This window comes from Excalfactoria chinensis, chromosome 6, assembly GCF_039878825.1.
Source record: "Excalfactoria chinensis isolate bCotChi1 chromosome 6, bCotChi1.hap2, whole genome shotgun sequence".
In the NCBI taxonomy this organism is placed as follows: domain Eukaryota; kingdom Metazoa; phylum Chordata; class Aves; order Galliformes; family Phasianidae; genus Excalfactoria; species Excalfactoria chinensis.
This window is the reverse complement of record NC_092830.1, coordinates 25,166,536-25,410,328: the sequence shown is the minus strand read 5'-3', so window position 1 is coordinate 25,410,328 and position 243,793 is coordinate 25,166,536. Positions and strand designations below refer to the sequence as shown.

Sequence of the window (243,793 nt, the reverse complement as noted above, 5' to 3'; positions counted from 1 at the left end):
GAGGAGTGCTGCTTGTTTGCTTTGTAATGTCACTGCCGTGCAGGAGGAGTGACAGGCCAAAACCAAACATGCTGATGGCTGAGATCCCCCCCAGGGCTGTACCCTCACCCCGCACTTGGGTCCAGCCATACAGCCGAGCATCGGCGTGTGGATTGTGGCTCCGAAGGCTAAAAACAACTCATTTTCCAAACAATGTAAGCAGACTGAAGCTGTCGCTTTGAATCGCGGTCGCCTCAGTGTTATCGGGGAGGCGATATTTGGATTCGCAGTATTCAAAATAGCTACTGTGAGTTTTTGCAGCTCTTTGTTCGTCATTTTCAAAGCCAGACGCGTCTCTCCGGACCCCCAAGCCCACTTTCAAGTGCAGAGGGGTCTGTGCGCTCTCCCTCCCCGAGCTCAGGGAGACGCGGGTCCCTCGGCACCAAACCGCAGCCCCAGAGGAGAGCTCCCACTTGGAGCGGACCCTGCAGAGACAGCGCTGCTTCCCAACACAGCGTGCCGCTCCTGCTTGATTTTCAATTGCACGGCGAGGATGTTAATGAGTGTCTGAACCACGGCAGGCAAGCCCAGGGCATTTCAAATGGAAGAACTTCACAGGGAAATAATCTGCATAAAATCTGAGACACCATTATTAAGAAGGGAGTGAAAATGCAAGCAGAAAGCATCCTCCCTCAGCAGCCGAGAAAGGAATGGTTCTGAAGAGAAAAATGTATTCATTTGATCCATTATTTATATAAAGTGCTCTTTGTAAACCTGATTTCCCATCACCCTGCTGACAGCAGGGGGAAGACAGGAAAGGAAGAGGCCCAACTTTCCACCTCTAGGGGAGGACAGCTCGCCTGGGCGCCCCGTGTTGTGCTCGGATCCCGGGTGGAGGACAAGCAGCGGTGCCGGGGGAGGACAGAGCCGTGGGCAGGCGGTGCCTGCACGCCCCCAGGAGAGCAGCGCTGGGGCTGTGAGCAGACGCTCCTTCCTTTTGAAGGCGGCTGCACCGCCAAGCCCTCCCCGTCCCACTGAAACTGCTTAAGGCACTCGACAAAACCGTTAAAAATAAAAGCATTTAATATGGGGTTTTCGCATGAACACGCGGAAAGGCAGCAGTCTGAAACAGTACATACGTGGCATATATAAATAAGAACAAAGATTAAAATGCTTTGGGAAATGAGAGACTCTGGGAACAGTTAGCGACTCTGGGAGGAAGGAAGCATCCTTGTGAGACATTGCACAGAGCAGATAAACGAACACATCCAGACGTGACTGTGGAGTGCTGTGAACGTGGGGCTGTGACAACCAAAGGGTCCGAGGGGCTCAGTCTCTGCTGGCCACCTCCATCCTCAGCATGAGCAGGAGAGCAGCATGGACTAAAGGCAGAGCACCAACCCCAGGACCTCTCTGGGGACTGCACCCGTTGTTTGCAATGGAAGGCATGCAAGACATGCAGAAAGTATTTTCTTGGGGCTAGACAAATCTCAGCAGTGCCAGAAGCCAGTCTCTGAGCTAGAGCTGTCAGCATAAGGGCTGACACCGGAGAGCAGAGCTACTTTCCACTTGTCTGTACAGGAGCAGTGTATTTAGCCAGAGGAACGAGAATGCCTTGCTAAGCCAACATCCAAACAGAGATACAGATACGTCTGAGTACGCTAGGAGCAAGAGGGAGAGAGGAGGGGTGAGATGGACAGAAGGATGGCCGCCCTCAACGCAGGAAGAGCAGAGGCAGCAGGAGCAGAGCCAGCTGCCCACACACTGCCACCCCACCCGGGGCTCTGTTCCAAAGGGAGGCTGATGTCCCCAGGGCTCTGCCAGCAGCACACTGCACTGCAGGAGGCTGCAGGGACTGGGCAGAAGTGCACACAACCAAACACACTGCGCCCTTCAGAGAGGAGCACAAAGACAGCTTCAGCCTCTGGAGGGGTGGATTACAGACACATCCAAACAGCACATACTGTTACCGTAGCAAACAGCCTCTGCCCTTCTTCACAGCATCCTCACCTGCCCGGTCCCTGAAGAACCAGCACTTTCTTTGCTGTGACAGAGGCTTCTAACACCAGGAACTCACAACTCTCACATCTACTGTCCCACTGCCCCTTTGCATTTCCTCCACTCTGGGGTCAGACTGGGGACAGGCACTCGCAATATAGTACCACAAACATCCCTTTGGACATCGCAGCATGAAGCACACAGCTTTGTGGCTCTTAAAAAAAAGAAATAGCAGTACAAAAACATGAATAACTCCACTAAGCTCCACAGGGCTCCAACACCCCATTCTGAGCCAGTCAGACTGAGCTCCCTGCTCACATCCCCATACTCACACCTCCTGCCACCAGTTGTCTCCAAAAGCTGTCAAGGACAGAGCTCTAACTCCTGTCGGCTGCTGGTTCTTAAAGATTAGAAGACAATTATAATTGGATTCCAGAGATTATTTGCTTCGCCAAGGAGGGCTGAGAAGTGTTTAGATGGTTCCTCAACTGATTAAATCTTTATTTCACAGTAGTGACCCCGTGTGTCTCCTACCCCAGAGTGCTTGCCGACAGGTACTTGGCAAGATTGGCTCACTGGAGCACTCCATCTTAACAAGACAGCTGACAATGGCCAGCTGTGATGGAGGTTTATCCTGTCTCTAGATGGTTTCATCTCATTTCTGCAGCTCAGGGCAAAAAGCTGAACCTGGCTCCAGCCCTTTCTCCCAGTTTAATGATTAATCAGCCAGTTGTCTGACCAGCCAGCCAAATACCTTGAGCCAAAGCCTTTGACACCATTTGCAGCAGATCACAAATGACTGGAGCCCTCTTGCACCTCCTGTACTGCTGCTATACTGTGCAAGCTGCTACCAGATTCTGCCTGCGTGAGACATGCCAGCATCCAAAGGCTGCCCTGCCCCAGGACAGCTTTTGCCAGCCTCCTGTCCCAAGATATAAGCCCTGTGCCACTTAGCCTTCCTGGAGGAACACAAAGCAAAGCCTCTCCTTGCTCAACATGCAGAGCCAGCAACAGTACAGGAATGCAGAAACATGAAGGCAGTGTGCAAGGACTGTCTCCAGCTCAACCTAAAACAGAGTGGTTCAGAAGTGGCTTTCCCCATGCTCCATGTGAAGCGGTGGCACCCAGGCCCTCTCCTGTGCTCTGTACCACATTGCGCACTGCAGCCCTTCAGGGACAGCAAGGCAAGAAGGACCAAGAGGTCTCAGGAAGCACAGAGGGTCTGGCTCCAAAGGAGGTCAGGAGGTAAGGTTAACTGTTGGGATGCAGCTAAAGGTTGGAGTCCGTTGTTCTCACTGCTAACAGAGGGAAGGAAGCAAAACAAGCTTATGTTAAAAACTCAGAGCAGAAAGAGTTAAAAAAAAAAAACAAACACAAAAAACACACAGTTTAACAACATCACAGAATGCTGGGAGTGCAAACAGAGCCCTGCAGTACAGGGGGGTCTCTATGTAAGCAAGCTCTCCAGCTCTTCCCAGAGTCAGACATGCTGCACAACAGCTTTTGGTTAGATAGTGGTTTGCCCCATAATGAATGAAACAATATAATTTATATACAGAAAGAAACAAGTCCCCGCAGTCTTTGCAGAGGTCCAGTTTCAAGAGTGCTGGCACAAGGGTAAGGGCTACCATGAGCCAGCAGCGCTGCCTGCTCAGTGCAGCACATTATTCACAGCTTGCGAGGCTGGGCATTCCCCACCCAACGCTGGTGCAAAGCGACTCAGAGGGACGATGAATCCTTGGAAAGCAGGTGAGTTCGCATGCGTCTACAGGATTCCTGCAGCAGAGAATTAGAGCAATTGAGTGCTTGAGAACATCATGCAAGTAAAGGGAGATCGTTATCCTCTCCCCCTGCAAGGACTCCTACTGGAGTCTGCCCGCATGTTTGCCTTTTCCAACTATTTACTTAAAGCAGAGCAGAAGACGAGAGGCAGTGTGCAGACACTGCCATCCTGACAGGCCGTTAGCACCAGTTCGTGCTGCTAGCTGCCCTCCCACCTCCCATGACAACCAGCCTGCCAGCTCGCAGACAGAGAAGCTGTACATCCCTGCTTGGATGGAAGTCATCAAGGTCTGGTGCCCAGCATACCATCTGCTTGGCATGGAGCAGACTGCTGCAGACAGAGGACTATAGCAGCCACAGCCACAGGCAAAGCCTCATGAGTGCGACATCACCTCTGTAGGTCTCTCTGTCCTTCAGATGACAGCTCAGCGGGCCAGGTTCTAACAGGAAGGACATGTACATTTGTGTCTCTCACCTCTTTTTGGCCCTCCAATGATTTCAGTTTCCCTTGGGACATGTGAGCTGGAGATCCACATTTCTGTAACTGAACAAGAGAGAGGAATAGTAGCAGAGGCAGGGAATGAAGTGGTATCTGCAGCCTTCTCCAGGAGCTACCTGTACCACCAGAGAGGAGCTACAATCCAAACCCACTAGTGGCATGTCTGGCCCAGGGGACAGACCTATCCAGAGGCAGCTGTTTGTATATAACTTGTGGATGAGGATGTGGGAGGGTATAGGGCACAAGTCAGTGCTACAGAGCAGGAACACAGATAATGCCAGAAGAAAAACCCTGGAGTGGAGGCCCGGTGCTGCCACCTGTGCCTTGATGGCGCCTTCATTACCTCTGCACTGTTCTTTCTCCCTGGAGCAGCTTCCTAAGGCCTTATCAGATCATGTAGAAGAAACTTTGAAACCTTGTCTTGAGTAGGGAACAGTGAGCAGCCCCAGGGACCACTCAAATGGGTGCCCAAGTTCCAATCAAACTCCCTTCCCACATGTTCAGCAATGTCAGCAATGCTGGGAGCAGCCTTACCAGATGGACATTCTCTTTGCTGACCCGTTTGGGCTCCGGTGTGGTATCTCTGCTCTTCCTCTCCTGTATAACCGGGGTTCCCAAAACCTTCCTCTGCCGCAAGAAGAGAGGCCTGTTTGCTATTGCTTAGAGCACAGAGAGGAAAGGAAACGGAAGGAGCAAGATGCACAGCTGATAAGCAGTTGGATGCTGGGAAAGAAAAGAGGAAGCCAGGCTGGAGCAATGACTGCAAAGCAGAATGATCCGAAATACCATGCCACCAGGCTAAGCCTGCCTGATTCTGGGGGGAGATTCTGGGAGCTGAGACAAGGTCTGGCCAGGAGCCCAGTTTGTCAGAAGCAGGTACATACTGCTGCAGGGCAGCCTACAGTGTGCTCACACCTGTGCTGACAGACTACATGATCAGCTCCATGTCAGTCCTCATCTCATCTCAGGAAGCAAATAGGCCTTCAGAAAGATGCATGGACCCTACAGCCAAGCACTGTCAGCAGAGCACTTCATAGACAATTATGCGTTGTACTGGCAAGGCTTATTTTCACTGTGCTACCTTTCTGTCCCCAGCAGATCTGTGTTGTTTAGCAGCCAGTACTTTGAACAGTCCATACCTTTGAGGGTCTTATTTAAGACAGGGCAAGGCAAAAGCAGAGAGCAACATCAGAAGCTCACAGCAGAGAGCAGAGGTCAGAGGCTGTCCTTACCTTAATGAGGCCACTGAAGGAGCGTGAGCGAGTGCGTCGAGTTGCTGGGGGTGTGGCCGCATCAGAGCTGGGAGTGAGAGCTGAAGGATGCTTATTGAACTAGGAGGAAACACAAAGGCAGAAGGTTAGCACCGTTTAGTTTACAGTTACACCAGCCCCTTGCTGCTGTGTGCTACTCTACTGCTGCCCTCTGGCTAAGCCTCTGGTTGGCTTTTCCACACCCGCAAATGTAGAAGCAGCTCATAGCTGCAGGGGAGAGGGAAGCAGAAGGCAGCTGCATCCCCCGCACAGGATTACAGGGAGCTCGGGGTTTATGTCAGATACAAAGTTAGAGGTTAAAGCAGAAAGGGGTCAGGGAATGATCTGGAGGCTTACAGCCAGGACAAGTGCTGCCCATGTTACACAAACTCTCTGGTGCAGCAGGTTGGCTGGAATACCAGACTAAAAGATACCAGTTTGCCCCAGACCCAACAGCAAAAGAGGAAGGAACTTTTCCCTTCCTAAGGCAGAAAGATCAAGAAAGCCATAATGAGGACTGGGAAACTGCCGGCTGGCAAATCCCTGGCTCAGAACACAGCTCAAAGCACAGCTTGGTGCTGCAAGCTTCACTGACAGGCCACCTCCTCCCCTGCCTCCATCCAGCTCTGCCTCTTACAAAGCCGGGAGCCTATGCTCCTCAGCCAGCCTCTGCTCTCTCAGGTGGGCCCTGTCTTTACACACCCCAAAGAGATCCTTCCTTCCCACACTACCTGCCGGATGAGCTTCTTCTTCTTTGCAGAGTCAGGCATATTGTGTACATGGCGAAAGAGCTCCCTCAGTGCCTCCTCTGTGCGCTGCTGGGTCTCCTCCTGATGGCAGGAGTCCAGACGGCTTCGCTTCTGAGACTTGGGGGGTTGCAGTTCCTTGGAACCAGGAGCTGTTAGCAAATCCAGGTCATCCTGGGAAAGCGGAGACAGTAGTCGTTTCCCATGCTTTAATCCAAGCGAGCCACCCATCTGAGTCAGGCTGGGAAGTCTCGTGAGCTGCCTCACCCCAGTGAATGCACAAGGCTGTGTTTTCCCTACCCCTCTGCAGCAGCACTGCACCAACAGGCCCCGTGCCAGGAAGAGGTAACAGCAATTCAAAGGTGACCCCACTGCTTCTTCCCTCCCTTCCTGGATGCCAGCTGCAAAAGCCCTTCCAGGTTTGCGAAGGGTCAGTGAGGCTCCCTCCAGTGCATCTGCCTTCTTCTGCAGCTACAAGGCAGAGAAGTATTTGCTGGAGAGAAGCAAACAAATCTTTCCCCAGTGGCAGAAAGTAGTAGCCTTTGTCCCAGCTACCATGCAGCCTGGTCATGGCAGCAGAAGTGTGTTTGGAAGGCAGGACTCCACAAAGGAGCAGGTGCTGCATGTACCAGGCACAGGGAACAGGTTTGCTGCTAAAGAGGAGCTGGTAGTTTTCCCTGTGCTTTTGATTAACAGATGCTTAAACTCTGCCCAATTTCCCTAATGCAGTTGCCTGCACTACCACACCATATGGTTCCCTCAGTCCTGCTTTCGAACAGATCCTCTTTCATGGTTTCGTTTGTTTTCAGCTCTTTTCATTCACAAAGGTCCCTTCATAGTACCACGGCCTCTGCCCTTGGAGGGCAGGCACCACAATTGCTGGCCTTACCTTCGATGTGTGGGCTCTGGATCCCAGGTAGTGCAGCCTGGCACACTCCCTGATATAAACTGGGGCCTGTGATGATGGACAGAGAAAACATTTGAATAATACGCTTGACCCTGGGGCAAGGGCGGCTGCACCAAGAGCCGCTCTTCAAGCACGCAAACAAGCCTTTTCCATTAAGACTGCTGTTTAGGACAACGAAATACAATGGGACTTCACGTCCTCAGTGGAATCCCTGCTCAGAGTTTCAATTTGACGCGTGAAACCAACACTAGGAGAAAACACAATAAGAGCTAGGTTCCACAGAAGTTATGTCTGAGCTGGCCATACAGGGATCTGACAAAGAAGCAGAAAGGGGTTGCAGAGGGCAGGTGCCTAGAGTGACCTATAAAGTCCTGGGAAGTCAAGAGACAGCCTGATGCAGAAACACTTCCTTGGAGAAACCTGTAGATGCTCCTGTCCTACCACAGCATCCTACTCTGAGCAACAGAGAGATGTCCAGTTCTGCAGACTTTGCCTATAACAGCAACAGCCAGCTGCCACTTGTAGAGAAGATGTATTAAGGGTGCAGCTCCTGGTGGTGCACACCTAGGCCAAGTCCCTCCATTTTCAAGCCCTCGGGTGAAGCCCAGTCACCAACTGCCCCAAGGAAACAGGTTTCCCAGCCAGGAATCAGGTGCTGGGTGTCCAGCAGAGGGTGGTATTACACTGCACCGTGCTTCCGACCTGCCAAGGCACAAAGGCCACCTCCAGGGTATCTTCCTTCTCCTGGGCTGCATGCCCAGCAAAGACTTCCTCTCAATAAGGGAACAGCTTTTTGCATCGTGCTCTCACTCCAGAAGAGAGCACCCACAATATATCCCTGCCACCTGGGATCTGTGTGGGTAAGGGGCGTTCAGACTCCCTCAGAAAGGGCAGGGAGGGCAAGACCCCAAAGCACAATTACCTTGAAGAGTTTCTGTGAGTGTTTGATCATGAAGGTCACTCCATTGTTTAGCTTTGTGATATTCTCTTGCAGGTCATTTGCTGTCACCTGGCAAGAGGACACAAAAGCACAACTGTTAGAAGGGAAGTAGGAATTGCAAATGAAACCTAGAGTGGGCTTGGGCTGAACACAAAGACTGAGTCCAGCCAGACAGCTCCATATCACCACCCAGCCTCCAGCCTCTCAAATAATTGCTTGTGTCAGCACAACGTTCCCGTGTGGGTTCTTCCCCTGCAAGCCTACTGAGCTTCTGCTTTCTACCTAGCAGTGTCCCACCAGCAGGTACTGAGGTCACTCACGTTTCTGGGCCATAGGATGTGGGGTGCAAACATGAGGGCGAGATTGTGGGCAGACATCTTGTTCTTGTCCTGCTTCTTGGCGGTCTGGTAGAGCAAATCCAGCAGCAGTTTGAGCAGGCTGCGGTTCGGCGCAGGGAGGATCAAGAAGAGCAGCTGGAGGGCTTCGATTTGGCGCTCTTTGTCTGGAGTGCTGGTCTTATTCCCCTTCTCATCAAACAGCATCAAGTCTGTCAAATCACAGAGCTGAATGTGAAGGACACACATTGCCTCCCTGACAGCAGGTCTATTTGCAGCCCCTCCAAAGTCCTGCACAGCTCCTGACCCTCCATCTCCTTCCCCCAAGCCTCCTTAACCGGATGTATTAAGCTGCAGTACTCCTCCCATACAACACAGTTGCTAAGAGTTTTGATGGAGGGCAAGGTAAAGTGGTTCAATAATGGTCTTTAAGAACATATGAACCATCGTCTAGCTCAAGAGAACCCAGGCTTAAAACAGATATAGACCTAGGTTACCAATGCAGTCTCCTGTCTTGTGCTGGAGAGAGAAATTGGGCTGGGCAGACCTGGCCTGATTCCTTAAGTTGTTCAGCACCAGTCTTTCCACCACTAGGTGGAAATGGCAGGAAGACTCCTCCTTACCATGCACATAGGGTTTGCATTTTAGGATTTCCCACAGCCCTGTGCGCAGCCCTAAAGCATTACCAGCTTTGCAGGAGGTTGGCCCCATTCCCTCTGCTCATCGCTGCCTCTTGTTGCTTACTCACCTGCAATTTTGAGGTGGGCGTGGAAGTGCTTGTGTGTCAGCAGGGGCTCTGGTAATTCACCCAGGAACATCTTAAGCAAGGTGGCCACATCGTTGGAATGAAACTCCCCAGAGTCCAGGTCAATATCTGTACCACTGTTCAGAGCATCCTTTAGGATCTGTTGCCTGATGCTGTTGCCTGGCACCCGAAACAAACCTTCTGCTCGTAGATCTGTTCAATGGAAGGGAGGAAAAAAAAAAAAAGGCCACCAATTATTCAGAGGCTGATTCCCATTTTCTTACTAAAGCAGTACTCTTGGCAGAGCTTGGCAGCAAACCTCAGCAAGCTGCATTCAAAGCCATGACTTCAAGTTGACTCCCACGAGCAAACAGTACGTGCAACAGGGGAAAGAGATCAACTCATGGAACAGGCAATCCTGGGGAACAGACACCTAGTTCTGACCCCAAATCCTGCTGGTGGGGAACTCTGCTTTCCCCCCTGTCTGCAGACCACACAGATACCCCTTGGAATAGGTGGAAAAAGATAGAAACACTTACTTTTGTGCAGGTATTCAATTAACTGGGAGACCTGTGCGATGCCTTCTTCTGTCAGTGGGGAGCCAAACACCACCCCTTTCTCTGCGGAACAAAAGATAACGTGTTCAAGCAGCTCAGAGCACAACAGTCAGAGAGAGGCACGGCCCCACAGAACAGGATCTCAGAATGCAAGAATAGTGCCCCAAAATACTATGAGTGGAGGTCACAGGGACCCCTCACACACACACAGATATTATCCCACGTAAGTCACTTCCCCTCACCATGCTGCACTTACAAGGACTTCATCATTCTGCTTCTTATCTCAGCTTAATTACAGTTTTTATCAGCTAAGGCAAACATTCTCTAGCTCCTGAAAAGAAACAACACCAGAACAGATACTTCAGTTTTAAAGAGCATATCATCTGTAAGTCTGAACCCTATGGGAATAGCAGAGTGGGAAAGGTAAATGCAACAGCCTGGACTGCCCAGGTGCCTGCTACAACAGCACACTGCACACCTGGGAAGAAATGCCCAAGTTAATCCTCAGTGCGGATTGACATGGAGCAGAGCAGGAGGAGGTGCAGCTGCCAGGTTACAGGAGAGGGGAACACGCGCTAGTGGGAGAGAAGGCATGATACCAAGTGAGAAAAGCAATGCATCAGTTGGTCTCACAAAAGTTATCTCCCCCCACAAGCTTTGTCCCGTGTCTTTTTTTCCCCTCGTGGCACATTGTGATTTTACTAGCTTTTGGTCTGCTCCATTACAGATCTTACTGTTCTGTGGTGTTGATGCTCACAGCATGTGGGGAAGATCTGGCTAACACAGCGCACTTCTCTAGCAGCCTTCCTGCACAGCTAAATTTATTCCGCCTGAAGGATGTTTCACTTTCTTCCAGGTCTTCAGAAATGGTCTGCCACCAGGAACTCCAGCCTCCTGTTAAATCAAGAACTTTCTGACCTCCCTCTGATTAAGCATACGCTTCAGCCTTGCAGGAGAGAGGAAGACAATGTGACCTCTTGATCCGCACGTAAGATTTGAAAGGCCTGAGAGCAAAGGGAGAGAGTGATTGGCAAAAGATTCTTGTCCTTGAAGAAAAACTAAACTCATTAGACATTCAACAGATAGAATCAGTGGTGGCCAGGAAAAGGAGAGGAAAATACATCATCTTGAGACAAGCCTGACAGATTCGATTTACTTTTGAAGTCAGAAGCTGATATCGGAATGAGAATTTGATTCTCAAAGAAACTTGAAAGAAGCGTTTGGAGAATGGATGCGGAGTTACAAAGGCTTAGATGTTCTGCTGCGATGACTTCTGAAACTAAGCAGCAGCATGAGATTGAGTTTCCCGATGCCCGCAGAAGTTGCAGTATTTGCAGTTTGATCAGCTCAGAGTAGTACGGGTCTTGGCCTCTGGCTTTGAAGAAATAAAACCTGTTTGTTCTAGCTGGTCTGTAACACGAAGTAAAACAAATGATGGCTCAAAGATGAAACAGACAATACATGAAATTGATTTTCTCTGTAAGCACAAACTCCCTTTTTCCTCCGAGTTTGGCCAAGGAGTTCACAGACAGTGCCTGTCAATGCAGGGAGACACTGCCATTGCAGCCTGGGAGCAGAGCCAGCAGACTTGGAAACATCTGCTAACTGTAGCTGCAGAGAGACACATGGCCATGGAAACACTGAATGGGAGAAGGAGCGGAGCTGGAAGGGAGGCATCAGGTCTGAAAGTAGGCAACAGTGGTGCTCCAGCAGAGTACAGATCAGCTAAAAAAAAAAGAGCTAGAGAAGATTCACAAACCCCCACTAGAAGGTTTTGACAAGAACAGGGAAGTTTCCAAACGCAATGAGAAAGATGTCTAAACTCAGTTACTTGCTTGCTCCTGTTTGCCAAATAACGAGTGCCTAAATGTAAGGTGTCCTGCTGCTCTCCTGGAGCAGAGGCAGGAGCAGCACAGGAACCAGCACAGTGTAACTGCAGTCTGGGGGCAGCGTGAAGAGCTGTCATTATGGAGCAGCAGGGTGAATCACAGCAATAGGCTAATTCTCAATTAAGGATCTCAAGTACTTGATTTGCAGTACTTGATTTTCCCCTGCAGTGCTGTCCAGCCCAGGGGGAGCACATCTGCTGGCATTCCCACTGGAACCAGAAACAGAGGGCAGGAGTCAGCACCAGAAAAATCAGCTTGAGCAGTGTCCTTATAAAACAAAGTGGAAGCTTACGTTGCCTTTATGTTAAGGTTGAAGACAGAAAGAAACCATAGTCAGGCGTACTGATATCTGCCTTCTCAGGGATGCTCCCGAGAGCAGAATTGCTCAAAGGAATTAGAAGTGTTCAGCTCCAGGCTGCCAGCATTTGGAGGCAGCTACCCACAGCTTCTCTGCCAGCAGACAGCTGGTCTAGCTAGTAAACCACGGCAGACAGAAGGATATGAGAGGTGCCCAGATGGAGGTAGTTTGTCTAGATGAGAGGCAGCATTTCACTGAACTTCTAAAGGAGAATCAGTATTCCCTCCAGTGTGGGCAGAGGTGGGAGAAGGCACATAGAACACCTGTCAAGATATAACAAAACAGAGTGGTACCGTGAGCCAGCAAAGAGGAGAGGATCTGAACACATCTGTGCTCAAAAGCAAAGCTCAGACTTCTGAGGAGCAGCCAGAGACCACTGTTTCGTAACTCCAGAAGAAAGCTCCAGCTGAGTGCTTGCCTCAGAATACATGATCTCCCCAGGCTGAACCTGATCTTGAGTAGTGAGTCAGCAGAGCTCTGTCACTGGGACCAGGACACGGATCAGAGCTGTACTGGTGTTTGGATGTGAGACACCTACCTGTCTGTGCAGCTCACAGATCTGTATGACAGGGCCTTCAGGACAGCTGGTATAGAAACTGGAGGAGAAAGTGGGCACTGAGTGAAGTCAGTGGCCTGTGAAACCTGGGCATTACTGTTCTTCACAGGACCTGATGTGTGCAGTCTTTATTAATACTCCATCACAACAGAAGAAATCTAACAAGCTAAGGAGAGCAGAGCATGAAGTACAGTGGACAAAATCAAGCATGCTGCATGCAAAGACAAGGCCAAGTTGGCATGTATTTTAAGAACCCATGCTCACCCTTGCGTTTCAAAGACATCAGGGAACGAAAAAACCCAGAGGCTGTGCTGTTTGCTCCAGGCAGCTTCGGGTCCTCCTCTCCCATGAGCTGGGCCAGCTCAGCCCCAGGCAGGTCGATGAGCCTGGTGATGTTGCTGACAACCAGCTCCGTGAACACCTCCGGTTTTTCATGGCGCAGCTTTTCCACAAAGAAGTCGGGGTTGAAGATGATGGGCTGGCTGCGAAGGGAGGAGTCATTGCAGATGACAAGATTGCAGATGGCGTCACTGGGAAAAAAAAGGGGAGAGAAAAAATAAAGTAACTTCTTGTTGCTTTTTTACAGCCAGCTGGTGTGCCCCAAAGGAGACATCTGCTGATACAGGAGCCTCTAGTCTACACCGACAGCACTGTTGGCCTGTGGTGGGCACTCAGCATAGCACAGATGCATTTGCCTTTGGAGCAAAACCATTTCTGGCCTGTTTGCACAGTATAGCCTGTGACTTGCATGCTCGAGTGCAATGGTAAAATATACAACACATGACAACAACCAGCTAAAGAAACTGTCACTGCATCCACATTGTCCTTGCTCAGGCAGCTACAACATCCAGTATTTTATAGTGACTTACCACTGAGTCATAAATAAGTTTGGTCCTGTCTCATTTCCTCCTGAGAAATTCATTCCTAGTGGCCTGAAAGTTTAAATCCCAATCAAAGTATTTTCATGGACAACTTGTACTCATCAGTCCTCATCACTGTTCTATCATCAAGCTGCCAGCTCTTTGGTTGCTGCTCTCTGCCACCTACAATAACTGCCCAGCTCTGAATCTGGAGTGAGTGAGAACCTATCAGGATTAGCACAAGCCGCTCAAGATCAGTCCTTAAGGAACTCTTGGTAGCCTTCCTTCTGGTACATCTCTTTTTGGATCCTCCAGGTCTTGCCTCTTCTTTAGGCTGTCCTTCATCTCCCAGTTCTCTATTGACGTTGACTTTTTCCAGTTGGACAGCTTTTCACGTGGCATGAAAGGCACATGGGAAAAGGATGCATGTGGGACACTGCTCTAGTGAAGGTTATAGATAACATACATAGCCCTAGCACAGGTTAGATAAATTACATTTCCCACGTCTAAAAAGAAACAGTTATCAAAGAGATCGCAGTTTAATCAGCACTCTTAATCATGTTCATCCTAAAGCTTATCCCAATTTGCATCTACCTCTAGGTCTTTCATTACTGTCTTCCCACTTCTATCTCAAAGACTTACACACTCTGAAGCCAGGCCCACAGGCCAGGGCCCCTCTTTTACCTAAAACAGAGAATTAATGTCATTAATCTCCAGTCACAAGCCACTGCAATGTCAAACTTTGCTGTAAAGCACAAGTCTGGCCATGCAAGTTGGTGTGCCAGTCCTTCCATGGCTCTGGGCGGAGGCTGCCTGCCCACCCAGCTCACACACACTGACTGCTTTCACTGCATGACATTTTCCAGTCCTTTAATCATTCTTGGGCTCCCATACAACACTTTCCACTGTTTCAAAATTCCCCCTCAGCTGTGAGCTCCCGTTGAACGTTTTCCAACAGGGGCTGCTAAGCACAGGTAACAGGAATGATAGGTGCATACAGCACGGATCGCATCAGTCCTAGAGGTTCCTGCTGCAAAGCACACCGCCCCAAAGAACAGAGCCCATGGCACAGCTGGGCTCACTGCTCTGCACACGCCTCCAGCAGGGAAGGTGTCTGCAGCCCTAACAGTTACCCAAGCAGCTGCTGTATGGCTGAGACCTGGAAGACCATCTTGGCGTGATTTCCAGGGACAGATCAGAGCAGGAGGAAGGCTGGGACAGGCTGCACAGGGAGCAGGATGCTCACTGCAGTCGCAGGGAACCAAGCATTCAGCAACATTTGCACCGTGAGAACCCCCACAAAGCCCCGTGCCCTTGCCACTGCTCCCTGTGGATGTCAGGCTCCTTCAAGAGGATGCAAGGAAGAAGGTCTGCGAGGCAGACATAGGGCAATCTGCCAGGACAGCAAACATTTCAGACAGCTCTTAAAGGTTCCCAGCTGCGTTGCTCAGTGGCCCGGAGATCATGCTGCTGGCTCCTAATGGGGGCCATATTTCCCCAAGTACCTCCCAGTATGTTTTTCGGTAGTTCGTTATCTGCCATAAATCAAGACTGAGATGCAACGACTCGATATCTGCTGCCAAAAAGCAACTACCCATCGACCTGATCACATTCGCATTTCATCACGCAGGGCTGCAACGCGCGAGCAAGTGCCAGCTCTGCCCATAATGCGGAGCAAGCCCTTTGCCTGAAACCCATGACAACTCATTCTGTGGCAATACAGATCCTGAGAAGGGTTAATAGTGAGTGTATGGGCCCAGTGACCCTGCCCGCAATGATCCGTGCGCTGTTATTCACTCACTAGCAGTTTTGTTTCCCCACAGAGAAGATATGCAAATACTTTGCAGCAGTTACATCAAGCATCACAGATTATCTGCTCCCTCTGACAATCGGATATCTAGATTCAGAGAGAGGAAATTAAACAATTTTGTCAGCTAGAACTGACTGACGTGAGTCTGCCGCACAGACGGTGTTAGAGCTGCATCAAGTTCAACGACATTTAATGCAAAAATAAAGAGAAAAAAAATAAATTTCTTACATGAGTGCTGAGAGCTTTTGGAGAGGCATTAGGAAGCAGAGACAGGGGAAAGAACTTGCTCCTTGTTTCCAGCAACAAAAGAAACCTGCCTGTCCCAGCACAGCCTATGCAAATCCCACGCATGCTACGAGACACAAGGGCGCATTATTGGGGCTGAAAGGCCCCCTTGGCACACACTGGGCATCAGCCTTCACACAGAGACAAAACAGAAAAGAAAAGCTGGACAAATTGATTCATGTCTCTTGCCAAAGGCTGCGTAGCTGGAGTTTAACGGCAAATAACTCCTACATAGAAACCGGGGGTTTTGAATTAGGAGCAGCGTGGTATTAAGTGCTCTCCACCTGTATCTAAGAGGAGCCCACAAAACAGCCCCAAATCTACCCTGTCTTTGCCATGAGGAAAGCCACGCAAACGCATTCCCAACAGCATCCAAGCACAACCGATGTCACAGCACCGGTGGGACAGCAACCAAGTCCCCGCACCACGCAGCCCAGGAGCAGTGCTCGACTCCATGAGCTGGAAGGGCACTGCTCGTCTGCAGCTGCTGTGCCTCTGCTCCGGGCTCCCCATTCCGTGTCCCTCCGGATCATCTGCCAGCAGCTGGGAGCAGCCCTGTGCTCTCCGATAGCAGCACGGCCCTTCAACGAGCCGCTCAGCTCTGAGAGGTCACTTTATTAGCAGCTCTTCCCGGTGCTGGAAATTTGCCTTTGTATCGTTATTGCTAATCAAAATGGAAATGGGAGGCTAACCCCTATTTCTGAGCAAAGAGAAAGCCCCCACTGGCTCCGCACACAATAGCCCTGCCAATCCCCACTGCTGCACACGCTATAACCTTCAGAAAAAGCCATGTGCCCCATCTGCCGCTTTCCCGTTAAAAAAGGAAGATGGATTACTCTGCCTACACCCACTTTATGTAGCAGCAGCAAAGGAGAGACAAACATTTAGTTAGTTTATTGCTGGGTTTTTTCCTTACTTGCAATTCGAGTCATATTTTTATACGCTGCGATCTCAGCTTGCTTTATGACACGTCGAAAGGCAATACAATAAAGGACCAAATGGCTTCCTCTCTGATCCCATGAATAAAGTCAAATCCCAATGAATAATAAAACCTTGTACTAATAGGGTTGTGATTAAGACAGCAGATTAAAAAAAAATCGGCCCTATATTGTGCTGAGCTTCGTGCCATTCTGGTATCTTTCAGGAGCAAAGCCTGTGATCCCAGCCAAGCCACAAAGAAAGCTGTCTGTCACACACAGCGTTCTTGCTTCAGGCATGACAGCCCCATCATTTCATGGGGAGTGGATGGTGCAGGAGGTCAAAATCATGATGGATCAATTAATCCCTAAGGTAACTAGATCCAAACGGGGGAAATGCCTTGGAAACGAGGACAAAAGTGAGATTTTAACCAGCACAACCTGGTGACTGCACCTGGGGCACCAGCAGGAAATCAGCGCACGCGGAAGCAAGTCGTGTTCAGATGGGTGAGACCGGCCTGCTTCAGAACAATTCAAGTATCTGTAATAGCTGCAAGTCCATACATGAGAAGGTAGAAGCAGATTCCAGCAGCATTAAATAGAGCATAAGGAGAAAGAACGATGAGGCACCTCTGGGGCAAGAAATGAGCTGCATTTTCCTAGCTGGGAAAGTGGAAGAGCTGGAAGCTGCAGATCTCAGGGCAGCCCGATGCACCTCATTCAGCAGGCAGAATGCAGCCCAGCAGCACTTTGTGCACTTGGGATGTTGTTGCAGCAAAGCTAATGCCTCAGTCACACTGCAGCAGGCGAGTCTTACCAGGCAGGAGAAAAAGGATTAAAGAGCTTTTGAAAATAAGGCAGATAATGGAAGAAAATCTCCCCATATAATAACAAAATCTTTCGACTGAGGAACAGCCAGGCAAGCAGCGAGCACTGAGCACAGAGCGATAAGCAGACGCTGCTGGGGAACACAAAACACAGGGATTCTGTGCCTGGCTAAGCACAAAGGGAGATGGGATGGATGCACCCGGGCTCGCGTTTCCTTGGGGAGAGAGAAGGAGCATCGTCCCTGTGCTGTGCCAGAGCAAGGAATCAATTAATGAGGGTGTCTGAAGGCAGTATTCCAGGGCCAGATAGGAGCCATCCCACGTTTCGCTAAGAGATGAAAGGACCGGAGCGGAATGATGTGAAATCATTTCAAGTACAAAAGGACTAGGAGACAAATTATTTCCTAGATTAAAAATAGATAAATAAAATTAAAAGAACTCTGGTGGGAATGGGCTGCAGAGACACGAGAAGTGACTTCACTTTTAAGGTTGTTTTGAGGACTGTACTTGGAACCGACATTCTTGTAAGACAGCGTCACAAAGATCACATTCAGCCCTCAGATTTAGCACAGTAACTCCCTATAGGGTGACTGATTTGCCTCTTAAAAATGTCAAGAAAAACACGCAGCGATTTTTGCCGAGGGTTATACTCATGAGGTCTTTAAGGGCAAAGAGAGTCCTTTTGTGATGGGCGCAGAGCGCATAGCACAGTGAGTGCCAAGCCTTGACCACTGTTTCTAGGCTTCATCCTAGTGAGCCGTAATAAAAACTGCCTTTTTTAATTGTTGCTTTGCTTTCTTCGCAGCTAAACAGATGACATGGAGTGATTCAGCCTTTTGGCTATGGGAATCAGATAATAATATACAATTTAAACAGCAGGGAACTGAGGAACAAAGCTGCTATTATGCGATAGCAGCCTGTGCTGGACAACCTGGAACTAATGCAGCACTCGGCCATCTTTTGGGCATTGAATTAACTGGATATCCAAATTCTTGCTATCATCTATGAATTCAGATCCTGGCTCAGCAAAAGACTCGAGCAGACCTCAGCCACATGAGCCACACAAGCGTGATGTAAACCCAGAGACAGACCTATCCAGGATGATAAAGGGCTGCAAGAGGGGGAAAGCGGGCTAGGAACAAACTGAATATGGAAAACATTACTGGTGCCGAGCCAGACCGCAGCAGCAAGGCAGCTTGATATACATGAAACATCGAGAACTTTGCATTTCAACGTGAAACGTTTCAGCTTAGACCCCAGAGGATCCTTTTATGGAGCTTTTCATAAGATCCACTGGAAAGCTGTGAAGTCAACACAGCCACGTTTCAATCAGCCTGCAGCACATCACAGCACCCAGTCGCCTTCTGGTGCTAAGGGAGGCAGACTGAAAGGCACCTTGGGGCTGCAGACTCACTGCAGAGCTGCTCAGTGAGCCCCATCCTACACCTCCATTGCTGTTCAGGCCGATCCTGTGGCATGGGATAATGGGATAGCTCCAGATCCTGTCTGACACTGTAAGCACACAGGAACACATCTACTCATCCATCTGCCTTACCACAACCTAAATAAATAATGCCACTGCGACCTTCATGATTTTCAGTGCAACACAAAGTTGGTAAATGTATTTATTTTGATGTAAACCTTTATACAAAGCGGCTGTAAAGGAGCTGCCTTAGATCCAATCGTAAATTCACAGAAACCAGCACCAAAATGGAACCTTTTAGATGGCAGCAGCTGCCTCTCCTCATTACTGCTCTATTCACTTTTATCCCTGTGGCACTGGGAACCTCAGTCACAGCTGGGGACTCCGCTGTGCTCCGCGCTGTACAAACACAGAACAAAGGCAATCCCCTGCCTTCAGAGGGCTGCGAGCTGATGCCGAAATGAATGCTGGAGGGACAGAAAAGAGGAGGAATCCCAAGAGGAGAGGCAGCGCTATCAGTCAGCGTGACTGATAGAACTGAACTTGCCAGCTTTTCTGAAGACACTATTGAAAAGGAGGGCGAGGAAGGACAGGGAAAACAATCAGGACACACTGCAGACAGAGAAGGAGAGAACACGCAGCTCACACGCAGGGATGGTGCGGGTCTATGCACAGAGAGTGGGATGGGAGCTCCGGTGCCGCAGCGATGGGACCGGGTCGGCAGGACGGGGGCCGCTGCTTCCCAGCAGCCAAAGCACCTTGTCCGACAAGTTGCGGGTGCCCCATCCCTGTTGGTATTCAAGGCCAGGTTGGATGTGGCCCGGCCTTAGCGCCTGTTATAGCACAGGGCTGGAACCGTGTGATTCCAACCCACCCGCTCAGTGATCCTATGGCTGTTCCGTTTTATTTTGACGCAGCGGAGCCGTTCGCTGTGCGCGCAGCGCTGCGGAGCCGCGGGATAACCGCAAGATCCCCCAGCACGGCGGGCAGGCAGAATGGAGGAAGGCAGCCAGTGGGCTCCGGGCTTGCAGGACGGGGGCTGCGGGGAGGAGCCGGCAGGGAGGGCTGGCCCAACGCAGCGGCTCCTGCCTCCGAACCGCAGCGCGGCTCCGCACCGCCGCCCGGAAGGAGCGCAGCTCTGCCCGGCTCGGGTGGTTCGAGCGTTACCGGCCGAAAGCAAACGAGCAAAGTTCTGCTCCGCCAGCACAGCAGGCCGTTACCGCGGCAGCTTATCGCACGCTCCGCTACCGGCAGCCTGGGGAAAAAACGCTCGCGAAGCAGCTCGTTGCGATTACGGCCGCTTCACCTCCCGAAACGGAGCGCTGCGGCAAACCGCGCCGAGGGCGGCCCGCAATGCGGCACTGCGGGATGGGATGGGACAGGCTGTGCTGGGCTCCCCGCCGCCGCTCGGCTCCGCTCCATCCCGGCCGCCCACCGACCCCCAGCTGCACGCAACGACGCGCCCCACGTCCCAGGCGGCGCCCCGCTCCTACCTGCCGCCCCGCCGCACACCGGCTGCCGGCGCTCCCGCCGCCATCTCATACCTGCCGCCCCGCCTCCCCATTGGCCCACCGCGCCACCCCGCGGTCCCGCCCCTCCCGGCCCGCCCGTCGCTATTGGCTGGAGGCGCTACCGCCTCGCTACCATTGGTCGGTTCGAACGGACCTCGGGAGATGAAGGGCGTCAGGGCACGCATGGCTCCGACCGGCTGAACACAGGCTGCTGAAGCTGCCTGTCCTACAAGCCAAGGCTGCCTGCTGCTTTATGGCAGGATCGCAGCGGCAGCACTCGGGCACGGCAGTGGCTCCAGGGTCCAAGAGTGACCCCTTGGGGAGCGCAGGATGGGGGCAGTTCTCCAGCCGAGGTGTAGCAATAGCAGTGCAACAGCTCCTCCTTACCCCGAGCTGTTAAAGGGATCTTGGAAAGAACGACCAAAGAAAACGAAGCAGAGAACCACAAACTGGATTTGCAGCCTGCAGTAAGAGGCTGAACAAGCACAATCCCTTTAGCTTATTAGGAGGCTGAGAAGCGTTGCAATTCCAGCATGTAAGCTACCATGATATGAAATGACAAAGGACTAAAGGCGTTTTAATACAAAAGAGGATGGAAGATACGCTCACAAATGCATACTCTTTGCACTGTGAGCCATGGGACTTGCATCCTGTGTTTGCTACCCTCAGCTCCACTCTTTCCTTCAGCATGCTTTGGCCAAACACCATCTTTTGGACTCAGAGCTGCTCATCCAACCCAGGCAGCTAAAGATCCAGGATTACTTGTGCTTCTGGGATGTGATCAGAGCAGAGCAAAGGCTCCATCTCAGCTCTCCCAGGTAAGAGAAAAGCCCAGACAGTGCAGTTAACAGCAGCAGTTTTTCAGCCAATTAAAGAAAACACTGCAGCAAAACTTTTCCTGCCTTGCAAGGCATGACTGAGATGGGCAAAGCAGATGCAGAACCAGTGAGAGCCACAGGACAGGCACCACAGAAGGCTCCTGCTCCAGCCCCTCCATCCTAGGACCTGCTGCACCGCAGGGGATGTGCTGTGTGAGGTGTTTGCAGGAAAGAAAGGAGGAGCCCAGGCTGGATATTAACAGGAGGTGTTTGTCAATGCAGAGCTCATCACATGTTATTTATTATCACTCACACACACACACACACACACACACACCTGTAGCAGTCACCCCATCACCTTCCTTTAGGCACAGGAGGACAGGGCTTGAGCCAGGAGTCCACAAGGGTCGCTTTCTCGGGAGCCTGCACTCACAAAGTGCCTGTCCTCCAGTGCCCGAATGCCTCAGGTTATCACCAGTCCTGTCCTCAGGCAGGTGGATGCACAGAGCACCCACAGCTCCTCAAGGGCGACGGTCCTTCAGACGGTTCTTGCGGCCAGCCTTGGCCCCGCGCTGGGCACCCTTCATGAGGCCCTTGAACTGGCCCTGCATTTTTGCCTGCTTCCTGGAGGGAGGAAGGAGCAGGCAGACAGATTAACATGGGCACATGGCACAGCCAACCCCTGGCACAGGCCTGTGCAATGTGGCTGCAAGGAGCAGCACAGAGGCTGGCAGGGAGCACTCAGACCACAAAAAAAAAGGTAACAGCAATGAGCAGGATGAGACCCCAGGATATCCCCCACTCCCTACGCCATGCCCTTCCTGCTCAGTCCCACCTTTTGTTGAGTTTAGCTCTGTTCAGGGGGATGTAGGCATAAGGGTCGAGCTGGCCCTTCTTCTTCACATCACCTTTCCCTTTCTGTAGGAGATACCAGATGAGAGAAGATGAAGCATAAAGGGAGATGTGAGTGTTCCATTCTGGACAGCCCTGGTACAGTCACACCAAAGACTATGCTGCAGTGGGGTGCCAGCTGAGCATGTGGCTCCCAGGGCCAATCTCCCACCCAAATGATGCTGCAGCACCAAGCGCATGGTGTGAGTGGTGAGCAGGAACTGCCAGGCAGGCTGGAAAGATCAATGAGTACTAAGAATTGGGCAACTTCTTTTGGAGCACAGATGATCCCCAGCACTTCCTTGCCCCTGAGACCAGCAGAAATCCTGCCCCAGCAAAGCCAAGACATCTTTCCCCAATACCCTGTCACCTCTTGGGCGCTCACCTTGGATCTGTACTCTGCACCAAAGGCTGGCTTCTTGTCTAGTGGCCGGTGGATTCCAGAGCCTCCAGCTAGAAAAAGGGTGTGTGTTGGGAAAGGGGAGCCAGGGCCAGGCTCCCAACTTCCATAGTGGGGGAGCTGTTCCTGTTTCTGCCTCCAGCACAGAACTCAGAGCCAGCTGCCCTGGAGCAGCCCAGCCTCTTCTGGTACCTGCAGAGTGGGCACAGGCATGATGTGCAATTACCTCTATACTGAGAGTAGGTCCCAGTCTCTGGTTCATCATCATCTGGCTCTTCTCTGAACCGGCGCTTCTGGCTTTTCTTCTGCAGAGGAAAGATATTGGGTCACTGCAGCTAGCTTGTCCTTACAGTGCTGTCTGCTGTCCTTACAGCCTCCTGCTTCCTTCCATGGGGCCCAGAGTCCTTCCACACCCACCACACATCCTCCATCCCACTGCAGCCACGTGCCCCACTCCAAGCAGCTCCTAGGTAGAGCCACAGCTCAGGCATCCCACATTTCCCCTGTGCCCCATACTCACACTGCGAAGGCCCACTTCTTCCAGCACATCTGCCACCTCCTCGTCCACTCCTGGGACACAGGACAAGGGAGTCAGTACAAGATGCTAGCAGAGATCCCTAGCACCGTGCCAGCCTCCAGGACAGGGTGCCCCCACCAAGCTCACCCTGGCAAGGCACTGTGCCTGGTGACACGACCACACCATTGCCTGCCACTTCTACCCACAGTTCCCCAAGTTTCCACATACAGATGGGCAGGAAGAAAATCGTACCATGTGTCAGAGCACATCCTGTCAGACAGTACCTTTGGTTTCATTGTTGTCCACCTCCTCCTCCTCATCATGGATGATCAGGCGCCCATCCTCAGACACCTGGAAGTCGTGCTTCACTCCTCTGGACCTCTTCAGGTTTGGCTCGGTGGCTACACACAGAGACAGGTCAGGGCCTGGGGAAGGACCCGCTCCCCAGTCAGCAGTACCCCACTACAAAGGCTCTGGTGCTCACCCAGCACTCGCTGTGACACATTGGGGTCCAGAAAGTTGAGCGGCTCATCCTCTTCCCCTTCTTTCAGCCACGCCTGGCCCTTCTGCCGTGCTTGTTTTTTCCGAACCTTGCCCCGCCGCCGTTCCTCCTCCTCCTCCTCTTCCTCTTCTGAGTCTGCCAGGATCTCCTCCATGCTGGGCACAAGGCAGAGAGCACAATGTAGACAGAGTAAGGCAGAGATACAAGCCCCAGCCTGCCCACAGCACGAGCCAACGCCAGTGATGTCCGCAGCATCTCTACAGATGTTGGCCAAGCAGATCCAGCACCAGGCCCTCTGCTGAGGCTTCACCCCAGCCCATCTCTACCTGTCTCCCTTGGGCTGGGCTGGTGCCTCTTCCTCCTCCTCCTCCTCTGCAGCTGCTTGCTTCAAGGCACGCTGCTTGCGGCTGCGAGCTTCAGCCTTGCGGATGTTCACCAGAACCTTGTGGAACTCAGCTGGCAGCAGTCCCTGCACCAGCTCGAAGCTGGGGGGACACAAAGCCATCAGTTCCTGCAGTGCAAGAACTCCCGCAGTGCTCAGCACTGCTCCCAGCAGCCCCGGCTCACCCGAATTTGCGCATGAATTTGGTGAAGAGGTTTCTCAGCTTCATGCGGAAGTGGCGCCTCATGTCATCTGAAAGGTTGCCTATGGCCTCCAGCTGCCAGCACAGACAGACCTCTGAGGTCAGAGCTGTCCCGGGCACCTGGTCTCTTCACCCTTCTCCCGCATCCCTACCCCTCCACCTCCCTGCATCACTCACACCTATCCCATAGCAGCGCAGCTGTACCCTGCTGCCCTGCGTGGTGCTCTCACCATGGTCTGGACGTGCTTTGCCAGCACTGTGGTGTCAACCACAAACAGCATGACTTTGAGGAAGCCCAGGGCAGCCTTCACCACATCACGTGTGCGAGAGCCCAACAGCAAGCAGATGTTCTTCAGCAGCTGCTCCACCACGCTCAGCTCCATGTGATCTGCAACGCAACAGCACTCAGTGTGCACTGGTGGGCACAGCCCTGTCCTGCCGCCTGGCAGTGCTGTGTCCCACGCTGTCCCTGAAGCTCCCACTTACCTTTAAACTCAAAGAACAGACGTGTGAGTGCCAGCACCGTACAGCTGATCATGGTGACCGAACCTGTCAGCCCCGCGTAGACCAAGAGCAGGAACCGCTCCATAGCCTCTGCAAGAGGGAACAGCTCAGGACATGGGGCAGGTATAGGTCTGACCCCCTGGATAAGAGTGGTGATGGAGCTGAGCAACAGCTGCTTACCTTGGGGAGTGGGCCCAAAGCGGATGAAGGCATGTCCCATCTCCACCAGCAGCATGAAGGCATTCTTGCGGGCTCCCACTGACACCTCTTTGGTGCACAGAATGACCTGGAGGCACAGAGCACGTCACAACTCCATGGCCACCCCTGAGCGTGTGCACCCGAGTCCCACACTCACCTCTGGGACCAGGGCGGTGATGAAGGGTTCGTGCTTGGCTGAGAGCTGCTTCACAATGTGGAACAGGCACTTCAGCCGGGGCTGAGGAGAGAAAGAGCTCAGCACTGTCAGATGCAAAGACACAGCCCTACCCCCTTCCCACAGCAGCCCTCACTCTCACCCTCTTGGCTGGGGATGCTGCGCTCTTGAGTGAATCCAGCAGCACTGTCTGCAACTCTTCCAGGTGTGAGTGGACAAAGGCCTGGCACGGGGCGTGTGGGGCAGCACATACTTCCTCCAGCACACGGTATGCCTTCTTCTGCATGCTGTGGTCCTTGCTCTGCAGGGACAAGTGGTGACACTGCCGTCAGGGTGGTCCTTGGCACAGTGAGAGGCCCCTTGTGCTGCTGGGGCTGGGAGCAAACCGACCTGGAGAGAAGGCTGGATGGTCTGGTACAGGGAGTCCAGGGCCTGTTCGCTGGCATAGGGAGACATTGCCACCACCAGGTCCAGGATGGAGAGCCTGCAGCAAATTGGGATAAAGAGGAAGACAGGCAGAGGGCCATCAACATTCCCCAACCAAGCTTAAGACTCTAGCTAGGTGCTCTGTTTGATGCAAGAGAATAATGTATCCTACAGCTTGAGTGCTGCACAGTAGGAGGGAGCCAACAGATTCACCCATCAATATCAACCCCTGGCTGTTACCTGGCAAACTCTGAGCTCTCAGGACTGGTCAGCTTCTCACTGGCTTTCTGCAGGAACCCACACACCATCTGCAAGGCAGGCACAGAGTTAGTAAGGGTGTCCCTCCCACCCCTATGCCCATCTGGGGTCAAGCTGCAGGCTCTGCAGCTGGCTCAGCAAAACCTTATAGTGCCAGGAGAAAACAGCCATGGACAGCAGAGTCTGCCCCATCTCCCCAGATACTCACCTGTGGGTCTGTGATGGTCAGGTAGGCACGCACAGTGTCCAGCACGGAGCGGCGCTGACTGCTGCTGCCTCCATCGTCCTCAGGCTGGCTATACACATTGAATAGGATGGGCAGGAAATTTTTGGCAAAACGACCCACTTCTGCTCGCTCTGCATCTGGAGAGAGAAAGACAAAGGGGTGTGCATCAGCATCACACCCCACACCTGCCCTCACTGGGTCACTGTGGGGAACAGGGACAGCCCCCCTTGCCACGGCAGTGTCTGTCCCCCACCTGTCCCACAGCCGTGGTGGATTAGGGTGCGTAGGGCCTGGCACACGGTGGGGCGGAGGTCCGGGCGCTCGCTGATGGCCATGCCCAGGGTGCGTGCCAGCCCTTTGAAGGCCTCCACCACATCTGTGGGGCGGGTGCAGAAGCCAGGCAGCAGTGTCCATACCTGGAAGCAAAGGAGTCAGTGGGAGACCAGCATCCCTCAGCCAGGACACCTAGGCTAGCACTGCAGATAGGCCATGGCAGGGGTGGTGGGCGCTCTGTTACCTGCCACTGCAGTGTGTCGTAGATCTTGGACTCCAGGCTCTTCCCAGCCTGGGCAAATTCCAAGGCTGCAAAAGAGAAGGAGGAAATGAACAGTATAGCAGAGATGGCTCTGCCCAGAGGAATGGAACACCTGCAGAGCAGCTAGCACCAAGTATCCAGAGCCCCGCCACCCACTGCTCCTCACCTCTGCTCTTTAGAGTGGCTGCCAAGGGCAGGAAGTAGCTGGTGAAGAAGCCAAGCCGTGCACCTTGCACGTAGTCCCGCAGCACAGGCAGCATCCAGCTGCGGGGGAAATCCAGTGTCTCCCTGTGGAAGGAAAATAAGGCCAGGGGAGCATCAGACTTTGGGCACGGGGCACAGCCCCAGAGCTGGGCACAGTGACTCTAGGCAGCCTCCATAGCAGCTGAGGCTGGAAGCTACACAAGATGCCTGCTGTGGTCAAGCAGACAGGCCCTGGCTCATAAAAAACAATAATTTATCTTCCAGAGATAAGCATCCTCTACTGCTGGACTCCCGACCAACCCAGGGCCATGCTCACTCCTTGCCGTCGATCTGCAGTGGCACAGCTTCCAGCAGCACTTCAGGGCCCATGGCACCCACGGCAGCCCCCACTGCCCGGTCCACCTCAGCAGTATAGGGGAAGTGCGGAGAGAGGCGCAGGTCGCACAGGGACTGCAGGCACTGTGGGGACAGGCAGGAGGCTGAGCAAGGAGCCAGCAGAGCACGCTGGCCCTGCAACCTCCCCATCTCACTCACCTTCCTCATGATGGGATAGCACTGCTTCCCACACACTTCAAAGAAAACCTCCAGTACTTGCAGCACGCCATCCCATGCTGCGTGGAAACGGTACGTTAGGCCTTCCTCCACCGACCTGGCAAGGAGAGACAGGTGGTGACAGGGACCAAGCCGGACCCACGGGGACAGCCTTTCCCATGCCCCACTGTTCCTCACCTGAACATCTTACACAGATAGGAACCAGGGGCTGGGGCAGATGCAGAGACATTGCGCAGTTCGTCCATGTGAGGAGCAATGCACTCATTCAGGAGGGTCTGCAAACAGGGAAACAGTTTGGTGCTGAGCTGTGGATATGACAGCCCAAGGCAGGACAGAGGGGCAGGACCCAACACAGTACAGCCCCAGGTGCCCAGGCAGATCTCAGCCTGGCCACAACAAGGACCTTGGCAATGTGCACTTGGTACCTCAAGGGTCTGTGCTGCAGCTGCCACCACCTGTGAGTGTGGGGACAGGAAGCAATTCATGGTGGCCGAGAAGAGACGGGGCAGGTGAGCCCAGCACAGGTCCTTCTGCAGTCTGGAGAAGGGACAGAACAATGGTGAGAGATGGAGCTCAGTCTTGCCCCTGCCCAGCGCCAGCCTCTCCCCACCTGCCCAAGTTGACATGTGCCTTCTCCATGGTAGCCAGCCAGGTAAGCAGCGGCTGCAGGTCGCTGGCATTGGGCACGTAGTCATACAGCGCCTAGGGAAGCAAAGTGGAGCTGGGGACAGTGGTGCCAGTATAGCCCCATCCTTCCCTGCCCATTCCCGCACTCACGGTGATGATCTGGGCATTGAGCTCGGCTGGCAGGCAGGACGTTCTGGGCTGAGCACTGAACAGGCTATGGAAGGCCTGCATGGCACACGCTGTCACCAGCTGCAAGGACACGTTGTCAGGAGAAATAGAACCTCTGTGCTTCACAGTCCTACCCCAAAGAGTGCTCTGCCCAACCCACAGGGACACCCCATCTCCAGTGGGGCTTCCCATCTATGTCCCCCTCCTTCTACAGCAGCCAGCCAGCTCTGCCTGGGATGCTCTGATTTCAGGTCCTGCAGATTGCCAACAGAGCAGGCTGATGCCTTCCAGAGCTGAGGTGGAGGCACTGGCACAGGCACTATGTGCAGGGACACAGGGGAACTGACCACATGGCTGAGGGTCATGACTCTGAGCAGGGTCTCACAGCACATCTTCAGCACAGCCGCAGGGAAGCAGGGCAGCAGGTCCCGCAGGAGGGCCAGCACATGCAGTGTGGTGGTAGCCTCCTTGGTGCCTGGTGGAGCAGAGCAACACCCATACTTGTAACAACAGCCTTGAGCAAAGACCCCATGTCAGAGCTGGGGTGAACTGAAGCCTCGCTCTGGGAAGAAGGCTCTCCTAAACTCTTGCAAAACCTCTCTCCCTCCTGTCCCTACCTACCTCCAGCTTTTTCAATCTCCTGCACACAGAACTTGGCGCTGGAGGGCGCTGCAGGATGGTGCTCAGGAGCCTCATCTCCAAACATGAACTCACTCCCCCTCAGGACTGAGCACACACCGTGCTGAGCTGCTTTCCGAACCTGGGGGTGGGCGAATATGAGGGCATAGAAACCACAGGCACAGAGAGCACAGCCAGCCCCAGGACCAAGCCCTGGAGCAGCACCCACCATGTGCTGAGAACCCACCTTGGGTTTGGTATGAACACAGAAGCTCAGCAAGCCGTGGTAGACCTGGAGGGTGACAGGGTAGCTCCAGGCTGCCAAATCCTGTTTTCGCAGCAGAGTAGCCAGGCATGAGAGGACCTACAAGGGGACAGAAAGGATATTGGTATTACCTACTGAGACCACCCTCAGTGCACCAGAGAGGCTGCCCCTCTCTGCAACTCACCCATCGCAGTGCAGAGGTGGAGCCGCTGCAGGCCTGTGAGGATATGATACTCATGAAGGCTTTTGAAGCATCTGAAAACTTCTTTATGAGTACTGGACTGGGGACTCTGTGGGGGAAAAGGGGTAAACGGCAGGCGGTCACACAGGGATTGGCACACCCAGCCCGCCCCTCGGACTGTGCCGGGGTAGCTCTCCCCACTCCCTGCCAGCAGCTCACCGCTTCAAGACAAGGTTGAGCAAGTAGGCAACGGCAGCCACCGACTCAGGGGAATCCACTGCCTCCAGCGTGGTCATCTGGGAATACAGGAGGGGTTTGTAGCAGGAGGATTTGCAGCAGGCCAGCCTTTCCCAAAGCTTTGGGGAAGGGGGCAGAGAAACAAAGGGCAACTCAACAGCATCTCTGCTGGAGGATGCCCAAAGCCTCCGACGCAAGCAGAACGCCCCGGGAGCTCCCATCAAACTGTGGCAGTCACTCACCAGCGCAGCAAAATACTCAGTCTCAGTTTCTTTGCCCCCCTGCGAGCGAATCACATCTGTCACAGCTGCCAGCACGGCACAGATCTGTCACAACAGCAAGCAGAGCCTTCAGCATCCTTGGATTCTTGGCCCAGGCCCCCACAGCCAGCCCCGCTCCTGCTGGTACCTCTTTGTGTGCGGCGGAGTTGGACTCCCAGAAGCGCTGCACCTTGCTGAAGGTAACGTTGGTGCAGTCGCTCAGCCCGCTCAGGAAGGTGCCGGACGATCTCTGGGTGGCGGCCTCAGCGGTATCGCCCTCCTCCATGGGCAGCTGAGAGCTGCCGCTTGGCTGCTGCACACGCAGGGCTCCTGACTGCAGCTCATTGTGCAGCTTCACCGCATCCACCGTCAGATTGCTTTTCTCTGCCGGGTGAGAAGACTCGGGGTCAGGCTGTCCCATAGCAGCACCGCCCTCTCCTACCAGTACACGGATACTGCTTCTCCCATAGGACTAGCGCTGAAGGAAGGGGTGCAGAACAGTGTGGCGCTAAGTTTAGGAGATGACTCGTTGCACAGAGCGGAGAGACCCAGGCACTGCCGCCCAGATAACTGCGGGTGCCCAACTCGGACGGGTGCCTTGATGCAGTAAATAGCAACCAGCGGACGGCTGGGCTCGGAACCCATTGGAACCCATTGAGCTTTAAGGTCTTTTCCAACCCTGCGCCGCCCCCCCACCACGTCCCAGCCCGGTCCCCGGGCCGCTCACCGGCAGGCCGGCTGTAGAAGCAGCTTCTCGCCGCCAGGCGGTGCCGCCGGGTCTCGGGGTTGCAATCGCTGCTGTGTCCCTTCCGCCACCGACGCAACTTAGCGGCGGTACCCGCCCGCAGCCTCCCGCACCGCGCCATGCTCGTCCCGGCTCCACGTGCCGCCCCGCCCCGCTCCGCCGTACTTCCGTTTCCGGCGCCCGCCGCCATTTGCAGTGAGGGCAGCGGCACCCGCGTCGCGGTGACGTCACGGCCCGAAGGTCGCGCCGCCCTTCGCGGCCCCGCCATGCGCTACGTGCTCCCTCGCCCGCCGCCTCCGTCGGCCTGCGCATGCGCGCCTCGCACTGCCCGGCGCGGGGCGGCGCGGGGCGGGTCAGTTGCGCGCGGCGGCGGCAGCGGGAGGAGCGCGCCGGTTGAGAGCGAGAGCTGCAATGGCCGCCTACCGCCTCGTGCTCGTCCGCCACGGCGAGAGCGCCTGGAACCTGGAGAACCGCTTCTGCGGGTGGTTCGACGCCGACCTCAGCCCCGCCGGGCAGCAGGAGGCGCGGCGCGGCGGAGAGGCCCTGCGAGGTACCGGCGGTGGGGCGGGTTGGGGGGGTGCTGCTCCCTCGGGCTCTGCGGCGGCCATTTCGGGTCGCGGTGCGGAGCGGCGGTGCCCGTTATGCAACGGCGCCGTGTTGCGCGGCCTCTGACCCCCCCGCCCCCGCCTCCACAGACGCCGGCTATGAGTTCGATATCTGCTTCACGTCGGTGCAGAAAAGGGCCATCCGCACCCTCTGGAACGTGCTGGACGCCATCGACCAGATGTGGCTGCCCGTGGTGCGGACGTGGCGCCTCAACGAGCGGCACTACGGGGCCCTCACCGGCCTCAACAAGGCCGAGACGGCCGCCAAGCACGGCGAGGCCCAGGTGAAGATCTGGAGGCGCTCCTTCGACGTCCCCCCGCCGCCCATGCAGTCGGACCACCCCTTCTACACCGCCATCAGCAAGGTAAGGGGCTGCCAGCAGCACCGTGTGCCGTGGGCCTCCCACGCTGCCCTTCGCTCTCCGGTTGCGGCATCGGTGACAGGAGCTGGACCGGGGCCATCCTGTGCTCTCCCTGCAGAGGATGAACCCCAAGGGATGGCACAGAGTCAAGGGGAGATGTTAATCATTAGTCCTGCGGCCAAAGCTTGGGTGTTTGCTCGGCAGCAGGCACCGTGCTATTGCCCCCAGGCAGGGCTGGTAGCTGGAGGCAAATCCCAGAGCACTTTTCTGGTGGGTGCATAGCTAAAAGCCAGTTTCACTCCTGTTCTCAGTCACTGTTCTCAGCACTCTGCCCCGGCACCACGTTTCTGTGCCGTGCTGCTGCTGGTGTAGCCCCCAGGGGTGCTGGGCTGTGGTGCAGGTGTGGTGGTGTTCCTGCAGGATCGTCGCTATGCTGACCTGACTGAGGACCAGCTGCCCACATGTGAGAGCCTGAAGGATACCATCGCCCGGGCCCTGCCCTTCTGGAATGAGGAAATTGTCCCGCAGATCAAAGAGGGCAAGAGAGTCCTTATCGCAGCCCATGGCAACAGCCTGCGGGGGATCGTCAAGCACTTGGAAGGTACGGCAGCTCTGCATGCTGCTCAGGATCCCCCGCTGACCTAGCTCTATACAAGCAGAGCTCTTCCTTGCCCTCCCTTTGAGGAACCGTCCTCTGTTTGCAGGCATGTCGGAAGAGGCCATCATGGAGCTGAACCTGCCCACTGGAATCCCAATTGTCTACGAATTAGACAAGAACCTGAAGCCCATCAAGCCCATGCAGTTCCTAGGAGATGAGGAGACGGTGCGCAAGGCCATGGAGGCTGTTGCTGCTCAGGGCAAAGTCAAGAAATGAGGCCAGATGCGCAGACTAGCAAGTAGATGAGTCCCCTCCGTCCCCACCCCTCTGTGCACACCCCACAGATGTAGAAACTTGGAGCTGCAGAGCTGGAGCAGGGAGCAGCTCCCCGGAACTAGGCCCCTTCCCTTTGCACCAGGCTCACCTCTGCAGGCAGCCTGGGAGCTGGGGGGTAAGGGGCTGTGTGCACAGGGGTCTGGTGTGAAAGGGAGTACTCGCTCTGCCAGGCAGCAACTGCAGCCCTATGTTGTTTGTTCCCAGCCCTTGGAGGGATGCTCTCAAGCAATCTTTTGCCATGCCTGGCTTCTCTTGCTTCCCTGGCAGCTCTTGTCACTGTTACTGTAGTTCCGTTGCTTGGTTTAGTTATTCCAGAAGCACAACAGGAGCAGTGGGACACAGGCAGGAAGGGGCAGCGACCAAGATGGGTGCCCACGTCCCCTCATGGCTGCGTGGCGCAAAAACTAGGACACTTAGACACCAAATGTGTTGTGCTGTGGTGCACGCTCCTGTGTGTGGTACAGCACCCAGCAGTAGTACTTGCAAACCCCAACCCAGCTCTACCAACCACTGCTTTAACTTATTGCTTTTGGACAAGGGAAGGAGCGTGTTGTCTGGGATTTGTATTTGCCATGTGCTTCCTACAGCCAAAGCCAACCTTAGTCCTGCCTCATGGAGGTGGTGTAGATGCCATTGTGTCCCCATCCCACAAACGTGTACTTGGCACTGTCACTGTAGCCTCCCCCACTGCTGCTGTAGTGAGTCTGGGCTTGCACTGGGTCAATCTAACTGTCCAGCAGTAGCAGTTGTCTTGTTCCAGTTCAATAAAAGATTAATATGCAATAATTAAATGTCAGCGTTTTCTTGTGCCACTGCACCACGTGCTCCTGGGCCACGCGGAGCTCCCACTTTGCTTAGCACCTCCTTTCCTGCACTACCACGTGCCGGTGATGCAGAAGTTGCTGCTGACTGGTGTGTGCAGAAGGTGCTCGGGCTCTGCACAGCAAAGCACAGTTCTGCAATCCTCACTGCAAAGAGTGACTCATTGCGACTCAGCAGTGGTTTGTGGGCTCTGAGGCGTGCCACACCTCTTTGCCTAACAAAGGGCATGTATGGCCTGAGGTGATAAGCCGTCCTGGGGAGATGAGCACAGCAGCAGCCATAGCTGGTGCCGAGTACCACTAAGCCTCAAAGCCTCTCACTGCTCCCTAGGACAGGAACAGACCTCCTCACCCCCACACTGATGGGTGAAACAGCCCCCTCCAGCAGCTCGAGAGCAGAAGGGCTACAGGCAGCCAGAGCAATCCCTGCGGGCAGGAACTGAGCAGCACACAGCTCTCCAAAAAACACCAAGTTTATTTATTACCTACAGCACAAATACAAAATCCATCCTGCTGTTCCACCTGAGACAGCGTGGGGCTGCATGGAAGATGCTGGACCCCACCACAGCAGCCCTGGGGTCCCCATAGCCCTGAGGAGGCTGCTAGGTCTGCAGGAACTGTGGCTGCACACGGGCCACCTTACGGAAGTCCTTGGTGTGTGTCTGTGGGCACTGCATCTCACACCAGCTGATAGGCACCATCTGCACCCCTGCGGGCACCCCCAGTTAGCAGATCCCTTCCTGCTTCTTCACATTTCCCAGTCCCAGCAGCCCAAGGCCTCCTCCTGCAGCCCCTGAGGCTCAGCAGTGGGAGGAAAGAAGGAGGGTGTTTGCTCCCCAAGCTGCATTGGCTGTTCCTCACATGAAGATTCCTACCTGCCTCGCTGCGTGCCACCACCACACCCAGCTCGTTCTCTGCCGTGCTCAGCAGGTAGTTGGACTGTGCATCCCCCAGCGAGATCTAGTTGGGTGCAGGTTAAGGGAAAGACTCCCTGCCCTTAGCCCAGCACAAACCCTCCAGGCCCGTGGGCCCTACCACTGCGATGGGAAAGGATACGACTTTGGCCAGGACTATGTCACCAGGGCGGAAACTCTTGTAGACTTCTACCTATGTGGGAGGGAGTGGACAGGAGTGCATGGAGAACGCAGGTACTCCTCAATAGGCACCCCACAGGCAGCAGCAGGAGGAGAGCTGGAGAGGGGGAAGCTGCAACGGCGCTGTACCCAGCAGTGCCCCGCTGACCTTATCCTTCTCGGTAGCTCGAATGTCTTCCCTCCTGGAAAAGGAGACCCAGGAATGTGATACCAGAGAGAGCAAGCAGGAGCTGCCCCGGCCTCCCTGGATGCCAGCCAGGCCTCGCTAGATGCCTCCAGGCAGCTGGCCGGCACCAGGCAGGCAGCCTGCCCCGAGCAGCGTGCCCCCTGCCCTTTCCCTACCGGATGGTGCCACGGAAGGTGGATTTCAGCGGCGTGGAGCCAACGTACAGGATGTTCACTTTGGCAAAGCGGGAGTTGATGCTGCACACCTGCACGGACGGACAGCGGGCGGCTCCTTCGGTGTTCTGCCGCTCTCTGTTCCCGCCGCTCCGGGAGCCGCCCTCCAGACGGCGCTCTGTAACGCAAGCACACGGCCCCGGCCGCGGGGACACGCGGGGCCCGACCCGACCCCGGCACTCACCTTGCAGGTCACCACGGCGCCCACGCCGGGCAGCAGCTGCGCCTCCGCGTCCCGCACCACCGACACCACGGGCAGCTGCGAGGCACAGACAGACAGACACACACATATATACACATGAACACAGACACACACACACAGACGGACACAGACACGGGCTCAGCTCGGTGCCGCCCGTCCCGTCCCGTCCCGCAGACCCCGCTCCGCGCTCACCCCGCCGCCCTCGGCGCAGCGCTGCAGGCATCCGGCCAGCGAGGCGAAGATGGAGCCGTGCCGCGCGTAGGTCCCGTTGCCCGCCGAGGCCTCCTCCGTGCTGCACAGCCGCTCTCCTGCGGGACGCTCGCTCAGCACCGGGCCCGTCCGGCCCGGCCTCCCCCAGCCGCGCGGCCCCGCACTTACCGGGCACGCAGTACCGAGCCGGCGGCGCCATGTTCACTGTCGCGCGTGAGCCCGCAAAGAGCCCTCCTCCTATTGGCTCTCAGCGGCGGGGCCGCGATGTAAGCGGAGTACCTATTGGCTCGCTCTTAACGGCAGGGAGAAACGTTGTCGCGCCGCCCGCTGGGAGTCGTAGTGCAGCGCGGGGCGCCGGCCCTTCCCGGTGTGCTCGGTGCGCAGGCGCGAGGCGGCGGGCGCTGCCCGGGGGCCGTGAGGGCGGCGGGGCGCCGGGCATGGCGGCGGGCGGCGGGGAGCGGGCGGCAGGTGGGAGCGGGCCCGGGGCTGCGGGCCTGGGTGCGGCGGGGCGGGGGAGCTCGGCCCGCAGCGGAGGGCCTGGGAGGCTGCGGCCCCGCGGCGGTGCGGGCCTCGGTGCGGCGTGCTGCCTGCCCCGGGATGTCACGGGTGAGGGCAGCTCCGGGACGAGCCCGGCGTCTCCGGGAGCGGCACGCGGGGTCGGGTAGCTCACCTCCCCGCTGTGACAACGGGCCGGGTGCCGCTGCGGGCCGGCTGCGCGGTGCGTGTGCCCGGAGCGGCGCGTGGAGGCGGCTTTGGGGCCGAGCTGCGGCTCCGCTGCCTGGCGCCGTGCCGAGCGGTCGGGACGTGCCTTGGCCGGAGCCCGGGGCGGCCGTGCTGCTTAATATTGATGGCCGTGCCCGCACGGAGGCGCGGGGGCCCCGACCCAGCAGATCGTTTGCCTCATGTCGAGGCCGGCTCGGGTTCCTCCTTGCTCCCGTCACGGCCCTTGAGTGGGATAAGAGGCCCGGTGGGAGGACGAGTGCTCGGCGGCGCGTTCCTCTGCTGCCTGAGTGTCGGCACCTCGACCCGGGGCTGCCCGCAGGGCTCTGTCCGTGAAGCGTGGCGTTGTCCTGGGAGCATCCAGGGGAGGGGAAGGGGAGGTGCTGGGACTCTGAGCGCGGGGCTGGGAGAGGTGTGCGATAGCCTCTGCAGCTCGGTCCAGAGGCTGAGGCGAAACGAAGCGGCATCCAGATGCTGTCTGCTGGGTGTGAGGAAGAGGGCACGTGTTTCGTGTGGGCTCCCTCACTCCTGAATCGGTTAGGAGAGACTGGTGAGGGGATCCCCCGTGGGTTTGGAGCATTCCCTGCCCTGGAACGGGCTCGGCGCCTCAAGTGCCCTCACCGTCTCTAGTTTCCTCTGAGTCAGACTTCTCCGTGTCACTGGGAAAGACGAGATGGGAGCAGGGAGCACCCGAGGTCAGGCGCGGGAGCCTGAGAGCCCCGCGTTCCCCTCCCCGCACGCAGAGCTCGGGAGCGCAGCATTCCGTTTGGGCTCAGCGCCACCCGCTTCTGCTCTGCATCCTGCGCAGGGTGAAGGAGAGCCCTGCCTGCCTGCAGGCACCTGGCAAGAGCTGCGCTGTCAGCACGCCCGGGAGGGGACGCCCTCCGCCAGGGACGGCGGCAGCGGGGCGGCCTGCCCACATCCAGCCTCTTCCCCGCAGGTGCTGCGCAGCAGGGATGAGAAGCCGGCAGCGGATGTTCGCGGCGGTGATGCGCCTGCTCCTCAAGTGCCTGCGGCTGGGCCGGCGGCGGCGCTTTAAGCTGGTTCGGCAGGCAGGGCAGCTGTGGCACTATGGGCACCTCTGCCTCCGCTCCCTGCTCTACAATTCCTTCACCAACAGCGACGTGGTGCTTGACTCCCTCTTTGAGCCTGTCTACTGGCTGGTGGACCATGTTACCCGCTGGTTTGGTGTGGTGAGTACCTCCATTGCAAGGGGGGTTTGGGGCAGTGTGCTGCTGGAGACACCCTAGGGCTTGAGATGTGCTGCTCCAGGCAGGAGGGAGTGAAGACTTCAGCATGGGGCAGGTTGTGCACACTCCATTGACCCGAGCCCCTTTCCTTTAGGTATTTGTGGCACTGGTGATAGGGTTGACAAGCTCCGTTGTGGCCATCGTATACATCTGCCTGCTGCCCCTCATCCTGCAGACATACACACCTGCGTGGATCTGCTGGCATCTTGCTTACGGACACTGGAACCTTATCATGATAGTCTTCCACTACTACAAGGCCATCACCACTTCGCCTGGGTACCCACCGCAGGTGAGCACCAATGAGCAGAACAGTCTCTTGCAGCTGGGCACTGGGACCAGGTACAGCTGATCACTGAGAGCACCCTGTTGGCATCATTGCAGGAAGTCTCCGCCAGATGGGGGCTAGGAGGGGAGGCAGGCTTGCGGAAGTGTGGTGAACACGTGGGGAGCAGGGGATGGTGTGGGGGCTTGGGAGCACATCCTCTTTTCTGACCCGTGTGCAGGCCAAGAACGACCTCACTGGCGTCTCCATCTGCAGGAAATGCATTGCCCCCAAGCCGGCTCGCACCCACCACTGCAGCATCTGCAACAGGTAATGTTTCCTGGCCTCCCCACCACATCAGGTAGTGCCTCTGCAACCTGGGGCAGAATACCTTTCCTTCCCCACCATATGCCATGAGATGGGCCCCTTCCTCTCTGCTCTGTTGGCTTTTTACCTGCCTCTAGCCCAGCATGACGGGCTGAGGTGGCTGGCTGCCCCCTCGCAGACACGGTGCTTGCAATTCACACTCACACTTGTGCTCTCCTCCCTCCCAGGTGTGTGCTGAAGATGGACCACCACTGCCGTATCCTTCTGCAGTACTAACTCACTGCACTCTCCTGAGGAGCCAGCCCTGCTTCCTCTTCCTCTCCCTGCTCCAATTCTGTCCCAAATCACCCAGTGCAGGGAAGGGTTCAGGGAGACTAGCTGGGGTGGGTTTGGATTAGCGACCATCACAGTTACACACCTTTAACCTCAGAGGCAGCCTGGCTCAACAACTGTGTTGGGCACTACAACCACCGCTACTTCTTCTCCTTCTGCTTCTTCATGACCATGGGCTGCATCTACTGCAGCATCAGTGGCTGGGACATGTTCCGGGATGCATATGCAGCCATTGAGGTGAGTAGGCAGACCTAAGGCCCCCACCTGCCCCAGGAGAGGAAGTGCTGGCCTACTCAAAGGCTGTCTGGTCTCCCCAAGCTGAGCTTGCAGAACAAGGCTGAACCAGCGCTAGCATTATACTGACTTTGCTTCTCCTCTCCCTCCTCCTGTGAGGCCCCTGCTGTCCTAGTCCTGTGAGGTTTGAGAGGAAGGGCCCTTTCTTCTGAGCCATGTAACTGGTGCCCTGTGTTTTCCATCCCCATAGAGAATGAAACTGCTTGAGAAGGAGAGACTGCAGGTGGCCGCCAACCAGGTGGGACATCCCTGCTCCCCAACTGCTCCAGGCAGCATGGAGCAGAGCTGCCCTGTGGGCTCTCTCTCAAAATGCAGCCCTTGGCAAAAACAAGCCCCCATGCTTGTCTCACGAGTCACAGAGCTAGGGCTGCCTGGGCAGCTCTGCTACATGCACAGCCTCCAGCAGTTTTGGGTCTGCTTCCCCACATACCAAGCTTTCAGTGGCTTTGCCTGGTGGCAGCAGCAGCAGCAGCATTGGGGCCAAGCCAACGTTTGGCATGTGCTACTCAGACTGCTCTCCTGGGGAAGCTACAGCAGCATCATGTACACATCTCACCCTGAGCATCATCTCCTATGTGGCGCAGTGACCTGCTCCCTGAGCTCCAGCACACTGCTTGTCACTCATGTGCCAGCTCTCAACTGGTGTCTATCTGTCTTGTGGCTCTTTGGCTGCCTCCCACTTACTAGCTGTTGTGTTGGTTCTGGTGCCAGTCCTTTCTAACTGCCTGATTCCTTGATCAAAGGAGCGCTGCACTCCCTGCCTGGCTTCACACTATAAAGCATTCTGGTAACGTCCCCCTTTGTCCTTTTTCAGACGTATTACCAGACCCCACCACCCACGTTCTCCTTCCGCCAGCGAGCTTTCCACAAAAGTGTGGTCTACCTCTGGGTCCTGTGCAGGTAAATGGGCTTACAGAGGCTGGGAGGGTGCTGGGGGGAAGCAGTGGGGTCCACTGCAGCACTGCTGTGCTGTTCCTTGTGTGCCACCTTCCCTGGGCTAGGCTGCTTTGCTCTAGCACAGACATCCCTGCCCTGCTGGTTCTTGGGCTCCCGAGAAGTGATTTCAGCTCCCTGGCACATGGGATGAAAGCCATCAAACCACCTGCACTTGCTCAGGAACACAGCCTCAGCCCCCCACAGTTATGATACTGGTGAAGACCTATGTGCAACCTGCTGTGGCTTGTCCCCAGCTCAGTAGCATTGGCCCTGGGTGCCCTCACAGTGTGGCATGCTGCCCTCATCACCCGTGGGGAAACCAGCATTGAGAGGCACATCAATAAGAAGGAGAGGCAGCGACTGCAGAAGAAAGGCAAGGTAAGCACAGCCCCCAGGGTGAGAGGGCCAGCCAAGCAGAGCCAGACTTGATGTGCATCTCCCTGGCCCACAGGTGTTCAGAAACCCCTACAGTTACGGCAGCTGGGATAACTGGAAGGTGTTTCTGGGAGTGGACGTGCCAAGGTAAAGCACAAAGGTTCTGGGACCTAGGAACCAGCTTTACAGGGCTCAGAGGACCCAGACCAATTGTTGGGCCCAGCTATAACGCAGCCTCCAACTGCCTCAGTGGCAAGATCTGGCTGAGCCAGTACCCCCAGGAGAGGGGGGCTGTTGTGGCAGCTGAGGGCCAACCCCGGCTCCACTCTGTGGTACCACTAGTTCAGCTTTTTGTTGCAGGCTTTGCTTCTCTCCCCACAGGCACTGGCTCACCCGTGTCCTGCTGCCCTCTCCTCACTTGCCCCATGGAACAGGCCTGAGCTGGGAGCTGCCTCCCTGCATGACCAAGCAGCGCACACCACTCCTGGCCATCTGAGGCCTGGGTGCTGCAGCAGTCCCTCCCCGCTGGCAGGGGAGCACACGGGGAACCCACTCCACAACCACGGCTCAGTTTGGCTCAAGTGGCTGGTGGAAGGCAGGTGCTGGCACACACCTCTTACCAGAGTCAAGAGCTCTGGGAAGTAGAACTTCAGTCAAGGCCTGGTTGCCTGCTCTATTAGCACCTCAGTGGCTGCGGGCAGCCCTGGGGAGGGGGGCAAAGCTGCTGTTCCCCAGTCTCAATGAAGGTACTTTCCTCACTACGCATCAATATGGGCCAGCACAGGGCCCAGTGTGGCTCCATGCCAGAGCAAGGGGCAAAGGATGGCTTACCTGCCCCCTAAGCATTCCCCAGGGAAACTTTTTAAGAGCATCCAATAAAGGTGTTTTGTGTTGATTTTTTTTTAATAAAAGGATGTTTGGCTCTTTTCCATGGTGGGAGACACAGCTGGCTGAGGGCAGAGGGAGGCTTATGATGATTCCAGCTTGCAAGGAAAAGTAAGGGCCTGCACCCAGCCCCTTCAGCTGTGTGACAGCTAGCACAGGCACTGCCGTCTCCACTTGGGCTGCACTGAGACCCCACACTGCATTATCAAAACAGACAAGTTTATTCCTCTCACACGTGAGGTGCTGCACAGAGCACCTGTGTGCACAAGCCTGCGCTTACAGTTCACACGTGGCAAATCTGTCCCTCAGTGTCCCTGGCTACAGGCAAGCCATAAAAAGCAGCACAGCTCCTTCCCTCTGCTAGGTGCAGAGGAGAGGGCAGTGTGGGCCAGGAAGGGGCCACAGGGGGAGGTGCTGCCTGCAGGTCCCCATTCTCCAGCCCTGGTGCTCCAGGCAGTACCGGGCTCTGAGGGAAGCTGGGTCCGTGACATTGACAGGGTCCTGGTCAGATTGTCAGTAAGCACGGGGAGGAGATGCAGGGTGCTCACCTGCCTGGGCTCCCCACCAGGAACCTGTGGAGACAGAGACTGCCATCAGCCATGTCTTAAACACACCGACTCCCCTGCCGCTCCAGCCACGCACTCACCATTCTCCTCGTGCTGCTACTGCCTCCTTCCGCACCAACCTCTTCTTGTCATCCAAAGGCTTGGCCAGTGCCCGGATAACTCGGGCCTTGTATGGGAGCAGCTGGAGGACAACAGCTCTCAGCAGGAGCCCTCCAGGGCGCTGGCTGCCCCAGTCGTGGCTGGGATCCATTTGCACAAGGAGGAGCAGGAAGCAGAAGCACTTACCACTATTGTGGGCAGGCTGGTGAGCGCATGGGCACAACGCAGGGCAGCGATGCGGACAGCCTGAAAGAGAGAGAAGGATGGAAGGGGCTGGGACACCAAGAGGGGTGTGCGGTGCAGAGGAGAGGGGTGTACACACCATGGCAGGGCTGGAGGTGAGGCTGAGGAACTTGGTGACCAGTGTCTCAATGTGCAGGCTCATGATCTGGGGGGCTTCGAGCAGCAGCGGCTGGAGGCAGCTGAGGGTGGAGAGCTGTACTACACGGTCTGAGCAGGACAAGGCTTCAAGCAGGAGGGAAAGCAGCTGCGGGTGGAGGGGACATGGGAACCGTGAGTAACCCTGCTATGCAGCCTGTGCTGCCACAGTCCCCCTACTGAGGCCAGCTCTCACCGTGGGCAGCTCTGTCACCAGCACAGGTTTGGGAAGGTGGTTAAGCACGTGGGATAGGCTCTTCAGGTAATTGGCCTTCACATCTGTGGTAGGCAGAGATGGTCACAAGTAGCAAGGGGAAGGAGGCTAGCTCAGATCCCCAGGGTAAGGGGGGCAGTGGGTGGTGAGGCCAGGCTGGGGCCAGCTGCTCACCGGCACCAGCCCCATGGAAGCCTTGCACCAGCTTGGGCACGTTGTCGGTGAAGAAGCGCTGTCGGAACATGATGCGCACGTCGGCATGGCAGCCCTTGTGCAGCACGTCTGGGGACTCAGCCATGAGCAGGGAGAAGCCATCGGCCGCAGCGGGGCCCAGCTCCACGTCACTCAGCAGGCCCAGCAGCTGCGAGGAAGAGAGCGCTGAAAAAGGGAGCCATGGCAACTTGGGCTGCTGACCAGAGGCAGGGGGAGCAGGAAGGCTCCTTCAGGAGTGCCCAGCCTCACTGCTGCCTACCTTGTCTGTCAGGTGGGAGCTCAGCGGGTGGTAGCGCAGTACTAGGGCTTTGGTCACCTGTGCAGGCAGAGCAGAGTCAGCACTACGCAGCTAAGGTACCCTGGGGCTCTCCCTTCCCACACAGACAAGCCTTACCCAGAGCAGCAGAGTGAGTGCCTGCATTCGGTGAGGCCCTTCTGTGAGGCCAGGCTCCATCCTGTTCACTGCAAGCTGCAGGATCTCATCCAGCTGCTGCCCTGGGAACACAGAAGGGAGAGGTTGAGCCACTTCCCTGCCAGCCCTGTGCAGGGACGCCCGAAATCTGCCTGGCTCCCTTACCTGCTGGGTGCTTGTTCACCAGCCCTGCAAAGCACTTGGAAGCTGTGGTGGCGGTGAAGAGACAGTTGCAGGAGCAACTCAGTGCCAGCAGTTCCCTGAGCAACCGTTCCTGCTGAGGAATTACCACCTATGAGAGACAAGGAGTGTGTTATAAATTAGGCCTGCAGCTGGTCCCTTTCTCTGCCCATGGAGCTCGCTATGGATCTGGACAGGATGGTGCTCAGCCAGGGCCCTTTCTACCCTTCTTCTCACCAACTTACATTGCGGGGTAAGGAACAGACAAAGGCCATAAGGAGGGCAACTAGGCGTCTCTGTGGCTCCAAGCACTCCCCACCCTGCAGGGAAAGAACAGCACACACATCACCATGATCCTGGGTGGCAGCTTGTGCCAACACCCTGTCCTTGCCCCAGTAAAACACCCCACACACCTCGAAAGGCTGGAAGGAACAAGAAAAACTGTTTTGGGGCAGAAAGGAGACCTCTCCATCCAGGAAGAGGGGCACCACATGAGATACACTCTGGGCAGCCAGCCTATGGAAAAGGAGACGTCGCAATGTGCTGCTCTGGGACAGGCACCAGAGAACTCCCGAGTACCTCCTCTGTGGAGTGGCAGAGGGGCACGCAGCCTGCCCTTCCCCACGAGGCAATGTCCAACATCCCACACCAGCACTACTCACTCAGGGCTAAGGTGAGTGGAGGCAGCGCTGATAACAGGGACCATGGCAGTCAGCACCTCCTCCTCCAGCAGCACCTTGCTTACCAGTGGGTGGCTGCTCTCTGCAGACAACAGGTGAAAAGGGACATAGTGGAGCCCACTGTGACTGCCCAGAGGCAGGCACAGCCCTGTGACCCACACCGGTGGTGTGCCACTGCTGCTCTGCCTCTGGCCAGGAGCCCGCAGTGCCCTCGTTTGCCGTTGGATGGCAGCAGCAGCGTTCTTTGCTGGAGCAGGGCGCTCAGAGCACTGCTGCTGCTCCCCATTCATTTGCTCGAGCCACTCGCTTACCTTGTGTGGCAGCCTGCACGGCCATAGCCAGCAGACACGGCACCACTGCCTGGTGGTAGTACCAGTAGCCCTCTGCATCCTGCTGGCACTGCAGGGCCACGCGGTGCAAACTCTGGCACACAGAGACCACGTTTTGGGCATTCCCGGCCTCACTCCCTGTAGGGCACATTCAGCATCACATCAAACAGCCGCTGCACCCATTCCATTTCCACACCAGCACCTTAGGGCAGCAATCAGGTGCACGGCCCCATTTACAGAACACAGTGGGGTCGGCACCACAGCCCTCCCTCCTCATCTCCTGCAGAGTGAGGAGCTGCCTGTCACCAGCTGTGTTACCTTTCTGCACCTTCTGGAGGTGCTGCAGCAGGACAGGGACAGTTTCCCTCACGATGCTGGTGTGTGTGGACACAGCTGCCAAGGCCTGCAGGCAGCGCTGCCGCAAGGAGTGCAGATCCCGGGAGCTCTCCTCCTCCAGCTCTGAAGAGGAAATGCAGCTCAGAGGGGTGTTGGGATGGCCCAGCCTCCCTGTCCCTGCACAGTCCCTGCTGTGCAGGCTGCTTGCAACGACGCAGCCTTCTCTGTGCAAGCAACACAGCACATACGCTAGGAATTCCTCAGTGCAGAGAACAATACGGCACAGTCTCTCTGTTTCACCCCAATACCAGAAGTTAATCCCTTTGCAAGGCTGTCAGCCCTACCTGACTGCAGCTCCTCTCCGAGCCTGGGCACCATGCGCCCAGAGAAAACTTTTGGGTAGACAGGGGCCAGAGATCCAGCTGCTTCCATCGCTGCTTCACTGCCAGGAGGGAAGAGAGCAGGAGGGGTGATGTAAGCAATGCAAACTCTGGGCTGTTTGTGCACCAGCTGCAAAGATCTGGGCCAAACATACCACCAGAAATCCATTTCTCAGGATTCTGCCTTTTTCACCCTATTGGCAGTAGAGTCCCTTGCTTTGACAGACCCAGACTTAACTCCGATTCTGGATTATCCCTTTGCTTATACATCCATGTGGTCTTTACATAGTACCTTTGCCTCCACCCAGACTAAGCCCATCTCTGTAGCAGAGCCAGGTCTCGTTCCTCATCCCAGAGTATGGGTGACTGGAGCAGTGTCAGCTCAGCACTCACCTGCTCTGGGAATCTTCCTCGTGCAGAGAGAGCCGGACAAGATGATCCACAACCAGCTCCAGGTCAGAGGGAGACAGGAAGCCTGGAACAAGAGCCGGAGAGGAATCATGCCCTTGGCCAAAAGCTAAGATCCCAGTGTTCTGGCCAGCATCCTTCCCCCTTCTTGTCCAGGCTATTAGCAATGCAGCAGCACACAAACTCCAAAGATACAAGGTGCCCAGTACAAGCAGACACGATAAATCAAGTGTTCCTGGAGCTCACAGACTGGATACGAAGTGCTGCCACTCCTCCTGTGCATCCACATGCAGCACAGGCAGCTGACCAGAGATCCCAGAGCAGGGCAACACCTCCCCTCTGCCTCCCCAGGGGATGAGAGACACCAACCTTGCAGAGAGCCCAGGACAGTCAGTGCCCTGATCCCGACCAGCTGGAGCTGCACGCTGGGATCTGTGAGTGCTGAGAACACCACAGAGCAAACCGGCTCTTGGAGCGACAGCAGAGCACTCTCATCTGGAGACAGAAGCATGGAGTCATTGCCTGCATCTCACTGTCACGGCACAGCCACCACCACAGGCAGACACTTCCTGAGGCCCTGCCAGTTCACATCCAATCACATAATATCCCCGGGGCAGGCTGCACATGCAGCCACCCAAATAAATGAGCTTTTCTTCTCTGTCAGCATAAGGGAAGGCAAAGCAGTGCCAGAAGCTTCCAGGGTCACACTTAAGGGAGTCTGGGTTCCTCCAGAAAGACCAACAAACCTCACCTTCTTCTACATGTCCCCATTTCTGCTGCAACTCCAGGAAACCCAGCAGCATTTCCAAGATCGTCCTTCTCTGGCTGCTCTGCAGGGATACAAAGGTGTAACCCAGCTCTCTGTCACTGCTACATCTCAGCCCAATGCCCCAAGGCCAGGGGTGCCCACCCACAGCCATGGAAGGACAACCACTTTGGCTGATGCCCCCTTCCTCTCACCAAGCTGGACAGTCACAAGGTGCACTCAGCCCTGCTGCCTGCCACCACTGAGCCCAGGGTGCCCCTCACCTGTGAATGCTTGTTGTACTGCTCCAGCAGCAGGGGAAGGATGCTGTGGGTGAGGCGGTGGTAAGTGCGGAGGGAGGCACCTGCTGCTGCCTGCAGGAGTTTGGCACTTGGCCACACCAGCTTCATGTCAGGCTCACACAGATGGTGTCTGCAATCTGAGATAGGCTGGGTGTTAGCCACACCAGCAGAACCACCTCTGCCTCACGTGCAGTGCATGGCTGATAAATGGACTGCAATGTGCTGCTGGGACACAGTTCTGAGCTGCAGTGCAGCCTCCAAGGCAGAGCTGCTGCCTCCAGCTTCAGGCACACAGCAAAGCTTTGGATATCCCACTGCAAAGAGAGGGAAGCAACTCCACTCGGTTTTTACTTCCTACTGTACCCTCTTCTCCTCCCTCCTACAGTTGAAACTCTCTCAGGGAAGCCAACACTAGTTGTGTATGCCAGAAACAGAAGAAACAGGCTTCAAGGAGAACATGAGGGCAGAGCACCTTTCTTTGGCTAGGAGGTGCCAACAGGCCACTCTGCTCAGAGATGGGCAGGTCTCCCTGGCAGCTACCTTGCAGAATGCTGCTAAGGAAGGAGTCCAGCAGGTCCTCGGCATCTGAGCTGAGCACAGAACGGGAGAGACAAGCAGAAAGGGCGTGCAATGCAGAGAGGCTCTCTGCCTCAATCTTCTCACTTGCTGTCTGGAACACCTGCAGGAGATGCCATGGGGTAAGCTGAGCTCAGTGCTGACCCCAACCACAGGCTTCACACTCACAACATGAGCTGAAGAGGCTCAGGTTCCATCCATTACCGCTTCCTGTGTGCCTCGAACAAGCACACCCAACAATCCCCACAGACACACACTGGTAGTGGTAGCCTGTCCCCCCCCCATCCCAACTTTTCATATGGGCTGTCCAAGGCCATAGGTGGGGGCTGGAGGGAGATATGGGGCTCTACTGGTTTGGCTATAAACTCCTGCTCAGGAGGAGTCCAGCTGTGCTGGAATACTTGTTAGGGGCTCTGCAGTACTCACCTCCCTGCGCAGGGATGACCAGAGGCTAGGGAGGAATTCCTGTAGCTCCTTCTGCCCGTAGATGGCACAGCAAGCAGTCTGTAGAAAGGAGCCAGGAGAGAAAAAACAAAACAAAGCAAAACAAACTCGTGCCATTAGAACAGAGAGCAGGGATGCTGCCCATACTGGCAGGCTCAAGCAGGACTACACGAAGCACTCAAAGAAAAGAGGAAAGAGTGATGCAGGCCTAACTAGGATCCTAGAAATTGTAAACCAGGCTCTTCAAGTGAGAGACTTTGGCTGCCTGATACAAGAGAGAAGCTTGGAGGTGGTTGGCTGCTACTGGCACTGTCCAGCTGTGGGCTAAAGGAAGCGATGGATCCCTTCTTACCAGAGTCTGCAGGGAGTCAAGCTTGGCACTTTGCAGTTCTGAATCCAATTTCTCGATGAGCAGAGGGAGCAGGAACTGCAGAAAGAGATGGTTCAGACTCATCCTGCTCTTTGTACCACTTTATCCATGGCCCTGCAGGGCTGCAAGCTCAGCCTTTGCCAGGAGAGGCAGAGAAAAACATGCAACAGGCAGCACCCTCCACATGCCCAGCCCCAGGGACTGGCAGGACACAAGGAGTAACCAGGACATGGGGTGTCCTTGCACAGACTCCTGTTCCCAGTTGTTTACTTCCTGCAGAGCTGCACTAAGAGCTGCAGTATTATGAAATGCAGCTTGTGTTCAAGAACCCAAACTGCTGCCTACCTCAGCAAACTGTGGCGTGGAGGCCAGTACAGCCCGGAGGCTAAGGATCAGATCTTCTCTCTGGATGCCATGTGGATCATTGGGGGGCTGGAGGAGAAGTACGGAGAGCAGGTCATGAAACATCCCAGATCAGCCATCAGCTGATGCTGCATCATCTCATATCCAGCAAGGCAGCAGCAATGTTAATCACTGCAGCCAGTCTGGCATCAGCCTGGATACTATAGCTAACAGCACAACAGTACCCAGGCTAAGAGTCTTGCCCACCCTCTCCTTCCATTCCCTGGAGGGAACATGAGACCCTGAGAAATCGCCAAAAAGAACAGGTGATAGCATGCAGCAGATTCACTCACTGGAGTAAAATCAATAGGGAAATAGCAGGATGTCACTTCAAACAGCTCCTCCACAAAGGGACCTGCAAGCAGAAAAGGAAGAGGGTGAAATGCTGAGCAAGAGGAACATAGCTCCAAGCCTAGTATCTGTGACAGGCCGGCTCTACAGCTCCTAAGTCCAATCAGAACAACCCAGTCCTGCTTGCACCCCCAAGGGCCATCCCTCCAACAGCTCAAAAAGAAAAAGCAACACGTCCCCTACTCAGTTCTGCACAGCAGACATAGGCTCACCCAGGGCATAGTTCTTGACAATGACATCATGCACAATCTGGAAGGCCACCATCAGGTTGCGGGGATCTTTCTCCCCATCCATCACCTGGATGAAGCCGAAAGTGAAGTCGGCACCCAGGCCCTTCAGCTCTGCAGAAAGAAGGTGCAGGACAACCAAGTTCACCAACACTGCATGAAACCAGCCCTGTTTCCCCAGCCCCACAACCCCTTCCAGCTTTCACCAGGCAATGCCACGGAGCGCTCTGAGAAGGAGAAAGCAAGCCATTTTCCTAGCCCTACCAGCCCCAGAGTGGTTCTGGCATCTGCACACTCACCTTCCTCCCTGGTGGCCATGAAGTTGGCGATGATGCTGTAGACTGTGTAGCGGTCCTGCTGCATCAGGGACTGGAAGGAGGAGCAGAGAAATCAAAACAAGCCTCCATACATGGCAGCATTGCTACACCAGTATCCAGGAGTACACACGTGCCCTTGAGAAGCAGGCAGGGCCCCTCAACACCTCCACTGCTGCCTTCCGGCATGCAGATCCCATCTACCACATGGAGGCTGTGCAATTGCACCTGAATGTGACTGTGTTCATCACTGAATGAATACACTGGTACAATCCCATGTGCTACATGTGCTGCCCAAGGCCTTCCAGAATAAACAGTCTTAAGATGGAGCAGAATTTGGGAAGTAGGGCCACTAAAACAGCCTGGAGAACAAACAAAATAATCTTTATAAGGCCGACAGAAGAGGGGACAAGAGCCAAATGGGAACCTCATCTGTCTTCTGTCTCTTGCTCTGCAGTGAGCCATGCTGGCTGAGTTCTGCAGGAACACTGCATTGCTGCTGAAGGATACGCTACACTGCACTGGTGCAGAATGCTGGCAGACCTTCACCAGACACAGAGAATATGAAACAGAGATAGGAGGATGAAAAATCACACTGCTCACCTGCACGTGCACCTCCTGGAAGATGGCTTTGAGCACAGAGACTGCTAGCCCCGGGGCCAGCACTTCACACAAGCTCTGGAAATAAGAAGAGAAAAGCAATAGGAACAATGAATTGTACAGCAGCCATCTGCAGGATGCTCTCCTACCGTGGAGGGAGTTTGTAACCCTCACAGACAGGGTAGGAAAACCACCTGTCATCAGTGCTGTCCCAAGGGGTAGCCAGAGAAACCTTGCCCCAGAACAGCAGAAAGTCATGACAAACTCTACTCCCCTGCAGGGGGCACAGCAGGAGCACGAGGCCGGGCAATGACACGGAGCTGCAAGCCCAGCTGGGCTCTGCTCCACAAACTGCTCCAAGCCATAGCCATGAGTTGCATTTTCCTCCCAGCATCACCCTGCAGCCATCCTCACACTGTGAGCCGGGGGAGCATGAGCTCACCAGTGCACGGAGACCCTGGAGCACTGAAGGGATCACGAGGTGATGATCTTGCAGCCGGTTCTCATAAAACAGGACCAGGTGCAGCACTGTCAGAAAAGGATACCAATATTCGTTAGCCCCCAGAGTCACAGCTGCATGTTAAACAGTGAGAATGCATCAATCCCCACTGTGAGAGGAACTGACACTGTTGGGTGCACCCACCTGGCTCTCGCACCTTCCCCCTCCCCCTGTGGAGCAACCCACTGAGTCTGCCTGCAGCAGGGCAGCACCCACTGCTACAGCTCAGGTGCTGGGGCTGCTTGCCAGGCATTCACCCTGGCCTGTCCAGACACGTGAGTGCAGACACAGGCAGGGAAGCATTAGACGCCTGCTTGGCCGATGCTGCAGGATGTTGTGGGGTGGAGCAGGAGCCCTGGCTCCCCCACACTCAGCTCCACAACACGTTCCCGGCCCCTGAGTCACGGCCATGGGCGCCTGCACAGCCCAGCCTGGGGAGCGGCAGCAGGAAGCAGACTGGAAGAGCCGGCTGGCAGCATCCTGCACCCACAGCTGCTGCAGAAACTCACTCCCCAGGAGGCAGCCTGACGCAGAGCTTGAGAAATGGACTGCACAAAGAGTGCCACGAAGGGAGATGGGCTGGCTGGACTGGCTCTCCTCCTGGGGACTGACTCTGCCCACCTCACTCCAGAGTTGCTAATGACTTGGCTGTAAACCCAGCTCACTCCCCTGACTCCTCCAGGCCTCACGGCAAACCTCTCCACCTCTGTTTGTTCCTCTAGAGCTACTCCATACCTACCACAGTCATACCTGACTCCAGCTATACCGGTACCTCTGTGCACAGTCCCACACAGCTGCTCAGTCCTGCTCAGTACCAGTCCAAGATTTACATCATCAACATCGAGCCAAGCACTCGCTGCTTCCCCCCTTCCCTTTTATCACCTCACCTATCAGCTACCTCCCCCTGGGTCTTGCCATCCTGCTGGCACAGGTTCAGCAACCTACCAGCAAAGCCCCTATCCCAAGTCATTCTGGAAGCACTTACTGGGTTTCCTTACCAGCCTGCTGCTTAGAGGCATATAAAACAGCCAAACCTTCTCCTTGCTTACACATACAGGGAATACTCCTCTCTCACCCCAGCCCTCTTCTCCATTCTCATCCTTATGCTTATCTCCCCTCCACTCCAGGCCACAGGAATCCCCCAGAGTTAACCTAGGCAGACCTCGGGGCTGTGGCATGACTCGCTTTGTGAATGATGGTTTTCCTGCAGTGAATCACCACCCAAGGACTCTGACATTTGGATGTGTCCCCGAGGCTTCCCACGCAGTGCTGAGCATGCCTGGGTGCACAACACCCACACATTGCCGGGGGCACCAGCTGCAGAACCCGGCCTTGGCACATTCAGGGAGTAGCCTGAATTGTGTTGTCGGGTGGTAAACAGGCTGCAATGTGGGGCCCCACATCCTCCTCGGACTTTGACTCTTGAGAGACATGTACAAAGTCGCCATGGTGCTAAATCAATTCCTTTGCCAAACGCAGACTAGACTTTCAGGGCACAAGTTGGTCCCCAACCTGCTCACAACAATTCCAGAATTCATAGCAGCCCTTACCTTCCTTCTCTTGGAGCAAGGAGTGACACTCAAACAGCACTTGTGACAGCAGTTGGATGCCTCGCCCTCGCATCCTGGGATCGGTGTTTTCCAGGCAGAACCTAGCTCACACATGGTAAAAGCCCAAGAGGCCTGATGTGAACAGGAATACCCAAGCAGGAAGTGCCCCCCCAAGCAAACACATTATAGGCATGAAATCAAGCTGCTCTCCAGGCAGGGGGACAGCAGCACGGTGCTGCCTGACTGGCACACAGGGTAGGAGATGACTCCTGCTCATGAGCACCTGGCCTCACACAGCAGTACAGCTGAGGTAAGAGGCCTCTTCTCAGGTCAGACCATGGAAATTGCTCTTGCACCATGCTCTGCAACCAAAAGTCAGGCTCCCAAGATTACAAGAGATGAAAAAGGGCAAAGCCTCCTACAAGGAGACATAGCTGGAAAGAAATGAGGTTCCCCAATCCCAGCCCGTGACAGCTCAGAGACAACTAAAAGCCGAGTGGCAGACAACTCATGACGTGGAGAAGTACAACTGTGTGGTCAGACAGCTCCTGCTAGGGAGTCTCAGCTGCAATGTGCTTTGCAGCTCACTGCATGGCCACAACACCTTTCCTCAGTCCCAGGAGAGACTTACGGCCCCTCCTGCCCTGCCCTTTCCTGGAGGGCTCCCATGCCCTGGGAGGGCAATGCGCAGTGAGCAGCAACAAACTTGTGCTGTGTCTGTGTGCCCGGTGGTGCTGAAGGCAGTTTGCACAGGATGAGATGTCAGCATGCACTTTTGCTTCTCACTGTCCCTTACTATGGGAATCTCCCCCACAATGCCCTTACACGATGTACACAGCTTTCCTTACCCCAGGGCTTCCACAAGCTGCAGAACAGTCCAGCTTCCATCTTTCACTCCTGGAGAAAAGAGATAAAGAGAGTGAACCAAAGAGACACCCAGACTGTTACTGAGGCAGAGAGCAGCTCTCCCAATGCTCCCTGGGGGACAAAAGAAATCAAGCTCTTAACAAGGCAGTGGTTGAGCTGAACAGCCCAGACATTAACAAGCACTCAGCTTCCATCACCTCCACTCTGAGCAACACCTGCACAAACTCCCTCCAAGGCAAAAAGCACAGAGAAATATGGTTTTGTGGTCAGAGTACAACACAGTGCTGGGACTGCTGGAGTGTATTTGCAGCTCTGACTCAGGCACCCCGGCCAGATTGCTTCACTCACCTCCTGCAACTGAACTGGGGGAAGAGTCACACCTCAGGAGGCTTTGGTGAGGACCTGCTGCACCCTTCAAAAGTCACAGCAGAAGGGCTCCTACCCCTGCAGTCAGTGCAACACCCACCCAGTAAAACAGCTCTGTGTGCCTTTGGTCCCCAGGATTCACCACCTTTGCCCAGGAGCATTCAGCTCTCTGTCCTGCTGAGGGCTTGTCTACACAATTGGTGGGGCACCCACCTATCAGAAAGCCCAGAGGTTCCATCTGGGATCGTCCCAGGTCTTGCCTGAGCTAGAGTATCCTGCTATTGCCAGCATTTACTGTCTCTTTCTAAAGCAGTTAATTCCAGTATTAAGTTGTGCTGTTCATTGGAGAGCGGTCTCTGAGGATGGAAGAAGAAATGACCATATTTTCTGTTAGCAAGCAGCCCTGACTCCAAAGACAGCACTTCCAGTCCCACTTGGCACAGAGAGGAGAAAGATAAGAGGCATGACATGGAGAGCCATGAGGAAGAAGGAGCGTCCAGCTGGCCACAGGATGGACAGCCACAGGCTGAAGAAGAGGTGCCTCAAGTGAGACTGTGAGCTGCTGGCAAAGCCTCTTGCAGGAAAACAGAAGCATGGTAGCAAGCAGGCACTGTGCTTGAGCATAAAGCAGTGGGCTCCTTCACACCTAGGATACCACCACCTTATTCCAGAGCACAGCTCCTGCATCCTCGTGACTCTGACCTCTGCCATGATGCAGAAGATCAGAGACACACCAGTCGCACAGCTGAGCACTGACTTGCTCTACATTTTCAAAGCCCGAATGCAATATTTAGACAAAGGTGCTGGTGACCTCACCAACAGGAAAGAGCTAAAGAGTAATGATCTGGCCACAATCAGCCACCCATGTTCTTGTGGCTATGAACCCCCTCCCTCTGTTCCAGCGAGCTTGCTCTGGTCTCAAAGGTCTGCTCGATTTCACTGTGCATGAGCGAACCACACGAGCCCAGCAGCACGTAGAGCAGCAGCACCACGTAGAGCAGCAGCACCACGCAGCACAGCTGAAGTGCGAGCTCAGCTCCAGCTGGACCAGTTGTTGTGCACCTTGCATCCCAGTATGCTCCCTTTACCAGAAGGGCTGCCCTTCTCTGATGGTGTTCCTAGAGTGTGAGGCTAAACAGGAGCGAGCAATTTACCCTTTGTTATATTCTTATGTGAAATCCATCAGCCTTCCCCGACATCTCCCTTTCACGTGCCATCTTTCCATATATCATTTCCATACACTTTCTACTCCTTACGTTTCCCCAGCTCCCTTACAATGGGAGTGCAGTCATTCCCAGTGAGCACAATGGATCTCTCTAACAGCATCATTCCTCTCTCCCCGTGTTTTAATACAAACACACTCAGCCCCCTCTGACACATTCAGTCTTACGCAGCCCAAGCTGCCTGTGACAGCACCAAGCTCCCCCTCCTACCTGTCAAGGCACACTGAATTCAGCACTCAGCAGCACACGAAGGAAGCTCAACGTGTTCCTTCCAACAATTACACAAAGGCGCTGAGGTCAGAAAAAAGCCTCTCCTTTCACTCAAGGCTACGTGCTGAAATTTAATGCTTTCTGACGTGTGACTCTATACAGGGTCAGAGAAGCCACAGGATGCCTGCCAGCCCCCTGCCTTGCAAGGTAGGTTTGTCACAAGCGCCATACGGCTGACAGAGCTGTGGGACAGCTCTTCTCTTTGTAGGGCCCTGAAGAGACAAAGCTTTCTCCGGGCACTTCTGTACCATGACCACAGATGACAGCAGCTGTAAGGTTACCTTTCCCTGCCTCTAACAGCTCACACATCCCTATGCCTTAAAGTCCCGCTCCCCTGCCCAGTCCGGCCCCATCCCGTCCCACCCCCCTCCACAGCTCTCACTCCCATAACCCCACATCCATGCGGCATCACCCACCCCATCCTCACCTGCCGCCCCCACGCTCCCGATGCTCCCACCCGCCCCCTCCCAGCAGCGCCTCATCTCCATCCCTGCTCGGCCCCGACCACCACGTGCCCTCAACTCGCAGCTCCGTACCGCCGACCCACGTGGCCCAGCAGCCCCCGCACGCGGCCCCACCCCGCGGCCCCACACCCTGACGCCCCGCCCGGTACCTGCCGCCAGCTCCGCGGCGCGGCCGTCCTGCTGCCCGGTCACGAAGTCTCGGACGGAAGCGATGAGCTCCTCGGTGCCCGCCGCCATGACGCCCCGCTCCCAGGGCAGCCACCGGCGCCGCTCCCGCCGTGCGCACGCGCAGCCCCGAGCGCCCACGGCACATGCGCGCGACCTCGGCGCCCCTTCCTCACCTCGCCCCCCCCCGAGCCCAGGGAGCGGCGGCACCGCGGGGGGCGGGGCCAGCGCCGGGTACGGCGGCGCGGGAGGGACAAAAGTCCCGGGAGGAGCGGACGCGCGCACGTGGGCGGCGCTCTCCGCGGAGCGGCGGCGAGTAGCGGCGGCCGCGACGGGGCGGTCACACGCGCACCTGGGGGGGCGGGGCGCGGCGCGGCGAGGGCCGGCTTTGGCGACGGGGCGGTTCGGGCGTTCGGAGTCGGGCGGCGCGGTCGCGCGACGCCGGACCCCGCGGTAGAGTGCGGCGTGGAGCCCGGCCGGCCCCATGCCGAGCCGCCCGCGCCGCCGCCGCCGTCGGTGAGCGCCCGCCATGGGCGGCTGCGTGGGGCGGCAGCGCCGGGAGCGGCCCTCCGCGGGGAGCCCCCGCAAGAGAGCAGGTGAGCGGCGCCGGAGGTCGCGGGGCGTCCGGTGGCGGCGTGTCCGGTGGCGGAGCTGTCCGCCCAGCACCGGCGGCGGTTCTCTTCTCGGCGGCGCTCCGCTGCCGCCCGGTTCCCGCGGTCCGTCCCGGGGCGGCCCGCCTCTTCGCTTTGCCGGGGATTCCCCCGCTCCTTCCCCGCGTGCCCCGTCGGCGCCGCGCCGTGCCGGGCTCCCGGAGCGAGCCGCCGCTCATCCCCGGCGCGACACCGGAGCGCCGCGCTGCCCGCGCCGGGATTCGCTCATCGCGCTTCGCCGGCCCCTCGCGTCCCCGGCGCGTCCCTATGGCGTCCCCGACGCGTCCCCACCACCGCGCGCTCGGACCGGACGAGGTGGGGGCAGCTCCCGCTGTTGCAATTTGCCCCGTTGCGCCCCAGCGTTCCCCAACGGGCTCCGCCAAGCGCCGGTCGGGCGGCACGGTGAGTCACACCCTGCCCGCTGCACCCACACGGGGAGGAGCAGGAAGCTCCGTGCGCGGGGACCCCGCGGCGTGGGCCTCTCGCGGGAGAGGTTTTCCCACCGGACAGTGTGTGCTGCTGTGAGGAAGCCCGCGGGTACCGGGTCGGCTCGGAGCGGGCGGTGCTGCAGGATGCTCCTGGGTACACGGAGGAGGGCTCGGATCTGGGAGCGCTGTGCTACTCGCTGTCCTCGCGTCCCCTCCGGCACTCCTTTCCCTAGGAGTGCAACCTGAGGCTGGGAGCTCCGAGCTGCTGCGGCTCCTGGGTCATGTTCAGGGACGGCCGGGGAGGGCTGACCCTGTGGGCTGCAGAGTGCTGGAAGTTGTCTATCTAGGAGCAGCCCTGCCGGGAGCTGAGCTGTGCAGTAGCAGGTATGCCGTGTTGGGCAGGCTGCCTGCAGGTCCCATTGGCTTGAGCGAGAGCACAGCTGGGCACCTCCTGACCCCCCGTGTCCCCTGAGGGCGGTGAGTTGCACAACGGCTGGGAATAGAGCAACACAAGATGATTAGAGGCTGGGTCCAGGCTGGGTGGCAGCAATAAATAGAAGAGGCTTAGCTCCTGCCTACCTGGCCATGGCTGCCAGTGGTTGTGGGGTGGCGGTTGGGCTGCAGCCTGTCCCTGCTCCTGCAGACTGGGCTCCCTGCCACACTGTCAGCTTGGGTGCCTGTCTGCAGCCCCTGGATTCCTCTTCCTCGCTGAGCACCAGCCCTCTTCCCTTTCCTGCAAGTGGAACCGAGGGCTGGTGCCGGCTGGGAGCTGTGCTGTCTGGCTCAGATGAGTCCATCCCTAACACTAAAGGACCTCGTTTCCTGGCAGTGCTATCTACTCTGCCATCCTGTGCCTGCTCCTGGCTGCCATGTGAGGCCATGGACACAGCCACCTCTCGGGCAATAAAGGTGACAGCACCAGGATGGAGCTGTGGGACAGGAGACCTCCATCACCCTCTAATCCCCATGTGTCCTTGTTTGGCTGGTGCTGCAGAGAGAATGTGCTGGACTGTCCTGTCCTCACTGGGATGGGGACATTTCCCCAGCCACTGTCCCTCTGCAGCTTGTGGTGGCCCAGAGATGATGTGGCGGCCCACTTGCTGCAGCCATGCTGCTGGTGGCTCCCTCCTCTGCGGTCCTCACCATGTCCTTCAGGGCTGGTGGTGTCCACTGTACCCAGGGCAGGTGCTGTCTCTGACCTTGCTCTGCTCTGCCACGCTGCAAATCCCTCCTGCCCAGCACCGTGACTGCTGAATCGGCAGTGCTGGCTGCAGCCAGCTGCCCTCACTGCTTGGGGATGTGGCGCAGGCAGGATGCTGCCTGCCCAACCCTGCTTGAGAGTTTAGCTCCCAGCCCTCAGGGTGGCTACGTTCTGTGCCCTGGGCCATGCGTCACATCCAGCCCCAGGAAAAGCTTTTGGGAGGATGTGACAGCCTGGAGCTGGCAGCAGTGGAGGAGCAGTCCCCAGCAGTGGTGGCTAACTCTAGTGGTAGTTGCACATGCAGGCTGGTGGTATCCCCCTGCCCAGCAAGTCGTGGCAGCACTCAGCATCCTTCCTGCCCTGTCTGACTCCACTCACTCTGCGCCCCTGCAGGCATGGTGTGGGCTGGCTGCCCCACAGAACACAGTGGCAGGAAGGAGCTGTTGACACTCTTTGTCCCCAGCCCAGCTGGGAGTGACAACAGCTCCTTCCTGCCCCACGCTTCCGGCCCTGCTGTGAGGCTGGTGGCACGTGGCCATTCCCACGGGGCTGGGGCCTGCCGTGGGTGTTTCACAGCTTGGTCACGCAGGTGTCCCTTACCGCAGCAGGGTGCTGCCAGCCCAGGGACAAGCTTTTCCTGCCGCTTGGTGTGGCATCCAGCTACAGTTGCCATGCTCACAGTGCTGTGAGGCTGCTGCGGGGTCGGCAAGGCTCGGTGTGGCACAGTGCTGTCACCTCCCGTAGCACTGCCCTGGGGTGAGCAGAGGAAGAAGTCATGCCCCCCTCTTTGCTGGGGCTGCAGCTCAGCCCCTGTAATCCCTTTCGCTCTCTGCCGCACCAGCTTATTTCCCGGCTAATTCCCCGAGCTATAAATACTGCTCTGCCTCAAAGGGCCCCAGGCCCTGCAGCCACCCCAGGCTGCCCCTGGCTCCCCATCCCCATAGCACAGGGGGAAACCCCTGCACACCACCTGGGATGCTGCTGCATTTCCCATGGCTGTGTTGGGAGCTGTCCCTTGGACACCACTGGGCATGCTGTGGGGTAACCCCGGTAGCCAGTGGGTCCCATTGCTGTACTGGGAAATGGGACACCCCCGTTTGAGCCTCCCTCTGCCCCCCCAGGCCGCAATGAGCCCCTGAAGAAGGAGCGTCCCAAGTGGAAAAGCGACTACCCCATGACGGACGGGCAGCTGCGCAGCAAGCGGGACGAGTTCTGGGACACGGCACCTGCCTTCGAGGGCCGCAAGGAGATCTGGGACGCCCTGAAGGCTGCAGCCTATGCCGTGGAGGTCAATGATCACAGCCTGGCCCAGGCCATCCTGGATGGAGCCAGCATCACCCTGCCCCATGGTGAGGGCTGGTGGTGGGGGGGATCAGGAGTGGGGGTCCCCATTTGGGGGTGCCCTGCAAGACTTCATTGCTCACCCCGCTGTCCGCAGGGTCGCTGACGGAGTGCTACGACGAGCTGGGCAACCGCTACCAGCTGCCTGTGTACTGCCTGGCACCGCCTGTCAACCTGATCCTGGAGCGGGGCGAGGAGGAGGCAGCCGAGCCGGCTGAACCGCTCCCCAACGCCCGGCGTGAGTTCGCCCTCAAGGTGCGCCTGTCCACCGGCAAGGACCTGCGGCTCAGCGCCAGCATGGCCGACACCATCGGGCAGCTGAAGAAGCAGCTGCAGGCGCAGGAGGGCATCGACCTGGCCTGGCAGCGATGGTTCTTCTCTGGCAAGCTGCTCACCGACCGCACGCGGCTGCAGGAGACCAAGATCCAGAAGGATTTTGTGGTGCAAGTCATCGTCAACCAGCCGCTGCCACCCAGGAACTGAGCTCTGGTGGGGAGTGGGGAGGCCCCTTCCTGCACCGAGGCCCAGCGGCACCTTGGGGATGTCCAGTGCCGTGTTCCAGCCCTGCTGGGGTCATCGGGTCCCCTCCCCAGGGCTGTGGGCTGGGGACATGGGCACATTTGCTGTGGAAGGTGCGAGACCAAATGTGTGCTGGGGGGGCCCTGCCATGGGGCTGCCCCTTGGGGAGAGGCTGTGACCCGCTGGCCGGGCTCCTGCTGCCTCCGGCCTGGGGGCTGCAGTACTGGGCGGAGATGTCTCCCCTCTGTACATAGTCTGTGTATTTATCAATAAAGCCTTTTCATCCTTCCTCCCTGCTGGGGATTGCTGGGGGCTGTCCCCTGGCCCACGTGCCTGTCTGACATCCGTTCCAGTGTCACCTGGTAAGGACAGCTGGACACGGGGGATGCCAGGGGTCTGAGCTCTGTTCCCCTTTACAGCCCTGGGTGTCACCCCTGCGCAACCCTCTCCTTCCTGTATCTGTGGCACTCGTGGGATACAGCACCCAAGTGTGGCCCTGGGTCCTACACGTGCCCAGGAGTGTGACGTGTCCTCATCTGTCCCTCCTCTGCTTGATCCCAGGGGCTGGTGCCCAGCGCATTAACTGTCCCAGCACGAGGTGCGCTGGCCTCATCTTACAAACAGGGAAAGCAAAGCCTGGAGTGGCTGAGCAATGTTCCTGGCACTGGGAACAGCTGCGGGCTCTGTCTGCCGACCCTGCTGCCTGTGTGCATGCGGTAAGGAGACCAGGTGGCCATGGGGCTGTTCTGGATGCTCTGGACCTGAGGTCATCCTCCAAAGCGGCATGGAGCCACAGTGAGCATCCTGACTGCCCAGTGTGGGTGGCATGGACTCAGGAACCACAGGGCTACCACATACCCTGGCAGCGCTACACCTAGGCTCTGGACTGGCTCTACAAGCCATGCATGCCCCAGGTCCCTGTGCCCAGTATGAGGGTCCCAGGCAGCCAGGTGGGGAGGGGGCATAGTTTGCTTTAAGAGCATGGAGGAGGTGAGCTAGGGGCACCAGAAAGCAGCAGGGTGAGCTCATGGCAAAGCTGCCCCAGTCATGTGGAGAAGGCACAGCTGTTGGTGCCCTTGGGCAGTGGGACGGAGGGGCCAGAGACATAAAGCCCCACCGCCAGCGTTGCTGCTGGGGCCAGGAACTCTGTGCCTGCAGTGAGGAGGAGAGGCTGTGTCTTGCAAGGGCACCCCGGTGGGGCTGAACACCAGGCAGACATGGAACTGGATGGGGAAAAAGGCAAGGAGCTGGAGGTGGAACAGATCACAGAGCTGGATGTGGAAAAAGCAAAAGAGCTCATTGACCAGAAGCTGGCTGAGGAGGAAGAGGAAGAGAAGGTGGGTTCTTGACCATCACTGGGGGTCCTGCCATACTGGCAGATTGAGCCAGGAGGCTGAGGGCTACTGCGGGCATCAAATTCCCAGCTGGAGGCACCCTGAGAGCTGCCAACTGAGCAGAGCAGGTGGGCAAGTGAGGGTCCAGGGGCTGCCAGGCATCCCAGAGACATCGGCAGTGCCTGGAGCTGGATGCTGGGCTGCCTGGTGCCCACCTTGAACTCTGGAGCCCCCCCATGTCTCCACAGAGGCTGAAAGGTGATGGCCCACGGGAGCCACTGCCCGTGGAGCGGATGAGCACACCAGAGCTGGAGGAGGAGAAACACCAAGGGCCCCGGAACCGCGGCATTGAGGCCATCAAGGTGAGTGCTGTGCAGGGGGGTAGGATGCAGGAGGGCTCCCAGCCGGGGACTGACAGGGTGCTGCATGTCCCTGCAGGGCCAGGAGAGGGTGCGGAGGAGCTCGGTGGACCTGCGGCGGGAGATCATTGATGTGGGGAGCATTCAGCGGCTCATCGAGCTTCGCAAGCAGCGCCGCAAGCGCCGAGAGGAGCGGGCAGCCACCCCAGAGCCCACCCCACCACCAGAGCCCCAGGAGATTGTATGTGCGGGCTGCAGGAGGGGGGCTGCAGCAGCTGGGGATCCATCCTGGAGAAGCAGGACACGGGGCCCCCGCTGTCCCTGAGCCCCATCCCTGCCCTGTCCTGCCCCAGGAGGGTCCCGTGGAGCCGGAGGACTTCCTGCGAGCTGCCGTGCAGGGCAAGATCCGTGTCATTGAGAAGTTTCTGGCGGATGGTGGCCCCCCAGACACATGTGATGAGGTAATGTGGTGCCCCTGGGATGAGGCTGCTCTGGGCCAGGGGCATTACAGGCAGCCACCAACACCTCGGTCCCCTCCAGTTCCACCGTACAGCCCTGCACCGCTCCTCATTGGAGGGACACATGGACATCCTGCAGAAGTTGCTGGACAATGGGGCCACCGTCGACTTCAGGGACCGGGTGAGGCTGAGTCCCTTCCTACGCCTGAGCCACTGGGCACAATATAGGGTGGGGGGTCCCTATGTAGAGCTGGGCTGTCCCCAGCCCAGTAGCAACCAGCTCTGCCAGCTCAGCCTGGATTGGCTGGGTGGTGGCCCTGCTGAGACACAGCTCTGTGTGCCCAGCTGGACAGCACTGCTGTGCACTGGGCCTGCCGGGGGGGACACCTGGATGCCTTGAAGTTGCTGCAGGACCGAGGGGCAGACCTCAACGTGAAGGACAAGGTGAGCCTGGGGATGGGGCAGCATTAGGGACAAGGAAACAGGGCTGTCTGTGTGCTGTGTTAGCGGGGAGGGGGTGCTGATCCATCCTGGTGTCTGCTCCTCCCACCCAGCTGCTCAGCACCCCTCTCCACGTGGCCACCCGCACTGGGCACCTGGATATTGTGGAGCACCTCATCCACTGCGGGGTGGACATCAACTCCCCAGACAGGGTGAGAGCAACACCCAGGTGCTCACTGTCCCTGTGTCCCCTTGGGGATGCGGTGCACAGAGCCAGGCTGTATCTCTTGCAGGAAGGTGACACAGCACTGCACGATGCCACACGGCTCAGCCGCTACAAGATCATTAAAATGCTGATCCTGCACGGGGCTGACATGATGGCCAGGAACCTGGTGAGTGACGTGAGATGCGCTCGGGCTGTTGCCTGCCACACTGTTCCCAACCTCTGCCCCTCTCACAGGCTGGTAAGACTCCGACGGACCTGGTGCAGCAGTGGCAGGTAGACACACGCCAGGCACTGGAGACCAAGGAACGGCCACAAGAGGAGGCTGAGGTCCCAGCATGATGGCACTGGGCAGAGACCAGCACTGGGCTTGGCTTCAAGTAGCAGGATCCTGTTGAGACTCATCTGTGTCAATAAAACCAGCAAAGAGGAGAGTTTGACTCCAGTGGGTGCACTGGGGCTGTGCCAGGGAGGTGGTGGGGCCAAGAGCTGGGTCATTGTGTCCTGCCTCCAAACACAGTGGTATGGTGGCACTACCGGGCCACCATGAGTGGTTTAGTGGCAGGGCTCCTTGTGAGACACCCCAGCACTGTTTGCAGTGCTTTGCAGTTCTACCTGGGCACACCTGTGGAGAAAAGCTCTGATGAAGGGTGTCCCTGAGCTGCGCTGTGCTGGCACTGGGGTCAGCTGGGAAGCAGCAGCCATTCCCTTCCCAGGCAGCCATGGTGTCCAGGCTGGGTGGTGGCTTCTCTCTTTCATTTCTTGAGCCATCTGGAGAGGACACAGCAGCCATCCTGTAGGATGCATCACTTCTGCTGAGCACCATGTCCAGTGCTCACTGCCCACAAATGCTCACACTTGCCTGTGTTTACAAGAGACCCTACAACAACACCTAGAGCACACAAACCCAGCTTATAGCCCTGGGACTCCCGGCAGTGACCATTCCCCACCTTAGCCCTACAAGTGCTGCATACCAGCTCTGAGTATGAAAACAAAGGGAACACACAGACGGCGCAGCCAGGGCTCATCCAGAGGAGTGCTGAACTCCTTCAGGATCGCAGAGGAGGAGAGCACTCACCCGTTACCACCCCCATGTCGCCCGCCCAGTGGGGCCGCAGGTCCCTCATGTGCCCTGTCAAACATTAACCCCTCTTGGCAAGGCAGGTGGCACGGTCTGGCTGCAGGACACAGGCAGCATGGCGCTCAGCACCTGCCTCACCTCGCTGCTCCGGCCAGCCCTGGCAGCCCTGTGCCGGGGGCTCAGCACTGCCTCGGGACCACAGCCCAAGCTCGACCTCAGAGGCATCTTCCCACCCATCACCACCCCATTCTCGCCCATGCAGGAGGTGGACTATGGCCAGCTGGAGGGGAACCTGCGCCACTATGCCAGCATCCCCTTCCGAGGTAAGTCCTGCTGCCACCCAGGGCTCCATCCAGCCCGGTCTTGAACGCCTCCAGGGGTGGGGCACCCACAGCTTCTCTAGGCAGCCCGTCTCCACGGAGAGGTGCTCCAGCCCTCTGAGCATCCATGCAGAGCTGCAAGGCTGTGCAGCTACTCTTTGCCCCTATACGCTCGATTGCACCCACACTCTGAATGCCGCAGCATCGGATGTGTGTTTGACTGTCCAGGATGTACGGTGGGAGGAGAGGGGCTGCAGGAAGGAACTGCTGACAGCAGGGATGCTCTCCCCACGCTTGCATTTCAGGGCTGGTGGTGCTGGGCTCCAGTGGGGAGTTCCCCCTGCTGGCACTCCGTGAGCGGCTGGAGCTGGTGAGCCACGTACGCCGTGCTTTGCCCAGGGACCGCCTGCTGCTGGCAGGCTCAGGCTGCGAATGTGAGTGTGAGCGTGGGGAACAAAGGGGCCATGTCCCCATGGGGTGTCCTTCACTTCACTGCCACTTCTCCAGCCACTCGGGCCACCATCGAGCTGACGGGCAGCATGGCAGAGGCAGGAGCTGATGCTGCAATGGTCGTGACACCCTGCTACTACCGGGGAGCCATGAGCAGCACCACACTGGTGCGGCACTACACTGAGGTGAGCCGTGCCCGGCGCCTGCAGGCAGCCCCTGCTGGGGCAGCAGGATGGAGGACACATCCCATACGTCCCCACCCTGCCCTCAGCTTGGCCCTGCTGCCCACAGGTGGCCGAGGCATCCCCGATCCCTGTGGTGCTCTACAGTGTGCCCGCCAACACCGGTCTGGAGCTGCCACTGGAGGCTGTGCTCACCCTGGCTCAGCACCCCAACATCATCGGCATCAAGGACAGCGGCGGGGATGTGAGTGAGGCAGGGTTTGAACGGGAGGGAAAATCCAGGGCTGGCCCCAGCCTCAGTGTCACAGCCCTTCCGTGAACCCCAGGGGTTCCACAGGACCCCCGGGTTGGGGACCCCAGATGGGGATAGGGTGATGCCCACCCCCTGGCATGTGCCTCTTCCCAGATCACTCGCTTAGGGCTGATTGTCCACAAGACACAGCAGGAGGATTTCCAGGTGCTGTCAGGGTCAGCTGGTTTCCTGATGGCGAGCTATGCCGTAGGTATGTGCTGCTACTTCACCAGGGACATGTGATGCTGCCATGGGGGCACTGCAGGGAGGCAAGGGGCAAAGGCTGGATGCTGCATGCTGAGCTTGCTGCCAATGTACCTCAATGCCCCCAGGTGCCTCTGGGGGGATCTGCGCCCTCGCCAACGTCCTGGGGGCACCCCTGTGCCAGCTGGAGCACCTGTGCCGCCAGGGCCGCTGGCAGGAAGCCCGCGAGCTGCAGCAGCGACTCATTGAGCCCAACGCAGCGGTGAGTGGGCAGGACCCTGGGACCTCTTCTGAGGGGATAGCAAGGATGCAGGTCCCCGAGTGCTATTGGGTGTGCTGGGGGGACAGAACAGTTGCATAAACTGAGCGCAGGCTGGAAGCAGCAGGTGGGAAATGCCAGCTCTTTTGTGCCAGGAACAGTGCGTGCCCTGGCGTAGGACACCTGCCTGACTGAGCATGAGGCTAGCAGGATATTTATAGGCAGTGATGGAGGAAGAGCTGCTCCTTCCCAGGGGCCCTGTCACACTGCAGGTTGGCTCCTGGTGCTCGTCAGAGATGCTCCTTTTGTGGGACCCAGTCCCAGTGAATGCAGTACATTGCTGCACTGTCTCCTGCAGGTCACTCGCCGGTTTGGGATTCCAGGGCTGAAGAAGGCCATGGATTTGTTTGGCTACTATGGTGGCCCCTGCCGTGCACCCCTGGCACCGCTAAGCCCAGCCCAGGTGGAGGAGCTGAGAGGCACCTTCAGCACCAATGGGTGGTTGTGAGCCCCTGGCCCATCCCTGCTGAGCAGGCAGCATCATCTGCCCCTGCTCCTTCCTGCACCAGGAAACTGGGGACCACTGGGAGCTGAGGATGCAGTGGAGACAGCAGTACATGGCCAGGAGGAAAGCATTCATCTAACTCCTTCCTGATGGACAGGGCTTGTGGAAGGAAAACCCAACACCCTACCACATCCCAGACTGGGCATGCACTGGCCAGGCCAGACCCCTAGAAAACCCACTCTGGGCTCAGGCAGGAGCCCCCCACCCACATGGGTGTCCACCTGAGGTACTGCAGGTTCCCACCATCCCTTGGGGTACGGATGCCCGATGCTGACCCAGCCACCCTACAGAGCACTATGAATAAACCTGCCGCCTCCCCTCTGCATATGCTTTCGTGCCCGTGCAAGCAGCTGACCCTGGGGCACAGGTCCCTGCTTCCCAGCAAGATGGACACAGCTCAGGAGTTTGGCAACATGGTTTACTCTGCTGAGGCCCATACAGGCAGCAGCACAAGGCAGGGACACAGCAAGGCACGGGACCGGTGTGGGTAAAACCTTCAGGGAGGGCACAGTTGGGCTGAGAGGGATACTAGGACCCTGTGTCCTGGTAAGCTGGGCCATGCTGGGGGGAGAAGGCAGGTACACACAGGGAGAGATGAGGGATGCAAGTGCGGAGCAAGATGGGGAGCTACTTGCACCCTGCCTGCACCCTTGTCATGCCCTTTTCCCTGCCCACCCAGCTCAGGCCTCTGCACCAAAGCCGGCACTTCATGCTGCCTTGCCTCAGCTCCTTGCCCCTAGTTTGGTCTGAATCTGATTCTTTCTCATCATCACTGCTGCCTTCACCCAGCTCCTTCTGGACACAGGATGAATGTCAGGCCAAGCGTCTCCTGGCCCCAATCAGTGGAGATGTCCCCAAGGCAGCAAATGGGCTGGGTTGGCACAGTGATGAGAGTGACACAGTTGATTGCCCTATCATGGTCCCAAGAGCATGGGCAATCACGTCACCCTGCCCAGTGGGTGCAGCCACTGACCCAGCATTGAGGGCACAGGCACCCTAGGCAATAGGGCCAGGAGCCAGCCCCAACCCCAACTCCTCTGCTTGGTTCCAGCCATGCCATCCCTCATTCCCGCTGGTGGCTGCTCTGGTGGGGTTGGGGCCAGAGTGAAGGCTCCTCGTGGGGAAGGGGGAGGGCAGCAGTCAGAGGGAGAAGGCACCACGGTGGCCCCAGTAAGCAGAGAGCCACCTAGGGGCACTTGGGTGAAGGGCACAGGGGTCTGTTTTCCCCACTAGCACAGTCCGGCAGGGAGGTCTTCCCCATGCAGTGGAAGGACTCCCAGTCCTGCCAAGGCTGGGTGGCTGGCGAGGGAATGGATGGCAGTGCCATGGCCCTGCCCTGGGTCGGCCAGTACCAAGGGGAGTCCCACTGCAGTAGGTGGGGGATGCAGGTGCCAGGGTGCCATCACGCTGTGAGGTTGTGAGCAGACTTGGAGGCAGTCTGGGCCCTCTGGATCACCGCCTGGCACTTCTCCCGCCGCAGCAGCTTGTTGTTCTCAAAGAAGCCCTCGTTGCGGGGAACCCCGTGAGAGCCATCAGGGAATGTCAGGAGACCTGGGGAGGGAAGGGAAGGGAGTCACAGGGTAGGGAGCAGCAGACACTGGGGCCAGGCATGGACAGATGGAGCAAGACACACCAAAAGGGCAGGACGGCAGGGGCAGGGGTGGGCAGGACTTTGCTAAGCTGGGGCTGTGCTGAGCTTTGACAGGCACATCCCGCTGGTCTGTTAGCATGCCCCGAGCCAAGAGGAATCTTCAGACACTCACCAAAGCCATACACACGTCCACCTTTGAACTCGCCCTCGAAGGTCATGTTGTCATAGCGGGTGAAGACACCAACACCACTAAATTTGCCCTGCACAAACTCCCCCTCATACCTGCACAAAACAGAGGGAGCATCAATGGACAGGAAGCCTGAGAGCATACATGGCCAGGTACTCACACCAGACCACCTGGGCTGTGCTGAGGACACAGGGTGCCGTGCTCACCTGGAGCCATCAGCAAAGCTGAGCACGCCACAGCCATGGAAAAGACCATTCTCAAAGTGCCCCACGTAGGCAGTGCCATCAGCAAACGTCAGCTGGCCGATGCCGTGCCTGCGTCCTAGCGAGAGAAAAAGCAGGCGGTGATGGATGGAGCAATGCCCGCCCAGCACGGCTCGGGGTGAGGATGCTCGTGGCAGAGGGACGGCTCTGGGGCTTGCAAGCCCTGGGCCACGGAAGCGTGGAATCAGCTGTGCCGCCCCGCCCCACCTCACCTTCTTTCCACTCTCCGCGGTACTCCTCCCCGCTCGAGTAGGTGAAGGAGCCTTTGGTGAGGGTCATGGCCGCAGCCTCGGGAGCGCCGTGCAAAGAGCTGCGAAGCAGAGACCCGTGCTGGCGGCACCGCGCGGACACAGACGCGCGCAGCCTCGGGAGCGGCTCTGGGCGCGGCGCTGACCCCGGCCCCGCTCCTGAAACCGCAGCCGCCGGGCTCAGGTTGCCGCCCGCCCCACCGCGGGGCGCGGAGCCACCCGAGCTGCCCGGGAAACGCGAGCGGGCGGCGAGCGGCACCTCGTGAGGGCCGGAGAGCGCGGCGGGCTCCGGCTGCACGCGGGCATCCCCCGGCCGGACCGGACGGCCCCGGCCCCGCGCTCACCTGGCTCCGCGTCCGCCGCTCCTCCGCTCGCACACCGCGGTCCCGCCGAGGGGCGGCGGCGGCGCGGCCACCTCCCCAGCCGGCACCGCACCCCGCCGCGCGGCTCCACCCAGCGCCAGCATCCATTGCCGCCCGCGGTTGGCCGTCCCCATGGAAACCGCCAGCAACGCGGCTCCTCATCGGTCGGCTCCACCGCCCCGCCCCCGCCTGCCGCCATCTCTGCGCGGGGCGAAGCCCGCACCCCGCCCTGCCGCCATCTTTGTGAAGGGCGGCGGCAGCGCCGTCGCCCCCTCGGCAGCCATCTTTGTGCGGGGCACCGAGCCTTCCTCGCGGCGGCGGAGACGGACCGGAGGAAGCCGCTCTCTTACGCCCGGCCTCGCACGGCTCCTCCCGAGGGCCGCGACGGCCTCCGGGCCTCCTCCGAGCAGCGCCGCGGGACGGACGGCGGGCCCGGTTCCTTCGGCGTCCGGCGGGCGGGGCGGAGCGGCCGACGGAACGTGACGGCGCGGTGACGTCATGACGCTCCGCGACGTGACGCGACCGGAAGCGGCGGGCGGCGGGCGCGATGGACGAGACGAGCCCGCTGGTGTCGCCGGAGCGGGCGCAGGGCCCCGACTACGGGCTGCCGGGCGGGGCGGTGCGCGCTCTCCCGCCCGTCGCTCCCCCCCAGCCCTCGCCGCCTCCTTCTCCCGGCGGCCGCGATCGCGAGCGGCAGCCGCTGCTGGAGCGTGGGGCGCGGGGCCCCGCGGCGGCTGCGGCGCAGGCCCAGGCCCAAGCGGCGGCGGCGGCGGCCCAGGCTCAGGCGGCGGCGGCGGCGGCGCAGCGGGAGCGCAACGACTTCCCCGAGGACCCCGAGTTCGCCGAGGTGGTGCGGCGGGCCGAGCTGGCCAGCGAACGCGGCATCTACCCCGAGCGCATCTCGCAGGGCTCCAGCGGCAGCTACTTCGTCAAGGACCCCCAAGGAGTGAGTCGTCCGCTCCGCCCCGTGCCGGGAGCTCCGCTCCATCCCGGTGCCGCGGGCTTTCGGGGCCGGTGGCTCGTGGCGCCGGGCCGGGCGGTGCGGGGCTGAGCACGGCGGGCATCGCGGTTCGGAACGTGTGGGCTGTGCCCCGGGTAAAGCTGCTTCCCCTTCCACCGTGGTGTTGTGTCCAGGAGCTGCTTCTCTCTAACTGTGGATCGTTGGCTCCTGACCGTGGTGACTTCTGACACAGAATGGGAACTGTGGCAGCTAAGCTGCCAGCGTTAGGCCAGTGAGACTGGGGGGAGTGGATCTCGATGTGTAATTGATTCTCTGATGGCTGCTTGGCTGCGTGGCTGTGGTTCCCGTGCCGCTGCCCAGACGTGAGTGCAGCACGAGGTAGCTCATCTTGTGACCCGTGCTGCTGGCTTGGTTACTCAAGCAGTTGCTGCTTTCTCTGACCCTTTTGCCTAGTGCAGGCTAGGATGCTTCCTGGGAATCAGGAACTGGGTTTTTCTGACCACGCTGTGCCTGTTTGTCTGTCTCAGGTGGCACCTGGCTACAGCAAACTTACAGGCAGGCCCTGGTGGAGCTGGCTGGATGCAGGGCAATACAGATTTCCTTGTGTTGCAATTTGTTCTCACTTCTGCTCCCTTCTGTTACCTAATGTGAGCACTGGTGTTGCTGGCAGGGGCTGAAGATCAGAGGTGACCTGGTTGTAGGGAGAGGAGAGCAGAGCTCAATGAGGGAGATATTCAAGGAATCCAAGTCCATGTTGTGCTGGCCACCTTACCTGGCAGGTCCCATGGATTGCACTTCCATGAGTGGATAGGGTGCATGTTTGCTTCCTGTGACTCACTGCTCGAGATCACTAAAGCCTCCTTACTGCTAAGGAGAGGGAGTGGAGTGCTTCAATAGGCAAGTTGGAGGCACAGGAGGACACCGGGGGAAACTCTTGTACTAGTTTCCCTGTGGACTGCTGGAAGCTCAAGTTGTTCCAGGCAGGACTTGATTCAGTGTGTTTCTCCTGGTCCTTGGGGCGGTGGCTGTGTCGTTGTCTTTATGCTGGCCTGGCATCCCCTTGTCTGGCATCAGGGCAGACCTATCTTCTCTGCAGCACACTTCTTGGAACAAGTTGCTGCCAGTGCTGCTCCCGAGGCACAGCACTGAGAGGGCAGGCTGTGCTGCCAGGCTGTGATCTCTGCTCCAGGGCTGTTCTTGCCCTGCCAGGCGTTGCTCTGCTGTGCTTGCTTCACACAGCAGTGTAATCCTCACTGCCAGAGCTCCCAGCAAGCCTCCAGCAGGCTCAAATCCAAGAACACGTTGACGTGTTCTTTCTGTGCCTTCTTATGGGGCTGGTGAGGGGATTGCTTTCCTGCCTGTTTACTGGGCCTTTGCCAGCTCAGAGAAGGGGGTTTCTTTGTGACCTAGGGATGTCTGAAAGGCTTCCATTCTCTCAAACATTCCTCTTCCTGGTTGAGAAAGTCTTGCTCCCTGGTCTGGCTTCTGACTCCTGATTTGCAGCAGGATTGCACTGGGGTTCCTTGCTGGTGTACCGGGACATGTGTTGTGTTCCCACACTGTGGCAGAAGCTTGGCTTTGGGAAATGCCACCCACTCAGGCCGGTGCTGGCTCTGGCTCGGGGTCAGTCTGCATGCTGCTGAGTCATCCTGGAGTGGGGTTGTGAGCCCAAAGCCTGCTGCACAAAGCCCTGGGCTGCCGGACCAGGGGCAGTTGGCCTTAGTCCTGCCCTGGGCTTGCTGTGTGTCTTGGGAAAGCAGACAATGTGGATCCTAGTATATTATATGGTCTTTAAGCACCACTGTCACACCCACCCCACATCTCTCTTTGGGTCTCACAACACAGAGTTTTGCTTTCCTCTGAAGTCCTTCAGCCTTCCTTCCTATTTAGGCCCATTTTCTCTGGCCCATTTTTGATCATGTCCATTTGATGAATTTTGGAGTCAAGATAGGAACTGTCATCCCCTTCTGCACTCTTGCATCGAGGAAACGAGTAGCCACAAGCAGTAGCTCTCCCCCCACCATCCAAAGGTCAGTGAAATAGGGCTAGAATATTTACCAGGGACAGTGTCATCAGCAATCTCCTGTGGTACATGAAAAGTGGTGACTGAGTACAAAGGTCTCACAGGAGCTGTGTGGGGACCAGAGAGGGAGGTGTCTGAAGAAAACCTAGGATGAGAGAAGAGTGTCTACCATAGTTCCAGGTTGCAGATCTTTTGGCCAAGGAGAATCCTGAGGGTGTAATTTTGTCTCCACTTGCTCTGGACCTTGCAGTGAGTGGCAGCAACAGTCCCCAAGCTTTTTCCCACCCAAGGACGAGTCCCCTGGATCTGGGGGAGGTGATTGGCAGAAGGCAGCAGGGAAAAGACAGCAGAGTTGGGTGCTGTGGGAGGGTGAACTTGGTTGAAACTGTGTTGTTATGGCAGAGCCACAGGCTGGCGCTGGGGTGAGTGCCCTGGCTCTGCCAAGCACTGAGTATCAGCTTTCTTCTTGCTCACAGAAAATTATTGGTGTCTTCAAACCCAAGAATGAGGAGCCATATGGGCATCTGAACCCCAAGTGGACCAAGTGGCTGCAGAAGTTGTGCTGCCCGTGCTGCTTTGGGAGAGACTGCCTTGTTCTAAACCAGGGCTACCTATCAGAGGCGGGTGCCAGCCTGGTGGACCAGAAACTGGAACTCAACATTGTTCCCCGCACAAAGGTGAGGGGGCAGTTGCTGTGATCTTGTCCTGAGGAGGCTTCCATGTTCTCCTGCCCAGGCCATGGGGATCCTTGTACAGAGCAGAGCTGTGGGAAATCTATGCCTTACTGATAAAACCAAGAACTGTGACAACTGCCAGATGCGCTTGCTGACTTCTTTGCTCCTATACCCCAGGTGGTGTATCTGGCCAGTGAGACCTTTAACTACAGTGCCATTGACAGAGTGAAATCCCGGGGAAAGAGGCTAGCCCTGGAGAAGGTGCCGAAAGTGGGTCAGCGCTTCAACCGCATTGGCTTGCCTCCCAAGGTAGGGCTACCAGGCCCCATCTACCTGTCACCGGTCCTCTGTCTTCTGTGCTCCTCCATAACACAGTCTCTCCTTACCTCAGGTGGGTTCCTTCCAGCTATTTGTGGAAGGCTACAAGGACGCTGACTACTGGCTGCGGCGGTTTGAGGCTGAGCCGCTCCCTGAGAACACCAACCGGCAACTGCTGCTGCAATTTGAGCGGCTGGTGGTGCTGGACTACATCATCAGGAACACAGGTAGGGCCGGCTGCCTGCTCCTTTGTATTCTGCCAGCTGGAGAGCAGGCCAAGATTTGGCATCTCTTCCTGGAACCCAGAACTCCTATCAACACTGCCTGGTTGCTGCCAGATGGCACTGTCTCTGGGTGGAGTGCAGCTGCTGTCACTGCTCACCTGGGAGACTGGGAGCCAGCCTGGGATCCACCCAGGTGCCGTGGTGAATGTTTGCCGGTTGTGAGGATCCAGGAACATGGAAAGATCCAGCTTGTGGTTGTACCACAGCATCCTATCTCAGGCTGGGTCTCCAAGTCTGTTCCAGCTTGAAATGGGTTTGGATTGGACTCCAAGGCTCGCAGGCTGACTTTTCTCTTGCGAGCTGGGGCTATGTGAACCTCCTTAGCTGGGGCCTTGAAGTCTGTGTGATCTGAATTGCTACTGTGTCGGATAAGTAATCCTTCTGCTCAGCACAGGCCCTTGCACTGATACAGCTGTTTTTCTTTCCTTGCAGATCGGGGCAATGATAACTGGCTCATCAAATATGACTGTCCCCTGGACAGCGCAGGCGTGCGGGTGAGCAGATCTTAGGCTGGGGCTTCATGGGTCTGTTTGCTTCTACAAGTTGGCTGGCAGGCTGGGGATTTCCTGGCTGTCTTGGGTTTCTGAGCCTGATCTTGTTTGCTGGGAGTGGCAGACAGTCTGATTCTGTTGGGGTAGCCCTCCTTGTGACTAGTGCTCCACTTCCTTCCAGGACAGTGACTGGGTGGTTGTGAAAGAGCCCATCATCAAGCTTGCTGCAATAGATAACGGTTTGGCCTTTCCTTTGAAGCATCCGGACTCCTGGAGAGCATGTGAGTCCCTTGCAATGTGCTGAAGTAATCTGAAGAGCTGTGCAGCTCTGCGCTGTCTGTTCTGGGGCATGTTCCTGGAGGGCTGGAAGAGGCAGTAGCGAGGGCTGCCACTCTGCAAACCTTCTAGCTGCGTGGACAGCTCTGCCTCAGTGGCTGTAGGAAGTGTATGCTGCACCCAAGACCACGTGGCATCTTTCCCTTCTCTAGCTCTAATGTCTCATGCTTCCTCCTACAGATCCCTTCTACTGGGCATGGTTACCACAGGCCAAAATCCCCTTTTCACAAGAGATCAAAGACCTAATTCTTCCCAAGATCTCAGACCCCAACTTTGTCAAAGACCTGGAAGAAGATCTGTATGAGCTCTTCAAGGTGAACTTGGGGGGGGGGGGGGGGAGGGGGTGGCTGAGAGTGGCTTGGGAAGCAGGGTGGTCTTACAGCTTCTTTGTCAAAGCTATGGTGAATAGAAAGGTGGGCTCCTCGTGGTGTTTCTGGGCTGAAACATAGAAGTGCTATTCCTCTGCCAGGAGCTAAAGATGCATTTTGGGGAGAAACAGGGATCTCATAGGACAAGAGGACAGAGGCTTGCTTGGAAAACAGGTGTCTCTTGAATAGCTTGGGTCAGAGGTTGGATACCAATGCACTGTTTGTTCTCTTGCAGAAGGATCCTGGCTTTGACAGGGGACAGTTTCACAAGCAGATTGCAGTCATGAGAGGCCAGGTAAGGCAAATGAATGAGGTGACAGAGCCTTGTCTTGTTTGGCTGTCAGGGAATAGTGCTGGCGTGCCAGCTCTCTTCCTCCACTAGGACAGCTCAAGCTTTGCTCTGTGTTGTACAGATCCTGAACCTGACACAGGCGCTGAAAGATGGGAAGAGCCCCCTGCATCTGGTTCAGATGCCACCTGTGATTGTAGAAACGGCACGTTCCCACCAGCGCACTGCCAGCGAGTCCTACACGCAGAGCTTCCAGAGCCGGAAGCCTTTCTTCACCTGGTGGTAGCTGTGGGCAGGGCTTGGCTGCCTCGGACTGGCACTGCAAGAGGAGCTGAGCTGCTCCTGTGGCTGGGATTTGATGCTCTGGGTAGAGAGAGCAGGTTTGTGGCTGGAGAAGCCTGCAGCTGGAGCTGAGGAGCCAGGCGGGTTGGGCCCTGTCCCTCTCCAGCTCCCTTGGAGCTGAGTAGTGTGTGTACAGCCCTGCCGGAGGAAGAGCTCAGCAGGAGGCATGGGAAGCAGTTGGGACCCTGCTTGTGCCTCTCTTCCTTGGCCTGCATGCGGTTCTGAGCACACCTGACCAGGCTTTCCAGGCCAGGGTCTATCCAGCCCTTTGCACCAGCTGCCAGCCTTCCTCTTCCCTGCTGCTGGCCCCAGGGCTGGGAAGGACTGGAAGGGGGTTGTTCTGCCTTCCGCTTCCCCAAAGGCATGCTATACTCCTCCTCACATTCTCTCTTCTGCCCCAACCCTGTGCAAGCTGCTTTCCTCAGGGGGAGTTCCTGCTGCCTGCTGGTGTAGTAGGGACCATAATGAACGGCTGTTCTCTGGCTGGGGGCTTGAGGAGGGAATGTAAGGAGAACTCTACTCTTGTCTGCTCCTTAGGGCAGGCTTCAATGCAATTTGACACTAAAGGAAGAGGTGCTGGCTTATTCCTGGTTCGGAGGAGGTGGTTCTGGGAGGTGCTGTAGAAAGGGTTGGAGGTACAAGCAAGCAGCCTCTAGTCCTCCATTCCTATGGTCCATCCATCTTGCAGGTCACTGCAGCTGCTCTTGCTTGGCTTTTGTCCCTGTGCTTAGTAAGGTTTCTGGCTGCTGTGCAGCCAGCATTGGGCCAGCCAGTTCCAGCTTTGCTTGTGCGTCTGGGGTCCTTTCTTGTGGGATAGGGGGCTGTTGGGGACAGGAAACAGCTGGAGGAGCTCTTCCTGCGGGTGGGATTCATGCAGGAACTGATGTACTGCAAGCACACGAGGGCCGGTATAAGCTCCTGGCTGCCCCAGTGCTGCTGACCTTGTGGGCCCGATGTGAGTGGGTGAGGCAGTCGATACCTCCTTCTCCCCAGAAGCTGCTGAGCTGTCTTGTATAAAATGGTAACAGGGCCGCTGCCTGCATCTGCTTGCCTCGAGCTGTGACTTTCCCCGTGTGGGGGAAAGCTGGGGTTGGGTCTCACTGTACTGTTTGCCCAGCTCTGGGGGTTGGAGGAAAGTAAAGCCTGGGACTGTGCTGCTGGGGGCTGTGAGGGAGGGCAGCTCACTCGTCTCCTATTTGCACAAGGGGCTCAGCAGTGGCTGTCCTGAGGGTGCTGATAACAGGGGTGTAGAAGTGAGACCTCATCTCCCAGGCCTGGCTACATCTCTGACTGACCCCAAATGTATTGTTCTAATGCACTGTAGAAATGTATGTAATGTATTTAAACCATGCAACTGTCTGAATAACAGAGCTGCAGTTCACCTGGCCTCCTTACTGTCTCAGCAGCGTTCTGGAGTGGGGTTGGGGCTGGGTCCATTGCAGCAAATGAGACCGCTGTCGCCACCACGGAGCCTCACCCAGCCACCGCTGTCCACCTTTTATTAACCGCCGCACTCGTGTCCTGTACAATTAGTGTCCTCGGTGTGCCCGGTCAGAGCGGTGGGCCCGTTTCCCGGTCTCAGTGCTGCTGCGGGAGCCCCGCGGCTGCCTCGTCCCCGCCGTCTCCCTCGGGCTCCTTATCGGTGATCCTTCGGGAACAGGTGGCTGTCAGTGGGGTGCGTCCCGGCCGCGGTTCCCCCACGCCGCCCCGACCCGCACCTACCGGAGGCGGTGGAAGCGCCGTAAAGCCGCCGTCTCAGCTCCGCGCCGTGCCGCTCTCCGCCGCCGGAGCTGCCGCAGCGCCCGTGCCATGCGGCGCTGCCCCGCGTAGCGCCAGACGAGGCGGGCGCGCTCCTCGGGCTTCTCGGCCCCGCCGCTCTGGAACAGGCTGCGCAGCTCCGGCAGCCCCACGCCCTGGAAGATGTTAACCGAGGCCCGCTTGCGGCCGCGGGCGGCGGGCGCCGCTCGGCCCGGAGGATCGCTCGCTACCGAGGCCGGCGTTCCCATGGTCCGGCCGCTGCGGGCACCGGAGGGACGGCGTGAGGCCCCGCCGGGTCCGGCTCGGCCCGCTCCGCCCCGGGACGAGGCCGCGGCGGCGGCGCGCCCAGGAATGCGGGAGGGCCCGGCTCGAGTCGGCGCCCGCCGGCGCCCGGTGCGCCGTCCCCGCCGTGACCCACTTCCCGCCGCCGCCGCCTCGCGTGCTCCAGCCCCGCGCACTGACCTGGGGGCGGCCGCCGCGTGTCCGCCGCGCTCCCGCCGCTCCGCCCGCGTCCGCCCCGCGCCGCCCCGAGGTCCCGCCGCCGCCGCGCGCCCCGTCCATTCAGTCCGCGGATCCGCCCCGCGCGGCGCCGCCAATCCGCGCCCACTTTTTTCCGCACGCACCAATCGGCGCCGGGAGGGGGCGTGGCCGCGCCGCCTTCGTGAGGGTGGGCCACGTGGCGCCAGTGACGTCATGAGGCGGGGAGGGGCGGCCGGCGCGCGTCACCCCGAGGGGAAATCCCGCGTGACGTAACGAGGGAGCCCCGGCGCGCGCTCCCCAACGGCGCGCTCCTCCGTTCTCCGCTCGTGCCGTCCCGGCCGCTCGTCGCCGCGGTGCGGGAGGCGGCGGAGGCGGCGGGGAGGAGGAGGCGGCGGGGGGACGGCCGCAGCGGGGGGACGGCCGCGGGGCCCCGCGCGCGCGGTGGGCCGTCCGGAGGCGGGGCGGGGGAGGAGAGAGGCCCCGCGCGGGGAGGCCCCGCTCGACGCCAGATGTTGGGCAGCGTCCAGCCGCCCTCTGTAAGTGCTGCCGGGGCGCCGAGTCCCTCCCGCCCCGCAGCAGGCAGCGCCCCGCCATGGCCCGCGCGGCTCCCCCGGCCGTGCCGCCGCCGCCCCCGGGACCGCCGCCCCGCGGCTCGCTCGGGCTGCACCGCGCCTTCCTGCGGAGCCCGCTGGGGCTGCTCCGGCTGGGGCAGCTGGCGGTGGGCGCCGCCTTCTGGCTCACCGTGGCGGCCCACTGGTACGAAGGAGCGGCCCACTTCGCGCTCTTCGCCGCCGTCCTCGTCTGGCTGCTCACTCTGGGCCTCTTCGGGATGAGCGCGCTGGGGCGCTGGGAGCTGGTGCCCTGGCTGGGCTCCCGCTGGCTGCTAGCCAACCTAGCGCACGACCTGGTGCTGGGCGTCGGGCTCAGCGCGGCCGCCGCCGGCATCATGGGCCACAAAGCCGGGCAAAAGAGCTACTGCAACCTGCCGGGGTACAGCCAGCGCTGCCTCTACGGAGCCTACCTGGGAGCCGCCGTCTGCGGAGCCGTGGCTGCCTGCCTGTACCTCTTCTCCGGGCTCTACTGCCTGGCACGGCGCTGCCGGGACCAACGCGACATCGTCTGAGCCCCGTGGCTGCCCTGCTTCCTGCGCGTGGACGGACCGCGGCCCTGCTTTAGGACGTGGTGACCCCGCTGCTCTGTCCCCTCCCAGCTGCTGCACCGCGCTTCCTCCACTGCCCCCTGCACGGATGGATGGACAGACGGGGACCCTCTGCCAGGACAGTGGGCACCGATCGCTGCACCAGCTCATTTGCACCCTGCACGGAATGACGGAGAGACGTAAGCAAATCAAAGGACCCAATCAGGGAGCACCCAAGTGGACCACAACTGCTGGGAGCCCTATGGGGCCCCGCCTGACTCCTGCCCTGGGTGTGCTCAGGTGGGTGCCAACTCTGTCCCTGGGGGGATGGATGCTGAGCTGAAGGAGTGGAGCAAATCTGGGCCCAGCCCCTACCCTGCTGGCAGCCCCGTGGCCTCCGCGTTGCCTAATGGAGGTTCTGCTGTGCTCTCAGCTTCCCCAGCTCGGGCCCCTCCTCCACGTCCGGTGTCTTCCCGGAACCCTGTGGGCATAGCTCTTACCCACCCCGGGCACAGCCTCACCAACTGCTGCCCCAGTGCCAGATGTCCCATCCCACCTTGGAGCTGAGCCCAGCAAAGCTTCCATCACTGTTGGAGCCCGTGGCAGGGAGGGGGGCTGCTGGATGCTTCTGTGAGCAAGGCGGGGCAACAGATTCCTCCAGCCTTGGTGTTTGTGCTGCTCTGGGGTGAGAAAGGCGCTTTTGTCATCCCGGCCTGAAGCTTGGTGCTGCTGCTGCACCCTTCGAGCTGGTTCCGCACTGGGAGCGGGGCTTCCACCCCACCACAGAGACCCCAAAGCCTACCCAAGGCCTGTCTGCTCCAGCCAGAACGGGCACATCTCACCCTGCCTGGCTCCACAGCACTTGGATTGTCATCCTGGAAGACTCTCTCTGCTGTGGGACTGTGTGCCTCCATCTCCATCCCTGTGCTGCCCACAGACTGATAATGGAAGGGTGTTTGCAGCAGTGCCCTTGTAGGACATAGCCTCTCTGCGAGGGGAGGGCTCCAGTAGTAAGGTTTGCACCAGCCCCACAGGTGGCCGGGGCTGTGTGAGATCAGCAGAAGCACCGGGCAGCCAGAGACTGGGAAGTGTTGGAGGAGCACCATGCCGGAGCTGCCTTGGTTACCAGCTGTCCTCACCCTGCTCGAGGACACATTCTCCCATTGCTTTCAGGGCGGAAAAGGACTTCCCCAGCCCCTGTGTAGGCTCAGTTTGGAGAACTGTCAGTCACCTGGTGCCTTTTAGTGGGGCTAGCGGCAGCGATGGCACGGAGGGGCCAGGTTGGCACTAGATCACAGCTTCCATCACCAAGGGCTGTCTCAGCAGATCCCTGTGTGCTCCCACACCCTGCCAGCCCGTGGGCCGCCCCCCAGCAGGACGTGCTATCCCTACCCTGTGTCAGGGCTGGTCCCAGACACTGCTGCCCCCCGTGTGCTCTGGTGCAGCCCCAAGGCCCAGGCTGCCCGCACACAGGAGGCTAGTGCCGCCATAAGTGCCTTACCCCACAGCCCCATGCTGCCCGTTGTACCTGCCGCTGTCCCACTGCAGCCCCTTCTCTGGTGCCTTCGGATTCACATTCCAAATAAAGCAACACTGATGCTCGCTCGGTGTCTGGGCTTTTGTAGCAGGGCTGGGGCCTGCGGGGGTCAGGAGGTGCCCGCTTACACTTGGCTCCGCAGCCTTGGGGTCACCCCTCCTGGCGCAGTGGTTGCAGGGCCCGCTGTGCTGTGGCTGGACTCGTGGTGCTGGGCTCGGGAAGAGGGGCTCGAACCTGCTCTGAGATGAGCTACCCCAGCCCTCACAGCACGGGAGAGACGGAGCAGAACTTGGTGTCTGTGTATCACAGAACATTATGTTGGAAGGGGCCTCAATGCCCACCCAGCTCCACTCCCGTGCCGCAGCCTGGCTGCCCGGCTATGGACGCGTTCATTCAGCCGCAGCGCCGCACCCGCCGGGCCTGGCTCGGACCCAACGGGCACCGCCGTCCCGCCGCCACTTCCGCCCTTTCGCCATCGCTTGGGCGGGGCTTCCGTTCCACCTCCCCCCCCTCCGCCCACCTCGGCTCTTCTGATTGGCTGCGTGCCGCGCCGCCGGGTGACGTCACGGCGCACCTGGCCGCTTCCTGGAAGTGCGGTGCGGTGCGGGGCTGACATGCAGGCGGCAGAGCGGGACGGGGCGGCCGCGGGCGCGGAGGTGGCGGCAGCACCAGGGGGCGGGGAGGCTTCGGCGGAGCCGCCATCGCCTCCCAGGGCCGCCTTCGACCTGTTGGACCTCGTGCGGAGCTACCGGCGGCTGGAGCTGTACCTGGAGCCGCTGCGAGATGCGGCCGAGGGCGTGCGCTCTCTCCTCCGGTAGGGGCGGGCCGGGACCGGGGCTGGGACCGCGACTCCCGCGGCTCATTGTGCTGCTCTGTCTCCACAGCTGGCAGCGGCCTTTGTGCTCCCTGCTCGTCTGCCTCGGCCTTAACTTCCTCCTCCTCACCCTCGACCAAGGTGTGTGTGTGTGTGTGTGTGAGAGAGTGTTCATGTGTGTTCATGTGTGTGCGTGAGGGCAGTGCTGGGTTCCATCCCGCCGCCCTGCCGGCTGATGCTGTGCTGCTTCTCCCAGCCGCCTGGTTCTCAGTGCTGGCCCTGCTGGTCCTGCTGCCGGCCCTGCTGGGATACCTGCAGGAGACGTGCCGTGTGCTGCCGTCAGAGCGGGAGCTGCTGCGCAGGAAGTACCACAGTGTGCACCGCGAGGACCTGCGCAAAGTGCAGCTCTCACGCCAGGAGGCCCTTGCCCAGGTCAAGTGCTTGTGAGTGCCCGGCTCCCTCCTGTCCTGGGGCATCACCTTCCCTGAGCCACGCTGTGTGAGCAGAGCAAGGCAGGCTGTGTGTTCGTGGGGTCACTTCTTGACTCTATGGTCTCGTTTCAGCCTGATCCAGCTGGAGGGGTTCCTGAGCGGGCTGTGTTACAGCTGTGAGGCGGCGTATCGAGTGCTGTACTGGGAGAACCCTTCTGTCTCTTCCCAGTGAGTAGGACTGCATTGGGTGCCCTGTGTTGGGCTTAACAGGGAGAGGGAGCAGGCTAGTAGAGCTGCCCTTGGGGTGTTTGGTGCTTGCAGAGGGCAGACGAAGGACAAGGAGAGGGACAATGAGGTTTATGTTGTGGGATTTCTGATCTCTCTTGACCTGCTGCTGTTTCCCAGGTTTTACGGAGCGCTGCTGGGCTCTGTCTGCATCCTTTACCTGCTGCCACTCTGCTGGGTCATGGCCATCCTCAACAGCACCCTCTTCCTGGGCAACAGCCAGTTCTACCAAGGTAAGGGCTCTTCCTGGCGGTATCCTGTATGGGGTGGGTTGTGCAAAGCCCCTTTGAACTCTGCATCCATCTTTTGTCAGTGTCCTCCTGTAAGCACGCTGTCATGTGTCTGCCATGAGATCTGGACCTCAGAGGGTACTTACTGTTCTGGGGTCAGTGCCCAGCAGTGCAGGGTGGGTGGTGGGGTCCCGGGGCTTGGGTCTGAGAGGTGAGATTCTCATCTCGTGTGGCTCCTGTTGTGGGTGCTTTTTCTTTGTACTGTGATGTACTGGGACCTGGCAATGCAGCCTGTAGGTGAGCATTGCCTCCCTTCCCTGTCCTGACTCTTCACGACTTGAAATACTCTCAGTGCATGTGGCAAATGTATGACACCAGCCTGCAAATGCCCTATTGGATGGAAGGAGAGCTGCACAACATCTGTCTGACTAAACTGTGTCTGAGCTCCTGTTGTTTCCTGGTTTGAGCTGGGGCAGGTGGGGAATTCCTTCCTGTCCCCTGCTCAGTAGCTTCCCTGATATCTGTGTGTGAGCCAGAGGGCTCAAGGCACTGGACTGAGGAAGTTTGCAGGAGCTGTTGACCTATCTTGTGTACTGGAGGTTGGTTCTTGCAGTCATGTGTATGGAGGGGCTGGAGGAAGGGGAGTGCGACCCTGATCCAGCTGTGTTCTCCCCTTACCAGTGATAAAGGAGCTCAAGGCCTCGGTTGAGCAGAGTTTGGGCACCAAACCTCTCGAGAGCACTCCAGAGCCTGCCAAGCCCCTACCAACTGATGCCCCACCAGACCGGACTCCCACACCCACCAGCACAGAGGTGAGGGGTGGCAGGGCTCAGAGATTTGGGGTGGGAGCTGCAGCTTCAGTTCTTGCATCTGGTTTTGCTTCTGTCCATCTGCACACAAAGTAGCTTTGCTGGAAGCCTGTGTACCTGGCTTGGGATTCCATGTTGAACTGCTGAGGGGATGCCTTGTTCTACTGGGTTCTTCACTCCATCTTGCTATGTGTTTGGAGTTACCCAGGGGAGGCAGGGGCTCTCCCTACCTTTAGATGCTTGCTTTATGGGTCTGCCAGTGAGCAGGTGCTTCATTCTAGAGCTGCCTTGAAAGCGTGGTCCCTACTTCAAAGCGGGGTGAAATAGGACAGGACTAGCTCTGAATCTCTTGCAGGATCTTACCCCTGGCAGTGTGGAGGAAGCAGAGGAGGCAGAGCCTGATGAAGAGTTCAAGGATGCTATTGAGGTTTGAGCCTGGTGGGAGTGGGCTGTGCCTGCAGGCCAGGCAATTGGGGCAGAGGACTGCTGTGACAGGGCAGAGTGGATGCTTGGGGAGGGCAGGAGTGGGGCCGGGCACCTCTGCAAGTCTCACTCCATCTCTACTGCCTCTCCTCTCTGTCCCATGCTGCGGGAGAAGGAGAACCAGCTGCTGGTCATGGTGAGTACTGCTGTGCTGAGGTGTGTGAGAGGGCATCTCTTCCCAGCTGGAGCTGGTAGCCTTTGCCTGGTTTGGCAGTAGCTTGCGATGCTGACAGGTGAAACATCCTGTTTTCATGCTTGTCTCTGGGGCAGGCTGCCCTATGCCCCCCCCCCCCCCCACTGTTCTCTGCTTATCCGGCTTTGCTCCTTACAGGAGGATGATGAGGGCTCTCAGTGTTCAGCAGACTTTGACCTCAGCCTCCCAGACAACGGTTTTATGAGCAAAAACGATGTGATCCGCAGCAAGGTGTCACGCCTGACTGAGCGCCTGCGCAAGCGCTACCCCAGCAACAATTTTGGTAAGGCTGAGAGCAGGTGTTGTCTGGGGAACCTCAGCAGCGTGGGGTCTGTGCTACTGTTGGTGACCACTGAACTGGGAGAGGACAAAGTGACGTGTTACTTTGTCCTGGCACCTTAGTGACGCTTTACTCCAATGGAAAGGATGTTTGTAGCTCTCCTGGGGACAGCAGGGTTGGGAGGGTCTGTACAACAGATGTGGGTGCTCTTGTGCTTTAGGGTCCCAGGTATCAGAGCCCTGCCTGACCTTTTCTCTGTCTCTTCCAGGGAGCTGTACGGGCTGTGGAGCCACCTTTTCTGTGCTGAAAAAGAGGGTGAGTCTTCAGTTTCTCCAGCTCACTAGCCACACTGGGGCAGAGGTTCTGTGTTGTGTCTGGCTTGACCTGGCTTTTCTTGTAGCTAGGATGGCTGTTTTCAGTCATGACCCAACAGTGGATGACTTCAGCTAAGTGCTGGGTGTTGTTACATACCTGAATGGTGGCAGGGAGCCTTTTTGCCTTTTGTTTCTCTGGAAGCTGCCCGAAGCCAAACCTCAATGTGCTGCCATACAAGGCACCTGCTCCTGCGCCCTAGTTTCGCCCATTCTTGTTACCTGAGCACTTTCCTGGGAAGCAGAGAATGGGTTGGCCTGTAGGCTCATGAGGAAGTGGAAGGAAGACACAAAGCCACCACAGGCTGTGTGACTAGGGGAGCAAAGCTATCCCTGTAGTCTGAACCCATTTGTGTAGTGCTTATCATGTAGTTCTGGGAAGGATGACTCTTTTGCCTTTCCCAGATGTTCATTGCAGTCCTTCTGCTGCCCCCTAATCTCCAGACATGTGGCTTCCTCCCCCTTCCTGTTGAGTTGGTCTGATGCACATCTTGGATCCTCTGGAGCTTGCATCCCTCCAGAGTTAATGCATAGGGAATGACCGTCTGTAAACCTCCTGCAGCCTGTGGCTTCAGTGCTTTCCTTTGATGTTAGGGTATACCTGCCTGCAAATCCAGTGCTTAGTCCTGGATGGCATCTCTTGTCACTGCGGGAATTTGGGCTTGCACCCACTCTCCCCTTCAGCAGGGAGTGCTGCTAGCAATGCCTTGGTACTGGAGTTTGCTGGAGCAGACCTAGCAGCTGCCAGTGCTCTTAATGTCTCACCTGCACTTCTTTCCATAGCGGAGCTGCAGTAACTGTGGGAACAGCTTCTGCTCCAGATGTTGCTCCTTCAAAGTTCCCAAGGCTGTGATGGGAGCCACGGGTGAGTGGAATGGGGAGAAGAGCAGAACCTTCCTCCTCCCACCTGTGCTGTGTGCTGCAGGGATTTGCCCCAGACCCGGTGGTTGGAGGCAGATGCTGTCTGGCTCAGAACAGAACCCTGATGGGTTTTCAGGAAGTCATGGCTGAAATCCCTGGTCCTTGGTGGGTGGTACAACAGAAAGGGAGAAATCTGACACTTACTTTCCTTTCCAGCCCCGGAGGCTCAGAGAGAGACTGTGTTCGTGTGTGCTCAGTGCAACCAGATGCTCATCAAGTGACCAAAACAGCATACAGGGGCTGTGCTGCTTCATGCCCAAGGACAGTGGGAGCCCTGCACTTTCTCAGGGGATCCTAGGCTGCTTGATTCCCAGCATGGTGCCACCCTGCCAGAGGACACAAGCACTTGCTGCTCCCCCTGCCAGTGCTGAGCTGAGGGCAGACCCAGGCTCCTCACCATGCAGTGTGCTGCACCAGCTGTTTCCTACAGCAGAGCACTGCCCGCAGCTGTACCCCATTGCTGCGGCTGCCCTGCGGGCCTGGCAGCTGTTTGGGAAGCACTCCCTGCACTGACTGCACCCAGCCCTGAGCTCACCCAGGGCCTGGCTCTGTGATGGAGGAGCCATCCTTCCTATTCCTGCTCCTACCTCCACCTCCTGGGAGAGGCGGAGCAGCCTCAGGGCTCTCTCCCAGCCTCCCTGACAAGCATTGTGTGGGGTGACTGTTTTGGGATCAAGTCAGAGCTTTGCCTGCATTCCCAGGAGATGTAGCCTGTGGTCTTGGCTCAACTGAAACGCTGCTCATCACTCCGTGGTCCCAGTGTGTTTGTGTGTAATTCTCCCCATCCCATATCACAGAATCACAGAATTGTAGGGGTTGGAAGGAGAGATCATCGAGTCCACCCCCCCTGCCAAAGCAGACTCCCTACACCACGTCGCACAGGTAGGCGGCCAGGCAGGTCTTGAATATCTCCAGAGAAGGAGACTCCACCACCCCCCTGGGCAGCCTGTTCCAGTGCTCCATATTTGTGTTCAGCTGTAGCAGAGGAGGCAAAATGGTACATTTGGGCTGGGCTGTGGGATTGGTCTGCAGCTGCAGCAAGAGAAGAGGCATGAGTTGGTGCTGCTCTGTGAATGTAGTGACTGCTGCTTTGTACTACAGATTAATATATAGAGAAAGGCGAATAAACCTCCTGCCCACAGCTGGCTCTCATCTTCAGCAAATGCTGTTCCATCACCTGATGCCTCTGTGGCCTTGGTTCCTCTAGCTCATATTTGGCTCCCACCTGGTTCCCTCTCATCCTGTGGTTCTCATTGTTGTGACACACAGTGGTCTTGTTTGCCCTGTACCCGGGGTTGTGTGGAGCTGCAATGGGCCACAGCCTTGATCCTGCTGGGCCTGGGGTGAGGTTCAGCTGGGCTCACTCCCTGCCCTGCCGAGGTGGTGGTCCTGGCAGCTGCCCACGCGCACAAGGGTGACCTTTCCCTGCTGAACAGCAAAGCTCCCAGCTATCCCAGGAATGCGACCCTGGCTGCCATGCAGCTGGGAGTGCCTGTGGCTGGGCCCCCTGCCAGCCAGCTGCAGCTCCCTGTGCGGGGGTGAGGGGGGTGCTGGAGCCATCGGGCTGGGACACCCACTGCTCTAGGCATGATCTGGATGGGGGCACAGGTCTCAGTGCTCCCCACAAGCCTGACACCTCCTCTTGGCTGTGGGCCCCTGGACCCACCTCTTGAGTGAGTTCTGCCCTTGGGAAGCTTTGAGGAAAGCTGAACTCTGCAGTGATGGGCATGCCCACATTGTGCTGGGTGTGCTCCAAAGACAGTGTAGTGGGGGAGGCAGTGTGCAGAGGGGCAGGAGGTTATTTCAGCTCGTGATGGGGACGAGGAGAAGTTACTTGATTTTCTTGAGAAAACACTTGGTGAGATGGATGCGATGTCCATGTACGTCCAAGTGCTCCTCAGAAAGATGCTAATGACGCAGAATACAGAGGGCTACAGATAAACACGGGCTGTGGGAGATGGGGTTTTATTTGTGTACTTCGAGTTGTGTAGTAAATGGTGTAATTGATGGTGTTTATTCCAATGGCAGTCTGCTTAGCGGCCTCGTTGGAAAATGTCTTCCACCACTATTTGAGTTTTTCTTCACCAGTTTTTTTCCATGCTGGCTGTGGAGAAGGGAGGGGGCAGGAACCACCTGCCTCAGGCTGTCACAGGAGCTCGCTGCCCCCATCCTGTGCTGGCTGTGGGGCAGGATCACATCCCACTGTCAGCATCAGTGCCCACTGTGGCTGTGCCCTGCAGTACGACAGGAACAGTGCTCGTTCCTGCATGGGGCAAGTGCCTGGTGCCTTGCTGGTGGGGCAATGCAAACCAGGCATGGGATGTCCTGCAGCTTCAGTTCCCCTTGTCACCCTTTAGAAACTGTGGTGCGAGGCCACCTGGTGCTGAGTAATTATCCCGGTGTCTGGATATCCTGCCAGGATGCTCTGTAATGCAGCAGACTCAAAAATACAGAGTAAACAAGGCTGAGGGGGACCCTGCTGCTTCACTAGAAACCAACTTGGGGCTGCCCCACTCCCTGCAGGGACCCAGGGCTGGGAGGTGTAATGTCCAGCTCTGCACCCTGCTGCACTCGGTACCACCCTCAGTCTGTGCATCCTCCAGCCTCCAAATTTCTTTCTCCCTTTTGCCCCTCCATGGTTACTTCCCAGGTGGTGGAAGCAGGGATCGTGTAGGGACTGTTGAGCTGCCCTGTGCCCTCCTTCCATGTGTTCCCCCAGGATGCCCCAAGGTTTTGGAGCCCAAGAACCACAGAGAGCTGGATGCAGGCTTATCTCAGACAAAATAATTTACTCTAGTGTGGATAGGACAGGGTGTGGGGTGCTGGAGAGCTGGGGCTATGCAGCTCAGGGCTTTCAGGAGCTGGGGCAGGCAGTCTGTGGGTACAGAGGGTGCGAGTATGGGAGCTTGGCAGGAGCATGGGGGTTGGGGTCTGGGGTGCAGCTGAGGTCAAGCAGGGGTCTTATGTGCAGGTAGAGGGCTCAGGAGGCTGCAGGGGTCCTGGGTGCAGATCAGGGCTTCCTTGAATGCAGCCTGGGTGCAGAACTGGGGATGCAGAGCAGGGCAAGTGCAGGAGTCCTGGGACAGAGCCCTAGTTCTGCCCAGCCCCATAGAGCAGGGGATGGTATAGGGGACAGGGGTAGGAAAACATGAACTTGACAGCGAACTTCATCTCCTTGTTATGCTTCTGCCAGGGGTAGATGGCCAGGAGCAGCAGGCGGCCGCCCACCTTGCGCCCCAGCACCAGGAAGCTGCCACTTAGGTTGTCGAGCTGAGGACAGGGGCAAGAGCCCGTGTTCCTCATGTGCAGCACCATCTTCTTGGTGTCCTTACGCTTGAGGGAACCCAGCTTCAGCACCTTCTTCTTCTGGGCAGCCACCAGGCGCCTCTCCCCATTCTCCTCTATCACCTCCTTGATGCGCATCTTCACCACTGTGAAGTTAGTATTGACCCAGTGACCCTCCCACATGTTCTGCCTGTCCCCCCGAGATGTCCTCTCTCATGGTGCGCCCCATCCCCTGCACATAGGGTCCAAGGGAGAGTGTCCTATAGGGCTGTCCCTGCATAGCAGACCCCTTTATCCAACCTCCCCAGGCTGCTTGAGGGGCGGCTCAGGCTGTTGGGAGGCTGGGAGGTCAGGGGAGCACTCACCGAAATCACTGGAGCACATCTGCTGCATCATGCCATCCGCCTTGTGCTCCATCTCGCACTGGGTGCAGATCTTGGGCACTGCAGGGTGAGAGAAGCTGCTGTCACCAGAATCTGATGGCTGTCACCTGTGTCACCTTGGGTAGTGACACAGCTGGGGAGCAGCCCCTCTGTCCCTGGGAAGCTGTGCCAGGTGACTCAGGGACATTCAGCACCACACGTTTAGGAGTTCCAGCACCCACTTCCCAAGAGGGATAGGAAATGGGGGACCCTGCCTGACTGCCGATGCTTTGGGGTGAGGGTGGTAGCAGGGTGAAAGGTGACACAACCTGATCCTGACCCAAGGCTGCCTTCAGATGACATCCCTTCCCCAGCCTGAGGGGACCTGCAGGGGCGTGGGTATGGCACAGGTGCAGCGCTCAGGGCTGGATGCTTTTGGCTGTGATGATACGTAGTGAGAGGAAGGGGACGGCTCTGTGGCAATCCCGCAGTCCCACATTCACCCTCAGCACTCATCCCACTGCCAACCCACTCACCTTGCCCTGGGTCAACTCTGCATGCAGCTGGGTGCCTAGGGCTGTAGGAACAGGGATGGGGACTCCTACAGTTGCCCAAGTCTGCACAGGGCTGTGTGCATGACCCCATCCTATTGCGGTGCTCATCCCACTTACCTGGTGGCGGGGTGGCCTGGTTGTTCCCAAACTGCACGGCGATGCAGAGGTCGTGGTCAGAAGGGAACTTGCCGCAGTGCAGCATCTCGGGCCAGGGGAAGCCGTAGGACTCCATGACGGGTGCACAGGCATCACGCACCACCTCGCAGAGCGAGCGGCATGGGTAGATGGGGCGGTCGAGGCAGACAGGAGCGAAAAGAGAGCAGAGGAAGAGCTGCGTGTCAGCGTGGCACTGCTTGGCGAGCAGCGGCACCCAGCTGCTGGCCTGTTGCTTGGCCTCAGCCATGGACTCATGCTCCAGCAGGTTGGGCAGCCGCATGCGCTTGTAGCCCACGTCGTGGCACAGCTGCATGTCTGCAGGGATGTCGACACACTGCGGCTCCCGCCCATAGAAGCGCCCGCGGGGCACGCTCTCCGGCTGCCAGCCATAGTAGTCGTAGTGCTGCCCTTCTCCTGGTGCCAACGCCAGTGCCAGCAGTGCCAGTGTCACCGTGCCCGCGGGACTGCTCGCCCGCAGCATCGCCGTTCCTGCCGAGTGGGACACACGGCCGCTGCCTGCTCCTCTGGCACCTCCCACACTGCCCTTTCAAAGGAGCCCGCAGGCATCACCGGCAGCCAATCTGCTCTGGCTGCTGCCCCCCCCACGCATGGCCCCCCGGCCCTACGCCAGGCCGCCCGCTGTGCTCCCGCCCTCCCTCCCTCCCTTGCACTGCAGGGTGGGTGCACAGGGATGCTCCACATCACTCTGGTGCCATGCACTCAGGAAGGGACTGTGCACCTCCCTGCCCACCAACATCCCCGTCCTATCTGGGGACAGGAGGCACTGGTTCCTACCCCTGTGCCCCCCTTAGAGTAGGGTTGTGGGGATAGCCCCAAGGCTGCACGGTGCACTCGTGCCCAGTGCCCCTGCAGTCTGTCCTTTGCCTCAGAGCTGTGTTTTGTGTCACCCTGCACCATCCTGGGGCACCCCAACTAGTTGCTCATTGAATGAGAGAGCTGGGAGGGGACATTCAGGCCCTTTCCCTGGTGCCCAGGGCATGGGAAGAACCAGAGCCTTCTTGAGACCTGCCCAGTCCACATTCCCTCTTCTCCTTGGAGACGGGCCAGGGGTGCCAGGATGAGAACCCCATTAGAAACCCATTTGTCTGCAGGGGTTATCTAGAGCACCCCCTCCCACTGTGGCGATCGATGTCCTGACCTGGTCAGCACTCCCACGCTGCCCCCAGCTCCTGTCTGCCGGATAAGGTGGCTCAGTTAATGGGCTACAGAGCAAACAGTCTGGTGTGGGCTGCGATAGCAGCTGCCCTTTGCCCCGTGCAGGGGGCAGGGACCACCCCCCCACACACCCATAAGGAGCTGTCTGCTATGGGGCCGTGCAAAAAACCTCATACACCAAGCTCATGCCTGCAGCCTGTTTGTCCCACCTGTGCCCTGGATGTGCGGTGCCCAGGGATGCATGGTGCCAAATGATGCTCAGAGATAAGGGTTACTTGGTACCCAGGGATGCTCAGTGCTCAGGGATGCTCAGTGCTGTCCCAGAATCTGATCTCACCTCTCCTGGGCCAAGCCCCGGAGATGGCACTGCTAATGTATAACTGCCGGGGAGCACGATAAGATAGAGCCACCCGTTATCAGGACTGCCCGGTAGCAGGAGGGAGGCACTGGGCTGTCAGAGGAGCAGTGAGATTGCCTGGAGAAAAATGCTGATAGAAAATAGCTAACCCATGATGGATGAGCTGGGGCTGGGCAGCTGAGCTAATTGTGATGGGCTTGTGCTGGGAAGGGGCCAAGAATGGAGAGCTCCAGGGGCAGGGTGGTGGGGGCAGAGGAAGCCTGCAGGATACTCATAAGGTGCCCAGGCGTGATGCTGATTGTGCCTCACCCTGAGCCCTGGTGGGTAGGGTCAGGGGAGTGAGGGGCTCCCTACCAGCTGCTGGGCCCCTGTCTGTCACTATATCTTCATTAGATCCACTGAGTCACTGCCTGGCAGCAGGGCTGGGGGCAGCGGTACACAAGTCCTTCTCCTGCCAGGTGTCCTGGGGATGATGTGTCTCTGCACTGGGGTGTCCATTCTGCACTCCTCTTGCACTTGTTCCCGTGTCCCCATCCAGCACCCACACAGCAGGCTGGAGGGCAGACACCTGTGCCTGTCAGTCTGTGCAGCCCAGCCACCAGCCCTGCCACCGCCTGTGTGTCACACTTCACAGCACTGGGACCAGGACTGGGACCATGGGGGCTGCCCCCTCTGCAGTGGAGACCTTGGGGATGGCCAGCCCTGAGGACACGGTAAGGGGACATGCCCTGAGGGGGGCTGCTTCACCTATCTTCCCAGAGAAGCTCTGGCAGGGGCTGTGCAAGGGGTTGCAAGGCACAAGGACTAACACTTGTGCAAGGCTCTGGCTCTGCTGCAGGAGGGGAAATCCTGCTGTCACAGGAAGTGGGGCACGGGCACAGTGCTGTGGTGTCCAGTCTCTCAGACCCTATCCTTGGCACCTCCAACAGCAGTGCCAGTATATTCCTTGCAGTCAGTTTGCCCCACAGTGAGGTGCAGGAGGAAGGATAGTGCTGGAGGGGGGCACGATGGGGCCAAGCCACTGGGATTGCAGACCTCCGGGGCAGGCAGAAGGCAGTGGTGACCACGCACTTGCCCTGCGCCCACACACACTCCCACTTGTCTCGCGGCCCCAGGAATGCAGCTGGCAGTGCTCCGGGCACAGCTGTGGGGCCGCAGCCACCCTGGCTTCCTCCCAGCCCCTCAGCAGCTCTGCCCTGGCTCATAAATCCTTTGAACACACAGAGCCACTGTGTGCTGTCTGCCTGCCTCCAGCCCCATGCAGTGCAGGGATGGGACATGGCCCATATGGGGATTCCTCTGCATGAGGGTGGCATCATGCATGGAGGCATGGGGACCTCTCGGCAGTGCTGCTCCCTACACCACATCGAGCAGTTCCATGAGGATGGCAGTGTGCTCACCTCAGGCTGTGGGCAGTTTGGGGCAGTGTCCCATGGGCTGTGATGCCCGTGGGGCAGAGGCAGTGCTGGGGTGCCTGCACTGGGTGTGGGAAATGTCCTTCCATGCTGACACACGCACACCTGCTGTCTCCCAGGAAAGGTTATCAGCTCTTCCCCACCACATCCCAAATGTCACCATTGTCCTCAGTGGGGCAGTGAGCTCATTCTCCCCCCGACATTAATTAAAGCCCCCCCAGCACCATGTGAAGCAGCTGCCAGGGCTGGCACTGCCGTTCTCCCTTTGAAGCAGAGCTGCTGACAGTCCCTGTGAGGAGGGGGCACAGGTCCCCTCCTGCTGTATGAGGGCTGGACCCTCTCTGGGCCAGGGTTGCTGAGGGAATGACAAACATGGGTAGTGTGGGGCCAACCCCAGAGCAAGGGTTTCTTGCTCCTATTGGAGCAGGAGCAGCATTAGGGTAGTGGGACTGGGGCATGGCTGTGGGATGGCTCCCTCAGGTGCAGGGAATAATTGGAATAAAGGCAGATCCTGCCACAGCCATGTGAGCACTGCCTCTGCTGCCAGGGAGCCTAAAAATAGCCCCCCAGGCTCAGCAGAAGGAGAAGGGCCATCTGGTTACAGCTGGGAAGCCTGTGATGGGGAGTCTGTCTGGGGTTCTGGCAGGGCCTGGTGGGGCTGGGGGAAGAGCAGTGAGGCCAGGGGCTGTGTGGGGGTGGGGAGCACATTGGGAACCCACAAGAAATGCCCAGCACTGAGCCCCAAGGGGACACGCAGTGTCACAGCTCCTGGGGACAGCCACCAGCTGTGGTTCCTTCCCACCCAGCCCAGCTTTCATGGGGGGAACACAGGTGGGCACAGCCCAGGGGACACTCATGGGGGTGTCAGAGACAGCTGTGCCCCCCACAGCCACTCTCAGCCCCTCTCCACTGCTTGGGAGAGTGAACCTCATCTCTCCACAGGCGAGACATTGCCATGGCAACTGGCACGGCCACTGCCAGGCAGGAGGTGAGCAGTGACGCGGTATGACATGCAGTGTGGGAAAGGGACATGGGTGTGGGGGGCATCCTGGGACGCACCTAGGTACGTACATATGCCTGCAGGGATGCACATATCCCCAGGTGTTGATATGTGCAACCCCAGATGTAGATCTGTGCATCCCCAGACGTGTGTGTGCACATTGCTGAGGCTCTGCACCCACTGCTTGTTGCTTTTCTTACCAGTGTCTCTGCAGGTGCAGAGAAAGGGCTTGTTGCCCTTCCACCCTGCACGGGCCCTGAGCCACCACACATCACCCCCTCCCCTGCTGTGCCCTCCTCCTCTAGGGAGAACGTCTGTTTTCTCCCCGTTTGCCATTTCTCTGCCTCTAATTGAGCTGTCAATGGGCAGAGATAACAGGGAATCTGTTAGCGCTCCTCTCTGATGTCTGCCTGTGCTGTGCTCGCGGCACCCACTCTGCAGCTGCAAATTCTGCACGAGAAGCACTCATCCACGTACCTGGGAAGGGCGGGCTGCCAGACTCACTGCCAGCCCCCCCCAGTACCCGTGTCCTTCCCATGGCATGCAGCCCTCCCCATTACCCCCCGTGTCCTCCACGCCGCAGCACCCCTGGAAAGTCACTTCCCAGCCGCCCCCACAGCCGCCCCCGATCGGTCCGGCTCCCCCCGGGCTCGGTGCAGGCAGCAGCGGGCGCCCATCCCCGGGGCCGGGCGGCTGCGCACACGTTGCGGCCGGGCCCGCCTCCGCCTCCGCCGCGCGGCTCAGCAGCACCGCGGACAGCGCCGGTGCCGCCCGCTCGGTTCTGCCCGGCTCGGTTCGGCTCGGCCCGGTCCCGCCGCCGGCTCCGGTTCCCCCGCGCGGCCCGACCCAGCGCAGCACGGCCCGGCCCGTGGCGCACGGAGCGCCATGGCCACGGAGGTGGGTGCGCGGGTGCCCGGGGCTGTGCGGGTGGGGCTGGAGTCCTGCGGGGTCCGCACTCACAGAAGGGCCCTTGCGCTTCCAAGGTGCCTGCTGGGGGGCTGGAGCGGTGTGGGTTTGGGGTTGGGGTGGGGTGTCCTTGATGGAGAGGTCCATGTGGGGCTGCAGTGTGAGGGGTCTGACTCCCTCCCTTTGTCCCCTCCATCCTCCTCTCCATCCCAGCTCTGATCCAACACCTCGCAGGGTGCCAGGGTTATGCCATCCCAGCTCTTCCGGCTGCACAGCTGCTGCAGCCCCACAGCAGCAGTCCCTTGTTCCCCTCCTTCTGCCAGCATCCTGATGAGGACTGAGGACCATCCCTGTGCCACCATCAGGCCTTGTCCCACCGTGGACACATGGACATGCTGGAGTCTATGGGAATGGCACTGTTTTCCATAGCTCCACAGTGGGATGCACGGGGACCTTTCCTTCTCACCCCCAGGCTGTATCCCCCCCAGCTCACCTCACTGCCACCCCCCAGGTACACAGCCTGCAGGAGCTGCGGCGCAGTGCGTCCCTGGCCACCAAGGTCTTTGTGCAGCGGGACTACAGTGATGGGACCACGTGCCAGTTCCAGACTAAGTTCCCCCCAGAGCTGGAGAGCCGGGTAGGATGCCTGGCAGTGTGCGTGGGGGTGCCCTATATACAGAGTCCTGTGGGGTTTGTCTAAACAAAAGGGAGAGGGCTTGGGGGGCTGCGTGGCCCTGAGCCAGCTCTGGATTGCTGTTCTGGGCAGAGTATATAACCATCTCTCCTGGGGGCTGGGGGCTCTGCTGGAGACACACAGCTCTTGGTGTAGGTGGGAAATGGGCAGGGAGCAGCTGAGAAGGAAGGACAGGATTGGGTGGTCCCCAGGGCGTCCCAGGGATGGAGATAGTTGCTGGCCAGGCATCTCTTCATGACAGCTTCTGCCCCAGATTGAGCGTCAGCTGTTTGAGGAGACCGTGAAAACTCTCAATGGGTTCTATGCTGAAGCGGAGAAGATCGGGGGCAGTTCATACCTGGAGGGGTGCCTGGCCTGTGCCACTGCCTACTTCATCTTCCTCTGCATGGAGACACACTATGAGAAGGTGCCAATGCCCTGGGAAGGGCACAGGAAATGAGGGGTCTGGGGAAGGCACCAGGGCTGGAGGGTACTCAGTGCCCCCTTGCACTCACAGGTCCTGAAGAAGATCTCCAAGTACATCCAGGAGCAGAATGAGAAGGTCTATGCACCACGGGGGCTGCTGCTCACCGACCCCCTGGAGCGCGGCATGAGAGTTGTATCCTCTGGGATAAGGGGGCATCGATGAGGGTGAGGGGAGGATGACACTGGCAGGGGGCAGGGGGGCTGTGGCTGATGCATCTCACGGCTGCTCCTTAGCAGTGCCCAGATCGAGATCTCCATCTACGAGGACCGGTGCAGCAGCGGCAGCTCCAGCAGCGGCAGCTCCAGCAGCAGCAGCAGCGGTGGGGGGGGGCGGTGACTGGCAGGGGGTGGTCCCTGCAGGGACACGTACTGCCGGGACAGCCGCCTCTCTGAGATCCGCAGGCTGCACTACCAGAGCACCCGCTTCTGAGCCCAGGGTGGGTGGGAGGGGGCCTGGGGGCCATGTGTCATCTGTGCCACATACCCCCTGTGGTGGCTCTGCCCCTGCCCAGACCCACTGCAGGCAGGGACTGCTGCTGGGGTGTTCCAGATGCTTCCCACTGAACCAAACCAGTGCCAAAGGGCTCCTGCAGCCCCCTCTCCACACCCTCCCTCCCCCCCCTCCCAAATGAAAGAGCTTGCCCTGCAGTGTTCCAGCAGCACTGAAGACAGGGGGACATGGCCCTGTGCCCCTGTGTTACTTCATCTGCATGACGGTGCTGTGTGTTCACCCCATGTGCTGCCCCAAAGGTTCTGTCTGCATCCTGCTCCCTGCCCTCCCCTGTGCCATCCCCAGCCAGGGCAGAGGATACAGCTCCTCCTGCCAACACATCCTGCATGCATTCTCCCCCTCCCTGCAGCATGCAGTGTCCCTGTGATGCTGGGGGGCCGTGGGGAGTGTGTCTCCTGCTTGCACCCTGCCCATGACCTGAAAGGTGCCAGCCTTGAAGAGCTGCTCTGATGCAGCACCCCTGGCTGCAGCACCCACACTTGCAGCTTGTGGTGGGGGACCCCCTGGGGGAAGAGACAAATGGTGGGTCCCTGTGACATCGAGTAACTGGGAGGGAGCTCCAGGGCCATAGAGGGAGGACCCGGCCCCACAGGAGGGTGGGGAGTGACCCCAGCTCTGGTGCTACCTGCGGGGCACCCTGCATGGAGACTGATGGAGACCTCCAATAAACCTCATGCTTTGGCCCTGTCAGTTGCCCTGTCTCCTCTTGTGTTGGGGTTGTGTTGGGGCTAAGCACCCTGTTGCAATGGGTGCCGTAGCTCTGGCCCTATATGGAGAGTGAGCATGGGTCAATAAGGGGGAGACGTAGAGCAGTGCCCTGTGGGACATGCAGAGAAAGTGGGACAGGGATGGGTTTACTCTCATGGCATGACTGGCACAGGAGATGTGCCTGGGGGGAATGGAGGTACAGGGAGGAATCCAGGGCAGAATAGTGGCTCCCACCTTTCTGGAAGCCTGAGTTCAGGCCAGCCGGCAAACAGACAGTGTATAGTTTATTGGGAGGGTTCTCCAGGAGACAGGCTGGAAGACTGAGCAGGGTCCAACTTCAAACAGCAGGGTCAAGAAGTTAAAAAACAAACTAGGGGGACTTTCCCCTGCTGGGCTGCGGGGAGCCTCCTCTGCTGGGGGTACTCCCCCTGGGGAAGAGGGGACTTGCGAAGCACACGTGGCTCAGGCCAAACCAGCAGGCACATGGCACAGGATCGAGGCGACGGAGCCAGCGATACAGGGGGAGTGCTGGGGCTTCAGTCCCGGGCTGCAGTGTTTGGATGGTGCTGTGGTCCCTTGCCCGTCCAGGGTAGTTCCACATGGGGAGAGAGAAGAAGACGGGCAGAGACTGGCCGCTCCTTCGCCAAGGCTGCTCGGGTGTTACAGGCAGGGTTAAAGTGCATAGAGACAAAGGCAGAGTCCAAAGCCCAGAGAGAGAAGAACACCTTGGGGGGCCCAGAGCCAGCTCCCAGTGGAGGGGTATCCCCCAAAAAAGGCTACCTGAGCTGCATGGAGAATGAGAAAAGGAGCAGGAAAGAAAGAGAGTTGGGTGGTCAGCAGCAAGCGGGTGGCATAGGACCAGCAGGCTTGGAGGCACATGGCTGTGGGGCTGGGGCCGAGGCAACCCTGGGTGAGCACATCATCCCAAGGTGCTGCTCCGGTGTATCCCCACCATCACTCACCCACACATGCTGTGCCATCCTCATTGGGCTCAAAGCCACGGGCACAGCGCTTGTTGCTGCGGCAGCGGTACCCGCCATAGGTGTTGATGCAGATGGGCTTCTCCCGGGGACAGACAAAGGGGAACTCAGCACACTCGTTGGTGTCTGTGGGCAGAGGGGATGGGGATGGTATGGACAGACTGGGAACTGCCAGTGGTGCACCCCTGTTCCCACTGTGCTTAAGCGTGGATGTGGCCATGCACAATCGGTGAACTGCCACAGCTGAGCACTACTGTGTTCCCACTTCTGCTGGGTCACTTGTGTCATCCATGCATCCCCTGCCCCCTCCAGAGCCCAGGCTCCCAGAGCACATGCCCAACAGCCATACTCTGGGTTTCAGCCATGCCTGCGTCTGCACTCACCTACGCAGCGTCCGTTCTCGTGCTGGGAGAATCCCTGCCCGCACTGCGTTTGGGGAGAAGCAGACACTGGGATGGGGCAGCCCCAAGGCAGCAGAGCTCAGCCCCGCATTCCTATCCCCTAACAACTCCCCGTGGGCCCTCACCTCCAGCAGGGTGGGCACCGGTGGCTTCTCTGTGTCTTGGGGGTAGGGGACCTCCAGGACAGAGTTGGTTTCGCTGCTGGCCACTGCTCGCACCAGGACACGGCCGTCGGGCCAAGTCACCTCCAGGCTGCTGGCTTCGTCACGCCCTGTGGGCAAGCAGCCTGTTATTGGGTGTGGGGAGGGCTAAGGGGGTGGCAGTCTCTTGCCCCCACCCTGGGGCTTACCCAGTCCAAAGTGAGCCACGGGTTCCATCTCACACAGGTATCCTGAGCCGCCATCGATGATGCGCAGGTGGGCACCGCTGCGCCGTGTGAACAGCACCACCTTGGCCCCTCGTGCAAAGGCCCCAAAGCGGGTGCGTGGCACGACCCGCAGCCAGTTGTTGCCAGCACCCTGCAGCAGAGGGGAGGGAGGCTGACCTGGGGGAACACAGGGACCGAGACACCTAGAGACACCCTTTGCTCACCTGGGTGCTCTTGAAGATGGAGAGTGGCTGTGCCATGGACTCGCCGTGGGATAGGATCAGATCCAGCATCCCATCACCATCAAAATCTGTCGCCACACCCCCTGAGCACAAAGCAACAGGTCATGGGCTTGGCTTTCATGGTGATGGCAGCACGCTGGCAACGCTGTGTCACCCCAGCCAGCCCTGCCCTGCAGCACCCACCAGTGCCCCGTCCCTCGGGCTCCAGTGCATCCCCAGGGTTCAGCTCTTCTATGATGGGATCTGAGTGCTCCCTGCGGATGAGCCTGTCGAGCACAGACAGGGTGTTAGTGTCAGCCCTCATGCCCCCATGACCCCCAGCAGCTCTCCACCCTGGAGCAGCTTGGCAGAGAGGTGACACCCAGAGGGGGCAGGGCCGTGTGGGGTGTCTGGTGACTGGACGCACACATCTCATCCCTGCTCCACGGAGGAATGACAGAGATGTCAGAAGGGCATGGATCTGAGCTGCAGAGCAGCAGTGCCATCTCCAAATGCTGCTTCAACCCCTGGGGGCTCTGCCCAAACCACCGCTTTCCACCCCCCCACTGTGCCGACACAGTGAGGGGGTGCCGCAGAGCAGTGGTGAGGAATTGATCCCCACAATTAGCTGCAGCAGGGAACAAGATTCCACACAGCTGTGATCAGCAGCACGGGGACCCCAGGGGCTGCTGCAGGCACAGCCACAGGGCTAGTAATGACATGGGGAAGGGCTCAGGCATGGCTCCTTGATAAGCAGAGTTGGAGCACCGGTCCCGCACGTGGCACCAAGAGTGAAGAGCAGAGTGAGGGCTGCTTGGCTCCTGCTGCAGGATGTGGCCCCCCAGCCCTACCGGAACAGGCGGTTAGCAGAGGAGCCACGGTAGGCAATGTTGTTGAAGAAGACCTCCAGCTCCTGGTCATTGTCAAAATCAGCAGCGATGACAGTGCGGACGGGGGACGGCATGGAGAACTTGGGAGTGGCGATGTCCTGTGTGAGAGATGGGTACGGGCTGGTGATGTGAGGACACTGCTCCTCGGTTCCCATCCCCACAGGGAACCAGGGCTCAAAGCCAAGCTGGGGCTCAGCACCAAAGCTGGTGGTTGGGGACATCCCAGCCCCAGCCCTCACCCGAAATCGGACGCGCCCAGGGGCCCCTGCCTGAAGGTAGAGGCGGTGCGGCCCATTCCAGTTGCCATAGACAATGTCCACACGACCATCACGGTTGAAATCAGCCAATGCCACGCCACGTCCATGCTGGTAGGGGTCATCCAGCCCTGCAAGCAGCAAGGGGACAGGGAGATGGGACCCTCAATCCTGGGAGACATCCCCAGGGCACCTCCAGGGACAGGGCCCCCTGGTTTCCTCATGGGCCTCCCCATGCTGCATCCCTGCATCAGCGATGCCCCTCCTGTGATCAGTGGGGCTGTCAGTCCTCATGGTCCTCATGGTCCGCTCCCCAGAACTGTGCTAGCTCATTTGGTGTCATCCTCCTGACCTTCTACTCACCCACCACAGCAGCCACGTCCCGGTATGTCCCATCCCCACGGTTGTTGAAGAGGAAGTTGGGGCTGTTCTCATTCCCGCAGAAGATGTCAGAAGCACTGTCACTCAGGATGGGACCTACAGCCACACCACGGCCTCCTGGGGACAGCAGACATTGGTAACGTTGTCCCCTGCTCTGGGGGCTGCGTGTCCCTGCATCAGTTCCAGTGCTCCCAAGACCCCTCCTCTCCCTCCCTCCTCCTTCACTCCCTCTCATCAGGAGCTAATTGGGGCTGGCAGCCGCTTGTGTCACAGCCAACCTAATCACTGCCATCGCCATGGTGACAACACTCCTAATTAGTAAGAATTTACCGCCTCAGAGACGGGGCACGCAGCAGTCCCCCATGGTGGCAGGCATGCACCCTGCATCCCCAGGCCCTCAGGACGCAGCCAGAGGACCAGCAGCGTGACAGCGGCGTCCTTCTGGATGGGTGCCACGCGCATTGGGGTGGCCACTAGGTGGGGCAGTCAGGCAGGCAATGTATGGCACACGCGGCGTGGGTCATGGCACAGGTCACTGGTGCTCACATCCTCTCCATACCTGTGTATTTGCTGACACCAGCGTGGGCAGCCACGTCCACCAGCACCACGATGCCACGGGCAGGGTCACTAGCAGCCACGTCCATCTCCAGCAGGGCGTGTGGGCCCACCTTGCCGCTGGCGTAGTTGGCGATGTAGATGGAGTACCTGCCTGAGCCCTGCAGCCAGCAGCACCGCCTCAGCTCCCTGTGCCCCCATCTCAGCCCATAGGGTTAGGTTTGGCCCCCATCCTCCCTGCTGTCAGGTTCCCTAGTGCCCATTTCCAAGAGCGCCCTACACCGGGGATGGCCGTGCTATCCCAATGGGATGTGTCCCATCACCTTCACTGTTCCCATGCTCAGTGCTGGTGTTCAGTTCATGCCACGCTCCCCGCTGTGACAGGTGCCCCCCCCTCTCACCACCCCCCTTGTCCCGTGCAGCAGCTGGGCCCTGATTTAGCGATAATCATTGGGAAACAAACTGCTGGGGGAGGAGGAAGAAGAAAGAGCAGGTGACAGGGACATAAATCACCTCGACAGGCGCGTTTATCAGCCAGCGGCAACCGTGTGGACGGATGCCCGAAGCCCTGATGGCCGGGGGGGGCTGTGAGCTCTGACAGCCACCAACCAGATGCTGGGGGCACCCCCAGCCCCAATGGAGTGGGATGTGGTCGGTGTCTGGGTGAGGGGCTGCCCCACACCCTGCCTGCTCACCATGCGGTCCACACAGGCGACGGAGCGCCCAGCGAAGCGGCTGGCCACGTCACGGTTCACTTCGTCGCTCAGCAGGTCCTCCCAGCGCCCGTTGCGGAGCTTGAAGAGCTTATCCGTGTATGTGGCCATGCCTATGGGATGTGGTCAGGGGCTGCCACAACCATCCTCCCCCTGAGCTCAACCCAATGGGACATGACCCTTGCTCTGTCCCCCCAGCAGTTGCCACCAGCAGAATTCCCATAACCCATGAGAACCACCGGGAGACACATGGAAGAATCAACTCATTAAGTTAAAATGTGTCCCAATGGGGTGCAGCCTGTGGAGGCAAAAATCAATGCAGTGCCAGGCACAGGCGGTGAGCCGCACTGCTGTGACAGTGACAGTGGCACTGCCTGACTTAGGGATGGGCATGCAGACAAGCCAGTGTCAGCCCTGCTAACTGGAGAATGAAAATACATCTGCAGCAGTGGGACGGGGCAGAGCTGGGATGGAGCAGGGACATGGGGAGCTTTGGAGATGCCTTGGGGCACAGCTGTCCCTTCCTCAGGGCTGATACATCCAGGAGCTGTGGCAGCACCGGTAAGGCAGGATGAGGCTCTGGCTTGGTACAGGGACACAGTTCTGCCACCGTCATGGGAATCAGCAAGCACAGGTACACACACATCCTGGTGGCACGGCAGTCCCAGTGGTGAAGGGACACTGCCATCCCCTTCCGGGTGCCATGGGGAGGGCGGCTGGAAGTGCTGACTCAGCATCTGGCTGGGCTCGGCGTCCCGCCCGTGCTGCTATCAATCAATGGAGCCACTCAACTGGGAAATTAACTCCAGCCCGCACACATCCCTCACACGCCGAAGGTCGCAGGCAGCTGTGCTGCCCCCCCCCCCCCCAGTGCCTGGAGCTCACCAGAGAAGGCATTGTTGGTGTTGAGGAAGTAGATTTCCTCACGGCCATCCCCATCGATGTCACACGCTGTCACACCGATGGCATTGCCCGGCCGGTCCCTCAGTGCATAGTAAGGAGAGCTGCGCTCGTCTTCTGCCACATTGACCAGCCGTCCCCGTGCCTTGTCGTACTTGAGCACCAGGTTAGGGCCGTTGTATCTGTAGGCATGAACACATGGATCCTGGAGTTGGAAATGGCATAACAGCCCCTGCCCCATCCCCTTGTGCAGTTGGCCATGGACTATGTCAAGTAGGATCTGGGCACCAGCAGCTTGAGGGGCACAGCAAAGACATGGCGGTCAAGGATCTGCCTCCCTCTGCCCCCAGCTGTGGGGGCTGCCATGGGGAGGGCTCAGTCTGGCATCACACATCAGCCTGGCCTGGGCACCCTGGGTAGCATCAGGGCAGGATGGGGCAGGTTCCCTGCTTGCAGCCCTTTCCCAGGGCAGGAAAGACAGCATACAAGGCAAATCCGCTCAGCACAGTGTGCTCCCTGCCTGTTCCTGCCCCATGCACTGGTAAACAAGTTACACAACGGGCACCGTGCTGCTTACAAAACCACTCCTGGCTGCTTGGCTCAGCCTTGCTGAGCGCAGAGACCCAGGCCCTGCTGGGTGTCCCTGGCTGCCCAGGCTTGCTGCATTTTTGGGCAGACACCCCATATCCATGCCCCATACATCAAAGAGAGTGCCAGCCCATGCTGGGCTCACAGGGTGAGACACTCCCTTCCAGGTGAGGATACGTGCAAGCCTCCCTCGTGGATAAGCACGCTATGCCATTGGCTCACAGCCATGCCAGGAGCCCGTGGCACTGTCTCTGCTGACCCCAGCCAGGGCAGGACCTGCCAGCAGCAGCTGCTCCATGTCCAGCCCTGCTCAGGTGCTGGGGCAGCACAGCATACAGCTCCTGCATCACTGGTTCCTGCCAGCCCTTCCGAGCCATCACACCCATACACATCTATAAAAAACCTCCAGCCAATTAAGTGAATCTCCGGAGAGCACTGAGTCCTGTCAGCAGAGCCGAGCGGGCTTGGGCTTGAGCTGCCTCTGTGCTGAAGGGTGGGACCCAGCCGCTGGGCAGCTGCCACCATCCCACAGCAAGGGGACCCAGCCCTGGAGCAGTGTCCCCATGTAGATGGCATGCTGGCAGTGCCACAGCACACCTCCTCCTAGATGGAGGGATGGGAACGTTAGTGATGTGCCCCAGCAGAGCAGTGAGACCAACTGCCTGCAGCTGGGAGCTCAGCTGGGCACCACGTGTGCTTTCTGGAGAAAAGGAGTTGGGAAAGGCTGTCAGCCCTGGGACACAGAGCTGCAAGCAGCTCCTGGCACTGCAGGGCCACCATGTCTTACTGTCCCCAAGGCTGTCCCTACTCACCCTGCCACCACAATCTCGAAGTTGCCGTCGGCATCCAGGTCGGTGACAGCCACGCCGTAGTTGAGCTGTGTGGGGTTGCTGTTGTAGTCAGGTGGGAGCAGTCGGTGGGTGACGGAGGTGAACATGGGCTCACTGCGCTGGGAGCCCTCACTGAGCCAGGCCAGGGACAGCAGGCACAGCGCCAGCATCCTGGGCACCTGGGACAGACCTGCAGCCCCTCAGCTCTGCTGGTTGCACCACCAAGACCCCACTCCATGGAGCCTGAGCATCATCCCTGCATGAGCTGCTCTTCCTCCACCACTCACCACCCACCCCACTCGGTAACCCACGACCCTTCAGTTCTCCACCCCGAGACCTCAGGCACTGCTGTGCAGCTCCAGCATGCCTTAGTTTCCCCATTCTACAATCGCTGTTCCTCTTGGGGACTCCGTGGGGTGAGCACCTGCTGAGCCAGACAGGGGTAGGGAGGGGTTGGGTGCGGGGCAGGTGTCTGCACAGGTCTGCAGCCATGGGAAGGTGACGGGAGACTGGGAGGAGAGGCTCAATTAACCTGGACTGCGGAGGACTGTGGCTGCCAGCACTGCTGGCAAGGCTGCGGAGCTTTGGAGCTGGCTCTGACCCGGCTTTAGCGTGGGTGACAAGTGAGGTGGCACTCAGGACAGCTGCACTCACTGTGGACCAGGCAGTCCCTCCAGAAGAGAAAAGCCCAGCAGCAGTGAGCTACATGGCACTAGCTGTGCCCAAGGCCCCATGTGTCGGTGCTCCAGCTGCAAGCAAGAGCAGCCATCCCTGCTCCCACAGTCTGGAGGAAGGGCTGGGATACCCAGCAAGGGACACTGCTCTGTGTGGCCATAACAAGACTGTTCCAAATTCTTTAGGAGCATCCCCCAAAAGACCAGCAGTGGGGAAAGGTGACCAGTCTCACTGTCATCCTGTACTTATGCCATTGGCCCTTGTGTGACCAGCTTGGAGAGGGAAAGATGACCAGTTATTGGATCTCGGTAGACTGTCACCATCAGCCTGCTGCTGCCTCCCTGGGGAGGGAGAAGGCCCTAAGGATCTTAGCACCCCAGGGTTTATCTGGGAAGTGTGGGAACAAGGCACTGAGCAGCTGCCCATGCACAGAGACATGGGCACAGGGTTGTCCTCTGATTCCCTGCACAGTGCAGCATTCCCTTGCCTGATGCCCCCACACCACCAATGGGTATCTGTCTCCTGTCCAGCTCCCACTCCCTGCAGCTTGGCCTGCTCCCCAGGCACACCCCCACTTCATCCAGCTGCAGCCGGAATCCCTCCAAGCTGGAGGGAGCTTTTCCAGGAGGAAACAATGTATCTGATTGGAAACAAAAGGCTCTTCCCCAAGGATCCGGTTCTGGGTGCCATGGTGGGGGCTGCCCGGCCCAGAGCCAGGCTGTTTTGGGAAAAGGGAGGGAGCCTGGCTCAGTGTGCTGGATGCGAGAGGCCCCGTGGCTTCCAGCATGGCACAAGGATGTTTGAGGCAACAGGGTCCTGCTTGAATGGCTAGGAAGATCTTAGCCCTCTCCCGTCCCAGCAGTCATGTCCCAGCTCATGTCTTCTCATCCAGTGGCAAGGTCACTCCAGGTGCTGCAGTCACACTGGGGCTCCTGCTCAGCATGGTTAAGCCTGGTGGCATGGAGCTGAGGTGGTAAGAAGGGACAGAGGAGCAAGGCAGGGGTGCTATGGGTGCCCACACAGAGCACAGCTGGGCAGCGCAGGAACATTGTGCTGGCCCAACAGCTGCTCCCTGGAACTGCCATCCCCATGCAAAGCTGCTGCCAAAAGCACCCAGAGGGCAGAAAGGGATGGGGTGAGGGCAACGCCAGGGTGCACGAACATGGGAAGGTCACACCCACAGGCCTGTTACCGCAGGTAGGGAGATGCTGCCCCAGGGCTCCTCACATACATAGCTGTGGTCTCCAGCACACATCATGGGGAGATGGGAGTTGGCCAGTTTCATGGCCGCCCCGTCCCCGTGACATCGCTGCTGCCATGCTGCATGTCCCCAATGTCATGCGTCACCACTGCGGCAACATCCCATCCCAGGCCACATCCCATCCCAGACCAGCACTGCCATAGCATTGTGCGACATTGTGCGGCAGGAGCCCCACCACACCCCAAAGCCACCTCAGAGCAGTGACAGCACAGTAACGTCACAGCACTGCATGACATCATGCTGCATGTGTCCCATTGACACCATATCCCCCTTCCCATCATTTCCAGGCCACCACAGTCAAACCTGCCAGGGTAGAGGACAGGTAGGAGGCATCCTGCACTCAGCCTCCTCTGTCCCAGAGGGCTGTAGTGTCCCAAGGATGTCAGAGCTCCAAGCAGCCCTGACCCTGCAGTGCCTCTGCTCTGGCCAAAGCCACAAGCCCTGGTCCCACTGCTGTGGGCTCAGCACTGCGCACCTCACGCCCCTCACACAGGCCCTGGTCCCTGTGTGCATCCCATCATGGATGCTCCCAGTGGGCTTCACACCCACAGCTCCCATGCAGAGATGGTCCCTGTTCCCTCCCATGCAGGACTGCTCAGCACCGGACCCAGCACGCTGGGGCTCAGCCAGCAGCAGCTCATGCAGTATGGAGACAAGCAGTCACCTTATCTCGGAGCTCAGCCCGAAGGGACATTGGGACCTTGGGGGGGCTCAGCCGTGGCACCGCGCAGCCAGCCCCTTCCTGCACAGGTGGAGGGGCAAAGAGACCCCTCCAGCCCCACAGTGACCAAGTGTGGACATCCTCAAACAGAAGAGCTGCCCCTTCCCTCCCATTACCCATCACCGCCCCAACGTCCCGGTGGGTGCTCCCTTACGGCCAGCTCCCCTCCAAACCCCGACTCCCATCAGCACCCCCATCCCCCCCATCCCATCCCCAACTCCTCCACCCCCTTCCCTCCCCTCTTCCCAACTTCCCGCACCCACCCCCGACTCCCCGACAAAGTTGGCGGCGGGGCGGAGACGCGGGGCCCTCTCCCTACTCACGGGCGCGGGGGGCTGCCAGGTGCCCCCGCGGCGGCGGTGGCGGGGGGAGCGCATCCCGCAGCGCCCGCCTCGCCGCCCGCCTCGCCGCCCGCCTCCCGGTTCCGCGCCGCCCGACTCCCAACGACTCCGGCCGCCCGTGCGGGGTTTATGTAGCGCTGGGCGGCCGCAGCAGCGCCAATGAGCGGGGCGAGGGGTGCCGCTGCCAATGGAGAGCGGGGAGGTGGGGCTGTGCGAAGCTGATTTACTGCCCGAAATTGCAGTGGAAGCACGGCCGGGCAGCGCCGGGTGATACGGAGCCAAAATATGATGGGGGGACCCGCTGAGGCATGTGGCAGGAGAGTGGCTCATAACCTTCACGGGGTGGTGGGTTGCTCTGTCCCATCGCGTCCCGCACTGTCCTGCACTGCCAGGCTGCTCCCCAAAGCTTTGGGACTAAGGGGTCCCAGCAGTGCAACCAGGGAGCTGGGCAATGGGGACTGGAATCCCGGCTGAAGCCCTGCAGCGACACAGGGGCACTTTCCCCTACGCTCATTTCCCCCCACGGTGATTTCCAACCAGAACACAGCAAGATTTGCTCCCCACTGACTGCAGCGATGCACAGAGCTGCCCCATCCCAGCTGCTTTGCCCAGCAGAGCAATGCAACCGTGGGCATGGACTGATGTCAGCTCCCAGAGCTGTGCCCAAGGGCTCAGGACCATCCCCATGCAATACCCTGCATGGCCCTGGGTGAAGGGCACTTGCTTCACTGCTGGGGACTGGTTGCACAAGGCACTGCCATGCCAAAACCTTGCATAGCATCTGCTGCAGGGCTAGGCACAGAGCTCCCCGTGAGGCTATGGTGGTATGGGGACGGTGCTGGCAGGTCACTGGTTAGGCCACCCCAGCAGAACACGTCTACAGGAACCCAGCATGGAACCTGGGGCTGCAGACACCTCATTGCACCTGGTGGCAGCAGGAACCCGTGCTGTGCCAAGCAGCTGATCTCCTGCCCTGCTGAAACCTTTATTTCTCATTCGAACGTGTCTGGCTTCAGCTCTTGCCTGTTTCTCGCAGTGCTCCTCTCCCTGCTGTATTGGAGAGCTCTCAGTCCCAGTGATTGTTTCCCACAGTGCTGCTGCCACGTGACAATCAAGTACCCCTGTACACTCCATTTCTGATGACCCCTCTTGCAGAGCAGCTGAGCACTGGGCACGGAATCCACTGTGAGTTCCTGCTCCCCATGCTGGACTGGCTGTGCCCGGTCCCCACCGGTTCTGGGAGCGAACAGGGGATGTAGCAGCACCCAGGCTCTTTTGGGAACTGCAGAAGGTGGGCACGGCCCTGGCGGGGTATGTACGTGGAGATGATGGAGGTGCATGGAGGCTGGGTGTGTGTCGCATGGCCCTGCGCTGGGGACCGGTGGTGGCGGCGACGGGGACAATGGACAGGAAATTAGAGCGAGGCGGCAGTGAGACATGCTGCTGGGGGAAGGGAGTCGGAGCGCTCCACGGAGGGCTGCAGGCAGCGCGGGCACGCAGTGTGAGCACTGCACCAGCGCCTACATCTCCAGGGCAGCCCTGTCCCGCATTGCACAGGGTGGCAATCCCCTGCATCCAGTAGCCCCGGCACCCAGCATCCCTCTGCTCATAACCATCGGGATGGGAACGAGCCCAGGAGCAGCTGGATCAGGGAACTCCAGCGTGTGCCTTCCAGCACATCACAGCTGCTGCTGCACAGTCTGGGTGCAGGTGAGCAGAGCAGTGCTGACTCCCAGCACTGTCCTCCAAGATGGTTTACAGGTGCTGTTGATGCTCTTTCTAGAGCAGCATGAAGGCCAAGACACCTGCACACAGCCCACTAGGTGCACAATGGGTGCACAGCACATACACACTACAAACACACATCCACATGCATGCATGAAGTATAGCTTGCATGCCACATTCCTGTCTGCACACTCTGCACACACACACACACAATATGTGAGCATCCAGCATACTGCCCAAACATGAATGCAGCCTGTTCACTCCCACCTGTTCTCACACACAGCCTGCACATTGTAGACTCAGGCATCCATGCAGTGTGAACACATATACCATGCACAGTGCTCTGCATGCTGCTCCTCACTGCAGCCACCTGCTCTGCCTGGTCACAGCCAGCACGGCCTGGGAAGCAGCTGGCCATGCACCTTACTCCTTTTTGACACTAGAAGGGGCCACAAGATGTGTGGGACCCCCTGGCCACTAAGCTGACCTGTGGCTCCTGGCACCACTTCCTTCTCTGGAGGGGCTGCACTGGGTCCTCCTTGCTCCGAGGGTCTAATTTCCACCCTAAACGTATTCATGGTTAATGTATCCCCAGTCATTCCTGTGCTAATGTTGTCTTTTAGCTGAAATAGCTCTTCTCCTCCCCGGCGTTTACCCTGCAGATGTATTTATAGTGAGCACTCCGTTCCCTCACAGCCTGCGCTGCACTGCACTGTGCATCAGCTGCCGCCATTCCACCAGGTCCCCTGGGCTCTCCTGCTCTTGGGCCACCACTGCTCCTGGCCCCAGCATGGCCAACTCCTGGGGGCCCCGGCAGGTCCATGGTGAATGCTCAATCCCTTCTTCCTGCCACCAGCCTGGTAGATGCGGTGGTGTTACCAAAGGGGCCAGGTCAACCTGAAGGTGCATTGTGCACTGTTTTGCAGTCCTTGTCATAGGATCAACGCATGCCCATGGAAGCAGCAGGGCATGAAGGCAATGCCCAGCACCTGACCCCTGGCTGTGCACAGCCCAGTCCCTATACAGCCCCCAGCTGCTCCTGTCACCACGCACAGTGCCCCCAGGTCCCTGCTTGGACTCTTCCTGTCGCCGGGACATCATTAGAAATGTTAATTATTAATTATCACTAAAAGCCCTTTTTGCTGCATTGCTGTTCTCTGCCGATCTCTCTGCCCCGTGCTGCCTGTAACCGGATCCACCCACCACTGTCTCCTGCCTTACGGTGCCTGTCCCTCCTGTCCATCACTACCTGTGAGGCAGAGCAGCGATAGCAGAAAGCCCCATTTCCTGTGAGGCACTGCCCTATGGGTGAGCTGGGCTTGTCTCTCCCAGGATCTCCTGTAGAATCAGAATCCCCATGAGCAAGATGTAGGGTCACGCTGTGTCATGTCCCTCTGAACCCGCTGGGTGCTGTGATGGAGCCGGTGCACATCAGCTCTTCTTGGCCAGGCAATGGGGTCCCTGGAGAGGGGCACAGGGATCCCTCAGGATATCTCTCTCCACATCCCACAGGATCCCTGAAGTCAGGCTGCCCAGGCAGTGAGCTCCACAATCCTGGGGCTGTCACTCCCTGCCCCACACTGTTGCATGGCCTGCAGCATCAGGCATGGTCCTGCTGCACACGCTGGAAAGCAAGACAGCATTGAGAGGGAGACAGCAGCAATTGCTCAGGGAGATGCTTGGGGGCAGGCTCTCAGGGGAGCGCGGGGAGGAGCACCCAGTCTGTATTGATTCCTGCAGCACAGTGCTGCTTTCACTGCCTGCTCATTTTCCATGTGCAGGAAAACAGAGGCAGCAGGAGAGTCCTGCTGAGTGTAGCCAGCTCTGCTCCCAGGGGCACCGCTGGGCCCCATCATATCCCTGCCCACAGCCGCCGGCAGCACCGGCGCCTGCCTGCACCGCGGGCTGCTTCCTCACATTATACAGCGCTGTCACGAGCTGCTGAATCCCCAGGTGTTTGGTGCAGCAGCACAAAGCAAACCCAACCTGCCCCAGCCCTGAGCTCTCCGCAGTGCCCTCCCCATGGCTGAGATGCCAGGCTGGGCATGGGAAATGCTGGGTGTGTTGCCCTCTTTCCCCAGTGTCCTCATGGCAGCTCCTGGGGCATTTCTCCACCAAAGCCCTCTGCAAATATTTATTCTGCAACAGAGAAAGCAAAGACATACTCGTAGGGGCTGGGATCCCCAGGAACACAAAGGGGGTCACAGGATGCACTGCTGGGTCTCGGAGCGTTGTAGGGTGTTGTAGGTGAGAGAAAGTGCAGAGCCTCATGCTGCCTCTCCTGCCCAGGGCCCAGCCTGGCTGGAGCCGGACACACAGATCTGGGGCTGCCAGCCACTCTTTTCTTTCTGCACTGCTCCTTTCAGCCCATGGCTCCCTGCGGCCCCCGCTGACGCAGCTGCAGATGGAGAGACAAGGAGAGGCAGGCAGCATCCCGGCCTGCCATGCCATCCCCAGGGAGGTGCGGGCACAGCAGCTTTGGATCGACGCTCTCTGTAAACAGGAGAGGCCCTGCTATCAGCACAGAGCATGTGCTGGTCAGGGGAGCTGAGGATGCCCAGTGCAGGGTGGGGGTCTGTGACCACAGTGCAGCTCCCACCGGCCCTCTCTGTGCCTACAAATTTCCCAGGAGCCCTGAGAACACACTAACCCATGAGGATGAGGCCATGGCTCTGCTGGGACATCTGGGCTCAGGCCTTTGTGCAGCCCCATTGCCCTTATCCAACTCCTTTCCTGCGGAGCATGTTGGTGGTGCACGGGGTCCCTGTCCCTGCGTGTGACACTCCAGAGGGACACCACAGTGTCCCTTGCAGGAGACAGAGTTGCCAGGAGGAGAGGTGTGAGGATGTCTTCAGTGGGGGAAATAAGGGGGTCTTCCTGCAGCCCACACCTCCCAGTGCTCAGACTGCACTGCTGCTGCCATGGAAACTGCCTGTGGAGCATCATCCTACCACAATAGCTGGGGTAACAGGGCCACCGCAGTCCCCAACCTCTCCTGGGCTACAGACACGGGCACATGAGCTGTCAGGATGTGGGAGGCTAGGTGTTCCCTCCAGCCCTAATGCTGATTTGCCATGGGAAACCATGGGCATAGAATCAAGCTGAGCATCTCTGGAGAGCCATTCAACCCCAGACCCCAAAGTCAACAGTGGCAGTGAGCCCATGCAGGGAGACAGGCCCATGTGAGGTTTTGGGGTTTGTCACAGTGTCCAGGACTGGGTGCTGTGGGGTGCTGTGATGTATGGGGGCACCCCCAGGGTGATGGAGAGGCTGCAGAAGTGCTGGCAGGGGGTACCCGGTGCCATTCCCAGACAAACACAGCTCCCATGCGGCCAGGGGCTCCACACTGCTTGGCCTCCCACAAACATAAATCATTTTCTAATTTATAACATGAATAATTGATTTTGCCTCCGTAGCTGGCAATAAATCTCCTGTGCGCACATGCATAAGAAAATAATAATAATGAAAGCGATCAGGATCTGCTGCCATCGATTACATGCAGGAGGGGCCACGCTCCACTCTGGGGCACAGTGGGGCAGGGGCTGCTCCTTGGAGGGCACTGGGTAGCTTCACACAGTGAGAGCCACCCTTGTCCTGTATAGGGCTACATGGATTGTAGGGCAGAACCTATACACCCCGTGCTATGCCCCACAGGACTGTGGCAGTGGAGTACAGCCATCTTTCCCAGGCTCTACTCCAAATAAAGGGGAATGAAAGGAAGAATGCATCATCACTCGGGTCCACCTCCCACAGCACAGCAGAACCGGGGTTTGGCGCTGGCACGTACAGTGGGCAGCCAGGAATGTCCGTGTCCCCTGGGCTGTGCCTATCGCTCCTTGTTGTGCCTGCAGAGGAACTCATCTCTCCCACAGGCCCCAGCTCGGGAGTGCTCAGCAACGGCAGCGCTTCATTAGGAGCCAGTAGACGTGCGGGTCCCAGGTGTGCTCCCCTCCGCCCGCGCTGCCGATGAGAGCGTGCAAGCACCGGGGCCGCGTTCATTATCGGCTCGCGCAGGCAGCCAGCTCCTCGCCAAACCCCAGGAAGGATGCGGAGCGAAGCCGCCCAGCGCAGACACCTTCTCCCGTCCGTTTGTCTGGGCATCGAGCGCGCTGACCACCCCGCAGCCCTCTGTCTGCAGGATGTGGCCCAGGGGGTGACGGAGCCTGGGCGATCCCCCAGCGCCGAGCAGCCAGCAGCGCTGCTCCCGCTTTGTACGTGACATTAAAGAGGTAATGGGAAATCAATGGCAGCCTCTGCGGGGTCAGCGCTGCAGGAAGCGGGAGCTCCGAGCCCATCACCCCCACCGGCTCTTGGGCACGGTGCCTTTGTCACCACGCTCCCGGCACGGCTCGTGGCACCGCGTTCCCCCCCGCCGCCATCGCCTTCCCCGCGCCCACGGCCGCCAACCGCCGGCAGCTCCCAGGCGCTGCAGCCCCGACAGCCGCTCGGGGCGCGGGGCGGCGCCGGGGCCGCGTTGCGGGGCGGTGCGGTGCCGCCGCACTACAGGTCCCGGCGTTCCCCGCGGCGGGACGGGGCGGGTTCGGCACGGCGGAAGCGGCGGCGGCAACGCGGAGCGGCGGGGGACCCGGCGCGGTGACCGGTAACGCCCCTCCCGCGACCCCCGCACGCCGCCCCGAGCCCGGCAGGCAGGACCGAGCCGGGGCGCTGGAACGGGGTGGGGGCCGGCGGTGCTTCTCTGCGCGGCCGGGAAGGGGCAGAGCGGTCCGAGCCGTGCGCCCTGCCCCGCCCCCGCTGTGCCGCGATCCCCGCCTGGTGCTCGGCGCCGGTTGCTGCGCGGCTCCGCGCCTCCCTTCCCCGTTTCTCGGCCCGGTTTCCCCCAGCCGCATTCGCTTCGTTTTCCCAGGCTGCGTCTCACCGCGTTCCCTGCCCGCGTTTCTCGGATCCTTCGAGCGGTTTCCCTGCCCGGCTCGCTGTCGGTCGCAAATTTAATTACAGTTCACCGCTCCAATGAAAGTTTGCGAGCTGCTGTAAAACGATACCCCGATGTTCGCGTAAATTGTGTCCTGCCCGCCTTATCCTAAAGCTCTGCCCGGTAATTCTGCTGAAATAGCCCTGCTGGAAAGCCCACGGCCCCCCGCACCCTCTGGGCACCGGGCACTGAAGCAGCTTCAGGGCACCCGACTGCGGCATTCCCATTCCTTTCTGCACAGAAATCGGTGCCCGCCACTCTGACCCAATGCCACGAGCTGGGGTCAGCAGCGTGCCCAGGTGTCTGCTCTGTGCCGGGGCTGTTTCTGCTTCCCTGCAGCTGTTTTGGTGAGGCCTCTGCTTCATTTGCATTTTTCTGGTTAAAAACAGTAATGTTGCCCTTTATTTTTGATCCGTCATTAATTTTCTCTCCCTCCCTATTTATTAATAGCCCTCTTCCCTTTTGTGCTGAACCTGCCCTGCCGTATTCGCGAAGCCCTTTGCATTCCCCTCCGCCCGTAGCTCCATTTGCTGCTGTGCCGTCCCTTTTCTCCCTGCAGCTGTCGAGGGACGTTATCGTCCCATAAATCACCTCCTGTCTGCGGCGCTCCGGGTATCTCCTTGGAGCATCAGAAGCACGAGGCACGATTGAAATCTCCCTTTTCTCCGCATGTCTGCCAGCACACCGATGTCACCGCTCTGCTGTCCCCATGCGTGCTGTCCCCACTATTGAGCGCATTGCTCCCCAGAGCAGGGCAGGGAGGTGGCAGTGGGGACAGCTGCCTGCCGTCCCCTCTCTTGGTGCCAGCACTGTGCGGTAGCATTCTAATCGGGGCTGTTTAGAATCTCCTCGTGGCTGCGTTTATTAGGATAGCAGTATATTTTTTTCACCCAGCCTGCAGCAGGCTATAAAGAGTGACATTGCCTACGCGTGGTCCCATACGGGCGATGCCGCACCGCGGTGGCCAAGGTGTTGCAGTCCCCTGCTCGCTGTCAGGGCTGTAGGGTTACGTGCTCTATTGATGGCAGGATGGATGGAGTGGAATTAGAAACCTCGAAGGCTAAAAATACAGCGCCCTGCCAGGAAATGAGGCAGCCTGCAGGGAGGGCGCTGGGTGGCACTTCAACTTTTCCAGGAACTGGCACGCTGCACCGTGCTGTGTGCTTGCACTGAGACCTCAGAGCCTTGTGCCAGAGCTGTGCTGCAGGGTGAGCTCTCAAAGTCTGGGAGCGGTGGGGATGCCCTGCCCTGTGCAAGGAGATTGAGACCTGCAGCCTGCGTGCTGTACCCAGGGAAGAAGTTGTGTGTTGGCACGGCTGCACATGCAGAGGGTGCTCCCAGCGCCGTCTGGCTGATGCAGCACCATCTGCTTTGGAGGGTGAGGCAAGGTGAATGGCAAACTTTTGAGGAGCCCATAAATTCCGTGTGCCTTGGAGGTGACTTGGGATGTGCACGGAGCATCCCAGCTGGTCTCATCCATCTCAGCGCTGGAGATCCCCACTCCCTTGGAGGAGCTCCACGACCCCTTGAGGATGGGCTGCGCTCTGATACCTCCATCCATCTGTCTGTCTGGGTGAGGCAGGTTACACGGGCAGTCCCGGATCGGTAGGTCCAGCTTAGCGTCGGGCACTGCAGCCCACGAGGCTCCGCCACCTGCCCCCGAGGCTGTGTTTGGTGTGGTTGGCAGGGAGGGGATTGCAGCCTAATGTACCGGAGGTGCCGCGGAAATGAGAGCCTTGGATGGATTCCTGGCCCTATTGATCCGCCGGCAGTTTATGCATCCTGACATTCATAATCTCAGTAGGCTCTGATGTTCCAGATTAATGGGCCCAGGGGCTGTCCATCCGTCACTTCACATTAATTACTGAAGAGGTGTTTTTCCAGTGATTTACCTGACAGCGGCCCGTGATGAATACCCCTAAACAGAGTGGGCAGTGATTAATCACGGGGCCCCGGCCCGGCCCCACTCTGCCTTCCCCTCAGCCACAGCGCAGACCCCCACACCATCCGTCTCCATAAATGCTACTCGATGCATATTTATAGGGGCGCGGGGCCCGGCAGGCAGTGGCGTGCCTGGTTGTGCCAAAGATGATGAAAACTAAATCTCCACTGGGATGGGGCGGCCTGGCACAGCCGCAGCCCATTGCCAGGACATCCCGATGCTCATCACACTGGCACCATTGCGGTATGGGCACAGTGGTGGTAACGCTTCTCTCCCTTTCAGGTGGTGGTGGCACAATGGAGGCAGAGGGCAGCCGGGCGCGCCGCAGGAAGCCTGACATGGCCCTCTATGTGCCCAAAGCAAGGCGGGAGAGAGCGGCACAAGCGGTGGCTGCCAGCCTCCAGGAGCCTGAGAAGCAGCACCCAGCACCAGACATCCCCAGGGGTGGCTCTGAGGGGCAGAGGCGAAGCCCCGGAGCCAGGACGCATGTGGGCAGAGCGGCTAGCAGGGAGAGCAAGGCCGGAGCCAAGGAGCCACAGGCAGCCCCTGCTGGGGACAGACAGGCAGTGGGAGCATCACCCAGTGTGAGGGAGCCAAGCCTGGAGCCAGCTGCTGCACAGCCCTCAGGCAGAGCATCCCAGGATGCAGGGCCTGGGAAGCACAGCCATGGGGTGAGGACGATGCCAAACCCTCTGGGTGCCCATCCTGTGGCTGCCCCTGAGCATGGTGGAGATCCTGATGGTGTAACGGCAGCTGATCTGAGCACGGTGCATCGGACAGAGCTGGGCAATGTGACGGAGCTTCTGGGGCACAGCTCCCTGGGTGCAGCTATGGAGTGCTCAGGGTGCACAGAACAGGGTGCCTTGCGGCAGGCAGGAGAAGGGAATGTGGACAGCACACCCCAGCTCAGCTGGGAGAGTGTGAAAAGCCACGAGGAGGAGAGGGAGTGTGATGAGTCTGTCCTTGCAGGGCAGAGTCAGGGCTGCTCCACTGACCCTGAGGAAGAGAGGCAGAGAGGCAGCACTGTGGCTGCCCCAGAAGGATCTGCCTGTGTAGCCGGGACAGGGAACACGACAGCATTCCTGGACTGGGACATGGGCAGCACATCCCAGCTCCTGCCTGAGCATGTGGAGCAGCTGCCGCCCAGCAAGGATCAGGCCAATTCTGGTGCTGGACACGATGGAGGGGAGGGTATTCTTGTGGCTGATGGGAGCGGTGAGCTGGGGGCTGGTGAAGAGATGAGCTGTGCGGGGGGTTCAGAAAGTGGCTCCAGAGATGGAGATCCCCTGGACAGCCCCCAGCCCCTGAAACCCCTGGAGCTGCTGTGTCGCAGCATGGAACAGCTCTCACCTGGATCGTGGGCTGAGGAACCGACACGAGCAGATGAGGACAAAGACTGTCAGCGGCAGCACCCGGAGGAAGAGGAGGATGAGGAAGGATGTCCCCATGGCAGCTCCCTAAAGCCAAGTCAGCCTGGTGCCGGGACCCCAAGCAGCCCAGACACTGCCGAGAGCTGGGATGCACTTTTCAATGATGATGGGGATTGCTTGGACCCACGCCTGCTGGAGGAGGTATGTGTGTGGGGATGGCTCTGTCCTTGGGTTGTGTCCTGCTGGCATGTAGGGATGGAGTGTGTGGGGCGTAGGTGTCCCCATGGCCACCGAGGTAAGCCCCATGGTGCATGGCCTGTGTGTGTGCCATCACCTCCAGCCGTGCATGGCATGAGCAGTGCCATGAGGATGCTTCTGGGACCTGCCTGGTGCCAGCAAGGCTGGGGGAGCTCTTCCCCTTACCGGTATGTAAAGTGCAATCAGTAAAACGTGCTTGAGAGCCGTAAACTGCAACAGCACCCTCATGAAAGCAGGGCCAGTAATAAAGAAACGGGCCGAGACGGATGGGATCCCATTGAAATAGCAACGTGAAGTTTCCTGAAAACTACGGCTTCTTAATCAGCTGTGGCTCATTACCATCCCCTCCTGTAGGCGTGGGGTTGGATTTACTACAATGAGCCGCACAGCGCTGGGAGCCGTGCCGCTTCCCCGCTGCTCGCTAGGAAAAGTGTGTCTTTTTGCAGCCAGACTGGAAATCCATTATTGCATTTTAAATCAGTGGCATAAAAATGGGTAATTTTCAGAGCGACGTTAATGCAGCTGGAGTAACAAACAGCGCTAATATTGTCTAAAACCAATGTCCAGCCGTGACAGAATGCAGGGTGTGAGGTGGCAGACGGTGCCTAGTGGTAGTGTATGTGAGGAACTGGGGTCTCAGTACCCCTCTTGAGTTCATCCCATGTCTGCTGAGCTGCTTGGGGCTGTGCATGCTGCACGGTGCTCCTCTGTTCCTGCCTGCCATGTGGCTGAGAAGTGCTGCAGGTAATTAGCTCAATGGGGAGCTCTGGAGCATCATTGTTGGATGCCCCGTACAGGTGCTCTAAAAAAGGTTAGATTTCCAGGAAGCTTCCCCAGATAGGTGAATAAGGACCTGAAAAAGGGATTTCTCAATGGGAAGTGGCCCTTTTCACCCTTCCACCCCTGTTCCTGGTGTTTCCCCACACCTCTGTTCTGCTGGGAGGCAGACGCGTCCGCTTGGGGACATGAAGCTGTTGTTAATTAACAAAAAGGACGAGGAAATTAGTAGTGTTCTTTGTCATAACCGAATCCGTATGCGCTGCGGAGAGCTGGCAGAGAGCGAGATTTATGACGTTCTGCAAGGAGAAGAGATTTCTGATAGCAGACGGCTCTTTAATCTAGCAAGAAAAAACATCCCAGATCCACTGGCTGCGAGCTGAAGCCAGACAGATTCAGACTGGAAATCAGTGGAGGGTAATTAACCATGGGAATGATTTCCTTGCGGCCATGGTGGGTGCTGCTTGCAAGGGACAGCACTGCCATAGGTCCTCACACTGGTGGTGGTGGCGCATGTGCTCCAATCCTCATCACACTCAGTGATTTGTAAAGGTCATGGGCTCCACTCACCAGCCCCATGCACCCCAGGGCATTGCACAGGCTCCATCCTGCCTGGGGCCACGTGGGGTGCCAGACCCCAATGAGTATGTGCTGCTGCCTGGGGTGGGGGATGGTCCCGGGTGGTGCTGGGCTGCCCCGCCAGCTCTGTAACTCAGCCCTCCCCGCCGTCCTCACTTGCACATGAATCCATCTTCTCCATAAAATGGTTGGAACGAGCACTTTTTATTGACTGAGCTGGCTGGGATTTATGGGCTCTAACCTCCCAGCCGTGGCGTGCTCAGCTATGATCACTTGGGGGATCAGGCTGGGGACCTGGCTGAGTTATGTGCCTGCAGCCCCACACCTTACAGCATGGTATGTTTGGGAATCCCATTGGCACCGGCGCTGCTGGCGGCTGTGTGCCCCCCCATGTTGTGATGTTGGCAGGGGGAGACTGACACCCGTATTTTAAACTGAAGGGTGAAAAATTGGAGAGGTAGGAAAGAGCTACAGCCGTCATGTTTTAGGGCTGTGGGAAATGCCTGACTGTGAGATGCTCAGTGAGCACAGTCTGTTTGGTTTGTCAAGGGGCAGGTTGGGAAGTGATTACTGCAAGCAGTGCTGTCACAGGGACCAGGGGCTCTTCCATACAGCAGAGGCAGAGTGAGAACCGACAGCTGGAAACCAAAGCCAGACAAATTCAAATTAGAAATAAGGCATCCATTTTTAGCAGCACAGATGCTGAACTGGTGGAACTGGCTTGTTGGGGAGCAATGGCTTTTCCGTTGCAGTGTCTGGAACGGGATGGTGACATGGGGCTTGCTGGGCTCCTGTAGGGCAGGCAGACATGTGGCTTCCCCCTGGTTTTGCAGCACTCAGGTGGATTTGGGGTACCCTGCACCTGGACAGCACGTGTCCATGTCTCACTGGAATGCTTGTAATAGGAAAAGAGCAATGGGAAAATATGTGAGCCCTAGTCGATATCTCCCAATGCCCACTGCCATTAATCTAGTGGAGCACCAGTGTGCGGCACCGGGGCAGGACATCCCCAAGGGAGCCCCTGGGATTTATGGGCTCCCCGCACTGGGTGGGGGTTGCTCAGCACCATCTCTGTCCCCACAGCTCTCAGGGGGCTCAGAGCACCAGCAGAGCCTGCAGGAGCCTCGCTTCAACTACTACGGGGCTGAGCCGGCCGCTCCAGACCTCAGTGATGCCGAGCTGCCCCACGTCATTGAGATCTATGACTTCCCCCCGGATTTCCGCACCGAGGACTTGCTGCGCATCTTCTGCAGCTATCAGTGAGTGCACGGCAATGCACGATGCCATGGTGCTGTGCACAGTGCCATGGTGCTCTGCTGACCCTCCATCTCTCCATCAGGAAAAAGGGCTTTGACATCAAGTGGGTGGACGATACGCACGCTCTGGGGATCTTCTCCAGTCCCATCACAGGTACTGTGAGCATCCTGTGGGGTATGCAGTGGGTGGGCAGGGGGCACCATGTGTGTGCATCCCTTGGCTGCATGGCACTGTGCTGCTTTCCCTGCAGCACGTGATGCCCTCAGCACCAAGCACCTGATGGTGAAGACTCGCCCGCTATCCCAGGGCACGCGGGCAGCCAAAGCCAAGGCGAGGGCATATGCTGGTGAGTGGGGGCACTGTGGGAAGACTCAGTACCACAGGCACCCCAGTACCTTGGCACCTCAACTGGTGCCGTGCCTGCCTCCCACTGGGGTCCCCATGCTGACAGCTCCACTCCACTCCCCCAGACTTTCTGCACCCAGCCAAGGAGCGTCCCGAAACGTCAGCTGCGCTGGCACGGCGGCTGGTCATCGGTGCCCTGGGGGTGCGCAGCAGCCAGACCCCTGCCCAGCGTGATGCTGAGCGCAAGAAGCTGCAGGAGGCACGGGGTGAGCTCTGGGAACCTCTCTGTTTGTGTCGCACCATTCATCTCAGACTGTGGGGCTGGGGGAAATGGGGGTTTGGGATTTACCCTTTTTCCCCACAGAGAGGAAGCGGCTGGAGAACAAGCAGCGGGAGGATGCCTGGGAAGGCCGGGAGTGAATGTCCCGCAGTGGGATGGTGCTGGTGATGCTGCCAGGGGCACACGCACCTGGGGATGGAGCTGGTGCTACTGCTGCCATGTAGGCTCTGTGCCAGGTGGAGCAGGCTCTCAGGAAAGAGGCAAGGGCACAGCTGCAGGGTGCTTGAGGGCCAGCTGGGGATATGCCATGGTGTCCCAGGACTGTTCCCAGGGCTGTGGTAGCACATGCCACGTGGGTCAGCCACAGCCACCCTGAGCGTTGTGAGTGAGAATGTCCTTTATTTTGCTAATAAATACCATTTATTTTGCTTTGCCTTGCCTCTGAAGGGGAGATGCAGCACTGTAGGATGCAGGGCTTGTCCTGCTGGCTGAGAGCATCGCCTCCAGCTGCAGTGCATGTTCATGCACGTGGGGTGCCCCGGGGGTGTGCATGCTGTGCCCAGCTCCAAGGCAGGGGTTTCCCCTCCAGGGTGGGCTGGGCAGGATGGCCTGGGGAAGGGCTGGAATGTGCTGGCAGAGGGACCCTGTTTACATCCGCCACCTCGAACAGCGCAATCCTTGTCCAGCTTTGGGAAGGGCCGGCCCTGAGCCGGCTCTGGGCTGTGATGTGGGCTGCGCTCCCCACCCGGGGGCTTCCTGCCCTGCCCCCGGAGCGGTGTGGGCAGCTGGGAGCTGCCTTTCCCCCAGGTCTGCAGAGCTCTCTGTATCACCTCACCATCCCAAACCCACCCCTACGTCTCCCGCAGAGCACAGAGCCTGTCCTGCCACCTCAGAACTGTTAGGGCCATTGTTTGTGGGGCTCTTATGCCCTCAGCAGCAAGTGTGGAGCAGTGCCATGTGTCACCTCCACCTTGCCCTGGCCACCCCCTGCCCCCTGGCTGTCCCCAGTGCAGTGGCAGAGGAACTGGTCATGACCCTGCTCTGCGGCTGCTGGCCCCACTGCCAGCTGGTCTCTGTCTCAGCCAGGTGGCCCAGACAGCGGAAAGTTTCAGGGTGAGAGGATGCTCTCACATGGAAAGCATCTTTCCGCTGTCCGGCAGTGAGCAGGGGGGTTTGGCACAATGAGCCTCCGTCAGCACGCGCCTTGCCACGGGCTGTGCTTGGGGCTACCGTCCCGTGGCCTATCCACGTGCTGGGGCCAGCATGTGGGGACTGGTCCTGGCTGCACGGGTTGAGGCAGGGGATGGAAGCCCTATCTATGTCCTGCATCGGTGCATGGGGATGGGAATGGGATGCAGGCAGGAGGGGGTGGCAGCACCTGGTGACTTATTGGTTGGGATTCTCATTTATTTCCTTTAAAAGGGGAAAGAAACAAACCAGGGGCATGTTGTTCTCTGTGTCCCCACCCTGTCCCCATGAGCAAGGGCTACCAGGGACAAAGCTGCTCCATCCCTGCTCTGGGGATGCAGGGAGCTGCCAGGAACAGCCTGGGAAAGCCCAGCGTGGGCTGCACTGTGGCAGCTGGGGGCTGGCTGCCGGCCCGCTTTGCCGCAGAGCTGGCTGCCCTGCTGTGTGCATAGGGTCAGCCGGGTCAGAGACAAGGTGCCCCAGCCTGTGGGTAGGCCAGGAGCCAGGGCTGCCTGGCACCAGCCCCACAGGGCTGCATAGGAACTGGGCTGGGGGGGCAGTGGAGTATTCCATATCACCACACATCACCCTTGTCCCATTGCACAGCACCTTTATTGAGGACATAACTGGTGCATGGGTGGCAGTGCCTGGGGCCAGGCAGGCTGAGGTAGTTGTCCGGTGGGGGCACCAGAGCACTGGAGCTGGGGTCCCCCCGGCAGCATGGGGCTTGGCCCCTGCACCAGCCATGATACTCATCTCCATCCTCCACGGTAGCAGAAATAAATAGGGCAGGCATCAAGTCCCTGAGCTCAGGCAGGTGCTGCTGCAGCCAGGGCAGGGGCTGGGGTGCCCATGAGTGTAGGGTGAGACAGGGTCTTACACCAGGTTGTTGGCTAGGCGCTCACGCCTCTCCATCTCACTCACCACGTCAGCACCATAGGCATCACCTGAGGAGAGTGGAGGTGTTGGTGGAGTCAGGACGTGGCAACCTTTGTGCAGTCACCCCCCTTCGCCCCCACCCTCCTTACTTGTGTGACAGCCATGCATCCAGACGCGCTGCCCATCGTACTTGCACTGGCACCGCAGCACATTGTTGGAGAAATCTGACTCAGCCACTTCGTGCTTGGGGTTCACCACCACCTGGAGAGGGCAATGGGCACGGGGCTGGGGGCACTTTGCCTGCTGTACTGCACCTCTGTGGAGATGCCAGCAGTGCTAAAGGTGCCCAGCCCTCCTCTCCCAACATGGGGTCCCTCCATGCCTGTACCTGGAAGGTGTAGCTGCCTGGTGGCACATCGGTGATGTCGATCCATTGGCAGTCAATGTCGTGCCGGTAGGTGTCCCAGCAGCCCACACTCACCCCCTGCTCCCCAAAGTTGGCGCAGGCAAAGCGACGCTGCAGCCCTGGGGACATGGGGGGGACATAAGGGATGGCGGGGCTGGGGGTGCTCTGCCCCAGTGCTGGTGCCACCTACCCTCGGGGCAGTTGGTGTCCTCCAGGCAGAAGCTGGCCTTGTGCCCCTCGGCCACCTTGGAGCCATTGAGTGTCAGCAGGTCGTAGTGGGTGAAGACCTCAATGCTGTGGAAGTGCCTGTGGGGACAGGGGGTGAATGGGGCCAGGGCAGGACGGGCAGCACCTAGAGAAGAGCAGCTCCGTGCAAATTACAGCCTTGTATCCAAATAAAGCCCTAATGACAGTGCTGGCTCGGACGCTGCTAATTACTCCGGGCGGGACGGTTTCTGCCAAGGGTGGGAGCTGTGTAGGAGGGATACAGCCAAGGGGGACGGAGCTGCTTGGTGCCCAGCCTGGCTCCGGGACGTGGGAGACTCACCGGTGGCATTGGTGCCAGGTCCAGGCATGCCGTCCCATCCGGGGTCGGAAATCAGCTCTGCCCAGGTTGTGGATCTGGGAGGAGAAGCGGAGCAGGCGGCGGTAGCCGTAGGGCCACTGCATGGTGTCGGCAGAGCGGGACAGGCAGCGCTCCTCATGGGCGCAGTACAGCAGCCCCAGTGGACGATCCTCTAGGTAAGCTGTCTCCTGCACCAGCTGGGCATTCATCACCAGGTCCGGGGCATCTGGCACAAAGGAAACAGGGCCAGTGGCCTCAACACTGCCACCCCTTGCTCTGTGCAGAGCTGGGTCCCACCAGGAGGATGGGCATCCCCGGGTACTCACGGGTGGTACAAGTGACCCCTGCTGAGAAGCGTCCCCCGCCACTGGGGCAGTGCACGGGGCCGTGGCGCTGGCACTGCTGCAGGGCCAGCTCTGTGCCTGTGCAGTGCACCCCACTCATCAGCACCTGTGAGGCATCAGGGCTGCCTGCCCAATACCAGGTCTCCTGGCAGAGGGAGATAGAATGCTCAGGTCAGTCCTCATCTGACCCATCAGCTCCTAGTACCAATACCAGTACTGCCAGGGCTTAAACACATGTGCCCCAGGGCTGTCTTGTATGCCAACACATCCCAGCACACTAATGATGCTCACCTGTAGGGCATGGCTGGCAAAGCCCAACCCCAGCTGCCTGCAGACCACCATGGCTTCGTTGAGCCCCCACTGAGCTCCACACACTGTGCCCCACTGCAGCCTGCCCTGCACTGGTACCAGCACCTCCACAACACCCTCCTCAGGGCTGCGGCCCCCGGCCAGGCGCACCTGTGTGCAGAGAAGGGCTAGGACAGTGCTGCTGTGGGGCAGGAAGCGCTGTGCATCCTTCATCACACACAACCACTTTCAGTGTGTCCTGCACACCACACATCAGTGTGGCTTAAGTTGCTCTACTTGTTCCCATCCTCTTGGGCTGCTCCAAGCATGCATAGCAGGAAGGGAGCTAAGGACTCTGCATGGAGAGGATGTGCAACAGGGCTGTCTGTGGAGAGTCTGTGCAGTTGGGTTCTGCATGGAGGAGATGTGCAATGGAGCAGGGGCTCACCTGGCTCTTGAAGTCCATATGGGGCACGTGGCAGCGGACAGCCGCGTCGTCATCATGGCGGCACCCACTCTGCTCACCGTCCTGGAAGCGGCACTCACCCAGGGAGCGCTCATGGCCGATGCAGCGCACCTCACTCATGTGGATTGGCCCCAGGCCTGGAGCAGAGGGAGCACTCCTGCCTCTCTGCCCACTCTGGATCCCCTTGCACACACCCAGACTGGGGGACAGAAGCGGCTGGGGGAGGAGGTCCCTGCCCTTCATCCACCTCACCTTGACCCATCTGTGCTCCCAGCAGCGCCTGCTTGGCTGTGCCATAACCCAGCTGCCGACACACCACGCTGGCTGCTGCCAGGTCCCAGCGCCGGCCACACACGGTGCCCCACTGCCCATGGCGCAGCACCTCCACCCGGCCCTCACCAGCGTGGGCACCTGCTCGCAGGCGCACGGGAAGACCCTGGCATGAGGAGCAATCACACTCAGTGGGTGCTGCCTGGGCGCCTGCCTTGGGATTAGGGCACTGGGCCGTGCCACAGCTCACCTTTCCCAGGGAGGCTTTGCGGGGAGGTTTCTCGCCCCTGTTCTTGTTCTGCTGGAAGGCAGGGCCAGGCACACAGCTGACAACTGCGTGCATGCCGTGGGGACAGGCATGCTGTCTGGGGGCTGGGGGAGCCAGCTGTGTGGGGCAGTGTGACAGGTGGGGCTCTGTGCCCTGGCACTGCACACGGTGCACCCAAAAACTGCTCTTCTGGCTCAGGTTCCTCAGGCTGCCAGAGGAGAGCAGCAGGAAGAGGTGTGAGTTTTTTCTGGTGGAGGGCTCCCATACTGGTGCCCCCTGCCCAGAGCTGAGTCCTACCTGGAGCTGGGATCCTTCAGCTTCATGTTCCAGAGCTTCCTGCAAGGACAAGAGCCAGGAGGTTTGGGGGCTCAGCACTGCTGTGCCCCTATCCCTGCCTTCCCTAGCACCCCACTGCATGTTGGGGTTCTCAGTGACAATCTTGTGCAAAATCCGGCTGTGCTGCATGCCCAGGCGGGACGACAAGACGCCTGGCACCAGCAGGGGTTCATTATAGGCTGTATTTATAGCCCAGCACAAGTCTTGGCTTTCCTGTGCCTGCACCCATCCTGCAGTCCCTGACTGCTGCTGAACCCAAGCTGAAGTCCCAAAGAAGGGGACACAGGCATGGACACGTGCCCCGTGCCTCTAGCTACAACTGCATCCCTCCACTAGCAGGCTCTCTCCACCATCCCCCAAATCCCCATGGCACATCCATCCATCCCTTCCCCATGGCACATCCATCCAGCCCTACCTGTAGAAGCTGGTGTCGACACGCTTCTCACGGGGGAAGCCCAGTGTCCCACACACTACACGGCTGTTATTCTGGGTCCAGCCAGCATCACACACCTGCCTCCAGCGCCCATTGTGCTTCACCTCCACTGCTCCTTCCATCACCGGCATGCTCAGCTTAGCCCGTGCCAGGATGGGTTTGATCCGCACCTCCTCCAAGCTCAGCCCTGGCCCCTGCAGGATGGCCACAGTGGGTAATAAGCCCAACCTTGACCCCCAACCACCTCAATGGATGAACAGCCCCTACTCACCTCTCCCAGTGCAGCAGGGGCAGATATCAAGTTGGAGTCACCATGTAGACGCTGCCCGGAGCACACCACACCGGCATCCTCGCCATGATGGCAGTCACTTGTGCCCCAACCATTGTGGGCACAGTCAGCCAGGGAGACCTCATTGCCCCCACACTGCACATTGTCTAACCAGATGGGACCTGGGGGGATGGAGAACTAGGGGTCACTATGAAGCATCATCACCCTAGACCCAGTGGGTGCCCCCATGCCATCCCCTCCCACAGCACCCTGTGCAGGTTTCCCCCAGCAGCTGCTGTCCATCCAGCCCCCCGCCCACCTCAGCTGCTCCCTACCTTCCCCCTGGCCGTAAGTAGCACTGTGGGTCCAGGTGATGGCTGCAGTGTAGCCCAGCTGCCGGCAGGCGACGGTGGCCACGTGGAAGTCGAAGCCATCATCACACACGGTGCCCCAGCGGCCCTGGTACAGCACCTCCAGGCGGCCCTCCCCGGCCGGTCCCCGAGGCCCTGCCAGCCGCAGCTGCACCTCTTGCGGCTCCTGTGTGCTGGGAGCCGCCTGGCACAGCACCAGCACCAGTGGGAGCAGGATGGGTTTCAGACCGGCCAGCATCACCATTGCAGCTCTGAGGTGGGATGCCTGGGGACAGCCCGACACTGAGAACCCAGGGAACACAGTGCGGGGGCGAAACCCTCCCATAGCTCATAGCATGGTGATGATGAGGCAGCATCGTGCCTCCTTGCACAGCAGTAACATCCCTGTCCCTGCCCTGTACACAGCTGTCAGGGTCCCCTCCTTGGGCTCCTATGGGCTCAGCTCCATATCCACATGCTGTGCACAGCCCCTACCCCACATTCAGTGGGTGGCCAGCAGCTCTAAGAGCTGCCCTTATTGCTTCATGCCTATTCTCTTGGCTGTGGGTGGGGATCCCACAGAACCCCTTTGTCCTCAACCTGAAACCCATCACTTCTCCCCCCCTGCATGCAGCCGACATCTCCAACCCTCTCCCCCTGCATGCCTACTGGCAGCACTGGGAGATGCTTCACTTACCCCACCTCCACCCGAGATACCTCAGCCCCTGGCACTCACTCTGGCTGTCGGTGAGTGGACGCGGTGTTGACTCCAGCCGCCCTCCAGCAGCTCTCCTGCAGTTGAGCACCGCCTGCTGCTGCTTTTATGGTGAGGCAGCCCCGGGTGGGGGCCCACGGAGCCCAGCCCAGCCCTGGCCCCCCCTCCCCCCGCCACACGAGGCTCAGAGCCCAGCCCTGCACCCTGCCCAGCCTTGCTCTGAGGCAAAGCAGCTTACGGAGGGTCAGAGTGTGGGATGATGAGCCCGCTGCCCCCCACCCCGAGAATGAAGGCAGGACCTTAGGATGGGGCTGTTTCCCACTCAGAGTTCACAGCACCATGGGGCAGGTCCCCAGCCAGACAGAACATGGGGCTTATGAATACATCACCCCCAAAAGACCCCCTCCCATGCTGGGTGCTGCAATGGTGCCAGAACTTGGGGTGCAAAGAGAGCACCTGTGGGCTGTGGGGACCCCCATGGGCTGCCTCCCCTGATTGGATGTGCAGACAGGGGATGCCCCCCACCCCCAAGCTTGCCCTGAGAGCAGACGTGGGATGGGGCCAACAGCAGTCCCCGGAGCAACCCAGTGTGGGATGGGGATAAACAGGAAGCGCCGTGCCCTGGTGGTGGCCACCGGCCGGCCAGGAATGTGCCAGTGGCCACCGGGCTGTTTGTTTGGAGTGAAAGCAGCCGGTTCCTGCCGGGAGGAGCCAGGAACAACACAGCTGGGAATAGCCCGTGAGCTCATTGCCACGTCCTGACAGAGCCAGCAGCACCCCGGCACCCCACATCCCCACACATGACACCACCTCGTGATCTCTCCCGTGGCTGCGGCCATGCTCTGATGCTCGGTGTGAGCACGGCACACCGGGGTGTCCCCCCTCGTTGTCGCCCCCGGGTTGCAGCGGTCACCAACACCTGCAGCCCCGTGCAGCCAGTGACTGCGGCAGCTAAAAATAGGGCTCTGCAGCAGGGCAGCCCCGTGCGGGAAGCTGTGGGCAGCGGGGCGGGTGTGCGGGGCTATTCTCAGAGGAGTGCGGGACTATTCCTGGCCGGTCAATATTGATTCAGGCGGTTCAGGTGCAGCAGCGCAGCCCGGAAACGCCGTATTTAGGGCCCAGCGGGAGGAGAAACCTGGAGCTGAATCGGGAGCATTGTCCTCAGGAGGAAGAGGGCAGGGAGAGGATGTGAGCTCTGTCATTGCTGTGCATGGCTCTCAGCAGCAGCACGGGGCAGGATGCTGGGAGTACGACACACCCCAGCAAGGGGCTGGCTGTCCCCATTCACTGCTCAGTGACACGTCTGTGCCCTACATAAGCAGACACGGTGTGGGCAGCCCCGTGCTGCCCGTGCTGGGGGGGACATAGGATGTGCTCTGCACTCAGGCCAAGGGTATCACAGCCTAGAGCACACAAGGAGCTGCACAAAGGGCTGAAAAACCACAGAAAGAGTTATAAATGCAAAGTCTGTGGTGGGTTTATTTCTGTGCGTGTCACAGCACTGGGACAGTTGACACCTCTCGGGACACTGCACCAGCCTGCACTGCCCTGTTCACAGGGGATGCTACCTTGCATGCTTGGCTCGCGGCATGGATGGGAAGCCAGGGCCACTGGAAACAACTGCAGCCACACGCCTGTGCAGGTGAAGTCAGTTTCACTTCCACCAGCGCAGGCGCCTGAAATCCCTGAGGACCACCTGGGCTGCATTGCGTCCCGCTGCACCCATCACACCTCCTCCTGAAAAGCAGCAGGAATGGGGCTGCACCAGGAGTCTGTGCCTGTCTATGTAGCCCTATCCTCCTCCTGCAGCCCCATTCTCAGCCATGCTTACCGGGGTGGGCTCCACTCCCACACAGGTATAAGCCTGGGACCGGGGTCTGGTAGGTTGAGTAGGATGGTGCCGGCCGGGTGAAGTAGAGCTGGTCCAGAGACATCCCTCCATGAAAGATGTTCTGCAAAGAGAGCCCTTGTGTGTGCAGTGTCCCCTCCCCAGCTGGCACAGGAATGTTGCTCAGAGCCCAGCACACCAGCACCCACCCCACCGGGCAGCCCAAAGATCCTCTCCAGGTCAGGTGGTGTCAGGATGTCCCTGCCGATGACAGACGCCTTGAAGCCTGGGGCATAGGCTTCAATGCAGTCAAACACTACGGAGGAATGGAGGCATTGGTGACTCTTCCCATAAGCAAGGACTGGTGCACCAGGCCTTATCCTGCTCCATTCATGCTTTACACACCTGTGTCTGCATAAGCATTTCGAGCCTTCTCATCCCAGAGCTGCCCACCCGCCAGCTCATATGGGGTGTACTGGGTGAAGAGGGACACAACGTGGCAGCCTGGAGGAGCCAGCCCTGGGTCCAGTGCTGAAGGGATGCACAGCTCAATCATGGGCCTGGGGGAGTGAGACATGGCCACAAAACATCCCCCTGGCACCACCAGGGCAGTGGGCAGGGGGCGAGGTGAGCACCTCCTACCTGCTGGAGGGGTGTCCGTGGGCAGCCTCAGTGTAAGCCTGGTGCAGGAGGTGCGTGTTCTCACAGTTGAGGTGGATGGAGCAGCAGTGGTGGGGCAAAGGTTGGCTGCCGTGGGTGTTGGGGGCAGCAAGGAAGCTAGGCAGCCGGTCCACTGCCACTTGGATGGGGACAGTGGGGTGTGTAAGTGTTTCAAGCATGCCTGACCGAGGGTGGTGAGGGTGACTCCTTGTCCCTACCGTTGATTTTGGTGACGGGGGAGCGTGTGTCGAGCTGCTGGATCCGCCGCACAAAGTCCTCTGGCAGCTGCTCCTGGGATGGAGAGGGCACTGTGGTGATGGGGTGACCCAGCTGGGACCTGACCCTGTGCCAAGTGCTATGGTGGCCTCATACCTTGGGGGTGAGCTCCAGGAAGGTGAGCTGGGGGGAGGCGTTAGACAACACCACTTTACTCCTCACCTCCGTCCCGTCCTGCAGCACGATGCCCTGTGCCTGACCATCAGTTCCCAGCAGCACGCGGCACACAGCCTGGGCAGAAGAGAGGGTGAACCTCACCCAGTTCATCCCTACAGCCAGCAGCAAACATCCTACAGCACACACTAAGCCCAGAAACCCCGTACCTTCTCCGTAAAGATGTGGGCTCCATGGGTGGCTGCTGCGCGGGCGATGGACTGGGACAGGGCCCCCATGCCCCCAGACACGTAGCCCCAGGCACCACGCCGCCCCTCCAGCTCACCCATGACATGGTGCAGCAGCACATACCTGTAGGTCAGCCAAGGGGATGAGGTCTGTCCCCTGCATGTGTCCCCCATGGCAAGGATGCCCTTATGAGAGCTCCAGTGACCAGCACACAGAGTCACAAGGTCCAGGGAAGGGATGGGACCCTCACCCGCTACCTGGGGTGTGGGGGCTGCTCATGGCCCCAATCACTGCATCTGTTGCCAGTGTGGCCTTCAAGGGCTCTGACTCAAACCAGTGATCCAGGATCTGGTTCAGGAGACAAGGAGAGATTCAGGGGTGAGCTGTGGCTGGGACCCTGTGAGCACGCATGGAGGATGCCACTGCTGCTAGCACGCACCTTGGAGATTGGGGCTGTCAGTACCTCATAGAAGTGGGGCAGCTGCCGCCCCACTGCCAGCCCTGTCAGAAAAGGCAGCTCTGGGACCTGCATGGCTGCACCAGGAGGTGGCCACCAGTGCCCAGGGCTGGGCCAGCCACCATCACCATGGGGATTCCCCATGTCTCCACACACCTGTCTGCAGCAGGGGCCACAGGGCACGGAGCCTCTGCAGCAGGGAGCCCTGCCCTAGGGCAGCTGTATCTGCAGGGGGGGCATCCAGCAGCGGGTTGATGGCAGACACCAAGCACCCCATGAATGCCTCATACTTAGGGTAAGCCTGAATGGAGACAGAGGATGGCCAGACAAGGATATCCCACCATGAGCATCCCTACTGCTCTGATGGGCAGTGAGGCTGCTAGGTCAGGCGTTGCCCCCGTACCTGAGCATCCTTCTGGGAGAACTGGGCGATCTGCTGCTGGGTCTGGGCCATGTTGTGCCCCATCAGCAGGGAGCGGGGTGGGCTCCTGTCCTCCAGCAGTGGGGTGAAGGAGTAGGGGTCCCGTGGCAGCACCCTCAGGCCATGCCGCTGCAAGGCACGAGGTCAGGATGGAAACTGCAGGGATGGCTGGACAGCCCAGCCAGCATGCCAGGAAGGCAGCAGTACCTGCAGCTCCAGCTCTGCATAGATCTGTGGGCGCAGTAAACTGAGCAGGTAGGAAGCCCGGGAGAACTTAAAGCCTGGAGAACATGAAGTGGTGAACAACGCATGGGGTAGGCAGTGTGCAGGGGGATAAGGGGCACATGGAGTACCTGGCACAATCTCCTCAGTGACAGCTGCACCACCCAGCACGTGGCGTTTTTCCAGCACAGCCGTGCGCAGCCCTGCCTGCTGCAGGTAGGCAGCCTGCAGGGAGCACGTGTCACACTATGGGGACTACCTTGCCAGGGAAGTCCCTGCTTCCCAAACCTCTGTAGGACCCCCATTCCCAGTGCTTGCTGCAGACCCTCCTCCCAATGCCCCCCACTGGGGATGGAGGTGAGAGCTCTGCTATCGGTACTCACTGCCACCAGCCCGTTGTGTCCTGCAAGGAGAGAGGGGGATGAGCCAGGGCAGCCCTATGGCACCCTGCCATGCACAGCTGCAGAGCACCCAAATAGCTGGACATGAAGATACAGGCATCAGCAAACACCCTCTCCTTCCCTACATTCCTGGACCCCAACACACCACCCCAGCTCTGCTCAGACCCCCACGCCAGCAGCACACCAGGGAGCTGTAACACATGCCCATCCATGCACAGCTGGGGGCTGCCCCACCCGCACCAGCTCCTGGACTTTCGTTACCTGCCCCGATCACCACGGCATCATACTCTCGTTGCAGCTTTTCAGTGGTCCTGCTATGAGCCAGGCGCTGGCCCCACAGCCTGCGGGCAGCACAGCCTGCACCCAGGCTTGTACAGAGCCTGGCCGACATCTCCACGCTGTGCTTGTAGCTCCTGGACTTTGCTTTCATGGCAGTGCTTCTCATGGGATTTCCGGGCACGCGGTGGGGGCAGGGGGCCCAGGGCAGGGGACACCTTGGCAAGGGACTGGACACTGTGTCTCAGGGCTTGTGGGATGGCTGGGCAGGACACAGTGCCTGCAGCAGAACCTCAGCCAGCCTTTGCCTGGGGCACTCAGAGTGGCTGGGGAGCAGATGGGCACAGCCCCACGGTCAGATTCTGCCTGATGCTTGCAGCCCAGGGAGCACGCACAGATCCAGAGCAACCGTCTGGGCAGATGGCCACCAAGTGCTGCAGGGAAGGGGAGTGCAGCCCCTCCATAGCAGCTGGGAAAGGGACAGCCTGAGGCTGGGCTTGGCTTGGCCCCAGTGCTTTGCTCAGCTGGAAAAATTCCTGCCCAGCAGCACAGGGCAAAGGCCCTGCCATGGTCCAGCACCCCCCAAGCCACAGTGCTAAGCCTCAGCTGTGCGGGACAGCCGGAACCCCTGGAACAGAGGGAGCTCAGAGTGCTTGCACATGCACTGACAGCAGATGTGTCTGGAGGACACATGAACTGCCTCGGCTGCACCACGTGCTGGCGCTCAGCTCAGTACCAACGTGCTCAGGAGCTGCACATGGGCTGGGGGTACACAGGATGCACCCCAGCTCCCCAGGCTTGAGGACCTCAAACCCACAGCCCTGTGTTTAGGGGTGCAGATGGGGGGCATGAGGTGCAGTTTGCAGTGCAGACTGGCTATGATGTTTTGTTCTCTGGCCAAAGCCAGGCGGCGAGGCCAAGCCAACACCATAAATCCAGCTTTGGAAATGCACTTTTCAACAAGCCTGTGATTTGCCAAAAAGCTCTCAGCCCCACTCCCAGCCTTTCCCAGGAGGCTGCTGGGTGCTCGCCAAAAGGGAGAGGGGGAGAGGCAGGCAGTGCAGTGCAAGCCCTGACCGGGTTGCATGACAGCGAGGCTGCACGTGGCTGCCTCCAGGCACAGCCCAGCACACGCGCACCCCCTGAAGAAGCAGCACGAGGAACACCCACACCCGCTTTAATCCCGGTCCCAGCTCAGAGCAGGGGAATGCGGGAGGGCTCCCAGAGGCGCTGGGCCAAGTTGCAGGCCTGCTGGACCACCAGCTCAGACGGGATGATGCCCAGGTGCACAGTCAGCAGCTCGTAGCACTTCACCACGTCCGTCTGCTGGTTCTTGCTGTAGTAACGCAGCAGCTTCCTAGGAAGGAAAAGCAAGGATAACTCTGCAGGGTATAGCGCTGGCTGTGCCCCTTTGGAACCAAATTCCCCTAGGAGGCCTCTGGCAAGGACATCCATCCCTGCTGGCCCATGATCACAGCACCAGGCTGGGGACACAGGCTGTGCTGTCCAGATGGCACTGGTCCTCCACTGGTGCCACTCTGCTGCCTTTAGTGCCCCTATATGCACACCAATGCACATGGGATGCCCATTTCAGCATGTTCCCTGTCACCTCTGCCCAATAACAGGGCTGAGGACTGCTCACCTGTAGTAGTCCCCTGCCAGCATCCCAATAGGTGCAGAGTCATCAGAGAGAACAGGCACCTCCATCACCTCCAGCTTATAGCCCTGGGGATGGATGACAACATAGAGCAGTTATACCAGGAAGGGGAGGGACGAGGAGCCCCGTGGTGTGGGCAGAGGGGCTCACAGCCCACGTACCAGCTCATTCTCAAACCAGAGGAAGTAGGAGCAGCAGTAGTCACCATCCTGCAGCATGAGGGTCGTGTAGCCCTTCTGCAGGTACCGCCGGGCCAGTGCGATCAGGGACCACACCTAGGGGAAGGGGAGCACTCCACACCTGAACACAAACCTCTACCCACTGCCCCCTCCCATGGCCCCAGCACAGCCCTCAGCACCCAGACCTACAGCAGCCCCGTGCCTGCCCCAGGCACTGCAGGACCACTACCTTGTTCCTGATGAACTCAGCGAGTGGCCCCTTGCCCAGCTCTGAGCTGGACTTCTCTGTCACGCTGAGCGATGGTGCCATCATCTGCCCAGCCGTGCGGTCAACATAGATGAAGTGCACCAGGCCAGGAAAGTCCTCCAGGTATGTGGGGCCAGTTAAGGGTGTCCAATCACTTTGGTACCCTGTGGAAACCTCCCTCTCCTCTACCTCCCACCCCACCCTGGCCACAGGGACGGATATGACACCATGGTGATGTTGCGCCTGCTCTTCACCAGCAGGAAGTCTCTCCAGTCCAGAAGCTTCTCCCTGCAGGCAGAGGTGCAGTTAGCAGCAATGAGGATCCCAGCTGCAGGCAGTCCCCACACCCCTCAGCCTCACCTCATCAGCTTCTGGGCTCGGTCCCGCAGGCCCTGGGACAGGCTATGGCTGGTGGGGGTGAGGAAGAGCTGGCGATATACAGAGCAGAGCTGTCGCTTCACAGTGCCCAGTGCATGCAGCAGCCTAAGTGGGAGGTAGGGGAGGGATCCTGCTTTGGGGGTCTGCATTCAGGCAGAGCAAGGATCCCATACTGGCCACCCCATACTCACTCCAAGTTGCTCCCAGTCTCGCTCCGGGAGAATATCTTGTTCTTGAATTCCACCCAGGCGTTCTGTAACTAGAGATGGGGCTCAGCATCCAGCTACAGGGATTGTGGGATGAGGTCCATGCATTCCCACACTCACCTGCACATCCTGCCCACTCAGCTTCTTCACAAACTTATCCATGCGCTGCCGCAGCTCAGCCAGGAAGGGGTGGGCACGGGACGCTCCCACCTCCTGCCCCTCTTCCAGCTTCTTCTCCAGCACCAGGAACCCATCCAGCAGTTGGTGCAAGGTGACAGCCACGTGGCTCGTGGGGCCCTGTCATGGAGCAGGGACACAGGTCAGGCAGGAGTTAGCCCAGCCTTGTTCTCCTTGCCTTAAAGCTTACCTTACCTTAGTCAGGAGAACGAGGGAGATGCCAGGCCACAGCGGGAGACAGTGCATGGTGTGTGGTAGCAAGAGGCAGCTGCCGTCCCGCAGGTTGGCCTCCAGGAAGATCCTCCTGGGGTTCGAAGCTTCTGGGAGCAGAGGGCTCAATGTCTGGAGCAGGTCCTCTGCCATCTGGGCAGAGAGGAGAGATGCTCAGCCCCTGCATCAACCGAGGGACGCGGTGATGGAACCAATGTCCTGAAAGCTGCAAGTACCCCGCAAGAGCAGTAGACAGAAAGGAGGCTGCTTGCAAACACCTTCTGCAGAGACCAGCAAATGCTTGCAGAGCAGTGCAGGGAAGAAAGCAGCCCGGAAAACCTGAGGCAGCAGAGGGAGACAGCAGACTGCTTTGAGAGAACCTCAACCTTCTGCCACAGACACTGAAGGGGATGCTGCAAGCAGTACCCCAGAGTTGTCACAGTCATGCACAACACAGGGGATGTGCCACATGCCTCCACAGGCTGGGACACTCATAGACATGGAACAGCAAGGGAAAAGTAGTGAGGATCAGAGACAACAAAGTGCATCAGGACAGGCTGGGAAGGCACAGATACAGGTGGAATCATGTCGCCCGTGCTCACCTGGACATCTGCAGCATCTGCATCCCCATCACCCACCAGCTCAAGGCTCTCTGACCAGCTCTCACTGCCTGCAGGAATGCAGCAGCTCTGCTCTACCTGCTGGTCCCCCATGCAGCCCCAAACCTCCTGTGGAGCAGGGCAGCCCAGGGCACTGCCAGACCTGGCACTCACCTGTGCTCTGCTTGCCTGGTGAGGGCTCAGGTGTGTAGTAGACTTCAGGTGCAGAGAGATCATCAGCGTCCTGCTAGCAGGGAGGGCTGGTTCAGCTGTGCTATGGCTGCAGGGCAGCACCACCAGCATCCCATGCTGCAGCTCCCTAAGGCTGCCACCCACTCTCACCTGATCATCTGACTCTTTCTCTGTAGCTCTGTGGGAGCTAGGGTTGCTCACAGGGATGCTCTCGCTTCTCTTGGGTCCTTGCGGCAACAACTTCCCTGCTGCAGGCTTTTGAGAGGAAAGACAGAAAATCAAAGTCCGACCCACAAGATATTACCCTCCAGGGGCACCAAAACCCACTTCCCCCACACCTGTGGGCCGAGCTCCTCCTCAGCGCTCTGGCTGGGATACAGGTCCTGCACCAGGAGGATGAGGGTGAGCAGGTCAGTAGGGCGGACAGAGCTGGCATTGCGGCTGTGGGACGGAGAACAGAGGGGTCAAGCAGAAGGGCCAGCAGCTGTCCTGGGAGGGTGTTGGAACCAGGGCCAGGCGCACCTGGAGTAGAAGGCCAGCAGCTTGGTGTGCACCAGGAGGAAGGCATGTCCCACCTCATCCCCACCACGCTCGGGGCTGGCGTTGATATGCTGCACCACCTGCCTCTCCAGGAACTCAATGCACTGCTCACACAGCTGAGGGTGGATCAGCCGCTCCACCGCCTGCGGTGTGGGTTGGGATGAGGCTGCTGAGCCAGGCAGACCCAACCGCACAGTGCAGGGCAGGGCTGGGCTGCTTCCTGAATCACAACCTGGGGGCTGCTCAAAGATCCCCACCAGGAGCCCTTCTCCAGGATGCAGCATCACCCGCTGCCAGCCTGGACGAGCCCTGGGATGTGCTCAGCAGGTCCCAAGGAACGTTACCTCCACGGCAAAGCTCTGGTCCTCCTCCCGCAGGTGGATGTACGTTTCCAGCAGCCCCCTCAACAGGCTCCAGATGCGCTCCCGCCGCTCTGAATCTGCTGGCCGCAGCCTGCAATGGCCATGGAATGTGAGCCATGTATGAGATGTCCCAGATGGATGGGCAACCCAGACCCCCACAGCGCAGAGAAAGGAGATGGGAGTCTCGCTGAAAGGGGACACCGACTATGGGACATGCTCCCACCCTCCCACCTTGGCAGCTCCCCCAGCACCCCTGTACCCCAGCCCGTGCCGGTTGGTGCTCCCTGCTCACTCCTTGCGGATGAGGTGGGCGTCGAGCGTGACGAGGCCGCAGTGAGCCTCCACCAGGCGCCGCAGCACGAAGAGCGTCCTGCGCAGGTCGTCCTCACTCTCCGTCCCGTCGCCGTTCACCGCGATGTACAAGCAATCCCCGAACTGCAACCGGCAGCGGGGTCAGGACACAGGCTCGGCCGACCCCCCGGCTCTCCCCACCCGGCCCTACCATGTGCAGGACGTGGAGGTGCCGCCCGCCTTCAGCCCTGAAGCAGGTGTAGGTGTCCGACAGCTTCTCCAGCAGCGCGGTGCAGGAGATGATGAGGGGCGCGAACAGCGTGTTGAGGCTGTCTTCCACCGCCGGGCCCTGGGGCACGCACCGGGTCAGCATCCCACGGACCCTGTAAGCCGCCCCGCACCCCGCCCCGTCCCGTCTCACCCCACCTGCGCGGCGGTGGCGGCGGACGGCCGCAGCCGGCGGAGGAAGGCGGCATCGGCCCAGTAGAAGAGCAGCTCGGCCGCGGTGCTGGCAATCAGCACGCACCGCATAGCCCGGACGGGACCCCGCGGCTCCGCCCGCCCCGCGCCGCTTCCTGCTCCGCCGCGCGTGACCGCCGCGCCCACGCGCGCAGCGCCTCCGGTGGCCCGGCGCGGCCCTGCAGCGCGCACCCGGCAGTGGGGTGCCCCGCTCCGGTCGCGCTTCGATTCCTCTCTCGGCCCCAGCTCCGGTGCCGCCCCGCGGCGAACAGAAGAGGTGGACGCGGTGGGCAGCGCAGCTTTATTACCCCTCACGCTCCGTCGCGGTGCGTCCCGGCTGCTCCAGCCCGCACCCCCCCGCTCCCGCAGCCTGAGCCGCCGCCTCGCACGGCGCGGAGCTCCCCGTCGTCGCGGGCCTCATTAACTTAATTACCAACATTTACAGCCGTGGCCCCGCCCGCGCGGCTCCCCCCGTCCCACGGCGTCCGGGCCGCGCTCGCAGCGGCAGCAGAGGGAGCTGCTTCCATGCGCGCCGCGAGCTCCCCGCACGCGGGGCGGGCTCGGCCCCGACCCTCCCGGTGTAGCCCCGCAGCTTGGCCGTCAGTGCGCGGGGCGGAGCGGGCACGGGTGGGGGGAGAAGGTGCCGGGCCGGAAGGCGTCCGGGCAGCGGGGAGGAGGTGCGATGCGGTGCCCGCGCCGTGCTGCCGAGGAGCAGCGCGTCCCGGGGAGCGAGCGGTGGGTCCGTCGCGGGCCGCGGGCTATCGGTAGCGGCAGGCCAACGCGTTCACGTTCTTCACCACGTAGAAGCTCATGGTCAGCGGGGGGATGACCAGCGTGCGGCCTGCCCGCAGCGGCCGGGGCTTTAGCTCGGGGAGGGTCCCGTCGTCCACCATGGCCAGAGGCTGCCCGTTGAGCTGCACCGACCTGCGGGAGCAGAACAGGGTCAGGGGCGCGGCGCCAAGGACGGCGTGGTCCCCAGCGGGAACCCCGCGCTTACTTGGAGTGCAGCCCGTCTTTGCCATAGGGCTGCAGCAGGTACTGGTGGACGATCTTATCCCGCAGCGTCCCCGCCAGCTTGATTTTCTTCCGGGAGCGATGCAGGTTGATGATGTACAAGGTGATGGAGCCCCGCACATAGTTGTGGCTGCAAAGGGGAAAGCGGGGGCTGAGGGGGTGTGTTGGCATCTGCCCCGAGAACATCACGCCGGGAAAAGGGCCTGGGGTGTGTGTGCAGTCATCCGGGTTGGGCATCACCCTCCGCAGGGAGATGTCACTTCCCCATCGTGACAGCTTCCCAGCTTCCCTTACCCTCCTTGGCCAGGAGTGGCACTGCACGAGGGCATCCCTGCAGCTGGGGGCAACCCCCCCCCCCAGGACCTTGCAAGGAGGAGGCTGAGAACTGAGGAAGCTCAGTACGTGAGTGGCGTCTGCCCCCCACCACCCCGGGCAACCAACTGACAGCTCCAGACACTGATCCTCTGTCCCTGCTTAATCAGACAGCCCCAAACAAAGGCTATAAAGCACTTTGCACCTGTCAGTTACTGGACAAGGTTTCCTACCGAGCTGGAGGCATGTTGAAAGCATCTGGACTGTGTAAAGAAACAGCCTCTCCTCCTCCACAATAGCAACTTGTGTCTGCAGAGGAGGTGGCTGCCTCCCCCCCGCCCCCCACTGCTTGCTGGGGCTCTTTGAAAGACCTTATCAGTGAAACAATGAGCAGGCTGGGCTCCTGGGCAGGTAACCCGACCGACCGGGGGCCCCTCATGAAATCCACCCCCTTGATCTTTGCTGCCGGGGCTGTCCGGCCGCTGTCCCTGTTCCCAGGCGGGTGCTGCCCCATGGCCCCCAGCCTCCCTCACTGTGCATGGCTCACTTGTGGGAGCTGGTGCAGTGGGCGTAAATGCGGAGCTTGTCACGGATCACCCTGCCCGGCCGGGGCTTCCTCTGCAGACCGGCCACGTGGATGGCCAGCACCTTGGGTCCGATGAGCCGCTTGTACAGCAGGGACAGCCAGTAGTCCTGCAGGGCAGAGAGGACAGTCAGCAGCACCAGTCCAGGAGAGTCTGGGCTGCCTGGGTGAGAATATTCTATGCCAGATGTCTGCTTTGGGGTGAGCTTTTATTTTTTGGCATGGATCAAGCCAAAATGGTATAGCTGTTTCCAGGAAAGAGATTAAGGAAGGAGTACGTTGCTTTGCACACTAAGAAACATCAATATCCTCTAAAGGAGCTCAGGCCGTGCAGCTTGGTGGAGAACAGCATGGATGCTGTCTCACATCCCGTGGACCCACACACGGCCACGCTGCAGAGCCACGCACAGCCCACATGGGACAATGACACCATCCACCCCATTGCTGTGCAAGGCTGGAGCCCCTCGACCTATCCTATGCTCCCCACTCTGCTGATGGAACACTAGCTCTGGAGTTTGCCTGGGGTGCTCCACTCCCCAGGAGTATTTCTTCTAAAGCCACCTGTGGAGCTAAGTACCCAAGACCATAGCACAGGGAAGCCGAGTACTCGAGAAATAGGAAATGCTCAGCCCCTGCACACATGCGTTAATGATGCAGCCTTTTAATTACATCACCACATACTATTTTTTCCCACAGGGCATGGCCTCGCTTAGCACACAGGATGGGCCCCAGGCCCTGGGGAGGGAAGCGAGGCTGTGCACTGCCGGCGGCCACCGTCTGCAGGGCCCCCCGCTCATCCGCTGCAGAAGCTGGGAGGTGTGCGGTAAATGAAGCAGGGTTGTGGGAAGGGCATGTTCAGAGGGCCTCTCAGCAGGACCGGGCTCTGTCCCTCTGTCTGCAGTAGCTACTAGCCAAGAGGAATACCCATCTCGTTGGTGCCAGCAGTGCCACTCGGCCTGCCACAGGGACATCCAAGCCTGCTTCCCACTGGCTGGGTCAGCTTTGCCAGAGGGCTGGAGGAAAACCTCCTCCTGCCCTCCTCTTGCTGCTTCTGGCCAAGCCTGAAGATGGCCTGTTAGACAGTTCTTCCTGGCAGCACTGTGGGGTTTCTTGCTTTCTCTGAGCATTTCCACCAGCAAGATGCTGGCTTTGCTGGCAAGTTATGGGAGTGATAGATGCTACAGGACTCAAAGGGAGTCCTCAGGGAATTAGAGGCCACCCTTCAAGTTCCGTGTGCTGTTGGTGCTCCCCTAAAAGCTATGGCTTAGCAGAGCTCTCTGTGCTGTTGCTGCCAACCACCTTAGCAGAGATGCTTAGGGCAGTGTGGGGACCAACGTGTCCCTTCAGCATCTGCAGGAGGAGTGGAAGCACAGTGATTTTACCCTGCTTGGCAGGCAGGGTGAGCTCTGAAGCCTTTCAAGAAGGATGTGGAAGCACCAAAGAGAGTTCAAAGCTGGGCCAGAAAAATGACCCAGGGGCTGGAAAAGGAGCCTTTTGCTGCAGCCTGGAGGAACTCAAGCCATTCAGCTTGCTGCAGGGAAGCACTGAAGACAGCTGCAGCTTTTCGCGTCATCGCAAGCCTGCTTGCAGCAGCGGCCAAAATCATGTTCCTTGCAATAAATTACCAGGAGCCAGTGACACCGAGTATTTGGATGATGAATTGCACACGCACCCAGCATGACGAAAACAAAACCTCTGGGTGCGGGCACTTCCCAGGTTGCTGCAGGGCTGTGAGCCCCAACTAAAATCTCATCGGGGCTGCTGGGCACCTGCAGCTACAACTTGCTTTGTCTCCTGGTCGCTGACATGGGAAGATGGGTCTTCACAACCATGTCTGAAAGCAACAGGATGGCTTTTTTCCTAGCTGTGTCTGTCACATTTTCCACGTGTTCTCATGACCACTGCAGCAAAAAGCCACAGCCCAGAGCAGTGCACAGCTCAATCCAGCTCAGTCACAGCAGGATCAGGGCCTTGGAGCTGCCGAGGGCTCCTGTGGTGAGCCATTATACAGTCATAAGGCTAGAGGAGGAATAGCAGAAAGGAATCTGGTCTGCTATTAGTCCTTGGGGAACCGAGGGAGCTTTCTTGCTTTAATTACTTTGCAGACCCATTAAGGCTGCTGCTATACAGCCTTTGGTGGGGCTGCAGGCACCTGAGCAGAGCAGAGCAGGAGGTCCCTACCCGGGACGGTGGATTTACAGGCAGGAAGAGCCATGGTCCCATGTGAACTGATCTGTGGAGCTCAGCCCAACCACGTCTTCTGCGTGCCACAGGGCCAGCAGAGGCAGAGAGCTGGGAAAGCCCAGAGGGTCCCGCTTTATCTCCTCACACGTTTTAATTCATCGCAGGAGCTTTTTGAAGCTTAAGCTTTCGGAAAGGCAGCTGATTAGTCAGCCCTTCAGACAGCCCCGCTAACCACATCTCCTGCTGCCAGAGCTGCTACAAAGGGCTCGGGAGCATCTCCCCTACTCCCTCCTACAGGCAGCAAAGCTTCTTTACAGCCTTTCTGAGCCTGTCCAATTGCACACACAAGAAGAGGTTGCTGTAGCCAGGAAACCTGAGCTCCAGATTTTCTCTCTAAGCAGCAGGTAGATGGGGACTCAAGGTGCATCCACAGTGCCCAGCCTGGCAGACCCTGGAACTCTCCCATGCCATCCCTAAGGCATGCTCAGGTTTCAGCAGCCTGCTCCATTCCTGCACTGCAACCTGCATTTTGATAGCCTGAGCAACCGTTGCTGAAATAAGGGACCCGTTTTCCCATGTCTCCCAGGACAGAGGAGTTTTTATTTGTCTGCTGAGCCCTGTGGCTTGTTTTTGGCAAAAGCCTCTTCCAGTGACTTGGTTCTGCAGGCCTGGTGGGATGGAGAACCTCCACTTCCCATGGAACCTGTTCCAGCAGTTAAACATCCGCACTGTTAACAATCCTCATTTTCAGCTTGAATTTGTCTGGTGTCAGCTTCCAACCAGTGGTTCTTGCTCTTTCTTTTTCCACTAGATTAAAGGATCTTCAGCATCCAAGGCTCAGTCCCTGCGGAGGTCTGTGCATCCTGTTCAAGACGCGGCTGGTCGTTCCTCCAGCAGGGCTGGGCTGATGCAGTTCTTAACATCACCCGTGACCTTGTTGTGCTTCTTGGACAGTTCAAGGCTTTCTGACCCAAATCCCACACAAAGCTCTGGCAGCAGCAGCCCTCTGGGCAGCACAGATCTTGCATGGTGCAGCACCAGCACCAAGCCCTGCCTAGAGGTGGTTCTTGCACCCAGCAGTACTCTGCAGCTGCTGACGTCTCTGCCTGGGATTGCATTACTTTTGCTGTGCTGCTTCTCTTCCTTCCTGCTGTAACGGCTGAGCACATCGTCTCACCCCACTCTTTCACAGCTGTGGCTGCAATGCCTGCACTGTGTGCTTATGGGGACTTGTTTCAGCCTGGCTGCTGGCTGGCCCTGCGGGCAGAATATCTTCTCATGGTTAGGAAAAGGAAACAAAGTCATGTTTTTCAATGGCTGTCCGGTGAGTCCCAAAGTATGGTACGTGGCACGGCCAGGAGAGCTGCTCCATCCCAAATTACTTGCTAATATGTGTGAGCATGGCAGCTGGAGAGCCACAGCCTCACCCACCAGTGCCAGCAGCAATGCACTTGGGCTCAGCATCAGCTGCTTGTCCCAGATCTCTGGGTCTCCCCAGCAGCACAACCCTCAGAAGTTTGCTGAGCCATTGTGCACTGGCCCTGAGCAGGCGAGCTCCCTTCCCACGAGCAGAGCAGATGGAGCAGCAGTCAGAGGCCTTTTGTCATCACCTCTCCCTAACAGGGTCCAGGCAACGGAGGCGGCAGGAAGGGAGCAGAGCCACAGGATCAGGCAGGTTGGAAACCAAATACAATTTGTTTGCTGTTTTTCCTTCTTCTGTTACTTTGCACCATCACACTACTTCCTTCCGTTCTGCCGGTAGCTGTGTACCATGCTGAAGAGCACCTTGCTATCTCCATCACCCCTGCAGCTGGTGGCAGTGGGTGGCTGGGTGCACAACATGTGCATGGCATGGCTCCTCCATGCACGTGTCCCACAGCCCCAGCGGGTGGGAGCCTGAGCCGCAGGCAGCTCACAGCTTTGATGCCTTTCAAAGTCCAAGCATACGCACTTCAGAGACTTTTTTTTTATGGTGCGCAAAGAGGGAAAGGCCCCTTAACCCAATGTGACAGTGAGCAGAGTGCAAGTGCTTTAAATCTGTCTCCCGGTTTGCAGATAAAAGGAGTCTCAGAGCAGGCTCAGAGATAGAGTACAGCCGGGGTGCGGGGAGCAGGGGATGCTGCATCCCTCAGCACATGGCACAGCCATGGCTGGAGGAGAAGCAGAGCCCCTCAGAACTGCACTAGGCAGTTCCTATGCAGCTTTGGGTGCTCACATGGCCCAGAATTTCATCCCTCTTTTCATCAGCCAGAGCCCATGTACCACACAAGCCACTTTTGTGCATCCTCTCCGCTCCCTTCCTCTCCCCATCTGCAGGCGTCACTTGCGCGAGAGCCCACACTCCAGTGTGCAGGGCAGATGGGGGTGCCAGACACCCCTGCTGCAGATTTATTGTCACAAAGAACTTCTTCCATGTATGTGAGCTCCATTAGACCGGCTCCTTCTCCCCACCCTTCGTTGCTCCCCGCCTGGGGGCAATGCTTCCCGCTGCCACGTGGCCCCATTGGGCACCTGCAGTGGGGCAGGGATGGGCTCAGGTGAATGGATGCGGTTCCCAGCCCTGGATGGAGGTATTCCCTGCAGCACAGCACAAGGCAGGAGAGGCTTGGCTGGGGAGAAACTGGGACCTCCAGCTGTACGGAGCAGCGTGGCTGCCAAGGCGGCTCGGCTAACAAGTGCACAGGGGAACACAGACGTGCAGCCGGCAGGGAGCCCCACTCCCAACCCTGGCACCTTGGCCAGGACACACAGAAACTTTCCCATTGAGTTCCTCAGTGCCTGTGGGCTAAGCAAAGGAGGTGAAAAATCACTGGCGGCATCCAAGCGTCCGAGCGCAGCCCCACCAGGCGCAGCCCTCTGCACCGCCACGGTGCTTTCCCAAGGACGCCATCAATTCACACACAATATTACACTGTCTTTTCTTACCACAGCTGAGCAGGCAGCCTCTGCCATCGCTTCACCCTGTGATCCCTTAAAGCCTTTCTCACGCCCCCGTATGCTGTTTATTAAACTTAGATGCAGGAAGTTTTAGCACCTAATGCAGGAGAAGCACATCCCTCACAACCTTTAGGAGAAGGTCCAAGAGAAGCCACAGTTATCGGGAAACCTAAGTTTGGATTTCAGCTTTGGCTTTTTCATTGGGTTTGTGTTTCTCTCGCCCTCCCTAGAAGCATACTCAAATTTCTGCACATATAGGTGTAACCTCACAGCAGTTCCTTGTGCATTAAGGGAGCAGACATCAGTTCCAAGGATGGATAAAACAGAGGGGAGTTCTGTATGGATGAGCATTTCCAAAGTTTTGCATGCTCTAGCAGTCTGAAGAGATAGCTCAGACTTACCTGGGGGCCTCTGCAATGAAATGAACGTTTTGCACCATTCTGGACTGCTTCAGAGTGATATTAACCAGAGCAATGTATTATGTCTACTGCACGCCTAAAAGGAGCAGATAGCTCCTAAATGCCAGACGGGCTTTTCAAAGGCACTGCCCCATGAAGGGTGAATATCAGTGCTGCTTCTCCCCTTACTTCCTCTGCTCCCTGCTCCCACACATATACAGATGGGCTCAGATGCACGCAGACAGACTTACGGACAGGAGAAGCTCTGCCTGAAGGGCTTCTCAAGCGCATGCCACGCAGTCAAGCCCTGATTATTTTACAGCTGGCTGCCCCAATCGCTCAAGAAGAAAAAGCACTTCCATGATACCCAACCAAGTTCTCTCAGAAATAACTAGGCATTAAAACACTTGAGAGCAGCTGCATTAAGCTCAGCAGAAGCATTTATATTCCACTGGCTGAGCGCATCCGTGCCCAGTTCAGAGCACTCAATTTCTCCTGTTTTCTTCCCATTAGTTGCAAGAGAAGCCCATTTCTGCAATTCTGCCCCTGGGTGAAGGCTCAGATGTGACTTGAAGGCTCACAGCATGGCCCACAGCAACAAATATCACCCCATTGCACAGAGAGCTGTGCACTGACCTTTCTATTCTTGTACCCAACAATGTCTTCAGTGCACAGCCCTGGCTGTGCACATCCCCTGGCTCTGGGCAGACAGCATATGCCAGGTTTTACCAAGTTCCTTGTGCCACTCACTGCAGCATGCCACAAGGGAAGAACCAAAGGGAGCAGGACCAGCAGCAATCTGCCACACTCAGGCAGCAGCACAGCCTTCTCTCAACAGCCTCTGCCTCGTGCCCATCCCACCTGCGGAAAAGCCTTTGTGACGGCGGCCAGCAGGTGTGTTGGGTTTCACAGCATGGTGACCCCGCACAGGTCCATCCAGCCACTTTCATCCCCCTGATGGCTCCCACGGGAAAATAGCATCCTCCACACCACCGTGAGGGTCACAGCCTGGTCTCCACAGGCTTTTTTATGCTCACAGCTTCGAAGCCCCACACTAATTGGCACCTGCTCATGGCTCTTTTAAAGTGCAAGAGCAAAACTGGTGCTTGTGTGGCACTGAGACATGAGCAACAGATCAGCTCTGGAACTCCTTGGAGAGAGCAAGGAAGAGGCCATGAGGGGCATGGCGTCTAGTTTAGTGGGAAAATTATCTTTAAAACAGCAGCAATTTGAATATCTTCATTGTCTTTATCAGCCCAGGGCATATTCCCCAAACTGTCCTCTGGTGTTGCCCTGCAGAAACCCTGTAAATTCTTTCCTGGGGTGAGCAGAACACACAGCTGCTCTGCCAGCTTCTCCACTTATGGGTGGTAAGGGGGAGAGGTGGATTTGCTAGACAAAAAGGAAAATAGATCAGATGGAAAGGAAACCTACTACTTTTAAAGGGAATTTGCATAGTCTTTCTTTATTCTCATCCTATGTGTGGGAAGCCCCAGCCATCCAGGGGGTTTTGGAGAGCAAGGAATGATGCAGGACACCGAGAACCACCAGGTCTCAGCTGGAGATGGGACTGTGCCCCAACCTGGCCCTGCAATGCCCCCTATAGTCACTGGCATTGCCGCTGTGGCACTGGCCTCTGTGCCACACTTCCAAGCTCTGGGCACTGGAAGAATTTCCAGCCACAGCAGCAAAGCTCTCCCATCTGCCTCCAACATGCCGCACTTGACATTAACTAATGTCTCCTATTAACACTGAATGAAATGGATCTGGAAAAATTCATTTGCAAGCAGAGTTCAAACAGGCCACAAGAAAAGGTGGATTCTCAGCTGTGTCCTGGATATTTCTGTGGTGAAGCCAAGCATCTGCAAGAGGGGTCAGGGACAAAGGCAGCACATCATTCTGGGTGCAGGGAAGAGAAAAACCAGATCCCCCCTAAAACCTGGCTGGGAGAAGGGTGCATCTCTGTGATCGGCCCCAGGCAGACCTACCGGCAGGGGGTTGAAGTTCTGGTCCACCAGGTGGTTGTGGCCATGGTCAAGGAAGGAGTGCCGCACCACTACATCAATGCCTTGGCTGGCCAGCAAGCCCAGTGTGTTCAGCCACCTGTGTTGAGGAGACAAGGTTAGGCCACTGCAGGGACCCCAGCTTCTCCATACTCCCACCCACTGTGGTGTCACCAGTAAACAAAGCCAGCCCACGTGTCCTGGGCATGTTCCTATGGCTGCCCCCAAGGCAAGGAAAATCTTCCTTGATCCTTTGTGATCACAGTTATCTCTGAAGATTGCAACAGGATCTATGTGCTATTGAGCTGCACCATTGGACTAGCCCCAGGATCCAGCAATAGCTGTGGCTTCAAAGAAAGACAGAATATGGTTTCCAGACCTAGACCCTGTACTCTGAAGAGCTTCAGTTGCCCAGGAAGGGATTCAAGGAGTGACTGCATGCAAGGGTATGTGGCTGCAGAATGGGAAGAGGGTGGCAAGGCTGTGGAGTGCAAGCCCTGACCCCAGAGCTGGGGTGCACAGGGGAGCACAGAGCCTGTACAGGTGGCAGTGCCCTCATGCCAGGAGCAGGTGTCACTCACAGGAACCCGGCTGCATAGGAATCGGAGAGGTTGTTCATGCCTCCAGCTGAGGTAGCACCAACACCTTCCAGCCAGATCTTCTTGCCTGGTGTGTAAGTATTCACAACCTGTGCGGGAGATAACAAACATCAAATGCAGCGCCTCTCCCCAGGGCAGGTGCAATTTGCATGTCTCCAATGTGTAATGGCTGTGTTCAATATGGAGACTGTGGCGGGGGCATCCTGGCAGCTCGCAGTGGGAAGGGAAGTAGCTGCCACTGTGGGAGCATCATGGGACAGGGCAGCCACAGCTGAGCACCAAAGCACCAGGGCTCCAGATACACAGGCATCACACAATGAATCCTTTCCTCTCCAGCAATCTTGCTTCTCCAGGCCAGGCTATGAGCTCCTGCAGCCAGATGTCTGAAAACTCCACATCTCAAGAGCGCGCTGCGCAGCCTGACAGATCCTGCCCCATTAGTGAGGAGCACTGGAATGTGCTGGATGGACTGGGATCCCTCAAAGCTGTTAAATACGCCAGCTCTGGGCTGCCTCCCACTCACAGCCTGCAAGAGTCGACATCCCTGACTGAAGCCCCAGAGGTGTTGGCATCCTGCCTGTAATTATCTAAGCCCGCCACCTTCCCCAGTCAGAGAGGAAGCAATAAAACAGGGAAGTGGACAAGCCCAGCTGCTCTAATCAGCCCCGGCAGGATGCACGGACTCAAAGCCAAGCTGGAGGCTATTAGCACCCAGCACTGTGCTTTTGCTCAGCCACACTGGCATTCCCAGGAGAGCTCTTCCCACTCCCCAAACCCAACAGGGGGCAGCTCCTCACTGATGTGGGTCTGGCACTGAATGGGGACCAGGTCCCCCCAAGGCTGCAGCATGCCTCCACCTTTCTGCCCATGGCTTTCCTGGCAGTCCCATGACCTTCCCAAGCAGTGAGACGTGTATCACCAGTTTAGTGAAGAGCTGGGTGGGATCGTGCCCCATGCTTGTCCCTGTGTCCAACCCATGCTCCCTGCTTGGGTGGGCCACTCATGTATGGGGATGGTCCCCAGCTTGTGCTGGAGGATACAGCAAGCAGCTTCTATCCTCTGGTTTTGCTGTGCCGACATGTGTCCCCTTTCCTGGGTATTCTTTGAGTTGTGTGCTCATCCTACAGTTCTTGCAGGAATTACAGCAGCGATACATAGTGGTGACTGATACAGTACAAAAACCTTGACAAGACAGACAGATGGACACATCCTCTAAGTCCAAAACACTTCACTCTTAATAGGTGTTCATCCTTTGCTGTGGGATTGGCAACTGAGCTGCCCACAGCCCTGGTCCCTGCAGCAGCTGAGGCAGGGGACCCCTGAAGTCCCTGTTTCTTACACAGTGACTGCATCCTGGAGCTGTCCTGTGAGCGGTAGAGATGGAGTGGCTTGCTGCATGCCACGCTGTCCAGAGCAAATCACAGATCACCCTAGAATTGTAATAGACAGCTAGGGCTGGCCAGGTTGCTACCCCATCTCCTCCTCCATCACCAGCGTACCATCCCTCCAACCCACCCTGCAAGCACTGTGATGCTGCTCCAGCCCCACACCTTGAGCAGTGCCCTGCCCAGGCCCTGAGCTGCAGTACTGTGGGCACAGTGCCGTCTCACCCTTGCAGACTCTTTGCACTCACTTTCTGGATTTTCCTGATCTGGTCAGACAGTGTGTCTAGCAGGCGTGTTTTCAGGAAGTCGGTCACTTTGGCCACTCGGCCATCGATGTAGTAACTGCAAGGAAAACAAGATGACAAGAATGAAACCACTGGCATTAGTTCTGCCCCTGTCCGTGTCCTTGTGTCCCACTGCTGTCTCACACCAACAAGCCCTTTTCCCTCCAGGAGAGGATCTCTGCAGAGGCACTGTGTCCTCTCCTGCATCCCTCATCCTGCTCACATAAGAGTGCCTGCTGCCCTTGACATGGCACTGAGCATTTCCCATCCAGGGAATTCCTGCTCTCCATGTGCTCGCTTCAATGAAACATGGCTATAGTGCTGCCAATCAGAATCCGAATCATCTGCATCCAGGTGTGGGAGGAAGGCTTTGAAATGCCTGAGTGCTGGCTCCTGGTTCCAGGACATAAGGTGAAGCAATCCATCTTTGGGGTGCAAACATCCTGAATTGGAGTTTGTCCCAAACATCTTGTCCTGAAGGAGTGATAAGTGCTGGCACCCTTCACACAGCAGCCATAGGTGAGGCAATACAGAGGGGCAGGAGGTCTTAGGATGGGAGCACAAATCCCATAGCGTCTACATCTGTCCCCTTGGGTCTCTCCCGGGCATGCTAGGCTGCAGCACTGGGGGTTCTGAGAGATGCCCTACAACATTTGGCACTGGTGCTGGAAAAATGGCAGGGAAAGAGGCTTCCTCAGTACTTGAAACATGGAGATGTGGATAAGAAGAGTGCAACAGGGCTTTTTGGTAACACGTGGAATTGGAAGGATGCTGTTGCAGACATATGTACCAGGGATTGCATGCTCCACTTGTTGCCCTGGGGTGTGAAAAAAGGCAGATTCACCTTTCCAGCTCCTTTACAGGTGTGGTTTCTCTATGACAAGCATCTCTTCCAGAGCAAGGCCCCATTAGTGCTTGGCAGCCCATTGCTGAGAGCTGTTGTCTCTCTGAGATTGAGCCTAGCAGAGGAGAAAGGCAGCAGTGACGTCTCCTTGCAGGGATGCTGTTAGCAAAGTGAGCAGCCAGCAGCTGTGGGGCCTCCCCACATGGGTACAGAGGTGCACACGAGGGCAGGAGCCTCCCCAGAGGATGCTGCAGCTTGTATCAGCCTTGGCCAGGACACGCAGAACACGTGCAACATGCATGAACGCTCAGAGAGGATTTTAGCTTCTCGCTGCTCCAACTCACTGATCAGGTAACAGGGTAAGCGTGCTTGGAGCTGTGCAGGGCTGCGGGGGAAGGCGAGCAGCCAGCACTGCCTGGCCCAGAACAGAGACGAATTACAGACTCAAACTTGCAGATGCCCTGAACATGAAGGGTCTCCTCTGCAAATCCTCTCCCAGGTGTGAAGTTCCAACTTTGTCCCCCCAAAATCTCAGCATCATGCCAGTCAGACTCTGGATTCACTCCAACCCTTTGTAACGGGGAAATAGGAAGGAGGCATTTTGGCACACCTGTGCTGACAGTAAGGTGCTAAGGGCAAAACGTTCCTCAGGAAGGGGGACTTGGGAAGTGTTCGACATTGTTCAAATCAACCCTTATACAACACAGAACTGCTGGCTGCTGTGAGGACAGCGGGCCTGTGAGCAGCAGGCGGTGAGGGGGTTTACAGAGATTACTTTTTAAGACAAAATTACAAAGCAGCAGACTCTGGGGATGGCAGATGTTTGGATTTTAGTACAGCACTTAAGAACTGAACAGAAATGAGTTTTTAGACTGCTTTGGAAAAAAAAAAAAAACAACAAAAAACCAACCACCATCACCTGGGATGAAAACTGGCTGCAATGCCATAAAAGCAAAGTTGTATGAGGTGGGAGAAGATGGAGTTAAAGACCTCAGCCTATGGCAGAGGACAAGATCTCTGCTCTAACCAGAAGCAGCCCTGCAGCACAGCCACCACCAGGGTCACTTCACACCTGCATTAACAATCAGGAGAAACAGGGGATGGCATAGGGATGAATAAACCTGCTGCTTCGGTCTCAGGGCATTTTGCTGATAGCTCGTACCCCAGACAGCAAGGAGGAAGCACTGTGGCTTTGGGTATTTAAGCAGAGCCTGAAGGCAATTCCACGATTTCTCTATGACTGGTAGAGATCTATTCTCAGGCACCAAGAGGTACATTCAACACCCAAAAGTGGTTAAGAGGGAAAATGGCATCAGCTGCACAAGAACTGTGATCTGAGGCCAGAGGGATGGGCTGGAGCTTCCCCAGCCAGACTGAGATCTTTGGAGCTCTGGGACAAGCTGAGCAGCACCAACATGGGCTGGTGGGTTGGTGCTGGCTATGGTGTGGCACCAGGGTTGACCATAAAGTCCATGTGGGCACAGGGCACATGAGATCCCACAGCACAGGAGGCCACCTGACTTGACTGCTGCCCCAGGTGACTGCTGTCACCCCAGCACACCTCAGTCCTGTACCTGCGGGCTCATACTGCCTGTGTCACACTTCTCTGGAAAGATCCACAACTTGCTGCACGGGACCGTGAGCATCGCACTGAGTTTAATGAAGGCAGTGCACTGGCTCCTGGGCAGCTGGTTTCATTTACCTCCCTTTCATTTTAAAGAGGAACCTTTGCCCCTATTATCTGACCTCTTCTTCTGTTGCAGTTAATTACATTAAAGCCCACTTCCCAAAGCTCAGGAATTTCCGGATCTACTTTGTTGCCTGCTGCTATGGGGAGAGTCTGCTAGGAATTAGGGCACCAGCCTGCTGGGGACATGAATGGGACTGGCCTCACTGCCAGCACTGCACCAACTGCCACCAAATGGAGGCACCACTGCTGACACAGGCAGCCCTGTGCCCTGCCATTGTCAAGGCCAGAGAGATGTCATCCAAACTCAGCCCAGCAAAGCACTTTAAGAAGGATGCTATATGTGTCTGTGTGCATGGCACCCCCAGTTTGCCACATGGAATGAGTGACTTTCCATATTGGAAGGTAGTATCATATTCTCCAAAGACTTGAAGGGATAGATGCCCATGGCTTTGAAGATGCAAACATTTACTTGCCTTGCAAGTAAACGGATTTGTGAGTGGCAAAGACAGCCTTGCACAAGGATCTGCCCATTAAAACTTGGAGTTCTGCACAGCACTTCAGGTGGAAAACCAGCCATACAGTGACACGCAGGGAGGGGCCCAGCACATGGCCACAGGTTAGGGAGATGATGAATCTTCACAGTGTGCAGCACACCAAGCTTTGGAGCTGAGCCAAGAGATGCGGTTGTGGGAAGGGTTCTGAGCTGTGGAAACCCACATCCAAAGACTGAGGGGGTCTGCAGTAAGCTGAGCGTTCACTCATATCCAAACCATAAACTAAATTATGCAAGGAAAGCCAAAACTCTCGGAGCCACTGTCGGTCCTACTTGCCACACCCTCTGCTAGTGGAAATTCCCTGAACATTGCTGAGCCATTCACACATCCCTCTCCAGCAACACATTACTTCTGAAGAGGGAGGCACACATGCTGAGTTACATATGTAAGTGAAACCATACTAAGAAAGATCAGCAAGCCAGTTTATTTACACCCAGTGTCACTTCTCAGATGTATTTCAGAGAAGAAGGAACAGTTGTGCATTTTCACAGAGGATAGGGATCCCTGCAATGTATTCCCTTCTCAATTCCCCTTCTGGATAGAGTGCAACCTTTTCAAAGGAGTAACAGATTTGACAAATTTATAACCAATATCCCTGGAGAACGTCAGGGTTTGGAACAGAAAGGCTCACACTTGCAGTTTGACAGCAGTTTGGTTTCCTGCTAATAATTTTCTTCTTGGATACAAAGGAGCTTGTTTTGTTTTGTTTTGCTGTTTGGAGCAGAGGGATGAGACACTGTTTTGACATTCACTCATAAACAGTACAGAAGCCCAGGCTGGAGCTGTGGCTATTGTCAGTCCTTTCAAAAGCAGACGGGTGCGACCCTCCCAAGCTGGAAGCCCAGGCAGGGGGAGCAGCTGCTCCTTTACCTGAGTGGGAAGTGCTCAGCAAGTGGCATCCCAGCCACACTGCCCACATGCAGGGAGCTGTGCTCCCACCTGCCTGCAGCACCTAGTCCCAGAGGGAAGGGTCCCCAAGCCGCAGCTCCCTGCACAAAGGCTGGCTACTTCTTCCTGCAGTGGATCCAAGGGCTTGGCCCAGCCATCAAGCCCTGTTTCAGCAAGCAAATTCCTGGGCTAAGTAAATGCGATCAGCACATCGTGTAATCATGAAAAGCAAACTCCCAGCTGAGGCATAGATCATCATTGCACAGCGTGAGTCTGTAAGTAACACAAATCCCACTCCAAACGCTCTGCTACCCCACTGCCCTGCTTGCACTGAGCTGCTGCCTCAGGGAAGCCCCAGGAGCCAGGTAGCAGAGCAATATGGCAAGGCACATGGCTCCCCAGGAATGGGACCTGCTGGGTTCCAGCCGAGGCTGCTGCCATAAACCACTCTCAGATTCAGACAGTTGCTTCTGCAGGAGGCTCCCAGGTTAACACAGAGACACAGAATCCCTGGGCTCACTTGCAGGAAAACCTCATGTCTTAAAAACCACTGAGCTCTTTTTTAAGTGTAGGTCTCTAGGTTGGCTTTACAAGAGGAACTGTGATCTGAAGGAGGGGAACAAATGCCCCCATAACCTGGCCAGTACACTTCAAGTGCCAGGAGGGGACCAGCAGCGCTGACAGGTGATGGAATACTCTGAATGGGAGGGGATGAGATGGCACGTTCCACTCCAGCAAAGTAGCCTAAGCTCTCTTGAAGGCCCAGTGCTAAGCCCACGTTAAGGATGCAAGCTCAGCCAGGACCTGAGATCCCAACTCCTCTGCTCAAGGCAAATGCAGTCATTCGGGATGCAGGGAGGTCTCACTCTGCCTTCTGCTTCCAAAGGTGCACGCCATCACCCTAGCTTTGGGCCATGAGTAAATGTCATGGGGCTTGGTTTCCAGTGGGCAGGCATGCTTTTAGCCTTTGCCTCAGCTGCAAGCATCAGAGGTGAAATGTGCCCACTTGTTTGCTGCAGAAGGGGCAACGCCTCTTTTTCCTATTTAAAGGACAAGGACAGCAGAGGTAGCTCCTACTATTTGTCCCCTTCCACACCCAGCCAGCCCATTCATTTTGCTCCAGACACTGTCAGATCACTGCAATTAGTGTAGGAAAGCAGGAGGAATGGTGAATACCTACTGTTGCCAGGTAACAGCATCCACTGTGCTGCCAGCCACTTTCATGAACCTGCAGGAAACAGGAAGAAATCATGTAAGTCCAAACTTGTCACAGGTGTTCATAAGCAAGGGGAGATCCTAAAACAACTTACATCACAGGATACCAAAGACAGTCACTTTTGAACATTAGAATGTATGCAGGCAATAGGAACCATTGGTTTGGTCAAGAGAACACACTTTTGGTGTCTTTTGGTGACAAAGATCCAGGGACACAGGAGTGCACCAATATCCTTGCTACCCAAGGAAGGGAGCTGCATCTCCTGCAGCTCCAACTGCCCCCCATCTGGCCTGCAACCAAGGGTGGAAGAGGAAGGAGAAGGCTTGTGGACAGAGATGGGATGTTTGATCAGGCCAACTGGCAAAGGAGAAAGGAGCAGCCAGCAAGCTTTGCAAGCACACAAACCTCTAATCAGGTCTGAAAAAAAGAGCAGCAAACTTCAGCCTAAGTATAGCTCGGAAACAATCATTCTAACTTTAAATTAATGACGATAGTCAATTATAGACTGGGACGAAAGGGCATCTGGACCCTGTGAAGCATAAGAGGACACTGGCAAAGGCAGAGGTAATAAATCCCTGCGGACAGGAGGGAAGAGACACAATTAGAAATGGAAAAACAATAACGTGCTGTAATAGCACTGATGCGTTCCCGCTCCTGCTGCCCAGCAGTGCAGTGGCTGTCAGTTCCCAGGCTCGCTCTCCAGCTGCGCTTTGTGTCCCTATGATGGGCAGCAGAGCAGTGGCTTTGGGGCTGGCTCCTCCCTGGCCATACAGGGCAGCAGGACAGAGCAAGAAGCACACTGCACCATTCATGCAGGGCACCTGGCTCAATGGTGCTGCACATGCAGCCACAGCGGGCACCTGCTGAGGATGCTCCTCTGCAGAACTCACTGCTTGCACCGTGCCTGCAGTATCGCTGCCAGCACAGCCCAGTCTTTGTGCGGGGCCTGAATGCAAAACACCACAACCTCCAGCATCCCTGGAGTGACAGAAGCAGTGCTTCTGTCTGCTCTGTCTCCTTAGGAAACTAACAGACCTCTTAGTTTTCCTTTTCCATCCCCATGAGAGTGAAATACATTGACTAGTTCTACCCATTTTCAAGATTTTCTATTAAAGATGCATAACCACCTGATTTTGCTTTCGGTGTCTATTTCTATCTTTAAATTGAGATTTGTTGCAAGTTACAGATCAGAATTTCCTGTTAAATCTTCAAGTCTTGATAATGAAGCTGTGCATGGAGCACACTGGATAACTCGGGCTCTGGGAACCTGGATCAGATCAATACCCAACAAGTGATACTGCAAGAGCCAGAGATGAAAGCCTAGTGCAGGTGGAGACCCAGCGGTGCACAGGTACTCAAATATCCACAGCTTAGGAATGCAGATGTTATTAATCCCTTTATTCCTGTAGCACCTGTGCTGCTCAAACCCTGGATTTTGAGGCCAGTGAAGAACCATGCAGACCTGCAGTCCGACCAGCACTGGCACACGTCTGTCTGGGATTTCCTGGGCTGTGCGATGTGCACATGTGCAGCACCACGCAGGCAGAGCAAACCAGAGGCTTCCGGCATGGATCAGATCCCTGCACATGTGCCGTGCAGATGCTCCATGCTGGTGCAGTAAATCTGCCATTTCCTTACGCTGGGTTCTGGGAGCACGGCTGAACTCTGAGGTGTACATGCACTGAGTCACCCCTAGGAGCCGCGGGACAAGCTCAGCCTGCTTAGGGCAACATCCCATAATTCGGGTGGCAGCATCAGCCACTGCAACATCCCCGGCTGGGCTTCCACGTGGCAGAAACCTCTGCACATCCTCAGGATCTGATGGGGCAGAAGCTCTGGGTGGGAGAGAATACATCTCCTGTCTCAATTCGATCCCCACCAGTCATGGAGCACCCACTGCAACCTTATGCAAATTGCTCCCATGGCTAATTAGCTTCCAAGTACGTTATTTCTCATCTGAATGTGTCTATCTTCAGCTTCCAGCCACTGGAACTTCCTAGTCTTATTCCTGATACATTAAATAGCCATCTGCATTTGGAAACCTCTTTCCCATGAAGGTAATTGCCGATTGTCAGCCTTGAAATAAAAAGTAAAAAATAAATTAAGAAGCGATCTTGTAGCAAAGAACGCAGCTGCAGAAGGGAGACGAATGACCACCTCACAGCCTCCCAGTGGTTTAGCACTGTCTGACACCCAGACCTGGATTTCACAGCCATGGGTTGTTCCATCTGGTACACCCTGGAGAACTATGCAAGCCAACTGTGCCATGGCTTGGCTACCAGAAGAGTTGGCTCAGGAAAGCTGGGGCCATGGCCAGGCTGTGGAGGACTGCACGCTCCTATCTGTGCGGACTTTTCTGCCTCTCCACCCTTCTTACAAGTCAAACGGGGTCAGCATCCATCCTGTGGCTCCAGCTAGAGCAGCCTACTTCATCTCTGCTCACGTGGAAGGCACTGTATACCTCTGCACATCTCTGTAACGTTCCTGGTTCTGTTACATCTTTTCTGAGATGAAATGACTGAGATTGTAGATAGCGATCAGGATGAAGGCACACCATGTACCCATACAGCGCTATCATCTCATCTGCCTATTTTCTTACTCTCTTTGTTCTCCCTGTACAGGTGATGGTGATTTCGGCTTTCCAGCCATTCAGATCCGGTTTCAGTTAGAAAGATTGTCTTAACTCCTTCCTCCTGAAAGAGTAATAGATGGGCAGCTGCAAAATGCCTCATCGCATTCTTCACCTCCTGTTTCAATGTATTTATGAATGCATTTCAACGTATTTATGAATGCACATCCACAAGCTTAATGGTACATGAATTTGAGTTTATGCTGCAGTATCCTTCCCTCTGCATCATTAGTTACTTGTCTCGTGGCTTCATTTTTTTCCACAGAATTCTTGCTCTGGACCCATGCAGTATCCTGGTTCAACCCATGCCACCCCCACAGGGGATACAGCACTGAGATTTGGCTTTTGGGACCAGCAGACTCCATGGGATCGGGACACCGAGCCACCTTCTGCCACTCTTGATGCCAGCAGTCCTTGGGACCACCTGGGTAAAAGATTATTAGGTTTTGTACCGACGGCATGAGCCATAACATACGTTAGCATCCTAATAGCTTTCCCTCATGTTACTTTTCTTCCAGTGCTGAATATGTGATTCGGTGATGCATTGTCGTGTCTGATTCCTAATCTGCTGTTAAAATCTTTGTTAAATCTTTGTTAACTCCTTAAAATCCCACTTTTTTTTTTTACATTTTCTTTTCCTCCAGGCAAATTCTGAGCAGTCCTGGGATTCCTGTACCCACAGACGCAGTAGGTAGCTAAGGTGGCCTGCTCTCTGACAGCTCAGGCTGCATGAATAGTCTAATTAACACCTCATCAAACTCAACTGTGAGTCGTGTCTGGAGAAATTCCCTCTTGCACCTGCGCACTCACATTTCCCCATTCCCCATTTGTTGCCTCCTGTGCAGCAGGGATTGCAGAGCCCATCCTTGTGGCAGTGGTCTGCTCTGTGGGGCAGCCCCAGGTGGCACTCACGCTCTCTGTGCCGTTTCCCCGTGCAAAGTGCTTGCACCCCTGCAGTGAAGAGTGTGCTGTCATCACTGAGAAAGGCACAGCCTGATGCAGAGAACAAGGCACTGTTCATGCTGACACCTCCATCACTGCAGGACAAGGTTTACACATATGAATAAGTTCAGCGTGGTTGCTAGAAATAACAGTTCAAGAGTAGCCTTCAGTGTTTGGAACACAGGACATGCAACTGGGAATTGTGATTTTACATAATGCTTCGCACTGAGAAGCTTTTCTCCGAGCATCTCCCCACTCAGATAACTCAGGAGGCTTTCCCTGGAGAGTGCCTAATGTCAGCTTCTGCTTTCTTCTCCTGCTGAAAATCATTCCCTGCTCTCTCTGAGCTCTCCTTTCCTTCTTCAGCTCATTTCCATCATTTGTCTTACCAAAATTCACTTGTGCACTCTGTGCAATATGGACTTCTTTCCTTCCAGACTAAGCCAGCCGTCCTGCCTTCTGTGCTAGGCTGTCTCATCTCTCCTCTCCAGCCTTAATGGCCACACCAGAACCTACAATTTAGTATCTCTTCCAACCAGCCTGAATTCTGCCATTCATCACATTGTTTTAAATGAAAGCAAAATTTGTAGCTCTCATATATCAGAACTATGAACTGCATGCACTTGATCTGCTCCGCAGCCTTCATCCCCTGCGAGCACTGCTCAGGCCGCTCATGGTGCTCCAACAAGGTGGGCAAAGGGCTTGCCATTGAAAGCACCTCCCAAAATATCTCCTGCTTGCTGGCTTTTCTGGGGCTCACCTGGGATCCCCAGAGGCAAGCCTTGGCTGTGATGGTTGCAGGCACAGCCCATGGACTAGCACTGTGATGCTCCTGCAGAAGGCAGACAGCTCTCGGTAGCACAAACTGAGAGCACTGAAGAGACCTCAGGGAGCTGCTGGGAATAAAGCTCATGCTGTCAGGCAGCTTAGGCGCTGGGTTTTATTTGTTTGTCATTTTGCAACTCTGCTTCCAAAAACTACAAATGAACATTTAACTCATTTAATCCAACTCGTTCCTTATCTTTTAGCCTTGCCTGATAATACTATGGTCTTTATAGTGGCTCTTTCCCACAGAACTCCTGGCTGCAAGGCTGGAGGCATGGACTGCTCACCGTGAACTGCAGGCACTGGGTATGGGATGCAGGACACGAGGTTCAACCACAGGGGCAGGGATGGCAATGAAATAACAGTATGTATCTTAGAGGATAGACATGCCCCTTGCAGCTCTTTCTGATCAGCCTGGTGGTATGGAGAGCCCCCACCACTCTACATACCCAATTTCCTTTCGTTCAAATATGGATTTCCACCACTCTTCTCACAGCATTGTACACTACAGCCCCACTCCTGGGTCACCTATGAGCCAGCATGTGGCTCTGGAGCCAAGAGACCCCAACCTGCTCTGCCATCTCCTTCTCCAGGACTCTGCAGCAACATACAGAGGACAAACACAGCAGCAGGACTTCCCCTTGTCTGAGAGCTCCTTGGCTCCCATTCCTCTTGTTTCCCTTTCTCAGCTGCTGCCTGGTGCTAATAGAATTCCTGCTGCTCATGGCTACTACAGCACATTGCAGCTCCCTGAGCTGCTCTCACTGTGCTGAGTGAGCCTTGGGGCAGCAGTGCCCACCTGGCATCAGCATGGATGCAGCCGTGGTGCCCAGAAGGGGCTGCTCCCTGTCTGCCAGCAGTGTTAGGGATGCTGGCCTCACAGGTGGGTCAACCAGCTTTATGGGCTCTGTGTGCTGCTGCAGCAGAGCTGAGAATCTGGCCCTTGCTCCCTGCCTGCCTCACCGGGGACTCCATCAGTGTGCTGTTTATTGTTTCTGCCGGATCATTCATGCAGATGTTAATGAATGTGAGACCCAGCTTTGCTCCCAACAGAGTCCCTTCCACACCTCCCCCTGTCCAGCCCTCTGTGCTGGAGTTTCTGTTTACAGTCCTGCAGGGAGTTTCCCCTCTGCTGCATGGTCTTTGAGCCCCCATGGTCCCAATTCCTGCTGCCAGCAGGCTTCCACACCTCCTTGGTTCCTGTAGCTGGCCAATGTCACCTCCAGCTGTCCAAGTCCCTTGCTGTCACCATTCCTTCCCCAAGCTCCTCTCTTCAGCTTCCCCAAACTCCAGACCTGCTGGTTCTCCTGTCCATTAGTTTAAGAATACACCAGCAGACCTACCTCAGCATCACTGTCCATTCCTTAGTACCATTTTTACCTAAAGATATGAAAAAGAAACCAAGAAACTAAAGCCAGAGGGTCAGTATAATCAATGGAAGTCACAGGGGTGTGACCGTGGGATGTATTGGTGGAACAGCATCACAGCACTGAATGGTGCCAGGTACAGTGTGACTGGCAAAGCCCTCCTCAAGGGACAGCAGGAAGGGAGGAAAGGGCATTTCCCAGAGAGGTCATGAACTCCGCTGGTGAAAGGTATCTGAATCTCTGTGCCACATGGAGAAAAACTGTTTGTGTAACTTGGTCAGAATCAATGTGAGCAATCATAAGCAAAAATGCTTTGACAATGGCTCTGTGCCATACATTATCCTCTGTGCTGTAAAGCTTGTCCAGGCCAGGATGGAGCAGTGGTGAAGAAGGGCACGGATGGCCAAAGCACAAGCAGATGCAGCTACTTAATAGGAAGAGCAAAGTGATGCCAGGACCCACCTCCTTCCCCCAAAACCTGCAACTGTGCAGCAGCCTCTAACTGCATCCCTGCATTCCAGCAGGGAGAGCACCTCAGTCTTCTAGCTACTGGGAAACACTGGAAGTGCCTGGGGAGTGGCAGTTGGCACAGCCCAAACAAAAGAGCATCACTTACCCTTCCAAGAGAGCCATGACATTCTTCCTGGGTCTCCCAATGTTCGGCCCATAGAGGTTTGCTCTGGAATAGGTGCGGATGAGCTGCAGCAGGCTCCTCAGCTGGATGTAGTCCTTTCCCAGCTGGCTGCCATTCACTGAGCGGCCAATCAAGGTCCGGTAGTTATTGGGCTCTGGGAAAATAAGAACAGATGGGCAAGGCTGTCACACAGCTCCTCAGATCAGTCAGCAGCACAGAGCTGCTGAGCAGTGGATGTGGGCTGTGACCACTCTCCTTTTCCAGTTGTACAGAGGCTGTGGGGCTTCTCCTCCAGAGCGAACCCCTTTGGCTATGGGCTGGGTGGAGACCTGCACCTTGCATTACCCTCCTGTGTCCAGGGGGTGCCCGCTTCCCCTGGCACTGGAGCTGCTGTTCAGGTCCATGCAGCTGCTGCTCTGCCCACCCCAGGACCAGCTATGCCACCCCACAGCAGGAGCCATCAAATCCCTCTGAACATACATCCATAGTGTCCTGGGACTCACAGACATACTCTTCCTAAAGAGAACATCTCTCAGCATTCCCAGGTCTCCCTGTTCCCACACTCACCATTGCCCAGCTCCCAGGAGATGTTGTATTTCTTGCTGGCACTGTACTTCAGCAGGCTGAGTGCATTGGAGCTATTCCAGGAGTTATTGGGATTTCGGCGCAGAGCATTCAGTGCAAAGATCAGGTGAAGGCCAGAGCAGTCAGCAAAGTTATAGAGTTTGTCTAGAGACCTGGCTGGGAAGAAACAAAACACAGCTTGTAATTCAAATGAAAGCCAGTTCCAGGGAGGTTCAAATGATCCTGCTGTCCATCAGATCTCAGCTCCTGTGTGGATGAACTGGGGTCAGGTGCCATCCCTGTGACATCTGTAACCACAGAAGCGCACCTGACCTTTGAAACTGGGATAGGATTCCAGGCATGGGCTAAATTCCTTCCAACATGGAACTTGGACACTCTCCACAGCTGTGTTGAAGCTAGGGACAGCATTACCAGAAACAAGAGGCTTTATAATGTCTCTTTTCATCTGCTCCTGGCAAGGAAATATCAGCCTCTCCTGAGCCCATCCCACCTGGCACTGCTTCTGGGGCAGTGCTGGGGAGGAGAGGAGCTGCAGAAAGAATCGCTGGCTCAGGGTCACCTCGTGCACATTATGTCAGCACCATGGGTATTGCTCTTGGGTCTTGGGGTCATCGTTGGCTCTGGGTCCTGCCCTTGTCCCCAGCCTTCCCAGAGTGCTGACAGCCATGAAACCCCAGGAATGGGGAGGCTGAGGGCAGGCTGGGGACTATGGGGCATTGAGTCCTGGAAACAGCTTGAGCAAGCAACCATGCAGCTTGGCAGCACTCACATGGTGTAAGGAGATGCAGCCACAGGAATGTGTCAAGAACAAACCATGCTTCACCTGACCAAACAATTGCACCATAGGTCTTATACCTTGATGATTTTTAAGGCTTTCGACATGATTGCATATCAAGTTCTCTCTGGCAAGCGAGGTGACTGTGACCTGGACTGGGCTGCAAGAGGAAATGCGCACATTGAAAACCGTTATTGGTAATCTGATGTTCAATGGAAGAAACCCAAAGGGTGTAGGCAGCCTGCCCTGAATCTTCTTACACTTTGCCAGTAAAGAAGAGCACAATCCATACATCAGAGCTGCTAGGGCACTAAGGTGATGCTGTGCACCTCCATGGCCAATGGAGCTGAAGGGGACAGCGAGGAGGCACAGCATGCGGCAGTGTTGTGCCACTACTGTGCCACACCACATGCAGGTGGCACGAGAAGCACTGCGATGTGTCCTGGTCCCTGAGAGCCACAGCAAACGTGGAGCAGCCCCTGAGGTCTGAGGAGAGTAAACTCATTTCTAATGCAGCACATTAGGAGGCTCACAGAACTCAGCTGAGTTGTTTATTAGATTGCAGCAAAGGCCTGGGAAGACGAAAGGAAAAATGTGGAAAAGAAATTGCTAATCCTCGTACAGCCTTTTTTTTTCTTTCTGTAATGCTTCTGGTTGTTTAAGTGAAAAGTAGCCGAGTTAGATTAACCTAATGCATTCATCCCACTGGCTCAGGCACATTAGCTGGTTTTCTGGATGCTTAGTGGATTAGAGACAGATACAGTTACTTAATACTCATTTACTTCAGACCCCCCGGCAAAAAGCTGTGCTTGAAATGACATTTCTGTGAAGGGGATAAGATAGACAACCCCATGACAACAGAGAGACAGCAGGAAGGTGTCACCTGCAGCTCCCCTGATAAAAATGAAATCTTTTCACCAGTGCAAAACAGCCGCAGTTCTTAAATGCTACAGGAGAGATTTTGTTTCTCTTTAGGAATCTCCTTAGAGGGATGGGAATTGATTTTCCATGCATCGACCGGAGGAAACAAGCTGCCTGTTCACCCCAGCACAGGCCCTGCCACTGTGAAATTCTATTTTCCCCACGACACTTACTCTGTTTCTGTGCGCCTGCATGCAGAGATGCCACGTGCATTTCGTGCTCTGCCACGACTTTCCAAGCTGGAAACCACCATGGGATGATGCAGAAGGGAACCACCAACCCTAACAGGAGACCCTAACAGACTTGATGCCCAGCTGGCACCAGCTGCCCACCCACTGTGCCCATCTGATGTCTCCATTGTAATCAGCATTGAGGTGGAAAGAACCCTGCCACGGGTCACTAAACCACAGCTCAAAGCATATTGTGAAGGCCCTGAGCAATGTCCAGCCCTTCATAAGTACAAACAGGGCCCAAAGAAATTTGCTATAAATATTTTACTGCCATGACTAGGGATGGCCACATTACTTCTGAATAATGAGAACATGAAGAATCGCAGTATTATTAACAGCTGGCTAAAACTCACTTTGAATTCTGGATAATTGCACCGTTTTTTCTTCATCGAACACAGAAAATCTTCCAGGAATTTAACCTTTCCCCAGCTAACAGATCATTAGGCAAGGCTTTCGCAGAGCTTTTCAATAGACAAAGCCATTGTCGTAGCAGAATGAATCTTAATAGAGCAGAACTGGATTTATACGATGCTCTCACTGCCCCTTTTCCCCCTCCACCCACTGCAGGCACACATACTCAGAGAGGGAATAAAGCAAATAAAAGAAACCCATATACATTAGCATAAGAAAAAGCAACAAAGCACCGACTTTAGGGTGTGTAGGTGCAAAAACCAAGGCAGAGGACCCAATTAGCTGCTATGATGGTGCACTGGAGCCTTCCTCTGGAAGCTCACACCCCACACCCGAGCACTAGGAGAATTTAAAGGCTGTTTGGGTCTTGTTGATTCTTTACATCCTTGCTTTTGGAGGCCTGGACACATCTAAAGGGTGATAAATAAACCATAAACCATACTACAAGGCATGGCCAGGTGCGGTGGGTGATGATCTGCTCACATTCCGGCTGCTTGCATGGATCTCTCACCCTGCACAGAGGGAGACAAAAGACTTCAGAATGCAGAGATGTGTCTGTGTGGCCACAAATGATGGTGGGACTCATGGGGCAAGTATGTCCTGTGGGATTGTTTCCTTTTTATACTGGGCTGAATTTTAACATTCTCTGAAAGATGGATGGCACTTAACTCAGCAGCCTGCCAACACAGAATCTGAGGCACATTAAGACATCTCTGGCAGTTTAAGATAATTGCAAAGAGTTTCCAGTCGTCATTACTGAGTTAAACGTTATACTAGAGACTTTATAGGGAACACAGCCTGAACTGCCATTTGGTTAGAGGGACAGCTCAACAGTCTTTGGGTTTGAAAGCCTTCCACATTTTTTATTCAGCTTCAGGAATCCTGCTTTGGCAGGGTGAGCCTGGAAACCCATGTGCACACTGAGCGGGAGCAGGAGCCGGGGTGGTGGGGCACAGCACAGCATGTGGGGGCAAATGCACAGCAGATGAAGCCTTCTGTTTCTAAAGCAAATAAATGCAGTTCTAGGAATAACGATTTCAGCTAATTGCAGGGATCGCTTGATTCAGCTTTGCCCATAAATTCTGCCTGCAGCATCCCTGGAGCTCCTCGTGCCAGGATTCTCTGCCCCTAGAGCATCCCACAGGAGATAGTAAAGGGAAGGGGTTGGAAAAGAGCTGACAAAGAGCAAACAGAAGGCCAAAGACAGCTCTGCAGGGAGGGGGCAGAAAGGGTGGAACAGAGTGTTCAGAGAGGAGATGAGTAAGGCGGCTGGGGAGGGCGATGAATGGAAAAAGAAAGGTATTCCCACAGCCAGAGGAACAAGTGGGCACATGGAAAATTCACAGACTGCCACCATTGTCAGCTGAATCCCATTTACACTGTCTCTTTCAGGCTGAACATCCTCAGAAAACCATGTGTGTGGCAAGGACTTGATGTTTTCTTAGCGAATAAATATGAATCAGAAGATACACAACAGGCGATCAGAATAACACCAGACCCAAGGGACAGGCTGGCAAAACTAGCCTGCAGTCTTCCCACGGCTCCTGTCCTCAGGCAGGACAGTCAGAACCCTCATCCACAATGTGCAGAGAGCAGCCTTCATCACCACCGATGAATCAGAAGCAAAGCAGCATCCCACTCTGCCCATATGCACCATAACTGGCCAAGGGAAGGCTTTCTATATAATTACCAAAGTTGGAAAAGACCTCCAATTCCATTCTGTGTGCTAAGCTGACCCTTCAAAGCTGCTGCTAAAAGCAAACTGTAAGGCTTTGGAGGCTACCAAGAAGCCTACACAGTTGCTGGAAAGTGCATTCTAATGATGACCATCCCAGCTGGGAAACTGTTTTGTTTTAATTCAGTCTTTTGAGACATTCTGCTAGGCAGTAAAACCACATTGTGTGAAGATGCTTAAGGATTTGAAAGCAAAATTGCCACCACTAGTTTTTGCTGGCCTCAGACCGATGGGCACTTCACCTGAAGTGCTCCCTCTGCCTCATCAAGATCCTGACTTCCACCAAAAGGATGGAGGTGCACAGTCCCATCCCATTGCTCTGCTATGGCACGCTGGAGGTCTGCTCTTAGCAACAAGAAGTGCTTTGGCAGAGCCCCACGGTGCTGTAGGAAGGGGATCTGCTTTAATCCCATCTGAAGAATACCTGAAAGTTGGAGGAACTGGCTTTAATACTGCCCGTCAGTGAAGAAATGCCGCGTTCCGTGTGTTAATGAGGAACTGGATTTCGCCTCCAGCTGGATGACAGATGGGGGATCTGGGGAGATTCCCCCCAGAGTACCGAGGAGGCCTTGTTCCAAGGGAATTGTCATCATCCCCGGTCTTTATGCAGCTCAACATTGACCCTCAATATTCATTCAAGTCTTTAACTTGATATTTTATTTCATTGCCAATCCAGAGGTGATTATGCCGACCACGTGAGCTAGGTTCAGCCTGTAGCTCTGCTGTACAGAAATAGCAGTCTGGGGGCTTGGTGTCAATCTCTCGCCAATAAGGAGCTTGGCTGACGGCCATGGATTGTGGGCTGAGTTCCCAGCTGGCATATAACTTGGAAGACAACCACGAGGTCTGGGTTCAATATCCAATTGCTAAGGAGTCTGGCTGACAGCCTCATTTTGTGGAATGAATCCCAAATTAATATAATGCTTTTGATACCAGACAAGGGGCATGGCCCGCTTCCAAATGCTGTAAGGGCTCAGATAAAAGCTGTAGGCATTGGGTTCAGCGTGTAAATGGTACCGAGGTCGGATAACAGTCAGGATTGGGATTAATCCTCAGATGGTGAGAAAAACGAGTGAACCCTGAGCTCTGCCTTCGAGCAAAAAGGAGCTCAAATGAGCAGAATAGCTCTGTTTTCCATCCTTGCATGGTAAAGAACTCACAGGACAGTAATGGTTTCGAGGAACAAGTGTAAATTGACATGAAGCTTCAGAAGAGGCATGGGATCTGGGTTCAATCTCAAAGTGCTGTAAAGCTGAGATAATGGCCAGAGGGGCAATTTCCAAGCCCTCTGTTCTAGCCTTATGCCTGGACAGGAACTGAGATCACATTACATCTAGGAAAGATGCTTTCTTCTGCTGCTTAACTTGGACTTTTAAAACACTTTCCCTTTTCAACCAGAATGAATCAGACACCATTTGAACTCTCAGAGATAAACAGAGGTGGTCAAGAAGGAGTTTGAACAGAGCAAGGGAAAATGAGGCTGTGATCACCACCTGCTCACATGCACATTGCTGGGCTTCAAACACGGACAAATTTGATGCCGTATCCTCTGCCTTAAAGAAACTGCAACCACAGATTGGAAGTAAAGCGTCCCAAAACAGCCTGTAAGAAAAGCAACTGCACCTTCCTAATAACCACGGGTGCAAAAGACAAATGCCACCAAAGCCATTCTGTGTCACTGAGCGCTCACAGCCCACAACAAAGCCACCTTCACCTACACAGGGAGCGAGCGAACACACCGGTGCTGGGAACGTAACTGCAGATACAACCCAGCTCTGCTGCCAGAACGTTTGCTGACAGAATGACTGTTTTATATGGCTATAAGAGCAGCTATAATCGCAGCTGTCTGAAAAGCAGCAAAATCTATGATGTGTGTTTCTAAATCCAATGACAGCTGGCAGTGCTGCGCTGCAATTCCTTCTTTTACACAGTTTAGCTAAAACACTTCTCCGCGGATCACCCCAATTTATCAACAAACAGCAGTTTCTGGAACAATTTAAAAGCATTCCCAAATAGGCAAGAAGTGGTCAGCTCTTCAGGCACTCAGCAATCTGCAAGCTCCCAGGCAGGAGGCAGCTGGGACGGACGGGAGGCAGATGGGGGAGAATAGGGCTGTAGATGGCACTGCCGATGGATAGGGCAACAGCAGAGAGTTACTCAGAGGGGAAAGCATGGCAGCTGAAATGTTTTAAAGCTATGCCAAGGTCCAGACATGAGCCATTTCTGCACTGCCAGGGTTTGGCGTGGACAAGACACAGGGTGTGCATTGTGCCTGTCCCCCACATCCCCACTGTAATGTGCACAGTTATTCCACGGTGCTATTATTGTTAGGCTGCATTTTTCTTTATAAATGCTTTTTCTTTTTCAACAATGCTAACGCTGCATCAAGAGGATGGGCGTTTTCAATGCTTTCTTGGAAAAAAAAAAAAAGAAAAGAAAAGAAAAAAGCAAGCTGTAGCATAGGCTGAGCACCATCCTGAGCACAAGCTGTGTGGCTAAACTGGAAGGGGAGTCATACAGGTACAACGTGTGTTTCTAACACCTTCATTTAATCCCAGCGCAAAGCTTAACCTGGTCAAGCTGTGCACCCAGACCACCTGCTCCTGTTCCCAACATTACTATCTTTCTTTGCTGCCTGATCCTCCGTCACGCGGCAGATGCACGGCTTCCTTTCTGAGTTGCCTTGCACAGGGACGCGAGCCAGACCCACCCTGCAGCACCCGCAGCGCCGTGCGCAAGCTCCCTGCAGCCCCACATTCATAAACCATGAGTCAAATCCCCCAAAAATACAAGACCTGGTTTGAGCAGAACTTTCCTTGCCTTCTCTTTGCTAAAATTGAGGGTGTATTGTAGGACATCCTTAAGCTTTTCTACTACCACAAGGGCTAGAAGTTGATACACAGCAAAGCGATCTCCTTTTTTCACTGGTTGTTTGCATTGGGCTCACATCCCCATAGGATGCATGGATGGCGTCCCCACGCATACTGAGGAGAAACCCAGAATGCAGAAAAACATCAGATTGTGGGTCCGGAGCACCGTCCCTCCTCCCTGGGAGGAAGAGGGAGCGACCAAAGCTCTGTGTGCACTTTGTAAACTGGGCATCTGGTATTTTTCAAAACTCTGAAACATTTTAACAGAAAACTGTCCTGAAGGAAAAAGAAAAACTACAAAAAGAAAAGAAAAACCCCCAAAAAAACCCACACACACCACCCCACCAAAAAAACAACGCATAAAACCGGAAATGTTTCAATCTGAAATCCTTAATTAAAACCACACTCTTTGGTACATAAAGGAGGAAGTTAAAAAAGAAATGTACTTTTGCACATTACAGACAGCATTATAATAAACACGAAGCACTGCCAAGAAAGAGGCATTTTCAAGGCTAAAGTAGATGCCTCCAGCTGCACTAAAATAATGTCAGAGGGCTTGTCCATATTACGAAGTGTCATTGCATTTGAACGCAACAGCGAACAACCAAGCTGGATGGATGGGGAGGACAGCAATTATTGGCGCGGCCGACAGCGCTGTGGCAAGGACCAGAACCCGCTGGGGTCTGTGAACTCCTCTGCCTTCCCACAGATCCCAGACCCTGGTCTTAATCTGTAAAATATTTGAAGGAACTGGCCGCGGCTCTTCCTGCTCCTCCGTTCCGCACGCGGCTGGGCTCGGCAGATACGGCTCAGCTGGAGGGACCCGTCTTGGCAGAGCTCTCCCGGTTGATCTCTGGGGAATCTCGTACCAGAGCATACAGGGTGGGGTCCGAACCCGACTTTTGAGGCATGAGCAGAAGGCCGGAAAACGCCGGTGTCAGAGCCTGACGGCTGCACGAGGCAGCCGGCAAGCACAAAAGTAGTGCAGAAGTCAAACTCAGCGCTTGGGCAGGATGGAATGGATTTCTCGTAAAAGTATCCACCACTGGCTTAAAGTCTGCTGCACTGAAAGCAGCCTGGCCCCATAAAAATGTCACAGATACTACTTAATGTCTGTGATCCAAATAAGCACCTGGCTTCCAATCCAGACTTGCCCATTTCGATCCCAGCAAGCAGGTCTTCCTATATGTACCACTGCCAGGTGGGATTTTATTCCTTCTGGGTGGCTCAACTTTAAGATCAAACTATATCTAAGTACATTTTCATTAAGCAGCATTTTTGTTTGCAGCTTCTCGGTATAGAATCATAGAATTGTTAAGGTTGGAAAAGACCACTAAAATCATCTAATCCATCAATCCATCCCCACCGTGCCCACTAACCACATCCCTCAGTGCCACATCTCCATCTTGAAAACCTCCAGGAATGGTGACTCCATCAGCTCTGCCAGTGCACAACCACTCTTTCTGACAAGGAATTTTTCCTACTATCCAACCAGAATGACTCTGGTGCAACTTAAGGCCATCACTTCTCATCCTACTGCTGTTTCCTGGAAGAAAATGCCGACTCTACTTCACCACAGCCTCCTTTCAGAGAGTTGTAGAGAGCAAGATGGTCTTCCCTGAGCCTCTTCTCCAAACACAACAATCCCATTCCCTCAGCCATTCCCCATGAACCTCGTGCTCCAGACCCTTCCCAGATTAGAGGTCCTTCTCCAGACATACTCATGTGCCTCAGTGTCTTTCTTATGTCAGAACTGAACACAGCACTCATACCTTCACAGCTTCCAAACTCTCAACCAACCTGTAGTTATTTGCTGTCCTAACCAAGTCATGATAACAAACCACAGCTGTGTGCGATTCTTGGTGTCTCATGAGACAATATTGATGTTCAGTATCAAGGGAGGCAAAGAGAGGATGATGCAGAAAGCAGTGAGGAAGGAGGGGGCACCAGGGTGATGTCTCAAACCCAGCAAGAAGCTAAACCTGAAGGGAACCCCCTGCAAAAGTTGCTGGGTGCCCTCTAACAGAGGGCTTTGAGTAAGGGATATTGGAAGAGAAAAACTCAGAGAGAGAATAAAAGAGTAGGGATATACTGTGACCAAAGGTCTATCTAAAAGTGCCAGAAGAATGAAGAATAACCAAAAAGACTTTAAAGCCCTCATATAAGCCAACAACATTTACTTTCACACATGCTTCATGGGAAGACGTTGGAGGGGAATACTGATATGAAAAGATATAATTTGCTGGGGAACAGGAAATAGGAAGGCTGTTTTTGTACAAGGAATAATTTGGGCTTCAAAAAGAGATAAGAAACAGACTCTTTGCATGTTACCAGGAAGAGAGAGAGAGACAAGAAGTGTTCTGCTAACCAGAAATGAGGCATGGACAACAGCTTTTTGACCATCTGACTAAAGGAGACAAATAACTGGAGTTCATAGGAACAGGTCATTTTAATTACCCTGGCATCTGCTAAAGTTTCAGCCATGCCAAGCTGCTGGAACGCAAGGGGAAAAGCTGCTCTGGAGATGGGGGAGAGGAGCAGGGGACGGCATTTTTCTTACTTGGTTATTCTTGATATAGAATGTTGTTTAATAGTCCAAAGCTGGAAGCAAATTGGAGTGAAAGTGGTTACAAAACCATAAAGCTCAGCAATTTAAGACTGTGAAGGAACAATAAAAACGGATTAAAGATAATGTATTTCAAAAAACTCAAATTTGAACAAATTCAGGGCACAGGTCAAGAGGATCTCTGGGGAAGGGAGTTTAAGACAGCATTTCCCAACTAGTGAGACGTGGAGAGGCAACAGCTGTGCTCTGGGTCCAGGGAAGAGAGCAGTAAGAGAGAAGCAAGAAAACACCCTGGAAGTACAAATAAGAGGAAGAAACAGGAAAATATCTACCCATAACTCAATGCAAAACAGTGAGCAACGTATTGACATATGACAGCTCTTTGCTTTATTTTTCATAGGGATAATTAACTGTGACATGGTTGTTAATCACAATAACTCTAAGTGTGAAACAGAAGCAGATTTGAAGAGGAAAGGAACAGATGAATTATGATTTAGGAAACCTAAACCACAAGGCACTCAGTTATCACTATAACGTCTGTGTGAAATCACTTTGCCAAATACAGACGTTTTGTATTTAGTCAATACATACTGTTTTCTGCACATTCACTGAGAATTTTGCTTCCATAGGCATTCCCTCCTGCAGTAACGCTGCCCTGTTTAGCCCTTTGCTCACACGGCTTTGCCCCTGCTACACCTGAGCTTTACTGACTGCTTTACTCCTCTGGACACAGCTACAGTTGCCACACCAGTTGCCAGCATTTCAGGGGTAATGCATCTCTTCCAGCTTTACAGCAATGGAGATGCCCTCTGAACTGCTTTCCCTCATCATTTTATGGTGAAGATCAAGCAGGGCTCCTTGTGAAGCAAGAACCCACAGTGGCTGGGTGAATGAACTCCATAGGGGCTCTACGTCTTCCTGTCTGCTGGGAGAACAGCCAAAGCCACCAGCCCTACAGATACATGGCCTTGGATGGAATAGGTGCTACGCTTTCACAACAGTTCCCCTGCAGCCACTGCTGCCAGCACAACTCCTCCGCATCAGTTAGTGCTGTGGAGATGGAGGGGTGCTTGAGCAGCCTGCCAGGACGGTAGCTCCAAAGCCCATCCATCCATTGGATAAACCTCATGGCTAGAGATATCCGTTAGAAACATGGAGCCATGTAGGAAAAGCAGGCAGATGGAGCGTAGCTCACGCGCGGCGTGCAGGACTCAGCTAAACACACAGCAAAGGCTCCGCCGTGAGTTACAGCAGTCAATGAATGGATTTAGATGCCAGAACTTACGTTAGCTCTTTTCCAGAGAGACCCTCTGTGTGTTTCTTGCTACATATGTGCCCAACTGCCGAGCGACCTACAGCACTCTTGTACTACCGCAACACAAATCCTCCGACTGAAAATACATCATATTCTGGAGCTAAAGAGTCATATTAAAATCGAGTAGATGAGGTGCTGGATTAAGCTAATGGTATCATTGGCTTGCCTTCTGGGAAAGGGATCTGAGATTTTCGCAATGTACTTGTCAGATTTTAAACTTTCTCCACTAAACAAATAACCACCGTTAAGCCTCTGAAAGGGACTTTGCCCCCAGCCAGAGGAGATGGCCCTCAGAGGCAATTCCTTGGGATAAAGGCTGATCTAAAGAAGCACATTTTCTCAGGGTTTAACTGAGAGTACCTCGCTGGTTAAGTAAACCGTTATCTTTCTGGATACGGCATAATCTCCATTGAAAAATAAGTGGATGGAAAATAATAAAATCAGCTTATTAAAATAAATTCCCCAAAATTGCGTGCCAGTCTTTAATTAAATAATTCCACCTGAGAAGCCCATCCTTTCAAATCATGCATGGGATCTGCGCACTGGCTCCCACCTTGCCTAAATGGGAACCATGTGGATGGCATTAGGAGAGGGAAGTGCACGGAAAGGTGAGCCCAGCGAAAGGAGAAGAACACTCAGTGGCATGCTGGGGAAGATTAAAGGATGACAAAAAAAAGAGGAGAGCTGAAACTTTCTGACAGCAGAGAATGGGCAAGTATCTGTACATGAGAAAGGCCACAAGCTTGTTCTGAGTGGAAAGAAAGGTGATAGAAGTTGGAAGACTAGGGCTTGTCCTTGGAGGAAATGCTTCAAAAACATGCATTTTCCAGCTAAGCAACAACCTTATTCCGTTTTTGCTGTGGATGTTGGAAGCCTGATCCTGCAAAATGGGGCTATCTGTGCATTACTGTACATCTCATAAGCATTACACTTTCAGAACTGGAGCATATATTTATCCTCACAGTGCTCAGAACAACAGATTCTCACTTGGATTTCAGGGCATCTCCTCAAGCCCTCAGTCTGCAAATTTGGCATAAGGAATTCCCATTTAAACAGAGATTATCAGATAAAACTGTAAACCTCAAAGCAGGTTGTAATCACCGGCCTGGGCTTTGACATGCTCTTGTACTACTAGATCAGCACCAAGGGGACAAACCAAGCAGGAAGACTGAAACCAGGAGGCAAGGCCAGGCACCAAGATCATCTCCTGGGTAGAAACCCAATGGAACTGAGAGGGTCCCGAGGGTGATGACATCCACCCCCCTCCTCCCAGCAGCACTGAGCCCCAGGCCACCAATGGAACCTGGTGGCGAAGGGCTGCTCAGCAGTTCAGCAGCTTTGGGCACAAACACTGATGACAATTCAGTGTCTGCAGTGACTTTGGGAGAAACAGAATATTTTGTGTGCACATGCACACAGTTCAGCATTTGTCAGAAGAGAAGGAGACACTGGGGAGGGGAGATTTATCAATCTGGTGCTTCAGGCTCTTGTCAGCCATAGCTGGCACTCCAACATACACAAGGCCTGGTGCAACAAGGACAACATGAGCACGTAACTATCAGAGGGGCTGGAAATCCTTGTTAGCTTTCTGATGGCCCTTCACCCAAGTGCAATCTAATTGCAAAAGGTATGAGCAGAAGGGAAACAGAGTCCCTGCAGAGCCCTGAAGGAGCTCTGACGGTGCTGTTGACAGCCATGCTGCAGGAGGGCATTGGCTGGGGCACAGCACTGAGCTGGTTTCTAATCAGTGCATTTACTGCATATCCCATCCCTTGGTGCAAGAAGCTCTGCAAGTCCTATCAGTGATAATTTCCCACTTCTTGAAGGATGGTGATCTGCAAAATTTCCTTAGCCTCAAATGGCTCTTTCCCAAGGACAGACTCGCTAGGAGGTGTAAGCTATTGGCAGCTCAAGGGCCCAGAGGAGCTGTTGACCGTGTTTAGGCCACAATCCAGAGGACTTGATTTCATCCAGCATAAGTGGAACTGTTTTATTTATTCTAGTGGTCTGATGGCAAGGGAGGAGTGCTCCCTGGCTGCCCGCAGCAGCCACAGCCCTGTTCCAGACACAGGACTCAGCACAACCCCATTCTACACAGCAGCGCTTTCATGGGCCAAGTGCCCGTCCTCACGTGCCACTCGGAGAAGAAACTTAGTCAAATCCATGCTGCTTCCTCAATCCCTTTTCCTGCCTTCAGGAGCATTTGCTCCTCTCTCAGACTTCACTGACTGGCCCTATCAGACGAGCACCTGTGCTTGCTCAAGAATAACAGCTCCATGTCACGCTAGAAGGCTGTTTGAGCCCTCATCCACCTCCACAATGGCTGAGAGAAGAGCATGAGAGGGGCAAGTGCACTGTGATAGACCCCAGCCTCCAGCAAGAAGTGGTGTGGGGACATCCTGGGCCAGAGATACTGCCTGGATATTTATGAAATCATTCATAGATTACCCTCTCAATGCCTTGTCCCAGCAACTTCTGAGTTCCTGTAAGATTTTAGCTACCCTGTGTCTTAAATCTGGTGTTGTGAAGACTCTTTCTTGGAATGGCCATGGTGACTTTCATGGGCTTCACTAGGACAGAAAATGGGAAGCACTTTCCATGTCCCCATGAAGGGTCATCTTTGTTAGAAGAAATAGGGGTTCAAGAAGCAATAAGTAGATAGAGAAAACAAGAGTAGAAGAGGCACCCATCATGGAGACACAACGGCCTGCTGGCAGCTCTACCACCAAGGTGCAGGGCAGAGCACTGACCTGGTCCAGCTGTGGGTGCAACACTGAGCATTACACAGCAAATAAACTTTAAACATTACTTCCCAAATAAAGACAAGAGCAACAGCCAGGAAGCAACAGAAGCCCCAGTGTTCCACGTGCAACACAAGTGTGACAAAACTCAACTTGGAGTAACCTACTGTCCCATCTAAGGTCTGAGAGCAAGATGTCCTAGTTTGCACAACACAGCGAGTGTGCTGAGTGCTCAGCAAAAATTCACGCCAAATTATAAATAAAGATCCAAGAAGGCTTGACACAAATACTGAGGCAATGACTAGAGAAATGACTTATGAAGTGCACAGTGAATGCCTGCAGGGCTGACCAAATGGAGAAGAAGCTTTTAAGAACTGCAGCAGCTTTCCAGAAGAACAGAATCTGAAGAGTGCCAATTTGTGTCAAAGATTTTCCATCTGCACATAAATAAATAAGGAAGATGGAAGCAGACGAGGAGAAGCTTGTGTTGTCCATCACAGAGCCCTATGTGGGTGTAGCTTCTCCACTGCAAAGCTGTGCTAGACTCCAGCAAGACTGAAGTGTTGCAGATGGCCTGCAGTAGACAACTGCATGGAGCTGAGTTATGTGCTCGAAGTCTGATCCTGCCTCCAAAATTAATACCACATTCTGAATGACTTTCTGGACCCTCACGGCATTCACCTGCCAGAGAAATGGGAGAGGGATGGAGCGATGAGAGCAAAAAAATGAGAAGAGACAACACAAGACAATAAGTGGAGGGCACAAAGAGTACATCCATCAGCCACGCCATGATGTCTCAGCTCCATTAACTCCCACTGCTGCTAACCACAGCTCCTTAGCACCCGCAGGGTGGTCAGCACACCCACAGCAGGAATAGAGAGATGGCAGCTAGGAGGGGGGCAAAGGAAGGCTGGAGAGCACAGGAGGGAAAAAACATTTGGGGGTTTATTTTTCACACAGAATTCACAACATTCCTCGGAAAATTTAATTTTGTTGTCCTGTTCTTGTTTGCTAACCAGAACCAATTTAATTTTAAAACAACACGCAGAGCCAACGGGGGGAAAACATTTTGCAATGGCTCTTCGCTCCCAGTTGGAACAGGCAGAGCAGCTTAACTCGTTCTGCTCCTGCAGCCACCGCGGCAGCCGGACCACGGGCCCACCAGCACGGGAGGGAATCAGGAATCCATGATGTGGGGACAAAACGGTTTGTTGCCACATTTAAAGAGCAGAGAGCTCCTACACCTCTTCTGCTACCAAGAACGTGTGTGTTGCTCATACCAGCGTGCGAGTCTTCTGTGGTTTCATGTCTTCTTGTGACAGTTTGGTAAACAAGCTGATAAAATCAAGCACTTCTCAAAGGCAAGGTTAACACACTCACGTGCAACCTGGCTTGTCAGGGAACACCAGAACGCCAAACACATCGCTTCTGCTTACCATCTGCGTGAGCTTATTCAGACTAAAATAACAAAGTGTGTTTCCTGATCTCCGTCAACATAAATAGAGCCATTAAGCTGCAAGAGTGTTTACATTCTGAGAAATAGTCATTGCATTCATCCTGATTGCTCTCCATCCCACAGCTCCACTGCAGCCCCACACCACGGTGCCAGCCCTACCAACCTCCAGTCAACGTCTGGGCCTCAAAGCCAATGCGAAACCTCTCATAAATATTATATGTTACCATCCAAATTTGGCTGTATGACTAAAAACAAGGAGGCACTTGAAGGATCCAGCTCTACTCATTGGAATAGCTGGCAGGCAGAAGTAGGAACGTTCACATTTTTAAATGGAGCTCTTCTGGTAGGTAGAACTGTAAATATTAGAGCAGTCCTGGAGCTTCCCAGCAGCATACTTACAATAGCCCTGCCCTCAGTGTCGCACGTACCCCGACATTCCAACACAAGCACGTACAAGTGGCACAGCATCCAGCCCAGAGGATGTGCATCCTGGAAGGAAGGGCACCATACCACCTGGAAGTTTCTGCATCTTTGCACATCAGGACCAGATGCCATCCTTTTTGGGGCTGGGTTGGACTAAATGGTCTGAATGGCCTTTTCCAGTCTTAATAGTTTTACAAATCTATGAATCTGCTCACTGAGAAGGGCTGGGAATAACATCCCCCATCCCTCACATGGGTCCCAAGGACATGTCTCCAAGCCCCCTCTGCACGTGTGGCACCGCACACCCATCCCCACTGCTCGCCTCCCCGCAGGTGCTCCTCTAATTGCTGAGCCCATTGTTTGCTCTTGGCCTAGCTTCACCTGCAGAATTTTCGAAGAATGAGAATTCCACATTTGGAAATAATAACAAAAGGATAAAACTGGGCAAATAATCGTGCAGGCCAGGTCACACATTCCCGTTTTATTAGACTCAAACCTTCCTGAAAGAATTTTCCTGAATCTGCGTGTACTAGCTAAGCGCAAATACTTTCTAAAGGACATTCTGTTTCACAAAATGGAGGGGCTCCATCGCTGCAAGAGTTACATCATAAATTATCCATTACAAGTTCGGCAAGCTCTGTCTTTGTGCTGTGTAGCATAGCAGCCCTGGACGTGCCCTCTCTTCCCCGCTTGGCAAGCCAACCCTGCAGTTTCATGGTCCCATCAACTATGTTCCCTATCACAAGGCCAGAAAACTCTGTATCGCTGCTCTTCACAGCTTTCGTCTCTGTATCAGTCCCAACTGAAGGTTTCCCTTCCCTCCTTTCTCTACGGCTCTCTCTGCCAAGAATTAACTCTGGAGCATTGTGGACACATTATGAAAAGCAAGGTGGGAGATCGAGCCACTATCACATCCCCTCTGCGCCAACCAGGATGGCACTGCTCAGCATAGCTTTGTGCCCAGCAGAAAGCCCACACAACATGAAGATGGGTAAGAAAAGCAAGTACAAAAGCATTCCCTTCAGCTGCTGATATTCTGCCAACCACGTCATACGCAACCATTTAACAACAGGGCTCGTGAAAAACAGCACATGAATCGGCGTTTCTACCTTGTGTTTCAAGGCACCCAAGCTATGCCAGTTCTATTTTCAAGAGTAAAATAATTGTGTTTTCTAGTTTGTACGTGAGCAATGGCAAGATGGGACCGTGCACACTCTGGGAATGCCACCACCCTCATCCACGTGTCCAAGGGAAACCTCCAGAGCTCTCCTTATACGCCAGGAGCAGCTCTGGTTCCAGCGCTATGCACCCGCTGGGAGGGAAGCTTTCATCACAGCCTGTAATTAAGGGGAAATGTTAATGTTACATGTTAATAGCTTGGAACATGTGTTGTCCTGGGAGCTCAGAGAATTTAAAAAATGCAAGTATTTTGATAAAGCTGATCAGCTTACATACCAGCCATAATTCCAAATAAATCAGGAAGGATTGACTCTTTCATGCCATAGAAATAGAAAGCGCCTCAGCACATCTCAGGTACACTGCAGGCAGGCACAGCACCCAGCACCTGGCATCTGTCCCTCTGCACCCAGTTAAAGAATTGCATAACACTTTGCATAATTCACCCTAAATATCCACATAACCCTACAGATTTGTTTTGGGGAAGGATGGGGGGGGTGGTGGTGGGAATGTTGGGTAAAAGGATGCCTGCGGCCTGACTGTATTTTAATCGCGTCCAGCCCTCCTTGCTTGAGGTGTGTGTATCAAATGTCTGTCCAAACAGGAAGGACGCACACACGGGATGCTCAGAACAGCCAGAGCTCACGCACTTGAGAGGGAACACATTTCTCAGTGTGCGTGGGTTGGCTCTGAGTGTCAGGAAGTGCATGGGGAGCAATGCCCAGCCACAGGGCAATTCCTTCTCCAGGACACATCAAGGCAAACCAGGATGGAGTTACTGGGGAAGGGGTGTTTTGGGGCCACCCCCTGCCTGGTGCTGGGCTCTGCTCAGCCCAGCTGCAGTCCCAATCCGTTCTCAAGTGCGTGGCAATGCTTCACTGTCAAAAAGACGGTGCTAGCCAGAACTGTTACCACATTATTCAGCATTAAGAAACATTTTCCACTTAAGAACAGACAAGTTTCAAGCCAGTGCAAAAGCACCCTTTCAATCAGTGGTAACAATGGCATCATTCAGCTCTGCTGATGCTCCAGCCGAGATCTTCTGCCTGTACGGTTTTAATAAAAGCAGCCAAATAATGCAGGGAAGGGATCTCTCTAAAGCCCTATGGAGGGTCTGCGTACTCTAAATCAGAGCATGGGACTCGGGGCAGTTAAGGTGGTACTGCGTGCATACAGCCCCCTGGGATGAGGATGTTCCCAGCACATGCTGAGGCAGTACAGAGCTGTGTGCAGCCGGGCCCCAAGAGAGGGGAAAAAGAATTATGGAGTGTTGAGCTAATTAAGTTCACAGCCTTAATTATTGGAGCACTACAGCTGATAATGCAAAACCAGCCTTGTAAACAGGCTGCTATTTTCAGCCGCTCACGCCAACAACTTTCTTCTGCAAGCATCTGCTGCAGCACTCAGACTCGTCCCATCCCAAGGGCATGTTCTGGAGAGCGTAAAAAGGCACTCTGAGGTGCTGCAGCCTCAGGTAATTAAAGCAAAAGGGATCTTGACGATTCCCATCTTCAAGCAAATAATGAAAACACGATGGAACGTTTCATACTCAACTGCAGGGTTGGATCACACATGGCTTGAGCTACAAAAAAAGAACATGGGAATTCATTTTTATGTACAACTTCCAAACCCATAACCTTTAGCTCCTCTTTGCAGCACCCCTCTGAGGTCGGGGAGCTGGAGGTAGGGTTGCACGCAGCCCTGCAGCCACCCCAGGGAGCGCAGATGGAGCTGAAGCTCACACCTTGCCCGGCCCCTGCTTTCCCACCACACTGAGGCTCAAAGGCCCCAAGAAGCATCGCATCACCTTGTCTGACCCCTTGTACATCACACGCTATAGGATTTCACCCACTTATCCATGCGCTGAGCCAAATAACTCAAATTTGGCTGAAGCGTCTTTTCTATAAAGCATCCAGACTGAATATAAAGCATTACAAGATGAAGAAGATAAGCCTCTTTTTATTTTTTTATCCTCCCCTCCCTCCCACCTTAGGTGGTTTATGCAGACAGCTAAATATTTGTGTCCTGTTTCTAGATGGAATTTTTTGGTTTTGGCTTCTGGCCCCTGGGTCTTGTTCTGTCTCTAGCCATTAGATTAAGAGACTCTGCAGGAGGTTATATGTTTTGTTTTGTTTTTGTTTTGTTTTGTTCTTTCCCCCTCAGAAAACACAAGTTAAGTAACTTTTTGGTTCTCTTTCTGATACCATAAGTTGCCCAATGTGCAAGAACTGCAACAGTGCAGCAGCCCACCTCTCTGCACCCCATGGAGCACCCTTTGTTCCTTCTGCCTGTGCTCAAGTAAAACAGCAAGTTGCACATTTTGGGCAGATCCATGCCTGAGCTGGGCAGGGGATATTCAGGGAGGGAGAACTGAGTGGGGACAACAGATTGAAGACAGCACAGGGCTGTCCTGGAGGACATCAAGATTTCCCATTACAGCAGCACTCAATGCACCATTCCCATTTTCCTTTCAGTGCTTCACACAACAAGGTACAAAAAACACCCCTTGGAGGAACTCAGTGCTGATTAAGGCCAGAAGAGGTTGTCTTATCACTGAGGCTATCCTCTCACATAGTCAAAGCCAGCTGCCTCCCAGGCACCTCCACCAGGCTTAAAATCTTGAGTTTTTCTCAGTAGCAATGAACAGGAGAAGCAGACATTTTCAGTTGTTGTTTTCCAAATAGAAAACAAGTACACTTGTGGATGTCCTATCCACTTACTGCACTGCTGCCCTTTCAGTTTAGGACTGAATGTTTCCTGTTTTTAAGCAATTACACATGCATGTGTGGGGCACTCTGACATAGTATTACTCCAACAAGCAGACTATCACTGTTTGTGAGCATGCAAACAAAGACCTCAAGCATGAGTTTGGATTCATGGGCACTGAAATAACATGTTCCACAATTCTCATAGCAGATGGTGATTTATAATTCACCCACTTACCCACATTTCGTGTCTTAGAGCAGAATTGTTAACAGAGGAATGAGAGCTAATAGGATCTCCAATGTTGTCATGTTGTATAGCAACAAGACACACAGAATGGTTTAGATTGGAGGGGACATTATCAAACATCTAGTTACAAACCCCTGCCACAGACAGGGCTGCCAACCAACCACTGTATCATACTATCCAGGATCTCATATTAGGAGCTATGTGGGACAGGCTGTGAGCACGCTTGCTCTGTCCCCTCCCTGCCCAGGCTATGCCCCAGAGTGTTATTGCGTTATCATTTCCGTGTGCCTTTTGTTTCGCAGCACTTTCCAACATAACACTGGCCAGCCCGACGCTTAATTGCGAGGACTTAGTCATTAAGCGAGTAACAGGAATTGGCAGGTTATGAGAAACATCTTTCCTGGAAAAGGTTCGCATCAGCTGCTTAATAAGAACCATGATAGAGGGAGAGTGCCTGGGACCCAGGGGCCACCAGGAGCACACTGCTGTCACAAAGTTTTACAGGCTCTGCTGGACCTTCTGAAGGAGCCACTGAAGAAACAGGTGTGAAATCAGAGTAACAGAGCTGTGCACCACCCTCTTTTCAAAACAGAGGTCAAGCATCATGCAATAAAAAATAATAGATACTGAGCTGCTTTTGTGCGCATCTTATACAGAGAGAGTGTAAGGGATGGAGCAGACTCGGGGTCCCTCTGCAGCACTGCAGGGAAGTGTTTAGAACACGGGGCTGTGATGGTAACATCAGAAGCAGCGATTTTAATCTCTATATGGCTTATAATTCAAGGAAGCAGCAAGATCAGTACAGCCGTAGCAGTTAGGGTGTGCTCCTCTACATTGCTTCAGCAAACACTTCCTTCAGACACCAGGAGGCACCAGCACCCTGAGAGGGATGGACTGGTGGGTGATGCTCCTGGCTCTCTTCTAACTATCTAAATGTGAGAGCATTTTCCAGCTGAACAAGCATCACTTTCCACTAAGCATGCTTTGGAGGCTTGCATAGCACCTAGCATGCCTTATCCCCTCACCTTCTCACATGTTTTGCACTGCACAAACATCCCCAACAGCTCTCTCCCCTCCACCCCCCTTACCATTCCTGCCTAAGGCTTGCATCCGTCCCCCATTTGAATTACAGCCTTGCTATCTTGTCCCAGAATACAGCTCTTCTGCATATGCACATCACTACCAAGCAGGATTGCAGTAGTGCCCATATACCCACCAGCCTAAAGTTCCCTCTTTCTATCATAGTTATCTACAGATATTTTCACACCTGACTTGCAACAGGGAGGAATAGTCCTTGCTATGTATGTTCAGAAATAAGATGAGCATATAACATCTCCTGTCTGCAGTTAGTTACACGCCAGCATGCCCAACGCTGAGCAAGCATTGCCTGCTTGATGAGATGCGGTATGGCTGCTCCATCTGCAGGGTCATGCCATACATTTGGGTTTGGCTTTAGTTGCAACAAGCCAAAACAAAGATGCACCATGACACCTGGCATTGTTCTCACCCTCCTCTCTTCTATCACCCACCGAGATAGGACCACCAGTGTGGAACTAAGAAGCCCAACACAGAGAAAAGCACACGCACATCCCTGCTACAAAGCAACGTGAACAATCCAAACATGTGAGGTCACTCACACGTGAGCTTGTTAAAGCAGTGGCTGTAGCCAACTCTGTTTTTAGGGATGTGGTTGCCCCCAGGGAATGAGTCCCTATGTGACACACAGCCCCAGTGTGGGATTCTTTGTCCCAGGGATTCGCAAAGGCTGAAGATTTTATGGCATTTTTACTTTGCTTCAGGGATGGATAATTTTATGGCCATTAATAGCACTTACAGCTAAGTAAGATACGCCTATGAGAAGGTAATCAAATGTCACGCATGAATCCAGAAACCAGCAGAGAGGTCCGAGGGAACAGTGAAATAATTATCTTGGAAAGGAAAGAGGAGATGTACTTATACATTTGCAATTAGCAATATGTACTTATACATTAGGAACTACACAAAGGTAAATTAAGCCAAGTGCCTGGCTCACAGGGAATGGCTCCAACCTCACCCTGAGCATCAGCACTGCAGGGAGGAATGGAAGTAAGAAGGGCTGCTGTCTGTGTACCATGATGGGGTCAGCAGCCCAGCACCTCCTCCCAGCACCTTATTGGTGTGACTGATGTCCATTACATGTTTTGGTTTTTTTTCTGCAGAGGTTTCCTGAAAGGTTAATTAGTGTCAGGCAGCATCAGAGAGCCGCGTGGCCGATCTGTCCCGTGGAACAGAACTAATGACAGAAGGTTTGTTTGTGAAGTGACCTCCACGTACCGGTACTGCACTAAATCATCCTTTCTAGCAGTTCCCAGTGCAGACAAAGCAGCCGGCGTGCAGCCGGGATGCATTCCTGCACCCAGTCTGGTGGCACCCAATTGTGCTGCCTCAGAGGGTCCTCTGTTGAGGTTGGAATAGAAAGAGACACCACAGCCCTTAGCAGAAGAGATTCCTGGGTGTGGGCTCTTTGATCATGGGGGAGAAAGGATGGGTTGTGACATCTAAAAAGAACAAAAAAGCAGAGCCCTGTGAACCTCACCGCAGGGTAAGGAGCTGGCTTTTTTTTTTTCTCTCAGACTGCTTAAAAAAAGAAAAAAAAAGCTGCAGGAAAAGCACAGACTGCTGCAAATTAAATGTAAAAGGATAATAAAGCAAGTGAAAGATTTTAAAAGAACAACTCACTAAAACCTTAAAAACTAATAAAAGCTTTTTTTCCCCCGCACATCAAAAGGAGGAAGCCTGCCAGAGAGGCTGTAGACTGAGGCGAAAAGATAAGGCTGCAAGAGAAAAGCCAAATTAATTCTTGGCATGTGTGTGACTGAGCAGGTTCCCAGCGCACAGCAGCGGGCTCTGCGGGATGGGCTGAGGGACGGCACAGGGGCAGCGCCGGGCACAGGGCGGTGCTGTGGGGCTCAGAGACACCGAGAAGGGGAGATCTGCAGGCGAACCGGCTTTGCTCCTAGAAAAGCTGGCGGAGCCGCTCTGCAGAGAGACACCAAAGAACTCCGAGCTATTCAATTTATTCCAGTGACAGATCATGCGTCAATCACCGCTTAACCACCGGAATATGTTAAAAAGTCCTTTTTTTCTTTTAATTATACGTTACACTTTAATTTATCAAAGCCGGGGCAATTTTTAGATGCAGAGAATGAAGCAAGACAAATGTATGTACTAGAAATAAGCCTCCTTTTATACATACATATACTGAAGGCAGTTAATCATTGGAACAATTTATCTATGCTGCAGAGGATTCTCCATCACGTTATCTTTTTAAGGCAAAAAATAGAAAGTTATATTAAAATCTGCTCTGGTTCAACCAGGAGCTGGCAGTTTTAAGAAGCAGTTTCTGAATAAGAATTTTTGTTTGCTGTATTATGCAAGGCAGACAAGATTTTTGCTAGCGCCTTCTGACCATAGAAGCCAGGAATGGCTGTAATGAGGGAGGTTTCCCATTGAAGGAGATATTAAAGGAGTTCAAATGTATTTCTTTGAACTGTTCTGAAACCGTTTGCTTTGATATAGATATTCCTATTCACTCAGTGTTTATTTAGATATCAAAAGGTACTGAAACTAATCAGAGCAGTTTTCCTGAACATCTATTTAATATAGCACAATGGACTTACTGAAGCATGTAAAATATCTGATGTATATTAGGACTTGAAGAGCTTGTGAAACTATGGATTACCAGCCCAGTGCTATGAATGCATCTGGGGGATTTAATGTGATGTTGCAGGATATTACTTCCCACCCCCATCACTGCATCGGGGTGAAGGGAAAGCTTCAGTCCCTGTCACAGCACGGAGTCTGAACATCAGAACCCAATGTCCAATTCATTCTAAACTTGCAAATCTCTGCACAAAGGTCCTTCTCTGGTTGCACATGTCCTTTGCTAATGCAAACAACCGTCTGCAAGAAGGAACACCCAGCTTTGAATCAGAACTAAAATAGGTAGAACAGTCAAGTGTTAAACTAACCAGAGCTCTGGATCAAACTTTTCCACATTAGACTGAACTCCAGCCTATGCACACCACACACCCTCTTTTAGTTAACACAGACTAAATCAGTTCTGATTCATATTCCAGTGAAGGATCAGCCCTTAATTCCCTCAAACGAAATCCAGACGTAAGGTGCCCCTCGCTCTTGCACAGCGAGGATACTTAAACATTTTCCTCCTTGATGTACACACCCGGAACACACAGCACCACAGTGCGAGCACAGAGATGGCTTTTGGCCACATATGCTCCTTGATAGCAAAGTTCCCATCTTGTTCCTGCCTAGATAAAGGCAATTCATATTGGAGTTGGCCACCATACTGGAGTCACTGGCCACCAACCTGCCCAAGCCCAAAGGAACATCTGTTTTTTTCAGCCTAGTCTTGGTGCTGGAGGAGGAATACACTTCCCCTGCATGGTCCATGCCAGAAATGCAGCATCCCACACAGACCCCATGCCAATGGGCACACTCATCCACTGCCTGCCCTTCCCAGCTGTCTTTGTTAAGCCTTTTGCACATACCGCCAGGAACCGGGGGAGGTGTGCTTGTTGGAAACTCCTCTAAACTACATCTGAACAGAAAGAAAGAACAAAATAACTCAATGGAACCATCAAACAATACTGGGTTGGGCTCTTCAGGCTTCCTACACAATTTTTCTTCCCTCTTTGACAGAAAGCTAGCTGTACTTATTCTTGGAATATGTTTTTTTTTTCATCCACTTTATAGCAATTTCATCCAAACCAACCGTCCTTGGTTTGCTTATGAGACAAATACCGCCTTACAGTTGAAATATATCACTGCTACTATTACCTCCCTAGATCAATGGATGTCAGCAGAGAAAACAAATTTTCTTTTGACTGGTCTAGGTTAGACTGATGCTTCTTGTCATCTTATCCTCAAAGGGCTTTTAAATTAGTTCATAATTTTCTCCAGCATCTTCCTCATTATCAAAGTGAAAACAACCAGATCATAATTACGCAGCCCTCCCTTCTTGAGAAACAAGGATTGTGCTGGCTGTGCTCCTTCTCCTGGGACACAACCCTATGTCAAGAACAGCTACATGCAGACTGGATTATCCACATACTCTATGGAGTGTTTTTTCCTAAGCTGTGCCCTGCCCACACATCAACCCCATGCCCCTGGGTGCCCCATCTCTAGAGGTGTTCAGGGCCAGGTTGGATGGGGCCCTGATCTAAAGCCTGATGTAGGGGTTGGCAACACAACCCTCAGCAGGGGATTGGAACTGGATGAGCTCTGAGGTCCCTCCCAACCCAACCACTCTACTATGGATGATTTTGCCACTACTACCTCAGTGCCAGCACCCAGAGCACGCAGGGGCTCACCAGGCCCACTGCTCCCATCTCTTGTTTACATGCGCTTGTCTGAAGTTATAGGGGGAAAAAAAAAAGAAAGAGAAAAAGAGGAAAGAAAAAGAGAAAATGAGCACTTTAATTTCCCAATAAAATCTATGCCACAGTATGAGTCATTGTTTGCTTTTTTACACTAGTTGGGAAAAGGCCTTCTGGTTTTAATAACTAATACTGCTGAGTTCAATAAAAAGCACTTAATTTAATTTAATCTGAGCCCTGATTAATGCCAGCTTCCCCTGGAATTTTATCTTTGTTTTAATTTGAGTCCCTGTGTTAAGAGAAAAAGAGACAGAATGGGATAGAACTCAATTAGTTCCCCTGCTTGTTTCTGGGCAAAACACTGAAAAATGAAAGATTGACAGGTATAGGCTAAGTCTGTTTTCCCCCCATTCCTTAGGCTGACTTTCCCCTAAGAACACAATGTTTGCTTAGTCTTAAAAAGGGAAGCTTAACGGCTCACAGCTCAGCTTGGAAAATAAAATATTCCAGGGCCAATTAGGATCAGATTTCTTTGCTGGAACTATATTGCTTTTAATGTGTTAATATTTGAGAGATATGCTACTGTTTAATTGGACACAGAGAGCCCTTAAAGCTCAGGAGCTCCAGCGTTAGAACAGGAAGGCTTGGTGGTGGATACAGAAGGAAATAATCTGGGATAAAACCTTGATAAGAGGCTGACATCCTTTCCCTACAGTTGTGCGCACATATGTTTACTCAGATCCATATCTTAGACAAATAACCAACACTAATGAGTTTTTCAGGTGGAGCGGAGATATCCAAGAGCTGCTGATGGCTCAGCTCATTGTCTGCTGTCTACATGGGGATGAGCTCTGCCCAGCATCACAGCAACCCATGACAGCACCCAGGTTGGCACCCAGTTCTCCCACATCCCTCACCAGTGCCTGAACCCCACATAAACATTTCCTCTCTTTTCACAGCCCTCTATCTAACTCTGTGCAAGGACTGAGACAAGGTCCTGCCAAGCCAATAGTTTTTAACTATGTGACCACATACTACCATAACGCTCACAGACATCAGCAGAGCATTTGCTTCATGCAGGGTCTATGTGGCTGTTTTATGACACTAAGTCAGACCTTCCTGCTCCCAGAGGGACTCCCAGCCCTGCCCTGCACCTTCAAAGAAATGCATCCCCTGTGTTTGTTGGGTAACCTTTCTCTAATTTAAATTAAACAAACAAATGTAATAAAGAGTTTTATTCAGAATAGAGGCCAATTTTCTGCTAATGGCAGCATTAGGGTCCTAAAAGGGTATTGAGTTACAGAGCAGTAAAGCCACAGCAAACAGGCTGCTGTTCTAAAATAGCTACAGGTGCCAAAATTAAGGAGGGCCAAATTACCGGTCTGGTTCCAATGCTGGCCTGCAAATACTCCATGGGACACGAGAAATGAATGGCAAGTGATTGTTTTCATATTAAGAAAAAGTTGCTTGAGCATTAAAATGCATTTCATTGTGCAACTTCTATATTTGCTCTGTTCCCAGAACAGCTTTATTCACCTAATGGATTAATGAGAAGACAAGAAGCAGAAGGGGAAGGTCACACAGATCCAGAGTGCATTCCAATGACATTTATAGAAGCCCACACTGTTTAGCTGTGGCTGAGGAAGACCACACTGCACTGAGCACTGCAGAAGGAGCTGAGCACCTGTGCTGCTCAGCACACACAAGGACTCTAACCCAAACCACTGCCTCTGTACAGGTGGCCACAGCCTGATGCTCCCTGGGGGGGATTTTGCCCACCAGGAGCTGGGCCATGTCAGTCTCCAGCCCCTGCAGAAATGCTCCAGGTATCTCAGACTTACTCTGCTCCTGCCCTGTGACTACACGTCCCTCACCTCTGTGCTTCCTGTTGAACTGTGTGAATGGAGCTCTGCCACATCTTCACTGAGGTATAGCTGTGGAGAATCAGAACATCTGCTCTAGCCCTCTGCTCCTCAGCTTCTCTAGGAGCCCTCCAGGCTCACCAGCACCAGCTCCTTTTGTTCTGTTATGAAGGGAGAGTTGCAGCCAAAGTGCAAAGCCTCTCTGCACACATTTTTCATCCCAGGGCTACATGAGTTCCTGACTTTTCACCCAATACTTCTTGGATGTCTCAGTGCTGCAGCACCAGATCACACAGCTCAGAGTCACTGCACTATCAAACATGGGCAATGAATGATACTGGCAGAGTAATAGAATTATAGAATCATTAAGGTTAATAAAGACCACTAAGATCATCTAGTCCAATCATTGACCCATCTCTACCAAACCACGTCACATCTACATGTTTCTGGAACACTTCCAGGGACTGTAGACCCATCACCTCCCTGGGCAGCTTGTTCCAGAGCATCATCGCTCCTTTTGAGGGATAATTTTTCCTGATAACTGACCTGAACCTCAGGCACAACTTCAGGCTATTCCCTTTCAGCCTATCACTGTTACTCAAGAGAAGAGGCTGACCCCCCCAATACCAGAAGCTCAAAGGGACCCACAAGGGTCACTGAGTCCGATTCCCAACCTGTGGAAGTTCCTCAGTGGGCGTAGTATATTGCAAACTGTGAGGTTACAGTTTAGTATCAAAACTTAAAGCACAAGTACTTGCATGTATTGAAGTGTCCAATGAAGCCAACATTTTCAGAACACTCTAAATTCATTAGTCATACCAGACTATGCATTGGGGAACAAATAAACGTTTGCTGAGTGTAGTGGAAACAGGGATTGGCTCCGTGTATTAAAGAACAACTCTTGTGCCCAAGTTTCCAACATGTTAATGTGCTTTGTATTATATATTCTCAAGTTCTGCTCTCCATTCACATTATTTGGCTCCCAATGAGGCCTTGGGCTTTGCACAAACAGTAATGCAGACATCACAGTATTAAAATCATTTTAAATTTTCTGATAATCTCTGCCTGGCAGAAAGAGCACAGAAAATAAAGAGATAATTACAGTAAGCTGCTGAAACAGTAAACAGTGGTTATTTCTTAATTCAGTAGCCTCACTGCGTGCATGTCTGAGCTTATAACATCCATGAGGACTGCATGTTGATTTAACCTATTTTGCAAAGCCCGGGAGTAAAGATTAATTTAGCTCTTTCATAAGCATCTCCAGCAGTTGAAGACACTTTCCCCTCTACAAAGAGATTGTAGGCAATCCAGGAAATTGCAAGAGAGTCATGAAGGCAGCGCCACATGTGATGTTTCTGATACAAACACAGATAACTAAGTCACAAATTTCATGAAACAGATGCAGTAGGAAGTGCTTTTTCTTTTGCTAAATTGGAAGCAAATAATCAGAAGTGTATGATCTCTAATTACCCCATAACATTAATGGGGAAATATTCGTTGAAGATTTGCCATATACTGAGAGATTTTTCTTCAGTTATTTTTTTCATCTTCATTCAAAAATAATAATAATGATAATAATGATAATAATAAAGAGTTAAAGATCATGGAAGTTCGAAAAGACCTTTTAAAGTAATAGCTGGTTTTGTTGAAGTTTAATAATGTAGATTCAAATGTAAGAAAGGAGAAATATGGTGTCTGTGACCCACTTCCAACCCCAATGTGAAATATGTCAAACTTGGTGTCACCCCTTTGCAGGGATACGTAAGTAGCCACAGTCCCTGATCAGACCTGCAACCCATGCATCTGGGCTGTGCTGAACTACAGGACAACTAAGTTGAACAGGGTGCTGCACCTCCAGCATCACAGGATCATATGAGTTGGAAGGGACCCTTAAAGGCCATCCAGACCAACACCCCTGCAATGAACAGGGACACCTACAGCTCCACCAGGTGCTCACAGCCCCATCCAGCCTGACCTTGAGAGCCTCCAGAAATGGGGCATCCATCACAGTCTTCATTTCCTTACACCCTAAGTATCTAAGGGACTCCAGCACAGAGAAGAACTGTAAGAAGGTAGGATGATGGATGCACAGCCAACAAATGCCTGAAATTTAGATTATTTTCTGCTTTCTTCCCTCTAGTATCACCTGGTCTTTAAGGTTAATAAGGTTAAGGATGGGCTGTAGCCAGAAATCCTCCATCAGAACATGCTCTGAAGACATTAAGGAATACAATCTACAAGTATCTGCTTGCTCATTTCCAGTAAAACACTGGAGGGACATCAATCTTCAGTTACTGGTCCTCCTACTCCTTCTCCAGTTGCTCACTATGGCAATGGTGGCACAAGAATGACACTATTTCTCTCTTCTTCCATCACCAGCTCAGGATCCCATTGTCCACCAACTCACACCAACAATGATGCTCAAATTTCCACTCGAAGAGCCTGGCTTCCACATCTTCCACACAGAGGCTGTGGGATAAGGACTGCTTGCTGCACCCCAAGCATTTTTACCATGTTAGCTCTGTTTTTGTTCTGTTTCCCCTGACCCACCCTCCCAGCTCAGAAAACTCCAACGATACATTAAAAAAAAAAAAAAAAAGCCAACAGTAATCAAGGAATAATTACCCTCAGCAATCAATACATCCTCAGCACAGTGCTGAAATGATACATGGCACAGACTAAGCAATTACATTGGAAGAGGGCATCTGGATCATGCCCACGTGGGGTTTTGGTTGGAGACACATTGCAGTGAGCCCTCAGCCGTGACCTGCACCACATTTCCTAGTGACAATTGTGTTGCCAAAATGCTCCCAGCTCTGGAAACATTACTGCAGGTCTCTCGTGGTACGTTAATCACACAGCACAGACCAACTTGCATAAACACACCATCGTCCTCACCAGCGCCCGGCACATCATAAATACAGCTGCCTGAAGTTGGCCATTGGTCACTTGTCCAAGAGATGGTGCCGTAAATTCAGAGAGCAAGAGAGCCTGCTCAGGAACAGCTCAGGAGAGACAGCTGGTTCGTTTCTACATCTTACAGGAAAATATTTCCATGAAGTGTAATGTTTGGAAAATGTCTAACAAGCCGGTTCATGCTTTCTACAGATTATGTGGACTTAGCATTTCTGTTGTCTATACTGGGATAGATGAATAGAGAGATAAAAGGAGGCATGAAAACATAAGACACTCAGAACGCAGGAGAATCTACAGAATGTGCAAAAAATGTAGGAAAAGCTAAATAAAAGAATAAAGACAAATGAGATATTGCCAAGGCAGCAAGGGAAGCAGCAGGGTCCTGGTTCAGAGGTGAGATAATTATATGACAAGCGAGGCAGCTCTCACCAAGGCAGCCTGGAATTCACCAGGGAGAGCGTGCACATGAGAGCAAATGCCAAAACAAATCTGTTCTGTGGGAGGACAAGGGAACCCCAGAAGTGCAGCTCCGGGAACTGGCAACTCATGCCCCAGCCGTGGCTTGGGGAGCCAAGGGACATCACCCAGCAGAGGAAAGCACAGCAAGAAACAACAATGGATTTGCTCGCATCTATGTGAGACAGCTGTTCAGCCTTCTCCTCCATTCTGTTGCTAAAGACAGAGATCCTGATCCCAAGAAGCCATGACACAGAGTGCCTTTTCTGCTGATCCTGATTGAACACACACACACTTCAGAAGGGAACATGAAGGACTCGCACAAGCTGCTTGGGATTTCTCAAATATGCATGTCTGCATAGAGCAGCAAACCTAATCCCTTTTGGGATGTGCTGGGCTTGGACACACATGGTCCAGCTCCTCTCTGAGATCCTGCATTTCCTTCAGGTGCACTAGGAGCAATTGTACAGCACATGCACAGTTGGTCCATCCAACACTCCCCAAGAGGGTCCAAGCCCAGGAACGCATCATCAATTCCCAGACAAGCAGCTCAAAGCTCCCATGTATGTGGGCATTCCTTACATTTCCAGATGTTTGGCAGCCAGTCAGGACTCCCACATATGGGGACACATCTGGACTTCCCAGACGTGTGGCAGTCCAGAGTTTCTGTACACGCAACACACATACTTTAAGAACCATACACACTTGAATCCATCTAATCTGCTCGGACAAGAGAACAGATCTGGGGAAATCTAGATAGATGGTCACATGAACACCAGACTAGAAGGACAAGGGCTCAACACCACTTGGGGACAAACTCTACTGGCACAAAACTGGGCTGTCTTCACACAGAGGAAGGAACCATTCCCAGCCCCAAGGGACTTCCAGAAATAACACAAACCTGATATCTCACACCAGTCAGTCAAGAGGACTACAGAACAGCTTGAAGAGGAGTCAAACTCCCATTCTGTTCTCATGAACGCCTCCTATCCCCTCCCAGACCCAGTTCCTCTCTTGGCGTGACAGTATTCTCATCACCAGCAAGCTGCTCCTTACAAGCCACAGTCATTTTGACAGTCACATAATTGTAAATGATCCAACCCCTTGATCAGTGCAAATGTGTAGCCTAAGCCTATTTCATATAGATGCTGGTGAAAACACAGGGGTTCATTTGCACAGCCAAGCCTGGATACGTGGCTGCTCCCAGCAATGCACCCCTGCCCTCCTCCACCCCACGCCTGTGAAGGCATTGCCCTTCTGCATGCTCAGAACTCCTTGTTATTCCCTTAAGCCACATTTTACTGATGTTTGCAAAAGGCACCCTCTTTAACTACAGAAAGAACACCATTTTTCCCATGAACATTAGGAGAGATGTGCAAGAAAGTGCTATATTTTCCTCTTGAGTCAGCACTGGAGGAGGCTGGCATACTCAGCAGCACTTGGGCTGCATGTAAACAGGTCAAACTACAACATGTTTCTAGAAGAAAAAGTGCAGAAATGAATTTTAGAAGAGTAAATCCCTTATGAAAAGACACCCCGTGCAACAAGCAGCCCTCTCTGCTGGGCAGAGCTCAGCTCAAAACGTTCCCAGCCCCATTTGCTCTGTAAGGTTCCTGTCATCTTCTGTCACACATTATTAAACAGATCAGAAACAGGATCTGGGATTACAGAACAGACTGAACTCGGGACATCAGAAGACACCTGTCCTATAAATAGGAATCATTTACCAATTTGGAACAACGCACACATGTTTTGGCAACTAATCAGTCAATAAAAGCAGAAGACCCAACATCAGAATTAGCCTAGCGCTATTGTTTTAAGATGCAGAACAACAACTGACATCACAGTGACTTAACCCCTCACTTCCCAGATTCCTATCTCGCCCATCTGTGCTGAATATCCCCCAAGATTTACCCTTCCCAGAGCAAGCCTGCTACTATTGCCTAAATCTGTCCTCATTTCTGAGCTGGAAAAGATGCAGACTTCCCACTGCAAAGGGCTTCAGCAGCAATTAGTGATTCTGTGCATTGTCTGATTTGTTGACACATGGGTTTCTAGGAAAAATTAACAAAAACATGCGCAACAGCCTACATAAGGAACAAGGCAAAGTGCTGCTTCCAAACAGGTGCAGCCGATTATCTGAGGCAACGCTCTGCCTGGAAGAAAAAAAACCAAAACACACACATTATTTTCTTCACGAATTTTAAGAGCACTAAAAAATTCCAGATAATGGGAAGTCCCTGAAGCTTTTAGAAAGTGTTTTCTCATAGCCCATACCTGGTATGACAGCTGCTTCTTTGCAGCTATGGGGAGTTGCGGTTTTCCATTTGTGAAAATTCAAGTGAAATCTATCATTTTTTGGAAAGAGTCAAAGTCCTGGGCTTCTCAAATATCTTTACAGGTTGAACATTTGGAAAGGATTCAAGACTCCAATCAGAGCTTGAATATGTGGAAATATTTAACTCTCTAAGAAACAGTATATAAAATAAGCTGTTTCCCTGCTTGATGACTATTTCAGGATTGACTAATGGCTTGTCATGGTGCCAAACACCACGGAGATGGCTCAAGAGGATAATTTCTGAAACTCGAATTTGTGGCGTTCCATCAAACGAAGATTTCTGTGACAAAATCCGAGATCCGGGAATTTATATACAGCAAGAGCTTAAATGGACTTTTGGACACCAGATTTCAGAAGTAGCTCTACCGCATTTGCTCAATGAAGTATCTGATAAATCTTTTCCTAGAGAATGAACAAGCTTTAAAATAAAAGAGGAAAATAAAGACTACTGTATCAAACACACGTCCCTCCTGGGAAGTCCTTGCATTGCAGCTGCTTGGTCTCTGGATCTCATTTCAGGAAAGGACATGCTGGCAGGATGAAGACTATGTGCTGTCCTGCTCAGCCCATCTCTGGGGGTCATCATGGTTTAGCCAGGGCAAACCCGTGGTTTGAGATCCCCACAGGTTGAAGGGTCCATTTGGCCAAATTACTAGCAAAGGCTAATGAGTTACATTGGGTTTCAAGGAGTGAAATTCCTGTGATTAGCCCTTCTTCAACTGGCACATTCACATTACTCACCAGTTCAGATTATAAGGATGGAAGATGCCATTGATACAACATAGTTTTGCCTCCTGCTCGATAGAGGTTAGAGGACCTACCTAATAATTGCCACACCAAATCCATAACATCCATCTGAAACAGTTTCAGCGAGAGCCTTGATTCAAGGGTGACTGATTGTTAATTCACCTCATATCGAGGTAGAAGCATTCCAACATTTATTTTCAGCATTATAAATCTGCACAGTATTAGCCCAGGGTTGCCCTTTGTTGGGTTTTAAATCATAGGTTCTTTTTGTGCCTTTTCTTGCTAACATTTCATGCTATTTGCTGTGAGCTTTCTTCCCCTTATTGGTACTTGCATGATCTGATCGAGTTACTTTTAGTTTTCCCTTGGACAAAATAAGCAGATGGATCTTACCAGAATCTTGCCTATCATTCTGTATTTCCAGGATTTAGTCAAATTTATTGCTCTTTTCTGAATACTTTCTAACTCAGCATCATCTTTTCTTCTATAAAACTAACAGCAGAACTGGACATGGTGCCTAACACTGCCTCACCTGAGCCATCTCCAGAATTAAAGCTTCCCACCATTTTTTCCGGGGCTCCTTTTGGGCACAGGGATGAACAGAGCCTGAACTCACAGCTACTGCTCTGCTCCTGCCCACCCAGCTGTTGGAAGCAGCTCCCTTTTCATTATCCATGTCCGATCCTCAGTTTTTTTCAGCCACTTCTACCTCACAAATAGAGCCCGTACCCTTCAGTCTTGTAAGTCCAAATTGACATCTAGTATCAAAGCACTTGGACATCTGTAAGACTCAGGTGCCGCTCCCAGACTTGGAGTTTGTTAACCACAGGAGAGCAGGAAGCAAGCAGCAGCTTTCTCACCAGGCTGCTGACACAAAATACGAGATGATTGAAGGCTTTGGCACAGAGAGCGCAAAGACGCAGCAGGTGATAGAGCAATGATGTCTGTTTCATACCTTACCATTTTAAAACTGCAGCATGAACACAGAGAGCCCCAAAACTGTTTGGTTGCTTGGGACAGCATCTTTATGAGGTCTTGTACATCAAACCTCACAGTCTGCTGCCAAGTAGGAATGATGCATCCCAGCACCCTACTGTCACAGCACCACTACCCTTGGAGAACCTGGGGTCAGCCTTCCCCACACATACACTAACAGACAGCAATATCCTCAACATCAGTTAAGTGCCGTACAAGTAGAGTTACACCGTACATGCAAGTATCATGGAGCATCCCATGGTGAAAGTATGATCTTTGAGGTCCCTTTCCTGTGATTCTATGAAAGGCACCCACTCAGGGACCTTCGTGTTGGACTCCTGGCCCCACACAGGATCACCCCCAAAACATAGACTCATACAACATTCCAAATAGGTGCCAAGGTCAGGAAGGAGCAGTCCACACCCTGGTACGCTCATCTTAATGCAAAGCCTCCAGAGGTACAATTCCCACTTCTTCTGCTACAGGCACACACCCATGGTTACAGCCTCCTGCTGAACTAACGACTGTCACCGTGCCCAGATTCCTTTTCTACATATTAAATAGTGTATAAAGGCTCACCCACCCAGAAGGGCTGTGGGTGTGTGCGCGCCAGAGAATGCCAAGGAACAGTTATACAACATCAAAAAGCTTCTAGAAGGACTTTCTGCATTTGGTACAACAGTTACTTTGTCAGACATCTAAACAACTTATTGGACTGCATCCCCTCCACTTCCACCCCTCCCTCCCCAACTCCTTCCCCAATTAGCCTCCCAGCTAATCCCAGAGCTGAATTGGTTTCCTCCACTTACAGGCTCCACTCAAGTTATTTTTTTTCCTAGGATTCCCATCTTTCTCTTTCTTTTTACTTTACAAATATATAAATAGTCACATCGTCATAGGAGACAAGTAGAGACTGACTCTTATGGGTAAAAAAACAGATGTTCCCCAATCTTCCCTAACAAAGTAATATTTTATATATGGCTCTTCAATGGATTTATAGCCAATGAAGGGATGTTACTACATTAGCTCATGGAGGGGGTGGGTGATAAAAACTGGAAAGGAAGAGCCAGACAAGAAAAAAAGAAGCTATCCAGAGCGCTGCAATTGGAGAAGCATGACAAATGGGCAGCACAGTTTTAGAGGGCTTCGACAGCAAGGCAGATTGCCTGGCTGGGAGTGATTGTCCACAGCTGGAGCATCGCAGAGACCATCTGGTATTTCTTAAACATGCTTTCCCCAGGTGATCCGGCTCTTGGAGTGCCCCAGCAAAGAGAAGAAAAAGGGACTGTGAGTCTCAGCTCCATTTCTAGGGCCACTCTAATTAGTTAATAGAATTATAGTTGAATTGGCTTCAGTTTCTCTTACAAAAACCTGTTTTTGCCACCTTCTCAATAAAAAAAAATAAAATAAACAACACATACTTAAATCCATGCAGTCTCTCATTTCTTCAAGAAAGTCAATGATTGTGTCTCTTGGCAGAGTGACCCAGTATAAAAGCTAATGAGGGGAAAAAGAGACAGACCTGAGGTTCTGTCTGAACACCTTGCAGCCTCGCTCTTCTCCCACCCTGCTCAACCATGACTTTCCACACGTCTCCTACCCCCAGCATACTCATCCCTGGTGCGGGACTCAGAGAGTCTCTCATTTCCAGGACTTTGATCCTTTCCTCAGCTTCGAAAAACATTATAGAATTCAATTAGCAGTGCGTGCCACAGGCTGCTGTCCCCACAAAGAGGAACACAGGCAGAGCATACATCCCTCCTCGACCCCCACGAGGCTGCCCCATCCTGAGCCAGCAGCGTCAGGAGTCGCTAATGAAGAGAGGCAAGAGCAAGCAGTAAATAACAAGTTTGCGGACAGATGGAAAAAGGGTTAGCGCGAGCAGCCAGAGAGCAGAGCCTGGGATCCAGGCGCGTTCCCACCAGCAGGCAGTGCCCCTGCCGAGCAGTACAGGCAGGAGCCCCACTCCCTTCCCCTGTTTTCCCCAAGACCCAGCACAGCCACAGAGCACAGGGTGATCAAATGCATCTTGTAGAACGCAGAGGAGGCAACCACCCCACAGCCACGCAGCCCTAATTCGAGCTTTCCAGCAGCACATAAATACCGGTTCTGCTATTTTTCACAAGAAGAAAATATGCCAGGATGGTGGCTGAACCTGGTGATCCTCCTCTAACTGCAGAGCCATTTGTTGCTAAGTCATTGTTTGCTAGGAAATGCTTTCTTAAATTACAGAGGACTAGCCACACACAGACTGTCCATATAGACACGTGTCTCCAAATGTGTGTTGGAGAAAAACTGGTGATGGTGGGCAAACGGAATGCAGTCCCAGCCAGAAATACACACACAAGGTGCCTCAGCTTCTCCAGGCTGAGAAAATATGTAAAGTAAATGCTGGGTCAAAAATACCGAACAAACAACTATTTAAGTGTTTTAGACTGCCAAAAGAAATTATTCCATCACCATGAGAGCAGGGAATTCCGGATGGAAACCATGAAGTGGTACAGACAGCAAAAAGAGCACACAGATTAAGCCACAACCATAAAGCTGAAAATACATTGACCAACTGGGAATTACAAAGAGTAGAAAACTGGTGACATTATAAAGCTGTGATTGGGGGGAAAACAAAGAAACAAACATGGCTTCCAGAATCAGGAGGCATCAGTTTTGGAGTGACCAACGAATATGCACTTTGTTTTAGGGAAAAAATATATGATGACGAACTAATAAGACAGTGATATACTTGAGTTTATTAATAACCAAGAGTTGTGTTAAATCACATCTGCTTTAGATAAGCGCTGGTAAGTCACCCATCCCAGATAATTTGCACCTCTGAGTGCAGTAATGGGATCTCTGACCTGTTGACACTAATTTTTAATAAATCTTGGAATGCCAAGTAATTCTAGAAGGGTAGGAGAAAGCTAACCCCACACCGGTGCTTAGTAGGTCTGTCTGGCCTGGGGAGCTGCAGGCAGGCATCCTGGCATCAGACCCACACTAAGCAATTAAAAGCTAACATGAGAGTCCAGCAATAATTCATCATATTCATGCTTCAGCTAATTACCAGCCAACAAGTGTCATATAGAATCAAGTCCCATCTAACTGGTGCTCTGACTTGATTTAAGGACTTGCATTAGTAAGAATAATTTGGCATAACTAGATGGAGAAGAGCGTCCAACACGACAAAAACACTGATAGCCTGCTTCCAATCCCATGACTCGGTATTTTATCATTTAGATAAACATAAAATCCTATGAGGCAGATAGCACAAGGAGGTTAGTAAATAACGGAGAAAACAGAGTGCGCTTACCCTGCAATCTGATGTGTATGGCTGCATGGCCGTGGGCCAACAGTGCGTGCCTTAATGCAGCCAAGTGCAAGATAATACACGTACGGGAGAACAATACAGAGCTCGTATCGACAGGATGGAAGTCTGTCCAGAAAGGCCACAAAACAGGCAGAGCTACAACAGGGGTTCTACTTTGGGCTATGGGATCAGGGAGATTAGAACCCACTGGTAATTAGGGACCTTTAACTGCTCACATGTTGGCTGGGGAAGGAAGATGTCAGACACAGCCTTGCACTGAACACATGGAGGAAAAAATGGAGAGAGGAGATGGGAAGGGGACAGGAAAGGAGGCTCCTTGGGGTTGGTTCCGATCAAATAGCAAACTGAACGACTTGCGGCACATGAAGAGGTGGGAGCTCCACCAGACTGTTACGGATGAGTGCAGGGAGAGCCAAGCACTCAGAGAAACCACGCACAGCAAGGCTCCTGAGTGGCAACAAGGAGACATTTGATAACTCCATTAGTGGGAAGAGGCAGACCAGAGAGTTCGTCACCTCCTACGTGGGGAGAAAAGGTTAATAGATGGGTTTATGCCACTGAATGCCACAAGCCCTCCTGAAGCTGTTAGTGCACGTCAACCCTCCCCCTCCCACCACAATCTGTTTTCTGTTAGGTTTATGGGTTTTCTTTATTCTCTACCCGGCACCCAGAGCTGGCTGGTTCTGGTAATGACATTACATGTTATAACGTACATATAATTGTTGATTCTAAGATACACAATTTATAAAATATTTTCCCTTATGAGACTCATTAAATAGGATGGTAAATTGAATTTAATAAATCCTAAATTTGACCTAAGAAGCCGTATTCCCCACAGTTACAAAAGAAATGGCCAAGTCAGATAATGAGAAAGCCAAAGTGTTGCTTAACAGACTCACCTGAGAAAGAGATTCCCCTCCCTGACCTCTCTCACACACACAGGCAGTCAGCACACAATGAGTTGTAAAACTGCTAATTAGGGTAAGAGAAGGCAGCCATCCCCGGGGGTTGGCTTGCAGCTGTCTCAGGAAGCAAGGAGGTATAAATTGGGACACGAGAAAGGTATTTCACGAGAGCCAACAGCTTGCAGAGCTGCATGCAGAGCTGAAGCTGAAATGTTTCCATGCATTTGTTGGTTCAGACTTCACAAAAAAAAGGATAACCGAGACCACACAGTTAAAAGCAGCAGGGTAAGACTGAGTTATCATAGTGTAAGAGCAGAACAAAGATTATTTAAGTTTGATGTCTCTAAATGGGCCCACGGCCCATCAGCAACTATCTCTGAGAATTTCTGGCAGACAAATGAGGTTTCAGAAGGCTGGGAAAGGGCAGATATAGTGGCTATGTTAAACAGGTTGAAAAATCAAGGAAATTGCAGGCCAGTCGACATAACTTCAATTCCTGGAAAAAAAATGTTGAAACAAATTAAACAGTCCATCTGCAAGGGAGGGCTGGAAGCAATAGGCACATCACATGAAGCCAACCTGCTTTCTCTTTGACGTATCAAAAGGGTCTCATATGTGAGATAGGGGCAACAGATGTTATATACCTTTACTTTTGCAAGGCTTCAGCTCGAGTTCTGTAAAACATCTTAATTAGCAAATTAGGAAAATAGAGTCTAGATGAAATTCCATACGGGGAACGCACAGCTGGTTGGGAAACCGTACACAAAAATGCAGACATGAACAAGCAGTACCGTGCCAATAAAGCCCATGGCTACGCGGGGGTATGCAGACAGGAGTGTCACGCAAATATACATGAAATAATCCTGCTGCTCTTCAGCCACAACACTGGGCTCATTTTGAGGCAACACGCTTCAAAGAAGCCCAGACCAAGTGGGAGAGCCCAGGGGAACGCAGCGAAATACAGAGCCACACAAAAAAATATAAAAAAAAATAAAATGCAGAGTGCTGAAAGGGACCTCAAGAGGCAGAATCAACCACGCATGTGTCATTCAACTTGAAAATAACATGGCCGTGAGGAAAGAGCAGAAGAAAACCAGTTGTTTGATGTTGAGCACAAAAGTCTTAGGGGAAACACAATAATAAGCCTCAAATATGTAAAAGATTTCTGCGGGGAGGAAAGGAGCACTGTGAGCTGCTCTGCTCATCCTCGAGGAGAAGACATGGTGTAATGGGCTCAAACCGAGCCAAGAGATTGTAGAAAGCTCAGCCTCACCGTGATAGCGGCACCCTGGGGCTGACTGCTGAGCAGTGGATGGAATCCCCATCGCAGAGGTGTGAGAACAAAAATAAAGCTACCTTGTGTAGGTCTGTTAATCACGCTGTCCCAGAGAGCAGTGCAGTGCTGGTGCCCAGCCCCTGGGCTCCTGCAGCCTGCTGGCTTTACACAAACATGCCCTGGGACATAATGTATTTCAGCCAAATGCCCTCAGAAAGCCGCGTAGCAAAAACAAACATCCACTTCACTTCAGAATGAGCTCATATAAACAGCTGATAAAGACACAGAACCACTTAGTTACAAGGGAATGTTTTTACAGCATGTGTTTGCCAGCACCATCCCCGCAGTTCAGATGCTGACATCTCAGAAGACACCTGCAAACCATCTCAAAAAAGGGACTCTGCAGCTCTGCTGGTCATTATCTACAGGCTCGGTGCAGATAGCACTTTTATGGCATATTGCAGTTTTCCTGATCCTTCCTCAGGAAAGTCACACAATGTTTCACAGCATTTATATTCTCCCTCTCTTCCCCACAGGGGCTAACAACATTGCCATCCTCCCCACAGTGACAGCTCCTCCACCAGTACCTCAATGCACTGTGTCAGTCAGTGAGAGGAGCCCAGGGACACAGTTTTCCATGCATATTTAGCTTTGAACATTGCTCTTCCTGTGTCAGCTCTGATGAAGGTTCTGAGCCTCCAGAGGTGCACTGTGACTGTACCAGCCAGTCAAATCAGCAATGCAGCCTCTCCCCAGCCACCCCTCCCCAAGCAGGGCCCAGGTACAGCTGACATGTCTTGGAGAAGGCTAGAAGATGCCCTCTTGAGGTCCTTTTCAGATTCATTCGTTGTGATATTACCGATAACATGAATAACATTATGGTCTACAGTGGAGGGGAGAGCAGACAGCTTGATCTTAAGTCTGTCTCACAAGATGCCCCTCCTCTAGCCCTACAAGTCCCCAGTGAAGCCTAGTTATAAATAGGGGTAGAACTATACACCTAGCGCAACACCAGCAAAAAGAGCTGAGCATTCTGCATGGGCAACAAAAACACATCCAGCACACACCCTGCAAAGACAACCCCCAGACATGCCCCACCAGCACCAGGGTCTCTAACCTACAGATACATCACCCTCCAGGACCACTGCCCCCCAGCACAACAGCATTCAGCAAGATGCACAGAACTGCTGGCCAACAGGGGAGGTCTGCAAGCACAGGAAATGCACATATCCCACATGCTCAACCTGAGCCACAAGATTCCCTACCAAAGAACAAGGAAAACTCTCACCGTTATTAAAAAGAGAAGAAATCCATACCTCTGAAAGCCAGCTCTTGTTTGTGAAGCATCATGAAGACACGCTGCCCTTGCTTCTACTCCATAACATCACACAAAATGCTCCGTATTTCTTCACTAGGAAAAACAGGTGCACACATCCTCATCCCACTCCATCACTTTCACCTTACGCAGGCTTACAGCTAACCCCAAAGAGGCTTTCTTCTTGGCTGTGTATACCTCCAAAACCACTTCTGTCCAAGAAAAACCTTCCACACAGCTCACAACCTCTCTTAAAGCAGAGTTTGGGTTAGCTAATGGCCTTAATAGGATTAATTGGATGCCAGTGTGAAGCACTTGATTGCAACTTGGAAACAGATGGTGAAAGGTACCCCTCTTGTAGCTCTCACCTCTGCTCCCAGCAGACCCAACTGGTCTGAGTCTACCATGCTTCTCAGTGGGGCTTGCAGCACTACACACAAGGGTCCTTTCCTCTGTCCCTGCCTTTGGGGGTTGTGTCCCACAGGGCAATGGAGGGGGGCTCCCAGCACCCATCCTGTGGTTGTTCTGTCTTTTTGGTGTGGATGTGGTGTGGTAGGATGGCCTGAAGGGATGTCATCACAGCGCTGCTCATGCAGTAAGTGATCTGCCTTGCAGCCATAAGAAGGCAGAGCAGAAAGAGGAGATTTCTTTTCTGCTGTTCAGAAGAAGGGAGGTACTGTTTTGTTTCCTCAGGATGGGAACTTCTAAAGGCAAATGCACTATGTATGGTCCATTCTTGTACCCTGGGAAGCTGAGTTACCCTTAACACTTCATGCACATGCATGAGGGGACAGTTTCTCACGTATGTCTGTTGACCTCCTGAGCAATTCCCTCTTCCATTAGGCTTAATGGAATTTACTTAATAACAGTGCCAAAACTGTGTGGCCTCACCCTGTCCTAGGGCAGAATCCAGCATTCTCCCCCATCTTTCTTACCAGTGGTTTCCACGGAGCAGGCAACTCCGTGTGCCCTCCCACTCCATTGCAGCTGCCCCACAAGCACATGAGATGCTGACATGCGAAACAAGATACCTATCTCCCAGCAGCACGGGGAAGCAGAGAAGATTAATAAGCCTCAAAATGTTACACAGCATTTAAAGAACACTGTCACAGATCAAAATCTATCACTCATCTCAGGGAGGCAGGTGCGGTAAGCCTGCAGAGATCATATACAGAAAACAAATGCAAGATGCAAAAGAAAACTGCAGACAGGAGCAGAGGAGAGCTCATGCTTGTCTAGAGGAATTGAAGTGGCCTAAGCCAGAGCACAACATGTGTTCCTGGAGGAGTAAGAGCCAGAAAACCTGCCTGCTTTCACTCAGTCTCAGTTGTGTCTTAGCGCAGAAAACACATTGCATTTTAAGACACTCTTACCTGGGAGGTACCTGCTGCTGGGAGCAGCTGAACTCCCGGGGCAGGAGCACAGCCTGCCTGGTGGCTGGGAGCACACTGGGGACTGTGTGCAACTGCTGAGTGCATCCTGGCTTACACTGCAGCGGGTCTGCAGAGCCACACAGAGAAGAGCATATGCTGCATGAGACAGAGGGGCTCCTGGGCACATCCCTCCAGGAGAGAACCCTTATTTTTGCAGATCCCCGAGCACTCCATCCTTGCACGCTCAGCCCTTCCACTGGGGACTCCCTCCGGCATCACACAGAAACGTGCAGAACAAAAAGAAGTCCTCATGCAAACTCTGCCTGATCGAATCTGGAAGGTAAGGAATGCCCTTCTGCAACAGATGTACAACCCTCTGCCCACCCCAAACACCAGATCCATCACGGGGAAGGGAAATATTTACACAAGTTAGTAGAGTTCCAGTTAAATATTATGCTTAGCTGTCTAGAGCCCATGTTCTCAGACGATGTCTATGAAATAAAAGATTAAACTTCATAACAATTATGAAGTTGCTCTGCACACATTCAGAGGGAGTTAAAGGACATTAAAATAGTTCCTTGGGTAATATGACAATGAAATTGCTCTCCCTTACCCGGAGTTGGTGCTAAACCCTTGTGAACCCTCCTGTAAACACACTTGGAAAGGGTAAGAGCGGAGCTGATAACCAGGTAGCACCTCTGCTCTGTGGGTTCTGCAAAAAATGTGAGCAATGCTCGGGGGCTTTGAAGCAGCGAGGGAAGGAGGATAGGGGAGAGCAGCTACTCTTCTCAAGGGAAGTTTGTTTAGTGGAAAGTAAGCAAGTTGTCAGGGGAAAAGCTGACAATGTTGATTCCAGCAGTTGTACTGGGAATAAACAGCCAAGTGGATTACGTTACAGGGAATGAGAAATGGTTCTGAGGATCCCATTTAAATGCTGGGCTTTCAGGAATGGTATGGTTCAGCCACACTCCTGGCCCTGATGCCCTGGGGCTGAGCCCTCAGACAGACCTACTGTGGCCATCCCTTCTCTGAAGGGTCCCCAAGAGGGCCATAAGCCAATGTCCCCAGAGGGAACAGAGCTCCCTGCTGTCATGGCTTGAGGTTGGTTGGGGTGCCAGCACTGGGGCTGTGTGGGACCCGCTCCCCTTTCCCAGCCTGGCTGCGGGGTCAGCGTGGGGCCCTGCTTCCCATAAAGATGGGATGGATGCCTCCCTGCCTTCCGCAGGAAAGGAACCCAGTGAGAGGGGAAGGGGATCACGCTTGATTTATTGGCCTCTTCCTCCTTCTCATCGTCTGTGGCTCGTCCAGCTGTAGCGATAAGGACAGCTATGAGAGGACACTGCTGGCTGCTGGGATCCCGTCCTCCTGCCCAGTCCCTGCCTGCAGACATCAGTCCTTTACAAGCACCATTAAATGTGTATCCAAAATGTGGCAGTCTCCTCCATCCTTTGAGATTCTGTTCCCTGGATAATACAAACAGTTGCCAGAAAAAGAGTATCCTCTCAGCTCTGTCTGGGCCATTATCCCTTTATATTTGCTCTTTAATATTTACTGGGTTCACACAAAGTGCATGCTCTAAAAAAAAAAAAAATAATAAAAAAAATCAGCTGCAGCTTAAAGGACTCCAAATTTAGTAATTGCTGCAGCCCCACCGAAGTGAACAGTGAGCAGGGAGATCACTACGGCACTTCACGTGCTGTGGCATTCTGCTTAGATCAGACTGCAGGAAACATTCTGTCCAGTGGCACCAAATCTGGAGTGCCCAATGAAGGGACTCTGCGAGTCCACCACAATCTCCTGAAGATCCGTTCCCTCCCAGCACCCAATAACCTTGGTAGGAAGCACAGGCAGCCAGAGATGCTGATTCACATAGAGGGGAAGCTGTGAGTTAGCAAGAACTAGCCACAGTTTCTGGCTCCAGAGCTGGTCTTGCAGCCTTACCTGTTAGTGTGAGGTTGCTGTATGTGTTTGAAAACTGCTCCTTTAACAAAACCAAGTGCATCTGAGCTGCCTTTTCCCTCTGTAGCTCCAACATTATGTCAGGATGCTGGGCGATCTTACAGCCTTTCTGCTTATCCAGGGCAATGTCACTGCGAACAATGTCTATAGCAAAAGGGAAAGAAAAAAGGGAGATGGCCAAACCTCAGCTTTCATTGTCACCAGACGCTTGGATAGAACCAGCCAACACAACAGCCACACAACCATCACTCAGCATGAGCAACCCAAAAAAAGGGTTAAAACCCCTTGGATCTACCTGTCCAGTGAGGTTCCTCTGCTTAACTCTTCTTTTCTCCCACTGAAAGCTCACATCATTGCCTCGAATAGGCTCACACAGCCTACTGCCCCTTCCATCCATCACTGATGGATGCTGATCTCTTTCAATGGAAGTTAATCTCTTAAAATTATAACCTCTCTCTGGCAGGAAAGTGCAAAAGTATCCCAGCATGTATGTTATGACCCTGTTGTTGGTGTACTTGCCCCTAAATAATGAGAAAAGACTAAATCCAATTCTAGTGACCCTTAGCTTCTGTCTACCGCTGCTTGCCAAAGATGGTGAAGAAGGCTTGCCCTTACCCTGTGTATGCTCACTGCTGGAGCTGGGTCAGTATGGCTTACAGATCTCTAAGCAGGTCTCTTTAAACTTGTAACACTTGATATGCAATTTAGGAGACAGGAAACATACTTAACAATTGCTTTCTCTCCATATGAGCATTTTGTAAATCATATTGTGGAATAAAAATATGATGTTCCCTCTTCTAGAATAGCTCACCAGCTGGGGAAATGCAAAATTTGGGTAGCAATGAGGGAACAAGGACTAAGTATGATGTGGCCAGTCCCTAAACAGGAGGTGGGCAGTGCATATCGGTCCTTTCAAGGCCATTTTCTGAGCTGAATAAACTCTGTAACATGCTTGGATCCGGAGGAACCATATGTTGTGCTGCATTCTTACAAAAGCTTCGGCGGCCAGAAGCGATAAGAGATGATGGAAGTTGGAGTTCTTCCACCACATTGCACAAGGTCAGGCTTTGCATCACAAGGTTGCCCTTTCCTTGGTTTTATTCCCATCTAGCTGGATATTTCTGAAGAAGCTTATTATCAGAAGAGAGGCATGCCTGGCTCCACAAACACACTCAGGCTCCACTATTGTCATGCACACCAAGGAACAGTGAAGTTAGAATCACAGAAAAGAATCATTAAGGTTGGGAAAGACCTCTAAGATCATCCAGTCCAACCATCAACCCATCACCACCATGCCCAAGTGTTTTCCAGCACCCATGCTCATGTCTTTTAAGGTGTCAGATCTCAGGTTCTGCAAACCTGGACTCTAAGTGATGTCCTGGGCTGGCAGTGAACCCCCTCTGGAGGTGGGTGGAAGACTTGGCCACATTGTCTGGGCTATAGGGAACTACTTCAGGCTATGTCCTGTGGGCCAGGGCAGACGTTCAGCATCCCCTGGCCTGCTGTTGCTTAATTTGTCCCTCACACCAAGAGATGCAGGACTCTGGAGCTGCCACTGAAAATTTTAGGGTCTGTAGGAGCCTGGCTAACAAATTGGCTTGTTTGCTGGATGATGAAGGAACAAAAGGATGAGAAATCCATGCGGAGGGCTGAGGAGGACAAGTCATTTCTGTAAGGTTTGCAAAGGCCTCAAAATAATTTTAATGGCTTTGGTGAAAAGGAAGAATGGGCTCCTTTCCGGTGGAACAAAATTTCTGTATCACGCTGGGACCAGGATCCCTCTCCTTGCTATCAGGGGCCAGGGAAGCACTTTAGAGAGTGCAAAGGGATGTGGCAGTGGGTCCCACACAGCACCCTGACATCCAGCACCCTGCTTCCCTCTTCAGGGTCTGCAGGCCGCAGTGAACACATGCTGAGGAAGGGATATGAGGAAGGTTGTGACGGAGAAGATGTGAAGGGCACAGAAAGTGGGGATGCTCTTCTGGCACCAGTTTCATGGGCTTCCCAGAAAGCTCCTACTGTACATGAGCAGGATGCAGAGGCAAGCATGCAGGGTCCTTGATTCTCACAGCTAAGGACCCAAGGCATTTCCCCAAGACCTAAAACTAGAGGTGGACCCCATATCCACCATAGCTCCAGCTTAAACAATGGCTAGATGCATGGGATATGGGATTCTCAAAGAACCTGATTACTGTGAGGTGAGAGCATCTCTAGCATATATGTCGGGGAAATTTTTTACAGAGGGTGGGGAGGCACTGGCACAGGCTGCCCAGAGAGGTTGTGGGTGTTTAAGGTCAGGTTGGATGGGGACCTGGGCAACCTGATCTAGTGCCTGATGTAGTGGTTGGAAGGGGGGCTGGAACTGGACGACCTTTGAGGTCATTTCTAACCCAACCATTCTGTGAGTCAAAGATTCTACACCTCTCTTCTGAAGCAGCAGCACCGGGAGAAGAGGCCACAGCTGCTGTAGGAGCTCAGGGAAAACTCAACAAGAGCAATCCAGGGAAAAAAGCCAGCAGGAAGCTCATAGTGATCACATCTAAAAGTAAGTGAGAGAAAGGGGAAATGCACAGGGGGTGTGAGGAGAAGGATCCCCCGGGGGGCTCTGGGCAGGGCAGTCCCTAAGTGGGACACAGCCTTCCAAAACACAGAGCAGCCATAAAAACCAACACACGCACACACACAAAATAATAAATAAAATCAAGGGGGGGAAAAAAATACCCAGCAAAACAAGAAACCAAGCGACTCTTGCCAGAAGTGAGAAAGAAGAACTCCAGATGTGGGAGCCCCAGAGGACGCCAAATGGTTTCCAAAGCCGGCAGACCAACGAGCTGTGTGCGCCTCGAGAGGCAGCGGCCGGGCCGGGCCGGGCCGGGTCAGTACCTTGGCCAGCTCAGCCCTGCGCGGCTCGGCGGGGCACGGCCGGGCGCATCCCGCAGCGCGGCTCCCGCAGCCCCGGCTCCCGCTGCCCGCTCGGCTCCCGGCGGCACCGCGTCCCCGCGGCGGCGGAGCGGAGCCGGGCCCGGAGCCGCCGTGCGGTATGGAGGGAGCACACCCGTGTGGCGGCCAGGTGAGCTGCGGCTCGTTCAGCCCCCGCGGCACGAGGAGCCCACGGGGTCCCCGGTGCACCGAGAGGAAATGGAAGAAGTTGGAAAGCGGCACCGAGTGCGGCGGCTTTGTCACATTTGTGCGCATCCTCATCGTGTCTGTCTTCAATAGGAAATTCTCCGACAGATTCGTCTCATTCCTTTCTTTGATATAGGAAAATTCCCTGACAATGAGTTCCAGAAATTACTTCTCACTAGATAAAAAAAATTGTATTTGTTTGTTTTATACATTATAATGCCGCTGGATGCTCCCTATTTCTTGTGTAATGAAAACAAGGAATTAATTATTCCCAAATTATCTTCTCCGCATGCCTCTGGGTTCATAGCATTTATCATCTCATCAGTCATTTTGCCCAAGATGAAAACACGCTGATATCTATGTCTGAAAGCTGTGTTCCTGACCACCTCCATCACCTTACTCCACACATATGTATTCTTTACACTGATCCATGTGGTCGCACTATAGCACAGCGTGTTTGAAGCATAAGTGGGCTTCTTTCCCTATATGAATGCGGTGATTCAATCTTCACTTCCTTAAACGTATTCACAGAAAAAATCCATAATAAATTCAAAACATTTTCCCTGGTTGGCAACAGCCAGTTCAGAACCCGGTTGCAGAGGAAGCCACGTGTGTTTCCCCCGAGCATGTTACTTGGCAGAAATCACTTCTAATTCATAGACAGAAGTCTTAAACTTGCAAAACTAGTAAGGTTTGGTAGAGGATTTCGGATACTTAGTAGAAGCAATTAAACACATAACCACAGGAATCCTTTGTCTCACCCATACACCAGCAAATGGATAATCAGGAGCTCACTGTCTGATTGCGCCACTTCCTGCAGTTATAAAGCAATTCTCACACACGGTTCTTGCAAATCCGTTCAAAATGTACAACCAAAAAATGGAGATAAATATACTTTGGAAGTATCTCCTTCATAGATAGTGCCTTCCTCACCTTGCAGAAGGCAGTTTGTCTATTGGCTTCTTCTTACAGGGACAGGAGGATGACCCACCTCATTGGGATCCACCTGCCGGTGGCTGAGCTGTGGAGCCAAAAGGACAATCCCTGCACAAGGCCGAGCCCTCACTGCTCTGCTCTAATATCCAGGCAAAATCATTGCACCTAGAGGCAGTCTGCACTGTACAGGCTCAGCAGGGGGTACGGCGTTCCCCTGTGCACAAGGCTCAGGGTCCTGATGCAATGCCAGGTGTCTGATGGTGTCAGAAGGAAGGGATCCTCAGATGAAAGCATGCACATGAAGCCTATTAGCCAGTGCCAGAATTACACAGTGTAACATGGACTTGCCCACATTATATGGCAAAATCTCCCTATTGGTATGGAAGGCATGAGGAACGTCTTATTTTCCCAGGTTTTTGTGGTAATTGGCCATTTTTCCAGATGCCCAGTATCCTTCTGAAAAAGGACATAAAATAGAAGGAAGTAACTTAGCAGCAATTGAGAGAGCATTTCTGAAATGTGTTGTCTGTACACATTTTGGCTCAGTATCTTTTCTTACACATTAACTACAGCACATATATGTGCTCCCTTTTCCCTCTTCTCTCCCATGACCCACACAGGGCCAAGTTGTCTGTGTGTGGCAAATATTCTTTGGTCTCCATCAGCCACAGAAACACTCCAGGCTACAAAAGGATGGAGAACCCATTGAGGTACTTGGGCCAATACATCCCCAAGAACTCCAGTTCCAAGAAACTTCTCTTTTTCCCTTGAGTTTTCTCTTCACAGTACATATGCATAGAGTGAAACTAATTTTCATGACATCAGGAGGTGTCCAAAACTGCTATCTGCTGCTGTGGGGTGGCAGCTGAAGCACTCCTTGCTGAGCCAAGGGAAGTGCCTCTAAACCCTACCAAACCCCACAGCACCAGGCTCCAGGGCAGCACAGGTCAAGTTTTAGCAAACTCTGCTTCAGAGGAGGTTTTGTATCTATGCTCCCAGCAACCATTACCAGAGCAAATGGACAGCCCCATGTGCTTGCCCCAAAAAGGAGCTGCTCAAAGTGTTTCCCTAGAGACCAGTGTTTCTTATTGTCCCATTCATCAGAGCCAAGTGGTCCTTGGCAACGCGTAAGGTGGCTGGAAGGACAGCCAAGTGCATTATCCGGTAGGCAACCCCACAGCAGAAGGGAAGCCGGTCTGCTGCAGACCAAGCACGAGATCACATATTCTAGTACCTGCCCAGGGGTCAGACACATGCCTATGGCCAGAGAGAAGCAGCTCCAGATAACAGAGCACAAGTTGCAACACAGATGGTGAGCCCAGCGGGACACAGGCACTGAAACTCCATTTAAGGGAGGCTAAAGTCTCCCAGGTCAAAAACGTCTCGATCAGCAAGTGTCAAAAAGTCTCCCCTACAGCCCCACCTCCTGGTGCCGCAGGGCTCGGTGTGTGACAAACTGGTTTTCTATTGGGAACAGACCTCAGGCAGGGCAATGCCATGGCCAAACAGGGCAGACGCTGGAAATGAGCTTGCCAAGCATAGGTTGCACGGGATGGCAGCCACCTGGTGTGCCCTGTGCACGGGGGTTAATAGGACAGATCACTTAGATGGCCTTGCATCGCTTGGCAAAGTTCAGAGGATACATATGGGTGTGCTGCCTTCAGCACCCTGCGGTTCAACCAACTCCTTTCCCATTGGAAAATTCTTAGACAAGTCCCTCAGCCAGGGATGGGCAGATCTGCTGTCAGGTGACGAACTCCTGCCAAACAGACACCAACAGTGACACAGTACCTGTATGAACAGAACCAATACACCTCTGTGCTGTCTACCAGCAGTCGTGGGATGTGCAGAAGCAAACACTCAAAGCAGAAAACAATGGAGCTGTCACTTGTTACATCACTAAAAAATCAGGAAGGTCAAACTTAGATATTCACAGATTTCTCTTTTAACCATTTTCTGGCTTTTTAATTATTATTATTGTCGTTGTTTGTTTGTTTAGATAAATTGGACAAGAAATTTCAGAAAATAGACGATGGAGGGACAAGATCATTACACATGGAAAGCAGCCCCAGTCAGCCCAGGAACTGCAGGCAGGGCAATGGGGACAAGAGAACACTTGCTGCCTTCCCCAAGCTCAAGCACTGCATGCCATCTTCTTCCATGCTTTCTGCTCAGCTCAAAAGTTCCTCACATCTGTGCATGCCCTGAACCCAGGCAGGTCCCAAATAGGCTGTAGATGAGGGAACAAAAAGCAGAGCAGAGCTTAAAGAGGAGAACATGGCTGCTCGCATCCAGCATAGTGGGACAGAAAGCTGCAGTGGCACCAGGATTTCATTTTGGAGACTTGGATCTCCCGAGGGAAGGGCAAAAAGATGGGAGCTACCAACAACTCCAGCTTCGGAGTTTGCACACAGATCTTGAGAACAAATAAGAAAGCTTTGCTTCCAGGCAGGAAATCCTTTTTACCACACCTTTCTGATTTACACTGATGCTTGATACACACCACATGTGTCCCCTCCCTCACTCACTCCCATTTGCAATGGTTCTGTTCCATATTTAAGTGATGAAAAGTTAAGACCTGTGGTTACAACTTCTATGAGAAGCTTCATTTTGAAGGACTGCTACATTTCAACTTTATTGCCACGAGGAAAACAGAAAAAAAAAACCAACCAAAAAAACCCCAAAAGCTTTCAGTCCTTCAGCATGAAAGCTGTTGCGAAGACATTTAATAAGTGTAAGTTCACTCCTGCAGGCTGCTGAAATATTGACCTTTGAGCTGAAGCAGGGAAATTTATTCCTACCGATGTTTAGTGTGAATCTCATCCACACTTTTATGCGCTACACTTAATTTTTCTATTTGAGATGGCTGCAGGTTTGGTCAGCATGAAATTCATCCCAGTAGGCAGAGCTCACAGCAAACCCTTCACCAGAGATCGGTTACGAGAAGGGGAAAAAAAAAAGGCAACCCAAGTGATGGGGTGGGGATTGCTTCAACAAAGATGGAGTACACACATCAGCCACCTGCCTGCGTGTGGGGCTGGGGGACACTGGTCTCGCTGAGATCAAACACTACGTGGAGGAACAGAAAGCCATCAGAAAACTGGCAAACACGTCTGCTTTTTCCATTCAGCACTGTGGCTGCCGAGTGGATCTCTGCAAAACTTCCTCTGCTTCACTGACCTGCCCGCTGGGATCTGTCTGGCATTAATCGACCCTCGAAAATCACTTATGGAAATTTCTTCTGCTAATTTTTGTTAAGTCGTAAGTAAGAAAAAAGTTTTTTGAGGAAAAAAAAAAAAACAACAACCAAACAAACAGAAAAATCAATAAATTCTTGCACTCGAACATGATATTCTGCTTCTCAAAATAAGAGCGTTGGCCCTGACTTGTCTGCCAGGTTTCTTTGTGTGAATTAAGGGCCGCGAAAGGTGAAAACCTTCCGTGCAGCTGCGGAACCGCTGGGAGGAGGGCACAGAGCGGGGAGGAAGGGAGCGGGGCAGAGCCGGGACGAGGCGGTGCCGCCGTCACTTCGGGCAGGGCCCGGTGGCACGGCGCTGCGCAGAGGGAGCGGCTCCCCGGGCACCGACGGGCACCGAGCTGGGCCGTGCTGCGGGGAGCCCCGGGTCCGCAGCTGCACGGAGAAAAGAGGAAACGACGGCGGGGTCCTTAGGGAAAGGCATTGCTCCCGGGGAGCACCGGAGGTTCCGGGAAGATCTCCGCAGAAGCGGTGCAAAAGTAGCGGGGCGCGACCGGCGATACCGGAGGACGGTCCCCTCCGCAGCCGCTGCTGGGCACGGGCCTTTTGTTCCTCCACCGGACACACCGACAGCGGGAGAGAAGGGGAAGGAGGAGCCCCTCGCACGCTGCGGCGTTGCCCGGCGGAGCGCACGGCGCGCCCGGTGCCGCGGAGCCCGAGCAGCGGAACGGGACCGTGCGGCGCCCGCAGCCCCCGCATCCGCGCCCCCCGCTCCCCCGCCCGGCCCGGCCCGGCCCGGCCCGCGGCCCCGCTCACCGTCCTCGTAGTTCTTGAGGTAGTAATCGGGGCCGGGCCCGCCGCGGCTCTTGGCCGGGTTCTTCACGTTGTGAAACTGCAGAAAGTCCGTCCTCTTGCCCGCGAAGCGCAGGAAGGCGGGGGCCAGGCCCCGCGCCAGGGTCACCAGCCGCCGGGAGCTGCGGGGAGGAGAGCGGGCTGAGAGCTCCGGGACGGTGCCGGTGCGGAGAGGGCCCGGCGGTCGCAGAGTGGGAAGGGAGCGCGGTGTGGGGATCCGGAGCTCTCACCGCGGCCCGGCTGCCCCGCCCGGCACGGCACGGTTCGGCACTGCATAGCATAACGCGGTACAGCGCGGGCACCGCTCAGCAGCGCCCGGCTGCGGGGCTCTACTGTTCAACCTCGGGAGCGGGAACGGGGCCGCCCCGCCCGCTGGCAGCGGGGCTCGGAGGCCGGCGAACCCCGGCTCTGCCCCCCCGGAGCCCCCGGACAAGTGCAGCGGAGGCACCGGCTCCCGGCTCCCTGGGGTAGAGACGGCACCGACCGGGACCCTCGGAGAGAGGACCCGCTCTTCCTTCCCGACTTACCCAGCAGGACCGGTGCGCTCCGGCCGGCCCGGTGCCTCCAGGCCGCTGAGCAAGGCACCCAACGCGACGCGCAGCCCGGCTCTGCCCTCCGGGAGCCCGGGGAGAGCGGCGAACGCGGGGTTCGGAGGAGCTGGCCGACTCCCGTTGCTGCGGGTTCCTGGTGCAGGGATGTTTCTCCCTGCGCTGCCTCGGCCCCATATTGTGCTGCTTCCTTTTTTTTTTTTTTTTTTTTTCCTTTTTTTCTTTTTCTTTTCCTTTTTTTTTTTTTTTTTTTTTTTTTTTTTTCTTGTTGTTGTTGTTGTTGGAGCGGAGGGGAGCACGACATTTTTGCAGTCATAACTGATAAGTCTCCGAAATGCTTTCTCCATTGCAAACATGTGCATCTTAATGGAAACCATGGCCTCTCTCCCTCCGCCTCAACGAGCGCCGCGGGCAGCGCGGAGCCCGGCGGGGTGGGCGGCACGGGGAGGGCGCCGGGGGGGCTCCCGCCTTACCTTAAGAAATCGAGCCAGCCATCATGAATGATGGAGGGGTCCAGCTGCAGGGAGAGGAAATTCTCACTGATTATCCTGACAGGGCTCTTGGTGTTGACATCAAGGAGAATGAGAGTCCTTCCCTTCACACCTGGAGATTTCTCCACCGGCAGCGCTCTCCTGTCCCCGGCCTGGGAGGGCAGAGAGAAGGTGGCCATGAGGGCCAGCCCAGGTGCCATCAGCGCTAGAAGCCCGGGGGGGCAGGAGCTGGGACAGGGCATGCCGGAGAGCAGGAAACCCCTAATTAACTCGCTGTCTGCAGGGGCTCGCTGGTGGCTAATTGTCCTTATCTAAAGTGTGGGGCGCTCTGCCTTTTTTTGCAATGTTTTGGTGCTGGTGGAGGGGAACTCACGCCCCTGACCAGCCTTTCTCGCAGCCGGTGCCAAGACTCCTTGCAGCCAGCACCGCCCCTTTAAGAGATGCAGGCTCCAGACATTTTTAACTTTTTGAAGGTAAGGGGAGGCTCCTGTTTTAACCCCCTCGGCTCGGGGCCCTCCCAAGACCCACCGGCTCCGAGCTTCGCTTCGCCCCGGCTCCCGGAAGGGCCGAATCGGATCGGAGCCCGGCACCCCGGGGAGCTCGGCAGCGAGGAGCGGTAAGGCGGCGGGGTGGTCCGCTTCGGGACGCGGTGCTGGGCTGCGGAAACCGAGGCTGAGCGCGGAACGCGACGGACGCAGCGGGAGCGCGGAGTCCTCTCGCCGGAACCCCGGGATCGGCCTGGCCGGTGCACGGGGACCGCTCGGATACAGAGGGGAAGCGGCCCGCGGGGGGTGGGACGGCAGCAGCCCTCCTCCGTAGTCCTCGGGACCCGCCGGTGTCCGACCCGCGGCGGAGAGTGGAGAGTGGTCACGAAAGACGCGCCCGGAGCGGAAACGGCCGCATCGGTGGCGCAAAAAACGTCGCGGTTCGATGGGACCGGCGATGTCACCGCGCCGGTACCGCTACCTGGAGGACCAGGACTGCCGGGCGGGAGTCGCCGGCGATGTTGGTGGCATCGAGCAGGGGATCCGTGGGGGCTCGCATCTCGGGGAGCGCCCGTCCCAAGCGGGCATCCCGCTCCGCCGGCAGCCACATTCCGGGACGGCCCCGGGCTCCGCACGCCGGCGAGCACCGTAACGCGCTCTACCTGGACCCTCCGCCGCCGCCGCGTTCCGCCCCGACACCATTCGCCTGGCGACAGAACGGAGCCGCGCCGGGGCTGGGCCGTGCCGCGCCCGCCGGGCTCGCTGCCGTCGGCGCCCGTAGCCTCGGGGCCGGGGCCCGCAGCTCCATCTGCTGGTCACGGTCCCGGCCCCAGTGTCGGGGGAACGACACACACCTGCGGGTAGAGCTGTCCGGGGCCGGGGACGGCCGGGACTGCGGAGAAAAGTGAGGTGAGGAGACAACACCGAGGGCTGCCTGGACCCGCTGTGCCGCACGGAAGGGCCGATCCGGGCCGAGCGGGCGGTGGGGAACGAGGTAGCGGAGTGAGAACGAGGCAACCCCTGCCTCTGCGAGGGCTCAGCGGGAGGTGCACGAAAAGGGATTTGGGGGGACCCGGCCGGGGATCACGTCGCAGCACCCGGCGACAAAGAGCAGCGCGTGGTGCCCGGCGCCAGGCAGCGGGGATGGAGCGCTGTGGAAGTAAGAGGATCCGGGGGAAAGGGCCGTGCAATTTCAGCTGTGCAAAGTCCTGGCATCCCGGGACAGGAAGAGGGCAATTTAAGGTTGGAAAGTTGCGTTCTGCTGAGAACGCTTTAGCAGCAGTTTGCAACAGCAAATTCGCTGGCCACGGAGCTGCAGTAGCTTGTTTTGTGGGTCACCTCCGAACGAGGGGCACGAGTTTCCGTATCATCTCCTTTGTTTGTTCGGGTTTATTGTGATGATTTTGTTTTGCGAGGTTTCCTTTTTGTTGGTCTTTTTTATTTATTTATTGTTGCTTATTTGTTTTCTGTATGATCAAAAGACAGCAGAGCTTCACTGGCATTTGTTGGCCGACAAGCACCGTGACTGCAGGCCGAAAGTTAGCATCTCTCCCTCTGCTTCTATTTCAAAACGAAACCCTGATGTGTTACGTAGTGAAGGACAAAAAAGAAAACAAATTACCCCACTTAACCTTCTCCGTTACAAACACGATACTTCGGAGACGTGGTTAGCACGAATCACCCCTCGTAACCCGTCCCCGCTCTGAAGGCGGACTCCGGCGCTGGGAACAGCCCACCCGCGGCCGCAGAGCTCGGGGAGCGCTCTCGTCGGGGCCGTCGCTGCCGTCGGGGCGCGGGCGGAGCCGCCCGTCGGGGCGGCCCCAGCGCCGGTGTCTCTCCGGGAGCGAAGCGGCGCTCGGAGCTCAGCTTACAGCAGCGGCTCTGGCCCGCCGTGCGAAGCGCCGCTCCTTTCTTCTGTTACCATAATTGCTTTAGAAAGCCTGGCTCGCTCAGAAAAAAAAAAAGATCTATGAAGATTTCCTCGCGGTTCTGTCGGTTTGGAAATACGTTTCTCTATTTTCCGTCTACTCTCAACGTGCTGGTTTTAATCTTCAAAGCAGTCGTTGGGAAAGAAACCGGGGGAGGAGAAGCACTGCTATGAAGAGTTTCGGTTTAAGTGAAGAGCATTAAATATTTTCCCAACGTCACCAAATAAACAGCAATCCTCCAGCTCCCAATAAACTATTTAAAGCACGTCGTATCATCCCTTTTGCTCCTGCCAATGTACTTTAATTTACAAGCCGATCAGAGCAGGGGCCTGTCTTGTTGTCTGCAAATGTCTGTCTCTCCCTCCCCCCCAACCCAATCAGTCGCAGCTCACAAACACTGAAATCCGCAGCTAACGTTGTTATCAGAGGTACTCACTTCGATTTTTGCCTCGCTACCGCCTGTGGAAGTGGCTGTTGCAAACGATCTGAGCGGCTGTGGAAAGGTTCCACCTCTATGCAGCAGGGCTGATAGACGGAAAGAACAAAGAATCAGGAGATAAATGAAGTCTAGAAGGTGAATTAAACGGAGGTCTCCAGCTGCATATGTCAGCCCAGAGGAAAACAGGGAAAACCTCAGGAGGGACGTTTTGCGTTCCCTAGAAAGTAAACGTCTGCTCATAAAGGATGAAAGTTATTATGGTCAAAGGATGTGCTGTACCAAACAAACCTCCATTAGGCTAAGAAGGATAAAACAAGCTAGACAGCCTTTTTAAAAAACAAAAATCTTCGTGTCTTTGATTCCCAAGATATCAGCCATGTCTGTTTCTGTATTGCTGTCAAGTAAACCTGAGTTATGGATGCTCTCAGAGAAGCCAGCAAGGAGAAAACTCAGCTAGTGAAAATAAAGAATGTTATCCGTAGACAATTTGCCCAAAATGTTTTCTTTTCAGACTCTTAAATGCCTGCCCTGCACCACGGCCTGACTGATGAGTTCTCCCCAAATGATTTCTGCTCTGCCCAAATGATTTCTGAGAGGAGCAAGGGCACTAAGAGCGGTCATCAGACCCCATAACATCACAGCCGATTCTTTTTATCAAGGTGGGGTGTTTTTTTTCTGCTGCTTCTGCACTGCAGCGACCATCTATTTGACCACAAGAGACCTAATGTCTGGAATGCAACCTCCTGAGGTTACCAGTGCCTAAAGGTTGGTGTTGCACAGCGTGAACCCCGCTGCTGAAACCATTTCCTACCATGCCGATGTATCACCTGAGTGAACAGACAGCAGCTTGATTTAGTGTGGTATCTGCGCATTGCTCTTTAACGGAGGTGTCCTGTGAAGCTCTGTAACAAGCAAAACCATCTGTCTGCCCTAGGAAACCTGGCTGGAGGGGAGCCCCACACCAGTGTGCGGAAGGCAAACCCACGGAGAGCTTCCCCCTTCCTGCATGCAAGGAGCAGGGCATCCATCACTAGGACCGCCTGGCCTGAGAGCACATCTGGCAACTCTGAGCCTGCATTATCACCAGCGTGGAAGGAACACAGAGCGGTACCTCCAAACGTGGCCATAGCACGGCAGTGTTGGGCTTTTCTTCAAGGGTTAACCCACCCTTGTTAGCTACCTAACTAAGAGAGCTATAAAAAAGAGGGACGGGAACAAAAAGGAGACACGAGTCCCATGAAGGCTGTGGGTTTGCACGCAGACACACAGCAAGACAAAGGAGAAAGAAAGCAAGCTGGATTGTAGGCAGCTGATGATAAATAATGTATTCTTTCTCTTTTTTGTAACTTTGTGCCCTGAGCAGCTTGGTAGCATTACTCCAGCAGAATAAACTCTTCTTCTTCCTTCCCTTCATCCATCTGATTCAGCATGTGGTCTGACTAACCTGGGGGGCCATACCCTACAGGGCTGCCCCCGGAGAGAACAAGTTGTTCCCAGGTGCCCACATCCCAACAGGTGCTCTGGGGCTCCTGAAAGCTGATATGGGTGATTCTCACAAAGCTGCAGTGGGGGAGCAGGTGCCCTCTCAGCAGACAGAACCCCCCTTTGCCCAGCACCTCTTCAGCAAGAGGGAAAAGAAATAAAGCAGATAATGGCAGGGAATATCTCAATGTGTACTGCTGCCTTTTGGCAAAGGATGCCCTTCAGACCCAAGAGCTGTGCTAATCGATGGCTGCGTCTGATTCAGCTTTTGTCTTTCCTATCTTGAGTAGAAGCAATTGTGGTCACAATTAGTTGTAGTCAGGGGACAAACCCAACGGCAGCGCTCCAAGCAGCACAACTGCCTCAAAAACACTTTCCTCAGACTGAGCCCAGCCCAAACAAGAAGAGAAATGGGCAGAATTATCCTCGTTTCACATCATCACGTGAAAAAAGCAAGAGAAGGGAACGCGCCAATGTTACAAGCCTGAGAACGAATGTGAGTGCTTGTCCCACCATCTGTGAGGAGATGATAGAGGTGAAGGAGAGGGAATGCAGGGGGGTGGTAAAAGTTCACAGAGACCTTCTATTTTTCTGGAGAGATGCTTCACATTCCAGCAGCAAAACTGAAGGAAGCGGCCATGAGGAGTAGATCAGAGAGGGGAAATAGGAAGATGGATGAAGTGCAAGGCTGGAGGAGCAAACAAGGCAATTACAGAAAGAGAGGAAGGGGCTGTGTGCGGAGACCAATGAGGAGCTGAAGCTCAGCGGAAGAAGCAGCAGCCAAAAGGCTCTTATGGACACTGCTGGGGTGAGGGAGGCGGAAAAAAATCAGAATCTTTCATGTAACCATAGGCTGCAAAGCTCCCTCTGGGGAAGGTCCCATGGAGCGCGGTGCCCCTGACCCAGGCACGGAGACAACAGCAGGAAAGAGCTTGTGTTCCCAGCACAGCCATCTCCTGTGCACTTTCCTTTCCAGCAGGCTCAATGTGTCGTGTTGTTCCATCTCCCTGCAGTTTCCCTTCTGCTGGCCCTTCACTAACAGCAACGTGGAGAAAATTAAGCATAAAGCTATATAAGCAACATAACAGGCATGCAATTGCATGTCTATTTGCTTTGAAAAAATGATGCTTTATTTCCTGTACAATGGAAACTACAGTTTGATGTTACAACTGCTGGGTTTTGACTGAACGCAGAAATTTCACTTAAGCAATGACATTTCCCCCCGTATTTAGTATTCCCATATGTCACTGATTATATATTTAAGTTGCAGAAATGAATTGAATTTCATGGCTTCCTCAAGTTAGATTCTCTTGGAGGGGACCGTCCTTAACTGTTAACCAAAAGACCCGAAATCACTTTAAATCAAAACAGCAGAGCTTTGGGTATCATTGCAGGAGAAAACTGATGATCGCAAACCAAGCGTTTAACACATCATCAGCCAGAAGGGTGGGTAAAGCTGTGTGAGCCCACGGGATAGAGAACATAGCACAGAGAAAAGGGGTTAATTGAGCACCACAGGCTCAGAAATGGAAAAAAGACAGCGCACTGTTTGGAGCTCTGTTGCCCGAGGTCTTATTCCTTCTGCTTCAGAAGTTATCATATATCCCACTTCTCAGTGCTCATTTCACTTACTTGGGTAACGTATCTTCTCCCACTGGCTGCAGAGCATTAGTGCCAATCACGCTGCAGATATTCCATGAGCAGCCAACTCTGCACTCGTAGCTTTATTCCCACTTTCTGGAGGAAAATAAATAAAGAAATAGATCAAAATCCAGCTTTTCTTCACTCCTTCTGTTTCCCATCATGACCTGGAATTGCTAATGATTCCATCCCCACAGCCATCCCACGGCAACTCCTCACCCTGTTCTGGAGGACCGGGGCCGAAGGACGCAGCAGGCAAGATGCAACCTCAGTGAGAGCCCTGGAAATTCATATCACAGTTTGCCAAAGGCTCAATCAGTTGAGCATGTGCTAAAGCTCAGTTTGTTTTGTCTTATTTGGAGCTTTGGAAGATATTTCCTATCCTGACTCACTGACCAAGCTCCAGCCACACACCTGCGACTTCTGGAGTGCATCCTCGCAGCGAGAGGCCGGCCAGCACGTCATCACTTCTGCAGCTCAGACCCTACTGAAAGCACATCGGGCCACAGCTCTCGCACCAATTCACTTCTACACGCAGCTCATGTAAGCTGACATCTGGTGAGAGTGCAGCTATGGCCTGAGCTAGATGGAGCTCAGCGCAACAGATGGTGGTTGGGGCTGCAGAACCAGGGCAGCTCATCCCAAACTGAGCACTCCTCCTCCTCTGCGTATTTACACCCTCTGGCCACGTCTTTTTTTTCAGAGCTATTGTCACCGAGGCTTCACAATCCCCAATTCACGTTGCAATCCCAGCACTCTGCTTACTTCGTTCCATGTCAGTGCACAAGGTGGGATCCTGACGAGGTCAGCAATGCTGAAGCAGCTGCTGCTGTGCCTCCAACAAAGCGGGAAGCTGCCCCTCCAATACCCGGGGCGGCTCTGCCAGCGTGCACTGAGCACTGCTGGTAGGCAGCAAGATAACAAGCTGCGGCTGCTCCTGAGTGTAGGGTGGAAAAGCCACCAAAGCCCGTAGCAGCAGCACGGAGAGAGGTTGCCACCTGGTGGCTCCTCCCGCACGCCGCGGCCTCAGCACAAGCCGGGATCAGCGGCCGAGGAGTGCGGAGGGCAAGGAGACTGCGGGCAGGAATGCGCTGCGGTTACCTGCTTGACGGATGGAGAGAACACACGGCCACTGAAATGCCGGAGAAAACCCATCAACTTAGGGAGAAAAGTAAAGTAAAGTAAAGTAAAATAAATACATACAGAAATAAGAATAAATCTTCGCTACAGGGTGCATCGTTCCTTAGCCAAGGAATACAGAGGGATGGAAGTGCTGGCGGACGTTCCCGTGGCACCCCACTGCCGAACCCCACACCCCACCGCACCCCACGCGTGTCCTCCCGGCAGCGCTCCCCACCGCCCCTCCCGCAGGCCGGCTCCGACCGCACGTGGCGCGGCGGCTGCCCGCCCCCCGACCCACGTGTGCCGCCGCTCCGCTCCGCTCCTCTCCGCGCCGCGCCGCGCCGGCTCCCCGCTGCAGTCCCGGTGCGGTGCGGGCGCTGCGGTGCCGGTATGGCGGCGGCGGGTCCGGGACGCGGCGGCGGCGGCTGGGGCCGGAGCCGGGGCGCGGTGCTGCTGCTCTTCTTCTCGCTGTCCCCGCGGCCGCCGGCCGGGGCCGCCTGGCTGCTGGGGCTGCGGCCCGAGGACACGGCGCCGGGCCGGGTGTCCCTGGAGGGCGGCGCGGTGCAGGCAGCCGAGGGCAGCCGCTTCCTGCTGCGCCTCTACTTCCAGCCGCAGCCCGAGGGCAACGGCAGCCGCGGGCCGGCGGGCGAGAGGGAGCCGCGCTTGGTCTTCATCGAGGAAGCGGCGGCGGCGGCGAGCGGGGGGAAGGCGGCGCGGGGCCCGGCGGAGCGGTGCCGGGAGCGCAGCGCCTGGGCCTCGGACGTGGAGGTGGTGGGGCCGCTGCGCTCGGGCGGCGCGGCGGGCTCGGCGCTGGCCGAGGTGCGGGTGCGGGAGCCGCGCAAGGGCGAAGCGGCGGCGGCGCCGGGCGGGCGGCTCTTCTCGCTGTGCGCGTGGGACGGGCGGACGTGGGCGCACCACGGCGCGGCGGGCGGCTTCCTGCTGCGGGTGCGGCCGGCCTCCCCCGCGCTGGGCGCCTGGCTGCTGCCGCTGCCCGAGGCGGGCTGGCTGCGGGCGCTGGGCGCGCTGCTGCTGCTGGGGCTGTCGGCGCTGTTCAGCGGGCTGCGGCTCTCGCTGCTCTCGCTGGACCCGCTGGAGCTCCGCGTCCTGCGCAACAGCGGCTCGGCCGCCGAGCGGGAGCAGGCGCGGCGGGTGCAGGCGGTGCGCGGCGGCGGAGGCACCTACCTGCTGTGCACGCTGCTGCTGGGCCAGGCGGGGGCCAACGCGGCGCTGGCCGGCTGGCTGTGCGCGTCTCTGCCCGGCGGAGGGCCGGCGGCTGGCGGAGGGCCGCGTGGAGCGCCGTGGCTGCCGGTGCTGCTGTGCGCTGCCGCCGTCTTCCTGGGCGGCGAGGTGCTGCCCTACTCGGTGTGCTCGCGGCACGGGCTGGCCATCGCGTCGCGCACGCTGTGCCTCACGCGGCTGCTGATGCTGGCCGCCTTCCCGCTGTGCTACCCGCTCAGCCGGCTGCTGGACTGGGCGCTCCGGCAGGAGCTCAGCGTCTTCTCCACGCGTGAGCGGCTGCTGGAGACGCTGCGTGCCGCCGGGCCCCACGGCGACCTGGTACGGGAGGAGTTGGCCATGGTACAGGGAGCGCTGGAGCTGCGCACCAAGGTGGTGGAGGACGTGCTGACGCCGCTGGCTGACTGCTTCATGCTGCGCGCCGATGCCGTGCTGGATTTTGCCACCGTCTCCGAGATCCTTCGCTCTGGCTACACACGCATCCCCGTCTACGAGGGCGACCGGCGCGACAACATCGTCGACCTGCTCTTTGTCAAGGACCTGGCCTTTGTTGACCCCGATGACTGCACCCCGCTGCAGACCGTCACCCGCTTCTACCGCCGCCCGCTCCACTGTGTCTTCAATGACACGCGCCTCGACACGCTGCTCGAGGAGTTCAAGAAGGGTGAGGCTGCGGGGCTGCCACCCCTGGGCTCCCCCTGTGTCCCCTCCAGTCCCTGCTCAGCCCACCCAGTGTCACCTCCCAACAGGACCCGGCAGGTACCAAGGGTTCTGGGGGGAGTCGGGCCCTGCATGCGCTTGGGGTCCACTGGCAAGACTGCTCCAGGGAGACTGAGGCCTGCAGTGTGGCCATGTCTATGGTGCTACCGAGGTCATGAGAGCCTTTGGCACTGGAGGCTGCTGTGCTCTTGATGAGGCATCCCACAGGGTCTCAGGGTGGTGGCAAGGTGGCTTGGTGCCTGCCCACCCTGCTGCTCACCACTTTGTTCTGCACAGGGGAATGTGGGGCAGATGACATCTCGTTACTCAGTTCTGGTGTTTTCAGCTTAGCAGGTAGAAGTGGATCTAGAGAGTGGTTCTGAGCATGTGGTTTAATGAAAGGAAAACAGCCTAAACCCCTAGAAAGAGCTCTGCTTTCTATACAGCTGTGGCAGTATTCATAATGCAGCTGCCAGCAGCCCCAGCAAGGCTGTGCTGTGTTTCATTAACTCTACCTTGAGAATACACACAGCATGTGGTTTTTCTCCCGCTGGGAACCGTGAGTGTTTTGCTGTGTGTTGCTCAGTACGTCACACCACCATGAGTGAGCCTGTAAGAAATGGCTGCAGCAGTGCCATCCTGCGTTATGTAACACGGCTCCCAGCTGCCCACAAGCAGAGCTGATCATGTGAGAAGGGCCAATCTGCTCCACCCCCAGCAGAGAAAGCCTCTCTGAGTCATCCCCTGCTGGTTCTCAGAGCTGGGGGGCAGCGGCAGATCAGTTTTGTGCATACCAGGAGGGCACATGGGGACATGCAGGTCATCCCTGCACGCCCGCCACCTCCAGGGACACAGGGTGAGGAGCTCTGCACAGCACCGAGCACCGTATGCCTTGCAGTTTGTTCTGTGCATTCATCTCCTGCATGTATGTTACAAAGTTCACTTGAGATCTCACCGCCTCTGCCTTGTCAGTGTCAGCTGTTCCCTGGGATGTCAGGGGAGCAGCACATTCTCCCCCCATCAACCTCCCTGCACTTTATCTGATTTACTTTGATGCATTCAGCTACTTCTTTTTCCAGATTGGTTTGACAGCCTGGTACCCTATGGATCAATAGACCCATAGGAATGGACCTGTGATTGCCTTGCCCTTTCCTTGCCCCGTCCCTTGAAGGTGTTTTCTGTGTGTCATTCCCTCAAGTGGCAAGTGCACTCACATGCCTTGCCATCAGCTCTCCCCATACTTGTCCCCATCTCCAGTGAAGGCTCTTTACCTTCTGCTGCTGTGCTCCTTTAAACTACTGGCATTTTGCTTCAGGCTCTTCCTCTCCCACATCTGTTTGCCAGCATGGTCTTCTGGGGCATTTTGCTGCAGCTCCTTTGTAGAGCTGTCCCTCAATCTTCTCTCTACTCCTCCCTCATCTCTCCTTGTGTTTTCTAACCACATGGCTGAGAACTCCTGCTTTTGGTCTTACAATCTAACCCAGCTCGGTCTGTAGTAGTTCCAGCTCTTCCCCCCACCATGTTCTTAACCCCTGGTGTTGCTGGTCTCTTCTAATGCATCTTTCCCCTATTTCCAGCCCTTTATTCACCCCCAGTACTTCATGTCTGTAGATGGTTGCCCCCAGCCTAGACTCGAGCCCCTCCTTACCCTTCTTCTCTCAGTTTCAAAGGCTCCAGCTCCTGCGCTGCCACACGTGTTGGATCCCAGCTGCCTCCAACCCAGTTCATTCGACTACCTAATTTCTAAAATAAAGATTTCTCATTTGGTATTAAGAAACTTCATCACTGTCTCATTTTCTGTGTCAGTTTGAGTTACGGCAAAGTATCTTGTTGGATCCAATCAAGGTTGCTTTCCACTTCCAGGTCTTCTGTGACACCTCTGCTAATTAGAGAGCGAGCTGGTTGGCTCAGTGAGCCGCTAATGAGGGCATTCAGCACTTCACACATCCCAGGTGCCTGCAGGACAGCAACTGCTCCCGCTGATGAGATCCAGCCCCGCTGATGGGATCCAGCCTCTTTCCAGGAAATTAAGGTCCCCACTAATGACAAGTGCTTCCATCCCCATCAAACTTCTACAGTGACCTCTCCTTCCTACCTTTCTTTTCCTTCTCCCATGATGAACAGTTACTCTATCCCTGGTTTCTCTCGATTATTGCCATGCTTATACAAAATACCCACCAGGTTTTCTGTCTTCCCTTCCTGGATAGCAATATTTACTTCCAGATCTGTGTTTCAGCAGTGATTAACGTTCTGCCACATTCCCTACACCTATAATGTCAGGTCTTGCATAATGCAAAAGCAGCGCTCAGTTTTCCTGCCTGAACTCCTTGCCATAGTACACAAACATTCATTCCTACTGAAAATGTCAGCGTATGATTAAACGCCGTGCTTTGCAACTCTCTCTCACACCTCCCTCAGCTCTGTCCCTTTTCTCTCCCCTCTGGCTTGCTGCTCTCACACTGCATTATCCCTGTTTACCTGACGCATTCCTTCTCCCTCACTGTGCAGTCCTACCTACACAGACCATCAGCAGCAGGTTGCTGCACCGAGTTTAGCAAAGCAAAGCAATGTAGAGGGGCAGATTAAGGTCCCACTAAGAGGAACCTGCCCTCAGGAGAACAGAGCCAGAAGAGCTGTGTGCATATGGGCAGCATGCAATGCTGTGGTCAGTACAGCCAGCTCCCCCCCCATCCCCAGCAGGTAGCCACAGCAGTGCCAGCAGCCCTGCAGCCGTGGGGAGCCCTTCCTCCAGCTGCACCTCCCTGCTCTGTAGGTGGCTTTGGGGAAGTCACAGTCTCTCCCTGTTAAAAGTCATTTATGGATTTTGCTGGCACATTTCCTGGGGGGAGTTCTATGTGCAGAAGTGGCACCTTTCAGCAGGTCACCTTCCTCTGGCATAGGAGCAGTGGAAATTTGCTCATGCTGTCATCATCTCTCCATAGGCCGGAGGCTGAGGTGCAACTCCGATTATTCTCTGATGGTTTGGTGCCTTTTAAAAGCTGCTAAAAGTAAATCCTCCAGCAGTGAGCTTCCTGCTGAGCAAGGAACAGTTCTGCCCCGGGGCCTGTCATTGCTTTTATAAATACACCACAGCCTCTATTAGATGTCTGCAAATCGAACAGAGCTGGGAAAGATTCTTACACGTGCTGGGAGCTGAGATCTGTGCTATTTCAGCTGCTTTTCTTGCAGCCCTCCTCCTGAACCCACAGTTTTCAGGCATCCTGCTGGGGCAGTGCCCGTATTCCAGCTGTGTGAGCACAGAGCCTACAGGAACCCTCCCATCCATGGGCACTGGGCTGCCAGTGGGCGAGGTGCTGCTACACAAAAGCTGCTGGCAGTGAATCATGCTGCAGCTCCGCCTGCAACGCTCATTTCCTCCCCAGAATGCTGTTCTGAGCCTCACACTGTGTGAGTGCTGTGCTGCTCGCTGCTCCAGCACTGAGCCTTGGGGAACCACCCAGCTGCCACCTCCCTCCTGGCCTCATGGGGAGGAATAAAGTGGCCCACAACAAGGGCACCTCCAAAAAACATTCTGCATTGCCCCTTTGGAAAGATTTAGGTTTTGAATTTACCATTAGCAGGCAGGCAGCAGCATACCCAGCAGGCCAACGTACAGATGATGGAAGATGAGATTGTATCTGCACTGATCTCCCTCTTGCCTTCTCGTCTGTTTTGCCAACCGTAATACATCGGCTGCTCCAAAAAGCTCATGCCCCCATCTTTCCCCAAGTTCTTCCTAGGATTAGGGAAAGCACCAGAGCAGAGTACAAGAGGCTTTTGTGCTCCAGTAGAGACAGAAGGATGTAGATGGAGTTCCCGTTCCCAAGGAAGACCTGGGCTAGGTAAGGTTTTGTGGTTTTCTCCTTTTCACTGCCCTGATTCCTCACAGATCCAGGTGCCCACACATCACCCTGGTGCACAAAAGTAAATTACCTGCTCAGTGCTGTTCTCATGGAACAAGAGACAACGCTGAGGCATCTTCAGCATTCCTCTGGCAGAGCACCTACATAAAAAACAATAAGGAAGGATCCTGGGCTGTATTTGCAGCCAACAGCACTTTCTCTCCCGCAAGCAAAGGCATTTCCACATGCTCAGGCCATGTTCCTCCATCAGGCAGGACACTTTGGAGTGAATCTATTACCAGCAGAAATCAAGGCCCCTAAAATTGGGCACAAAGCTTTGGATTTCTGCTCAGGTATTGTCTCCTTCCATAAGTTTTAGCTGTGTAATTTGGCATTTTTAAGGCACGAAATTCTCAGCAAAGCTGTTGACTGAAAAGAGCAGGTTTTGCGTATCTCATAAAGAATTCACTACAGTCGTGTCCATGCTGAGCAGGCACTCAGTCACCTATGGGCTTCCTGTACAGAGCAGCTCTTTGCACACATGAAGTTAGTTGCCCATTTTCTCTAGCAGTTGCCAAACCAGAGCTTTGATTCTCAAGTGTTTCACTGTGGCATCAGTGATACCTCCATAAAGTCCACCTGTGACAGCTGTGGTGGAACTGTTAGCTCTCATAACTCATACGCTGGAACATTCAAGCAGTGGTTACAATAGCACAGCTTTTGGAATCAGCTTTGCAGCTCTTAAAGCTGTTTTAGATTAAGCTTCTTGTTTTGTTTGAGTGATTTATCTCTCTTGATTGCACTCCCACTGAAGCAGACCTGCAGGATGATGCTGGAGAAGAGCTGCCACCCCCAGCACTGTCCCTATATCACCCTGCCTCAGACACAGCTTCCACTTTGCCCAGCTCCAGCCCTCATACTTGCTCACAGACCCACCAGCCATCCTCTGGGTGAACACAGCAGCTCCCACGTGTAACTGCACATGCAAGCCACAGGCAGGGCACCCCGCTGCCAAATTTTAGGGTCTGCTCCAAGAGCAGCACTTTGAAAATGAGATCATCTCCCTCAGGTGGCAAACCAGACCCAAAGGAAAAGCTGGGTGCAGCTGTGGGGGAGTGAGGGCTGATCCCAGCGCACTGCTGGGTACCTGCTGTGCAGCTCACCTGCATGTCAGCCTGCAGAGCTAAGCCTGGGGGTTTATAGCATAGCTCAAAGTGTTTATTTTCTGTGAAACTCCTGAGCGGTCTGACAGTGCTGCTGGCTCTGCCCCAGTGTGGTCAGGCCCTCCAAGCCTAATGGTGCTGGGTTCTCTCTAAGCGATCTGATTAGCTGCCGTGTAAGTGTGGGGCTGGAGTCCTGTTTCTATGTAGAGTAAATTACAGCGTCGGTGGAGGTGTTTGGCCAAAAGAAGAATGGCCTCCATTACTCTCTGACTGCCTCTAAGTAGCACCTAAGCTTTTTGTAAGGGCCTGGTGGTTTTGGGTTGCATGTAAATGTCATTAACAATGAGCTCTGGGCCAAAAGAAATAACTTCTCCCCTCTCTGCTCTCACCAGAGGGCTCGTAGGAGAGCAGATGGCCCCAGCGCTTGGAAGTGGGGTTTGGCAAAGGAACTGCTTTCAAAAGTTGGACTTTGCTGAGATGAAACGTAGCTGTTGCTGCTGTGCTGCAGCCAACTCGGCTTCTTTTTGCTTTGCAAGTCACAAGCCGCGTTGCTTTACTACCCACCGAACACAGAGTGTGCACAAACTGCTGTGCACAATGGGGGAAATAGCCCGGCCCAAGGAACGGACTGAAAGTTAGCCACCTCCAGACTATTGATTTAGGTTTTTAAAGTGCATCTCCAGCTTTCTGTGAAGAACAACATTGCTACTTGCTGTGATGCAATGTTCTCGTTTCTAATTCTGTAAGCGTGGGAGGCGGCGAGCTGCTCTCTGAAATCTTGCAATAAAAGCTTGGTATGAGGAGGAGGGAATTTATCCTGTGGAAAATGCCCAAGCTTTAATGTGAGCAATGTATAACACTGATCTCTGTCTGAAAAACATCATTTGCTTGTCCCAGATCCAGGGCAGGGTTATTGGAAGGTCGCCTGTTCCCCACAAGGACAGCTCCAGGCTGCCTGTCCCTGTCCCACCACTGCTGCTGGTTTTGGGGGAGAAAAGGGTGTTTTCAGCTTCCCTCAGGATCCTGCAGTGCCTGTGGTAAGGTTAGGATCTGCACACTGCAGGCACAGGGTGCTGCAAGGGGAGACCCCAGGGAGACAGAGAACAAGCAGGAAGGAAGCTGGTGGATATGGTGCTGATGAAGGATGTTTTTAGAGTTTTCATCAAAACAAGAGGTTCAGAACCCATTCAGGAGCTGCAAGAAGTCAGCGGAGCAGTGCTGTTGGTGGGTCAGAGCTGGAAACCCAAAGGTTGTTGTACAGGAGGGCTTGGAGGCTGGGTTCTAGGCGAGCTGCTGAGGAGCAGATATCAGAACAGACAGTAAAGGAAAGGAGAAGCTGAACAAGCCAAAACAGCTTACAGAGGGCTGGACATGTGAACACTGGTCATGATGCTCAAAGGGTGCCAAATGCAAGAAAGCTGGGAGTGTGTCAGTATGGCCACCAGCTCCTTAGGGGTGACATTGTGATTAGGAACCACAGGGACTGCTGTGCAGGGGTCACTGTCACTTCAGCTGAAGGAAAGCTCTGGTCCCAGCCTATGAAAGGTAATGTGGTGCCATCATGGCAGGGTTTGGAGAAAATGTTCTGGTGCAAGCTGATGGCTTGCAAAGTGTTCAGGCTCCATGCCCAGATTGTTTGCCCAAGAGTTCTTCAGGAGATAAGCTGAAAGCTGAAAACAAACTTTTCTGCATTAAAACTGACTAATATATTTCTGCATTAAAATCAGATGCCTCATGCCAGTGAGGCTGAGGGTATGCAGGGTGTGTCTGGTGCAGGGAGCAGCTGGTTCAGGCAATGGGACTGCTCTGAGGTGTTGCTATGGCCTTGTCCCTGTCCCACCAGCCCTGTCCCACTGACCCACGGTGCTGGGATGCCTCTGTCTGGGTGGAGATCTCACTGTCTGCTCTCCCTCCACAGGGAAGTCCCACCTGGCCATCGTGCAGCGGGTGAACAACGAAGGGGAAGGAGACCCGTTCTACGAGGTGATGGGCATTGTCACCTTGGAGGATGTCATTGAGGAGATCATCAAATCCGAGATCCTGGATGAGACGGATCTGTACAGTTAGTGTCCTGGAGCAGCTACTGCGATTGCAGGAGCCAGGGTGGGAGCCCACAAACAGGCAGAGGTGTGGGTAGGAAAGGGGCAAAGCAAACTGCCGTCCTTCCCCAGACAAGGATGATAGAGAGACATTGGTACAATATTAAGGAACCCTTAGTGCTGGAGGCAGACCAGCCCCAGCCTTGTTCTGAAGGCAGCAGCATGCTTTGCCTCCCAGGTGCTGCCCAGCATGGTTTGTCCACCCCTCTGCTGCCCCAGCCCTGCCGCGACATGAGCCAGGTGTGCTTCTGTGGTTAACCTCTGCTCTGTGCCCACAGCGGACAACCGGAAAAAGGAGCGTGTGCCCCACCGGGGCCGTAAGCCTCAGGACTTCTCCATCTTCAGGCTGTCAGACAGTGAGATGAAGGTGAAGATCTCCCCGCAGCTCCTGCTGGCGACGCATCGCTTCATGGCTACAGGTACCCTTAGACTGGGGGAGAAATGGGATACGATGGCCTTGAGTTCGGCTCGGTGTGCAGTGAGATTCAAGTGTTGTGGGGAGGTGGGTCCCCCAGTCCCACTGAGCACCCCCATCTTGCCTCCCCATAGAGGTGGAGCCCTTCAAGTCCCCATACCTCTCTGAGAAGATCCTGCTGCGGCTCCTCAAGCACCCCAACGTCATCCAGGAGCTGAAGTATGACCGCAAGAACAAGAAGGCGGCGGAGCATTACCTCTACCAGCGCAACCGCCCCGTTGACTACTTTGTGCTCATCCTGCAGGTGTGGGGCAGAGGGGTGTGGGGTGGCACGCGTTGACATGGGTTGACACAGGGTGGCACAGGGTGGCCTTTCTGAGTGGGTTTCCCTCCTCCTTCCAGGGAAAAGTGGAAGTGGAGGTTGGCAAGGAAGGGCTGCGCTTTGAGAACGGGGCATTCACTTACTATGGCGTCCCTGCCATCATGGCTATCGTCTCCTCGGGTAAGGGCTCTGCGGGCCCTCCTGCCCTGCCCTCGCTTCTGCTTACTGTGGGACAAGGGTGAGATGCACGCAGCACCCTTCCTGTGCAGCTCATGCATTTTTGTTGTCATTGCAGATAACGATGTGCGGAAAGTGGGCAGCCTGGCGGGATCCTCCTTCCTGTGTAGGTGTTTAGGGGCACCTCTCATGGCACTGGAGGGGCGGTGGGTGTGCTCCCCACTGAGAGCAGCTCCAGCTCTGCTCCAGAGCTCAGTGGAGAAATGACATGCTGATGCAAATGCCAACTCTTGGGCTTTTTACAACTGGTTATTCATTAACTCTGGTTATACAGCTCTCTTATCAAACCCTCCCTTATTGGTATTGGTGGCCAGGGTAGGTGTGAAGCCCGGAGCGGGGCAAAGCAGGAGGCCAGGCACAGAGTTCTGCTGGTATCACCCAGACTTTTGCTCCCAGCGAGATGAAGCCTCTCTGTCAATACTCAGCACTGCTGCCTGTGCTCAGATGTTTATTTGCATTAGGTTTTTGTCCAGGGATGACACAGAGAAGAGTCACTGGGGGAGGAGCAGGGAGGTTGGGGCCCAGCCTGGTGCATGATTACATCTTCATTTTTCCTTTTGGTATGTGACCCTTCTTACATGTCCCCTCCCTTCCCTCACACACCTCTCCCTGCAGTGCCTGTCTCTGTGTCCCGTACCTTCGCCTTCAGCAGAGGGGACTCCCTGGCTGGCTCTCCAGGTAATGGCACCCAGCTTTGAGCAGGGGCCTCTGCCCAAGAAGAAGGGATTGGGGAGAAACAGGAACCATAAATGGATTGATGAGCTTCTTTTTTTTTTTGCTCTTCCCATAAATTTAATTTCCTGCATGTGGTGCTTATGTTTCCTGTCTGCTTGCTGCTGCTGACCGCGGTTAGCCGCAGCTCCACGTGCATGCTGCCCTGCTGAGCTTGCTTTCTGGGAAATGGGTAACGGGAGGACATTTTAGCAGCAAAGTCAGCGATATGTTGATGTCACCTGTGCAAGGAGCAAGCTGCCTTTGTTCCCTAATAAATCAGTGACCAGACAGAATCCATCACACTGTATATCAGAGGCCATCGGTCAGTGTGCTGCCCTGCTTGCTTTGTGGGATACGCTGCAGCAGGTACATGTGGCCCTGGGAGCACTGCACCCTGCATGGGGTGTCACAGGGAAAGCAGGAGGAGGGTGCCAGGGTGCAGGGTGGCAAGGGGACGATGGGAGGTGGGGTGGCCACTGCTGCCCCACAGCTGGGTGGAGGGATTCCTGCCCCAAGTGCTTCTTCCAGGTATGGATGAGCCAAAGGGGCACGGCTGTTGGATGCAACAAGGATACCTGACTATGCACAACATCATCTCCCTTCTCTCCCCTCTCTCTGCTTCCCCACCTGTCCCCAGTGAACCGATCCCCCTCACGGTGCAGTGGGCTCAACCGCTCCGAGTCCCCAAACCGGGAGCACAATGACTACGGGGGCAGCTCCACGCAGCTCTACAGCAGCAGCAACAACATCTACATTCCCGACTACTCTGTGCACATCCTTTGTGATGTCCAATTTGTCAAGGTATGGCTGGGTGGGCTGTGCTGCCCTGCATCTCTTGAAGCATCCTGCTGCCCACAGAACCGTATGAGTGTCCCTCTGTGTGCCCAGGTGACCCGACAGCAGTACCAGAATGCGCTGGTGGCCAGCCGCATGGACAGCTCGCCCCAGTCCCCTGACATGGAAGCCTTCGACAGGGACTCAACCAAGGCTTCAACAGCTCGGGGCACCCCACAGACACCCAAGGAGGATACCACCACCCTCCTGATCGAGAGGAACAGCCGGTCTGAGGGTCAGCGCAGCCCCAGTGACTCTGTGTGTCTGCGCATGGAGGCCATCCCCTTCATCCAGGAGGAGCTGGCTGAGCAGCAGGATGGTGGTGAGCGGCAGGGTGAGTCTGGCTGGGGGCAGAGCTCAGGGGCAGAAGGGGCTCGGGCTGCCCCGGGGCACTGCAGGCAGGCTGGGCTCTTGCAGACAGGGAGTGCTGCGGCCCTGGGCTGGAGGCAGAGTCCCCAGGAAGGGAGGTCGGGAGCGTCTCCTCCCCCAGCAGCTCCGAGGAGACTTTGGGCAAGAGGCTGCTGAGATCACTGAGTGAGTGACTGAGCAAGGTGCTCTGCACCCTTCTGCCCAAAGCATGCAGGGCTTGCTCCAGCCCAAGCACCCCAAGCCCAGCAGCAACTTGGTGCTGCTGCTGCAGGTGAGCACAGGCAGCGGCAGTCACCAGAAGGTGAGCAGATGCCAGAAGAGAGCTCCAATCTCACCCCGCTGATCACCTGAGCAGCAGCGTGGCCAGAGCACGGTGCTGGAGGCCCACGTGGACCCCAGGTAGGATCCTGCACTTTGCTCCCCTAAGCAAACAGGAGGTTGGTTTTCACACTGCAAAATCAAGTTTTGTGCTGTTCAAACAGCAAAGCCAAATGATAGACCCACCCTGTGCTTAGTAGCAATAGGCAAGGGCAGCCCTGTGCAGGCATACACATAGCAGAGGGCTGCTGCAGGGTCCAAGGCTGCAACAACAGAGCCAAGGCACCCATAGGGTGGTGAGGGCAGAGAGAGAGAAAGCGAGGCCCCTACTCACACTTTTTACTCTGGCTACCTGCACTGGGCCATGTACATCTTCCAGGTCTGCAGCATGGTGGTCTCCTGCCACAAGGCCCGTGTCCAGCAGCAGCAGGTCTGCACTCGCTCTGCTCGCCCGCTCGTGCCGCCCCTCCCTGCAGGACTGCAGAGCCCCATCCCCAGGCCAAAGGACACACAGCGGGGACTGAAGCATCTAGTGGCACGGAGCAGCTTGCTGGAGCCTGAGGGCCCCGGCCCAGCTGCTCCCTGGTAGTACCTGGTCTCAAGGAAGAGGTGGAGAAAGGAAAGGGGGAGAAGTGTTCCCTGCGGGCAGCACAGGGAGGGGCAGCCCAAGCCACAACACCCTCAGCATCATTGCGCATCCCCATCCTGTGAGGCCTGGAGCCCCCCTCCGCTGGGCATTGCACACACGTGCTCTCCGCCATAAGGAGACAACGCTATTTGGGGGGTGCCACCCACAGCTCAGGGCCCCAGTACACGTCTGTGCCGTGCCCAGTGCCATGCACAGTCGCAGCGCACGCCAACATCGCCGCAGCCCGGCACGGGAGCACAGTTCACCCCCATGACCGGCTGCTCCGCACCGCATTGACCATCCTCTGCGCGAGGCAGGCTTGTGCCGAGCCTCCGGGTCAGCACCAACCGGTCTGTAGTTTTGTAGAGGCTGAACGCAACAGGGATGTCAACATTAAAAGCAGTTTCTCCCTGAGTGATGCCCTGATTGTGTTAATGGGTGCAGGGACAGATTCTCCTGCTATGTGTGAGGATGAGCTCCTGGGCAAGGGTTCGACCACAGCAACACAGACAAGGGCTGGGGAGGGAGAACAGGAGTTAATAATACACGTGCTGGAGTACAGTTTGAGATAGTGGAAGAAATCCTTTGGGCCAGCAGTGCTGATAAAACCTCAGCTGGAATTACAGCATCCCTGCCTGGGTTCTGCCCCACTAAGGAAACAAAGCCATTAACAGGAGGCCAGGGGAAAGCAAGGGCTGGAACACAACCTGCCCAGGGAGGCTGAGGGAAACGGGGTCGCAGAATCGGAACTGGTGGAGGATAAGAAAGGGAAAAAGGAAGCTGGTAAGCACATAAAAAGCTCTTGGAAAAGAGAAAAAAGAATCATCTGTTCTCTGTTGCCATGGTAAGTGAGATAATAGGTAATGAGCTTATACCATAGGAAAAGAGAAATGTAGGTCACTTGTTAGAAAAATAAGCCTGGTAAGCATAGCAGTGCAGGCTCCATGTCTGGAGATCCCTAAGGAGTGTAGCCAGATGTCAGAAATAACAGACTCTTTCCCTTGAGCCCTGGAAGTCATCCTTTAACCATCATCATCCCATCCGTGGGTGGGCACCAAGGAGAGAAAAAGCTCCCACTTCTCCCACTGCAGAGAAAATGCTGCCTCACTCTCACATCTGTGTGATATGAATAACCATGCTGAGAAAGACAGAGACATAAGAAGATGCACGAATCCCCTTGGCCTGACAAGGGAAGCAGTGGAAGCTTCCTGAAGGCCACAAAGCATCTGCTTCACTTCACAGACTACAGACAAAATCAGAGACTGAATGCACCCTGCAAACACAGCAAAGGAACAAGGCATGGTTTTCCCCTTTACTTTCTAACTGTAGCATAAGCAAAATCCCTGAAGGCTATCACTGACCAACACAAAGAAATGAGGCTGTTCCACTTTCTTCATCAAGACCTTGGCAGGAGTCTGTTATATCAAGGTGGCAATATCAGCTCCTGACTGCAGAGAGCAGCAGCAGATGGTCCTAGCACTTCTTCAGTGCCAGAAACCCAGGCTGCTGCTGACAGAACCCCACTGAAGCCAAAGAAAGTAGCAGTTCACCAGCAGTCTTCAGAAAAACAAACAAACAAACCAGGAACTATCTACAGGCCAGGAGCTCAGGGCCAGGGAGAGAGGCCAGATGGCTGGGTAACACATGGACATCCAGCAAGGAAACACAGACAGAACAGGGCAGAAGGTACAGCAGGGGGAGAAACAGGAATGACGGGTGTGAAGAACTGGTTGGCCACACACAGAATCACAGGGGACTCTGAACTACACTACTCCAATAGCACTGTGCTCAATTAGTAGCAACAGTGGTAAGAAATGCAACACACTACAAGGGAGAAAGGGAAACGAAGCACATGGAGTGAAGCCCAATGGGCAAAGCAAGATGCCAATGCTATAACCTCAGCACAGAAGAGGCTGACATAGCCTGAAGGCAGCGGGGTGCAGAGGAAAGGAGTCACCTTCACCTTACTGTGCCAAAAAGTATAGCTCCACAGTGTGTGCCCTTCCACCAGCAGCAAGCTGCCAGCATGGCAGGCAGTGCTCACACAGGGAAGACATCACACAAGGCAGTGATAGCATTCAGAGATGGAGATTTAATTTTCTGTCAGCAACACTAAGCAATCGTCACAATTACAAATGTTTGCTCGCATCAGGCTCAGAAAATGTGTGGAGGAAAGCTAGTAACAGCTTTGCCCCTGCACAAATACTATCAAGTGACAACAGTTGACAACTTGTCTCAGAGAACAACAATTTGGGCTGTTAACCCATCCCACATTGCACTGGCACCGGACTTAGCCTAGATCAAACAGATCAGTGTAAGGAGTTGATTTGGATGTGCTAAAGATGCAGCTCTAAGTGCCTGAATACCAGGCTGCTGTCAAACAAGAACTAAGGCAGCTCATGCTGCCCCCACCTCTTAGGGCTCATCGTATTGCAAGGGGTACTTCAGTGAAGGTCAAAATAAGACTATCCCTAATTGAGCTCCTGCTCCCATCTTTATTAAACCCCAAGAGGTGCGGACATGGCAAGCCATGAGTAAGACAGGACTACACATTACAACTTTGGTGAGTTCGTGTAAGTTTGGTTGTTCGTGTGCTTCACTGGATTTTTGTGACAGCTTCATGGATGGACTGGGCCACGTAGTCCAGGTTCTTGGTAGTCAGACCACACATGTTGATGCGCCCACTAGCCATCAGGTAGATGTGTTTTTCCTTGATCAGGTACTCCACCTGCTTAGCTGGAGAAGCAATTAGACACCAGGTCAGAGCAGTAATTCCAAAGCTTAGAAAAGCCCAAAGAACCAGGTTAAGCTGGTTGAATCTTCCACAACAAGCAAAATACTTTCAGCACCAGACACTAAAATGCTGATGCTTCAGCCCTGCCTAGCTACAATGGCAGCAATACCGGATCCCCCAGGAAATTCTTGCCTCGATTACTTCAGCCCATTTCACCCTCAGCACCACCTTCTTCATCCAATCCCCACTTCCCCTCCAAAGGCAACACTAGAACACTTTGTACTTACGGTTCAACCCTGTAAAGCTAAACATGCCAATTTGATCTGTGATGTGACTCCAGGTGCCTGGGGTCCCAAGTGACTCCAGGCGAGACCGAAGCTCTGACCGCATCAGCAAGACCCGATCTGCCATTGTCTTCACATTGTCCTTCCTGCAGTGGCAAGAAGCAGAGAGTGAGGGTAGGCACCTACCTGGTTTAGAGCCTAATACTCAGAGAAAACCTCTTCTTTCCCTCTCCACTGGTCCTAATACACCTACCACTCTGCAAAGAGCTGTGGGGAAGTAAGTGTAGTCGCCACAATGCGTGCTCCCTGGGAGGGAGGGTTGGACCAAGTGGTACGCACAATCTTCTCCATCTGGGAAAGTACACGCTGCACATTGTCTTCATCCTTCCCCACCACAGTCAGGTTCCCCACACGTTCATCTGTAGACAAGCCAAGAGAAATGAGTCTCTGGTCCTACACATTGCTGCAAAGCAGGGCTCTGCCCTCCTCCAAGCATGCCAGCCCCATATGTCTGGGTATGATGCCGCTGGGCCAGCTTACTGCCAGACACTCACTGTAGAGCCCAAAGTTCTTGGAAAACGACTGTGCACAGAAGAGCTCAAAGCCCTCGGAGACAAAGTATCGCACAGCCCAGGCATCCTTGTCCAGGCTGCCAGAGGCAAAACCTTGATACGCTGAGTCGAAGAACGGAAACAGGCACCGTCGCTGGAAGGAGGAAAAGTGTTAGAGGGAAAATCCCTTTTCCACAACCTTCACTTTACCCCCCACCACTGTCCCCACTGGAGGACAAATGACCACTGAGCTTCTAGATGAATACAAAGGAAACATGTCCCAGAAACATTAAACTACTGTTTTTTCTCTAGAGGTAAAGGAAGACTGAGGTGGTCAAGAAAAGGTCAAATGCAAAAGAAAACTGTAGCAGTTCCCTCCTTCCTACTCTGAAGGAAGCAGTGCACAAGATAAGCACTGTCTTATATCCCAATATGAAGCACCTGTGAAAAGTATCTGAATCTGAAGGTAAGAATTTGAAGGCATGACCATAATTGGGATGTTTCCATTTTCTGAGCCCTTTGTTCTCACAGGACACGCGATCAGTATCCTGGTAGCCTCTCCCTTCAATATTTGTCCTATGGGACACTTCTCTTTCTTGCCACATCTCGTGACATTCCCCGGAACCTGATCTGGATGCAAGTGCTCCAGCTGGCACAAGAGCTTTCTGTCCACTCCACACTGATATAGCACGGTCAAAGGCCATACCTTCATAACAGCAGCAATCTCCTTCCACTGGTTTGGAGTAGGGTCTGTGCCTGTTGGGTTGTGTGCACAGGCATGGAGGATGAAAATGGAGAACTCTGGGGCTTTCTGGGGAGAGAGCAGGTCTCTGTCACATGCAGTACCACATTAAAGCACCCAAAGCACAGGTAGAGACTGTGAGCTGCTCTGGGCACCAAAAGGCAATCTTTTCAGCACAGATGCACTTACACAGCTCAACCAGCTGCTGAATGCCTGGGACCGAGCTCAGCCCATCCCATCCCATTCCTGTTTTACTCACCTCCATGTCATCCAGCAGCCCCCGGAGGTCCAAGCCCCTGTTGGCAGCATCCCAGTAGCGGTAGGTTCTAATATCTTTAAACCCAGCATCCATAAATACAGAGTTGTGGTTCTCTGAGGAAAGAAATCACAAAACACGAGATGTGAGACCAGCAAAGCACCTCCTCCGGTCCTCACAGCTCCTTAAATAACACCAAAACACAGAGACACGGCCTTCAGCCTGAGAAAGAAGATCTCTCGGTCTCCAGTCCCCTGACCCAGGGAGGAGGCGGCACAGGGGCAGCACTCACCCCACGTTGGGGACGAGACGTACACAGGGGTGGCAGTGTTGTTGTTCCCATTGTACCAGCGCCTCAGGAACTCGGCACCTATACGCAGAGCGCCCGTCCCACCCAAACCCTGGACACTTCCAACCTGGAAGAGAGAAAGAAACCAAAGGGTCAGCCTATGCACACGGGACATGGAAACAGAGTGAGCCGGGACAGCAGACCCACCCTCTTCTGTGCAATGGCCGGGCTGTCATCGCCCAGTGCGATGCGGGAGGCGTTGGCGCGGAACTCGGGCAGGCCGAGGATGGGCAGGTACTCGTGGTTGAGGTCGGTGTTGCCAGCGATCAGCTGCTCGACCTTCCGCACCACCGGCAGGACCCACGGCTGGCCTTCGTCCGTGCGGTACGCTGCGGGCACGGCAGGGACACACGGACAGGTCACGACCTTCACCACGCCCGCACGTGCGCGACCTTCCGGGTCACGCCGTCACCGCGACAGGCGGCGGGGCCGCTCCGCGGGGCGAGGCCTCGCTACGCCCACCGCCGGGCCCGGCCTCGATCCCGGTCAGGGCCCCGCCGCAAGGAGGGAGGCCTCGGACTCACCGCCCACGCCCAGGTTGACCTTCCGCGAGTCGCCGTCCTCCCGGAAGTCCGCCGTCAGCTTGAAGACGGCGACGGGGGGAGCGCGGGGCACGGAGGCGAAGATGGAGGCGGCCATGGCGGCGCGGGTACCGCACGGTGCGCAACAACCGCCGCGCAGCTGCTGGAGGAGACCCTCACCTTCAGCGGCGGGGCGGGGCCGCGGAGCGCCTCCACCAATCGGCGCGGCCCTGAGACCGACGCCTCCCATGTTTCAGCTAATCAGCGGCGGCCGAGCGGCCGGGCGGCGGCGGAGCTGGTTGGCTGCCGGCACCGTGGCTCCACCCACTGCCGGGTGGCGGCCGCGGGATCGGTGTCCGCCTGCGGGGACGGCCGGGGCGCGGAGTTGCTGCCCGTGCGGTGCCCGCGGGTGCGGTGCGGTACCGGAACACCGAGCGGCCCCCCGCGCCGCCCCTCCCTGTGAGCCGGTGTGTCGCCGCCTGCCGGCCGGCAGCAGCCTCGCTCAACTGCCGGGCAACGGTTGCTAACGGCGGAGATTCGCGTTCTTTCTTGTCCCGGGTGCGGCGCGGTGCGTTCGGTTCCGGGTAACCGCTCCGCCGCCGGCAGCGGGCGGCGAATCCCTCCGCAGAGGGCTTAACGGCAGGGGATGCTCCGCGCTGCGGGTCCGCGGCTGTGCCGGGCGGGGACGGCAGAGGGCAGAGCCGTTCCGCGCATCCCTGCGCCCCGCCGCTCAGCGGGAGCTCGGCGCGGCCCCGTCGGATCCCGGTGCGTCGGAAGCGGGTGCGAAACCTGCGGCGCCTGGGAAAGTCTTCAAGGCAAACAGGAAGGGCGTCGGCAACCGCAGCCCCGCCGGTGCGACTCGAAGATGCGCGCCGCTCCCCGGGACGGGGAAGGGAAGGGGACTCGCCGTTCATCAAGTGTATTCGCAGAGGAGTGGTGCCGCAGTGCCTTTGGGAGCCTTGCCCCGCTGCAAACCCGCTTGGGACCTCGAAGGAATAACAGTGGGAAAGGCAGGGAGAAGGGCACCGCGTCCAAACAGCCCTCGGGGTTTGCTCTAGGTGGGGTCCTTAGGCCACATGGGTCAAAACCTCTGCTGTATGCTGGGAAAAAAGCTGAGCCAACTCCTGATGTTGTCCGGTGCTGTGAGGGCAGCTGAAAACCCTAATTGCAACCCTAACCTTATTCCTGACCCTAATCTTATTCATATTCTCAGCCCTTACCCCTGATAACCTGATAAGGGGCACTTGGGCTTCTTAAGGGCTACAGATGCTGCTACTTACAATGATGAGTAAAGATGTAATGAGAAGGGGAGCAACTGCTGAAAATGGGCACTGGGGGGCAAATGGAGCTGCCCACTATGGGATGAGACGTGCTCAGGAGGAATTGAGCCCTGCACTGCTGGAGGGTCAGGCTAAGCAGGGCTGCTGAGAGCTGCCTATTTCTGGAGCAGACAGAAGCACAGGGGAGCGGCGGCCTTGTGCTCCTCTTACTGGTTCCTGACCCAAGCGCTGAGACATCTGGGGACAGGGCCGAGCCCTTTCCCAGTGCAGGGTGGTCAGGAAGGCACGGTGGTGCTGGCTGTGCCAAGCCACTGTGCAGGACACTCACAGGCAGCTAAATAAGAAAAGAGTTTTCCCCAGATGAGCTCAGTCTGTTTTCCCTTCCCCAGGGGCTGCGGGCAGCACAACAATGTGGGTGCGGGGCCAGCAGGAGCTACCCCCAGAGCAGTGTGGGGTTCCCTTGGGTGCAGCTGCAGGAAGGAGACAGGCGCAGGGCAGCAGGCGGCTATGCCTCACCGCATCCCCACGGCCCTGCGCTTTCATCTCCCCAGCCCACACAAAGGGTGCCACCGAGATGCATGAAAAAGCAAGAGCAATATGGGAGTGGGCCCCGGGGCAACCGCCCTTCATCTTCTCTGCTCGGAGTGACAGCCCGCAATGACCTGCCACTCACCGGGCAGGCTGCACCCCGTGCATGTAGGCACTCCTGCGCTCAGCCCCTGAATGGGGGCACAGCTCCTGAACCCGTCAACACGGGGAGCCCCGGGAACCGCTGTCCTCCCGCAGCTCGGTGCCGTGCACAAGATACCCGGAGCACCGCGGCCGTTCCCAGCCTCCCTCCCTCCGCATCCAGCTGTTTTCTCAGTGCAGGATCCAGACAGAGAGGGGGGTAAAATGTTTTCATTCCAAGCTCCCGGGGTCAGGTCATGGTTTGTCTAAATGGCTTTTGTTGCTGTAATTATCAGATTAGCTGATCTCTGGCAGTGCGTTTAGGGGCAGCTACATTAACTACGATCCTGAGCCCCCCCGCCCCCTGCCCAGTGGGGTAAGTGGCTGCGCAAAGCCACGTCGTGGGACTGTGATAGCATAAGAACTGTGTGGATGGTGTGCTTTTGCCCAGCACACAGAAGCAGCACCTTTTGGGAAGAGCCCAACCTGCAACACCACGGAGCCCCATCCCAGGCACCTGCTCAGCTACTGACATGGGAGAGGGTACTGAAGTGTCCCCCATCAGGTGATTCATGCGGGTTCTGGGGGGCTCTGGGGTGAGGCAGCAGAGCAAATGCATGTCCATGGGAGGGGCATCCTCCAAGCAGCAGGGAGGCATGGGAACAGGAACACAAGATAGCAGGGGAGATGGAGAGTGTGCCGGGGAGATGAGAGCAGGGCAAAGGGCAGATAAAGTGGGACTGGGAGTTTCTAGCCAGACCATCCCCGTGTCCATCTGTCAGCACCTCCAAGTGCTGATGGCACCGGACCCCAGTGGCAGCCAGGACTGTTGGCCCCACCGTGGGGCACTGCTGGGGGCTTTCAGGGTTCCCAACCCATGGCTATATTGCTTTCCTGCTGCCCAGCCTCAAGGGAAGAGTCCTGGGGGGTTTCTCCCACTCAAAACCCACTTGTCCCTCTGAGGCACAAGTGAGCACTCCCTCCCACCTCCTGCCTCATCCTCCAATTCCCAAAACACCATGTTCCTTCAGGAAGTGCTGACTAAAGCAAAATATGAATATTAATAATAAAAAATAGTGGAAGATATATTCCAGACATTTTTTTCTTAATTCCCACCATGAAAGAGCTTGGTTAGCTCCAAAACTATCTTCCCTGCTCTGGAAGCAGCGGTCTAACCCCAGGCAGCAAGGACACATCTACTGCTTGCCTGGACTTAAGCTCTTCCATTGCTGGGCATCACCAGAGGCTCACCAGTGCTATTTAAGCCCAGTGTCAGGCTGGTACTGGTGCTCCTGGGGACCATGGCCATTGCGTGATCCACACAGAAAATGAATCCCATCATTAGAGGCGTTTTCCTAAGGGTGAAAAGAACCAAGTGGAGAAGAGATGCAGCTATTGGTCCCCAGCATCCCCACTGCTTTGTCAAGGCATGGACTTCCGCACAGCTGGGGATGGGGGGACAGAGGCACAGCCGGTCCCAGCTGTCCCCTCTGGACAGCGTGCATTACTCTGCCCCAGCAGGATGAGAACAGGGAACAGGAGCCCAGCGCTTTGCTGGGCGCCTGGTGCCGTGAGTAGGTTCTGGATTCTGATGTAGGAGCAGATTTACTGAAAACAATTTATTTAATATCAAAAAATAATTTCTGATGGCGTTTTGGCTGGCGTCAGCCAAGCGCTTACTCACACGGGAATTCAAACAAAGGCAGCACTGGCATGCAGCCAGGGGGTCGGGCGCTGGGTGGTCGTGTCCATCCCGGCCTCGGACCCGCCTCTGGGTCACTTGCGGGCTTGTGGCATGATGTCTCCATTCATTTATTTATTGGAAATGTTTGAACAGGAAATGCTAATGGCTTGGGTTTTGGAGACAGCTGGAGGGGTGCAGCAGGAGCTGCTGGGAAGGGGGGGTGCGCAGAGACTGGGTGCTCTGGGGAAAGGAGGTTGGTACCACTGGGACCTGTCCCCTCCATATATTTGGGGTGGAAGAGTTGGCGGAGATGAGGCTGGTGATGGCCCCACAGGCCCTGCTACCTCCTCCTCCGATTGCAGGCACCCATGCGGAATACACAGCACCACTGCTGCCCACAGCCAGGGGATGGGGACCACGGGTCCTGCAGGTCCCATCTCTGTCCCCTGAGACTTGGCAGTGCCCGTGGGAGGGATGGGATGTGAAAGCTGCCCCCAGTGCCAGGGGGTCGAGAGGTTCCGCCACAGCCTGGCTCTGGAATGGGCTGTTCCTGCATTTGCTGATAACAGAGGAGGTGAAGCCTGACCCAGGAAAGCAGGCAAGATCCGCAGAGATAAACTCCCCGCAGCAAGACAAAGGCACTGACCTCTGTGCAGCCCAAGCCACCGCATTCCCACAAGCACAGCAACAATTGCCCAGGAGCAGCAGTGAGACCTGCACCATCCCTGTGGCAGCACCGGCACCTCCTGCAGCATCACTGTGCGACAACCAAGGCACTGCTGCTAGTCAGATCTGTCTTAGGTATCAACCAGAACTGCTGCAGGTATCAGCCAGATCTGCTACAGATACCAGCTGCCCAGGCAGGGGCAGCACAGGGAGCCCATGGTCATTGCTCACTCTCCATTTGGCAGTGCAGCCACCTGCACTGCATGGACAGAGAGCACATGCACACTACATAATCAAAGGGAAATTCATTCTCAGCACAGCATTCCTGGGTCCAACCATCCCCAGCCCTCCTTCTTTTCCAGATGGCAGAGCTCAGCAAAGCAGGTGTTCACCTGTATTCCCCACCTTGCACTTCTATACCTGCATTTGCTGTGCAAACTTGCTTTAGTTTTCATTCCTAAGTGCAGTGAAGTATCTCATGCACTTGTGCAGTTCAGAGCAGGCTTTGCACGAGGGCTGTGTGCCACCTGGCACTCTGGTGCACACAGTGAAGCCGAACCTCTGCTTCTGCACCGCCACACCTGGCATATGCCGGTATCTCCCTGCCTGGCACCGCACACCCCTGTCCCTCTGCCAGCACTGCCCTGGGACAGCAAAAGCTGGAAAAGGCAGAGGTGCTTAATGGGATTTGCAGAAGCAGCCAGCTCGGTTACAGCGTCATGCCTGTTGTCTCAGGCGTGTTTTTTAAATCTTTATCTCTGCATCATTAAACACTGATTTGCATTTGAAAAGGCTCCCTTCAGTTCCCTACCTCTGAAATGAGGATAACTCTCCTTTACCTCATCGCAGGGTTACTAGGATAAACAGATTAAAGGCTGCGAGATATTGTGGCAGGGAAGGTTAAACAGGACCCTGTGACAGACAGCCCACGGGCAGGAGCGAGCATCAGAGCCATGCTCAGCACAACCGGCGACCCACCTCCGTGCCATGCAAATGTCTCACATCCCGGTGCTGGCGCTGCCTTCCCAAGACACGTCCCTCCCAAAACCCCGAGGGGCTGCTCCCATGGCCAGGGACACCCACCGGGCCCCAGTCCTGGGAGCGAGGAGAGCTGGTGATGTGGAGCTGGAGGCCATCAGTGTAGCAGGTATAGCACAGAGGGCATACAGGGCTGGGATGGCAGCCCGAGAACGTGCACTTCTCCAGTGAGAGCTGGTGGGGGGAGAAGATGAGCCAGATAATCGCTGTCTGGAAAGTCTCACCCGGGTCCCTAGTAAAATAATGGCACAAATATTAAGAAAAGGAGCTCTATAAACATCTAGAGGATAATGAAACCATGAGCTATAAGCAGGATGGGATTTGTAAATAAAGGGCCGTGCCAAAAACAACAAGCCTTCCATAATTGTTTTGGATAGAATGACAAGATGAGTGCGGGAAGGGGACTCGGCGGATGTCATGAGAGGGGAACCTGGAAGCACCGGGTCTGTCCTCGCCTGGCCACTAAGAGCCCCCAGCACATTTGGGCAGGTCTCTGCACTGGGGGACGTGCAGCAGTGTCCCAGCACCATCCTGCTGGTGGGGCTGGCACCTGGGGATTTGCC

General features: G+C 55.3%; 24 protein-coding genes across 50 annotated transcripts; 11 read left to right on the top strand and 13 right to left on the bottom strand.

Annotated features, from left to right (window-relative positions):
- Nucleotides 1-1,041: 1,041 nt before the first annotated feature.
- On the bottom strand, nt 1,042-20,227 carry ARHGAP19 (Rho GTPase activating protein 19). The gene is made up of 12 exons (XM_072339869.1): nt 20,157-20,227; nt 12,806-13,071; nt 9,721-9,801; nt 9,185-9,394; nt 8,422-8,648; nt 8,084-8,170; nt 7,144-7,209; nt 6,240-6,428; nt 5,491-5,589; nt 4,793-4,885; nt 4,235-4,303; nt 1,042-3,753 (listed from the first exon to the last, which is right to left on the bottom strand). Exons 1-12 carry the CDS (start codon nt 20,225-20,227, stop codon nt 3,697-3,699), a joined length of 1,515 nt encoding a protein of 504 aa, XP_072195970.1. The 3' UTR covers nt 1,042-3,696.
- Nucleotides 20,228-20,610: 383 nt separating this feature from the next.
- RRP12 (ribosomal RNA processing 12 homolog) lies at nt 20,611-30,239 on the bottom strand. Its single transcript, XM_072339604.1, has 34 exons — nt 30,048-30,239; nt 29,469-29,704; nt 29,303-29,386; nt 29,043-29,119; nt 28,827-28,932; nt 28,625-28,741; nt 28,381-28,519; nt 28,107-28,234; nt 27,742-27,840; nt 27,575-27,666; nt 27,390-27,501; nt 27,142-27,239; nt 26,947-27,061; nt 26,729-26,871; nt 26,375-26,496; nt 26,191-26,255; nt 25,927-26,089; nt 25,656-25,810; nt 25,430-25,497; nt 25,154-25,247; nt 24,906-25,064; nt 24,746-24,826; nt 24,571-24,676; nt 24,373-24,480; nt 24,117-24,274; nt 23,870-23,961; nt 23,629-23,787; nt 23,285-23,457; nt 23,085-23,201; nt 22,804-22,853; nt 22,510-22,588; nt 22,269-22,336; nt 21,828-21,910; nt 20,611-21,616 (listed from the first exon to the last, which is right to left on the bottom strand). Exons 1-34 carry the CDS (start codon nt 30,184-30,186, stop codon nt 21,514-21,516), a joined length of 3,888 nt encoding a protein of 1,295 aa, XP_072195705.1. The 5' UTR covers nt 30,187-30,239; the 3' UTR covers nt 20,611-21,513.
- Nucleotides 30,240-30,383: 144 nt separating this feature from the next.
- PGAM1 (phosphoglycerate mutase 1) lies at nt 30,384-32,747 on the top strand. The gene is made up of 4 exons (XM_072340763.1): nt 30,384-30,615; nt 30,761-31,035; nt 31,453-31,633; nt 31,737-32,747. Exons 1-4 carry the CDS (start codon nt 30,477-30,479, stop codon nt 31,904-31,906), a joined length of 765 nt encoding a protein of 254 aa, XP_072196864.1. The 5' UTR covers nt 30,384-30,476; the 3' UTR covers nt 31,907-32,747.
- Nucleotides 32,748-33,253: 506 nt separating this feature from the next.
- Nucleotides 33,254-34,982, bottom strand: EXOSC1 (exosome component 1). Its single transcript, XM_072340723.1, has 8 exons — nt 34,861-34,982; nt 34,675-34,790; nt 34,465-34,539; nt 34,224-34,312; nt 34,030-34,063; nt 33,844-33,894; nt 33,663-33,747; nt 33,254-33,496 (listed from the first exon to the last, which is right to left on the bottom strand). The coding sequence occupies exons 1-8, from the start codon at nt 34,889-34,891 to the stop codon at nt 33,390-33,392; spliced, it is 588 nt and encodes a 195-aa protein (XP_072196824.1). The 5' UTR covers nt 34,892-34,982; the 3' UTR covers nt 33,254-33,389.
- A 22-nt stretch (nt 34,983-35,004) lies between these two features.
- On the top strand, nt 35,005-40,118 carry ZDHHC16 (zDHHC palmitoyltransferase 16). Of its 7 annotated transcripts, none has more exons than XM_072340716.1 (11): nt 35,009-35,068; nt 36,353-36,605; nt 36,757-36,951; nt 37,166-37,254; nt 37,479-37,507; nt 37,688-37,821; nt 38,069-38,116; nt 38,693-38,778; nt 39,069-39,192; nt 39,266-39,336; nt 39,571-40,091. In XM_072340716.1, exons 2-11 carry the CDS (start codon nt 36,369-36,371, stop codon nt 39,683-39,685), a joined length of 1,128 nt encoding a protein of 375 aa, XP_072196817.1. In that variant the 5' UTR covers nt 35,009-35,068; nt 36,353-36,368; the 3' UTR covers nt 39,686-40,091. The 7 variants fall into 7 exon arrangements, with proteins under 7 accessions (XP_072196820.1, XP_072196817.1, XP_072196816.1 ...); XM_072340715.1 differs by having other exon boundaries at nt 35,038-35,160; XM_072340719.1 differs by lacking the exon at nt 38,069-38,116 and having other exon boundaries at nt 35,005-35,068; nt 39,571-40,118.
- Nucleotides 40,119-40,274: 156 nt separating this feature from the next.
- On the bottom strand, nt 40,275-54,193 carry MMS19 (MMS19 homolog, cytosolic iron-sulfur assembly component). Its single transcript, XM_072339802.1, has 31 exons — nt 53,989-54,193; nt 51,498-51,546; nt 50,650-50,750; nt 49,043-49,128; nt 48,604-48,678; nt 47,986-48,055; nt 47,672-47,800; nt 47,402-47,463; nt 47,052-47,138; nt 46,689-46,763; nt 46,319-46,396; nt 45,857-45,995; nt 45,299-45,453; nt 45,021-45,099; nt 44,639-44,764; nt 44,255-44,336; nt 43,826-43,923; nt 43,464-43,604; nt 43,128-43,283; nt 42,799-42,898; nt 42,550-42,652; nt 42,382-42,456; nt 42,122-42,248; nt 41,939-42,039; nt 41,804-41,860; nt 41,506-41,692; nt 41,314-41,396; nt 41,062-41,226; nt 40,926-40,985; nt 40,721-40,821; nt 40,275-40,646 (listed from the first exon to the last, which is right to left on the bottom strand). Exons 1-31 carry the CDS (start codon nt 54,074-54,076, stop codon nt 40,619-40,621), a joined length of 3,063 nt encoding a protein of 1,020 aa, XP_072195903.1. The 5' UTR covers nt 54,077-54,193; the 3' UTR covers nt 40,275-40,618.
- Nucleotides 54,194-54,384: 191 nt separating this feature from the next.
- On the top strand, nt 54,385-58,432 carry UBTD1 (ubiquitin domain containing 1). Of its 2 annotated transcripts, none has more exons than XM_072340432.1 (3): nt 54,385-54,600; nt 57,405-57,632; nt 57,722-58,432. In XM_072340432.1, exons 1-3 carry the CDS (start codon nt 54,534-54,536, stop codon nt 58,105-58,107), a joined length of 681 nt encoding a protein of 226 aa, XP_072196533.1. In that variant the 5' UTR covers nt 54,385-54,533; the 3' UTR covers nt 58,108-58,432. The 2 variants fall into 2 exon arrangements, with proteins under 2 accessions (XP_072196533.1, XP_072196534.1); XM_072340433.1 differs by lacking the exon at nt 54,385-54,600 and adding an exon at nt 55,092-55,559 and having other exon boundaries at nt 57,722-58,244.
- Nucleotides 58,433-59,671: 1,239 nt separating this feature from the next.
- Nucleotides 59,672-61,349, top strand: ANKRD2 (ankyrin repeat domain 2). 2 transcript variants are annotated; one of them, XM_072340454.1, is made up of 8 exons: nt 59,672-59,839; nt 59,916-60,077; nt 60,190-60,297; nt 60,377-60,475; nt 60,640-60,738; nt 60,849-60,947; nt 61,029-61,127; nt 61,196-61,349. In XM_072340454.1, exons 1-8 carry the CDS (start codon nt 59,714-59,716, stop codon nt 61,298-61,300), a joined length of 897 nt encoding a protein of 298 aa, XP_072196555.1. In that variant the 5' UTR covers nt 59,672-59,713; the 3' UTR covers nt 61,301-61,349. The 2 variants fall into 2 exon arrangements, with proteins under 2 accessions (XP_072196555.1, XP_072196554.1); XM_072340453.1 differs by having other exon boundaries at nt 60,849-61,127.
- Nucleotides 61,350-62,154: 805 nt separating this feature from the next.
- Nucleotides 62,155-64,254, top strand: HOGA1 (4-hydroxy-2-oxoglutarate aldolase 1). Its single transcript, XM_072340816.1, has 7 exons — nt 62,155-62,362; nt 62,665-62,793; nt 62,867-62,994; nt 63,101-63,235; nt 63,398-63,494; nt 63,616-63,749; nt 64,105-64,254. Exons 1-7 carry the CDS (start codon nt 62,155-62,157, stop codon nt 64,252-64,254), a joined length of 981 nt encoding a protein of 326 aa, XP_072196917.1.
- Nucleotides 64,255-64,711: 457 nt separating this feature from the next.
- On the bottom strand, nt 64,712-67,125 carry MORN4 (MORN repeat containing 4). Its single transcript, XM_072339673.1, has 5 exons — nt 66,945-67,125; nt 66,565-66,662; nt 66,296-66,410; nt 66,075-66,184; nt 64,712-65,862 (listed from the first exon to the last, which is right to left on the bottom strand). Exons 1-5 carry the CDS (start codon nt 67,094-67,096, stop codon nt 65,714-65,716), a joined length of 624 nt encoding a protein of 207 aa, XP_072195774.1. The 5' UTR covers nt 67,097-67,125; the 3' UTR covers nt 64,712-65,713.
- Nucleotides 67,126-67,467: 342 nt separating this feature from the next.
- PI4K2A (phosphatidylinositol 4-kinase type 2 alpha) lies at nt 67,468-74,434 on the top strand. The gene is made up of 9 exons (XM_072339672.1): nt 67,468-67,908; nt 70,423-70,623; nt 70,798-70,929; nt 71,012-71,165; nt 71,655-71,716; nt 71,895-71,994; nt 72,230-72,363; nt 72,653-72,712; nt 72,831-74,434. The coding sequence occupies exons 1-9, from the start codon at nt 67,510-67,512 to the stop codon at nt 72,990-72,992; spliced, it is 1,404 nt and encodes a 467-aa protein (XP_072195773.1). The 5' UTR covers nt 67,468-67,509; the 3' UTR covers nt 72,993-74,434.
- Nucleotides 74,435-74,505: 71 nt separating this feature from the next.
- On the bottom strand, nt 74,506-75,544 carry AVPI1 (arginine vasopressin induced 1). The gene is made up of 3 exons (XM_072339674.1): nt 75,269-75,544; nt 74,771-75,064; nt 74,506-74,696 (listed from the first exon to the last, which is right to left on the bottom strand). Exons 1-3 carry the CDS (start codon nt 75,499-75,501, stop codon nt 74,627-74,629), a joined length of 597 nt encoding a protein of 198 aa, XP_072195775.1. The 5' UTR covers nt 75,502-75,544; the 3' UTR covers nt 74,506-74,626.
- Nucleotides 75,545-75,747: 203 nt separating this feature from the next.
- On the top strand, nt 75,748-78,021 carry MARVELD1 (MARVEL domain containing 1). The gene has a single exon (XM_072339675.1). It carries the CDS (start codon nt 75,879-75,881, stop codon nt 76,407-76,409), a length of 531 nt encoding a protein of 176 aa, XP_072195776.1. The 5' UTR covers nt 75,748-75,878; the 3' UTR covers nt 76,410-78,021.
- A 503-nt stretch (nt 78,022-78,524) lies between these two features.
- ZFYVE27 (zinc finger FYVE-type containing 27) lies at nt 78,525-83,973 on the top strand. Of its 2 annotated transcripts, XM_072339478.1 has the most exons (12): nt 78,525-78,775; nt 78,846-78,916; nt 79,032-79,218; nt 79,339-79,434; nt 79,612-79,724; nt 80,403-80,533; nt 80,886-80,957; nt 81,129-81,149; nt 81,345-81,489; nt 81,755-81,801; nt 82,641-82,722; nt 82,935-83,973. In XM_072339478.1, exons 1-12 carry the CDS (start codon nt 78,576-78,578, stop codon nt 82,997-82,999), a joined length of 1,230 nt encoding a protein of 409 aa, XP_072195579.1. In that variant the 5' UTR covers nt 78,525-78,575; the 3' UTR covers nt 83,000-83,973. The 2 variants fall into 2 exon arrangements, with proteins under 2 accessions (XP_072195579.1, XP_072195581.1); XM_072339480.1 differs by lacking the exon at nt 81,129-81,149.
- A 188-nt stretch (nt 83,974-84,161) lies between these two features.
- SFRP5 (secreted frizzled related protein 5) lies at nt 84,162-92,509 on the bottom strand. Of its 2 annotated transcripts, XM_072339482.1 has the most exons (4): nt 92,484-92,509; nt 87,097-87,624; nt 86,429-86,506; nt 85,593-86,209 (listed from the first exon to the last, which is right to left on the bottom strand). In XM_072339482.1, exons 2-4 carry the CDS (start codon nt 87,614-87,616, stop codon nt 85,869-85,871), a joined length of 939 nt encoding a protein of 312 aa, XP_072195583.1. In that variant the 5' UTR covers nt 87,617-87,624; nt 92,484-92,509; the 3' UTR covers nt 85,593-85,868. The 2 variants fall into 2 exon arrangements, with proteins under 2 accessions (XP_072195582.1, XP_072195583.1); XM_072339481.1 differs by lacking the exon at nt 92,484-92,509 and having other exon boundaries at nt 84,162-86,209; nt 87,097-87,732.
- Nucleotides 91,764-94,350, top strand: GOLGA7B (golgin A7 family member B). Its single transcript, XM_072339483.1, has 5 exons — nt 91,764-91,981; nt 92,502-92,627; nt 92,938-93,090; nt 93,181-93,282; nt 93,394-94,350. The coding sequence occupies exons 1-5, from the start codon at nt 91,970-91,972 to the stop codon at nt 93,484-93,486; spliced, it is 486 nt and encodes a 161-aa protein (XP_072195584.1). The 5' UTR covers nt 91,764-91,969; the 3' UTR covers nt 93,487-94,350.
- Nucleotides 94,351-94,632: 282 nt separating this feature from the next.
- Nucleotides 94,633-104,512, bottom strand: CRTAC1 (cartilage acidic protein 1). Of its 4 annotated transcripts, none has more exons than XM_072339475.1 (15): nt 104,429-104,512; nt 101,431-101,627; nt 100,016-100,212; nt 99,113-99,243; nt 98,422-98,578; nt 97,845-97,979; nt 97,467-97,612; nt 97,189-97,325; nt 96,542-96,624; nt 96,341-96,441; nt 96,099-96,267; nt 95,875-96,020; nt 95,732-95,774; nt 95,331-95,474; nt 94,633-95,153 (listed from the first exon to the last, which is right to left on the bottom strand). In XM_072339475.1, exons 1-15 carry the CDS (start codon nt 104,480-104,482, stop codon nt 95,041-95,043), a joined length of 1,953 nt encoding a protein of 650 aa, XP_072195576.1. In that variant the 5' UTR covers nt 104,483-104,512; the 3' UTR covers nt 94,633-95,040. The 4 variants fall into 4 exon arrangements, with proteins under 4 accessions (XP_072195576.1, XP_072195577.1, XP_072195575.1 ...); XM_072339476.1 differs by having other exon boundaries at nt 101,431-101,638; nt 104,429-104,505; XM_072339474.1 differs by having other exon boundaries at nt 104,369-104,497.
- Nucleotides 104,513-110,702: 6,190 nt separating this feature from the next.
- R3HCC1L (R3H domain and coiled-coil containing 1 like) lies at nt 110,703-118,447 on the top strand. Its single transcript, XM_072339925.1, has 7 exons — nt 110,703-110,771; nt 113,326-114,614; nt 117,111-117,286; nt 117,367-117,437; nt 117,535-117,630; nt 117,755-117,895; nt 117,994-118,447. Exons 2-7 carry the CDS (start codon nt 113,340-113,342, stop codon nt 118,047-118,049), a joined length of 1,815 nt encoding a protein of 604 aa, XP_072196026.1. The 5' UTR covers nt 110,703-110,771; nt 113,326-113,339; the 3' UTR covers nt 118,050-118,447.
- Nucleotides 118,448-119,514: 1,067 nt separating this feature from the next.
- On the bottom strand, nt 119,515-124,748 carry LOXL4 (lysyl oxidase like 4). Its single transcript, XM_072339924.1, has 15 exons — nt 124,707-124,748; nt 123,956-124,256; nt 123,624-123,802; nt 123,335-123,546; nt 122,881-122,919; nt 122,566-122,791; nt 122,298-122,481; nt 122,028-122,182; nt 121,583-121,750; nt 121,274-121,436; nt 120,930-121,173; nt 120,573-120,688; nt 120,365-120,501; nt 120,126-120,237; nt 119,515-120,044 (listed from the first exon to the last, which is right to left on the bottom strand). The coding sequence occupies exons 2-15, from the start codon at nt 124,233-124,235 to the stop codon at nt 119,974-119,976; spliced, it is 2,286 nt and encodes a 761-aa protein (XP_072196025.1). The 5' UTR covers nt 124,236-124,256; nt 124,707-124,748; the 3' UTR covers nt 119,515-119,973.
- Nucleotides 124,749-126,234: 1,486 nt separating this feature from the next.
- PYROXD2 (pyridine nucleotide-disulphide oxidoreductase domain 2) lies at nt 126,235-129,839 on the bottom strand. The gene is made up of 16 exons (XM_072340402.1): nt 129,554-129,839; nt 129,275-129,294; nt 129,023-129,116; nt 128,877-128,950; nt 128,652-128,798; nt 128,405-128,549; nt 128,231-128,292; nt 128,042-128,139; nt 127,773-127,914; nt 127,546-127,680; nt 127,392-127,464; nt 127,156-127,312; nt 126,919-127,073; nt 126,723-126,829; nt 126,517-126,637; nt 126,235-126,422 (listed from the first exon to the last, which is right to left on the bottom strand). Exons 1-16 carry the CDS (start codon nt 129,735-129,737, stop codon nt 126,340-126,342), a joined length of 1,797 nt encoding a protein of 598 aa, XP_072196503.1. The 5' UTR covers nt 129,738-129,839; the 3' UTR covers nt 126,235-126,339.
- Nucleotides 129,840-130,503: 664 nt separating this feature from the next.
- On the bottom strand, nt 130,504-135,206 carry HPS1 (HPS1 biogenesis of lysosomal organelles complex 3 subunit 1). 2 transcript variants are annotated; one of them, XM_072339986.1, is made up of 18 exons: nt 135,033-135,206; nt 134,818-134,955; nt 134,608-134,750; nt 134,298-134,406; nt 133,936-134,096; nt 133,752-133,854; nt 133,564-133,668; nt 133,396-133,465; nt 133,225-133,292; nt 132,608-132,775; nt 132,356-132,532; nt 132,221-132,288; nt 132,012-132,134; nt 131,874-131,939; nt 131,634-131,778; nt 131,387-131,500; nt 131,211-131,293; nt 130,504-130,925 (listed from the first exon to the last, which is right to left on the bottom strand). In XM_072339986.1, exons 1-18 carry the CDS (start codon nt 135,135-135,137, stop codon nt 130,763-130,765), a joined length of 2,109 nt encoding a protein of 702 aa, XP_072196087.1. In that variant the 5' UTR covers nt 135,138-135,206; the 3' UTR covers nt 130,504-130,762. The 2 variants fall into 2 exon arrangements, with proteins under 2 accessions (XP_072196087.1, XP_072196086.1); XM_072339985.1 differs by having other exon boundaries at nt 130,633-130,925; nt 131,634-131,779; nt 131,875-131,939; nt 133,396-133,468.
- A 155-nt stretch (nt 135,207-135,361) lies between these two features.
- Nucleotides 135,362-220,899, bottom strand: HPSE2 (heparanase 2 (inactive)). Of its 12 annotated transcripts, none has more exons than XM_072339973.1 (17): nt 220,763-220,794; nt 218,873-219,559; nt 218,678-218,738; nt 218,450-218,554; nt 213,450-215,421; nt 212,466-212,635; nt 211,409-211,566; nt 203,317-203,478; nt 158,921-159,094; nt 158,336-158,507; nt 151,921-151,968; nt 146,729-146,822; nt 145,078-145,184; nt 144,482-144,596; nt 136,939-137,084; nt 136,063-136,209; nt 135,362-135,989 (listed from the first exon to the last, which is right to left on the bottom strand). In XM_072339973.1, the coding sequence occupies exons 5-17, from the start codon at nt 213,576-213,578 to the stop codon at nt 135,824-135,826; spliced, it is 1,788 nt and encodes a 595-aa protein (XP_072196074.1). In that variant the 5' UTR covers nt 213,579-215,421; nt 218,450-218,554; nt 218,678-218,738; nt 218,873-219,559; nt 220,763-220,794; the 3' UTR covers nt 135,362-135,823. The 12 variants fall into 12 exon arrangements, with proteins under 12 accessions (XP_072196074.1, XP_072196073.1, XP_072196076.1 ...); XM_072339972.1 differs by lacking the exon at nt 220,763-220,794 and adding an exon at nt 219,662-219,820; XM_072339975.1 differs by lacking the exon at nt 220,763-220,794 and having other exon boundaries at nt 213,450-215,063; nt 215,333-215,421; nt 218,873-219,587.
- On the top strand, nt 219,889-232,870 carry CNNM1 (cyclin and CBS domain divalent metal cation transport mediator 1). Of its 2 annotated transcripts, none has more exons than XR_011904023.1 (12): nt 219,889-221,480; nt 228,439-228,582; nt 228,898-229,038; nt 229,169-229,338; nt 229,437-229,536; nt 229,652-229,699; nt 230,209-230,271; nt 230,945-231,108; nt 231,196-231,475; nt 231,563-231,675; nt 231,782-231,909; nt 232,208-232,869. XR_011904023.1 is itself a non-coding variant. In XM_072339971.1 (12 exons), the coding sequence occupies exons 1-11, from the start codon at nt 219,971-219,973 to the stop codon at nt 231,859-231,861; spliced, it is 2,817 nt and encodes a 938-aa protein (XP_072196072.1). In that variant the 5' UTR covers nt 219,892-219,970; the 3' UTR covers nt 231,862-231,909; nt 232,208-232,870. The 2 variants fall into 2 exon arrangements, 1 of the variants encoding a protein (XP_072196072.1); XM_072339971.1 differs by having other exon boundaries at nt 219,892-221,480; nt 231,559-231,675; nt 232,208-232,870.
- A 1,658-nt stretch (nt 232,871-234,528) lies between these two features.
- Nucleotides 234,529-238,104, bottom strand: GOT1 (glutamic-oxaloacetic transaminase 1). Its single transcript, XM_072340707.1, has 9 exons — nt 237,897-238,104; nt 237,520-237,701; nt 237,316-237,439; nt 237,027-237,139; nt 236,732-236,836; nt 236,029-236,179; nt 235,728-235,893; nt 235,478-235,620; nt 234,529-235,192 (listed from the first exon to the last, which is right to left on the bottom strand). Exons 1-9 carry the CDS (start codon nt 238,009-238,011, stop codon nt 235,053-235,055), a joined length of 1,239 nt encoding a protein of 412 aa, XP_072196808.1. The 5' UTR covers nt 238,012-238,104; the 3' UTR covers nt 234,529-235,052.
- Nucleotides 238,105-243,793: the final 5,689 nt, after the last annotated feature.

Excerpts from the sequence above, each read along its gene's own strand:
- PGAM1 (XM_072340763.1), top strand. The coding sequence starts at position 30,477 with ATGGCCGCCTACCGCCTCGTGCTCGTCCGCCACGGCGAGAGCGCCTGG. Across the intron at positions 30,616-30,760 it reads CGGCGGAGAGGCCCTGCGAG|ACGCCGGCTATGAGTTCGAT; the intron begins GTACCGGCGGTG and ends CCGCCTCCACAG. Across the intron at positions 31,634-31,736 it reads GATCGTCAAGCACTTGGAAG|GCATGTCGGAAGAGGCCATC; the intron begins GTACGGCAGCTC and ends CTCTGTTTGCAG.
- RRP12 (XM_072339604.1), bottom strand. The coding sequence starts at position 30,186 with ATGGCGCGGTGCGGGAGGCTGCGGGCGGGTACCGCCGCTAAGTTGCGT. Across the intron at positions 26,872-26,946 it reads GCTATCCCATCATGAGGAAG|TGCCTGCAGTCCCTGTGCGA; the intron begins GTGAGTGAGATG and ends CTGTCCCCACAG. Across the intron at positions 21,617-21,827 it reads AGAGCTAAACTCAACAAAAG|GAAGCAGGCAAAAATGCAGG; the intron begins GTGGGACTGAGC and ends TCCTCCCTCCAG.
- HOGA1 (XM_072340816.1), top strand. The coding sequence starts at position 62,155 with ATGGCGCTCAGCACCTGCCTCACCTCGCTGCTCCGGCCAGCCCTGGCA. Across the intron at positions 62,794-62,866 it reads GGCAGGCTCAGGCTGCGAAT|CCACTCGGGCCACCATCGAG; the intron begins GTGAGTGTGAGC and ends CCACTTCTCCAG. Across the intron at positions 63,495-63,615 it reads GATGGCGAGCTATGCCGTAG|GTGCCTCTGGGGGGATCTGC; the intron begins GTATGTGCTGCT and ends CAATGCCCCCAG.
- LOXL4 (XM_072339924.1), bottom strand. The coding sequence starts at position 124,235 with ATGGTGATGCTGGCCGGTCTGAAACCCATCCTGCTCCCACTGGTGCTG. Across the intron at positions 122,792-122,880 it reads CTGAAGGATCCCAGCTCCAG|CCTGAGGAACCTGAGCCAGA; the intron begins GTAGGACTCAGC and ends CTCCTCTGGCAG. Across the intron at positions 120,238-120,364 it reads CAGGCAGCTACACCTTCCAG|GTGGTGGTGAACCCCAAGCA; the intron begins GTACAGGCATGG and ends TGCCCTCTCCAG.
- HPS1 (XM_072339985.1), bottom strand. The coding sequence starts at position 135,137 with ATGCGGTGCGTGCTGATTGCCAGCACCGCGGCCGAGCTGCTCTTCTAC. Across the intron at positions 131,940-132,011 it reads CGAGCCCAGAAGCTGATGAG|GGAGAAGCTTCTGGACTGGA; the intron begins GTGAGGCTGAGG and ends CTCTGCCTGCAG. Across the intron at positions 131,294-131,386 it reads TCTGGTTTGAGAATGAGCTG|GGCTATAAGCTGGAGGTGAT; the intron begins GTACGTGGGCTG and ends ATCCATCCCCAG.
- R3HCC1L (XM_072339925.1), top strand. The coding sequence starts at position 113,340 with ATGGAGGCAGAGGGCAGCCGGGCGCGCCGCAGGAAGCCTGACATGGCC. Across the intron at positions 117,287-117,366 it reads CGCATCTTCTGCAGCTATCA|GAAAAAGGGCTTTGACATCA; the intron begins GTGAGTGCACGG and ends TCTCTCCATCAG. Across the intron at positions 117,631-117,754 it reads CAAGGCGAGGGCATATGCTG|ACTTTCTGCACCCAGCCAAG; the intron begins GTGAGTGGGGGC and ends CCACTCCCCCAG.
- MMS19 (XM_072339802.1), bottom strand. The coding sequence starts at position 54,076 with ATGGCGGCGGGCACCGAGGAGCTCATCGCTTCCGTCCGAGACTTCGTG. Across the intron at positions 47,801-47,985 it reads CATGGCCACCAGGGAGGAAG|AGCTGAAGGGCCTGGGTGCC; the intron begins GTGAGTGTGCAG and ends TTCTTTCTGCAG. Across the intron at positions 40,647-40,720 it reads GTAGCAGCACGAGGAGAATG|GTTCCTGGTGGGGAGCCCAG; the intron begins GTGAGTGCGTGG and ends CTGTCTCCACAG.
- ANKRD2 (XM_072340453.1), top strand. The coding sequence starts at position 59,714 with ATGTCTCCACAGAGGCTGAAAGGTGATGGCCCACGGGAGCCACTGCCC. Across the intron at positions 60,476-60,639 it reads CCGTCGACTTCAGGGACCGG|CTGGACAGCACTGCTGTGCA; the intron begins GTGAGGCTGAGT and ends CTGTGTGCCCAG. Across the intron at positions 61,128-61,195 it reads ACATGATGGCCAGGAACCTG|GCTGGTAAGACTCCGACGGA; the intron begins GTGAGTGACGTG and ends CCCCTCTCACAG.
- PYROXD2 (XM_072340402.1), bottom strand. The coding sequence starts at position 129,737 with ATGAGAAGCACTGCCATGAAAGCAAAGTCCAGGAGCTACAAGCACAGC. Across the intron at positions 129,295-129,553 it reads TGCCGTGGTGATCGGGGCAG|GACACAACGGGCTGGTGGCA; the intron begins GTAACGAAAGTC and ends CTCTCCTTGCAG. Across the intron at positions 127,313-127,391 it reads CCCCGTCACCAAAATCAACG|TGGCAGTGGACCGGCTGCCT; the intron begins GTAGGGACAAGG and ends TCCCCATCCAAG.
- EXOSC1 (XM_072340723.1), bottom strand. The coding sequence starts at position 34,891 with ATGGCGCCGCCGGCTCGGTACTGCGTGCCCG. Across the intron at positions 34,791-34,860 it reads GGCTCGGTACTGCGTGCCCG|GAGAGCGGCTGTGCAGCACG; the intron begins GTAAGTGCGGGG and ends AGCGTCCCGCAG. Across the intron at positions 34,064-34,223 it reads ACCTTCCGTGGCACCATCCG|GAGGGAAGACATTCGAGCTA; the intron begins GTAGGGAAAGGG and ends CTCCTTTTCCAG.
- MORN4 (XM_072339673.1), bottom strand. The coding sequence starts at position 67,096 with ATGGGGACGGCCAACCGCGGGCGGCAATGGATGCTGGCGCTGGGTGGA. Across the intron at positions 66,663-66,944 it reads AGCGGCGGACGCGGAGCCAG|CTCTTTGCACGGCGCTCCCG; the intron begins GTGAGCGCGGGG and ends TCTGCTTCGCAG. Across the intron at positions 65,863-66,074 it reads TGGACGTGTGTATGGCTTTG|GTCTCCTGACATTCCCTGAT; the intron begins GTGAGTGTCTGA and ends TTCCCTCCCCAG.
- ZDHHC16 (XM_072340716.1), top strand. The coding sequence starts at position 36,369 with ATGAGAAGCCGGCAGCGGATGTTCGCGGCGGTGATGCGCCTGCTCCTC. Across the intron at positions 37,508-37,687 it reads GAAGATGGACCACCACTGCC|CCTGGCTCAACAACTGTGTT; the intron begins GTATCCTTCTGC and ends CCTCAGAGGCAG. Across the intron at positions 38,779-39,068 it reads TACCTCTGGGTCCTGTGCAG|CTCAGTAGCATTGGCCCTGG; the intron begins GTAAATGGGCTT and ends GCTTGTCCCCAG.
- AVPI1 (XM_072339674.1), bottom strand. The coding sequence starts at position 75,501 with ATGACGTCACTGGCGCCACGTGGCCCACCCTCACGAAGGCGGCGCGGC. Across the intron at positions 75,065-75,268 it reads CACGCGGCGGCCGCCCCCAG|CGGCCGGACCATGGGAACGC; the intron begins GTCAGTGCGCGG and ends CGGTGCCCGCAG. Across the intron at positions 74,697-74,770 it reads CGGCGCTTCCACCGCCTCCG|GATCACCGATAAGGAGCCCG; the intron begins GTAGGTGCGGGT and ends CTGTTCCCGAAG.
- CNNM1 (XM_072339971.1), top strand. The coding sequence starts at position 219,971 with ATGGCGGCGGCGGGTCCGGGACGCGGCGGCGGCGGCTGGGGCCGGAGC. Across the intron at positions 221,481-228,438 it reads GCTCGAGGAGTTCAAGAAGG|GGAAGTCCCACCTGGCCATC; the intron begins GTGAGGCTGCGG and ends CTCCCTCCACAG. Across the intron at positions 229,039-229,168 it reads GCATCGCTTCATGGCTACAG|AGGTGGAGCCCTTCAAGTCC; the intron begins GTACCCTTAGAC and ends GCCTCCCCATAG.
- UBTD1 (XM_072340432.1), top strand. The coding sequence starts at position 54,534 with ATGGGCGGCTGCGTGGGGCGGCAGCGCCGGGAGCGGCCCTCCGCGGGG. Across the intron at positions 54,601-57,404 it reads GAGCCCCCGCAAGAGAGCAG|GCCGCAATGAGCCCCTGAAG; the intron begins GTGAGCGGCGCC and ends CTGCCCCCCCAG. Across the intron at positions 57,633-57,721 it reads CAGCATCACCCTGCCCCATG|GGTCGCTGACGGAGTGCTAC; the intron begins GTGAGGGCTGGT and ends CGCTGTCCGCAG.
- GOT1 (XM_072340707.1), bottom strand. The coding sequence starts at position 238,011 with ATGGCCGCCTCCATCTTCGCCTCCGTGCCCCGCGCTCCCCCCGTCGCC. Across the intron at positions 237,702-237,896 it reads GGTCAACCTGGGCGTGGGCG|CGTACCGCACGGACGAAGGC; the intron begins GTGAGTCCGAGG and ends CCGTGCCCGCAG. Across the intron at positions 236,837-237,026 it reads GGCTGCTGGATGACATGGAG|AAAGCCCCAGAGTTCTCCAT; the intron begins GTGAGTAAAACA and ends CTCTCTCCCCAG.
- SFRP5 (XM_072339482.1), bottom strand. The coding sequence starts at position 87,616 with ATGCTGCGGGCGAGCAGTCCCGCGGGCACGGTGACACTGGCACTGCTG. Across the intron at positions 86,507-87,096 it reads CCAGGCCACCCCGCCACCAG|TGCCCAAGATCTGCACCCAG; the intron begins GTAAGTGGGATG and ends CTCACCCTGCAG. Across the intron at positions 86,210-86,428 it reads GATGTGCTCCAGTGATTTCG|TGGTGAAGATGCGCATCAAG; the intron begins GTGAGTGCTCCC and ends CTAACTTCACAG.
- ARHGAP19 (XM_072339869.1), bottom strand. The coding sequence starts at position 20,227 with ATGGGGAGGCGGGGCGGCAGGTATGAGATGGCGGCGGGAGCGCCGGCA. Across the intron at positions 8,649-9,184 it reads CGCCCACCTCAAAATTGCAG|ACTTGATGCTGTTTGATGAG; the intron begins GTGAGTAAGCAA and ends GTGATTTGACAG. Across the intron at positions 4,304-4,792 it reads GCAAAGAGAATGTCCATCTG|TTACAGAAATGTGGATCTCC; the intron begins GTAAGGCTGCTC and ends TCTCTTGTTCAG.
- PI4K2A (XM_072339672.1), top strand. The coding sequence starts at position 67,510 with ATGGACGAGACGAGCCCGCTGGTGTCGCCGGAGCGGGCGCAGGGCCCC. Across the intron at positions 67,909-70,422 it reads TCGTCAAGGACCCCCAAGGA|AAAATTATTGGTGTCTTCAA; the intron begins GTGAGTCGTCCG and ends TCTTGCTCACAG. Across the intron at positions 71,717-71,894 it reads TGGACAGCGCAGGCGTGCGG|GACAGTGACTGGGTGGTTGT; the intron begins GTGAGCAGATCT and ends ACTTCCTTCCAG.
- HPSE2 (XM_072339980.1), bottom strand. The coding sequence starts at position 213,578 with ATGTGGCTGCCGGCGGAGCGGGATGCCCGCTTGGGACGGGCGCTCCCC. Across the intron at positions 211,567-212,465 it reads GGCTGGCTCGATTTCTTAAG|CTCCCGGCGGCTGGTGACCC; the intron begins GTAAGGCGGGAG and ends TCCTCCCCGCAG. Across the intron at positions 145,185-146,728 it reads AGATCAGGAAAATCCAGAAA|GTTGTGAATACTTACACACC; the intron begins GTGAGTGCAAAG and ends TCTCCCGCACAG.
- ZFYVE27 (XM_072339478.1), top strand. The coding sequence starts at position 78,576 with ATGCAGGCGGCAGAGCGGGACGGGGCGGCCGCGGGCGCGGAGGTGGCG. Across the intron at positions 81,150-81,344 it reads AGAACCAGCTGCTGGTCATG|GAGGATGATGAGGGCTCTCA; the intron begins GTGAGTACTGCT and ends TGCTCCTTACAG. Across the intron at positions 82,723-82,934 it reads GGCTGTGATGGGAGCCACGG|CCCCGGAGGCTCAGAGAGAG; the intron begins GTGAGTGGAATG and ends TTTCCTTTCCAG.
- MARVELD1 (XM_072339675.1), top strand. The coding sequence starts at position 75,879 with ATGGCCCGCGCGGCTCCCCCGGCCGTGCCGCCGCCGCCCCCGGGACCG.
- GOLGA7B (XM_072339483.1), top strand. Across the intron at positions 93,091-93,180 it reads TGGAGACACACTATGAGAAG|GTCCTGAAGAAGATCTCCAA; the intron begins GTGCCAATGCCC and ends TTGCACTCACAG. Across the intron at positions 93,283-93,393 it reads TGGAGCGCGGCATGAGAGTT|ATCGAGATCTCCATCTACGA; the intron begins GTATCCTCTGGG and ends AGCAGTGCCCAG.
- CRTAC1 (XM_072339474.1), bottom strand. The coding sequence starts at position 104,482 with ATGCGCTCCCCCCGCCACCGCCGCCGCGGGGGCACCTGGCAGCCCCCC. Across the intron at positions 100,213-101,430 it reads TTCGAGATTGTGGTGGCAGG|ATACAACGGCCCTAACCTGG; the intron begins GTGAGTAGGGAC and ends TCATGCCTACAG. Across the intron at positions 97,980-98,421 it reads TGGTGTCAGCAAATACACAG|GAGGCCGTGGTGTGGCTGTA; the intron begins GTATGGAGAGGA and ends TGCTGTCCCCAG.